At 40.8% G+C, this 288,358-nt stretch overlaps 2 pseudogenes; both read left to right on the forward strand.

Moving 5' to 3' along the window:
• Positions 1–29,465: 29,465 nt before the first annotated feature.
• On the forward strand, positions 29,466–30,550 carry LOC147437779 (protein LAZ1 homolog 1-like; annotated as a pseudogene).
• A 59,067-nt stretch (positions 30,551–89,617) lies between these two features.
• Positions 89,618–93,327, forward strand: LOC147437780 (uncharacterized; annotated as a pseudogene).
• The last annotated feature ends 195,031 nt before the right edge of the window (positions 93,328–288,358 follow it).

A 288,358-nucleotide genomic window follows, 5' to 3' on the forward strand; every position in this document is an offset into this window, starting at 1 on the left:
ATATAGCCTTATAGGTTGGACAAGTGGTGGACCTTAACACCCAGATCTTCTTAATATAATGACATAGAGTGGAAAAGTGGTGAATCTTGAGACCAAACCACTCATGCTACTAGGGATAATAGGTTGGACAAGTGGTGGACCTTGAATTTAAACCCCACATATACAAAATATCATGGGTTTAAGGTATTTCAATGGAGCCTAGCATCTCAAAGACATGGTGCATCTTGCTTCTCTTCATGTTTCAATGGAGCCTATTTTGGACAAATGGTGGAGCATCCTTCTCTCCATGTTTCAATGGACCCTAGATTGGACAAGTGGTGGACCTTTGCTTCTCTCTATGTTTCAATATAGTTAGCCTATATTAGACAATTAGTAGACCTCGAATCTCTCCATGTTGTCTAGAGCTGAGCTTGGACAAGTGGTGGACCTTACTTCTCCCTTCCCTTAGTTTACTAGCTTAAATGATCACTATGTATACTTGCTTAGATCTAGCTTGAACAAGTGGTGGAACTTGTATTCACACAAACTTAATCCATTACAAAAAAGTATATGTTAAAATAACATTTGGTTTTTTTTGTTTCAGGAAAGATGGCTCCAAAAAAACAGGTTGCAAGGGTTGCTGTCTCAGTTGACTATACTTGCAATGATCTTAGGAAATGGTATTTGGACATACATGGTATAGAGGGTGCACAATTTCATAAGGTGCATCTATTTATTGCCAAAAAGGAGAATGACAGCTTGTTTGAAGATGTTGGACAAGTTGTGGAAGCATCTGTCTCTGTAGTTGATAGTCATCCAGAGGTGGAATGCATTGACATTCTAGTTCCAATGAATCTAGAATTTCAACTATCTCCAGGAGCATATGCATTGGAGCGCATGTCTAGAAACAAAGAAGAGACAATGTTTTCTCGAGGATGGAAGTTTGCAGAATCAAATCCAAATATCACAGCAGATCAACTTCAAAGCTCCATCATTGCCACACTACAACGAAAAAAGGTGAAAGCTTCACGACCACCATCCACAAAGAAGCAAGCAAAAGTGCAGAAAGTAGAAGCTAAGCGAACTAGCTCCATTTTGGATGTAGACAAGGCATCTTTGGCATCCTCATCAACAGAGGGTTCAATGTCAAAGATGAGAATTGTGGATCCAGATGTTTTAGAAGCTGAGGCCATGAAAGGACAAGAAAAAGATACAGGTGGAATGAATAAGTACATAAATTATTTTCCTTTCCAATATAGGGAATTTGATATCCCTATTCAAAATTGTTGGCTTGCTCCTGATCACTATAATGCACGTATTATGGATAAAAAACACGCTGAAAGTGTGTTATTTGGATTTTCACGGAGTACGACCAAGCCTGCAGCATGTGCATATTTGATGCCTGTTCGAAATGCAAAATCAAAGAAGGGGACTCCTTTGGCAGTAGAAGAGGTAGAGGAGCAAAAAATTAAAGATTATCATTATTGGATTCTTGATGGGCAGCATTCAATCTATGCTGCAAAAGTTTTGCTTCACAATGAACAAAACAACAAAGAGATCTTTGAAAGACTGATTAGCGTGTATAAATTTAGAAAGGCTCGCATTGTTGTGAATGCTCCTCCATTTGTTGCAACTGCTATATCTGCCATTGCAAATGAGGAGGCTCAGGCATTGTATGTCAAGCAACCTTACAGCCAAATATTGAGACATTTACGGAGTCAATGGATCTTCTCAGGACGACCACCAAAGGCAGCAAGTGGAATTGCAGAGGGACATGCATCTCGTGCCGGATGGGATGTAAGTTATTTTCTTTGTCTTTTTGATAGTGTTTAATTAACAAATCTTGCTCAATAGTTTAATTATTTCTCTATTTCTTTTTAGGCTTTTCTTCGATTGGCAAGAATGAGTGCAGCAGCAAGTTGGATTGCTAAACAGGCACACATGGTCACGTACTCTGATTTAGTTTATGATTGCTGGATAGAAATCATTGAAAATCTAGAAGAGGAGAATAAGAAACCCCCAACAACTGTATTTAGATATCTTTGTGGCCTTGAGGAATCAGAGGTAAAGACTATTCAAGAAGAGATTAGAGATGAGAAGATTTTACTGTCAAAGAGTGCAAAGGATGGTGATGCAACTGACATGTATGATCGAATCAAGCAGTTGAAGCAAGACAAATTGATTCAAGATGCACTTCTTGAAGGCTTCAACAATTTGAATGAGTCTTCACCATGTAAAGACTGGGAGGAGGTGGTCAAAATGTATAACATCAATGATGTTGTTTATAAAACAATTTTAATGCTATGCGAGGAATGGATCAGATCTAGTTTGACGCGTGGAACAAAGAAAATGGCTTTTCCAGATGGAGCAATAAAATACATGCAATGGGCAATTCACCTTCAAAAGGAGAAAACTGAGCCTAGAGATTTGCCATGGTCAATCTATGTGGTGAGCCTACAAATGGAAGGCAATCTCTACTTGATGCGCCACTTCAATAATAAAGTGCCTATTGGCTTATGTGTTTTAGATATGACAAAAAACGTTGGAGGCAATTTGAAGTGGAGTGAGGAGACATTTAACAATGCTTTGGATGGGATCTTGGCTATTGCTGGAGGGTCAACAGATCCTGGATTTGTCTTTCTTGCATTTGTGGATTTCACTAACTTCACAAAATTGCAATGTGCCTTTCACGCCATGGGAGATAATCTGAGCTACCATTGTTGTGGTGCATTGCATCACTTTCCATCAGCTCCTTGCAAAGGAGCAATTCAATTCCTAACAGTTATTGCCTTCTTGGGACAAGGCAATGCATTTGAAGACCTGAGAAGAAGATCAGAGGAACATCCCATGCCAATTGATTGTTCTCTTCTTCAAGTAGCAGATAACGATATGTCAGATTTGCAATATTTGGAGGCCAAAAAAAGAGCTTTGGTCAAGCACTACATTCGTACATATTGTTTTGAAGACCGCAAGCTTGTTGATGTTTTTGGTGATGGCTCCTTGGTTGCACAAGAAGGAATACAACAGAAAAAAGAAGTTATCTGCTTAATTGATAGTGTGGAGGAGGCAAAAAGCATGGAGACCATGCTGCTAGACTTTGTTAAGTCTCATGAAGATATAGAAAAATGGGCTGGACTTCAACAATCCACTTCGCAATCAGGCGACATTGTGCCTGTTACAGAGGAGTGCTCTCCACAAAGAGAAGAAGAACAACAACAACACCATCCTCTGTCAATGGAGGACTTTTTGGAAATGGAGACACGTATGTTTTGAGTTTCTTGTGCATGTTAGTGTTTCTTGTTACTGATTTGATACTCTTAATGTTAGATTTTGCTTTATATAGTATTGATTGAGCTTGTATTTTTTATCTCAAGCATTCAAGGTTTGAATGTAAATAGTAAATTACTTGAGTTTTTGAATGGTGGATCTGTAGACTAAAACTAAAACATTTAATACTCACAAAGACTTAATTACTTAAGAGCTTGAACTCAATAAGTTTTGGACCTTTTATCAATACCCCCTTGATATGATACATTAGATCGTAGCATGGTTAAATGGTGATGCTTCATAAATTGAACCTAGCTTAGACAGGTGCTGGAGCCTAAATTTAAACTAACCTTGCTAGAAGGGAGCTTATGTTTGGACTTTGAGAGAATAGCATAAGTAATCAATTAGAGCATAGATTAGACATGTGGTGGTGGCCGGCCTTAGAGACCAAAATCTTAATGAGCTTGGAAAGGTATTTAAGTACTGCAATTTACTTAGTTTTAGTACTCATTAAATGCATAGCTTGACAAAAGGTGGACCTTACATGGATCCTAATTTCAAGAGGTGTGGTAGACCTTCAAAACAAGCTCATATAGCTTGGACATGTGGTAGACCTTGCATGAAGACTAGTTTAGACAAGTGTGGTACACCTTGTAACCAACACCCATTTGTTATATTAGCTTGGACAAGTGGTGGACCTTGCTTTTATGTTTCAATGGAGCATATTTTGGACAGGTGGTAGACCTTGTTTCTCTCCATGCTTCAATGGAGAGAAACTTTAGCTTGGACAAGTGGTGGACCTTGTTTTTATGTTTTAAAGGAGCATATTTCGGACAAGTGGTAGACATAGTTTCTCTCCATGGTTCAATGGAACCCACCTTAGACAAGTGAAGTACCTTGAAACCAAACCCCCATAATACAACCTACTAAATAGGTTGGAAAATTGGTGGGATATGAAACCATCCATGATAGAGCATAGTATAGGTGAAAACGTAGTGGTCCTTATATCAATTACCCATGCATAGCTTGGACAAGTGGTGGACCTTGATTCTCTCTATGTTTCAATGGATCCTATCTTGGACTAGAGATATATCTTACTTAGTTCCATGCTTCAATGGATTGTAGCTTGGATAAGGAGTGGAACTTCAAACAAAACTCCACAGCATAGCATATATTAACAATTCATGGGTTTTATAGAGATTGTCCTGCCTATTTTGGAGAGTTGGTACACCTTTATTCTCCATTCTTCAATGGATCTGAGGTTGGACAAGCGGAGCTGGAGAAGTGGTCAACCTTAAAATGAAACCTCCCATGCTACAACCCATCATAGATCGTATATGTAGTGGACCTTGAAACTCTTTTATGTCCCTAGCTTAGAGAAGCATTGCACTCTTGATTATCTCCATACATGAAGGCAAGGTTGGACAAGTGGTGGACCTTCAAACCAGAATCTCTATGCAATAATAGGCAAGTGGTGGAGCTTGTTTTCTCCTTGTTCCAATGGAGCCTAGCTTAGACAAACAATGGAGCTTGCTTCTCTCCATGTTTCAATGGATCCTAGCTTAGAAAAGTGGTGGAGCTTTGCTTCTCTCCATGTTCCAATGGACCATAGCTTAGACAAGTGGTAGACCTTGAAAAACACCCCTCGTATACAACATATTATGGGGTTTTCATGTTTCAATGGCTCCTAGCTTGGACAAATGGTAGAGCTTGCTTCTCTTTATGTTTCAATGGATCCAATCTTAGCCAAGGGGTGGACCTTGAAACAAGAATCCCCCCCCCCCATGTACAACGTATTATGGGTTTTGAAAGCACTGGGAGAAAATAATAGCTTTGATAAGTGGTGGACCTTGCTTCTCTCCATGCTTCAATGGAGCCGAGGTTGGACACATGTTGGAGAGAAGATGGTTGCCCATGAAATAAGACCATGCATGCTATAATCAATCATATGTTGTACACATGGTGGACCTTGCAATTGTTTTATATGCCTAACTTGGACAAGTGGAGGACCCTTGATTACCTCCAGATATCAACAACAAGCCAAGTTTGGACAAGTGTAGTACCACCAAACCAGAATCTATATGCTACAATAGAGTATAGGTAGGACACGCGATGAACCTTGATATCAAACCATCCATGCTACTAGAGATGATAGGTTTCACATGTGGTGGAACCTTGTATCAATGTTCTATGTGTAGTTTTTGACTAGTGATAGACCTTGAAACTAATCCCTCTAGGCTACAAGAAAAAAGAGATGGATGAGGAGGCTAGACTACTTTTGTTGCATCAATGCATCCCATGTTACCACATATACTATAGGGTTCTTGGATAAGTGTTGGATCTTGTGTCAATGCTCCATGTCTAGCTTGGACAAGTGGTGGACCTTGGTTCTCTCTATGCTTCAAATGGGCAATAGATTGGAGACACAGTGGCCTTTTTTTTCCAATGATTTTATTTTTTGGAAACCTTGGAGGCACCATGTAAGAGGCACTCTAAGTCTTCCATACAATGGACCTATTGGACTATAAAATAATGATATCTTTCTTTGATATTGTCATTATTTTATGCATAATATTTTCTTCTTTTTGCAGACACAAAGGAGTTAAGTGATATAAAAACTAGATGTATTTCACACTATGATTGGCATGAAGATCCTTTTGGGACACCAACTTTTCCTATTCCCAAAGATGTAATTTTCCATATTAACGGTGTGGATTTTGAAGTGCGACTTTCATGTATTGAAGGAGCTGGTTATGGGCTATTTGTGCATACTACCCTGGAAAGTGGTTTGACTATTCTAAACTATGGAGGGCATAAGTATAGATTTCAAGACTGGAAAAAGATATGCAAAATATTTCCAAGAGCTTATAAATATTCTCTTCTAGAGGATCCAAACATAGAAGAAGAGGAAGATCAATCATACATTATTGGTTGTGTAGAAGAAGGAAACGTGTCGGGCTATATAAATAGTTCTCACAGTACAAATGTCTGTCCCAACGTACGCTATACATTTGATCCAAATTTGCCACCTTGGCATAAATGCACCTCTTCACACATCAAGTCAGAAGAATATGGCCATGTATGCATTGAGACTATTTGTCAAGTTGAAGCAGGAGAAGAGTTGTTTGCTGACTATAACTTTACTTGACATTGTAAAGTATTGTACATGGATGGAAATCTCAAGTACATGCATCATTTTCATTTTTCATGGATGAAATCTCAAGTGAATATAACATTTGATTATTGTTTAGTTTATGCTCAACGAGAATCTAGAGTGCTCTTATGCTTTGTGTGTTGTCTAACATATTTGACTACCTTGGCCATAGAATCTTGATTCTACTCTAGATTTGTGATAAATCTTACCAAAATTTAATCAATGTCTAGGTTGGACAAGTGGTGGGGCTTCAAACATTACTGTCTTAAACAAGTGGAGTTATCTTACTTGAATAAGTGGTGGCCTTTGAATCCAAATCTAAGCCAAATCTCTAATTATTTTCTTGTAGTCTAGGTTGGACATTTGGTGGACCTTGTATCCATGTTTCCTCAACAAGGGTGGCTTTTAGTTTTCACTTTAAGTACTCATCTTTAATAAAGTGTAGGATGGAAAATGTTGAGTTAGTAGATTGTATTTTAGACAAGTGGTGTTTGGTGTACGAATGCTGAAAATGGTTGCAAGGATTCTAACAACGACTTTACCTTAAATAAATTTCTTACTAGGAGTTCTACATATAAATATGGTGAATAAAATTCTAGTGGTTTTGAGATACCATTTGTGTGTGTGTTTTCTTAGATTCACAAACTGGGATGGATAATGCTCCTATGGTTCAGTCAACAACTATAGAATCCATAGATTCTATGGTTTCTAAAGTGCCCAAGATGGATGATATTTCTATACTAGAGTCTAGTGTTGTGCAACTTGAGCAAGCTTCCAATAATGAGAACCAAGAAATCGATGCTTCAAAAATGCAACATACATCAAAAGAGACTGAAAAGTCCACTCACGAGCTATTGCCAATTGGTACTACGTCATGTAGCGTAGATGTTGAGAAATCCATGCTTACAATTATATTGGATTTAAATGGTCTATTGTTGAAACGTTCCCCTCAACCATCCTCACACCACAACTCAGTGCAAATGGATTCAAAAAGATATATTATACTCAGGCCAGGTTGCATCCAATTCTTGAAGACTATTTTACAAAGGTTTAATGTTGCAATTTGGTCGACAGCTACTAGGAATAATGTGTATCAAATCCTTGCAGCACTAAACAACTTAGCTGAGGATACATTGCCTTTCTTTGCAATTTGGTCGCAAGATGTTTGCTACACCGCTCAAACTCAAAAATTGTTTAGACCCGACAATCCAAACGTTGAGGCAATGTTCAAGCCTCTAGCCAAAATTGCCATGGGGTTTGAATGTGATCCACAAAGAACAGTGCTTATTGATGACTCTCCTTACAAGGGATGTATTTCACCAGCAAACAATTGCATTTTTCCACCACAATTTGATGCTGAGAAGATGGTTGACAATATGCTCTTGGAGGAGCTACTGCCATACTTGATTCAGCTTGATGAGAGAAGGGATGTGCGTGATTTAATTGCTTCTAATCGTTATGGACAACCTATAGTGACAAATGATAGTGAATACAAACAAATCATGGAGTATTGGAAGCAGAAAAATGATGTTTGGTCAGCTAAGGTGTTCTTTACAAGAAGAATACCACCTGCAAAAGGTGACAGAGATGAAACTATCATTGAAGATGCAAGTGACACAAGCCACCGCAATGAAATGAGAAGAGCCCAAATACAAGAGATCTTGGCAAAGGAGCGTACACCCATTGAAAGCATGAAGGCGTCACAATTGACCACTTTAGCTAGGCAATTGGGTTGTAACACAAAAGGAGTTTTGAAGGCAACCACAGCAAAGGCTTATATAAATAAGGTGAAAGCTGAGAACAATCTTCTAAGGCTGGATAGAAAGCAACCCTAAGGTACTAGTGACATGTCATATATTCTTGATACACATGCTTGAACACTCATGTGCATGGTATCTAACAAATCTTTCTTTTTATTCCTTCTTGCAGGATCTTACAAAGGATACTACTAGATGGAGCTCAATCAATAGAGATTTTGATATTTTTGCTCAAAATAATGAAGCAGTCACCTACATTTTTTGTTTATCAATTTCTTGAGAGACTTTATTTTAGTTTGTAATCATCAAATGAAATGAAAAGTATCCTTCTTATTAAGATTGTTGATCTTTTTCTTGTTCAAACCTTTCAATTGTGATTTATAGTTTTGTTAGCATGAGATTGTGCTTTTTTAGTTTGAAAAAAACTGTCAAAGATCCAAGTCTTTTTGGCTTTACTTAAGTTATTAATTGTGAAAGATCCAAGTTTTTTTTCTTTACTTAAGTTATTGATTGCCTATGTAATAGTCCTTAAAACAATATCGGATGGCTTTCTTGCTCCCATGTCTCACATTGGTCTTTAGGTAAGACAAGTGGTGACCTTGAAAGTATGGTCTCATATCTCGATCAAGTGAAGAGACATGAAGCTTAAATATCACTACTATGTATCTAGTGTTAAACTCCATCGAGACAAAGACTAGATAGCCAAATTGCAGTCGAGTTTAAGTGAAAAATCCATTTGAGCTAAGGTAAAACTTATAGTGCCTCATTTTTCTAGGATTCTACCCCATCAAGGAAGTTATAATCTAGCACAAACCAATTAAGACTCTTTTGGAGCCTAGATAGGACAATTCGTGGAACTTATGAAACTTATTATTGAGTTAGAGTCTAGTTTAGATAAGCAAAAGATCTTCAAACCAGCACTTGGTCTTACTATTCAATATTCAAAGTCCCTTGAGGCTAACAAATTACATACCCACTTGTAACCTAACTAATGAGTAATTATATAGATCTAAGCAAGTATATATAATGAGTCTTCAAACTAATAATCCAAGGGAAGAGAGTAGCAAGGTCCACTACTTGTCCAAGCTCAGCTCTAGACAACATAGAAAGATGCTAGTTCTACTAATTGTCTAATTATAGGCATGGAGAAATGATAGAAGGTTGACCACTTGTCCAACCTATCATCTCTAGTAAGATGGGAGGTTTGGCCTTAAGATTCACCATGTAACCAACCTATACATCATTGTATTATGAAGAGTAAAAAAGCAAAGCTCCACCACTTGTCCAAGCTAGTTCTAAAATCCACATGGAGATAAGCAAGCTCCACCATTTGTCGAATCTCTCTTCCATTAAAACATGAAAAAACTCATCTATGTTGTACAGGGGGACTTTTTTCCAAGGTCCACCACTTGTCCAAGCTAGGATCCCTAGTAGCACGAGTGGTTTGGTCTCAAGATACACCACTTGTACACTCTATGTCATTATATTAAGAAGAACTATGTATTAAGGTCCACCACTTGTCCAACCTATAAGGTTATATCTTAAATGGTATCCTTTCTCACCACTTGAAATGCCCATGATATGTTTTACACGGGGGTTTCATTCCAAGGTCCACCACTTGTCCAAGCTAACTCTATTCAAACATAGAGAGAAGCAAAGGTCCACCACTTGTCCAAGCTAACTCTATTCAAACATAGAGAGAAGCAAAGGTTCACCACTTGTCAAAGCTAGGCTCCGTTGAAGTATGGAGAGAAGTAACCTCCATCATTTTTCCAAGATAGGTGCCATTCAAACATGGAAAGAATCAAGATCTACCATGTCTCCGAGATTCTAGGCTCCATTGAAACACCCTAAAACCATGATATTTTGTACATGGGGTGTTTACATTCAAGGTCTACCACTTCTCTAACGTATTATACCTAGTAGCATGAGTGATTTGGTCTTAAGATTCACCACTTATCCACTCTATGTCATTATATTAAGAATAACTGGGTGTTAAGGTCCACCACTTGTCCAACCTATAAGGGTATATCTTAAATGGTATCCTTCACCACTTGTCAAGGTCCATCACCACTTTTCCAACCTATAAGGTTATATCTTGAATGATATTTTTCCTCATCACTTGTAATGTCCATGCTATGTTTTACAAAGGGGTTTTTTTCCAAGACCCACCACTTGTCCAAGCTAACCCATAAACCAAGAGAAGCAAATCCACCACTTGTCCAAGATAGGCTCCATTGAAACATGGAGAGAAGGATGATCCACCATTTCTCCAAGATAGGTTCCATTGAAACATTGAGAGAAGCAATCTCCACCATGTCTCCAAGCTAGGCTCCATTGAAATACCCTAAACCCATAATTTTGTACATGAGGGGTTTACATTCAAGGTCCACCACTTGTCCAACCTATTATCCCTAGTAGCAAGAGTGGTTTGGTCTCAAGATTCACCACTTGTACACTCTATGTCATTATATTAAGAAGAAATATGTGTTAAAGTCCACCACTTGTCCAGCCTATAAGGTTATATTTTAAATAGTATCCTTTCTCACCACTTGAAATGCCCATGATATGTTTTACATGGGGGTTTCATTCCAAGGTCCACCACTTGTCCAAGCTAACTCTATTAAAACATATAGAGAAAGAAAGGTCCACCACTTGTCCAAGCTAGGCTCATTGAAACATGGAGAGAAGGAACCTCCACTGTTTCTCCTAGATAGGCTCCATTGAAACATGGAGAGAAATAAGCTCCACCATGTCTCCAAGTTGCTAGGCTCCATTGAAATACCCAATACCCATAATTTTTTGTACATGGGGGGTTTACATTCAAGGTTCACCACTTGTCCAACCTATTATCCCTAGTAGGTTTGGTCTCATGATTCACCACTTGTCCACTCTATGTCATTATATTAAGAGGAATTAGGTGTTAAGGTCCACCACTTGTCCAACCTATAATGTTATAGCTTGAATGGTATTTTTTCTCACCACTTGTAATGCCCATGACATGATTTACATGGGGGTTTTGTTCCAAGGTACACCACTTACCAAGATAAATCTATTGAAACATAGAGAGAAACAAAGGTCCACCACTTTTCCAAGCTAGGCTGCATTGAAACATGGACCTTAATACCAAATTATTTCTAGTAGCATGAGTGATATTTTGTACATGGGACGTTTACATTCAAGGTCCACCACTTGTCCAACCTATTTCCCTAGTAGGTTTGGTCCCAATTTCACCACTTATCCACTCTATGTCATTATATTAAGAATAATTGGGTGTTAAGGTCCACCACTTGTCCAACCTATAAGGTTATATATTGAATGGTTTTTTTTCTCACCACTTGTAATGCCCATGATATGTTTTACATGGGGTTTTTGTTCCAAGGTCCACCACTTTTCCAAGATAACTCTATTCAAACATAGAGAGAAACAAAGGTCCACCACTTGTCCAAGCTAGGCTCCATTGAAACATGGAGAGAATGATGCTGCACCATTTATCCAAGATAGGCTGCATTGAAACATGGAGAGAAGCAAGCTTTACCATGTTTCCAAGCTAGGCTCCATTGAAACACTCTAGGGGGTTTTATTTCAAGGCCCACCACTTGTTTAACTATTATCCCTAGTAGCATGAGTGGTTTGGTTTCAAGATTCACCACTTGTACACTCTATGTCATTATATTGTGTTAAGGTCCACCACTTGTCCAACCTATAAGGTTATATCTTAAATGGTATCCTTTCTCGCCACTTGAAATGCCCATGATATGTTTTACATGGGAGTTTCATTCCAAGATCCACCACTTGTCCAAGCTAACCATATTCAAACATAGAGAGAAACAAAGGTCCACGACTTGTCCAAGCTAGGCTCCATTGAAACATGGAGAGAAGGAACCTCCACCATTTCTCCTAGATAGGCTCCATTAAAACATGGAGAGAAGTAAGTTCCACCATGTCTCCAAGATGCTAGGCTCCATTGAAATACGCAAAAACCATGATATTTTGTACATGGGTGATTTACATTCAAGGTCAACCATTTCTCCAACCTATTATCCCTAGTAGGTTTGGTCTCACAATTCACCACTTTTCCACTATATGTCATTTAAAAAGAGGAATTGGGTGCTAAGGTCCACCACTTGTCCAGCTATAAGGTTATACCTTGAATGGTTTTATTCTCACCACTTGTAATGCCATGACCATGCTTTACATGGGGGTTTTGTTCCAAGGTTCACCACTTGTCCAAGAAAATCTATTGAAACCTAGAGAGAAACAAAGGTCCACCACTTTTCAAGCTAGGCTCCATTGAAACATGGACCTATCCTACCAAACATAGTTCCCTCCGTAGTCCATGAGTAATATTTTGTAATGGGGGGTTTACATTCAAGGTCCACCACTTGTCCAACTATTATCCTAGTAGCATGAGTGGCTTGGTCGCAGGATTCACCACTTGTCCACTCTATTCATTATATTAAGAAAAATTGGGTTGTTAAGGTCCACCACTTTTCCAACCTATAAGGTTATATATTGAATGGTATTTTTTCTCACCACTTGTATTGTCCATGATATGTTTTACATGGGGATTTTGTTCCAAGGTCCACCACTTGTCCAAGCTAAATCTGTTCAAACTTAGAGAGAAACAAACGTGCACCACTTGTCCAAGGTAGGCTCCATTGAAACATGGAGAGAATGATGCTCCACCATTTATCCAAGATAGACTCCATTGAAACATGGAGAGAAGTAAGCTCCACCATGTTTCCAAGATGCTAGAGTCCATTGAAATACCCAAAACCCTTGATACTTTGTACATGGGGGGTTTACATTCAAGGTCCACCACTTGTCCAACCTATTATCCCTAGTAGCATGAGTGGCTTGGTCTCAGGATTCACCACTTGTCCACTCTATATCATTATATTAAGAAAAATTGGGTTTCCATATCTAAATGGATCTTTGCTTGGATAAGTGGTAGACCTTGAGACCTAAATACCCATTCTACACTAGAGCATTGGTTAAGCCTTATACACTTCAAGCATACCTTTAACAAAAAGTAGTAGTTATTAGTTGACTTAAGTCTAGTTGAACTCCATGGTATTGAGACTAAGAGAGAGTGTAGCATAAAAAAGAGTCAGGATTTTAATTTGACTTTCTTTCTATTAATGAGTAGATCATAGATGGATTTTGGTATCTAATAAAACCTTAGGGTAGACAATGTAAAACTCATGTCTATTGTTGTGTTTGCATTAAGTGTTCTTGTTCTTTAATTTCAGAACCATTACAGAAAAATGGATTGGCTATATGCTGGCATAAATTGAAGAAAACTATTGAATTACCCATCCAACCTCCTCCAAGACCTTGTCCAAGGAATGAATCACCTCCTTATCACCTACCACTTGCTTTCAAGGACATCAAAAGAGTACTTATCTTGGATCTAGAGGGGTTACTTCTCAAGACAGTTGAAATGAAACATGGAGATTCTATGCCATCTTGGGCTCAACACATGCGACTTGTGGAGGACAAAGATGAAGTTTATCATGTGGTGCGACCAGACGCACAAAGTTTTTTGGATTTTTGTGCTGAATACTTTGAGCTATGGATATGGAGTTGCTATAACTTAACAAGGGTGCAACGCATCACACAAAAGTGTTTTCCTGAGCAGTATACCAAGTTCAAGGTGTTTATGAGTAACAAAAATTGCCAAAATCCAAATATCATGTTAGGATTTACAAGGGTTTATCACAAAAATCTTAGTGATATTTGGAAGATATTTGAGGATTTGGATGCAAACAATACCTTAATTTTTGATGGCACTCCATATAGGGTGATGTGGAACATGCCAGGGACATATCTTATATTTCCAAAGATGTGGAGGCAAACTTCCGAGCAACTTCAAAACTTCTTGCAGAGAACCATAATTCCATGGTTGGTAGGATGGTTGTATGCAAGAGATAAGAGAGTCTATACATACAACACAATTGTAAATCAGTATAGTGATTCTGAGACAAATTATGTCCTTGGTGTGTACTTGTCAACACGAAAGCATTGAATAAATATGGCTACAAGATGCTTTTTTTATTCTAGTGTGTATCTTTCAACATTTGTATAATTTGATATAGTCTTTTTTTTTTTTAAAAAGGTGTGTCAATTTTATGAACACTTGAATGGAGTGCACCCTACTCTAAGGGGACTTCAATGTACTATTGGAGTGCATCCTATTGTAAGGGGACTCTGATGTATTGCTAGAGTGCACCCAAATTTTTGGGGACTCATTTTTTATTTGATTGGGGCCTATGTTGGGTCATATAGTAAAAGAAATTCATTTTTTGTCAATTCATATCGAGGTTGCATTTATTTGGAACTATGAAAGAATTGATGTTTGATGTCAAAATAAAACTTGTAAGTGTGGATCAGAGAATTCATGGACTTTAAATATGTGAGAGGGATCTTTTTCTTGGGCACAAATGTTTGCTTCAAGAATTTTGTCATTACATACTTTATGTGAAAGAGTTTTAGAACCTAAAAGACTTTGAAAACAAAACTATGGAATCTAAGTGCATGTATTCTTGAATGGCTTGAAAGTTGATGTATACATGCATGTCGCCTTGATGAAGATTTAGATCTGACAAGATGGAAAGATATAATTCTTGGACGTTACCTTTGTCAATTTGGTAATAACATATTTAACTTTCTTTTAATATGGGTGGAAAATATATTATTATGTGCATTTGGAACCTAATTGCTTGACCTTCAAACCAAGATTCCTATATTATTTTTTCATATACTTTTTTGTACTGAATTAAGATTGTGGATGCAAGGTCCACCACTTGTTCAAGCTAGATCTAAGAAAGTATATATACTGAGTCTTCAAACTAGTAAACCAAGGGAAGAGAGAAGCAGGGTCCATCACTTGTCCAAGCTCATCTCTAGACAACATAGAGAGATGTTATGTCTACTAATTGTCCAATATAGTCATGGAGAAATGATAGAAGGTTGATCCACTTGTCCAACCTATCATCTCTAGTAAAATGGGAGGTTTGGCCTTAAGATTCACCATGTAACCAACATATACTTCATTGTATTATGAAGAGTAGAAAAGAAAAGCTCCACCACTTGTCTAAGGTAGTTCCAAAATCAACATGGAGAGAAGAAAGCTTCACCATTTGTCCAAGATAGGTTCCATTAAAACATGGAAAACCTCATATATGTTGTGCATGGAAGCTTTTTTCCAAGGTCCACCACTTGTCCAAGCTAGGATCCATTAAAACATGGATAGAAACAAGGCTCCACAACTTGTCCAACCTTTATAGCTGCGAAGTGTACCGGTTGTCTAAACTAGGCATGGGAAAATAATAGAAGGTCCACCACTTATCCAATATATTATCTCTAATAGCATGGGAGGTTTGGTCTCAAGATTTAGGAATTGGCTGACCTGTATTTTCATTGTATTATGATGAATTTGGTTTTAAAGTCAACTACTTATCCAAGCTATAAGTTTATATCTTGAATGGTATTCCTTCCCATCACTTAGAAAACCAATGATATGTTGTACATGGGAGGGTTTGTTACAAGGTCCACCACTTGTCCAAGCTAGTTTCATTGAAACATGGATGAAGACACGCTCCACCATTTGTTAAAGCTAGACTCCATTGAAATCTAGAAAATCCATTCTATGTTGTACATGGGGTTTTTGTTTTAAGGTCCAACACTTGTCCAAGCTAAGATCCATTGAAACATGGAGTAGAGAAACACTCCACCACTTGTCCAAGCTAGGCAACATTGATAGTAGTTGGTTTATTTTGAAGATCCACCACTTGTCTAAGCTAACTCTATTGAAACATAGAGAGAAGCAAAGGTCCACCAACTGTTCAAGCTAGGCTCCATTGAAACATGGACAGAAGCAAGCTCCACCATTTCTCCAAGATAGACTCCATTGAAACATGGAGAGAATCAAAGGTCCACCATTTCTCCAAGCCAAGATCTAGTTGTCCAACCTATAAGGTTATATCTTAAATGGTAATCTTTCTAATCACTTGGAATACCCATGATATGTTTTACATGGGGGTTTTGTTCCAAGATCACCACTTGTCCAAGCTAACTCTATTGAAACATAGAGAGAAGCAAAGGTCCACCACTTGTCCAAGCTAGTCTCCATTGAAACAAGGAGAGAAGCAAGCTCCATCATTTCTCCAAGATAGGCTAGCATGGATAAGTGCACCTTGAAACCAACCTTCCTATGAGGCAATAGATCATATGCTACATATTTTATGTATGTCCCATGCCTCAAATTAAGAAGTTATAGATTAGAAGTGGACCTTGCTTAAATGTCACATGCAATAAATTAAGGAAAAATAGCCAAGTGGATTGTATTCCTCAATGGATCCTTGCTTTCACAAGTTGTGAACCTTGAGTCACTTTTACATTAACTTGGACAAGTGGTGGACCTAGAAACCAAGCTCTCCATGTTGAGATAAGTTGTAGGTAGGACAGTAGAACATAGACAACGATAATGGATGCAATATACTCCTCTCCTAATAATCCAATTGATTGAAACCATGATATTTTAGTTGTTTTCATTGTGTATTGTATGTGCATAAAGTGGAATGAGACCTTAAGAAAACTCAAATTTTTGACAAAATCTCTATATTTTATACATGATATATTGAAAGTTGTCCAACCTGGGAATTGGGATTTTCCCACTTTACCTAATATGGTCTTAACACTTGAAATCACGTTTGATGGTGACCAAAATATACAAGAAAAACCATCAAAAAACCAAAATTTCCAGCCACAAAAGGCCACTCTCAAACCATTGCAAAAGCTTCACCAAACTCCACTCTGTTGGACTCTTTGGAGTAGCGCTAACCCTAATGGCACCGATACAGGGTCACATAGTCTTGCAGAAAGCCGCACCTTCTTCCCTCAATTCCTTGCAGACACACATCCATGGAAACCTCAAAACTCCCATAGACTCTCCCAAGTGCAAAATTGAAGAGATAAATCTCTCATTCACTCCACACACTCGAAAACAGGACGCGAACGCAACGGGACTGCACTAGACCACCTGTAGGAACCCTGCTTCCTCTCACACACAGAGGGGTGAAAGTGTTGATATTGCTCTTCCAAAGTCCTCCCTCAAATTGGACCATCATGGCACCGTGAGTGATGTGGCAATTTTAAGCCATTTCACACCTTTTCTGACCATTTTTTGACCTTTTTTGGCCCAGTTTTGGCCAGTTTTGACCCCTGGCGGGCATTATTCGCAAGAAAAACCCCAAATGGACTCCAAAATTCACCAAATTTTGTAATCTTGATCCTCGATACCCAAAGCACATTTCCACATACCCACATTCCATTTTTGACCACTTTTAGGACGATGCACGTATCACCGCAGATCAGGCGCCACAAATAGACAGTTATCGCATGTGTCAAACTTCTCGAGCGGGATGAGAGTACCCACACTTGTCACTTGCATTATTTACATTTGAGAAAGCTCAAAAACATTATTTAGAGCAAAAATAGGCCACCTGGAACCATATCCAAGGCCGCGATACCCTATCCAGGCAGGTACGTATGCTCGACTGCCGACACGCAAGCACGCATATTTACAATGTGCACACGTTGCACCTTTTTTCGAACTTGAAACCACTTTGAAAAGCTCCCAAATGCATGTATTTACATATTTTTATACGTATGACCATGCATATAAACGCTACTTTGTACACGCCAAAAGCGGTCTATCAGCGTGATCATTGAATTAAAGTGTAAGCACTTCTAGAACAATAGTTTCAAGGTCAATTACAATGGAATACAGTCATTCTATAACTCTGTGCAACAATTCATTTCCTTGGCCATGGTGTCTTTGTTTTCAATAACTTCTCTCATGCTGATATGTCTACTATGAATTCCACCACCATCAGTTGTGTGATTTCTTCCATTGTGATGATTATCACGTGCTATTCTAGGAACTTTGAGGGGGAAGTGAGCAACACCCAAATATTACTCTATGTCAAGAAAAGTAAATAAATACTCTACAGCATTGCCATGTGCAATCCTCAACACTGTTTGACATGAGGTAATAAATGAAGTGCAAGCAACAGGATCAATGGTGCTAAAGTGAAGCACGTTTCCCGAGCGAAACTCGGACGTCAACCAATCTATTTGTGTTTACTTTTTTGGTTTATGTCTACTTTTACCCTATCCGAGTTCACTTTATGAGGGAGTTGAATGGATTTGGGGTCAACAAACCCCACACACGGGAGCGTGGTTAGACCATTGGGCTGCCATGTGTGAGGTCCTAGGTTCAAATTGTCAGAATGAGTGAGGCGGGCCAACTCATTGACCTTTTTCCAGTTGTTGCTCTTCATCAAGACCTACGTGCAACATTGTGCGTTGTCAATCCCACCACTCCTGGGTCATTACGACCCTGTGTTAGATAGTGTTGTGGATGTGCAAGGGGTGTGAGAAAGTATGATGTAATCCACAACTGTGGACAATCACAATCTCCAAATATGACTTCTTTTAGAGAAACAAAATACAAGAGAAGAGAAAAAACAAGTAACTTTTGATGTCCTACAAATTATCCCAGGAGAGCTCATGGACACACACATACACACACACATAGATCTATGCATTTCCAATTAGTTTGTAGTGCAGCTAGGCATGCACTGAGCCTCTAAGTGTGAGAGTTCACAACTTAGTTATTGACAAAAACCACTTATTCACATCATAGAAAAAAATATAAAAAAAATCATTTGAGCCATGGAAGCTCCACTCACTCACATGGCCAATAACAACTCAAAATTCTTGGGTGTGTGATGATTCCATATAGCCTCATCCCCAATTACACAAACACAGTGCATGTTTGCCTTGTAGAAGACCCTATCTTCTTCCTTCAATTATTAATTGAGACAATTTTATGAAAGATATGGTCCTTCATAGTTAGATAATCCTACACACCTTTTTGAAGAGAGAAAACCACAATTGGAACCCTCACACACTTGAATACTAGGTAGGAGCTACATGGGACTACACTAGCACACCATAGGAGAACCCTTTTATCCCTTCTCAAAGAGGCATAAAGTGATGATATTCAGCTTAAAACAAGCTAGCCCTTTGTTTAGATTCATCACATCACGAGTGATGTGGCATTTATAGCCATATTTTTTCCAAAACGGGTATCCTTTTGGCCATTTTATACCCTTTTTTTGCATTTTTTCCCAAAAATGACCCATTTTGTCCATATAAAGCCCAAACGAGTTGGGTTAACCCCTAAGATTGTGGAAAAATTCCTTTAACCTCTTTTTTCATGTTGAACCTCATTTTTTGTAGGAGCTACAAAAATCTATTGATAATGATCCACCATGGAATTTGCTAATTGTAGCTTAGTGGTAGTCCATCTTGTCATGACCTCTAATCACATCATTGTTGATAGCTTTGAATGCCACCTGCTATTTTTGAATAGTTTTTGGCTGCATTGAACTTTCTAGGTTTTTCAAAGGTGCCACCATGATGCACTTAACATATGTACAGTCCTAAACCAAAGTAGGCATGTTTTATTACGAGAAGACACACAACAGTGCCATGTCCACAGAGTCACCTCCTCAGTAAGGTATGTACACAACTGCAATGGTGGCAACCACTTTCACACATATGACATTATATACATTTTAGCATTTTCTCACACATATCAAAACGCATAAAACGTGAGGTGGAAATTTTAATTTCACATTCTAAGTGTGACAAGACATGACATCAACCCCTCCAAACTTTCATAATAGTTTTTGGTAAGCATCAAAACTCATTGTTATAAAGTATATCTTCACTTTCATCCTCACTTTGCATAGATTTAGATACATCGTCTTCATGAATTTTTTGTGCATCAAATGGATCAGCATCCCCTCTTCTTTTGAACAATTTATTCCTTTTTATTGCAACAAAAAATTTCATTTATATCACATCTATCTCACGTAGAGTATAAGTTGCATTCCCATGCACATGCTTAACAACATAAGGACCAAACCATAGCTTCCTCATTTTAGAGTGTTGGCTATCAAGACTATTGTCATATATCAACACACAATCGCCTTCCTCAATATCTTTTGGCATGATCCTATTCCTCTTATCAAACTTGTCTTTATTCTTCAATCTTGCATCTTTCAATCATGATACATCAAGCTCAATATCTTCATGTACTCTTTATTCCTCTTATCAAACTTGTCTTTATTCTTCAATCTTGCATCTTTCAATCATGATGCATCAAGCTCAATATCTTCATGTACTCTTTCTAATTATTGTATGCACAAACCAAGAAGGTCTTCCATGCTCATTCCATCTACCCAAGGAAATACGTTCCATGTAGGAATCACATCCTCAACTGGAAATACAAGTTTCTAACGATATATTAACTCAACAAGCATAAATCATAGAAATATGCAAAGAGGAGGTAGAAATGGCGGTTGTGGCAGGGGAAGAGGAAGAGCAAGAGGAGCCCAAGCATATGCAGTAATAGGAGAACCTACCCTGATGAATGAGGAAGATGAAAGAGAGACATTGTTGCCTCAATTAACAATCCTAGAGCTCTCAACAGTATGCGATCATTCAAACTATTGCAAACCGACAAGGTGAAAAGTTTGAATTACTCATAGATTATAGTAGTATCCATTCTTTTCTTTCTCTAGAATGTTTAAGAAAAGTCAAGTTGAATCAGCATCCTGTCAAAAAAATTGTTTGTAGAAGTAGCAAATGGAAAAGAAGTCCTTTCTCAATATTCAGCTAGGAAAATAGAATTTGAGTTAGGAGGGATTCACACCTCATCCTATTGAGATCCTATTTTCATACCCTACCTGTATGAATTTATGATGGTATCTTGGGAATGGACTAGTTAATAAAAAATCAAGCTCACATCCATTGTGCATAGGGTAGCTTATCCTTTAAAAATGAATTAGGGGAGGAAGTATTAGTACAAGGATGTAATGGGAAACCAAAAGTTCATTTAGTTAAGGCCAGTAGACTTATAAAGGCTTTACAAAAAGGGCGACAAATCTATATGGTTAAATTAAACAAGGTTGAAGATTCAGAGGCCAACCAACTTCCAGGGTGGCTTAAGGAATTTTTAGATGTATTTCCACAAGATCTTTTGAATTTACCTTCCCCAAGGGCTATAGATCATGATATAGAAACCTTTTCGGGTAGTGAACCTATTTCGAAAAGGCTCTACAAAATGTCCCTACCTGAAGCCATAGAACACAAGGAACAACTTTGACAACTTATTGAGCAAGGGTTCATCCGACCAAGTATTTCTCCATGGGGAGCACGTGTTTTGTTCCAAAGAAAGAAGGATGGATCCTTACGCCTCTGCATAGATTACCGAGGTCTCAGTCACGTATCTGTGAAGAATAAATACCCTATCCCTTGCATTGATAAATTATTGGACAGACTACACGGAGCTAAAATATTTACAAAAATTGATCTCATATCAGGATACCATCAAATCGGATCAAGGAAGTAGACATTTATAAAACCGCATTCAACTCTTGATACAGGCACTATGAGTTCATAATCATGCCTTTTGGCCTTACCAATGCTCCGACAACTTTTAATCGGCTCATGCAAGATATATTTTGAGAATACCTAGATGATTTTGTATTGGTATTCTTTGATGATATACTGGTCTATTCTAAAGTTGTAAAAGAGTATGAGGCACATATATGCAAAGTATTGAGTCTCCTTTGACAACATTGATTATGCCCAAGATGAGCAAATGTGTTTTCTACACCCCCAAATTCAGCTATATTGGAGCTACCATATCTTCTGAAGGGATTTTAGTGGATCCTACAAAGGTCAAGGAAATAATAGAATGGCCATAACCCAAAACTATCAGCTAAATTCAAGGCTTCCTAGGTATTACAAGATGGTATGAAATATTCTTCAAGGATTATGTACTCATTATTGCACCCTTGACTCAATTACTCAAGAAATCATCCAATCTTACATGGGAGAAACAGAAAGAATTCGTGTTCAAACCAATCTTCGGTAGACATGTAGTAGTGTTAGTGTGTATACGCGCTTCACCAGGGGCACTTTTCTCCCACTGGGTTTTTCCCCGTGGACATTTGGTGTGAAAGGACACCTTATCTCTTAGGGTCTCATATAAGCTTGGTAGCTCTGAGTTTGTACATACTCTATTATTCTAATACAGAGAGATAGACTACAGAGATCTCGTACGCAAGCTCTGTGTCTTCTCCTTCTCCATCTTCTTCCTACTCTGAGTTGCTATCTTCCTTCTGTTTCCTGTTTCATCATCTTCAACAATTGGTATCAGAGCAAGGTGATTTCCAGAGCCTCTACTTGCGTTTTCGCGTCCGTACACGCAATCGCAGTTTTCAGGCAGTTTTCGGAAAATTTGCTCGTGAGAGCATCCTCGACGTTCCAGGAGTATTCTAACCAAGCGACCTAGGGTTTTACCCCCCTTTTGAAGCCGTTCGAGCCCTCAGAATTTTGTTCTGAGCAGCGTAGCAGAAGTTACTTTTCGGAGGCGTTCAGATCAAGAGGGTGTGCTTTTTGACAGATTTTCTTCAGGTAAACAGTTCTTTTGGGAAGCAGCTTGTCTTAGCTTTGTGTTGAGATTTTGTGTAGAGTTTTTCTTGCATTGGAGAGGAGATTTGTGAATCTATTGGAGGTTCTTTTGCTCTCTTGTGTGCATCCACAATATGGCTCAATCTACGGAGAAAGAGATTTTTGGTGCGTTTACATCCGAAGACAAATTGGATAGTACCAACTATTCTCTTTGGTCTTTTATGGCAAAAAATGTTTTGGTTGGTAAAGTATTGTGGGATTAAGTATCTGGAGATGAAGTTCGTCCAGGTAGCATTGCACCTGCCACTCCTGGTCGTGGTGCAGCTATTGGTGCAGGACCCCACAAGTCACTCCATAGCAAAATAAATGGGATGCTAAAGATGCACAAGCTATGGCTGTGATTGCCTTAACCATAAAGAGGACAATCACACCACATATCAGATCTTGTAGAACTTCTAAGGATGCTTGGGACACTCTGCAAGCTATGTTTGGAGGAAGAAACGCTGCCAGAATAGAGTTTTTGAAGAAACAACTTGACAAAATACAGATGGACGAAGGTGACGATATCGTCGAGCATCTTACAAAAATCATGGATCTTAAAGAGCAATTTCTTAGCATTGATGAAGTGATTCCAGAGAAGGACTTGGTTTCCAAAACACTCAATTCACTACCACCATCTTATTTGACTTTTCAGACTTCTTTGACTTTGTCTTTGCGAGCTAATCTTGAGCCTCTTCGTTTTGAAGAGTTAGTGGCTTTGCTATTGTAGGAGGATCAATCACGTAAGAACAAGTCTTTACAGGTGGATGGTATAGATCATGCTCTTGTTGTATAGAACAAAAACAAGGGTAAAGAGAGTGCTCATCACTCCAAGTCTGGTGCAGGACAATCTTCAGAGAAGTCTAAAGGTGATTCCGACAAGTCCAAGAAGAAAGGTAAATGTCACTACTGCAAGAAACCTGGTCACTACATTAGTGAGTGTAAAAAGCGAATTGCTAAAGAAAAGAAGAAAGAGTCAAGTTTGGTTGTTTCAGCTTCTGGTGATTCTTCTACAGCTAAAGAAGAGTCTGCAAACTTTGTGCAGGATTCTTATGCTTTCTTAGTATATTCAAATTTTTCTGCTTACAGTGTTGACGAGACACAAATGATTTGGTACTTTGATAGTGGTGCATCCAGGCATATTACTTCAAGGAAGGATTTGTTTTGTTCATTGGATGCAGCTCCAACAGGAAAGAAGGTGACATGTGCAAATAATGCTTCTTATCCAATCAAAGGCGTTGGTAAGATTTTGATTACCATTTCAGATGGTTCATATTTATGCTTGCTAGATGTCTTATATGTTCCAGGGATCAAGAAGAATTTGTTGTCTGTATCCTCTCTTGCAAAAAATGGTCTTCGGGTCATTTTTGAGGATGATAGATGTGTTGTACGAGATCGAGAGAATGGTTATTCTCTTATCACTACAGGTACATTGGAAAATGGACTATTTGTGCTAGATCGTTATGAAAAGCAGATTCAGGCATGTATTGCAGAAACAAAGACTTAGGCCATGCAGGATGCTGAGTTGTGGCATACTAGATTTGGGCATGTTGGTTATGGCAGTTTGATGACTTTACAACGTCATAATATGGTGCATGATTTGTCTTTATTGGAGATGCCACCAAGACATGTATGTGAAGGTTGCATTCTTGGAAAGATGCACAGATTTGAATTTTCGCAGAATGGTTCAGTTAGAGGGACACGAAAGTTGCAGCTTGTACACAGTGATGTATGTGGTCCTATGAGGACGCCATCTATAGGAAACAACCTTTATTTTGTGACCTTTATTGATGAATTTTCTAGGTTTTGTTGGGTGTATCCACTCAAAGCAAAGTCAGATGTGTTTGCAATTTTTCAACATTATGTCGCCATGGTTGAAAATGAAACAAGTTGCAAAGTACAGACTCTTCGTACCGATCGAGGAGGTGAATACATGTCAGATGCATTTAAGGATTTTTTGGGAAAGAAAGACATTAAACACCAATGCACTATGCCATACACACCACAACAGAATGGTGTTGTAGAAAGGAAGAACAGGTCTTTAATGGAGACGGCTAGATGTATGCTCAAGGCTAAGAGTTTGCGATATAAGCTATGGATGGAGGCAGTTGCTTGTGCAACACATGTTTTGAACAGGTGTCCTACTCGTGCCTTGAAGACCATTACTCCATATGAAGCTTGGTATGACAGAAAACCTTCAGTCAGTTATCTTCGTGTTTTTGGTTGTCTTGCTTATGCTCACATCCCTCAGCAGTTACGTGGGAAGCTTGATGACAAGGCAATCAAATGTATATTTGTGGGGTACAGTAGTGGAAGTAAAGGTTATAGACTTTACAATCCTGCTACAAATAAGATTTTTGAAAGTCGTGATGTAATTTTTGCAGAAACTACTGCTCAACGTATGGTTTCTTTTGATGTACTTCATATGCAGACACATGATGTATTTGAAGATTTGCTTCCTTCTTTTGTGGAGAATCAAGAATCACAACAGGTTGATAATCTTGATCAATATTTTGATCAGCATGTGACACCTCATGATGTAGAGGAAATTGTGCGTGAAGAGGAAGAAGCTCTCAGGGAAGAAAGAACCTTGCCTAAATGGGTTCAGAAAACTTTGCAGGATAGCAATTTGGATGCACCGTTGCCACGAAAAACACGTGATGGTACTGCTTTTGGCAAAGAGCAAGTAGATTTGGCTTGCTTTAGCACTCTTTGTGATGCAGATGAGCCTGATTCATTTGAACAAGCTTTAGAGTGTGTTCAGTGGAAAGATGCTATGTAGCAAGAAATTGATTCTATTCATAAGAATCATACATGGGATCTAGTGGACTTGCCTACAGGTAAAAAGCCTATTGGTACAAAGTGGGTTTTTAAGGTAAAAAGGAAACAAGATGGTAATGTTGAGAGGTACAAAGCAAGGCTTGTGGAAAAAGGCTATGCGCAACAGAAAGGCATAAATTATGATGAAACCTTTGCTCCTACTTCTCGTGCATCCACAGTTAGATCACTAGTTGCAATTGCTGCTCATCATGGTTGGAAAGTGCATCAGTTGGATATCAAAACTGTTTTCTTGAATGGTGATTTGCAGGAAGAAGTTTATGTAAGTCAACCAAGTGGTTTTGTTGTAAAAGGTCAAGAGCAAAAGGTATGTAGATTGCGTAAAGCTTTGTATGGTCTCAAACAGGCTCCAAGAGCATGGTATGAGAAGATACATACTTATTTGATTGGCCAGGGATTTCAGAATAGTCCAACAGAAAGTACTTTGTATGTCAAAAAGAGAGGTATAGTTCTCATTATGCTAACACTTTATGTGGATGATATGCTTCTTACAGGCAATACTGCAGATGAAATTGAAGCGTTTAAAGATGCTTTGAGAAAACCTTTGAGATGTTTGATCTTGGTTTGCTACATTATTACTTGGGTATTCAGTTTTTGCAATCAGAGGATGGCATATACATGTTGCAGGCAAAATATTTGCATAAAATTTTGGACAAGTTTGGTATGCAAAATTGTAAACCAATCTCTACACCCGTAGAAACTGGATCAAAGTTGAGCATGCACGATGCTGGAGAACCTTTTGATGTACATACTTATGCAGCAGCGGTTGGTTGCTTGATATATTTGGTAGGCAACACTCGACATTCAATTTGGGGTTTCTCAAGCAAGCAGATTTATGCACAGCCCAGGTATGCATCATTGGCAGGCTGTGAAGCGCATACTTCGTTACCTTTCAGGTACCCCTAATCTTTCCATGTTCTTTTCAAGGGGGGATATGTATGGAAAGCATAGTTCTATGCAGCTTCTTGGTTACAACGATTCAGATTGGGCTGGTCATTTTGACACACGACATTCCACAAGTGGGAATTGTTTTTTCTTGGGAAATGCATGTATATCTTGGCTAAGCAAGAAGCAACCCACAATGGCTACATCAACTTGTGAAGCTAAGTATAGGGCAGCTTTCATGGCAATAGTTGATTGTGTATGGATACACAGGTTATTGGCGGATCTTTGTGAGTGTCAACAGGCACCCACTACCATTTTCACTGCTGACAGTCAGAGTGCTATGGCAGTTGCAAGGAATCAAGTATTTCATGCAAGAACAAAGCACATAGAGGTTCACTACCACTATGTCAGGGAAAGGCTACATGCAGGGGAGATCACACTAACTTACTGTCCTACACAGGATAACATTGCAGATCTATTTACGAAGGCGTTATCACGAGAAAATTTTGAAGCTTTTCGAAAAGCTTTGGGATTACTCTCATACACATGATGATCTACTACCTTGTACGGATTCACACTATCAATACAGAGGGGATTTGTAGACATGTAGTAGTGTTAGTGTGTATAGGCACTTCACCAAGGGAACTTTTCTCCCACTGGGTTTCTCCCCCTGGACATTTGGTGTGAAAGGACACCTTATCTCTTAGGGTCTCATATAAGCTTCGTAGCTCTGAGTTTGTACATACTCTATTATTCTAATACAGAGAGATAGACTACAAAGATCTCGTACACAAGCTCTGTGTCTTCTCCTTCTCCATCTTCTTCCTACTCTGAGTTGCTATCTTCCTTCTGTTTCCCGTTTCATCATCTTCAACATCTTCTTGCTTCTACAAGGTACTCAAGTAGCAAACAATAAAAAACCATTCGCCTTCATACATCTCCTCTTGAAATGGCTCAAGTGAGGTTGCCAACAAGCACATTTGATCACTCTTAGCATGAGAAATAGTGTAAAAATTTGTATGTACATCATCTCCCTCAATACCATGTTCTCTTCATCCTCATACCTTGCTCTTGATAGGATATCTTCCACTGGATTGTCCTTCCTTGCATTATTCTTAAACTCTAGGTTTAGAGAATTAATGTAGGCAATCTATCACAACAAGCACTGTCAGAAGTTAAACAATTTGTAATCATGCCAAGGAGAGGTAAACAATTAGTTTCCGCAATTACTAACACCCCTATCAAGTACCCCTTTTCACACATCAATGCTATAACAATTCCCCATAAATCCTTCTCTACCTGTGCATAATTGTGTTTGCAAGAACTAAAAATATTAGCCCCAAATCTCACCACGTATATGTTTCCTTCTTCATCATCTTGTCCTATTGCATGTCCAATCCTTGTAAGACTTATATCTACTATTACAATCATAGGTCTCTCATAGTTCATCTTTTGAGTGGGATGATCTTTGCAATGCCAAGCCTCTACCAACCTCCTACATCTCTTAGCTGATGGATCCTTTTGTGTGAATCTATATTATTGTTGTTGAAGAATTTTTGTCCCTAGATCCAATTTATCAACCTCAACCAAGTCTACCTTGACTTGTCATACCTCTTTCTCTAGATGCTCCTCTTAGCCTTTTCCTAGTTCCTTGATTTTCATTCCAGCATTTTCCTTACTAGATTCCATAATTGGGTTTTCCTTCTCTAGAGTTTCTAAAGTTTTAGGCAAAAGCCAGTGAATGGTTATGACATTTAAGAATTCTAGCCTTTCTAGCATTCTCTTATCCAAATCCTCAGTGATTTGAGCTACCAATGCCCTTTTCTCTTCCCACTCGTCCACTTCTTTAGTCTTTCCCTTGGCCTTCCAAATAGCTCTTTGTTTCTTCCACTTTTGAGTCTCTTCACTTTGCTTTATCAAACTAGATGGCTCATGTTCTGGCACTCCTAGTGATCACATGCACTAGAACTAGCTTTGCCACCTTGCTGTAATGGAAATTGATAATTATTTATTTATTGCAGAGCTGAAAGGTGGCAAAAGCATAAGTAAGCTATGGTATATACAAAGGGATAGCAATATTATGGACATTGAATTATTAAAGTGCTCTTTATGAGCTATGATGACTTTATGTCCGGGCGGACCCACTTTGAGCATTCAAGAAATTTATAAGTAAATATGTGCAAGAAGAAAATGCTCACTCTTGCACGGGAGAAGATTGCAGTGAGTGTCATCGTTCATCTTCTCTTATCTCACCTGTCCTCTCTTGTGGTGTTGATGTGGCACTCCACTCTAGGAGGTGCATCTGGACATGCTCGTCCTACTCTCTCTAATCGTGCATTGTTCTCGATTATGCATATGTACGGTTCATCAGGTATGAAAATCTATTGGTTTGTCATTATTAGCATGGTATTTGTGTATAATGGTTGCCTATTCTACTACAATTGGTGCTGCTAGAGATGCTATCATAGCTGCATGTCCTCTCTTTGCTAGTGTATGCTTTGTGTGTACCCTCAAATTGCCTTCCACCTCTCTCTCTCTCTCTCTCTCTCTCTCTCTCTCTCTCTCTCTCTCTCTTCCAAATAGGGGCGTTGACTAGTGGTGGCCATTCATGATATCCATCACACTTCAAAGTCTACATAGTAAAAAAAGGCATGCAAAAGTCCATGCCGTCACGTCGTTTAAAAAACGAGGCTTATCACCATTTGTTGGTTCTGTGTGTTGCTGGTCGGATAGCCACTTACGACTACCACTACCATTGTAGTGCACACTAGAGCTGTCTCTTTGAAAACCCATTCTCTCTCTATTGTATACACACCCGTGAGAAGTCAACTAATTACCTACACACACTCTCTCTCCTCAGATATGCCAAACACACATCATCCGTGATCACATTCAAACGAGGTGCAAAAGCAAGTTGTCTCTCACTTATAGATGCAACAAAAATGCAGTCAATTTTGTTCAAACTGATGCTTTGGAAGTCTAGCTTTATGTCTGTGTTTAAGCGAACAATCTTGTGAAGTTGGAGTATTTTTGGGTTACCACTTACTAACTTTGAGTGCACATCGGCTCATGTGTGTTTCATGCCGGTCAAGTTGCAGGTAAAATTGTTAGTAAAGCACTTGCATATGATAGCACTCATAAACCCCTTAAAGGATGTGGATATATCATTGAATGGGGTCCACACGATTGCTATTGTCATAGTAGGGATCTTCATACTCTTTGCAATTACTTTGTTGATATTTGAACCTTAAGTAATCTGTTGGTTCAACAATCCAAGGGAGCAAAAAAATGGATTACAGGAGTAATTTTAATTGTTTTGTTGTATGCAATTGAATCATATGTATCTTTTTGCAGCTCCCATGCTGCTCTTGTATTCAAGATCATATGTGATTGCTATGAGGCTTTTGCATCGTATTTATTAGGATACTATCTCAAAGCCTGCTTGGGTGGAGAGGAAAAGACTATGGAATCAATAGAGAGGCAAGCAATTTCAGGTCCTCGCACTTCACTCCTTGTTCAGACTATAGCAGAGCTGCTATTAAACATATATTTCCTCTAAGTTATATTATATAGCTTTGGGATATTGGAAATTAATTCTATTAAGCATTTAAATTTTGCATTGCTCAATGTATTTTTTTAAGACCCTGGTGCTATGGTTGCATTGGTTTTGTAATGTTAGGGCCCTTATGGTGAAGAAGAATTTAAGCTGAATAGGGGGTATCTTTATGTTATTGTGGTTATTAATTTCAATCAATCTTGGACTCTTTATTTCTTTTGATGCAATTCTAAATGTCACAAAATAAGACCTTGCACCAATTTTCCCATTGGCAAAGTTTCTTTGTTTCAAGTCCGTAGTTTTTCTCAATGACATGTGGTGGCAGGGTCTCTTGATTGCCTTTTTTTTTCCATGCAATTAGATAAGTTTGAAAACAAAGAATCGCTAGAGGCCAAAATAAAAGATTTTGTGATCTGTATATATATGGCTACGATAATTGAAGGGTACTTACTTCTATGTCATAATTTGATACCAACACCTTTACAATACCTACTTTTAGCTTATCCTAATAGGTAGTCTTCACATATCTTTCTATTTCATCATGATTTCAATTAGTCTTTATAGAGTAGCTTCATGCTTTAATTATCACTCTTACAACTCTTTACCAAGTATAAGTATGTATCTGCAAAGTCATATTTAGGGATAGATTTTCTTGACAATTCTCAAAAATAGGTACTTAGATTAGCTTTTCATTTGGAATTATTCATTGAGCTTAGTACCCTTTGACACAAAATTAATATCCACTGGTAACCCTAGCTTTGCAAACCTTTCTGCAAGTTTATATAGCACCTCCATTATTTGCTTTTTTGCACTCACATTTTCCTTATTTTATTCTCTTTTACTGACTAACAACCTTAACCACACATCAATTTTATCAACAACAGATTTTAAAGTGTTTATGTATTTAGTGTATGGTTAAATTGTTGTTGAATTTAACAAGAGGTAATCTTTAGTGCTTTGTTTTCTAGAAACAATATTGCAAATAAAGATAAGTACAATGCTATCATTTCAAAGAACCTCCAGGTATATAGTTTTTGATTCATTTTAATAATATACATCTAACAATACCATTTGTATTATTTTTTATGAGTCAGCGTTCTTTATGTATCCTTAGGTCCAGATGCCATATACACCATCCTCCTTCTTTTCCTCAAGATCTCCACTTTATGCACTACCTTCTTATACACCATTCCCCCACTTTAATATACTCGCTTGATAAATTTTCATTCTATCTATTTTTTAGTAAGTCACTCTCTTTGCAGATATACCTAACATGCTACACTTGTGTAATTTTGCAATAATATAGAATACTACTGGACAAGATATGGATCTTTTACTTATTTGTATTATTATATGAGTTGTGAAATCAATCAATCCTAATATCATGACTTGTACTTGTACTACATGAAATTTCTATTGAGATGCTTTCTCATTTAGCTATACAGCTACTCGTATAAGCTCAGGTGTTTTGGGATAATGGACAAAAGTTTCTAAGAACTTTTCTATGTAAACATACTCTAATTTTTTGTCAAACAGGTACTAGATATTTTGTTTTTTTATGCCTTGTCTAGTCCATTGATCACGTGCACACAGATTCACTGATTTAGGAAGTGTAAAAATGCTCATCTAATTGTAGATTTGTTGATTTAGGCAACATGAGTTATACATACATATTCGCCGATTTAGGCAGCACGAGTGTAGATTTGCTAATTTAGGCAGCACACCATCAAACAAAAGAATCACTACTTTAAACAACTTCTGTTCAAATTTGTTGATTAAGGCCGTACAAGTGCATATTCACCAATTTAAGCACCACGATTGATTGGTGTCAATTCATCAATTTAGGCAACATCAATCACAAAATCATGCTATGGTGGTTGGCTACCACTGACCTTGGTATAATTTTTTAACCCGAGTATGTCATGAAAGTGATTTGGATTTGGAATTGGAATTGGTTATGTATTTGGTTATGATGATTGGCTATCAACATTTTGTATGAAATTGGACTTGAAATTTATAAGAATTGATTTACTGAACAATGAGTGTGACAAATGATATCTTGATACTCTATTCAAGATATGGCATATACTGCATATTCTTGTGGTATGGGACACTAGAATATGTAGTATATGGATGACGACATGCATAAGCAAATGTGTTTGTTTATGAATGTTTACTTTGATACATGATATTTCTGACACATAGTTTTAACCATTGGTTTGTAGATTCTTTACTTAGCAACTGAGGATAGTTGCTTTCCTAATAGAGAGATATGTAATGGAAATTGATATTATTTATTTATTGCAGCTGACAAAGGGTTAGCAAGATTATGGAAATCTAAGTATTAAAGTCCTCTTTATGAGCTATGGTCGCTTTATGTCTGGGCGTTCAGTCTGTAATTACATTGAGCATTCAAGAAATCTATAAGTAAATACATGCTAGAGGAAAATGCTCACCCTTGCATGGGGGAAGATGTGTCAGCGTTCATCTTCTCTTCTCTTGACTCTCCTGTCTCACCGTGCCGGTGTAGCACTCTGCTCTAGGAGGTGCATCTACATGGGGGGAGATGTGTCGGTGTTCATCTTCTCTTCTATTGACTCTCCTCTCTCACCATGCCGGTGTAGCACTCCGCTCTAGGAGGTGCATCTACACGTGCTCCTCCTACTCTCTCTCTCTCTCTCTCTCTCTCTCTCTCTCTCTCTCTCTCTCACACACACACACACACACACACACACACACACACACACACACACACACACACACACACACACACACACACACACACACACACACACACACACACACACACACACACACACACACACTCACTCTCTGGCTCTCTCTAATTGTGCATTGTTCTTGATTATGCATATGCATGGTTCATCAATATGTAGATCTATTGTTTTGTTATTTGCAGCATGGTATTTGTGTATTTCATTGTCCCTCTACACTCCCAATCGTAGTACTTATCCTTAGCCACTTCATCTTTCAGATTGTCTAGACATTGAGCTAAAAAGTGTCCATATTTTCCATAGGTGTAGCAATTAAAGTTATGTCTGGTAAAATCGACTCTACCCCTCCCTCTATCAGAAATTTTTGATAGTTCCCTCTTCTAGCGATGTTTTTGGTACCGTCTCCATTGTCTATCTCTAGTCACCTTTTTTCTTTTTTGGTTTCAAAATCTTTAAAGCAATCATGGAAAAATCTTTTCCTTCCTTAAAATGTGCGTTTTGATTTTGTAGTTGCTACACAAGTGCCCAAATTCTGAGTGTATTGGCAACACTCATCAAACCTATGCTCTTTCAATTTGCATTTCGTGCACTAGGTCTCTACCTTTCCTTCTGAGGGTCTGGTCTTTGATATTTTAGATATTTATTTAGATAGAACCTAGATATTTTTGGTGATCCATGCTCCCTCCTTCCTACTCTTGGATTGTTCCTCAAGCTCACTATCCATAAAACTGGAGCTGGTATTGGACCCGTCAAATTGATGATTTGCTATCATTGGAACTCTCCCTTCCCTTATGACCCTTCTCTTTCTTAGCCTATTGCTCTAATGCTAGAGCCCTCTACACCAGATCATTAAACCTCCGAGTTGGTGCTGATATCTCTTTCTCTCTTAGTTTCTTACTTTTGAACCCACTCAAAAACCATGCATGCATCGTTTTTCTAATTGTGGTTCATTCAATTGCTTGATCAATTCCTTAATCTTCTCCATGTAAATATTGATAGAAAGCTGATTCTATCGAGAGTTTTCAAAGGATTTCTTTATCCTTATAGTTTTCACTATACTCTAGCAACAATGCCTTCTTCAACTTACTACATTCTGGATAGTGATAAGACCACTTCTTTGCTGCATCTTTCAAGGGTTGTGGGAATTTCTCTCCCCATTCATCTCCATTGGTATCCTTCAGATCAATGTATTTTTCAGAGGCATGTATATAAATATCTAGATCATCCTTTCTGCTGCCTTTGAAGGTAAAAAATGCAATCGTTAGATCACTAGATTGTTCACCCTACTTAGATCCTTAATGATCTATTTCTTTTTCTCTATGTATGGACTTCTCCTTGTGATTTTATTTCCTTTCTTGATGTCTATGCTTGGTACAATGATGCGTGTCTACCTGCCATTTGTCATTTTAGTTATCATCCTTTTTTGTAACCATGTTTGGTTCATCCCTTTGACTGACTTTTATGTGTGACCCTACTCTTCTACAATGCCTATTGGCATCACTAATAAATCTATGTGGACCTTTTCTTTTTCCTTCTTATCTGAATTCTGAGACCCATGCTAATGAGAACGGCTCTTAGATCTCTCTGAATGGCGTCCTCTTGAATGTACAAAATGCTGAGAAGCTTGATGCTCCTAATTCCCTCGTCTCCCTAGATTGGCATCAATTTTGTCATTCTGAGAGCACAATTCTTCATTAGAGCCTTGCTTTGATTCGTTGTCTAATGTGCTCATGTGGTCTTGGTCTTCAACAAACAATGTAGTCGCTCTCTATCCTCGTGTCAAACGATGTGGTGGCATTGCGAACGATCGATTGATTTTGAATTCTAAAGTAGATGACTAGTTCTTGTTAAGAGCTTTAGCTCACCATTGTGATCACCAAAATGGAATGAGTCTAGATAGCCATGCCAGGTTTATAACTTCACAGTCAGATGTCAGATATCAGATGAGATGGAATGAATAGAATCAGACTTCAAATGACCAAATGGAAAATTCAACCAGACAATTGAACTAAGCTGAAAGAATAGAGTTAGATGATGAGAACCGAGACAACTAGAAATTGGATATTTGGATTATTGAGTTCAAAATTACAATTGATGTTGCATTGAGTGTTGAATTACAAGATAGTACAAGAGTTCCAATGATTCATGTGATAAAATTAGGCTTAGTGAAAGACCTATGAGTAGGATCCCAAGATAGTTATACCAAAATGAAAGTAGGGGGTCCTATTTATCGGTGCACATACTAGGTTTTGATTGACTGTATAGCTGTACAATTATCGACTAGTAACTAATGATAAAACCACTATGCAAAAGCCACTTCTAGGGACATGATCCCACTATCTATAAGTAACTCTAACTTTTCTTGAAGTTTAAGACCTACTATCTGAAGGAAAAATTTTAGTCTTTCCATTACCCAAAGTACCTTGCTCTATTCCTAACAATTGAGTATATTTTCATTCAAACTCCCTCAACAGTTCAATGAAAGAAATCCCTTCTTTTGGCTTTGAAACCCGTTCTAAGAAAGTAAGCTTTGTAACCCTTTGAGAGTCTTTCATGAAGTGTTCTTCCTTCAAGGATAATTTGAATTTCTCCCAATTTCTTCCATGCTCCTCTCTCATTTCCCTTTACATGGTCTCTAAATTTGGGGACCACAACAAGTTCAAAACTTCCAATCATCTCTACCTATGGTACTCATTATAACTCCACTTCCTTCACATAACTACGAAAATACTTTGCGAATCCTTTTTACTTAAAATTGATCCATTTTATTCACAATATATTAAGGGTCTTAGTTGTGTAGACACCTCCCTTTTACTTCAAATTGATCCATTTTACGGACAAAAAAACAAAAACTTTAATTCAGCCATGGAAGCTCCACTCATTCACAAGGCCAAGAACAACTAAAAAATATTTTGTATTGATGATTTCATTTAGCCTCAACCCCCATTACATATATGTAGTGCTTGTTTGCCCTATAGAAAACCCTATCTTCCTCCTTCAATTCTTTGTTGAGATGATTTCATGGAAGCTTGGGCTCTTCCATAGAAAAAACCACACACCTTTTTGAAAAGAGAAACCCCTAATTAAAACCCTCAGACACTCAATACAAGGTAGGATTTCACAAGAGTTCACTAGCACACTGTAGGAGAGCCCTCTGTATTCCTTCTCAAAAAGGCTTAAAGTGCTGATATTTGTTAGGGTTCGTGCTAACCGATCGAGCACCCATCACACTGACCGTACTAACATTATACATTCTTTTGATCATATAGAATGATAAGGAGAGATGAGGGGTTAATCCTCACCCTGAGCCCCACTAACACTCTGTGTGCACTCATCTCCTCTCTTACCCACACTCACACTTTGTACACACTACATGTGCACTCACAAGTGGTATCAAAATTACGGTTTCTCGATCCTCTCTCGACATGTGCATGGACTTTGAGGTGAGATAAAGCCTAGACCTTAGTGTGCAAAGAGTTATCTCCTTTGAGCTTGATTGTGCAAAATTCTTCAGATTGGTAGTACAGTAATGCAAGGCTTTTGGTAGCACTGGATTCTGTGAGGAGTTGTGCAAGGAATTACAAAGTTTTTTTTTATCAATGATATCTACAAACATAAGTAGCACTAGACACTAAAATCGAGTGCTAGTAGCTAATTGTAGCGTTGGTGACTTGCAGAGTAGCAACATTGATCCCTTTTTTAATGCTATGAAGAGAAGCTGAAGGAAAAATAAGCATAGTGCAATAAAAAGAAAAGTAAACGCAAGTCTTGGATTCCCTGTAGTGCTATAGTATAGTAAGAGGTAGAGAGATCAAGATACATAGAGAGAGATGAAAGAGTGTGTGCACACACACACACACATTTTTGGCAATAGAACAAAGAGATGAAAGAGAGAGAGAGAGAGAGAGAGAGAGAGAGAGAGAGAGAGAGAGAGAGAGAGAGAGAGAGAGAGAGAGAGAGAGAGAGAGAGAGAGAGAGAGAGAGAGAGAGAGAGAGAGAGAGAGAGAGAGAGAGAGAGAGAGAGTGAGCTCTTGGGTGTGTGCAAATGGCAAGTGTGTGTGTGTGTGTGTGTGCATACACAAAAACACAGACAATTTTGAAAACACAGTCAAGGATAGATAGAGAGCTTTCTTGCCTCCCTCATGGGCCACGGTGACACAAACACACTTCGAGCTCGGACCGCTTTGACATAAAGAGTGAGAGGGAGACCACATCGACTTTCTTGGTGTTCAACATCGATGAGCCATTTCCATCTGGAGGTGGAGATAGGCATCAAAATCCAACAGTTTTTCTTAGTATCAGCCCAACGACATCAATATCGCCACCGGATTCAGCATCGACATACACATTGTTTTTTCATGGTATCATTAGAGAGAGTGGTCTTGACAACTACTACTTGGCTTCTTAGTGATTTGTTTTGCACAAATTTTGATGTATGCCTATTGTGTTTTGGTTTTGTGATGCTTAGTCATTGACGGCTCATAGGTTATCAATTTTAACAATTTGCCAGACTCACATGTCTACACAGCTATAGGTTTACAAGTTTTCTTGGTAGGCATTCCCATGGCGGATCTATTGCTCTTACACATGTTCGGTGCTGGATTATTAGTTGCATGGCATCTGTGGTTTGATTTTTCCTATCCTAGTTGGCTACATTGACAGGTTTCTTCAGTGACAGATTCTAGGTTCAGTGGGAGATTTCTTAACAAATGACTAGTTCTCTTTGGGAGTTCTATGCGTATAGACATGAGTGATTAACACTTTGTGTGTGCTTGTGATCTATTGAGAGTAGTATTTACTCCCTACATGAAGCTTACTTCAGTTCTTGCATCTCAGAGGCGCCTATTTGACTGTGTGTCATGTGGTCTTGCAATGACAATTTTACATTTTGATGTATGTTGTATTGTAGAAACTGTCATTGTACATCACTTGTGGAGCCAATTTTGACTTGTTTTGGCAGTTCTAGTCATTTCTCAGAGTCTATGATAACAAGAGAGAGGTAATGTCATAAAATCTAATATCGAACCAACCCAAATGATTTTCTCATATTAAACTGATCATTTGATGTGGGAGAATAAACGGGAACAAGGGTTAGAATATAGACATTGACGGTCGTTTTTCAAAACTGCGACTGCGAGAACCATACCCTAAGAAGGGGAGAGCATATTACCAAAGAGAGAGAGAAAAAAAAAGGGAAAGTTCTTTACCATTCACCACCCTTTAGGCTTAACCACTAGCGGGGTGCAACCAATTTGGCCACACCTCTCCATTATCGCCAGAAGACGGACTCTCTCTCTCTCTCCTACTGCTCGGCTCCGCCAATTCTCTCTCTCTCTCACTTACTCTGCCACTGCATCACTTGGCCCAATCAGCGCATAGGACGGGATACCACTGTCACACCCTCTCGCGGGCCACCATAGATATTTTATATTCTCTCTCTCTTTCAAATATTCTCTCTCTCTCTCTCTCTGTGCTCATCCACATCCTAGCCCCAGCAGGCCGCCACATTATACCCATCTCCCCTCTTGACCACACCCCCTTCCGCCTCACTCTCCATACCCCCCCCCCCTGTTTTCTTCCCAGCCCTCGCGGACCCCCCCCCCCCCCACCCCCCCCATATCTTCCCCTCCCACTAGCTCTCTCTCTCTCTCTCTCTCTCTCTCTCTCTCTCTCTCTCTCTCTCTCTCTCTCTCTCCTCTCTCTCTCTCTCTCTCCTCTCTCTCTCTCTCTCTCTCTCTCTCTCTCTCTCTCTCTCGGGAGAGCGGTCCCGCAAGCAATAGGAGGGAATCTACCTAATATCTCTCTATCTCTCTCTCAACTCACTTCCCTACACACCTCCCTCTTCCCCTCTCTCCCTTCTCGGCACCCACTTTCTCTCCCCCATCCACTCCTTCTCCCTCGTTGACAACTCACTCTCTCTAGCTCTTATCGTGGCCGCATAGCCGCAAGTGGCCCGGCCATCCTCTCTCTCTCTCTCTCTCTCTCTCTCTCTCTCTCTCTCCCTCGTGGCCTACAAGAAGTCGAAATACTCTCTCTCTTTGGCCTGTGCAGGCACCGCATCAGAGCATACTTCTCTCTCCCTCTCTCTCTTATCTACACACACACTCACACTCAGCCCTACCATTTCCCTGGCCCGCTATTCCCTCTCCCTCTCTCCCCACCCCATTGACTCTCTCCCCTTCTCTCGTCCTTGAGCCACCATGCAAAATAGGGGGATATTATTCCCTCTCTCTCTCTCTCTCTCACCACACACCCCTTACCGCACTCCATTGCCAAAACCCCCCCTTCCCACGTTCTCTGTCGGCCCATGCAGGCCCGAGTATTCAACTCTCTGTCTTTGGCGCTGTTCATCACAACCCATGCAGGCCCGAGCCCATCTCTCTCTCTCTCTCTCTCTATCTCTCACACTGTCTCTCTCGCTCTCCGCCACTCACGGCTGCAGCCTGTGAAGGCACGCAGATAAGAATTCCCTCTCTCTCTCTTATCCACACACTCTCCCTCCCTCACCACCTCATCCACTCAACCCCCCCCCCCCCCCCCCCCCCTCTCTCTCTCTCTCTCTCTCGCACATAGCCAGCGAGGCGGTCCATTTCTCTCTCTCTCTCTCTCTCTCTCTCTCTCTCTCTCTCTCTCTCTCTCTCTCCCCCCCCCCTCTCTCTCTCTCTCTCTCTCTCTCTCGTTCTCAGCCTGTCACAAGGCGCGCAAAACAGGAACTCTCTCTCTCTCTAACACACACACACACACTCACTCTCTCTCTCTCTCACACACACACACACACACACACACAGACACACACACACACACACACACTCACTCACTCACTCACACACACACACACCCCTCAAAACCGAGCCATCTCACTCTCGTTCTCAACTCTCTCCCTTGCTCTGAGCAGTCGGCTGGCCTGCGAAGAAAAAAAAGATTTTTAATATATATATATATATATAAACTATAGATAGTTTACTACACCCTCATTCCCTCACACACACTTCCGTTCACACACACTCACCCACACAGCACACTCTCCCGCCTACACACACACGCTCACATATACAAACACAAACATTCACCTACACACATATACACCCCCCCCCCCCCCCCCCCCCCGTCTCGCGCTCTCTCACCATCTCTCTTTCGGCTCGATAATTAAAATCCCACGCACGCCATACACAAACACATGTACCCATACATATATGCACTCACAAGCACATACACATACATACATAAATACCAGGTATGCGCACTGACTCATATATACACACGCATGCATATACGCACACACCAATAAAATACACAAAGAAGAAAAAGAAACAAAACGCCATCGACATCGACGAGAGAAAGGGAGGCAGCAAAATCTCGCGACATCGACACCAAAACAAGCAAAGGCGCCGAAGGCATGCCCCGGCCGACCCCGAAGTGACAAACGCGCTACACCAACGCACCAGGGAAGCTGCTATTCACCGGCATCATGTCCACGATGCCCTCTTCAGTAAACTGTAGGTTATTATCATCATTTTTTTCCCAGTTTTAACCAAATCTTGTAAAAAATCCCAAACTTGTAAATTCTCATCTCTCTAGGTGATGGTCACAAAGGCCCACCTAGAGGTTTTCCTTATAATATTTCCCAAGACAAAGCAAGGGTCAACCACCCAGGGTCCACCGCCTTGCTTTGTCTCCCTTGATTAAATTACCCTAATGAAACCAGATTATCCTAATTGAAAGCAGACAACACCTATAAAAAGGCACTGAGAGGTCACTATCGGGGGGGGGGGGGCAAGTTCTTGAGAGGTCAGCACTTGGTAGTATTTTGGTGCGAGGAATTGGCCACATTTGCATCACAAGAGAGGGGACTTAGTGTAGTGGTTCGGTTTGGGAATTTTATGATGTAAAGGAGGCTATGTCCACATCTCGACTCCAACGGTCAACCCACACACACTCGTGTTAGCAAGGTTTCATGTCAATGAGTCATCTCTAGAGAACACACCAACTAGGTTCACTTTCTCTCCCTCTATCTCTCTATCACCATGATGTGCCATCTTGCCGGAAATAAGGTTGTTGTAAATATGGCAAGAGAATAATTCTCCCTCACACCCCCGAGGGATTTCATCACCTGTCTATTCTCTCTACTGTGTGTGTGTGTGTGTGTGTGTGTGTGTGTGTGTAGAATTCATGATATTTCAAACGTGATCGGCTCTCGGTGTTTTAGAGGCCATTGGGGTCCGTGTCTCGCTTTGCTCCCATCATTTGGTGACCCCATTGAGGAGGGCTTCTCGGAAACCTTCAGTTTACAATGCTGAAAGCAACGCACCTCATCAATCATGGACGAATAGTTGAAGGAGCTCTCTAATTGGAGGACGGAAGAGGAGGAGACTAAGGAGGCACTAGCTGCCTTCATTGAAGTACTACTGCTAGGCTGTAGTGTCGCTAGTATTCAAGAGGTAAGCTCCGCATCTTGTATTGCTCGTTCTAACCACAAATTGAGAGCATTAGGTGGGAGGCCTATGAAGTGCTATCATTGCTGTCAACCAAAACACACTGTCAATGAGTGCCAGCAACGAAGGTAGCGAAGGGGCTAAAATCGTCTACATCGACATTCACCGCGAGGAAGTCATCCACATCAAAGGAGGAAAGAAAACGGTAAGGCCTCTCTTTCGTAAGGAAACTGCAATCAAAGGTATAACCTCTACTCCAAAATGGACTAAAGGGGCTGCTCGAGCCAAAGGTAAGGAAAGTTTAAAACACTCTGGAAACACATGACCCCAAAGGAAGAAGCGTCTGGCCAAGCGAGCGCTTCAAGTTTGGAAAGAAGGGTCGTACTCAGTTTGCCAAAGAGAAAGTCATCCGAGGCTAAGTGGCGGAAGGTCGCCTACCGATTCGTATGACGCATGCGAGTACTGCCAATCCACTTCGACAATCCTGAAGCAGAAGTGGTGAGAAGGTTCCCATGCCCTAAGAAAGAGTGGTTCGGCTACTGCTCTCACTGTTTTGGAAGACGGGTAGAGGGTATTCCTCCTCTCCCTGTACAACTCATCCTAAAGAAGCTCTCCACCACCGGTGAGACCCAGTGGGTTGGAGATGAATTACAGCTAAATGGAGTGGAATTCATGCAACACGCTGACTACGGTAATTATCTGCAGTTGTTGCTAGCCAAAAGGCTCAGAGTAGTCAGACGCGTCGCCATCACCCCGTACATCCTGAGCGACGAAGGAAAGGTAGAGCCCATGAAAGGCGACGACCTCCTGTGGATGTGCCGACTTATCAACACCGGCACGGTAAGAGTATAAGTAAGTGCTCCACCCTTTGTGCATGATGGAAGACGGGCTGAAGCATTCCCGTTTAGATTTTTGCAACATATGCATGTGAATATCTATGTAGATAGGAAAATCTTCTACCAACAGAAGGTCGTGTATCTGTTCGGTGTGGTGGTGCTAGGAGGAATCCTTAATTCCCCAAACCCTATCATTCTCCCCATATTGGATTACCACCACTTCTTCAATGTTTCCATCTTTATCTTGTTTTAATCTATCCATCCAACCCTGTAAAAAGCCGCTATGAGCCGCTACTATCATTAATATATTAAAAAAAAAAAAGTTTGTAATTTCCTGAGTTACTACCATGGCAAGTGTTTCTTTCCCTACGTTCAGTGGAAAGAAGGGAGAAGATCTCACCACCGAATTTCTGGATGATTACCACATCGCTTGTGTGGTTTCCAACAAGGATGATGATGCCTCACGGCTTCGAATTTTTTCTCTACTAATGAAAGTAGAGGCCAAGTCCCCAAGCTACCAAAAATGCATGGGATGTGTTACGTGATGCCTTTGTGAAGAGGTTTGGTGAAGACACAACCTCGGAGAAGCTATGGCAGCTACTACTGACGAAATTAAAGCAGGGAGGTCTGCTAGAGTATGCCACCTACGAGTCCAAGTTTGTGGATTTGTGGGAGAGATGGGTTGCCTCACTGGAGGAAGGCGAAGGAGCGCCTAATTTCTTGAAGAAGGACCGTTTCATTGCTGGTCTGTGGTTGGTCGGTGCTTAAAGAGAAGGTGAAGGGAAGGTTTCCTGCAACATATGAGTTGGTAGTAGAAGTAGCCCGCCTTAAAGACAAGAAGATGCGCATGCAAGCAAGAGTCAACGAGTTAGAGGAATCAAGCTCAGTCCGACTAACCCCAGTGACTACAACAGCCGTTCATAGAGCCCAACCACAAGAGGCATCAGAAGAGCAGCAAGACCTGTTGAGTTGCATCACTACCCAACTAGAGAGTTTATCCGTGCATCTGGTGCAGTAAGGGCATGCACCTGTCAAAAATCCAGAACAAAGAAGAGGACAATGAAGGCAAAACCAAGAGTACAAGGAGACATAATTTCAATAGAGGAGGGAGATAGAATTAGATCTCTCCACCAAGGGCAAGGCCACCACCACCCAGGCAACCAGGGCCGATTCCACCAGTCTAGATCCTTCAACCACCCGTACAACAACAACCACCACCGTAAACTCTTATTCCACCACTACCCCCACCACCTGCTGTAAACAAAGCGGTGAGTGTTATTAGCTTGGAAGCTAAAGGGAAGGCAAAGGTAGAAGACTCCAGTTCGAGAGAAGCATAATGAGAAAGCAAAAGTAGAAGAAGTGGATGCTATGGGAGTGAAGCGTGCCAGGCACGAAGAAGACTCTCAAAAGGAAGAGAAAATGAAGGGGAAAGCAGAGTCTAGCAAGCAAGCAGCTAGCCGCGACGAAAAGGCCATCGTGGATTTCTCACTAGGTGAGTATGCTAAACCCTATGACTTAGTTCAGGACATGTTGATGCAGGGCCCAAAGATAACTTGGCCCCAATTACTCCACCTTGCACCAAGGATGAGGAGGCAATGGACAAAGATGTGGAGTACCAGGAAATCAAGACCAAGGATAGCTAAGGGTATCTCTGGGAGGGATCTCGACGACATCCTACCAACCATGGATGCCCACATTAAGGGGCAATGAATCTCAAACATCTACATAGATGGTGGCGTGCAAATATGCATCATGATTGAAAAAATGATGCACCATCTAGGCCTAGAGGTGAGTAGGCCGGCACCCTGCCGAGCCAAAATGGCAAACAACGTAAGAGTGAAATGCGTAGGCATTGTGAATGCGGTCAAAGTAAAATCATTCAATAACGAAGTGGAGGTAGACATCTTTGTCATGCCTCACAAAGGGGAGGGCTACCCTATCATTCTTGTGAGACCCTGGCTCATGGGCTATGGAAGCTAAGCAAGACTGGAGCACCGAAATGATTCAGATCAAGGACACTAAAGGGAAGTCCATATTCTATGACATGAGGACTGGGAAGCAACACAACATGATCTTGGAGGCTTCAGAAGATGAGTCCACCAGTGAATATTTGTCTACCTCAGGAGAAGGTACAACAATAACTGATGAGAGTGATAGTAGCATCGAAGTGACGGGGATCATCCTTAAGGATCCAAAAAGATTGACACAATCTGAAGCACCCCTGACAAACTGAGAGGAACCATCAGGTACGCAATCCTTAGAGGATGCAAGTAGGTTACATCGGATTCTCTCAAATGAGTTAACCGATGAAGAAAAGAACAAGTATGTCTCCATGCTAGGTAGCTTCACTACATTTTTCAGTGATGGTTATGATAAGATCACAGGAATTACAGTAGTACAACACCACATAAAACTCAAGGAAGGAAGTAAACCCATAGTGCAGAAGCTCAAAAGACTTGGGGTAATCCAACAATAGACACTACTCAAAGAAGTGAGGAATTTGCTACAGGCAGGTTTCATCTACCCCGTCGAAGACTCAGAATGGGTCTCTCCAGTAGTAGTCACACCAAAGAAGAATGGCAAGTGGAGAGTCTGTGTGGACTATAAACCTCTCAAGGGATCACTTTCCCCTCCCATTCCAAGATGAAATTCTCAATGAAGTGGCGGGTCATGAGCGCTACATAGTGTGTGATGGCTACTCGGGATACTTCCAAATTAGCATTGCGGAAGAGGACTAGAAGAAGACAACCTTCATCACACCTTGGGGATGCTTTGCTTACAAAGTGATGCCTTTTGGCCTCACCAACGCTCTGGCAACATTTCAGTGCTATGCGACCTTTGTCTTCCAACCCTACTTTGGAACGTCAATATGGGTCTTCATAGATGATTTTTGCATGTATAGTTCAGGCGCACCCCATTTGAGCAAAGTCTATGATGGCCTGACTAGGCTGCAAACCTTGGGTGGCCAGCTCAATGTGGATAAGTGTCACATTGGTGAAAGCAAGGTACTCTCCTTGACCATGTGATTTCGGCAAAAGGGATTGAGGCTGACCCTAGCAAGATTCAAGCTTTGGTATCTTTGTCATCACCCACCACGCTAAGTAGTTGGTTTCTTTCCTTCAGAAGGTAAGATACTTAAGCAGGTTCATTCACTTGCTATCTCAAGTGGTCCTCCCTCTACAACAAGTCATCCAGAGGGATTTCTTATCATGTAGTGAAGAAAATGAGCAAAAATTTACCAAGGTGAAGCAAATCCTAGCTACGCTTCTCACCATTTCATCCCCCAAGTGGGACGAGCCATTCTATGTGAACCCCAGTGTAGCAGGTGATACACTCGGAGCCGTACTAATGCAAAAGGGCCCCCAAACTTCTTTCATGCGTCCTATTTACTTCTCTAGTCGTGTCATGACCCCATCAAAAAAGGGATTCACCGCAGTAGAACACATGGTTCTTGCACTAATGTTTGCTACCACAAAGTTTTGCTCATATCTTCTGCCTAGACCCTTTGTAATTCTTACAATGGAGGAGGTCTTTCCGTATGTAATGAGAGACATGGATGTCTCATCTAGGATCTCTAAATGACTAGTTAGGTTACAAGAGTTTGACTACACCATGCAAGTAGAAAACTCCACGAGGGCTAGTTTAGCGGGAATTCTTACTCATCGCTACTATGAGAAGAAGCTGAAGGTCAACACGGAAGCAAAAGAAGAGACACCAATGGTAGAAAGTCCTAAGCTAGAAAGAGCTCACTCTCTTTTCTTTGACGGAGCATACAAAAGAACAGTGGACCAGTCTACAGAGCTGGCATAGTCATTTTCAATGAGCAACAGAAAAGGGTATTCTCCATTCGGCAGCTACTACACTCCCACTCCAACAACGAAGCAGAGTATGCAGCTTTAATTCTTGGGGTTAGAACAATGTATTTCACAAGGAATTCAACGCCTAAATGTGTTTGGCGATGCTTTGCTTTTGTTAAGGTAGATAAACGACACCTGGGTTTGTAAAAATCAGGTTTTACTTGGTCAACTACGCCAAGTTAAGGATCTTTTAAGGAAGTTTGAAGCAGTGCAACCCTTTCATGTCCCAGGATAGAGAATCAAGAGGCAGATGCTCTAGCCAAGGAAAGAATACAAGACGTTCTTGTAGGAGGAATCAAACTGAAACTACCCCTCTTTCAAGGTAGTGATGCTATGCCTGATATCATTAGCTTTCTAGATACATGAGAATGTCCGGAAAAGTACACTAAGGCCAGAAACAGTGGCTGGTAAGGAAGGCTACCAGATACCGCCTTGTAAACAACCACTTGTATTGTAAGGGCAAGGATCAGATTCTCAGGCAAGTGCCAACCTCCAGTGAGATCACAGAGGTAATTTCAAGTTGCCATGATGGCATCTACGACGGTCATTTTGCTTTAGATATCACTAGTAGGAAGATTCTACAAGCAGGATACTCTTGGCCTAGTCTGAACAGGGATGTACATCATTGGTGTAAAACATGCAAGGCTTGTCAAGTGGCCAGTAATCGCACACTAACCTATGAGCCATAAACTCCTATCATCTCATATGGTCCGTTTGAGAAGTGAGGAATAGATGCAATTGGTCCTCTACCAAGGGCCCAATCAGGTAAACTATACATTCTAGTTGGTGTAGGCTACATGACCGATGGGCAGAAGCAATAGCCACCACCCGCATCACAGCCCAAGAGGTAGGAAAGTTCATATTTGAGCACATCTGTTGCCGTTTTGGCACTCCTCTTGAGATAATATCAGATAGGGGACCAGGTTTCAAAGGCGATCTAGTAGGAGAACTGATGAAAAAGTTAGGCATCACATGCCAACATTCCACACCATACTATCCACAATGTAATGGCCTAGTATAAAAGGTAAAGGGTATGATCTGCAAAATCATCACAAAGTAGGTGAACAACCACACAGGAGACTGGGATAAACATCTCATGGCTGCTCTATGGGCCTATTGAACGAGTTTCGAACATCATTAGGTTTCACCCCTTTCCATCTAGTTTATGGAAAGAAGGCAATTCTACCCATTGAGGTAGATATCCAGCTTACGAGTCATGGCTAGCCAATTACAGCGCCCAATTGTAAATCTTCGCAACCACATCCTGAATCTAGAAAGGATCCAACTAGATAGGGAAGAAGCAATCAATCACTATGCAGCGCAGGCAGAGCGACGCCGACTCACCTTCAATCAAGGGCTTAAGGAAAAGGGCCTGGAGAAAGGCATGCTAGAATTGAGATACGACAATAGATTTGACACCAGGAAGGACAAGAAATTTCAACCCCGATGGGAAGGACCATTCATTGTCAAAAGGCTCTATGAAAATGGCGGCAGCTATAAGCTGATGGAAGCAGATGGAAGAATTCACAAGACTAGAGTCAATGGATGGAGACTGAAAAGGTATTTCCTTAGGTTTAATCCAGAGTTCATGCTAGAAATTCCAGAAGAGGGAGAACCCTCGAAATCCACGACTAAAGATTCAGAGGTAGGGCTAGAAGCATGAATGCCTCTAGCCAGATGGGAGGGCTAATGACGGCCAGTTTTCGAAACTGCAACCGCGAGAACCATACCTAAGAAGGGGAGAGCATATTACCAAGGGAAAAAAAAGGGAAAGTTATTTACCATTCACCACCCTTTAGGCTTAACCACTAGCGGGGTGCCACCAATTTGGCCACACCTCTCCATTATCTCCAAAAGACGGACTCTCTCTCTCTCCTACTACTCGGATCCGCCAATTCTCTCTCTCTCTCTCTCTCTCTCTCTCTCTCTCTCTCTCGGGAGAGCGGTCCCGCAAGCAATAGGAGGGAATCCACCTAGTCTCTCTCTCTCTCTCTCTCTCTCTCTCTCTCTCTCTCTCTCTCTCTCGCTCCACTCACTTCCCTACACACCTCCCACTTCCCCTCTCTCCCTTCTCGGTACCCACTCTCTCTCCCTCATCCACTCCTTCTCTCTTGTTGACAACTCGCTATCTCTAGCTCTTCTCGCAGCCGCATGGCCATAGGTGGCCCGGCCATCCTCTCTCTGTATCTCCCTCGTGGCCTACAAGAAGCCGAAACACTCTCTCTCTTCTGCCTATGCAGGTGCCACATCAGAGCATACTTCTCTCTCTCTCTCTCTCATCTACACACACACACACACACACACACACATACACACACACACACACACACACACACACACACACACACACACACACACACACACACACACACACACACACACACACACACACACACACACACACACACACACACACACACACTCACACTCAGCCCTACCATTTCCCTAGCCGCTATACCCTCTCCCTCTCTCCCCACCCCATTGACTCTCTCCCCTCCTCTCGTCCTTGAGCCACCATGCAAAACAAGGGGATAATATTCCCTCTCTCTCTTACCACACACCCCCTTACCCCACTCCATTGCCAAAACCCCCCCTTCCCACGTTCTCTATTGGCCCATGTAGGCCCGAGTATTCAAGTTTCTATCTCTGGCGCTGTTCATCACAGCCCATGCAGGCCCGATCCCATCTCGCTCTCTATCTCTCACACTCTCTCTCTCTCGCTCTCCGCACACACAACCGCCCCCTCACAGTCTCCCTCCCTCACCACCTCATCCACTCAACCCCCCCTCTCTCTCTCTCTCTCTCTCTCTCTCTCTCTCTCTCTCTCTCTCTCTCTCTCTCTCTCGCACACAGCCTGCGAGGCGGCCCATTTCTCTCTCTCTCTCTTGTTCTCCACTCTCTCCCTCGCTCTGAGCAGTCGGCTGGCCTGCAAAGAAATATATATATATATATATATATAAACTATAGATAGTTTACTACACCCTCATTCCCACACACACACTTCCGTTCACACACACTCACCCACATGGAACACTCTCTCGCCTACACACACACGCTCACATATACAAACACAAACATTCACCTACACACACATACACACACACACCCCCCGTCTCACGCTCTCTCACCATCTCTCTTTCGGCTCGGTAGTTAAAATCCCGTGCACACCATACAGAAACACATGTACCCATACATATATGCACTCACAAGCATATACACATACATACATAAATACCTGGTATGCACACTCACTCATACATATACATGCACGCATATATGCACACACCTATAAAATACACAAAGAAGAAAAAGAAACAAAACGCCATCGACATCGACGAGAGAAAGGGAGGCAGCAAAATCTCGCGACATCGACACCAAAACAAGCAAAGGCGCCGAAGGCATGCCCCGGCCGACCTTGAAGTGACGAACGCGCCAGCGAAGCTGCTATTCACCGGCATCACGTCCACGATGCCCTCTTCAATAAAATGTAGGTTATTATCATAATTTTTTCCCAGTTTCAACCAAAAATTGTAAAAAATCCCAAAATTGTAAATTGTCATCTCTCTATGTGATGGTCACAAAGGACCACCTAGAGGTTTCCCTTATAGTATTTGCCAAGGCAAAGCAAGGGTCATTTTTAAGTTGAAAAATTATCCATTTGAAGATGCTAGATGGATGCAAGGAATACAGCTTAAGGATAGTATGAACCTTGGCAATGCTTACAATGTTGCACAAGAGTAAGCAAATGTAAATGCTTTCTAAATGAACAATATTTTTGTCTTATAAGACTAATCCTCTTTTGTGTACAAATTTAAATAGTATGCATGGTTAAATCATGTTTGTGTTGATGATGTCACTCAAACACCAAGTAGAATTTGTCACTCTACTTTGGGAGTATGATATGGACTAAAGAGAAAACATGCTTGTGGCAGCTACGCCTCCCAAGCACCAAATGGACTAGTCATTCATTCTGGAATGATGTCGTAGGGTGAAAATGGATCCTCTACCCGCTAAGAAACATAGACTAATGACTAAGAATTTATCTCTTCTACCTCATAGTCGAGGACGGCTATGATTTCAAGAGAGAGGTAATGTCATTAAATCTAATATATAACCAACCCAAATGATTTTCTCATATTAAACTCATCATTTAATGTCGGAGAATAAATGGGAACAAGGGGTTAGAATATAGACATTTTCTTATTGATCTGTCTCAACACAGGGCCAAGGTTAAAAGGGGTCCAAATGAGAGATGGTATGTTAAAGAGAAATGCTACCTAATGGAGATTAAAGACCAAAGGTTTAGCTTCATTAAAGAACTCCAAAAGTTAGTGTTCAAAAGTCCTTTGACCTTAGGCAAGCTAGGATTGACTTGAGGTGGGAATCTTACCCAAGCACGAGGTGCTTGTTGGCTTGCTAAGTGTTAGTGGGAACCTTACCCGAAAGCTTGAGGTGTTTCTCACATGCTTAAATGACTAAAGTTCTTGAAGTATTTAATTCAAAGATAACTCTCAAGAGACATCAATGTTTCCATGCTTGAATGACTAAGTCCTTGAAGTATTCAATTCAACAAAATGACTTAATAAGCATACAAGACACATGTGCAAATGATCCTCCACACATGACGTGTTTGAATGCTATTGAATAGGTTTTAAAGGGGTCCAATGAGAATTTAGATACATAAAAATAAATAATTAAGTTCTTTCTCTCAAAGAGGAAAAGAGTACACATGTCCAAATGAAATAATAAAATAATACAAGAGAGAGAGAGAGAGAGAGGTGTGGACCAAGCATGAGAGGGGGGGTATACTCTTCCCCACACACACACACACACACACACACACACACACACACATTATCTCATTGTGTGGAGTGAAAAATGCAAGAGCTCCATCTCCTTCTCCAAGCTTGTTGAGAAATGGAGAGCCTACACCAACACTCTTGGCTATGGAATGAAAATCCAACCAAGAGCCATGCTTCAATGCTTAAGCTTGTCATCTTCTTCATCTTCATTACTATGCTATTATGTTATGCTCAGCAAGAAGAGTGATGATAAGTGAGGAAATATTTCTTTCTCCTATGGAAGATTCTTCTTCCTCTTCCCTACCCTCATTCCCCGCTAGCTCTCTCCACCTTCGAAGGTGTTTGAGGCCTTGGGACTAAGGCTTCAGATAGTTAATGCTTTTTGCAAAGTTTATGTTAAGCTCGTGATGCATGAAGCTTTCCATATTTGTAGCATCACCAAGGTCACAAGGAACACAAATATTGTATTGTAACAAGTCTCTCTTGATGGGAGAATCTATAATACAAATGCCTTTTGGAGGGGGGACCAGCTCCAAGTAAATCCGGTTCTCGAATATTGTCACGTTCTCTAAACTATCTCTCTTGCAAAAGTATTGTTCAAGCCAAGTTAACTAAGTACCATGTTGTTTTTGCTACCCTCAATCAAGTTCATCCGTTATGCTCACAAAGTAATCTCACAAAAGTGCTCCACCTAATTTCCTAATTCCGCTACTCTCAAAGTTCATAGGCCATTTCCATTGCATTGGTATCATAGCATTTGGTTTCTCTTTTCTTGCTTAAGAAGAGAGTTCCTTAAGTATCCTATTAATGTTTGATTTTGTTAATTATATTAGGGTAAGTGGGACTGGGATCTATTATCAGTTTTGTTGAGCCCACTATGGGGGATATTGTGCACACCTCTAGAGCTTTGGTCTTAATAATGGAGTCTTTTTAGACTTTCCTACGACTTTACCATTATTGAGCCATATGAAGTCCGAAAGGAGCTATCCAACGACAACTTCGCTATGTTAGACTCACTCCACTACTGTCTATAATTAACCAACCCGAGCCATGGGTGTAGATACTTAAGTGCCTATTTTCAAAGTCTAAGAGGAATCGCAACTAATGTTTTGATTTGCCAAAGCATACATTAAGTAAACACATAAGTTTAATTAACATGGCTGACAATAAGCAAGAGGGTAGAATGAACATTGATAACTTTGATTTTGCACATGAAGGTGCTAATGATGATGCCCCCATGTTTGTTAATCATCTTGCTACTAGGTTGCAACAATCTATGGGTAACCCGCTTTGCAAGCCGAAGTTACTCAACAACTTTGTGCTTATGGGATCTCCTTTCCTCTCCAAGAGGAGAGAGAGCTTAGGAGGCCTCTTGATGAGACCCCCAAAAGAAGACTCTCTCCCATTCGAGAGGAGGAATCCAAAGATCAAGAAAGTAAGATGTGGCTCCATGAAGAAGGCACACTAAACTATCGCGAACTCCTCCCAAGAGGAAATGGTTAACCCATAGTCCTTCTCCTCATCACTCCAAAAGGGAAGAGGGGAAACCAAGGAAGAAAAGAGCAAGAAAAACATCACCCTCTTCTCCTTCTTCTTCACCTTCCTCCTTTACCGCCGATGAAAGCTATGGCTATTCTCCTAGAGAATACAAGAGGGGAGGACATCGCAAATGCTACCCTGCATGGCAAAGGTCACAAAAGATAAAGAAGTTCAAAGAGGGAGGAAAGAGTATCTCTTTTCTCATCTATGATGGCACCTTTGGTGCTACCAACAAAGTATTGGCCTTCATCCATCAATTTGACGCGGCCTTTGGAGACGAGGGCTTCACGGAGTCCTCCAAGCTACACCATGTAGCTATGCACTTCCAAAAATTGGCTCGTTAATGGTGGGCTAGCCTTCGTGGCAACGGCAAAGCCCCAAAGACATGAAAAACTTTACGAGTTTCCATTATGAAGCAATTCCTTGCAAGCAATGCAAAGGACAAAGTGCTCATCAAATGGCAGGGTTTGAGGCTTCTCTCTCATGAGTCTATCCACAAATATGTGGACAAGTTTTGGGATTTACATTTCAAGCCTACTACCTTTCAAAAGATAGACTTTGCTGAGAAAAAGCAACAATTCTATGTGGGATTACCTGAAGAGATGGCCGAGTATGTCAACTCTCAAGGGCCTGGTTCTATAAGAAAAGTAATCCACCATATTATGGTTGGTTCACGCATCAATTTCCAACAAGGGGTTAGACGGAATGTTCTGCCCATGGAAAATAAAGACAAAAGTGACGCAAAGGGAAAAATTAATGCCCAAAATTCTTCCCAAGCCCATTCCAACAACAACAACAACAATCGGTCCAAGGAGAAAGGAGTTTACAAAGGTAAAAATAAACTCTCTCCTAAAGAGCTTTAAACTTTTTGCAAGGATCACAAATGTTTTAAGTGTGGGGAGCAAGGACATGGTTATTGTTCTTTCCCCAAAAGAAATGCTCGCAATGAGACTCCTAGAGCTTCTACTATCGAAGCTCCAAAAGAGGACGCTCATTGCAAAGGATCACCTCTCTCCTATGCTTGGGGAAAGGTTAGGGAGCATGATTCCTTCATCTTGTTTGACCCTGGTTCTACTCACAACTTCATATCAATGGAGTTGGCCACCAAGTTGGGAATTCAAGCCTTTGAGATGGGAGAGGCTGTAAATGACGATGCCGCTTTGAAGGGACATAAAGCCTCAGTCACTCCCTTGATTGGGAAGTTGAGGCTTCATGTCCAAATCTATGTTGACAAAGAATACTTCTTTATCTCTCCTCTCCAACATGAGGATGCTATCCTAGGGGTACCATGGTTCAGCCGCATGGCTGCCAACATGAAGTTCCCTAAAAGAAGAATCTACTTCACTTACAGGGGAAAGAATATGTATATAGATGCTAATGAGTCTGGTCGTATTATACCACTTGTAAATCCTCTTACCCTTGATAAATCAATGAAGAGTTCAGTTTCTGCGTACATCATTTTTGTCAAAGAGTCCCTAAAAGGTCCTAGTGTTTCATCAAAGGTGAATGGTATGAATCAAGAAGAGTTAGACTTGTCTAACTTTCTAAAAGGATTCCAAGATGTGTTCATCGATGATATCCCTATGGAGTTACCTCCAAAACGAGGGGATGATGACCATCAAATTGAACTCCTATCAAGAAGCTCACCGCCTAACAAACCTTCTTCTCAAGTTTCCCAAGCTCAACAAGAGGAGATCATGAGGCAAGTACAAGAATTGGTAGACAAAGGGATGGTGAGGCCTAGCTCCTCTCCCTTTTGTTCTCGAGTCCTTTTAGTGCAAAAGAAAGATGGTACATACCGTATGTGTGTGGACTATCGTGCATTAAACCATATCATTATCAAAAATAGATTTATCGTACCTCAGGTAGAAGATCTTTTTGATAAGCTACAAGGCTCTACCTACTTTAGTAGGATTGACCTTAAAAGTGGCTACCGTCAAATAAGGATAGTGAATGAAGATATCCTAAAGACCACGTTTCGTACATGTTTGGCCTTTATGAATATCTAATTGTACCCAACATTTTTCAATAAAAGTATTTCATTTACTTTGCAAATATTTAAGGTTTTCATTTTATTAAGTCAAAGAGCATTTTAATGGAACGATCGGATCAAAAATCAAACTTTAGAACTATTAAGTGTGACCCTTATTCAATTGATAACAATAAGGTTGATGGGAAACTTAAGCCTCAAGATTGTATCTAAAGATAAGAGTTGACTCTTTTAAGAGTAATTTTAGGAAAGGGAGAGCAATTTTAGGAAAGGAGGAGTAATTTTAGAGGAGAAGGAGTAGGAGGAGTACTTTTAGGAAAGAAAGAGAGGAGGAGCTTAGTTTAGAGCTCTTTTCTTGGAAGTCAAGTTTCATATAAGACGTTTGAAATTGCGCATCAAAATCCATGTCTGCAAAAAAAAAAAAATCAGTCCCCGCGAGCGTGCGCGAGCTTATCTCTCCTTACTTCCCTCTACTCTTAGCTGGCCTTGAGAGCCTATAAAAAGACCCCTCTCCCTTCACTTTGAGACACACACTCTCAGAAGCGGAAGATCTCTTGTCTTACATCAAAATTACCTTCTCTCCCTCAAGCTCTTACCCTCAAGCCATCTCCATCTCCAACTTCTTTCTCTACCATTACCGTGTTGCCCTCAAATTCTTGAGTTCTCTTTCTCACTTTCTCCTTTCTCTTTCGCAATACGATGGCCCCAAAGCGAGTGACTCAAAGCTTGAAGGATGCTCATGACGCTCCACCTCCAAGAAAGGTGCAAAGGAAGGCAATCAAATACTCCAAACGTTGCCCAAGCAGAGGTATTGGTTGCGGAAGAAATCGAAGCCGTACAACCTCAACCACGAGAGGTAGTTGAACGTGTTGCTAATCCGGTAAGATGAATTTATAATTCTGCATCGTTATACATGATGACCGTTAAGTCAAGCCTAAGAATTCCCTTAAATTGTCAAAAAATTGTGATTATATCACAAGAAACAAGCATATGATTTCATAGAGTAGAGAAGGAATTGTTTGATTTATGATTACTATTTGATAAACTATCTCTGTTTGATATTAGAAGTTAGTGTTTGAGAAATCACATAAGGAAAACAATTGTTGAAAGAATATCTTCTTTCCAGATGGAACTCGTGGTTAGCGAGGTGATTTTGCGGTTAGCGGAGATTAAGTTGAGGTTATCAGCTCTTTTTTTGTCTCTTGTGGTTAGCAAGATACCTTGCGGTTAGCAGGATGCCTCGCGGTTAGCGAGATGCTCCCTTGCAGTTAGCGACTAGGAAAGTATGTGCATTTTGTGGTTAGCGAATAAGTAAATCCTTTGCAAAGGCTCTGTTGGTTAGACAAAGAAAGTCCGCGGGTAGCGGCAACTCTTAAGAATAATTGGAAGATTCATTTTTGTTGAATTATAGGACTGTCTTCATTAGACCATGTTTGAGAAAGAAATGTTTTGGTGATGTTTGAAGGGCTGGATGAAAGAACTTGTGCTTGGAATTTAGAAAAGAACATTGTTTGTATATGTAAAACAGTGTGGTAGTAATTAGAAAATAAGCTAAAAAGTGTGAGTGTGGGGTGGAAAGTGGGGGCTGGCTCAGGTTGCCAGTCAAGGATGGGTGGTCTCGATTAGTCAAGAAACTCTTCACTCCCTCTTATTAAGAGAAGTGAAAATTAGAGACTCATTGTGCCAAGAGTCGAGATGGCCCAAATCTATGTTACACAAGATTACTATTTAGTTTAGACTAAGTCTCATATCATATTTATGGTTTATGGATGGCGTCTGTGTCTCTTAAAAGTGGGGAAAAAGGCGTTGTTTATGGACTCTAAATATGTCGATGGGATTTCATCTTTATGTTAGGAAACAACTTCATTGGAATCCTAGATTATCGAACTGACTTGTGGCGTATGACCGTTATAACCACGTACATGATGGATAGAGGACTTCCTCTCTTATGTTGCTCATATCTCTACTTTGTGGAAACAGAGTAGGGTATCGTCAATGGAAAAGGAGAATAAAGGAAGTCCATCTATCAAGTCGCCCCAATCATCTCGGGGTTGGGACCTCACAATTGGTATGAAAGCGTTAGGTTGAAATGCTTCAGTAGTTATATCGAGATTCATTGTGTGTATGGTTGTTTATATCCATTATCAAAATCATGGAGACATTACAATATTTCTGTTGATGTATACCATAGTTATGGTTGAAACCTCTATTATATTCTCATAGAGAGATATTTTGTAGACCCCTATATGGCTTTTTGATGAGTTTATAAATAGTAATGTTTTGCTTCAAAAAAGATTGTTGACTGGTTAAGTCATTTAATTGAGTTGTTTTTCTTCAAAGAAATTGTATGAATGGTTAAGTTGTGTGGTTGACAAGAGTCATGACTGGTTAAGTCATGTGACTAAGTTCTGATGGGCTAGGAAAGTCATGACTGGTTAAGTCATGTGACTGAGTTTTGATGGACTGAATAAGTCAGAATTGGTTGTCATATGGTTAAGTTTTAGTAGACTGGGTAAGTCAAAAATTGGTAGTTATTTGGTTGAACTTTTAGCGGACTAGATAAGTCTAAGTCTAGAAAATACCCTAATGCTTTGGGTTGTTACGAATATTAATGTTAATATATGCATACACTCCGAAGAATCCTCAAATCACTCCTGTATGGACAACCCTCAGAACAATGCTATCTATACGAAGATTCAAGAGAAGAATTTATTATTGAAACAAATGCAACCACCTTCTTTCAAAGTAGAGGGTGCTGATATTGAGAAGGATGCAGAAGTATGGATTGAAGCTATGGATGACTCCTTCTCGACTACAAAGATTGCACTTGCAAATCAAGCGATGCTAGGGATGTTTTGTCTCTCTGGTGAAGCAAAATTATGGTGGAAACAACACTGTCGTGACATGGGAGTATTGGAGAACTCCCAGAGTTGGAGAGAAATTAAACAGGCTGTGAAGGAAAGATACTTACCTGCTGCACATGAAGCATTGAAGATGAATGAGTTCTTTAGCTTGAAGGAATACAGTTTAACCTTGGTAGAGTACTACTCAAAGTTTTTAAGGATTAGGCATTATGCTCCACCAATGACCATAGAGCAGCAGGTAGCCCGCTTTTGTCAAGGTTTAAGAGAACTAATCAGCTCGCGATTAGAAGCCATGAAACCTACTACTGTGCAAGATGCTTTACTAGAGCTAAGCCCTTAATGAAGGAGCAAGGGATTAGAAGGAGAGTTGAACAAAATCAAAGTTTTAACGGTGCTAGACGACCAATAAGGCTTCCCAATAATAATGGACAACCACAAAGATCTTATGCTGCTAATGATCAAAATCCTTATTGCTTGGAAGTTTGATGCTTTGAATGTGGAGAGTTGGGACATTATCAAAACAGATGTCCATGTCTGACTAATAGAGCAGCAACACCAACTGAAGTAGATCAAAGACACCATCCTTTTGGACATAACAATGGATGAGGTGGTGGACGAGGAAGAGCAGCGAGAGCCTTTGGAAGAGGTCAAGGTAGGAATGCCCATTTACATGCAGTCTTAGGAGAGCCTACCCTTGGTGAAGAAGAAGAGAGAGCAAGAATTTATGCATCTATTAACAACCCTAGAGCCCAAAGAAAATTTGTTTTTATTCAAACACCAACAATCCATCAAGGTAAACCTTTAAACCTCCTCATCGATTGTGGCAGTACTCAATTCTTTTCTATCCCCAAAATGCTTGCGAAAGTTGAACCTAAATAAAAAACAAGCTAAACCCATGATAGTAGAATTGGCTAATGGGAAAACAATGGTATCGTGATATTCTGTGGGAACCCTTGACTTTGAACTAGGAGGACATGCTACTTCAGCTTTCTTTAGAACCTTACCAGTTGGAGTGTATGATGGAATTCTTGGGATGGATTGGTTATCTAAGAATCACGCTAGCATCCACTGTGGCCTAGGTAGTATGAGCTTTAGAGATAGTCAAGCAAAGCAAGTCGAAGTACAGGGAAAGAATGGGATTCCAAAGATTCAATTAGTTAAAGCCAACCGTCTACTCAAAAGTATGAAGGCCGGACAACAAATATTTGTGGTCAAGCTGAACAAGATGGATTCAAAATCAAGAGTTACAAAACCCTCTTGGCTTCATGAATATTCAGATGTCTTCCTTGAAGATCTCACCTCTCTTCCTCCCAATCGCGAGGATGATCATGAGACAGAGATTCTTCCAGGAAGTGAGCCAGTGTCAAAGAGACCTTATAAAATGACACTACCAGAGGCCATTGAACTGAAGGAGCAACTTCGTCAACTTATAGAACAAGGATTTATTAGATCGAGTAAATCAAGTTGGGGAGCACTAGTATTTTTTCAAAAGAAGAAAGATGGGACTTTACCACTCTACATTGATTACAGAGGACTAAACTAGGTAGCTGTTAAAAACAACTATCCTATCCCACAATCGATGAATTGCTGGACACACTACATGGTTCCAAGGTCTTCTCAAAGATAGATATAAGATCTGGTTATTATCAAATCAGAATAAAGGAATCACATATTCCAAAGACAGCTTTCAACACCCGATATGAACATTTTGAGTTTATAGTAATGCCATTTGGTCTGACTAATGCTCCAGCTACATTCAATAGATTGATGCAAGATATTTTCAGGCCTTACCTAGATGACTTTGTTCTTGTCTTATTTGATGATATTCTAATCTACTCAAAGGATGAAGAAGAACATGAAGACCACCTGAGAAAGGTGTTGGATATTCTTCAAGAACACAAGCTATATGCAAAGATGAGAAAGTGTTCATTTTTCACTCCAAGGATTGAGTATTTGGGATTTATTGTTTCGCATGAAGGAATCTCAGTGGACCCTACTAAAGTTCAAGACATTGTTGAATAGCCTCATCCATCAAATGTAAGTGAGCTTAGAGCATTCTTAGGATTCACAGGATTGCATAGATTGTATTTTCAAAAGATCCAGCCATTAGCACTACTTCCAAGATCCTTACCAGAAGCATAAGCATATCTATAAACTTAATTGAGCTCGAAAGATCACTAACACCTCAAGCTAGTAAGTGAAAAATCAATTTAACCCAATATATGTAAATCAAATCTAAGTGTCAAGCTGCAATCCATGGGGGTAACCCAATGGAAGATATATGTCTACTGTGTGTGTGATTAAATTATTCCAAACCTAGCCTACTAGAGCCATGCTGATAGGTAGATGTTTGAGTCTCATTTTGCATTCAGCATGTAAAATTTTAAGAGAATATCACAGCTAAAACCATGTTTATGATCATCCCAAGAACCAGACAATGTTTATTTTCAACATAAAGTAAAAATCCACAAGGAATACCTACAATCCAAAGTATTTTCATCGCAAAATTCTAGTAAGTGAAAAGGCCAAAACACCGACAGCTAGAAGTCCAACAAGTCAACAAATGAGCGTAGGTGCTAGCATTTTGCTTGTGTTTCGGATCATTATTTCAAATTTTTACCACCCGTATCCCAGCAATATGTACCTAGCATGTAAAAATGTATCCCATAAAAAAGTCTGATGTTCATTATGGATGGTAGGGAATCAACCCCAAATTCCAATCTTCCATAACTGGATGTTGGTCTTCTAGATCCTTCAAGTGATAATCTATGCCTATCCTCCATTAGCTAATATCCAATGGGAATTTAACTACGGCAACAATAATCCTGCTAAATGTCTGATGAGATGTATATGGACTGCTGGATCCATTAGCATATTACATCATATGTAATTTTAGGAAATTTCAATAAATTATCTATGCTATGAACTATGTATAGGTAGGTAACCAAATAAATGCAATGAGATAGCGGTCAAAGTTCCTCAAATGTTGACCCAGATTTTTCCACAATACATACCTGTATGCTTAATAATGAAGATAGAGCGATCATTAGAGACTCGAAATTTGTAAATGTACTAAGTGGGTAATCTACCTCAGTAGATTAGCACGTACTCTACCTCTGTATTGCAGCCAGCAATTAGACACCAAGATTTTTAGATGATACAACCATAACAATAACTACTAATTTGCTTCATACAGCATCAGCAAAGTGTTGAGAAAAAGTATGCAAAACCCCAAATATTGAGTACCACGCACCTACCTGTAGAACGATTCGGTAATCTTTCTATGGGAAATGTATTTCTTGATCCATGGACGAAGTTATCATCTCCGCAAACTCTATATGTTGTGAATGTCGTATTGCATTGTACGATCTGATTCATGGTACATCCCGGGAGATAATAGATCTTTATTAGAGAGTGTACGCATTAATTATGCATGTGTTTATGATAGGGAGCACCCATATACATTGTCTGTGTGTGTGTAGTACTACCAATGTGTTAAAGAAGAAGGTCAATATGTGTCTGCATGTGCATGAGTATGTGTGTGTGTGTGTGTGTGTGTGTGTGTGTGTGTGTGTGTGTGTGTGTGTGTGTGTGTGTGTGTGTTTGTGTAAGATAGAGTGAGATCTACCTACACATGAATTCAAAGGGAGGGATGAGGGGCAATACATACACTGAGACGTGTGTTGAGGCACGTTCATGCCACCTTCAAGGAAGTGTCCCGCAGATATTTGCAGATGACACCATAGAGAAGTTCATGCGAGTGAGAGAAAGAGAGATAAGAGAAAAAACACAGGCGTTTTTTTATGTTGGAGGTTAGAAGAAGATTTTTCTTTTTTTGCAGAACTCTAACTGGCCTTACGGGATCATAACTCACCTTCACATGGTTAGGTATGAAGCATGTTATTGGGACATCATTTATAGCATGTGTAGGTAGGGTGGGTAGGTCAATTATACAGCTTCAAAATATCTGGTTAGATCCAATTAAAAGCTACATCACATTTTGTACATCAGCCAGCTACTACGAGTATGTCTTTACACATGTGTCGATTTTTAGGTAGAAATGATCAAGCCATTGAGGACACGACTAAATTCTTAAAGAAAGCATTATAATTGAAGTATTGATTTACTCGCCAACAGCAAGTTTGATAAGCCATAACAAAGGAGTCCAAAATTAGGTTGGAGAATCCCTTTGTACATGAAGTTGGCCACCTTCATCGGTCCCATTAGACACGTTATAAACTGAGCAGGGGTCAGTCAACTTAGAACAAGATTACAAAATATGTTATTGATTAGTATAAAGCCTTGTATATACAAGATAGGCATAAATTTCTAAATAGGAACCCGCATAGATTTTTTGAATGAAACAAACTCCAATAACCATCCAGTCACAAACTCCAATACCCGTCTAGTCGAACAATGTGGCAAGGGTAGGGTCTATGTATGCCAGTTGGGATGCATGCCTGTGTGTGAGGGCGTTAATGTAACTTCGAGTCAGCCAGTGGGGACTCACCTAACCCTATTAATGAAAGAGAATCTCCTTCAGATAATTGCTAGTGGTCAAACCAAGACCTTGCCATAGAACATTATGATACTCTCTATGTGTGTAAAGGATACTGTGAGCCAGAGCAAGATAGGTAAACTCCAAGTCCAAGGTTGCATAGAATAGTGCAGCAAGTCAGTAAGTATGAGAGAATGGAACATTATCTTCTACCCATGTAGATAAGTGTGTGTGTGTGTGTGTGTGTGTAGTTGTTTAAATCTTAACTAATAAGACATAATTGAATTTTTTACATTCAAAAGACGGCTGGCCAATGAATAATGAGCTGATATGTACAAAAATAACTCAGTATTAGAATTATTTAGGTACAATGATTGTAGGAAAGATATCCTCTTTCAGTAAGACTAGAAGTAAAAGAACTTCCCCGTTCCTCAGTGAGTATTTCATTACAGAAATGTTGCTTGCCAAAGAAAAGAAAGCCATCCAAGATAAGAAAGAGTCCTTACCTGCATCCATCCAAACAAGAGAACAATTTTGTTAGCCTTGGATGTGTTTTACAGGTATCAATGGACTATATCAGTTGTTATCCATGTCCATCTTATAGGTTTTAATTACTTTAGACAAGCTAGTTTTTTCATTTTAGAACCGGTATGTTAGCAGTCTTTCTTATTACTTTACAGTCTATCTTCTAGATGGTGAAGTCCATCAAAAGTAAAATTATTTCAAGAGCCATAGCACAGTAGCTATGCTTAAGACATAAAAGCAACCATATACTTACCTTCAAAATCAGTAAACCCAAGGTATCAAAGGTATTTCTTTATACAAAGAGATGTGAAATCCGACTACTTTTTGCCAACCAAAGTTATCAAATGATGATGATGACTACATCATTTTTTATAACCAATAAGACACCAGTGTAACCTGTCAACAGAGTAGCAAGACTCCCTCTTTTTTTGGAGTTGAACCTCATTTTTAAGAGCAATAGATTGGAAGCTATACCCAAGACGAAACAAAACCCGATCATATACTTACCTTTATATCCATAAGTCATTAGCGGCATTTAATAACATTAGTATCCGTCTCTACATAGCCCCCCTTTTTTTGGCTGAAAAAATAATTAACTGCTGTATACTTACCTTCAAAAAATGCCAAGTTATCACAAACTGTAGTGTCTGGCCAAAAAAACCAGTTACAAAACGAATCAATATGCTGGTTTTTTTCATGTCCTGCAGCAGCTAGAGTCAGAGCCAAGTGACCAGTAGGTCATCACCAAAATGTTTCTTCCATTTACATAATCGGGACAAAGAACCAGTTTTGCGTCAAGCAATGTATATATCCCGATGTAGCAGATGTTAAGAACGGCCATTAAGCCAAACCAACCATCATACTCCCAACCACATACACCTATACACACATACATACTGCTCCACACACACCTAATAATTTATGCAGAGGTGAAGTCCTTCAGCAGCTGTTTAAAGAGCCATTTCATCATACTGTGGCAAGCCCCAGCTTCTATGCAAGTTTTTACTTTCAATCAAAAACACCGACCATCGTTTTTTATGCACAAGTGAACCCAAGGCCATCAATAATACCTAGGCCTAGCAGATTTTTTCCATGTACAGTGTTTTGAATACAAGCAGATAAGAGCTTGGTTATGAAAAACCCATTCATAAAACTATATGCAGTAACGAGCTTAACTACCCAAAGTTCCTTTTCAAATAAAGCAGCAGAACAACCACTACCCACCAAAATATGCCATGGTTATTACATCCAGTCACTTCCATTGATATGCTCAAGAGATGCCAACCCATCTTAATATGTAGAGCCCGACAGTCCCCGACAGTAAACCACAGAGGTGACCTAACCAGTCCACGGTCAGGAGGAGCTGCAGAAAACTCCGTTTGCAAACAGTTTACAAGACTACCATAGCCATAGTTTTTATTGCACAGTATGTGTGCTTTCCACAAGCATAAGGTAAGACCACTTTCCCTAGATTAGAACCTTTTTTTAATCATGCATAAATAGTGCAATAAACGAGCAAACTCAGCAGGGGTAAGATTAAACACCGCAGGCACCTGCGTGGAGAGCTCCATTCTCCTTGGTAGTAAAGCAGACAAGAGGTGTTTCACAAAATAACTCAACACACCCACAATGGCTAAGTGAGGGGCAGAGATGTGCCCTCACCTGTTTTTATAGCAGGAGGAGGCAGTTCTTGTTCGTATGTTGTGCCACGGTATCAAGAGAGCTAGGCCGCACTCCACCATGAGTGTGTGATAGCATAGAGCTGCACGCATATGGCCTTCAATGGGGATCAATAGTCGAGGGGAACAAGGCCGCCTTCACTATGGCATGAGAGCAGACGACATTGATCACGCTCAACAGAGAATCATAATACATTCGAGGGCTTGGCCCCCCGCTAGTAGTGGTCCATCTTTTTTTTTAAATCAATTTCTTCAGTTTGACCTAGTATGGTCCAGGAAAAAATAGCAACAAGAGGGGGGGGGGGGGGTGTTTTCGTTTTGGAAGTTTTTTCTTTTTAAACAAATATAACTTATGAATAGTATACCAGTGTGTGTGTGTGTGTGTGTGTGTGTGTGTGCCCAGCCTAACCCAAGCACCACACACAATGGGTCGGTGAGAGATGAGACTCTCTTTTTGAAACAATAGTCCAGGCCAGTTATGCCGAATGAGGGCTTGTATGATGGTGTTCCGGATCTTATTATGGTTAAATCCGTTTTGGCAGTATTTTTTAATTAGTATAGATATCTCTTCCCAAGCCAAAGAGGAGGTAGATGAAGAGTAGAAAATTAAGTAAAGAAAGCCAATACAGGAGCAAATAGAGGCTTTGTATGGCCTATTGCTATTTCTTTTAATGAATTCTATATGAGGAAGCTTAAGAAGATCCTTTCTCCAGATAAATCTAAGGTCATATCCACCTGTAGATGGGGAATGAAGGGATATTGAAAGGTTAAGAAAATGGGTTGATTTGTAAAAGTTCTCAACAAAAGTCGAATTATCTAGGAGGGAAGTAGGCTCAACTTTTAGGCAGTGGGGGTAGATTAGATCAATGTCTTTAGAGAACATTCTATTGTTAACACTCAGTAGGTCATCCATGTATCTAAAAGTATGATTGAATAATGGAAGTATTTTATGTCTAGTTTCCATGTTCTTAAGACACCATTTGTATTCGAAAAAAGCTAGGTAAATGTTACACATAAGTGGTGAGCAAGAGAAGCCCATAGGGATGCCAAGGCATTGGTTAAAGCAACAGCCGCCTGCAATAACATTGCAGTTATTTAGCAACAACCAGAAGATATAGGAGTAGAGCTTTGTTTCATTGAAGTGTAGAGGGTGTATGGAGTGAGACGCTTGAATCCATCTAGGTTTCTTGGATAGGGAGATAAAATGATACTTTCTCTTTTTAGCATTGGAAAAGGCTAAATTAATAACCTTAGCTAAAACAGTCTTAAGGCCGAGATCTCCACTAAGTGGAATGTTTTCATAGCATTGTGTAATGTCAGCTACTGTAAAGATATGGAAGATATGTTGAGGAAGGTTAAGTGTGACTCCTGTAGCATTTTTTGTTAACCAAAAGGGATTGTATTGGATATTAAGTAAGTCTTTCCAGATTCTTTGCTTTTCTGCACAAATGAGTTCAAATTTTGTGATAATAATATCAAGGGAAAGAGTAATATCTTTGGTGATATCTGTGAAGATACAGTTAGAGGCATCAGATATCCATCTGAATTTGTGTTTGTGGTATTTATATGTAGGAAATAGTACAGGAAGCTTGGTGTTATTAAGAGAATAACCAAGTTGTCCTAGATGTTTAGAGATCTTGTTAGAGATCTCTTGCGGCGTATTGTTAGTATGACAGAATTCTTTACCTGATACGATTTTGAACGGCTTTCCAAGTAAGGTATTTGCACATAATAGTAGGATAGTTGGCACTTTTGTCAAGCCCGACCACAAGCCATTTATCTGAGATTAGTTGAAAGTCAAGAGCTAGTTGAGGAGTAAGCCAAGAGCTATCAGAAGAAAGACACTTCCTAGGAAGCAGAGAAATTTAATGAAGGAAGCCTTCTTTCACTAATTTCTTTAAGTCCGGTAGGACTGTCATCTCCAGTCAGAGAGCACTGACAAGGTCAATGAGGCAGCTAAGTAAAGCTGATAGGCAAGGTAAGGGGTTTTTGGATAGTTGGGTATGTGACTGAGCCCTTTGGCCTGTAATTTACATATTGTAACATTATCGATAATGCTAAGGTCCTGAGTACAGACATGGTTACCAAATCCTTCAAAATTCTTGCAGAATGAGGTAGATTGAATGCATGTACAGTAAGGGATTGTTTCTTGTCTAAGAAAGTCATTATTTAAAACTAATCCTTTTATAGGAGGATGGTATTTCCATCCTATGAGAATATTGTCAAGCAGTTTATGATTACCCTAAAATAAGTCAAAGCACTCACAAAAAATATTTTTTTGTAAGATCCAATCGAGAAGGATATTGTGAAACAGACAGTGTATGTAGATAGCACCACAATTCGAATCATCTTTGCTGAGAATTCTTCTTCCACGTGGGTTTGTAGAGACCTGCAATATATTCATGGGTTAGATTTCAGGGAAGTTTTTGATTTTTCAGGGAATCTGCTTCTCCCTCTTGTAAAACTACGAGATTTTCCTCAATTAGACGAGGAGCTAGGTGTAAAAAAAGAGGTGAAGGAGTTGGGAGTAGCCAAAAGTTATCTCTTTTTAGAGCAGGAGAATCATCATCTTCAATACAAGGTTTAAGTAGATTAGTGATGAACTTGACCCCTTTAAAGTTAGCATAAGTGGTGAGGTATAGACCGGGCTCATCTTCTTTAAGCTCTTTCAGAATATCATGCATAAGACCACGGAAGATATTAAGGCAATTTGTGCAATCACAATCTGGTTAGCCTATCCACCAAGCCATGATCAGATGAGGGATAGATGAAAAAGTTGACTGGTTTCTTTGGGAATAACATATCCAAATGGTTGAGGATAAAACATATTGCATGATCAAACCACATGATGCTTGATTCACAGGTAGCTTTGGGGTCAAGAAACCTGCACATTAAATTTTATGACATTACCTCTCTCTTGAAATCATAGCTGTCCTCAATTATATGAGGTAGAGAAGGTAAATCCCAATCATTAGTACATGGTTTCCTAGGGGGTAAAGGATCCCTTTCTACCCTACTGCATCATTCAAAAATGGGTGACTAGTCCATTTGGTGCTTGAGAGACTCAGTTGTCGCAAGCATGTCTACTCTTTAGTCCATATCATACTTCCAAAGTAGAGTGACAAGTTGTACTTGGTCTTTGGGAGACGTCGTCATCACAAACATGATTCTAAGCATGCATACTTCTTAAATTTTGTGCACAATAAAAGAAAGAGAGAGTGATAAGACAAAAACATTGTTTATTGAAAATGCATTTGCATTGGCTTACTCTATGTTACCATATACATGTGGTAGTGATGTGTGTGAACACACTAGGACCGATGGGGCATTTTTTCCCTCTTTAGGAGGTTTTTCCCCCGAGCATTGTACATACTCCCATCACTCTAGGGCTATCTATCTTTCCATTGCACACTAAGTAACACACTCTCTATTGTGTGCTATTTGTGAGAATTTTTCTATGAAGAGTCTATAGTATGCACACATACCAATAAAGCTTCATAACTCATGTAAATTCCTTGGACTTGGCCATGGTTTTTTGGCCATGGTTTTATTACCTCTAACTTTGATGGATCCATACGGATACCATCTTGAGAAATAATGTGACCTAAGTATTGAATCTCTTGAAGGAAAAATTCACTCTTATTTTAATTAATGAAAAACTTATTCTCCCTCAAAGCTTGAAAGATTACCCGGAGATGTTGCTTATTCTCCTCGAGCGAATTGGAGTAGATGATGATATCATCAAAGAATACTCCAATGAACTTGTGGTAGGGCCTAAAAATTTTCTCCATTAGGTGGTTGAATGTGGCGGGAGCATTTAATTTGTCAAGCCAACAGGCATGACAATATATTCATAAACACCAAACATTGTACAAAATGCGGTCTTTACTATATCTTCATTGACTATCCTTATTTTATGTAGCCACTTTTAAGGTCAATCCTAGTGAATTAGGTAGAGCCTTGTAGCTTATCAACCTACTTCTACCCATGGTACGTGTAATGGATATGGCCTATGAACTTTGAGAATAGCGGAATTAAGAGAACTAGAGTGAGCATTTTTGTGAGATTACTTTAAGAACTTGGAGGGTGACCTTAATTGATGGTAGCAACATAAACATAGTACTTAATTAACTTGGCATGAACAATACTTTTTGTTGACTGCTCGGTCAACAACACAAAATAACTCAAGTTTCGTACCAAAGTCTTATCTTTTGCGAGTTATGAAATGCTGCGGATTATGGATATAAACATCAATTGTAATGAGTAGTTATTCTAGTTTCAGAAGCCGAGGTGCAATGGCACTTCTAGATTGTAAATACAAAGCCATTTGACCCTTTCAACCCCATTTTTGGTCAAACCTAAGGTAGCCTTAGTATATAAGGTACCTAGGTCATTTTGTAAAAAAACTTTTTCATAATCAAAACTTTAGTGCTGCCGTCTACTGTGTGTGAGAGAGAAAGAGAGTGAGTGTGAGCTTCATCCTCTTGCTACGCCCGGCTCGCTCAACACATTGGAGATCCGACTGCACCATTGATGTAGGCTTGAGGAGAGCTACGCGACAATGCCAAGCATTCCACGCGAGACGAAGCGCACACGCCGACGCATCTACGAGCTATTTGTAGCCGTAAGTGTATCAAACGATGTCTGTTTTCTGTCTGCTAGTAGTCTATGTGACATAAGCTACACATAGGTACTCATAAATTTCAGTTTCGAGCACTTTCAAAATTCGGCTCTGTCATCCTACGCGTTTTCCGTAGAGGGGTTTTGAGTGTAGAAGCTTAGGGACAGGTGTATCCTAGTGAGGGGATGGTGTTCCTTAAGTTTTGTACGAATCTGGCATGATTAGGCGAGTTACATTTAGTATGCATGTATGTGGCTAGGTGATGTAGTTGAGAGCAGTGAGGTTCTTGATTGTGGTTTAGTTGGCCTTCTTGAGTGTTGTATGTGTAGGATGGTCTCATCCTGACAAGCTAAAGAGATTTCCTCCGTGTGCCTATCGTGTCATCTGTGTCCTCGATTGACATTATGTTGATCTAGGTAGTGTTTGCATGCACTTCATGGGTGTGTGAGTCGCTTCCCGTCCAACATTGGCGCCGCTGCCGGGGACACAAGGACCTAAGTAGGTTTCCTACTAACACTCGTGCGATGGTTTCTTGATTTAGTTTCGGCTAAAGAAAGCGTTTTTCTTAAGTGGATCCGGAAGAGGATATTCCGCGATCAAGTGGATAGCCAGGAAGCGTGTGTCTTGCCGAGGGTCTGCGACTAGATAGGTTTAGTTAGGATCTGTGGATTAGAGTAGTTGTTGGTGGTCAAGTGGTTTGTGAGGTGATAAAAGCGTTTACTAGTCCGTGTGTGGCAGTGAAGCGTTTTTCTACTCATAGATGCAAAACCCCATATGGTTTGTAGGAGTAGCTTTAGGTAAGTGATCCGATTGTGATCTAGAGCTATTCAACACTGAATTATTTGCTGAAGTGCTTGATTGCATTTGAAATCACGGAAAAGTGTGCTTTTGAAGGTAAAAATGCATTAAACAAGCTTTTGTGGATATTTTTGTATGACTGACTGATGTTGTGCATATAAAAGAGCATTTGCAAGGGTTCTGTGAAGAAAACCTGCAATTCTGTAAACATAGACATCCTACGCGTAGGATGTCTCAAGGGGATTCTAGAGACCAAATTTGAAAATTCTGACTGCACCAGTGTGTTCAGAAGGGGGGGTTTACCCTAAGTATACATTGAAACTAGAGTTTTGACCAACTCTTGACACCCAAAAGACCAAAGACGGAGTGTCAAAAACGCGAAAACAAAATACTTAAGATTCTGAGCACAATTTTGCATAAAAACTGCTAGGAATGCTTGAAAAGTAGTGCTCAAGACTTGGGGAGGCCTATGGATGAATTCTGCCAAAAATTTTATCAGTAGACATCCTACGCGTAGGATGTCTACAGGGTGATCTGGGAACTTTTTTGAAAATATGAGGTTACCAGTGTGTTTAGAAGGTAGGTTTTACCCTATTTTCACCTGGAAAGTGGAAATTTGACCAAATTTTGACAGATCAAAGCCAAAAGACGAGAATTTCTAGACATCCTACCCAAATTATGCCCAAGGCATAATTTTTTAGACCAAACCATAGGGTGACTTCAAAGGCATGTTCTAAATGTTGTATTGAGTGCATGTGATAAATTTCATCTCATTCGGGTCAGTGAAAGGGAAGATTGAGCGGACTTTAGCACTTTTGACTGAAAAAAGGCAAGAACAGCTAAAATTTAGGACTTTTGACATCCAAACCAAAATCTAAGCATACCACTGGGTTGCTGACATTAAGGGGAAGCTTTGGGTCAAGTCTGGGGTCAAACAGGCCAAAAAGACATCCTACGCGTAGGATGTCATATGTGTGATTTTGCACTCCAAACTTAATTTTGAGCATACCACAGTGATCAGCACCTTAAGGAGAGTGTGGTGCAAATTTGGGTTCATTATGAGCAAAAAAACATCCTTTGCGTAGGATGTCTACTGCATAAATCTGAAACCAAAATTTTACTGTGACCATACCATGCTGGCAAGCCTCCTAGTCAAATTTGGTCCAATTTGGAGTTGATTTGACTTAGGAATTCATCAGAACAGACATCAGGCTTTTGAAACAGATTCTTGAGCATTTGACCAACCTATAGGTGTCATAATCAAAAAGTAAAAATAACTGTGAGTTTAACACATCAAAGGGAAACTACAGTGCAAGTTTGAGCTGAAACAGAGCAGTTAGACATCCTACGCGTAGGATGTCTCTAGCTTGATTTAGGACTCCAAATCAACCTATGAGCACACCACTGTGATCAGCACATCAAGGAGAAGCTGGGGTGAAAATTTCAAGTCATTCTAAGGAAAAAGACATCCTACGCGTAGGATGTCTAAAGGCCAGTTTTAGGTCCAAATTAAAAACTGAGCATACCATTGTGTTGTTGGACTCAAGGGGAGTCTCTAGACCAAATTTTGTTCAATTCTGAGCATATAGACATCCTACACGTAGGATGTCTCTAGACTAGTTTTAGGGTCCAACTGTACTTTTGACCATACAGAAGTGTTCACAGTGTCACAAAGATCCCCAATCTTTTTTCAAATTTGAATTTGGACTCATTTTGACCAGTCTAAACTGCATTTCACTGTTTTGGCCATAACTTTCACAAACGGTATCGGATCGGAAAAGTTTTTATATCAAAATGTAGCCTGAGAGCGACTCTACAGATCTTAGAGCTTGAAAAAAACATCGTTTGAGGCCTCAAAATTCATCCGGAAGTCAAGGGTGTCTAAAAGAGACAATTTGCGAGAATTGTGATGAAACGGTTGCGGTTTTGGACATAGTTTTGACTTTTCCCTAACCAAAGAACTTGAACACAGTGGACTAAGTCTACTCGAACCAAGCAAAAGCTCTTAAGCCCAGACATCATGTCTACCCTAGATTCAAACGCAGCTTACACAAGCTTGGAGATCCTGACGATAGAGGAATATCCTCCCACAATGGATCTTCCAAACTTGCAATTGATAAAGACCCATCTTGTTGAGAGAGTTTGGATGATTGGTCATGAGAGTGAAGGACTATATAGATACATTGACGACAATGAGGTCAATCTTTATAGGTGCTCAGATCCATACCTAGAAGAGATAATGGATTACAAGCTCTTATATGTCTACACATACGGAGTTGACTGTCAATGGAAATCTATAGTTGTCGACAAGTATGGACGAGAATAAAGAGTTATAGAAAGCACAAATCCACAGACTGTACTAGAAAGAGGTGGATATTTGGTCAATGAAGGACCACAAATTCCTCCACCAAACACGAGAATTCCTATAGGAATTCCAAGAAGAGAGCCACCAGGATTCCCTTCAAGAGCGATAACGAGAGAAGGATTTGGAGAGTCTGTGGTTAGACTTGTAGACAATCGACGAGTTAGACCATCCCAAGTCCAGAAATGGGTAAACAGAAAATACTCCGGAGATAAAGATCCGAGAGATCATGTAGCGGCTTTTAGAAGAGTGATTAGAGCAGAGGAAGTTTCAGATTTTGCGACATAGTTTGCAGGATTTGGATTGACTCTAGAAGATGATGCAGCTGCATGGTTCGACTCGGTGGAAAAATGGGATTTTGAGACCATAGATGAGCTGTTTGAGGAGTTTATTAAAGAATTCTCGCCAAAAGGAATTGCTCACAACACGGTCTCACAAATCCATAGATTCAAACAAAAAGAGAATGAATCAGTACGCAAAGCATCATTACGAATCAAGAGATATGTTAAGCTCTGTCTGAGAGCGGAATTACCTACACAAGCACGACGGATGCTGATCTTTATCCAGGGAATGAGACATGCGGGCCTTCAGAAGGATCTGCATATGCTAAGGAGGATGACGCTAAACGAGTTGATCAAAGAAGCTCTTTATCTAGTGGATAACTGTGAGGCATACAAAGAAAAGGACTTAGAGAGTCAAGGAGATGACACATCCTCTCAGCATAGTGTTTCATAGATAAGTGAGTCCATTGCCAAGCCAGTGGCACCTATTGATCAAGAAAATCTTATCGATGACTTGGTCAAGAGGTTGATTCCTCTTGTAAGGTCTGATTCGGGAGAGCCGAAGTGGTGTGAAATTGAGAGAAAATGGACGAACCATACGGGGGAAGAGTGCTATTATAGCATGGAAAATGATAGGGAAAGGTATGTACAACCTGTTCTAGAAGCACCTACTCCACCTAGATACATTACGGGGAATGCGCCAAGACTAGTAGGAGTTTTAAGGCCACAACTTGTCTCAGGACAACAACCTCCGCTGCCAGGTGCTAGAATGCCGGTAGACATGAGATACATGCCAATGATGGAAGTATCAAATAAACCAACGCCAATACCAGCTACAATGTGGTATAGCAACCAAAGTAAGTACTACCCTTCGGAGCAACAAAATGTGAGAGAAACACATGGAGTGGTGAGGCCTGTACAACCTCCACCTCCTGGGTTTCAGTCGAAAGAAATAAGGTATGAAATGGACGAAAGGACATTGCGATTCATTGCAAATAGCGGCTTATCTAGGTCAAAGCTTGCTTATAGCCAAGAGGAAATGCTAAAAGAATCTCCTCAACCAGAGACAGATTGTCACAAAAGTCGTGACAACCACTTGGTCAAACAATGTCCTTATACGGAGATCACTGAAGTAAATGCCTATTGTCTTGAGTGTGGCATCACTCACTTGATCCCCGATTGCCCGAAAAAACCAAACCAAATCAGGAAAATCATGACAAATGTATTGAGGCGGTCCGGGGCGGGCAACAAGAAGAGTGGCCTCTAAGCACCCTTGTAGGCTCCCGTGCTGCTCAATTGGGTTGGGGTTGGAAAAAAACAACAAACACACACACAAACCCGCAACCTAACCCTACACAAATTTGGGGCACCACCTAGTTTTGGATGGGAACTAGGACGCGTAGAGAGAGAGAGAGAGAGAGAGAGAGAGAGAGAGAGAGAGAGAGAGAGAGAGAGAGAGAGAGAGAGAGAGAGAGAGAGAGAGATAGTGCTCGGGCTGCTTTGAAATGTATCGGCAATGATCAAGCAAACACAATTATATATATAAGAAAGAGAGAGAAGAGGGAGGGGGTGCTTGTTGCATTAATACCTTCTTACAAATCTGTCATGACCGATCAAAGTGAGATTAGTATTTGTTCAACATAGATTGAGTAAATTTCACCACGACACATCACAAGAAAAGCCACCCCAATCACTGTCTTAAGGCCAGGGGAGTCCTCTCCACCCTGTCGCCCTCTTACAATATGTGGGATTTATGTCTAAATTGATGACTGTTAAGTATGGACCCTGACTTACCCTTGTATTTTTCTGTGGTAAAAGCGCACATTTGTAAGGCCCCCGTTATGAGGAGAAGCCATCGTGCGAGAAGGAAAATCACTCACCGGAAACCAAAATTTTCACAGACAAGATCAGGGGAAACTTTAAAGGCCTCGGGGACGGAGGCCCCCGAGGCTTTTTTTCGCCGGAATATTCTTTTTCGTCGGAATATTATGGCCGGACAGCGGCCGGAAAGTGGTCGGAAAACAACCGATCGGTTGGCCGGTGGCCGGTAGTCAATGGCCGATGGTCGGAAGTCAATGGCCGGTGGCCGGTGGCCGAATTCAATGGCCGGTGGACGAATTCAAAAGCGGACTTGCCTTCTCAAGGGCGGCCACACATGGGCGGATTGGAGGGTCTGATTTGGACTTATTCACACAAGGGCGGCTACACATGGCTGTCTCTCATAAGAGAGGGCAACCCTTTTGGCCTATAAAAGGAGGCCATTTATACACACATTTCATAGTGTGAAGTTGATGCAACAAGGTGAGTGTGAGGTGGTGAGAGTGAAGCAAGGCGGGAGCTCCATTAAGGGTATAATCCCTTTGTAAACTACTTCTTGTTTTGAAGTACTAAAGACATTGAGTAGCTGCTTTCCCGTGGACGTAGCCCACATTGGGTGAACCACGTATATCGTGTGTACTCTCTCTCTCTCTCTACTCTATAATCTCGTGTATATAAATCTGTCTCTCTCCATTAAGTAATCTACTCAATTATCTATTTAGCTACGTCTTATTTCCTAACAACTGGTATCAGAGCAAGGTTTGCTCGTAGCTAAATTATCTCAAGGAAAGGATTCCTTGAATTGAGTGGGAGTTATGGCGAAGGAAGGGAAGCTCAAGATTGAGAAGTTCAACGGAAAAAACTACCAACATTGGAAGATGCAGATTGAAGACTATCTCTACCAGAAGGACCTCTATTTGCCACTAGGCGGTCTTGCGAAGAAGCCCGCAACAATGGCAGATGAAGCATGGATTGTCCTTGATCGAAAGGCACTGGGAACAATCCGGTTAAGCTTGGCATCAACGGTGGCCTTCAATGTTTTGGAGATGAAGACCACGGAGGACTTGATGAAGTCACTTGACGACTTCTACGAGAAACCATCGGCATCCAATAAGGTATTTCTTATGAAGCGCTTGTTCAATCTAAAGATGGCAGAGAATGGTTCAGTTGCAGAACACCTAAATGACTTTAACACAAACATAAGTCAACTTCGATCAGTGAAAATCAATTTCGATGACGAAGTGCGAGCTCTCCTTATACTATCATCTCTACCGGATAGTTGGGACAGCCTTGTGATGGCTGTAAGTAATTCTATCTCTGGCACAAATACTCTTAAGTTTGATGATGTTGTGGTTGTTCTCCTAAGAGAGGAAATGCGAAGGAGAAGCACAGGAGAATCATCAAGTGCTGCACTATCAGTGGAAACAAGAGGAAGGCTTAAGGAGAGGTTCAAAAACCAAAAGGGTCGTGATCGCTCAAGGCGAAGCAAGTCACGCACAAAGTCAGTTCTTGAATGTTTGAACTGCGGCAAGAAGGGCCACGTCAAGAAGGATTGTTGGTCCAAGAAGAAGAAGGAGACAGAGTCTCAAGACAACAAGCCAACATTGGAGGCCAATGTGGCAGGTAAAGTAGAGCAAGATGCTCTAATTCTCTCATTAGACAATGTGTCTAATTCCTGGATAGTAGATTCCGGGGCTTCATTCCATGCGACACCACACAAGCAACATTTCCAAGACTACACCAAAGGTAATTTTGGGTATGTATACTTGGGAGATGATGAAGCTTGTGAGATTGTCGTCAAAGTTACAGTTTCTGTCAAAACTGCTAACGGAAATGAATGGAAGCTTAAAGATGTTAGGCATGTTCCTTCTCTTCGCAAAAATTTGATCTCTACAGAACAATTGGACGATGAAGGTCACAACATTGCATTCGGAAACAAACAGTGGAAGATCTCAAAGGGATCTTTGGTGGTTTCCAAGGGTGAAAAAGTCGGTACACTTTACTTGTGTACTGTTAGCACGCAACCTTCACCTTGTGCAGCAACTACAGAAGTTGACAGTGCGGTGTGGCACTACCGACTTGGGCATATGAGTGCCAAAGGAATGCAAATCCTTCAAACAAAGAAGCTTCTACCAGGTTTGAAAGAAGTGGACTTAGAGTTCTGTGAAGATTGTGTTTATGGTAAACAAAAAAGGGTAAAATTTCAAAAATCACGAAATGAAAGAAAAAATAAAAAACTTGAGTTGGTTCATTCTGATGTTTGGGGTCCTGCAAGTACACCATCACTTGGTGGCTCATTGTACTATGTAACATTCATAGACGATGCGACTAGAAAAACATGGGTTTATGTCATGAAGAATAAATCCGATGTATTTTCCATATTTCAAAGGTGGAAAGTCTTTGTGGAGAATGAAACAGGTACCAAGGTTAAATGCCTCAGATCCGACAATGGAGGCGAATATTGCAGCCAAGCTTTTGAAAGCTTTTGTGCTAGCAATGGAATTCGGAGGCAAAGGACAACCCCAAGGACACCTCAACAAAATGGGATTTCGGAAAGGATGAACAGGACGATCATGGAACGAGCACGAAGCATGCGGCTACATGCAGGCCTACCGCTTGAGCTTTGGGCGGAAGCTGTAAGTACGTCTGTGTACTTAATCAATCGGTCACCCTCAACGGCATTGGATGGGGGAGTTCCAGAAGAGGCATGGACAGGTAAACCGGTGAATTATGCATTTCTCAAAGTGTTTGGGTGTGAGGCTTTCATGCACATAGATAGAAGCCTAAGATCAAAGTTAGATGCAAAGTCCAAAAAGTGTTTCTTCATTGGCTATGGAGAAGGAGACTTTGGGTATCGCCTATGGAATCCTGAAGATGGTAAAATCTTAAGGAGTAGGGATGTAATTTTTAACGAACAAAATATGTACAAAGATTACTTGGAAAGAAAACAAACAAAAGAAACAGGTGATGAGTACATGGAGCTTGAGGACGGTGAAGACTCAAGGACTGCAAACGGTGACAATGTGCAACAACGTCAACCAAATGAGGAGCCTCAACCTATTCCCCGAAGATCTACAAGAGCAAGTAGACCTCCAGAAAGGTTTGTTCCTTCCTTCAACCATCTCTTGATCTCAGATTCTGGAGAGCCGGAATCATACAAAGAAGCTATGCAACATGAATCCAAAGAAGAATGGACGAAGAGCATGCAAGTGGAGATGGACTCACTACATCGCAACCAAACATGGGAGTTGGTTGAGTTGCCTAAAGGTAAGCGGGCACTTCAAAACAAATGGGTGTACAAGCTGAAGGAAGAAGAAGGTGGGAAGAAAAGGTACAAGTCTAGGCTTGTGGTAAAAGGTTTTTCTCAAAAGAAAGGTATTGACTTCAATGAAATATTTTCTCCTATTGTAAAAATGAACTCAATTACGCTTGTCTTAAGCCTTGTGGCTGCTCATGATTTAAATCTCGAGCAAATGGATATAAATATGGCGTTCCCTCACGGTGACTTAGAGGAGGAAATCTACATGCTTCAACCAAAGGGGTATGAAGTAAAAGGTAAGGAGAAAATGGTTTGCAGATTAAAGAAGATCTTGTATGGTTTAAAGCAAGCATCAAGACAATGGTACTTGAAGTTTGATCGATGGATGTTGGATCATGGATTCACAAGATGCAACTCGGATCACTGCGTCTACATGGAGAATTTGGGAGATGGGAAATTCATCATCCTAATGTTATATGTTGATGACATGTTGATTGCAAGTGCTAACATGCAGGACATCAAAGACCTAAAAGAGGAGCTGTCCAAATCTTTTTCAATGAAAGATTTAGGTGTTGCAAAGAGGATACTTGGTATGAAAATATCAAGGGACAGGACGAAGAAGACAATAAATCTATCTCAAGAAGATTACATCAAGAAGGTACTAGAAAGGTTTGCAATGCAAAATGCAAAACCAGTTTCTACACCTTTGGCTGGTCATTTTAAACTAACGAAGGATATGTGTCCAAAGACACAAGAGGAGATAGCCTATATGTCTAAAGTTCCATATGCTGCAGCGGTAGGTTCTCTAATGTATGCTATGGTCTGGACAAGGCCAGACATTGCACATGCAGTGGGAGTTGTGAGTAGGTTCATGGACAACCCAGGTAAAGAGCATTGGCAAGCTGTGAAGTGGATACTTAGGTATCTAAAAGGGACAACAACAAATGCTTTGTATTTTGGAGGAACTGATATTTTTCTAGAAGGGTATGCTGATGCAGATATGGCAGGTGACAAAGATACTTGAAGGAGCACTACTGGCTATGTGTTCACGGTTGGAGGCACAGCAGTAAGCTGGGCTTCAAAGCTGCAGAAAGTGGTTTCACTTTCTACCACGGAAGCAGAGTATGTAGCAATGACGGAGGCAAGCAAAGAAATTCTGTGGCTTCACAGATTCTTAGAAGAGCTTGGATTCAAACAAGACAATTGTGTCTTGTACAGTGATAGCCAAAGCGCTATCCATCTTGCGAAGAACTCAGCCTTTCATTCAAGGACAAAGCACATTGAGGTGAGATATCACTTCATACGCACTCTTTTGGAAGAGGGACAACTAAAGCTAGGAAAGGTGCATACAAGTGAAAATCCTGCAGACATGTTTACAAAGGTGGTCAACAAGGAGAAGTTGAGCTTTTGCTCATCTTCAATCGGCATTCAAGGATAAGAAGCCAGAATGGAAAGCAGTCACAGGTTTGGTTTGGAGATCAGTCTCCAAGTGGGAGATTGTTAAGTATGGAGCCTGATTTACCCTTGTAATTTTCTGTGGTAAAAGCGCACATTTGTAAGGCCCCCATTATGAGGAGAAGCCATCGTGCGTGAAGGAAAATCACTCACCGGAAACCAAAATTTTCACAGACAAGAATCAGGGGCAACTTTAAAGGCCTCGGGGACGGAGGCCCCCGAGACTTTTTTTCGCCGGAATATTATGGCCGTACGGCGGCCGGAAAGTGGTCCGAAAACAACCGGTCGGTTGGCCGGTGGCCGGTAGTCAATGGCCGATGGTCGGAAGTCAATGGCCGGTGGCCGGTGGCCGAATTCAAAAGCGGACTTGTCTTCTCAAGGGCGGCCACACATGGGCGGATTGGAGGGTCCGATTTGGACTTATTCACACAAGGGCGGCTACACATGGCTGTCTCTCATAAGAGTGGGCAACCCTTTTGGCCTATAAAAGGAGGCCATTTATACACACATTTCATAGTGTGAAGTTGATGCAACAAGGTGAGTGTGAGGTGGTGAGAGTGAAGCAAGGCGGGAGCTCCATTAAGGGTATAATCCCTTTGTAAACTACTTCTTGTTTTGAAGTACTAAAGCCATTGAGTGGCTGCTTTCCCGTGGACGTAGCCCACATTGGGTGAACCACGTATATCGTGTGTACTCTCTCTCTCTCTCTCTCTACTCTATAATCTCGTGTATATAAATATATCTCTCTCCATTAAGTAATCTACTCAATTATCTATTTATCTACGTCTTATTTCCTAACAATGACAACACCCAAACACAAGCTATCAAGAACTAAAAATATCACCAAGACACTTACACATCATTGTTGTCCATTACTTCACGTGGTAAGAGAGACAAATTATCCAAGCTTAGTCCAAATCCACCCTCCTTGATTCAGCAAATGTTGGGCTTACACTAGTAGGAGGAATGATAGATTTTCCACTCTCAATTGAATGATCGCTCTCTCTCTTACAATGGCATAGAGTTCCCGTGCTAATCACCCCTATTACAACACATGCACAAGCATACGACAATGATCTTCCACTCAAGAGCTCCTTCTAGAGAGGTTGAGCTTGGCTTCTCAAGCTATAGCATAGTGCTCTTGCTTATTGCTCTCCCCTTTGTGCTAGCTACACCCTCCTTTTATAGCAATTTTGAAGGCTAGGGTTACTCCTCTAACCATGGTTGGGTTAGATTTTCAGCACTTATCTAATTTCTTTTGCTTGGAATTATCAAGAAGTTGGTGTGGATAGATGAAGAAGAGAGAGAGGAGAGAAGTGGAGGTGATAGGACTTTTCATAGTAGGTTAGTGTTAGTAAATTAGTAGAGTTAGTATTTTTATTGATTTACAAATGGAATTGGATATTTACAATGGGAGTATCCAAGTAGGATACAAATAAGTAAGAAAAAACTCTTAATAGGTAAGAAAACATGGATTTCTTACAATGTTGATGCTCCAAGTGTCTTGAGTAGGGTCAATTTTGACGCTTGTTGACGGTCCACTAGCTTTGACGGTACGTATTTTTCACTCCTGACCTTCCTTTGGGAGCCAAGGTAATTGAATATGAGTAATCAATCACCATGATGCTATCTTTCAAGAGAAGAGGCTGAATTTTATGGTTTTTTGATAGATATGGGTAATATGGATGAGGAAAAATGAGACTAGGTGGTCAATTTTGGAATGGAAGTGTGTAGGAAACATGAGTTCGCCATGGTTTCTCTTATTCTTCAAGGTTTAGAAGAAGGTGAGTAGGGTGCAGAGAGGAGTGGTGAGAGAGGTGGGGATGATGAGTGGAGAGGTGTGTGTGAAAGAGGAAAATGATAAAGTGGAAGAGGGAGTGTGGCTGCATAGCATGGGCAAACTGGGGTCCACAAATAAAATCCTAGCTCACAGCTCGTAGCTCAAAAAAATATGAAAAAATTTGAGGTGAAAGTTCAACCCACGAGCTACAACTTTTGTTTGCATCACCTTTTCAAATTCGTGGAGCATGTGATCTTTAAAAATTCAGCAAAACCGACTGTTTTTTCCACTGCACAAGGTACTTGTGAGGTCCTTCTTTGGATGATTCTTTTTAATACCTCCAAGAGTGAGCTCCCCATGGTGCATGCATGCATTCCACATACCCTTGACCTTATTTGGTAGGTCTATAATTGAAGATATTGTTGAGATCATGATATAAGTGAATAGTACAACTAAGAAAATCAAATATTGAGGGGTCTAAAAAAATATGTACATGTCAAATATAAATAATATAGGTGGAAAAAATATAAAGGGGTCAAAATAAATCTCTCTCATTATAAGTCTACCATAAAAAGATGAATATTTTTGGTGTTCTAATTTATGAGAGTAAAAGAGAATAGATGTAGGAAGGAAAAATCACAATAGTGAAAATATATACACATAAATAAAACTAGTTTTTTTGGATTTTTGTTGGGATGGAGTTACACCAAAACTAAGAGAAGCTTGCATGAAATTATTTTTATATGGAATAAAGAGTATGCAAGATGGTAAGAAAAAATATGGTAATGGTGAGTCAATGTACATAGCATAAATAACACACCATAGGTAGAAATATTTAAATAAATACCAAAATAATTATGAAAAATCCTTTTATTTAGGCCCTATATACAATGAAATATTTACACACAAATGGGCCATAATATACTCTTATTTTTTTTTTTATATATTTTTTTGGCTCAACTAGCCCAGTGACTAGCTAGCTGAGGGTTTTTAAGAAGATATGGGAAAAGTCCCCTAACTCACACACACCTATATACAGTGAAATGGTAGGGATAGCCATAGTGTTTGGATGATTTTGGTAGGGTGGGTTAACTCACTATGGCAATTACGGAGAGCCAAAAAACGGCTATCAGTATCAGGGATTGTTCAGCTAGCTAGTAGCTCAGAAAATGAAAATGTCGTACCAGTTCAAGTGGTTACAAGAGCACAAGCTCAAAAGAAAGCTGATGAGAATCCAAATACAAAGAACACAAAAAGTGGCACGCATCCAAAGAGAGATGATGGACCAAAGACAGACGTACCTAGTCAGAAAACCAAGAGCAAACGAAATAGTTGGAAAGCTAGAAAGACTAGGATGAAAGCACGCAGGGAACGAGAGCAAAAATCCCTAGCTGAGAAGCTTACCGAAGCTGAGGAGAAGATAAAACAACATGAGAAAAAGGAGGCACCTTCTCTTACACAGATGGTTAAACCTCTAGAAGAACCATCCACGGATGAGAAACCAAGAAGTGCTAGTTCAGGAGGATCTGTGTTAGTAGAGAAAGTTAATGAGACATTAGATGCCCTCTTGAAAGCCTATGATGCGAGGCTCAAAAACAACCAAACCCAAGAACACAGGTGGATGAAATATCCCTATGCTGAACTAGAAAAGCAAAGGTTTGAAATGTGGCAGAAAATGATTCAAACAGCCCAAGCTTTACTAGAACCACCAATTGCAAAACCTGAGGATGTGATCCGTGTCATTCCTACACAAGTAATCCCACCAAACCAGGAACTAAAAGAGCCAGATTCTAGTCATGAGCACAGACCAAACCTCAAAGACCTAGCATTAGAACCAAGGATAGTACTGAATACCACGGATAACTCTTCCAAGGGATTTCACCAAGCTATACCTGAGGATTGTAAAGAGATAGATGGTCTTGATGAATTGTGGAAACAAGTCACAGAGACCAATGAAGCCGATGACCTAAGAAGATGAGTAGACAAGACTGGTGATGAACGAGGAGTGTTTCTACCACCAATAGAGGAATTTGAGACTGGATCTCAAATGAATCTAGACGTGCAATCGTGTTGGGGTGACAAAGGATCTTTACAATCTATGGATAGTCAACCCCATTCGCTAAGAACACTACCGTCCTACATGGGAGAGTACGAAACCAAGTCAGATGTGGTTGCAGACCCATCACAGAGACTGTCTCCCAATAAGGCCATCAATTCAAAGGGGCTAGTAGATATTCTATCTACCCCAGTCACCTGTACAATAATGTTAGCCGAGTTGCTCAGAATAAGACCAAACATGTGGGCTAATGTGGGTAAATGTCTAGAGAAATTTGGTGCAAAAACCCCAATGACTCAAATCGAGGAAGGCATCAAAGAGCTTGAAATGCCTCAACTAAATACTAGGCTAGTGCCATTAAACAAGGTAGGTGAGTATTACGAGGGAGAAGATGGAAACACCACCCTTCCTGTGGAATTCAATGGTGTAAAAATCATGGCAATCCTTGACAGTGGAGCTGGTGTGGCCATTGCAACCAAAGAGGTTTGGAAAAAATGGGGACAACCTGCCTTGATATCCACACGAATGACCCTGCAGCTTGTAGACGGACACAAGGAAAAGCCCCTAGGACTTCTAGAAAAAGTACTTGTTACTTCTTGTGGCATTGAATATGAACACACTTTTTCTGTTGTTGACTTTGGCAAGAAGAACAACTATGACATCATTCTGGGAAGACCATTCATGCGACAATTGAAAATGGTCCAAGATTGGGGTTATGACCATACATACCTAAGACATATGGAAACCATAACAAAGATAAACTTGAGGTAACATAGCTATAGGGATGTGACGAGAACACCGGTTGAGGAGTTTGATTCCGCCACAGTAGCAGGATCAGAACTTCCAGCTTGGTTAGGAAAGAGTAAAGACCTGTGGATGTGTGGAGCTTCACAATGTGGTAGCTTGAAACGTGAGGAATGTATCCTAGAGTGGGTTATAGAGGATATGGACTATATCCCAGAACCATTTTCTAAAGAAGAGTTAGAGCCTTTTGGATGGGAACACATCTTGGCTACTCTGGACGTGTGCGGCGTGGAGGATGCTCCCACAACAAATTTTTGTGATGAAAATGGCTATGATGTCGTTCCTTATTTTGCAGTGAGTGTAATCCAGGAAAACGAAGAGAACCAGACATCAACAAGCTCTCGAAATAAGGATCAAACAAAGAAATGTGGAGAATCAAAAGATGAAGAAGACGACGAGTTCTATGACTCTGTAGAACACTTTGAGCTTCAAGAAGATCAACGGCCCAGGAATCAATGTCATCGCTACACGAATAAAGTGCATCAAAAGTGGATTCCAAAGTCCTCCGTGAAGACACAGCCACCACAAGAATCCTCATACATGGCTCCTAATAAGGATGCTAAGACTCAGCTAGGAGGAATACGACCAGAGCAAAGAGCTAACAATGCTCTAATCAATGGACTAGAAAAGTCCTCCAAGAAACTACCACCCACGAGCAAACAGACAGTAACTTTCCACTATCAGCCAAAAAGTCAAGGGAAAGTACAAGAAGTCAACCTTGCTGAGGATAGTAGCGATAGTGATGAATCTTACGACATCCCCTATCATCAACTCAGGCCATCACTATCACCAACCCCTTCAGCAACAACCATGATAGGTCAAAAGAACAGGACAACAAGTCAAAGCCAAAAAGCTCGACAAATATGGATACCAAAAAGCCAGATTGGCCAAAAACATATATGGATCAAGAAGACAAAGATCTCTAATGACAAATCACAAGATCCAACACCAAAACAAAAACAAGGAAAGCGTGCACGAACAAGTAAGAATATCAAAAAGTCGCAAGCTTTCAAAACTTAGGTTTGGGCTCCAAAGAAGTTGATTCAAGCACCAAAAAGTCAGGAATTCATTTGGATTCCAAAACAACCACAGTATCAACTTTCAAAGCCTGCATCCCGTCACCAACCAAGCGTACAAGGGCTGAAGCAAAGACCACTGTCAACTCACACAACAAAAAAGGTGGATCCCAAAGAAGTCTCTTCAAACACAAACGAAGCACGGGAAAGTATGGGTTCCCAAACGAGCGTCAGCAACAAAACAGCCAATAATCGCAAAGAAATGGGTCCCAAAGAAGAACAACAAAACTGTTGTCAGTGCATCACCGCTTGAATTCTTACAATTCTTCCTACGATTATAGCACAGTTAGAAGAGAGCAAGTCGCTTCAATCAAGCAACGATACAGGAGCTTCAAAGACCATTACATTGCTTAGAATAGGAAGCCTCGCCAACAAATGCCAATAAGCAAATTGCTTATACCCACATCTTGCACAACATAAATCTTTTCCATGCATTGACTGTGTATGCATAATAGGGCTACATTACAAGGCTTGCATAGGCACAACTTTTAATTGCCCAAGCACAACACATACCCTTTGCGATACCCTGTCGTAAAGGATGACTCCAAATAGGAAGGGGGGAGGCATTCTGAATGCGGACCTAACATTATGACTATTAGAGGGCAATTTTTTGTGAGATGCATTGAATTTTTGCGTTTTATTGTGATAAATTTTTGACGAAATTTAGAGTATATGTCCTCATAGTAGAGTTACAGAGGAGTATGGGGACAAAATCCATATATGAGCCCCTAGAGACATGTGTATAGTGTACATAGCATTTAGATTTCTATTTGAATGATTTTTCTTTTGTTGAGTTGTTTTAAGATTTTATTTGTTTATTATTAAGAAAAAAAATTAAAAAATCCATAATCCACATGAAGAAAAGACTAACGAGAGGCCTGAGCACTACAAAGAGAATAAGGTACAGGGAAACGATGAAACTTCACGAAGTATGTCTCAGTAGCCACTACAACAGCCGAAGAACTTGTCACAAATCAGTGTCAACATGCAATTGACAAGTCATACAAGTCAGAGTCGAGTAGCTAAGCCACAAAATGAGTGAGGTGTTAGTCCCAAAGCTTCAAGTAATATTCTCTGTGGTCTAAGCGTCTTAGCTATTCTAGGTACTGCTCAAGCTGGAAGAGTTGAGCATATTTACGTTGTGTCGCTCATGTTGGTATAGGTGAGCAAAAGAGTCGAAGTCTAAGTACTTAAGTCTGGTGAAGGGAAGGAGAAGGTCCAAAAGACACTCACGTACTGAGCACAGTGAGATACAAGTGGAGAAACTTCTACATCGAAAACCCTTCTTGGAAAGGTGGAAGCTATTGAGACATCTTTTGATGTCACATGTGCTACATTTATTCCTTGAAACACCCATCATTTCCTTCATTCACATGGCATGATTTTGTTGACAAATTTCTCATATGCATATAGAGTGTCCCATAATTGGCACTTGCATCAGGCACTCTTTCCATGTTTCACCCAAGCACTCACCTTTCATGAACATGTACTTCACGTTCAACTTCTCAACTCCAATAAGAGCGTATACCAAAGGCATTTTTTTCCCACCGAGTTTTTTCCCTTTGGTCATCCAGGTTTTAGACCCTAATCTAAAGACACCTATCACCATCCTCTTGTACATACTCCTTCTACATCAACAATAAGGAAATTCTACTCAAATGAATTGGAGCACCAATTTCAGATCATAGCATACTTCTCCTCAATGGCGAGTCGAAGAATGGCCTACAATGACAAAGCTGCAGACGACACTAGCAACATGATTGCACAGGAACAAAGAAGTCCCCAATGAAGAAGCGCAGACATAAGAGTAATCAGAGGATCTCTAAAAGTAATTATAGGATATTTGTAAGGGTTTAGCCATACAATTTCTACAAAATCCTTACAAAGTTGTCATTGGGTCACAAGAACAGAAAGCCAATCACTCAGTTCTACAGATTGTAGAAGTTGTTTCTGAGAATCACAAATACTCCAAATTCACAGATTTGCTCGAGCAAGTAATGGATGGAGCTTTCTCTATCCATGATGATAAGAGTCAAGTTCAACGACATTGGGTTCTTTTTGAATTTAGATCTGGCAGTAGACCTATAATGACAGAAACAAATGTTGCAGCTCGGAGCGTGGATGTGAAAGACATAAAGTTCGTCATCAATTATAATTTTCCTGAATCATGTGAATACTATGTACATCGGATTGGACGAACAAGACAAGCTAATGCAAAGGCTATAGTCTTTGATTTCTTTCCAACAACAAAACGACTGTAAAGACCACATCGCCATCGACAATCAGGTCATGTCGGGGACGACATGAACGCGGAAGGGGGCAATGTTGACCGCTGGGTCAACAACACAAAATAACTCAAGTTTCGTACCAAAGTCTTATCTTTTGCGAGTGATGAAACGCTCCGGATTATGGCTATAAACATCAATTGTAATGAGTAGTTATTCTAGTTTCAGAAGCCGGGGTGCAATGGCACTTCCAGATTGTAAATACAAAGCCATTTGACCCTTTCAAACCCATTTTTGGTTAAACCTAAGGTAGCCTTAGTATATAAGGTACTTAGGTCATTTTGTAAAAAAGACTTTTTCATAATCAAAACTTTAGCGCTGCCGTCTACTGTGTGTGAGAGAGAAAGAGAGTGAGTGTGAGCTTCATCCTCTTGCTACGCCCGGCTCGCTCAACACATTGGAGATCCGACTGCACCATTGCTATAGGCTCGAGGAGAGCTACGCAACAACGCCAAGCATTCCACGCGAGACGAAGCGCACACGCCGACACATCTACGAGCTATTTGTGGTCGTAAGTGTATCAAACGATGTCTGTTTTCTGCGTGCTAGTAGTCTATAGAATCGTGGCGACATAAGCTATGCATAGGTACTCATAAATTTCAGTTTCGGGCACTTTCAAAATTCAGCTCTGTCATCCTATGCGTTTTCTGTAGATGGGTTTAGAGTGAGGGTTTTGAGTGTAGAAGCTTAGGGACAGGTGTATCATAGTGAGGGGATGGTGTTCCTTAAGTTTCGTATGAATCTGGCATGATTAGGCGAGTTACCTTTAGTATGTGTGTATGTGGCTAGGTGGTGTAGTTGAGAGCAGTGAGGTTCTTGATTGTGGTTTAGTTGGCCTTCTTGAGTGTTGTATGTGTAGGATGGTCTCAGTCTGACAAGCTAAAGAGATTTCCTCTGTGTGCCTATCGTGTCATCTGTATCCTCGATTGACATTATGTTGATCTAGGTAGTGTTTTCATGCACTTCATGGGTGTGTGAGTCGCTTCCCGTCCAACACTTTTGCAAGAGAGAGAGTATTAGAGAACATGACAACATTTGAGGACCGGATTTACTTGCCGGTCCCCCCTCCAAAAGGCGTTTGTATTATAGATTCTCCCATCAAGAGTGACTTGTTACAATACATTTTTTGTGTTCCTTGTGACCTTGGTGATGCTATGAAGATGGAACGTGTAATGGAAATGGCCTATGAATTTTGAGAGTAGCGGATTAGAAAATTAGGTGAAGCACTTTTGTGAGATTACTTTGTGAGCATAGCGGATGAACTTGATTGAGGGTAGCAACATAAACATGGTAATTGGTTAACTTGGCATGAACAATACTTTTGCAAGAGAGAGAGTTTAGAGAACATGACAATAGCTGAGGACCAGATTCATACAGAGCTGGTCCCCCCTCTAATAGGCATTTGTATTATAATTTCTCCCATCAAGAGAGACTTGTACAATACAACCTTTGTGTTCCTTGTGACCTAGGTGATGCAATGAAGATGGAAAGCTTCATGCATCACAAGCATAATATAAATTTTGTAGAAAGCATTAACTATCCCAAGCCTCAGTCCTCCCAAGGCCCCAAACACCTTCGAAGGTGGAGAGAGCTAGCGGGGAATGAGGATAGGGAAGAGGAAGAAGAAACATTCCATAGGAGAAAGAAATAGTCCTCACTTATCATCACTCTTCTTGCTAGCATACATAATAGCATAGTAATGAATATGGAGAAGATGGCAAGCTTAAGCATTGAAGTATGGCTCTTGGTTAGATTTGCATTCCATAGCCAAGAGTGTTGATGTAGGCTCTCACTTCTTACAAGCTTGGAGAAGGAGGTGGAGTTCCTCAACTTTCACCAGCATCCACAAAATGAGTGTGTGTGTGGTATATATCCCCCCAGCACCCCCCTTGCTTGCTTGGGGTGAGTTGCAGCTTTTACACATGTTTCAAGCTCATTGGACCCCTCTCTCCCCTGGCCAATCACATGCAGACAAGCACCTCAAGCTTAGGTCGAGTTCCCACCTCAAGCTTAAGGTCAAAGTACTTTTAACACTAACAATTGGAGGTCTTTAATAAATTTAACCCTAAGGTCTTTTAAGCTCCATTACTTAACCTTGCTCTTTGACATACCATCTCTCATTTGGACCCCTTTACCATTGACCCCGTGTTGAGATAGATCTGTAAGCACATGTCTATATTCTAACATTTGTTCCCGTTTATTATCCCACATTAAATGATCAGTTTAATATGAGAAAATCATTTGGGTTGTTTAGATATTAGATTTAATGACATTACCTCGCTCTTGGAATCATAGTCGTCCTCGACTATGAGGTAAAAGAAATAAAACCATAGTCATTAGTCAATTTGTCTTAGTGGGTAGAGGATCGCTTTTCACCCTACGATATCATTCCAAGATGGATGACTAATCCATTTGGTGCTTGGGAGACATAGCTACCGCAAGCATGTCTGCTCTTTAGTCCATTTCATCCTCCCAAGTAGAGTGACAAATTCTACATGGTGTTTGAGAGAAGTCGACATCCCAAACATGATTCTTAGTATGCATACTACTTAAATTTGTGCACAATAAAGAGAGAATTAGTCTTACAAGACTTAAACATCGATCATTTAAAAGAAACACGTACATTTGCTTACTCTTATGTACCATTGTAAGCGTTGACAAGGTTCATACTATCCTTAAGTTGGATTCCTTAAGATGCTAGATGGATTCCTTGCATCCATCTAGCATCTTCAAAAGGATAATTTTTGAACTTAATAAGATACCATCGGATAATCTTATCATGTCGTAGTAGGGTGAAAGCATAGAATGGTGTCTAAATACTTGGTGTCCATGGACACCAAGTATGATGCTATGGATGGCACCATAGCTAGGCTTTAAGTCAATAATTTTTAAAAGAATATAGGTAAGATAACTAACTTCACGACTCCACTGCTCGGATTGAAAGACATGGAGCGGTTAGCACGCATGGACCTCTCCCTCTCTCTCCCTTTCTCTCTCTCTCTCTCTCTCTCTCTCTCTCTCTCTCCATCTCTCTCTCTCTCCTACTCTCCTGTTGAGAATATCGATGATGGAGACTCCCTTCCTCTCGATTCAGTTCCAGCTCATACCTCCTCACAAGCAGCAATGGAGCTTCTTGAACTGAACAATGCAGCACAAATGGATTTCAGTTCACTCTTACAATCAGGAAGTTTTGTACGACTTCATTCATTTCAAACTACTGCAGACTATTCCAGGATGGTGGTGGACAACGGATTTTATGATGAGGCACATGGAATAGACACCATTCATACGCACGTGAACTCCAAGAGAAAGGCTTGTCTAAATGAGGATGAAATTATTGCAATCAAGAAGTTTGAAGCACAGGCTAAACGTGAGTACAGAAAGCGATGTCGTGCAAGAAAGAAAGTACAGCCAAGCCTCAACATTGGAGCGGAAGATTTTCATAGGGAGGACGTCGATGTACACAAAAAGGAAGACAAGAAGCAACATACTATTCAGAATATTGTTCCCACATTGTGAGACAGATGCATAGTTACGGGAAAGAAGATAAGAATGCAATTCTTCAAGGTGTTTTCAATGATGATAGAATCTTGCCATTCTGTGAAGATTTGTATCTTCCTACAAATGGCCTTATTTTTGCACTCAAGGTCTCCTTATAGGAATTAAAGATTCCAAAATCAAATGACAAGATGTTTTTAAAACGAAGCACATTCAGTATGCTGGTGAATGGATTACTGCATGATAATGGGAGCCAAGGTAGAGGTGTTACTCTACATAAAGTGGCAAAGCTATTAAATGTTCATCCAAGGAATTTATATTTAGCTTTGGGTAGACTTGATAGCGATCCTATGTCAAGTACGTTGAGGTTCGACTTATGCAAAAGGAAGTCTGGAAATGCTAGGTCCTTATCAAAGGAATTGAAGCAGACAATTATTACATTTTGGATAGAGCACAGTAGGGTGTCTCCAAACAAGAAAGATATTTGTCAGAAACGATTGGGAAGAAAACATTATTAAGAGCATCCCATACACTTACTTGATGAATCTCAGGTAAACATGCCTCATTCTTACAATGAATAACTCTCAAGTGAAACATCTCACTCTTATGAATAGCTACCCATGGGTGTTATGGAGTTGTGTACATGCTACTATATGTGATATGTAGCCAAGTAATGTGTCAAGATAGTCCATTGTCTCTACCTAGGCTATTATGTGTGCTATATTGTACAAGTGTGTGTAATAATAGCCCAATGTCCCTGTCTATGCTATAAAAGGACTCTATTGTAGTAAGATAGCAACATGTGTGCTATACAGTAAACGTGTGTGTATCACATAGCACAATGTTCCTATCTATGATATGATGTGTGGTATGTGAAAGAGCTATATTACATATTGAGAGCACTATGTGTGACATATAGCATAAGTGTGTGTAATAAGAGGCCAATCTCCCTATCTATGCTATTATGTCATAGTATTTCTTGTAGTATGAGTGCTATATAGCATAACTATGTGTAATAATAGCCCGATGGTCCTATCTATGCTATTATGTGTGCCATGTAGTAAGACTCTATCAGAGTATGACAACATCATGTCTTCTATATAGCAGACATGTGTGAATAATAGGACAACATACATATCTATGGTATTATGTGTGCTATCAGATTTTATAATATTATGAGAGCATTATGTGTGCTACATAGAAGATGTTAGTGTAATAGTAGCACGGTATCCATGTCTATGCTATTATGTGTGCTATGCAGAGTGTGATATGTAATAATAGCACAATATCCCTGTCTATGCTCTTTTGTGTGTTATGTAGAAGAACTGTGTTATAATATGAGAGCACTATGTGTGCTATATAGCAGACGTGTGTGATGTGTGTGTAATAACAGCTAAAAATCCCTATCTATGCTATTATGTGTTATATAACAAAATTGAGCATGTAATGAAAGCTGAGTTATCTATCTATGCTATTATCTGTGCTATGTAGCATAGCTATATGTATTTATGCCAATGCATCTGTAGCTATGCTATTATGTGTGATATATAGCAAAATGTAATTCTAATGAATTTTTTTTTCAATCAGAAAGAGTATTTCTTGAAGTTTAAAGATAGCCACCCACATGTGACAATTGAGCAAAGGTCCTTTGAGAAGCTGAAGCCTTGGTTCGTGCAAAGTTGAAAGATCAAAATACTTGCTGTTGTGTTTATCATATCAAACTGATGTATCTCAAAGATGTGTTTAATGTTATGCACTCATCTGCTTTTGGTTTTCATGGGAGTTCATGTACATGTAAATGCAATGTTTGCAAATTAGATGGGGTGAATGCAGAATGTCTTGCTGTTGAGCACTCGTTTTCAAGGATCACGAAGTTGTGGGAATCATGCGTATGTACAAAGGCTGAGGGGGATATGTTCCATAAACACACCTGCTTGATGAGCCAATGCAAAAACTGTGGTGTGGAAAAGCTCAGCCTTTGTCCACGAGAACTTGCAGAGATGACAAAGACAGTTCCACTGCAAGTCTTCAAGGACATTAAAGTTCAAACTAAGCATGGTCTAAGTAAGAGAAAGATGTTATCACTCAAACAGGTGGCTTTAAGTGAGTTGACAGGGAGGATAAAAGACGACATCAGAATCTTCATCGAGCACAATTTCACTTATAGATGGCAAGCACATCAATACAGAGAGTGTTTGAAGGTGTTTCCTTCAGATACCATTATATCTATAGTAGACTTTGCTGATAATTACTCGTTCAAAGAGAAAAATGAAGTACAATCCATGCATTGGCATACAGATCAATGCACCATCCCTGTTCACATAACGTACTTGCGTGACAACGAACATGACAGTATTATCAATCATATGCATTTCTACATCTCCGATGATAGGCAACATGATACGCTATTTGTCCAGCATTGTTTTCTTCTTTGTGATCAGTGGCTTAAAGACCAGGGGCTGAATTTCAAGAAGCATTGGGTGTGGTCAGATGGTGCAGCCTCGCAATTCAAGGCTGCAAGGCCATTTTACTTTGTTGCTAGATATTACCAACTAACAGGTACAGAGATGACATGGAATTTTTTTGGCTCTGGCCATGGAAAGGGGGAGCATGATGGTGCTGGCGCTATGATAAAGAGAGCCCTTACACATGAAAAACTCAAGAGTCACATGGAGTTGTTCTTAGGCAAGCTGCAGACGTGGTTGCATTTTTTACGAGAACAATGTCCAATGTTGCATGTAGCTCTTATGCACAATCCACTAAAGCAGGTCCTACTATAAACAGGAAATCTTGGCTAGTAAAAGAGATAGAAGATAGAAGGGTTGTGAGAGAGTACCAAGATCTCGATCACTCCATTGCATTTCAGTCTTTTGTCGTCATGATCCTACTCAATTTAGGACCAGGCAGCTTTCTTGTTTTTGTGATGCTTGCATCAAGGGCCATTGGAGGACTTGTTCCAGCAAATCATATGCACGTAAGTGGACACATAAGGAATTGAAACCGCTCTCTGAGGTAGCAGAAGATACTGAGGTGCCAGAAGATGAAGTTGCAATGTTTGAGGGATCCCAGGATATGCTGAGTGAGTATCTCATTGAAGGTGATAACTTTGCAGTCAATGCAGACGCTGGCAATGTAGAAGGTGTAGAGTTCTTTCTTTTGAGATGTACAAAGAGAAAATGGATGACAGATTTCATCTTAAGAGATAAGTGGAAAAACAAATGTGATAAAACACTTATGTTGTCACAGGGTGTTATTATCAACAGCAAGAGGGGGACCCAAATCACTACACTCTACTTGATGATAGGGGAGTTACTAACCTGTACTCTCACCTTGTTCGGGCAATCAAGTTTTACATGCCTTTGGTAGATGCTACCTCAAAGACATATTATTTATCTCCGGAACTACATGAAACCATTTACAATGACATGCTCTATGAAGCAGCATGATACCTATTTAACAGGCTTATATTATGTTCTATATAGCCTTCACCATTCAGTACCTCCTTACACATGTCCATTGTGCTATGTATCACATAGCACACAACCACACAGAGCACATAGCATAGAATCACACACATTTCAGATAATGAGGTTACTATTGTGAACATGTTGCACCTTGAAAAAAGTTAGCCAAGATATTTGTCGAAAACCATTGGGAAGAAAACATTATCAAGAGCATCCCATTCACTTTCTTGATGAATCTCAAGGAAACATGTCTCATTCTTACAATCATCTCACTCTTATGAATAGCTACCCATTGGGTGTTATGGAGTTGTGTACATGCTACTATATGTGATATGTAGCCAAGTAATGTGTCAAGATAGTCCATTGTCTCTACCTAGGCTATTATGTGTGCTATATTGTACAAGTGTGTGTAATAATAGCCCAATGTCCCTGTCTATGCTATAAAAGGACTCTATTGTAGTGTTCTTTGATGATATCATCATCTACTCCAATTCCTTGGAGGAACACAAGTAACATCTCCAAGTGATTTTCCAAGCATTAAGGGAGAATAAGCTTTTTCTCAATCAAAAGAAAAGAAATTTTTTCCTTCAAGAGATTCAATACTTAGGTCATATTATCTCTCAAGATGGTATCTGTATGGATCCATCAAAGTTGGAGGTAATAAAAGCATGGCCTAATCCAAGGAATCTACATAAGCTAAGAAGCTTTATTGGTATGTGTGCATACTATAGACGCTTCATAGCAAAATTCTCTCAAATAAGACGACTATTACATGACTTAACAAAGAGAAACATTAAGTATTCATGGACTACTAAGGAACAAGTGCTTTTGAAAAGATCAAAGAGAAGCTTACCTCCCAACCAGTCCTTATGCTTCCGGATCTCTCAAAGCCATTTGAGGTCCAATGTGATGCTTGTGGTGATTGCCTTGGAGTAGTCTTGGTTCAATAAGGGCATGCCATAGCATATGAGAGCCGAAGGCTCAACATGGATGAGCGGGTCTTAGGCATTTATGTGAAAGGGCTGTTAGCTGTTCTACATGTCCTAGACACATGGAAGCACTATCTATTGGGGACTCCATTCATTTTACGAACAAACCATCAAAGTCTCAAGTACTTCATGATGCAAATAAAGCTTTCGAACAAACAAATGAGGTGGGCAAATTGTCTTTTGCAATTTAATTTCCACATTGCTCACATTGTTGGTAAGCACAATCAAGTGGCCGATGCACTTTCATGATGACCAAAAGTTAATGATGTGTCAATAGCAACTCACAATGATCTATCTCCTATGATAGATGAGTTGCTACTGACCTTGACTTTAAAGACATAATGGTAGCCCTTGCTTTGGGGAAGAAAGAGGAACCATTCACCTTGCAGTATGGTTATCTTCTCCATGGAAATAGGCTATGTGTTACTCACTCCCTTTGTGAGAAATTCATGTATGAATCCCATGCTCCTCCCTATGCGGGACATAGAGGCATTCAACCTACCCTTCGAGGAGTAGAGACATACTTTTATTGTCCTACCATGAAAGTGGACATACAAGAGTATGTTTCAAAATGTGTGGTATGCAAAAAGACCAAGTATGATAGAGGGAAGCAACCTAGATTACTCCAGCCTTTGCCAATCCCTAATTCAACACGGGAAAGTATATCCATGGATTTTATCTTTGGATTACCCAAGTCTATCCATGGAAATACGGGAATATGGACAATAGTCGACAGGTTTAGCAAGCAAGCACACTTTATTCATGTCAAGAAGACTTTTATGGCACACCAAATGGAAACTCTCTTCATATCCTAGATTTTCAAACACCATGGATTGCCAACATCCATCGTGTCAGATAGAGATCCTAGAATGACCAGTAATTTCTAGAAAGGTCTGTTCAAAAATCGGTACAAGATTGAATTTCTCTTCGGCCTATCACCCACAAACAGATGGCCAAAGTGAGATAGCCAATCTTACAATTCTTGATCTACTAAAGACCTATGTTACAGAAGCAGATCAATGCTCACAATGGAAAAAGTACTTACCTCTTGTAGCGTATGCGTATAATAAGACTATCCATACTTCTACAGGAAAAGCACCTTTGGAAATCATAGAGGGAAGACCTAAAAGTCCCTTGCTACTTAAGTACATGGGAAGATCTTCGCTGCTGATGAGTATAGCCATGACTTGCAAGCATGTTTTCAAAAGATTAAGGAGGCTATATCCATCTCCCAACTAAGGCAAAAAGTTGCTACTCACAAGCATAGAAGGGCCTTAACGTTCAAAGAAAATGATTGGGTCTTACTTAAGTTTCCTAAGGCTCAATTGAGGCAAACGATGGGCAAAAATCCTACGGGCCATCAAAAGTATTATGATAAACTAGAAAAAAGATACTATGGTCCTTTTTCAAATTCTGAAGCCAATCAATGAGGTGGCTTATCAACTCAAGTTGCCTAACCATTGGCTCATACACAATGCTTTTCATATGAGCCTACTTAAGCCCTACAAAGGAGAGCCTCAAAATGAACCAACTATTGAAGACCCTTCCAAAATCGAAGACCAAGAAGAGGTGCTCCAACTTGAAGCTATCCTTTGGCATGAAGACAAGATACTGGGTGAAAGCATTAATAGGTGGAAAGCTATATATGTGATATAATTAAATAGCATAGCATGACATTGGGGGTGTGGTCACTGGTGCCATATTTCAGACGTCCAAATTTATATTCTAAAAAATGTTATACTGAAAAATTCAGCCTTCACACCCACTTTGTTTCATGAGTAGTTGGCAGTTTCAAACACCGTGGCCCCCCTCCCCCCCCCCCCCCCTCTCTCTCTCTCTCACACACGCGTGCTCAAGGTCTACTGTGCTTAGAGCTTCTACTGTGCAAGCTTGGCTCCTTCAAGGACGATTGTAGTAACCTCCCTCTTCTCTTCGAGGTATGTCTCTCCCATTGAACATGTACACTCTCTACTGCTTGAGCATGCGTGCCCCACCTGGGATCATTTAGCTACATTAAGCTGGATTTGGAGCTACATGAGTGCCACACCTTGCTCATTTGCAACAAGAGGCGAGCAAAACCTAATGCTGTTGCTGCTGGCTGCATGAGAGGACATAGACTCCCAAGGTAATTTGCTAGTCCACAAGCTGCATGCAATCTTGGGGAAAATCCCATAGCACATCACCTTGAATGCCGTGCTTACAAGAGCAGGCCCATGAAGTTCTTGTTTCTTTTTAGCAGGGATGATAAGCGAGGGCACACCACGTCTCAAGAGTTCATTGGATGATGTGCAGGAATATCACTTGAGACTGCATCATGGCACCTTCCTCAAAGCATCTGATTCAAGCAAGCAGCAGTCTAGTTAGGAACATCGAACCACCTCTGAATACCAAGTTTTTTCTTCTTGCCGAGGAATTTCATATGGAGCGTGGATTGCCATTGGAGGGAGTTGATCCGTGTAGCTTGACAGGAAACAATGAAATCTTTGAGGAGGACTGGAAAGATGTCTTTATATGCGCAAAGCCTGTTCCGGGTAGCCTAAGAAAGTGAAGGCATACCATGCTCGGTTGGAGTTCTTACAAAAGCTTGTGTGGAGACACTGGGATGTCTACCAGGAGGGCCCCTTCATGACATCTGTGAGGAGGACTGGAAAGCTACCTTTATATGCACAAAGCCTGTTCCGGGTAGCCAGAAGAAAGTGAAGGCATACCATGCTCGGTCGGAGTTCTTACAAAAGGTTTTGTGGAGACACTGGGATGTCTACTGGGAGGGTCCCTTCATGTATGAAGTAGGGACTCAATTTGCAAAGGCCTTTCCATTGGAAAACTGCAGTGAATCTGGTAAACATCAAATTTCTTGGGCTATCTTTGCAGAGAGGGCCATGAGAGCCTCAGAAGAAAGACACAACTTGCAAAACAAGATCAAGAGGTGGGAAGAGCAGATGAGTGGTAGAGGGAGAGGTTCCAAAACCACTGCTGCCTCTACCAGATCATCATTGAAAACAGAAGGTACGTATGTACCATTGTCAAGCGTGCCTACAGGAGGATGCCTGGTACAATTGGCAGAGGAGGATAGCAGGGCACTTGCAGAAATGAAGAATATTGCAGAGGGCAGATTGCAAGACTATAAGTCAAGACTTGAGGGTGCAAAGAAGCAGGTAGAGGATCAAGTCAGAGAATTGCATAGGGCTGAGGGTGCTCAAAGTGCAAACACTTTGGCCATAAAGTTGCAAACGGAGATTGATTGCGTGCAAGACCCTGTAGCTTGACAATGCCTGATTGATTTGATTGGACAGTTCTCGAGTACTACTAGAGAGAACATTGCTGAATTAGAAGCCAATGTGGCTAAAGAAAAGGTGCATACCCTCCTACATGTGCTTCACTTTGTTTTGGAGTATGTGGTTCACTTCCATGCGGTTATGTGGTTAGACTGTTATGGATTGTATGGTTATGTAATGTATGAGCATATTTTATTTCTACTATGTGCTATATAACACAAAATATGTGCTATATGGTCACAACATAGCCATCATCTTCATGGAGTGGGTGGTTATATGCTATGTGCTATGTGCTATATGGTCACAACATAGCCATCATCTTCATGGAGTGGGTGGTTATATGCTATGTGCTATGTGCTATATGGTCACAACATAGCCATCATCTTCATGGAGTGGGTGGTTATATGCTATGTGTGGTTATGTGCTATGTGATTTATAGTTCAATCTAGGTGCATCATGCTCACAATAGTACCCTCATCTATTTGGAATGTGTGTGATTCTATGCTATGTGCTCTGTGTGGTTATGTGCTATGTGATACATAGCACAATGGACATGTGTAATATGTGCTATATAGCATACCTGTATGCTATATGCTCACAGTATAGCCCTGAAGTTAAATATTGATATGCGCTACATAGCACAATCTTTTTATGTGCTATGTGCTAAATAGCACATTTATTGTGTTATATGTTTACAATATAGCCCTGGAGTGTGTGGAATAGTGAATTGTGCTATATAGCACAATCTCTATTTTTGCTATGTGCTACATAGCACATCTCTAATTGTGATATGTGCTACATAGCACAATATTTGTGCTATATGCTATGTGCTATGTCTCATATAGCCCACTGCATATCATATACCCAACAAGCTTGTGCTATATAGCATATAGAGAAAATGTTTGGGCTATATCTAGTATTTTAAAAAGTCTCTCTACTATGATCTACAGTGCATACTCTATGTAGCACTTATAGCAAATTATACTTGGATTGTGCTATGTGCTATATAGCATAGTGCATATCATATACCACATCAAGCTTGTGTTTATAGCATATAGAGTAAGTGCTTGTTTTATATGTGGTATTGCAAATAAGGGATATGATTCACGCTGCATATTCTTTTCAGTAATCTACTTTTGTTGGGTTATTGAGACTTAAATTAGATGTGTTGTCTTCTTTGTTTCACAAGCACTACTTGCAGAAGTAGAGACCAACATAGCACAGGAATCAGAGCACTTTAAATTTTGTGTTACCATGGAGAGGACTTCACATAATGTGGGAGCGAGTTTGATGAAGCCTTTTCCTCCTGTAGATTTTAAGCAGAGCATTAGCAAGGTGGCACTTAATGGGTTCTACCATTGTGTAGGATGTGGATTCCCGTTTGATGCCATAAGCTTGGATGTAGTCTCCCTGCCTTGCACCCATGTGTACCATATGCTATGCTTCATGCATGTATGTAGGGACTATGGCTATTGTGTTGCACTAGATTGCAACATGTCTGTTCCCCCTAGAGCTAAGCATATGATTGGTCTGAAGGTGAAGAGTGAGATGAAAGAATCAAGTGCAGGTAGTCACTGTGTCAATTATTTACTACCACTATTGCAGGCCCACTTTCCATTGGTATTTTAAACTCTTGCATTTAATGAAATCATTTGCAGGTACAGACATCGCAGCAAAGACCTGTATACAAGAATCATTGAGGACAAAAACAGAGAGTCTCTACGCAGGCCACTGGTAGGTACCAAAATCAGTATTTATGTGTGTATTTTGGGATACTCCAAGTGAGACTTTGTAAATAGCTTGCTTTGTAGAACAATCATTGCATGCTTGCTCCAACAAGACGATGCATTCCACAAGGAAGAATGGCCTGATTACCCCAGGGATGCAGCCAGGCCTTGAAGCAGAGTCTACCGGAGGGATGCAGCCAGCCCTTGAAGCGGAGTCTGCCGTAGGGGATGCAGTACGTGGAGTAGTTGAAGACATCTTGATGGAAAAGTCTTCTGCAGCCAAATCACCTAGGCAACAACTAACTCCAAGAATGTTGTTGCGTTCTTTGTTGAGTGCCAAAGCATCACCAAAGTGTGGACACTAGAGATGAAGAATTAGATGAGGCAGTTGCAGATGCAGTGAAATCAACACCCCATCCAGCAGGGAAGAAGCCAACACCAAAGCACAAGAAATCGACTCCCAAGAACTTAGGTGGAAGTCCCACAATGGATATACCTCTTGATTCATTTAAGAAGAGAAAGAAACCAAATGCAAAGCAATGAGTGTGTTTTTGTTGTAACTTCATGCAATTAGAAGATGTCTTTAGAAGGCATGTGCAATCCATTGCACCCCTATTGTATCCATGCTCATTGATGAATCAAGTGTTGGAATTTGTTAGTGACATGTCTCTTAATTCTTTGCATCGAGTAGTTGCAAACTATTTGATTTATTTTCTGTACATGTTTAGTAATATGTTTCTACTTTCTCTTGTCGTAGATAATCAAGAAGCTGAAAAAAGAGGAACTTGCATGAGACGCACTCGCTCTTCAGGGTTTCTAGATGAGGGGTCTATAGGTTCAATGGCTCAGTCTTATCCTGTGAAGAATCCAAGAAGGGGTGCTACAGCTTCCAGGGGGGTTACAGGCCAAAAAAAAGTGTCTTTTGATACAATTGAGGGGTTTGTAGGTTCACTGGCTTAGTCTTATCCTGTGAAGAATCCAAGAGGGGATGCTACAGCGTTACACAAAAAAAAAAAGAGTCTTTTGATACAGTTGATCCCCGCACACCTACTAGTACTGCTGAATTTGTTCCAAATGTGCCTAATGTAGTTGATGTGCAGGTTGTGCATGATGATGTGCATACAGATGTTGACCGTGCTAAACTTGAAAAGGGTACATTACCCACCCCCACCACAGTTGAATCTGACACATATGCCATTGATGATGCTATGGTAGTTGATGCCTGCATGGAAGCCATTGCTGATGCTACGCTAGTTGATGCCTGCACAAATGACATTGTGGATGCTATGGAAGTTGATGTTCTCACAGATTGTGTTGTTGATGGCAATGTTCATGATGGTGGAACAGAAAGTATTGTTGATGCTGTCATAGATGCCCTTCTTGATGCACTTGTGGCTATGGGTACAGATGCCACTGTTGAATCTGGCACAGATGCCATTGATGATGCTACCACAGTTGATGCCTGCACATATGCCATTGTTGATGCTACGGTAGTTGATGCCTGCACAAATGACATTGTGGATGCTATGGAAGTTGATGCTAGCACAGATGCTGCTGCTGATGGCAATGTTAATGATGGTGGAACAGAAAGTATTGTTCATGCTATCATAGATGCCCTTATTGATGTAGTTGTGCCTATGGGTACAGATGCCACTGTTGAATCTGGCATAGATGCCATTGATGATGCTACCACAGTGTTGATGCCTGCACAGATGCCATTGCTGATGCTACGGTAGTTGATGCCTGCACAAATGACATTGTGGATGCTATGGAAGTTGATGCTAGCACACATGCTGCTGCTAATGGCAATGCTAATGATGGTGGAACAGAAAGTTTGTTCATGCTATCATAGATGCCCTTCTTGATGCAGTTGTGCCTATGGGTACATATGCCACTGTTGAGGATACCAGAGGCATGGGTGAGGAGGTCCTCATTGAGAGAGAAGTTGGAACACTTGAGGCAGTGGGTGCAAGTGATGTCACAGCCCAAGCCGAGGTGGTCTGTCCAAGTGATGCAGCTGATGACATTGTTGATGCAGAGGAGGCAAAGGGTACAGATGCCGCTGTTGAAGATATGGGAGGCTTGGGTGAGGAGGATCTCACTAAAAGAGTACCTGGAATAGGATTAGCAGTGGGTAACGGTGATGTCGCGGCTTTTGCCGACACAACTGAGGCATACGACAGAGCAGTTCAATCAAGAGAGGCAATGGGAGAAGTTCTCGTGGCTGCTACGGACATGAAAGAGGAAAATACACATAATACAACTGAGGCATGTATAGAGCAAAACAATAAGGAAGGGAAAGGCACAGAGGTGCCCTCTGACAGAGCAACTCAACCGGGAGAGGCAATGGGAGAACATTTCATGGCTGCTGTGGACACGAAAGAGGCAGTTGGGAATACTAAAGGTAAAAGTCCAGAGGTCCCTATGGGTCGAGCGGCTGCTACAGATACAAATGAGGCAGGTACAAAGAATGCTGATAAAGAGGCCAAAAATGGACATGAATATGAGAGGCAAGAGAGGCTGTGTCTTGTGGTAATGCCAATACAGATTGTTGCACTGTCTCCTGCGTCTTTTGAGGACAAGAAGAGAAGAGACAATTTATGCATCATACTGGATGTGAATGGGCTTCTCATAAGGAGGTATAAGGTCTCCTTCTACAAAGGAATAGCGAGAAGCAGTACTCCTGATTGGGCAAGATCAAGGTATCAGGTAGTCACTAGGCCAAATGCTATAGGAAAGATGCAATTTGAATATGTGGTCAGGCCCAATGCTTCAATCTTTTTGCATGCACTGCTGCAAAGAGCACAAGTTGCACTATGGAGCTGCATGACCCAGGACAATCTAGCACTTGCTTTGAGTGCATTCTTTCCTAGGCTGAACAAACAACATTTCCTCGATATTATTGGTCAACAGGGGTGTAGAGAGGCGAGCTTCAATCTAAATGAAGTTCCTAGGATCCCTCCATGTAGAGATAACGCAAAGCCCATATTTTTCAAGTGTTTGAAAGACTTTTGGAAGAACCATCCTAAGTTCAACTCTGATAATACACTGGTGGTGGATGACACACTCTACAAGTGTCTGCACAACCCTCCCAGGACTTGGGTCTGTCCTGCTTCATTTGAACCAGCATATATTTGTCAGTCCTCAATTTACCTGGTTAGCACAGTGTTCCCTTGGTTAGTCAAGTGGACAATCTCACCCAGTCCTAATGCTTATGCAAAGATGAACCAGTTTGAAAATCCTTCGGATATAGTGTCTGCTCGTGTCATCAGCCACTATAGAAGTCAACGAGAAGTATGTAGGGAAGGTTGATTGTGGTTATGGAATCATGTATACATCATTTTGCGCACTGAATGTACTTGCGATTACTATACAAAAAACTGACTTGTTCAAAGTTCTCTAAACTTAATGATTGAATGATGTAATTTTCTTATGGTGATATGATGTAATTTTATTTTGCTGATATGATGTTGTCATACTCTGATAGAGTTCTGCTACATGGAACACATAATAGCATAGGCAGAACCATCGAGCTATTATTACACATAGTTATGCTATATAGCACTCATACTGCAAGAAATACTATGACATAATAGCATAGATAGGGAGATTGGCCTCTTATTACACACACTTATGCTATATGTCACACATAGTGCTCTCAATATGTAATATAGCTCTTTCACATACCACACATCATATCATAGATAGGAACATTGTGCTATGTGATACACACACGTTTACTGTATAGCACACATGTTGCTATCATGTTGCCCAACTTAGACATCCGCCTATCAAAATGGTCCTACAGACATCTACTTCTATCTTTGTATGCATGAACTCACTTTTGATGAAGGTACGTGTATAGTGGGGTGAATTCACAATTGTAAAGTACTTTTTGATGCTATCTTTTCTTGGTGGATAAATGCATAATTTTTGAAACAAACTTTTACTCTGAAATTAGTTCAATGAATGTAAAAAGATCCTTAATCCTCAAGTGGGGGTCTTGGATGAGATGGCAGTAGACTAGACTTTTGAAAATTGATCCAATTTACAAAGGAGATGCTGTCCAATTTTTTTGGAATTTAATGATATAAACATTATCATAAATAAATTGCTCAATATTTTAATTTAATATTTGAAATATGTTATGATATTAGTTTTTGTTTTAATTTTTGACACTAATAACAAGGGGAGGGAGTCGTTGACACCTGTCTTCCCAAGAATGCCAGTCCTGACGTGCTTGTGTTTCTTGGATGGTGACTGGTAAGACATTCTTTCCTTGGTATTACAACAAAAAGTGCAGCAGTAAAACAGAAGATCGTCCAATGTACCAACTGGATCCTTCTCCATGTAAATGTAGTGGAAGCTCATCCCAAAAGATGGGCACATAGAGATACAACACTAAGATATTATATTGTAGTGATCAAAGATCAAATTTTTGATCTAAATGATTGTATTATCCATTAGATACAGAATGTTGTATTGGTGTATATGAAATGATAATGGAGGTTTATGACATCTTGTTTTGAAATATTGTTATTTAATATATTATTTAATACAATTGTCTAAGTATGGTTCAATTATGAGGGGACATACTTAAACACACACACACACACACACACACACACACACACACACACACACACTTATCTAGCTAACAATTCTTTTGGCTAACCCTTGGCTGACTGCTTCCCTCTTTGGTGCTTTAGGCCGATGTCAGTCTTGGACATGGGTTTATGCCTACATCTTTTAGAATGGCCTCTGTTATACACATAACCTTCAAGGTTTAGAGAATGGGTCTGGTTTTGGACAAAGAGCCTCACCTTTCGGGAATGATACCTGCACACACATTTAGTCAGAAGCTAATCTTAGATGTCATCTACGAGAGATAATATATAGCCACTCATAATTACTCAACTACACACCTGCTTCAACACACCCATAATTACTCAACTACACATGTGCTTCAACACACCCATTTTTGTTTGATAAAAGGCAACTCAGTTAAATATGATCAGACAATCACCGTGATCGAGGATACGGTATATCACAAGAAGCTGTTACTTCTTTGCAAATCCGCATTCTACCTAGTAAATAGTGTTGAAGATCTCCAGTCCAATAAATTAAATGGTTTTTTATTACATCCCTAAATTATGGTTCCGTACTTGGTTTGTAGCTTACTTGAAAGGAATTTGGCTATTCAGCTGTCTTACCTTTGTGGAAATCTACAGCTTACTATAGCTTGGATTATTTAATGCCTACCATACTCGTGGGCTCGGTTTTCCTATGATTGGTTGACCTACTATGTGCACGTAATTTCCAACTTAAATATAGAATAATGGGTTTAACGCTATCCATTTGGTCAATTTTATGGTACATCTAGACATGTATTATATACCTGAGTAACAGAAATCATCCTCACGGGTACTTCTGCTATTTATATCTCGCCATCAAATCTCTATGCACTTTACCTGCCTTGCATAGTAGGTTTACACACACACACACACACACACACACACACACACACACACACACACACACTATTGTAATTACATACGAGCTGCTTCATCTCATTTGCGGAATGGATCATGCAAGTCTCGCCATTTCTCATGCTTCCTCCTTCGTATACTCAGCCCTTGCAGGTTTTGACTTGCTTCACTACCCTCTGCATCTTCCTTCACATATTCGTGACTCTCACAGGATGTTGCATCCATCCTCACACCCACACACAAATGCACACACACACACACACACACACACACACACAGTCTCACACTCAGACGTTATTAGTGACACACACACACACACACAGACACACACACTCTGATTCTAGCATACAATACATGCCTTGAGTGTTATACATGCTCATCATACGTAATCTTTGTTTTATTTTCTCTGGCACCCATCCGTGCATACGTGCACACAGACATGTACAACTCGGAAGCTAACGGCAACTCCTTGGACAACTCATGGCGACACAAAGAATACATGAAGATACAATCGATGGCCATACAACATAGTCTTGACTGCATCAAGCTAAATGGGGTGAGAAGATCCTCGAAACACTTTACCTACTATCCAGTTGACTGTTTTATCAGCAGCAATGGGACAGGTAGGTGCCCTTTCACCTACTCAGGCAAAACTTTGATTATTTTGAGCTTTTCAATTTGGACTTATGAACAAAGTTGTCTAATAATAGGGGAACGATGAATATGATAAGTGTTTACATTCAGACTATAACACACTAAGATGAACTGACAAGAAAAATTGTATTCTACTCTGTACAAAAAGTATTATTTTTCTGGTTCTGATGAATTCCTTTGCTTAAATAGGCTTTCTAATTGTCTTTTTAATCTGTAATCAGCCATATGAGGATATTCTGAACTGTGACCTTGTGTAATAGAGATAGATGGAATTTAATAAGCATTGTCGACACGATTGATTAAGTGCATGAAACATGTTTTGGTGTATGCATCACATAGGCATTACATCATATGTCTTTTCAATTCCAAAACATGAATTTGAGTCTTAATATATGAAAAAAATGATATTATTGATAATCATCAGCTAAAAAGCTGGTTGGGAACTGTTTGGGAGTTTACACTCAAATTGTCCTTTCAAGGTTGAAGATAAACATAGGTTTTTGAATTCATTTTTTGTCATGTTAGTACTTGGAAAATGAAAATACTTTTGAGAGTCTGCAAGGCCCGTGTGCAGGAAGATTTGATTTTTACATTTGACCCTAGCTAAAGACATTTGATGCTTGATGTTGAGCCTTAAACCTCATGTGAGGGTCTCGGTAGAGATGGCAAGGAGTGGAATTTTCAAAAATCATCCGTTATACAAAGAAGATTTTGCCCAAATTTTCACTTTTTAGAGCGCTTTAATGCGACAAGCGAGAGCGATACAACATGCATGCTACTTTCTTTAGTTGTTAAAAATATTTGCTGATTTAGAGTCGAAAATCTAATGATATGTAGATACATGGAGTTTACAATCCCTTTTGATAGATACTTTACATTAGATAATGCAGATGAATGTCTAATACAATGGATATGTCAACTCCAATCAAGGTAAGTATACATTGGTGAGCTCATAACCATAAGCAATTTTTTGATACGTTCCTCTCTTAGAAACTAAGTGGAGGTCTCGGTTGAGATGACATTGGATTGCCTTTTTTGGACTAAAATTTGCTGGTTTTTTTGTGGGATGAGACAACATTGAACTATGTAGCTTTGATGACCTAGGGCTACACAATATCTGGCAGCTTGGATGTTGACTTTTGGTGAACACCAACAATTCTAGGTTTTATACATTGAATGTTTTTTCTCTTACATGGTTTGGGACTACATTTATCTTAGTATTATTTACTCTATAGTGAGTAAACATATGATTGAGTAATTGGTGATGACAGTACTTAGTTGATGGAATGCTAGTTTTTTTTATGACTCTTAACTACATCTCCATGGGAACGACACCAATTGTTGATGATAAAGGAAACATAAAATGCATTTTTTTGAAATTAGGGTTAGTAATTCACTTTGAAAACACCCCAATGCTTCAAAAAAAGTGCCTTAATCCTCATGTGAGGGTCTTGGATGAGATGGAATTTTGATTTGATTTTTTGAAAATTGATTCAAATTACAAAGGAGACACTGTTCGATTTTTCTTTGGAATTAAATACCCTTGACAGTATTGTAAATATATTGCTCATTCTTTAAACTTAATAATTGATCCATGTTATGTTGATAGTTTTTGTTGTAATTTTTGACACAAATAACAAGGGGAGGGAGGCGTTGACACCTGTCTTCCCAAGTAATGCCAATTCTGACAGGCTTGTGTTTCTTAGATGGTGACAAGTAAGAGATTTTTTCCTTGGGATTACAACAAAAACTGTAGAAGTAATAAAAGATCGTCCAATGTACCAGTTGGATCCTTCTCCATGTAGATGTAGTGGACGCTCATCCCAAAGGATGGGCACATAGAGATACAACACTAAGATATCATATTGTAGTGATCAAAGATCAAATTTTGAATCTAAATGATTGTATTATCCATTAGATACAGAATGTTGTATTGGTGTATATTAAATGATAATTAAGGTTTATGACATCTTGTTTAAAACATTGTTATTTAATATATTACTAAATACAATTGTCTAAGTATGGCTCAATTATGAGGGGATTTTCATACTTAAACACACACACACACACACACACACACATGGGTGAAAGCATGTTAACCTGTCGCGTTTTTTGTGCTAGTTAGCAGTTTCAAGTTAGCACATCTCTCGAAAAGTTGGGCGTTCAGTAAATTTTTTACAAATAATATCAAAAATTTTCGGAGGTTGTACATTTGGATTCCTTGTTTCAAGTGCTTTCTATTGATATATCATATGTCATAGATCTTGGAGATGTAGCTCAAGTTATTGTACTAGTTAGCATATGCCAAAATTGTGCTAGTTAGCATTGTCCGGGACATGAAAAAGCATGACAGGTTAACATGCTTTCACCCACATGCATTAGAATATAACTACATCAACTCTTGCCTAAAATATCCTCACCTTTGACTTCAGCTACAACAACTCAGTTCCCCTTTTGGTACTTTGATAACATCCTTTGGGTCAACAATGAAACCCCATAGTATTTTACCATCACTCATCCAATTTACCCATCCTGCCTCTTCATAGATGACAGTGCTACCACTTTTTAAGGTACAATTGGTGTAAGCACATCATTCTTGAGTATGAAGCTCGTAGTTCACAATAACCATCTATAAAGAACTAATATAAATAAGGAATTGATGGTGCCAGTAAAGGTTCTCAAGTTTATTCATAGAAGTAGAAACATACCTTCACAATGGGCTCACAAAGTCATCCTCTCCCAAATCAAACCCATCATTTTCAGCAATCATTTAGCATAGCAAGCATGCAAAGAAATCAAGGACGTTGTATAGGACTTCTACAACAACAATTTTGAATGAATCAGACTCTAGTGGATCATTTATAAGCACTTGGATTCTTCAAAGGAACACAAATCTTGTAAGGAGCTCAAAAAATTCAACTCATGTCCCAAAAGGTGGACACTAGGTCCCTAATGGGAGCCTAGTGCCCCAATTAGTGGACTCTCCAAGTCAAAATTTTATCCTGACCTAGTGCAGGTTTGGAACGAAGGTTACACACACCAATTTTTGCTTCATTTGAGAATATTGTAGGAACCTCCCCTTATTTTTAAGTTACCTTTCATTAAGGATTTTTGGCAAATGTAAAAGGGTACAATATAATGTGGGCAACTATCATGCAATCATAGAAGGGAGGTAAAATCAAGGTACCACATTACATGACTCCAATATCCCACTATTTGGACTAAAATCCTGCATGGCAGGAGCTATAAAAGAAACTTCTTGCACACCCTCCCCCTCCCCACCTCTTCCACCACACCCACTCCCTCACCACCCCACTTTGAGTACTAAATTCCATAAAGAACCTTCTCATTGGGTCGTATTGTGCTAACCAAGTTCACATGGACCTGCCCACTCAGGTTATGTAATATAGGAGAGCTTTTTTGTTAATTTTTGTACAAAATATAGTGGACATGAGGTTCTTCAAAAAGTAGGTGTAGCTATAAAAGGATATGACATGGCTTTACAAGTTGGCACCCCTTTAGGAAGGGTTTTTACTATTGAGGATATGTGCTCTCATCTTACTATGCACTGTGCATGAGTGTAGGACTCTATGCTACTCCACCCTTTTTAATATACTTCAACTCTTATTCTTATCCTTTCTAACATGAGTGACATGATTTAGACAAGCCCAACTCTTCTAGCTTGAGTGTAAGACTAATAACTACGGCTCTTAGAACATAGTTTATTAAGACTTGAAACTTTGGGACTAACACGTTTCTCATTTCATGGCTCAACAGCCGCCCGTAGCTATGGCAAAGAGTGTTTTTTGCCCCCTAGCAACTTGAATTTCTACATTCTTGTTGTTGGAAGTCAAAGCGAGACAGGCGCCCTTCAAATTGACCCTTTCTCCCATGAGCCCAAAATTTTGATATATCTTCAATATTTTTTTCGAAAAGCCTTGTAATGAATTGATAGTCTTTGATTATACATGGGAAAGCTCTAAGAAGCTAAGTTATAAAGTTTGTAATGGATTTCAAATCTTGTTAAGTTGGCCAATGGACAAAAGAGCCCTAGGTATAAAGTCTGTTTGGAAAGTGGAAAAAGGACACATTATCATTATCAAATTTTGAGTTTGAAGCATACGACTGAGAGTAGCTACTCTCTTACAACTTGTAATCATCATAACTTGAGCTCTAGTAATCACATTTTGATTCCAAAAATTGCATTGTGTTCCTTGTCCTTTGCTCTTTCATGGACAACATAGGTTGAGAGATAAGCTTGTTAACTACCTTGATTCTAGGTTTCAACAAGACATGGGCAATCCATCCCTCCAAAGTGAAGTGCAATGGTAGCTTCATGCTCATGGGATTCTCCAAGCTCCCCACCATGATGAGAGAGTACCTAGGAAGACTTCTTGCGAGACTTCCAAAAGAGGCATCTCTCCGATTCAGGAAGAAGAAGAGGATCCATATGAAGGGCTCAAAAATTTGCTTCTTGATGACGCATCTCTTTCTCAAAGGAGAACTCAAGAGCCTCCACCAAAGGAATGAGAAAGAAGTGAGTCTCCTGCCACCTCGGTGGAGATGGCTCCTCGAAGACGGCGGGATAAACGCTCTCCATCACCTCCCAATGGAGAAGACCATCGCACACTTCTCCACACCATAATTCAAAGAGGGATGACAAAAATCAAGAGAAGAAAAAGGCAAGAAATAGGACACCCTCTTCTCCATCTTCTTCATCCTCTTCCTCTTATGACAGTGATGTTGAAGCAAAGAAGATCAAGGCAAGAAAAAGGCAAGAAAGAGGTCACCCTCTTCTCCATCTTCCTCAAATTCTTCATCTTCTGAAGAAAGTGAAGGTGAAACTTTTTAACCATAAAAAAGAAGAGGCCATAGGAAATCCTATGCCGCATGGAAGAGGTTTTCCAAGCTCAAGAAGTTCAAAGAGGGAGGAAAGAGCATCTCTTTCCTTACCTATGATGGAACCTTTGGTGCTACAGACAAAGTCTTGGCCTTTATCCAGCAATTCGATGTGGCATTTGGAGATCATGGCTTCATGGAGTCCTCTAAGCTATGCCATGTAGCTATGAACTTTCAAAAATCCGTCATGAAATGGGGATCTAGCCTATGGTCCAACAATGAAGCTCCATGAATATGGAAAGCTTTGACAGCTTCCATTATGAAGCAGTTTTTGGCCACTGATGCCAAGGAAAAAGTACTCACCGAATGGCAAAGCTTGAAGCTCTCTTCCTACGAATCCATTCACAAATTTGTAGACAAGTTTTGGGACCTACATCTCAAAGCCAATGTCTCCAAAAAGACATGTTCGTGGAGCTTCACTGTTGGCCCGTAGGCTAGACCACCATTGCTTGGCGGACTTTCGAAAGTGCATAGCTACATGGCGTAGCTTAGAGGGCTCCGTGAAGCCCTCATCTCCAAACACCACATCGAATTGCTGGATAGAGGCTAAGACTTTGTCCATAGCACCAAAGGTGCCATCGTAGGTAAGGAAAGAGATGCTCTTCCCTCCCTTTTTGAACTTCTTGAGCTTGGACGACCTCTTCCATGCAGCATAGGATTTACTATGTCCTCTTCCTTTTGATGGTTCAAAAGTTGCACCATCACTTTCTTTAGAAGATGAAGAATTTGAGGAAGATGGAGAAGAGGGTGACCTCTTTCTTGCCTTTTTCTTTCCTTGATCTTCTTTGTCTTCACCATCACTTTTATAAGATGAAGAGGATGAAGAAGATGGAGAAGAGGGTGTCCTCTTTCTTGCCTTTTTCTTCTCTTGATTTTTGTCATCCCTCTGTGAATTATGGTGTGTAGAAGTGTGTGATGGTCTTCTCCATTTTGGAGGTGATGGAGAGCGTTTAGCCCGCCATCTTCAAGGAGCCATCTCCGTCGAGGTGGCAGGAGACTCACTTCTTTATCATTCCTTTGGTGGAGGCTCTTGAGTTATCCTTTGAGAAGGAAATGTGTCATCAAGAAGAAAATTTTTGAGCCCTTCGTATGGATCCTCTTCTTCTTCCCGAATTGGAGAGAGGCCTCTTTTGAAAGTCTTGCAAGGAGGCTTCCTAGGTACTCTCTTGTCATGGTGGGGAGCTTGGAGAATCCCATGAGCATGAAGCTACCGTTGCACTTCACTTTGGAGGGATGGATTGCCCATGGCTTGTTGAAGCCTAGAAACAAGGTCGTTAACAAGCATAGGGGCATCATTAGTAGCCTTCTCATTAGCAAAATCAAATTTATCAACATCAATTTCACTCCCTTTACTATTGTCAACCATTCTAACAACTTTTAGCTATAAACGTTTTAGGTGTACTTTGGTACTTCAAGCCCTAGTTGCTACTCCTCTTTACCCCTTTAGAAAAAGCACTCAAGCTACTGTACCTGTGGCTCAAATACCATTAATTGCAAGGAATTGAAGAGAGGGTTGTTAAACACCAAAATAGCACCACTCTTGTCAAGCTTCTAATAGCTCAATAGTGGTCAAGCCCCATAGGAATCCACTATTAAAACCATAGCTCTCGACGGTGAGGCCCCGTTATCTGCACGAAGGCAAGCGCACTGCAAGGCTGAATAATCCCTATTCTACTTACTCAAATGCAATTAATAATACCAACCATTTATAGCTAGCTTGAGGACCTCCCTTCTTGAGCAAGAAAAGAGAAACCTTGTGCTCTATACCAATGTAACATTTGATGGTCTAGTAACTCGTGTGTAGCAGAAAATAGCATGAATATAGTGAACATTTCATTAGAATAGATTCCTAATGAGAATAACAAAAGTGCTTGGGTGGATAGAGCAACAAAAAGTATAACACCTAGTTAGATAGGATGAACAATACTTCAAAAGAGAGATAAATAAAGCTATTGACAACAATTGAGGACCGGATTTGCATGGAGCCGGGGTCCCCCCTCCAAAAGGCTTTGTATTATGGTTTCTCCCATAAGAGAGACATTTTACACTACAATTTTTTGTGTTCCTTCAATACTAGCTAGCGCAATGAAGATGGAAACTTCAAGCACTAATCAAAACACTTATTAAACACAAAATCAATTCCCTCACGGTCTCAGACCCAAGAATTCACACACCTTCGAAGATGGTGAGAGCTAGCGGGGTATGAGAGTAGATTGAGAGGAAGAAGGAGTAGTCTTACGAGAAAGATGTACATCTCCTCACATAGTCACTCATATCAGCATATCTTAGCTTAGTAATTAGCATGGTAGAGGGAGATGAGCTTGCATTGAATCTTGGCACTTGGTTGGATTTGCATCACAAAGCCAAGAGTTGTTGGTGTAGGCCTCCCTTCTCACAAGCTTGGAGTAGGTGATAAGCTTTCCATTAAAGATTGAGAAGGAGAGAGAGAGAGTCTTCTTACTCCACACATGGACTAGTGTGAGCGTGTATGCAATAATGCCTTTGGAAAATCAGCCCTCTCTCTCTCTTGGTCGACCTCTCTTGCTATTTTCCCATTTTGACACCCCATTGGTCCATGCCAGGCTTAGCCATTTAAAATTAAGTAGCATAAGTGATATCCTTCTGAAATGTGTCCCCCTTTCCCCTTTTGTGAGAGATTTAGGTAATTAACTAATGCAACTAAACTCTCATTGGATCCCTTTGTCTCCTGGATCAGGCAAGCCATTGGGCTACTGAATGCTCATTGGACCCCTTGGGAGACTATCCAATAGTCTTCTAGAGAGCTTAAGTCTTATTGGTTCTTTTATTAAGTGTTTTTAAATTAATTAAACTAGATTTACTCTAGCCTAATTCTCATTGGTCCACCTCCATGGCCATCCAATAGGATTTTAGTACACCTTGTGGGCATCTGGGCTAGGGAGCTGACATGTGCCCCTCATTCCCTTTGTGTAAAGGAAGCTTGTGTGTGTGAGTTTCTCTCTCATTCCCTACTTCCAGGGTCGCCCCCTCCTATGTAGGAGCCATGAAGACTTTTTGGTACACACACAAACCATCCAATTTTCCTAATGTTTGAACTTTGGACACAACCTTAGAATTTTGGAACCTTAGCATTTTGGAAGTCTTAATGGGCTAAACCTTAGGGTCCAGGGATACATGAGTCACTATTTCCAACAGACTGGTTTGAAGAACTCGGAACAGGACCAACTGCTAGGAGATCGAGAGTTGAACCAAACAGACGCATCAGACCAGCTAATTTTCAGAAATGGGTCAAAAAATACAATGGATCAAGGGATCCATACGACCACTTAGCAAGCTTTAAGGAAGTGCTAAGAGCAAAATGTATATTCGATTTCCATACTCAATTCGAGGGGTTTGGAATGACATTAGAAGGAAAAGCATTTACATGGTTTCAAAATATTCCACCAAGGTCAATCATGGACTTGAACACATTAGCTCAAGAATTTGTAGTTTCTTGTTCCAAAATAGGGATCAAACGTAATATAGTAGCTCAAATCTACAACTTTAAACAGAAACATGGTGAGTCTATTAAGGATTGTGCAACTCAAATGAAGCAATACATTGCCAGATGCCCAGAGCTAGAGATACTTGCAGAAGAATGACTGGTATTATTGTTTCTAGAGGGACTGCTAAACAAAGAAATTCATGATATACTTTATATCAAGAAGCATACAACCCTAGAAGCGTGTGTGTCAGATGCTATTGACTTAGGAGACAATTGTAAAATTTTCAACGAAGAAGATGTCCCTAAGGATAACCAAAGTGAGAAAACAACATCCACGAAACCAACACAAGTGGGAACTGTTGCTACACCACCACTTTCAGCCATAGAAGACATGCTTAAAAGGATGAACAACATGCAAAAAGAACCTATGAGGGGACCAGGACAAGGGATACCTCAACAAGGATAACCAATTAGGACACAAAAATGGTGTGCAATTGAGGGTAAATGGACCAACCATGAGACACATTAGTGTTACTTCAGACCAAAGTATGATGGGACTGTTCAGTACGTGCCCATGAGGCCACAAGGACAACCCATGTACAGATATCAGCCTAATATGGCCCAAGCTCAAAGACTACCAACGGGTATGGAAAGACCTCAACCTGTGTTAGGTCAACAACCTCCTTATCCAGGACATAATGCAGTGCCTATAAAGTACATGCACTCCGAAGAAGTCATAGATGAACAAGCATTAGTGCCTGTTACACCCTATGTAGAGCCTAGTCCATCTACAGTGATGGTAGAAGGAGAATGGTATAATTCACATCCACCACCCATGGAAGAAATTGTGACTTACGCTCCACCAGAGCTCGCACCATGTATTATGTAGCTAATCAAGGTTTCAGACCTCCCATGGTAAGACCCATGATTAAGCCAAGAATAGGAAACTGTCATAACTGTGGTGCTGGTGATCATTGGAAAAATGAATGTCGAGAGCCTGACAAAAACCTCAAACTAGTTGAAGCCTATTGCATACAATGTTGCAAAAAGGGAGGACACTTTTCGGAAGATTGTCCTAAAAATACTTTAAACAAGGGTAAAACAGTAATAAACGTAGTCCAAGTGATACCTAGTAGCTCATCAGAGAGTGAACCAATTCTTCCAATCAAGGTAATCACTAGAGCCCAGGCAAAGAAAAAGAAACACAACTCCTCTAATGATTCAGAAAATACAAAAGTTTCCTCTCAAAGAATCAAAAGGAGCAAAAGCAAAAGATATGAGATGAGAAAACAAAAACAACGGATTGAAATCGAGGAGAAAGGAAAAAAGCTATTCCAGGAAAAGGTAAAAGAAACTGGAAGTGAAGGACTTAAAGTAGGCCAAAACATGGAAAAAAAATGGATAAACTATCCTTCTCCAGACATGGAAGCAGCTAAGCTGGAAGCTTATCAAAATTTGGTAAGAATCACGCAAGAAATGTTGGAAAAACAAAAACCCAAGCATGAAAGTAGCGCAAAACCTGAGGAGCTTGTGGTAAAAGAAACAAAAGAAAAATCCGATGTGGTGGCAGAACCCCACCTTGAAACAAAATAATAAGAGCTTATAGTGCCTGATAGCGAAGATGCCTTAGATGGAATTTCACTCGTAGAGGAAGACTGGCAAGGACACTTATGGGAAAAATTTAGAGAGATCAATGATGGGAGCCTAACGCTAAAGTCAGCTCCTATAGAGGATTTCTGGCTGGATAACCTACCTTCTGATGTAAACATGGATGTACAATCCTTGTACGGAGATTGAGGATCTGAATCTTCAAGAATGTCGAAACCATTGACCTTGAAAACATTACCTTCTTACTTGGGAGATAACGAGGATGAATCCATTGTGTGTAAGACCACTCAAGTAAAAAGAGCAAAACAGACCCTAGAAGTAGAAAACATTCATTCAATCATGTGTACACCCATCCAATGCACTCTTACCTTGACCATACTTATGGAATGATTTACAGAAAACCATAGAAAAGGTGCGGATAATGGGGTTAATCTCAAAAAAATTGGGACAATTGAAAAATGAAATGGACAACAAAGAGATTCGATCTGTTCCCATGAACAAAGTCGGAGAATACTACGAAAGGGAAGAAGGAAACACCACTCTCCCAGTGAAATATAATGATGTTGAAACCATGGCAATACTGGATAGTGGAGCAAGCATAGCCATAGCCACTAAAGCAGTATGGGAATTCTGGGGACAGCCAGCCATTAGACAAAGTCGAATGAAATTGTAGTTGGTTGGTGGACACATTGAGAGACCGTTAGGGCTACTTGAAAAAGTGATAGTCATTACCTATGGAATTGAATACCAAAACACTTTTGCCATAGTAGACTTTGGAAGAAAACTCAATTATGAAATCATATTGGGAAGACCTTTCATGCGATAGGTACAACTTATCCAAGATTAGGGAAACAATTATCTGTACTTGAAGCAAGTGGGATCTATAACAAGGGTAAATCTAAAAGATCACACTTATAGAGATGTCTTGAAAACACCCATACAAGAATTTGATTCAGTCTCTTCGGCTGAAACTAAACTCCCATCCTGGTTAAACAAAGACACTCCTATTTGGATGTGTGGAGCTTCAGAAAATGGGAGTTTAAAACGAGAAGAATGTATCCTAGAAAGGGACTGCACAGACAAAGCCTATGTACATGAACGCTCTCTAGATCATTTGTTTGAGCCATTCGAGTGGACTCAAATTTTAGCGAAAATGGATGTATGTGTGAATATGTCTATGCCTACTCTGTTTTGCAATGAGGATGGCTACGACATAATTCCCATCCAAATGATTTCAATCCTCAACATTGAAGACAAAGATGAGGAACCCAAAGGCCTAATAAAAGCTCAACAAGTCTTTTCGGACCTCTACTATGATGCAACTGATGAGTTAGATGAATAGTCAGCTACCTTTGAAGACTCGGGGTCAGAAAAAGAACATATGAGAACTAAGCTACTCTTAAAAGGAGGGGAGGAAAAGTTTTTTGACTTCCAAAACTAAAAATTGAGAAGACAAAAATAGTATAGATGAAAAAGAGACACTAAAAACGCAAAAACATGACCCATGCCATCAGTATCCAGTAAAACAAAATTCCTGATACAGATAGATGCAAATGATTATATAAAGGACAAAATCACTGACAGATATCCTTCAAACAAAAATTCAAAAATGTCTCAAACATCAAGAAAACCAAGGAACGATACTCAAACAAACCCACATGATAAGAAACCACTCATGACACGAATCAAGCGGAAAAAGAAATATCGAGAGTTGAAAAAGGCTCTAAAGGAGATATACACGACCGAAATGGAAACCTCAAAAGCGGATGCTAAGGATGCAATAAGTGTTCCATCCCATTACAAAAAGTATACTCTCCAAGATCGACAAATCATAGTCAAACAACCTGTTAGGGAACTATGAAAACAGGGCGAGTCCTACGAAGGCCCTGAAAATGCTAAAAAGGTAGACCTAGCTCAACCAGGGGAAGAGCCTAGACCTGCTTACATTGCAAATGACCTAACAGAAGAATAAGAAGAGCTTTTGCTAAGCTTGCTGAAAGAATACCGAGATATCTTCGCTTGGTCTTACAAGGATCTCAAGGGTGTTGATCCAAAAATTTGTCAACATACCATACCAATGAAAGATGATGCAAAACCAAGTAGACAAAGGCCATACACGTATAATGAAACATTCATCAGGAAGATAAAAGAAGAAATTGAAAAACTAAAGGAAGCCAAATTCATTTACGAAATTGAACACACAGATTGGGTGTCTCCAATAGTGGTAGTACCTAAGAATAATGGAAAATTATGAGTGTGTGTTAATCTCAAAAAGCTGAATACAGCTACCATGAGAGACAAATTTCCTCTTCCAATCACTGAGCATGTTTTAGAACAAGTTGCAGGAAAAGAATCTTACAGCTTCTTAGACGGCTTTTCGGGATAAAATCAACTTTTGGTTAACCCAAAGATCATCATTAAACTGCTTTTGCAACAGAATGGGGTATATTTGCCTATTGGGTTATGCCGTTTGGGTTAACTAATGCTCCAACCACATTTCAAAGCTTGACGAGCCATGTTTTCAAAGAATATCTTAGGAAATTCTTAGAAGTATATATGGATGATCTATGCGTACATTCATCAATCCGAACTGATCATTTTGAACACCTCAAAAAGGTATTTGAAAAATGTAGACTTTATAGGATTTGCTTAAATCCTGAAAAGTGCACATTCGTTGGTAGACAAGGAAAAATCATTGGACATATAGTGTCTAAAAATGACATAGCTATTGATATCGGGAAGATTCATGTCATTATAGATTTGCCTAAACCAACAACAGTCAAGGGGGTACAAGCCTTCATGGGGCATTGTGGATATTACTGACGGTTCATCTACATGTTCTCTATCATTGCAAAACCCATGTATAGCTTGATTACACACTTTGAATGGACCAAGGCATGCGAAGAATCCTTTATGAAGCTTAAGAAAGCTCTCACCTCAACTCCAATATTGAAAGCACCATATTGAAATAAGATATTCCACGTACATGTAGATGCTTCCAATTTTGCTATTAGCTGTATACTAGCTCAACCAGACGGGAAAATTAGCTTTCCTATTTCTTATGCTAGCTGACAGTTAAATATGACTGAAAAGAACTACACCACCACTGGAAGGGAAGGATTAGGAATGATCTATGCCGTTAAAAGTATAGACATTACCTATTAGCCAACAAGTTTGTGTTCTTTGTAGACCACCAAGCCTTGTTGTATTTGGTCAACAAGCCATGCAGCACAGGAAGAATAATGAGATGGTTCATCATTCTTCTGGAATTTGATTTCACTGTGGTTGTAAAAAAGGGCACTACACATCAACGAGCAGATTATTTGTCAAGGATTGTTTCAGGAGAATCACCTCAAGGGGTAGACAATGACCTACCAGATGCCTATTTGTTCTCCATGGAAATGATACCTTGATGGTCAGAAAACATTGTGTCATTGATGACAATAGCTCAAGTGGATTCACAAATACCACTTCCTATTACAATCAGTTTAATTGAGCAATCGGCTATGTATTAATTACTAGCTGGTAGGCTATACAAAAGAAATCAAGGAATATTGCTTTTATGCATTAATCCTGAAGAAAAAGAATAGTACCTAAGTCAAGCACATGTTACCATAGTGGGACTTCACTTTGCGGAAGACCAAACTATGCAACGAATTTTGAGACTTGGAGTATTTTGGCTGACTATGAGGAGAGATGTTCAATCTTTTGTAAAGGATTGCCCTCAATGTCAAAAACAAACTCCCATACCTCATGTAACATTGTTTCAAATGTCACATGTTCCTAAGTGGAGTAACTATCTAGTTACTTACTTATCAACTGAACATTTCTTGAGGATATGAGTAAACGCCGTCAAAGAGCAATTGAAACTGAATCAAGAGACTATACTCTTATTGAAAACCAATTAAATCAAAGATTTAAACATCAACATTTACGTCTTTGTGCAAATAAAAACGAGTATATTCCGATTATAGAACAAGGACATGCTGGATTAGCTGGAGGTCACTTTTCTAGTGAGACCATCGCAAGAACAATCTTGATGGCATGTATATGGTGGCCAACACTTTTTTCAGATGCCAAAGAATATATTTGAAGGTGTGATGCTTGTCAACGAGCAAAAATGTCAACACGTGTAGATAGCATGCCCTTAAGTTCGATGATGGGGGTTAGAGCTTTCACGAAATGGGGTATAGATTTTGTTGGGCCAATACAGCCACTGGCTTATAGAACCCAAGCTCAATATATCATTGTAGCTACGGACTATTTGACCAAGTGGGCCGAGGTTAAAGAAACTCAAAAGAATGATGCCAAAACCACTTCCGCATTCTTATATGAGTATGTATTCACGAGATATGGAATACCAATAGAAATTGTCAATGATCGGGGAACTCATTTCCTCAATGAGGTAATCAAGTATTTGCTTAATGATTTTATGGTCATCCATAACAAACCAGCTCCCTATCACCCTGCAAGCAAATGGACAAGCTGAGCATACGAACAAAATTCTTAGCTCGGTGCTGACTAAAGTGGTTAGTTTAGGAAGAACAAACTCTTGAGTGGACTAGACATGAATTGTCAGAAAGACTTGAAGATTTGGAAAATCTAGACGAGAAAAGGCTAACTGTTGTAGCTCATATCTGTGCACAAAAGAGGAAACAAAAACAGTTTTTTGATTCCCACTTAATCACCAAAATTTTCAAGAAAGGGGACTTAGTTCTAGTATATTCCCTTAAGCAACACATTCCCATGTTTAAAAAAAAGGGAAATGGACCATTTATCATCGAAGATGTATCTCCAAGTGGAGCAGTAAAATTGTCAACCTTAGATGGTGAACCAATGGCTAATTGGATTAGTGGATGTCGTTTAAAGAAATACAATTTTCCACTAACCAATGAATTGCTAGAGAGAATTCATGCAGCCAAACAAAGGAAAATGAAGCGACATCAGGTTATTGATGAAGCCCAAGAGGAAGCTAGACTTTGGGTACTCAAGAGTAAAGCTGCTCTCAAGAATCAACAGATACTGATTCCCATCAACACTTTGGAAATAGATGATCGACACTGGAATTACCTAAAGATGCAGTTTCAACAGATGATGACTGGTTAGATGGAATGGATCTCCGCATCAAAGTACAACTCAACAATCATAGCACCAATGCTTTGGTAGACACAGGAGCTAGAGTGAATGCAGTGAGTTAGTCCACATACAAGAAAGCAACAAGTCAAGCATTGACCGCAGGAATAACGACAATCAAAGGATGCAGCAAGAACCCAACTCCAACATTGGGAGTAGTCAACTTGAACGTGGTAGTACATGGATGCTCATGTCCGCATATGCTTGTCAGATGAACACATGAATGAGACGATGATTCTTGGCATTCCTTGGATGCGTACATACAAAGCAGTACCAAATTGGGATACAAATGAGTTAAAGCTATCACTTAAAGGAGGGAAACTCATTGTTCCTATTGCACCAAGCAAAGAGGAATGGAAAAGATGAAATCAGAGGACCAATCCACAAAGTAAATCTTCTCCATCCCCTCGAAAAACAAATGCTACAAGTAGCATGCAAGGAGTCGGCAAATTTGGGTACCAAAGGCACAACTTGTGGATAAACCAAATCAGATATGGGTGCCTAAAATTTCACCAAAGAAACAGAAGAAGATTCCAAGGATTAGAGCACGGAATCAAGCATCTATGAACAAGGAACCTAACATGAAAAAAGTTTGGAAGAACAAGGAGCACTTATCTTCCCCACACAACGAAAAACCAATCAAACAGTGGCGAGTTAAGTCTCAACAGACTCTCAAAAATCATGCACCAAGCAAACCAAACTACCAATGGTGAGAAAAAGCTCGACAACCGTCTAAAGTGCTCCCAACAGCTCAAGCAATCAGCGTGCTTAAACACCCTGATGGTACTATCAAACAGAGAGCACAAAGGCTACAAGATTTTCTCTTTGGAAGACATCAACAGCAAACCTCGACATCGAAAACCCTTGACTTAATTACTCAAGACCCAGCTCTTGCACAGCATATCGACTTGAATTGCATTGATCTTCATATCATGGTAGAGCCAATCATGGCTATGCATAGACACAATTTTTTGACCCATGCACGCAGTCGTCTCGGAGAACGCCATATAGGAGGAGTGAAAGAGTACTAAGTACTAAGTAATTAAGGGCAATGTTTGAAGAAGGGAGAAAAAAGTTTAATGTTAACGTGTGATTTTTTGCAAAATTACCTAATAATTCCCTTATAACTCATTAACAAGGGCAAATTCACTAATAATATCTTCCCGATGAGTGTAGATAGTGTATATACTATCAAAACATCATTAAAAATAGTCCTTTTTTGGGTATTTTTCATCATTTTTGTTGAAAAGGAGGCTTGAAAATGGAGAAATCCAACAAAAAACAATTAAGCTGTGTTTTTCAAGGGATTTTCTTAATTATTGGATTTTCACTTTGCTTTTTTAGAGCATTTTTCTATATTCTTTGATTTTGATTAAAAAAGGGTCAAAAATTAATAATAATTAGCAGGGAAGCTCAGATAGAAACATGGAAGACACGATGGTGATAAAAGAGACAAGGTGGACAAGCACAACAATTTTCAATGAAATCAGAAGATGGAAGCCAGAATTTCGACCTGACTCCACAGATGGCCTACTAATGAGGTTCATATACAATGTATATGATTGGTTTGGAGAAATCCATCAAGTTAAGCCCTCAAAAAGCGAAAAACGGCTCGAAGGTTACAAAGCGTTGTCAGGAGTTTTTTTGAGCAAGGGATTGTGCATATGTACATATACATGCATGGTGCATCAAATAAAGAATTGCCCATTTTTCAGAGCCAGGTGGTTACGTGGGGCCCACATGTGTACAGGTAGGACAGGATGTACATAGTGCATCGATTTTCACTATTATCAGTACTAGTGTGTTTTTCCTACAATAAAAAGGAGTTGGTAGCGCATAAAACTTCTCGAGAAAGCTATCCGCGGGCTGACGACGTGAGGTCAACAGGTGCATCAGATGGCATCTAGTGCGTCAAGAGGGCAAACGAGGTCAATATTTGCACGCGGATGAGGACGGACACAACGTGGGTGTTTTCTCGTGAGAATTATGCAGTAAGGTCATCATTAGGATGAATTTTTGGGGCCACTTCACGTGGTGGCGGGACGCATTATTGGAAAAAGCTGAGTGACAGGTGTGCGTATGGATGCAAAAAGGTGACAACTATGCACTACGAGGTCAATTTTTGGCCTGTTCGGGGTCCGTTTGAGATCATCTAAAAGGACAAGGGTGTCCAACTAATAAAGCTAAGTGTGGGAATTGAAAAAACAGAGAGAAGACCAGAAAAAACGTGGAGAAGAGAGGAAGAACAGCCGCAGGTGTGTTTTTGGGGTTTTTGGAGCCTGTTTTGGCCGTAAACTGCTCATCCGAGGTCGGATTTGAGCACTTTGACATTGTAGACTGGGGTTTTGGACCGTTCCGGACGTGATGGCGCTGTCCATTTTTCCAAATTCCTCACTCTTTTTCTGCTATTTTTCTGTGTAAGTTTCTCCTATGAGCGAAGTTTCTACTCCAGCTTGTGATTATATCTGGCTTATTTTACCCATACTGTGTGAGCTATTTGCCCCATTGGTGTTGGCCCAAGCTCAATTGTATCTAAAAATCAGAAATTCTCCCCTTTGGAGCTGAGTTTTTTGGGTGTGTGTGTGTGTGTATCTCTCTGTGTGGAGTGGGTAAATGGATCGTCTCTCTCCTCTCACTCCATAGGTGTGTGTCCTGTCTCGGCCAGGTGTGTTGTGTAAGCCGAGTGGTGTCCCATAGTGTGTGTGTGTGTGTATCTTTCCAAGAGTGTGTGTCGGGTCATTATAGAGACGCTGTGTGTGTTTTCATCCCGCTCACATTCTTTTGGCGCCCCCACGGAGGATCTTCTTCGAGTACCTTCTGCTTCGAGGTTCGAGCTTCGAGATTCAGGGCTACAGGTTGCGGGTTACAGGTTACAGGAACAGGTACAGGTATAGGTGATTCACACAGGTACAGGTAGCTGGAGTACAGTGATATACTAGCAGTGATGTCACTTGCAGTTGTTGTGGGTATGCATCACTTGGCGCCTATTTGAGCGCATTGTCTGCTGGATTGTACGTTACTTGTGGAAACTGCCATTGTACGCATTTGTGGAGCCATACTTGGTTGTATTTGGCAGTCCCAGCCATTTCTGAGACTTGGTCTGGAAGATAGTCATTTCTGAGACTTGACTATACGCGATTTGCATTAGCCTTCATGTGAGGGTCGATAGCGTGAGGTTTTTATTGAGCTGGGGGATTCTCAAATGTAGAGATCCTTTCGGTGATACAAGTAGCAGGAGCACCCTTGTTGTGACCTCGCCATAGGCTGTGTACTAGTGAGTCCTACTTGATGCTCGGGTTCTATTGTTGACAGTTTATGCATACATATACAGTCTGTATTTTGGGTTCCTACTGCTCTATTTCTGGGGAAACTCTGCCAAAATTTTTCCAAGTTATGATGGCTGGTTTTTTGGTCTTTTGAGCCATTTATGCTGTTATGCTGCTGAAATTTTGGCAAAATCAGAGGTTAAGTCAGGTGTGCCTTCTTGGGAGCTTCATGGTTGGCTTTAATGGATGATCAAAATGGCCCTCAATTCACTCCATTTCATTTAACTCAAAGAATCCAGATAAATGTTCATGTGTCTAAGAAGATTTTTTTCCAGCAGCGCATAGTCTTTATGTTCGGGCCAAGAAGATTACGAGAGATCTTGGAATGTCCTTTGCCTGTTGTAATTCCGATGATCAACTATGAAAACTCATTTGATGTGCATGTGTTTGTCCTTATCTAAAGTTGAGCTCCATTGAAGTTTCTGGGGATTGGGTAGTCAAAAGTTTTGGGTTCTTGCACGTGTGTTCAAAGGGGTTCTCAAAGCATTGTAACTTGGGTAGCCATGGCTTTCTCTTATCCGGAGTTTCATGGAAGAAGTGATGAAGATGTGGAAGAATTTTTGGAAAAGATGGAGGTTGCCTGCATTAGCAACCAGATTCATGACCCTGCGCAGATGTTACGCCTTCTCCAAATTTGTTTGAAAAGTGATGCACGAGTTTGGTCTAAAGCATTTGAAGAGGAGTTGCGTGTGGCTGATCCTCCTGTAAGGTTGAGTTGGGACAATCTACGACATGGGTTGGAAGTGGAGTTTGTAAAGATAGAAGATCCTGACAAAGTGTGGCAAGAAGTACAGGCTTTGGTGCAAAAGGAAGGTGAGCCAGTAGATGCGTACATACATAAGTTTTCATTGGCATGGGAGCGAATGTGCAAGGCCTTAGCACCACAGGTACCCCCACCTGACATGATGAAGAAGGACAGGTTCTTGGCTGGTCTTTGGGAGAATATACGTTGGAGAGTGGAGCTAAAGAAGCCTAGGACATATGAAGATGCACTAGAGGTAGCAAGGAACAAAGAGTGGAAGTTGAGGAAAATGAGCCAGTTAGGTATGGAGTCTTTGCCAATGAGGTCTGAATTTCAGCCTATAGAATCTTTACAAGGTCGCATGTCAGGGGTTCATCACGAACCAGTGGTTCCTGTTACTACTCAGGTTATGCCAGCAGTGGTCACTACAGCAGTACAAGATGATGGGCTAAGGCAAGACATGAGGCAAATGGTAGATTTGATGAAGAATCTTAGCCTAAACATGCTAGGTCAAGTGGGAAATAATCGAGGTCGAGGGAGGTATGCAAATCAGCCAGGAGGTGAAGAAAGACCTAGGAATGGTGTTGGACAAAGCAATGGTAGGTTTTGGAGGCAGACGCCCACCTATTACAATTGTGGAGAGTTGGGTCACATCAGCCCGCAATGTGATAAGCCACCAAGGATGGGGGGAGACATGTATCCATTGCCGAGACAGGTGTTAACTAGGTCAAATGATTATGGCATCAAAATTAAGGGAGACGAAGGAACCAGTGGACTGACCCAGGAGGAAAAGGGAAAGACAAAAGTGCTAAGTGTAGTCACCTTGGAGAAGGAATCAAAGCTAGAGGATACATTAGTGATGCCTATTGGAAAGAGGACCACAGAGGATAAGGAAGGAAGAAGTGCCCCAGGTACTAGTAAGAAGAAAGAAAAGAGCCATGAAGGCGAGGATGTCAAGGCCAAGATGAAAAGGAGAGCTCGTCGAAAGTTTCATGTTTCAGATTTTCCACTAGGGGATGGGCAATTAAGCTATGACTTGAAGGAGGATCTGACGAGCAGGAAGGCAGATGTTACTTTTGGGCAGCTTATAGAGATGGTGCCTAAGCTAAAGCGACAGTGGAAGAGGATGGTTAACCCAATGGAGAAAGAGCCAGAGAGAGGTTCAGTAAAGGTGTTGGCAATGGATGAGCTACCAGACATTTGTCCAATAGTAGATGTGTGGCATAAAAGGAAAAATTTGGGACAAGGTTATGTGGATGGCGGAGCCCAAATATGCGTCATAACACACTCATGTGTTGAGAAGATGGGTCTCACAGTGGCTGGGGTGTCAAGTTTTTGGATCAAATTGGCAAACCATCAAAAAGTAAAATGCTTGGGTGTTGTAAAGAGCTTAGAAGTGGAGGCATATGATGCAAAGGCAGTGGTTGATTTTCATGTGATGCCAGCAGGGTTGGGAGCATATCCTATTATACTGGGCAGACCATGGTTACGTGCAGTGGGAGCTGTTCAAGATTGGCGACATGGTACGATTAGCCTCTATGGAAAGACAGGTACCAAGAAGCTTTATAATATGGACACAAGGAAACGATTAGAGGAGCTTTATGAAGATGAGGATGAGTCTAGTGATGAAGACTCTTCCACGGTGACAGATGAGGATAGTGATAGCACTACCAGCAGTGATGAGGATGCTGATGTTGCATTTCTTTTGATGGACAAAGAAATCCAGGAGTTTGGTTTAGTTGCATTTGCGAATGAGGTTGAAGATGAAAGTGAAGGGCCTTATGAAGTGATTGAAGGGCTGATGCAAACCAAGGTTGAGTTGTCAAAGAAGCAGGAATTGATGACACAAATGATCAGTGGAGACCTCTCAACTATGGAGAAGGATATATATTTGCACATGCTGGCTAGTTTTCCTGATTTGTTCATTACTTCATATGAAGAGATCAGAGGGTTCAAGGGCGAAGAGATGCATATAGAGCTGAAAGAAGGTGCTAAGCCAGTGCGGCAAAGGCTAAGAAGGATGGGTCAAGAGCAAATGGAAGCCTTGCGAGAAGAGGTGGACAAGTTATTGAAGGCAAGGTTCATAGTTCCAGTGGAGACCACAGAATGGGTGAGTCCAATTGTAGTCAGTCCAAAGAAGGATGGGAAGTGGAGAATTTGTGTAGATTTTAAACCCTTAAACGCAGCCACTAAGAAGAACCCATATCCTCTTCCATTCATTGATGAGATCTTGGATTCAGTGGCAGGTTATGAGAGGTACAGTGTGTGTGATGGTTTTTCAGGCTATTTTCAATTGAAGATTGCTCTTAAAGACCTCACAAAGACAACTTTTATTACGCCATGGGGCTGCTATTGCTACACAGTATTGCCATTTGGGTTGTCAAATGGACCTTCCTTCTATCAAGAGAGAGCAAATTGGGTGTTGGAACCATTCATTGGTAGTTGTGTTAAAGCTTTTATGGATGACTTCTGTGTCTATAGCAGTAGGGCTGATCACCATGAGAAGCTGTAGATGGTATTGGCTTGATATGATGAATGTGGAGGACAACTAAATCCAAAGAAATGTCATCTAACACAGCCAAGGGTGAAGTTATTGGGCCATATGGTGTCAGAAAATGGCATTGAGGCTGATCCAGATAAGGTGAAGTCTATTATTCTTCTTCCATCACCTATGAGTACGAAGCAATTGGCAACCTTTATACACAAAGTGAAGTACATGGCACGGTTTATTCCATTGTCTTCGCAGCTTCTTTATCCATTACAGCAAGTTGCAAAGCATGATCCATTGCAATGGGATGACAAGTGTGAAGAAGTGTTTCAAGAGGTGAAAGAGGTGTTAGGGGGGTTGTCAGCCATGCAGGCTCCTGATTGGGAGAAAGTTTTTTATGTAAATCCATCAGTAGGGGATGATGCCATTGGAGCCATGCTATTGCAAAAGGGGAAGGGCAGCCATTATATGAGGCCAGTGTATTGTGCAAGCCGAGTGAAGTTAGTAGCGGAGAGAAAGTTATCGGAAGAAGAGCTAGTGATGGCCAGTGTAATATTTGCTTGTCGACGATTTCGTCATTACTTGCTACCACGGCCTTTTGTTTTCTTGACGAGTTATGCCTTTTTGCCACAGTTAATTAATGGTATTAACATGTCAAATGTGGTGAAGAAATGGGTAATTGAGCTACAAGAGTTTGAGTTCTCTTTTCTAGTGGAAGATAGTACAAGGGCTACCCTAGCTGATTTGTTGACCTACAAGGAGAATCCCCTTATTGTTAAGGAAGAGGTGGTGAGAAAGGTAGTTGAAGAAGTGCCACAGATCAGCAATGCACATGTGTTGTTCTTTGATGGTTCATACAGAAAGAGCCATGATGCAGCTTCAGGGGGTATAGCACTTTATGATCCAGAGGGGAAGCTAGTATGAAAGAGAGGGTTCAAATTGGATGCGCATAGTAACAATGAGGCTGAATATGCTACATTGGAAGCCGGATTCCACATTTGTTTGAAGCATGGGGTTCGAAGGTTGAGCATAAAAGATGATGCCTTGTTAGTGGTGAAGCAAGTGCTGGGTGTGTGGAAGAGCAAGAACACCTCATTGAAGGAAATGTGCTTTAGAATTAAAGGCCTGTTAAAAAAGTTTGAAGCATGGAGCATCAGACACATTGAACGTGCTCTAAATGGAGAGGCACATGAAGCAGCTCAAGGCATGATTGGGGAGCTATTCGTGTTGAGGACCAATTTACCTCTTTATCATGGCCGGGAAAGTTTGGCTCAAGAAGAGGAGTTTTTGCTAACAGGAATCATTCCAAAGGAGATTCAGAAGTCTAAGAAGTATGCCTTTGTGCGTAGAGCATACATGTACAAATTGATTGGTGATGTCTTATACATGAAAGGGGCTGATCTCGTGTTGAGACGTGTACCTTGGCGGGAGGAGCTTTACAGAGTGTTGGAAGAGAATCATGAAGGCGCATGTGGTGGCCATTTTGCTCTAAAGATCACCTTGCATAAGATTTTGCAAGAGGGGTATGTATGGCCTAGTTTGCACAAGGATGTTCACCATTGGTGTAGGTCTTGCAATAGGTGTCAAGCATTTGGAAAGAGAGTGTTGAAGCCAGAGCTACGAAAAACCATTATGGCGTTTGATGTGTTTGAAAAGTGGGGGATTGATGCAATAGGCCCGTTACCTATCACAAGGACGGGCAAAAGCTATATTTTGACGGCAGTGGACTATCTTTCTAGATGGGCAGAGGCTATAGCAGTAAAACAGATCACTGCAAAGGATGTGGCAAAATTTGTGTATGATGAAATATGTTGCAAGTTTGGGGTGCCATTAGAGCTACTTTCAGATAAGGGGCTAGGATTTAGAGCTAAACTGCTAGACTTCTTATGCACAAAGATGAAGATTAAGCATCAGCATACCACTCCTTATTACCCACAGTGTAATGGCTTAAATGAAAGATTCAATGGTGAGTTGGTACAAATTATTTCTAAAGTGACAGAGCACCAAGGAAAGAATTGGGATTTGGAATTGCCTAGTGCATTATGGGCTTACCGTACTTCGGTGAAGACAGGTACAGGGTTTACTCCATTTCATTTGGTGTATGGAAAGGAAGCACTATTGCCTATGGAGGTAGAGTCTCCTGCGGTCAAGATGTTAGAGAAGTTGCTTGGGCCGCCTAGTGATGCATTCAAAGAGAGGCTCTTGCAGTTACAAGAGGTCCAGTTGGATAGGATGAGCGCATTGGAGCATTATGGGCAGATCCAGGATAAGGCTTTGGCAAAGATAAATGAAAAGGTCAAAAGTAAGGGTATCAAGAAACATGACTTGGTTTTGCGCTACAACAGTAAGCTGGACAACACCTTCCAAAAGAAGTTTCAAATTAAGTGGGAAGGCCCTTTCAAGGTAGTGGAGTGTTTTCCAAATGGCACAAATCAGCTGGCTAACCTGGATGGGTTTCTACATAAGTCAAGGGTAAATGGATTGCATCTTAAATTGTATCATGCCAGGTTGATGATGGTCGAGCAAGATGAGCTGTATGTGGATCAAGGAGTGTTGGTGAGGGATGAGGAGACCTGTGATGCGGCGAGTCTCATATCTCTCTTTGCTGCTGCTGATCATGAATGATCTAGCAGGCTAGGGGATGGGCAAATTATGTCAGGAGTTTTTTTGAGCAAGGGATTGCGCATATGTACATATACATGCATGGTGCATCAAATAAAGAATTGCCCATTTTTCAGAGCTAGGTGGTTACGTGGGGCCCACATGTGTACAGGTAGGATAGGATGTACATAGTGCATCGATTTTCACTATTATCAGTACTAGTGTGTTTTTCCTACAATAAGGAGGAGTTGGTAGCACGTAAAAATTCTCGAGGAAGCTATCCGCGGGCCGACGATGTGAGGTCAGCAGGTGCGTCAGATGGCATCTAGTGGCGTCAGGAGGGCGAACGAGGTCAATATTTGCACGCGGATGAGGACGGACAGAACGTGGGTGTTTTCTCATGAGAATTATGCAGAAAGGTCATCATTAGGACCACTTTTTGGGGCCACTTCACGTGGTGGCGGGACGCATTATTGGAAAGAGCTGAGTGACAGGTGTGCGTATGGATGCAAAAAGGTGACAACTATGCACTACGAGGTCAGTTTTTGGCCTGTTCGGGGTCCGTTTGAGGTCATCTAAAAGGCCAAGGGTGACCAACTAATAAAGCTAAGTGTGGGAATTGAAAAAACAGAGAGAAGACCAGAAAAAACGTGGAGAAGAGAGGAGGAACAGCCGCAGGTGTGTTTTTGGGGTTTTTGGAGCCTGTTTTGGCCGTAAACTGCTCATCCGCGTTCGGATTTGAGCACTTTGACATTGTAGACTGGGGTTTCGGGCCGTTCCGGACGCAATGACGCTGTCCATTTTGCCAAATTTCTCACTCTTTTTCTGCTGTTTTTCTGTGTAAGTTTCTCCCATGAGCGAAGTTTCATCCGAGGTCGGATTTGAGCACTTTGACATTGTAGACTGGGGTTTTGGACCGTTCCGGACGTGATGGTGCTGTCCATTTTTCGAAATTCCTCACTCTTTTTCTGCTATTTTTCTGTGTAAGTTTCTCCTATGAGCGAAGTTTCTGTGTGAGCTATTTGCCCCATTGGTGTTGGCCCAAGCTCAATTGTATCTAAAAATCAGAAATTCTCCCCTTTGGAGCTGAGTTTTTTGGGTGTGTGTGTGTGTGTATCTCTCTGTGTGGAGTGGGTGAACGGATCGTCTCTCTCCTCTCACTCCATAGGTGTGTGTCCTGTCTCGGCCAGGTGTGTTGTGTAAGCCGAGTGGTGTCCCATAGTGTGTGTGTGTGTGTGTATCTTTCCAAGAGTGTGTGTCGGGTCATTATAGAGGCGCTGTGTGTGTTTTCATCCCGCTCACAACGTCAAATTCGACGTACGAGGCCAAACTGACTCCAAATGAGCCAAAATTGGACAGGTAGCTTCATGATGATGTTACGGACAAGTCCAAAGCCTCAAAGTTGATCGACCAACCTGACAGACAGAGTAATCACAAAAAACGGTGAATTTAGAGTCGACAGAGCACAAAGTGATTCCGACATGACCAAACTTGACCAAATTCAATTTAGGACTTGTATTAGGTGTAGGAAACATGTCTAGGTCAAAATTTATGTGAAATGCAAAGTTTTTGTCACTGTTGTAAATAATCGCGATTATCTACTTTTGCAACATTTTTGCTTGGAAATTGTCAATTCACCTCACATATCATGTGTACACATCTATTACAAGCCAAAAATCAAGTATGAGGCAAAATGACCACCCCTTACTTGCAAAATTGTCAAAAAACGCAAAGAAGTCTATAAAAGCCAAAATTTGGGTTATGAACAACTTTTCTTGATCCAAATCACCTCATAATTCATACCCAAGGTCTATACCATGCTTAGAACCAGTCTATGCCAAAAAATGTCAATTTTGGAAGAAAAGTTAATAATCACGATTATTTACTTTTTGGTCAAAATGGGGCAATTTGAATATTTTGTCATCATACATCCAAAGAGCATGTTGAGATAAGCCCACTAGCCAATTTTGAGTCAATTTGGATTTCAAAATCTCAAATTTTCTTTATATCTACCGTTTCAGAGACCTAAAGTCAAAATCTGGTACCATTTTCACCCTGTACATCCAAATCAGCCTATATTTCCCTCAGAGCATGCAATTGGCACATACTTCAAGCCTGTAAGCCAAGTTTGCAAAAAAGCTAAAAATTTTCCGAGCTATAAATTATCGCGATTATTTGCTTTGGTTGCAAATTTTTGTTTTGACCATACAGTTTTGTTCCTTGCATGATTTTATGCATCTTTGATTGTTCAAAAATTGAATTGAAGCAATTTGGACCAGATTATCAACATTTCAGTCTAAAAGGACTCTCCGGAGAAAATCTGACAAATCTGCTAACTTTGCACTATATTCATTGAACAAGAGCAATGCAAGCCGCGGAGAAGGCCAAGAAGACGTTAAACCAAAAGGAGAAACTGCAAGAACTGCCCCCGTATCAACTGGACCCCGAGTCAGTAAAGGCAGCAAAGGCATCTTACCTTTCTAAAGAGCAGTTAGAAGAACACCACACCTCAGTCTTCACTGGCAGGTTTAAGAGTGAAGAAGGGCATCCGATGGAGTTGCAGCTCTTGCCTAAAGAGGTTTATGATGTCGCAGCAAAGCCAAAAACCAAAGAGGCTAACCGCAGGTTGGGACTCTGACACTTCTATGAACAAGAGCCCTGCGCAGTAGACTTTGAGAAAGCTTACGAGCTTCTATCCACCATCAAGGAAGACGGAACTTCCCAAATCTCAGACAACCAAGGAAATAAGGTAGAGGTTGTAATAACAAAGGAAATAGTGGCAGAGGCACTAAGATTGCTCACTGAAGGGATGACCATGTGGGCAAGAGATAGGAAAACAACGGGCACGTTTACAAAGGAAACAACTGTGGCTACATTTGCTGATCTGATCCACAAGCAGGTGGAAGAACTAGCTTGTCTGTATCATCAATATTTCCATTTCCTAGAGAAAAGGCCAACAAGGTACACGACACCAAATCACACCGTGGCCACCACTTTTACACAAGTTCTGAAGTCAACCACCCTTCAACCTGTGGACCACGTGCAATATGTGTTGACAACATTGAAGGCCACCAAGAAGGAGGGAAAGATAACATACTCGGGTGCGTCGGAAGTATTGACCAGAAAAGCCTATCATGCCAAAGCCTATCATGCCATCGGCATGGCCAACAACCTATCGCCTGCCCCGGATCATAATAGATGGATCTTGGCAGCTCCACCCTCTCCAAGATCTACCAAATCTGGTAAGCGATCATTTAAATCAAGTGATGAATCCGATGACAGTTCATCAGAGCAGCATAGCAGTGAAAGCTTTGACAACGAAGAAAAAAGAGCTAGGAGGGAAGAGATGAAGAGAAAAGCAGTGGCTGCCCACCAAGAGGAGCCAGTTCAAAAGAAAGCGAGATTTGAAAGAGAAAAACAAGCGTATCAGCACACTAGGCAAGCGCAGGGAAAAGACCCAGAAAAGTGGGTACCCACCGGCTTGAAGGAACTTCAAACGAAACATCATTCAAGGAAAGAGGCCAAAGATCCCAAGGATTATTTAGAAAGAATGTACCAAGAGACAGAGGCCTTGAAGCTGAAAGAGGCGGAAGAAGCAGCCAAGAAAGCTGAGGAAGCAGCAACTCAAGAGCAAGGCCATGCATCTCCCCGACCCACCTCACGGCCGCTGGAACAACAGGACCAGACCATGCCCACTCCACCATCATCAGCGGCAGGCCAAGAGACCACTGAAGAGGCCGAGACTGACAAGGAAAAAGAGTTTGATTTCACCCACCAAACGGAAGCTACACAAAAAAACTGACCACGCCGAGCAACATGAAGAAAAGGAAGCTGAACCAGCACTAGAGCAGACAACCGAGGATACTCACAAGGAGGCGGATGAAACTGATAAAGAGCAAGATACAGAAAAAGAGCAAACCACTACACATGAGGAAGAAACCAAGACGGAGAAGGCAGAAAGGCCTGCAACCAAAGAAATTGTAAGGGTTGAGACCACACAGGTTGTTTCCACTCAACCAAAAACTACCGAGGTTTCAAAACCTCAGGATGGCAAAGGAAAAGCAACCATCTCTATAGAAACACCAGCAATAACAACACAGCAAGACGCGACACAAGAGGCTACCGGCACATCTCAACTTGCAAGACAAGAGGAGTGGCAGTCCAATGATGAAGTCATTCTACAAGTGAACGAGTATGCAAGGCAGATGCAAATCATGACGGAGAAACTCCGCTCAACAGCCTTTAACCGCAGTACTAAAGCCAAAGAATTAGAAATGGTCATTGATGCTCTTCAAGGCGAGCTCGACGACCGAATGGCTACTATCACTGATCTCCAAAGGCAAGTACAAGAGCTAAAGATTGAGGCTGAACGACATCAGATACCCAGGGATAGCCAATAGAAGTAAATGGAGGAGTTGGGTAACCTCCTGACTAAGTTATCCGATGCCTGCAAAGTGAAAGATGAGCAGCTGACAGAAGTGACAAATGAACTTCTTACCACCTCTCTATCCGCTCAAAAGATTCAAGTACAATTAAATGTAGCAAACACATCTCTGTAGTATTCTGAACAAAGAATTAATGATCAAGCCACTTTCTTGCTGCAATTAAGAGAATCCAGCTGTGGCCTCGATCAAGGGAACAAATGAAGTGTATAAAGCACTTGAAAAGAAAAACAGAGATTTAGAGCCGAAGTTGAAGCTAGAGCAGTCACAACGCAGAGACCTTGCACTCATGCGGGTCCAAAGAGAGGAGAATCTCCATAAGAAAATTGTAGAATTGAAAAGAATGAGACAACTCCTCAAAGAGGGAAGGCCAAATATACAGGAAGAGGCAGGCACTTCAGAGCCGCCACAAGTGGAAATCCCCTCGGTCTCATTTGCTGACTTTGAGATGCAGTCTACAGCAGAGCCGAGTGGGGGAGAAGATTTTCAAATCCAAATCACAGAGGAAGACACAGTTCCGATGGTCCAACTGTCAAAGGCTTAAGAAGATGCACTGAAGGAGAAGATCGCCTTGGAGGTAGATGAGAAGTGGAAGGCAGCTATGGATTGGGAGTTGAGAGTTTTACACTCTGTCAATGTCATACAGCTCACTCCCAATCAAATCAATGCTCAATGGCACCAACAATCCCTGCCATACCCTCTCATCAAGGTAGAACTCTTACAGGTAAAGGAAATATTATACAAGGATATGCAAGAAGATGACGCAGATCAAGACCACCGGAAGTGGAGGCTAAGCTGGCTGAACAAGAATCCACGATATTTGATTCTGTTCACAAAAGCACCTACGGCCATGCAGAAAGATCCCACATTTTGTCCAGTACCACGAGTAAGGACGTGGCAAGCACACAAAGCACTGTAGAAGAAGAGGCCAACATGGCTAAATTTTCCCACGCTCCCAACTCTAGAGGGAGGCCAAGCAACAGAAGAATGCATGGTGAAAACCCTAACGGGCGCCATGACATTCTTCAAAAGTCTGCCAGATCTCTCCTGCGCAATGCTATACAAAATCTGCAAGATGCTACTCACTTGCATACATGTCTTCAATGATCATGAGTAGACAGAAGCCCCCTGGCTCTCATTTTTGGAATGGAACAAAGGTCTTTGCTATGATTTAAGTGGGCAGCCCTCAGAGGAAGTTCTTTATGGTTGTTATGCCCGATGCATGTTTCTGCCCTCGCACAATATGCTAGCTTTTGAGGAGGCATTTTACACTGGCTTCTTCACCTGGCCAACGAAGATATTTGCGCCGGTGATTAGCAACCTCACATCAAGATTTATAGGCGACTCGGCAGTGGAACTAAAAAACAAAGTCACCATGCAGTTTTTGCAAGCGCCATACAAATAATGCAAAATCAGATATGGAAAAGCACTGGAAGCACTGAAGGACCGCCTCGCCCGCCGTCAACCTGAAGATTACTTCAGCCCATAAAGCTGTGCAGTCAAGGGACGACACATGCGAGGTGGGTGGGAATGTTAACAACAAGCTAACATGGACACCATTTTTCGGAGTTCTCCTTGTAAAACAATTATTATTTTGATAAATCGGGAATATTATAGCTCCTGTTTTCTTGATAAACCTTGTAATTAATGAGCCGGGGCTACAAGCTTCCAGATTGTATTAGCCATTCAATTCCTAGCTTTGGTAGAACTGCAAATTATTATTTTGACCACCCAAAAACCTCAGCTAAGGTATAAAAGACAATTTTAGTAAGTTGTTTATAAGTTTTTGGATAAGAAATACACAACGTGAGCTAATGGCACTCACTTCTCTCCTTCTCTTGGTTTCTACTCCCTCCCTGGTTGTCACATTGCAAATGCGTTTGTTGCATTGCAACCGCAGGTAAGAGCTCTACGCATTGGCGTAATCCATTCACAATATTTTGTAGCTTTTGGCATCGCCGACCGTAGCCTAATTTCATCATAACTAGGAATTTACACTTTTAAATCGAAAACTAAGCATAGGCGGGGTATTGGGGCATCATTGCTAAGCATTTAGATGCATTCTGGGTCGAAAACGACTAGGTCAAAAATCCACTGCTGTTAATAATTACAATTTTGGAACTTGACCTAAAGTGGGGTTTGAGGCCATAGGCATGTGTTCGTAGGTCTTATAAACTTTTCCTAGAAGTTTCATTACGTTTGGATGTCATTTGATGCTGTAACGGATGTGATTTGCTTGTCGATGAGCGATTGGCTTTTGGTGATTTCAGTCACTTGAGTGTAGCTTGCGATAGATGCGAGTTGTTAGTTGTTTTTCAAGAGATTGATAACCTCTTGTAGCCCCTATGCACTAGTCGAGTCAGCTTCATCCCATGGTTTGACAAATTAATCGTGGTTCTTGCTAATACTGCAATAAGATAGGATGGTGAGGTTAGACATGCGTCCCACACCTATCTCTAGTCTCATCATGTTGATGGTTTGGGGTAGAGGTCCAAAACTTTTCCAACCTACTATCCATTGTGTTATTGAGTTTTTAGCCCAAGGTGGTTTGAAGATTCACCACTTGTCCAAGTTTGATCTATTAAAAGAAGCTATCTCTTTTGTTTGCAGATCAATGTGTGCATGGAGTGTAGCTACTATGTTTACTACCATGGAGGGTTTGGAACAGAGGTCCATCACTTGTCCAACCTACTAACAATCATGTTATGGAGTTTTTAGCCCAAGGTGGTTTGAAGGTCCACCATCTGTCGAAGCTAGCTCTATTGAATAATCCTATCTCTACTCTAATAGCGTGGATGGTTCTGGGTAGAGGACAATCACTTGTCCAATGCAATATTTCTTGTTTTATAAAGGTTTTAGCCCAAGGTGGTTTGAAGCTCCAACCTAGATGTATTGAAGGAAGCTATCTCTATTTTTCGAAGGTCATGTGTAGCTAGATCTATTGAAAGCGTCTATCTCTATTGTTTGAAGGTCAATGTGTGAATGGAGTGTCTACTATGTTTACTATCACAGATGGTTTGGGGTAGAGGTCCACCACTTGTCCAACCCACTAACCATTGTGTTATGCAGGTTTTAGCCCAAGGTTGTTTGAAGGTCCACCACTTGTACAAGCTAGCTCTTTTTAAAGAATCTATCTCTATTGTTTGAAGATCAATGTGTGCATGGAGTGTAGCTACTATGTTTATTACCATGGATGGTTTGGGGCATAGGTCCATCACTTGTCCAACCTACTAACCATTGTGTTATGGAGGTTTTAGCCCAAGGTGGTTCTAAGGTCCACCACCTATCCAAGCTATCTCTATTGAATAGTCCTATCTCTACTCTGATAGCGTGGATAGTTTGGGGTAGAGGTCTAACACTGGTCCAACCCACTATCCATTGTGTTATCGAGGTTTTAGACCAAGGTGGTTTGAAGGTCCACCACCTGTCAAAGCTAGATCTATTGAAACAATCTATCTCTATTGTTTGAAGGTCAATTTGTGAATGGAGTGTAGCTACTATGTTTAATACCATGGATGGTTTGGGGTAGAGGTTCACCCTTTGTCCAACCTACTTACCATTGTGTTAGGGAGGTTTTAGCCCAAGGTTGTTTGAAGGCCTTCATCTGGCCAAGCGAGCTCTATTGAAAGAAGATATCTCTATGTTTTGAAGGTCAATGTGTGAATGAAGTGTAGCTACTATGTTTATTACCATGTATGGTTTGGAGTAGAGGTCCACCCCTTGTCCAACCTACTATCCATTGTGTTATGGAGGTTTTAGCCCTAGGTGGTTTGGAAGGAAATCTGTGAATGGAGTGTAACTACTATGTTTACTACCATGGATGGTTTGAGATAGAGGTCCACAACTTGTGCAACCTACTAACCCTTTTCTAATGGAGGTTTTAGCCCAAGGTGGTTTGAAGGTCCACCACATGTTCAAGCTAGCTCTATTAAATAGTCCTATCTCTAGTCTAATCATGTTGATGGTTTGGGTTAGAGGTCTAGCACTTCTCCAACCTACTATTCATTGTGTTATTGAGGTTTTAGCCCAAGGTGGTTTGAAGGTTCACCACCTGTCCAAGTTTCATCTATTGAAAGAAGCTATCTCTTTTGTTTGAAGATCAATATGTGCATGGAGTGTAGCTACTATGTCTACTACCATGGAGGGTTTGGGACCGAGGTCCATCACTTGTCCAACTTACTAACCATTCTGTTATGGAGGTTTTAGCCTAAGGTGGTTTGAAGGTCCGCCACCTGTCGAAGCTACCTCTATTGAATAATCCTATCTCTACTCTAATAGCGTGGATGGTTCTAGGTAGAGGTCAATCACTTGTCCAATTTACTATTTCTTGTTTTATAAAGGTTTTAGCCCAAGGTGGTTTGAAGGTCGACCACCTTTCCAAGCTAGATGTATTGAAAGAATTTTTATCTATTGTTTGAAGGTCATGTCCAAGCTAGATCTATTGAAAGCATCTATCCCTATTGTTTGAAGGTCAATGTGTAAATGGAGTGTCTACTATGTTTACTACCAGGGATGTTTTGGGACAGAGGTCCACCACTTGTCCAACCTACTAACCATTGTGCTATGCAGGTTTTAGCCCAAGGTTGTTTGAAGGTCCACCACATGTACAAGCTAGCTCTTTTTAAAGAAGCTATCTCTATTGTTTGAAGATCAATGTGTGCTTGGAGTGTAGCTACTATGTTTACTACCATGGATGGTTTGGGGCATAGGTCCATCACTTGTCCAACCTACTAACCATTGTGTTATGGAGGTTTTAGCCCAAGGTGGTTCTAAGGTCCACCACCTATCCAAGCTATCTCTATTGAATAGTCCTATCTCTACTCTGATAGCGTGGATAGTTTGGGGTAGAGGTCCAACACTGGTCCAACCCACTATCCATTGTGCTATCAAGGTTTTAGACCAAGGTGGTTTGAAGGTCCACCACCTATCAAAGCTAGATCTACTGAAAGAATCTGTCTCTATTTTATGAAGGTCAATTTGTGAATGGAGTGTAGCTACTATGTTTAATACCATGGACAGTTTGGGGTAGAGGTTCACCACTTGTCCAACCTACTTACCATTGTGTTATGGAGGTTTTAGCCCAAGGTTGTTTGAAGGTCCACCATCTGGCCAAGCTAGCTATATCGAAAGAAGCTATCTCTATTGTTTGAAGATCAATGTGTGAATGAAGTGTAGCTACTATGTTTATTACCATGTATGGTTTGGAGTAGAGGTCCACCCCTTATCCAACCTACTATCCATTATGGTATGGAGGTTTTAGCCCTAGGTGGTTTGAAAGTCAATCTGCAAATGGAGTGTAACTACTATGTTTACTACCATGGATGGTTTGGGACAGAGGTTCACAACTTGTCCAACCTACTAACCATTTTTCAATGGAGGTTTTAGCCCAAGGTGGTTTGAGGGTCCACCACCTGTCCAAGCTAGCTCTATTGAATAGTCCTATCTCTAGTCTAATCATGTTGATGGTTTGGGTTAGAGGTCCATTACTTTTCCAACCTACTATTCATTGTGTTATTGAGGTTTTTTCAACCACTTTGTTCTTGCATTAATATTTCACCTTTGGAATTGTCCATTAAAACTAGATAGTAAAACTGGTCTAGTATCCACCACTTGGTCCACCAACCAACTCCTTCTTGCATTTGTAGTTCACCGTTGGCATTGGCCATTAAAACTAGTCCACTAGTTGTCCAGGCTATACTCTTAGTAGGCCTCATCCACTTTCCACCACTTGGTGCTCCCGCCAGCCATTCTGCGTTTGCATTAATATTTCACCTTAGTCATTGGCCATTAAATCTAGTTCCAACACTTGTCCAAGCTATGCTTGAACATAGTAACCCTAGTCCACTATACACCACCAACCACTTTGTTCTTCCATTAGTAGTTCAACTTCAACAAGGGCTACTTGGAGATTGAAAATTGAAATTGGTCATTAAAAGTAGGTCCACCACTTGTCCAACCTTGCTTACATTTTTAGAATCAATGACTACTTGGACACTAGGAAGCAAGGTCTTGCACTAGTTCACCTTGGACAATGAGCTTTAAAACTAGGTCCACCACTTGTCCAAGTTATGTCACTAAAATAGGAAGGGGTTCTTGAGCCAATATCCACCACTTCTCAAACCTTTCTTCCATTGAAAGAATTAAGGCCTACTTGGACATTGAGATGCACTTTCTATAGTAGTTTAGTGATTACATTAGAACTAGGTCTAACATACTATGCGTTATCTTATGGAGGCTTTAGCCCTAGGTGGTTTTAAGGTCCACAACCTCTCTAGGCTAGCTCTATTGAAAGAAGCTATCTCTATTGTTTCAAGGTTAATGTGTCAATGGAGTGTATCTACTATGTTTACTACCATGGATGGTTTGGGGCAAAGGTTCACCACTTGTCCAACCTACTATCCATTGTGTCATGGAGGCTTTAGCACAAGGTGGTTTCAAGTTCCAACACCTGTCCAAGCTAGCTCTACTGAAAGAAGCTATCTCTATTGTTTCAAGGTCAATGTGTGAATGGAGTGTACCTACTATGTTTACTACCATGGATGGTTTGAAGAAGAGGTCCACCACTTGTCCAAACTACTATCCATTGTGTCATGGACACTTTAGCCCAAGATGGTTTGAAGGTCCACCACATGTCCAATCTAGTTGTATTGAAACAAGCTATCTCTATTGTTTCAAGGTCAATGTGTAAATGGAGTGTAGCTACTATGTCTATTAACATGGAAGGTTTCAAGCAGAGCTCCACCACTTCTCCAACCTACTATCCATTGTGTTATGGAGTATTTAACCCAAGGTGGTCCACCACATGTGCAAGCTAGATATATTGAAAGAATCTATCTCTATTATTTCAATGTCAGTGAAAGAATGGAGTGGAGCTCCTATGTTTACTACCATGGATGGTTTGGAGCAGAGGTCCACCACTTTTACAACCTACTAAACATTGTTATGGAGGTTTGGAGCAGAGGTACACCACTTGTCCAACCTAGCTCTATTGAAAGAAGCTATCTCTATTGCTTCAAGGTCAATGTGTGAAAGTAGTGTAGCTACTATGTTTACTACCATGGATGGTTTGGGGAAATGACTACTTGGACACTAGGAAGCAGGGTCGTGCACTAGTTCATCTTGGACATTGAGATTTAAAACTAGGTCCACCACTTGTCCAAGCTATGCCACTTAAATAGGGAGGGGGTTATTGAGCCAATATGCATCACTTCTCAAACGTTGCTTCCATTGAAATAATTAAGGATTACTTGGACATTGAAATGAAAGCTCTATAGTCGTTTAGTGATGACATTAGAACTAGGTCCACCACTTGTCCAAGCTATGTTGTAATATAGTAAGTGGGTCACCATTTATCCATTTTCATTGGGGCTCCTAAAATTGAAAGTCATTGGACTATTAACATTCATAACCCTCATGTCTTTTATAATGGAAATTATAAAATTTTACTCAAAGAGAAGAACCTATGAGTATGAACTTGACAACGTATTTTTTTCACTTGCCGGATGGACTTCGAATCTGGGGAGAAAGTACATTTGATCCTTGATAAATGAAATTGTTGGTATTGGTTGCGTGTGTAGAACAGATCCAGATTCCACATGTGGTGGTACAAAGATAGGGCAAGGAAATGTATCTATACTAGTGGAGGAATTTTTTAAGGATGTGGTACTCCCTTTTCCTACAATGGATACTACATCTCTCCAAAGCTCATTATGCAGTGCCGTTCGATGGCCCAAGCTTCTTTTGTAGTCTTCCATGATAAATGACAACCCAATTAACAAAAATGAAAGCTACAATGGTGATGAACAAGGGGATCAACCTGATCCTCTACTTACAAATGCAATACCTATAACAAGCCCAGATTTTGAAACATTGATACGAGAATCTTGGAGAAATCAAAGGGTACTTTTAAAGGATGAGACTATGATGAAGATTGTACATGAAGGGACCGTCTTATATGTATTTCCAAATGATTATATGAATTTCCATGTACTTGGTGATGATTTTGTGGGTGTGGGTATTGAAAGGGAGAATGAAATTATTGAGAACATTCCTAATGTGCCTAGCATCACTTTGGTGAAGTGGCCCATCAACCAGACAACCATGTTGGATGGGATGCCATTACAACGCTTTGTTCCTATTAATGGGATGCATGCTATATGTGCAGAATCTGATGTATGAAAATGGTGTGCACCATTATGTGCTTGGTAACACATGCAACATTGAGACGAGGACTTCAACATACTAATTTAGCAAGAGCATTGCGAAATGAGTTTGTGGATAACAACTCTGAGAAGATGCCACACAAAAGTAAAACACTACTAGATGGCTCAAGAGACACTCAATTAGTGATTCCATCAATGTGCAAACAGGTTGACATTTTAAGCAAAATCAACACGACACTTGACCAAATGGGTTATGAGAAGAAGTTATCTCATTCTTCTTTTGGTAGAATGTGGAACAAAGAGTATCCACATGTCACTTTAACAAAGACAAGTGAGTTCTCTAAGTGCAATGGAAAGACTAGAAGCTAAACATTCTCTTGATGAGAGATCTCTTCTCTTGAGAGAGAGAGAAGTTCACATACAAAAGAGTTGCAGGAACCTATATAATGCATGGTGCACATATTCAAAAACTAAACCACAAAAGTATGTATGCATAATTCATGATAAGATTGATCAAAAGAAGACTGCAATTCATAGATTATGTGTTGTTCCTAAGGGTGTGGACTCCGGATACAATTTTCAAGTGGCATTGATAGGTATGATCACTCATGAGAAGGTCATCAAGGTCACTTTGTCTTGAATGGTTTGTGGCCAGCTGAACCAAACCTTACAATTTGCTCAATTGCTAATTGTTTACATAATCTAGAGAGGATAGATAAGCATCCTCTTGGTGATCTAGCAACCAACGGACTACCAAGGAGCTCTATCTCACTACTAAATGCTTTGAACTCAAGGGATGCTTTGGACTACCACAACTTGAGTGACGAAAACGAGCCCATTGTGCAGACATCAAAAACTACAGAAGAGGAATTAGGGTCATCATTTTGCAAGTTACCGGAGAACTTGTTACTACAATTAGATAATTGTGTAGGGGAGAACAAAAATCGATACTTATTTTCCTATTTGTCCATGCTTGTTGCAAGGGGCGTTTTCAAAACCATTCAACTAGGATATTTGATGGTTGGGCATACACATGAGGACATAGATGCAATGTTCAGTAAGTTTTTGGAGAAGTTGAGAGTTACACAAACTTATACTTTGCCTCATTTGATGGATACACTAAGGAATAGCTCATCTTCATCTCCAACTCCATTTATGCTCACAAAGTTCCCTCATTTCAAGAAATATTGTGATGGCTATTTTTTCTGATGGACAAGACATACTCGTTGGCCATTCCAAACCTCTTCAATTTAGGTTTTTTATGCAAGATGAGACACCCATGATACAATATAGGGCACATGTAGGTGTATCAAATTGGAGTGGAAGTATTCGCCTTTGGAAAACTGACATAAACGAAATCCAATGTTACCACATGGAGATCCACCTTTGGTATCAATGGCAGAGTATGTCAAGGCCCATGAAGAAGTGATTTCAAGGTTGAAGAATTATATTAAGTTTTGGCAAAATTTAGGAAATGGTTCAAGTGTTCCATGATATTATAGGCCCGTGATAGATTACTGGACTAAGGTAATTGACAAGCTTGGAAGAGAAATCATATCAGAGGGAGTCTTGTACGAGCAATTTTGGCCAAAAACGCAAGAATCTCGTCATGAACAATGCAACACAATGAGATTACAACAAGGAGCCAAAATATTCCTAGGTCTTGAAGAGCTAAATGATCATTTATGTGGTCCTCAACGAGATAAGATAGACCAAGGGAAGAGTTTGACCCTCTATCTGATGTGCACCAAGGTGACTTCGTTATGCTACTTCCGAGTGACATGGATATCTATCCAATTTGGCTTGCAATGGATTTATCAAACATTGACAACAAGCCTACATCACCAAACTACAGAAAAGTTTTGATTCAATATTGGGTACCTTGTGCAAGAAAGAGTCGGATGACAGATACTCAAGCTTACACTAGTTGTTGGAAGGGTTTTTGGGCTGTCAACTATAAGGACCCGCAAGTGTGGGAATCTGTAGATGCGATTATTTGGTCTTGGAGACCCAAAAAAGAAGGTCCATTTTCAAAGATTAAGATTCCAGAAAGGCATGCTCTAAAAGCTAAAACTGGCCTTGCTGGTGCACATCATCAACCACACTTGGATCAAAGTTTGGACATGGCATCCAATTTGGAGTAGATTATATGGAGCTTCTATTGTTACTATAATGGTTGTAAAAAAGATCTTTGATTGTAGTGACCTTTCTTTCTTTTATTTCATTACTAGTATTCATTCAAATTCATGCTTTGTGCATCCTCAAATTTTGGTGTTTATCAACACCACACTTCTTTAAGATTTCACTCTACCCCATCAGCAAGTATATCAACATTTTTCCCACTTTACATGGAAAATTCCCAAATTACATGAATTTAGTCAATTTGGAGATTCCCATAATGAGGGATTTTTACTATAATACCTAATATGGTCTTTAAATTGTAGTGGTTTCGAGTGACCAAGAAGTATATACTGCCCATCACAAATGTAGCCATCACAATACTTCTTGAAATCTGGGACCTTTGTGAACGAGAATGGAGTTGGAGATGAAGATGAGCTGGTGTATCTATCAAATGTGGAAAAGTATAGGTTTGTGTTACACGTAACTTATTTGAAAATCTGCTAAACATGGCATCTATGTCCTCATGTGTATGTCCAACCATTAAAAATCCTAGCTGGATGGTTTTGAAAACCCCCCTTGCAACAAGAAATGACAAATAAACCAATAAATATAGATTCTTATTTTCCCCAAGCACAATTGTCTATTTATAGCAACAAGTTCTTTGGCAACTTGTGAAATGTTGACCACAAATCCTGTTCTATAATTTCAAACCAACAATGGGCTCTTTTTCATCACTCATGTTGTGGTAGTCTAAAGCATCCCTTCTGCTCAAAGCATGTAGCAGTGAAACATTGCTCCTTGGAAGCCCATTTGTTGCTAGATTCACAAGAGGATGCTTATCCATCCTTTCTAAATTTTGTAAACATTTAGTAATTGATCCCATTGTACGATTTGGATCAGCTGGCCACAAACCATTCAAACAAAGTTTCCATAATGACCTTCTCCATGTACATGAGTGATCATGCCAATGAGCACCACCTGAAAATTATAACCTAAATCCACACCTTTGGAAACAATGCATAGTTTAGGAATTGATGTCTTCTTTTGATCCATCTTATCATGAATTATACATACATAATTATCTAGTTGAGTTTTTGAAAATGTGCACCATGCATAATATAGGCTCCTACAACTCTTTTGTTGTGCCATGTGAACTTCTCTCTCCCTCAAGAGTAGAGCTCTTTCTTCAAGGTTAGGTTTGGCTTCCAACCTTGCTTTGATTGAGCTACAAATATTGCACTTAGAGAACTCACTTGTATTTGTTAAGGTGACATGTGGGTAATCTTTATTCCAAATTCTACCAAAAGAAGATTGGGAAAGCTTCTTCTAATAGCCCATCTGCTCAAGTGTTGTGTTGATTTCACTCAAAATACTTACTTGTTTGTATGTGGATGGAATTACCAGTTTAGTCTCCCTTGATCCATCCAGCATTGCTCTGCTTCTATGTGGCATCTTCTCATCCACAAATTCATTGAACAATGCTCTTGCTAAACTAGTATGTTGAAGTCCTCTTCTCAATGTACATGTGTTTTCATGCACATATTTCCGCACACCATTCTCACAGTTTTCTTTGTAGCGGTAGAATGATGTCTTTGGTATTCCATGTAGCTCATACCATGCCCTACAACAAACATTAGTCTCATTAATCTTAAATTGGTACCATATCTTCTCATATTTTTGGTAGCATATTGAGTGAACATCATAAACATGATTTGTGCGTGTTTTTTGATATTTACCCCAAAATTCTTCTCATAATCTCATCACCATACCAGGGTCTGCATGCAACAACAATTTTGTCCACAACAATCAATACATGAAACCCTTTGAATTGATTAGGCTGATAGATAATATCTAGAAGCTGGTGGTGCTCTCTCCTTTTGCATCCTATTGATGAAAGTGTAACGTCTCTTCCTTGAGTTCTATACTACATTACCCTCATGATTTTTCTTAGCATTGTCTTTATTTGATACATCTTTACATACAGTATGCATGCCTTCAACGGAAACAAAGCATTGCAATGGTCTTCCATCCAACATTGTTGTTTGTTTGATAGGCCATTTCACTAAAGTAATGCTACCCACTTCAACCATATTCTCATTGCTTGCATTTGCTCTTTCAATGGACACACCCACACAGTCAAGACCAAGTTCTTGGAAGTTGACATAATCATGTGGAAATACATATAAAATGGTTCCCTTATTGACAATGTGCATCATGGTCTCATCCTTTAAAAGAATCCTCTGGCTTCTCCGAGATTCTTGAATTGATGTTTCAAAATCTAGGCTTGTGATTGGTACTACATTTGTAACTTGCATATCCACATGATCCTCTTCTTCATCAGCATTATAGCGTTGCATTAGTCCTAGTAAGTTTTCACTCACTATGGTAGATCACAATAGAGCCTTTGGCCATCAAATGGCAGTCCAAAGTGTCAACATTTTCTAAACCAGCACGTTCTAAAGATCCACTTGAATTTTATGAAGAATCTATGGAAGTCCTACTATGAGAATATATTGTCTTTCACAAAGAAAATAAAGGAACCAAAGTTACTTTGAAAGATTAACCAAAAGTACTAATAAACCCCTATCTAGAAGCCATTAAGTTGAGGAAAACTAAAATTTAGGGAGGATGTATGTCAATAGCCTTTGACACTCATGAATCAAAGAAATTTATGCAAGATTATATATGTTGTCTTACTGATTGAAAGATTACATAATTGGACATTAGTTCTTGTGTTTATGAAACCATGATTTATTAGACATACCTCTATCATCAACAACATATTAGTGAATTTGGGAATTCCCCAATTCTCACTTTCAAAACAACCTTAAGACTTGATCACATGGCCAAATATTAGCTAAAGTTTTGAGAGCATGAATAAGAAGGGTTTCAAGTACTACCTTTTGGAAACCTTTGGCCTTAAAAGACAGTTTGACATTACTCTGCATGGCCAAATCTTCAAGAAATTGTTGATTCCAAAATTTTCTCTTAAGTCTCAAAATCTCTAATATGGTGTTTATCCCAAAGTGGGGATGTATGAATGGCCATTGACATACTTGAAAAGCATGAAGGGCTATATGCTCTTACCTTTTTGGGAAGAGGGATACATATGGATACAAGTGTATGTAATGGATGGAATCTACCCTAGGCACACACAGGTTACAACATGCATAATGGCTTGCATTGAGTGTTGTTTTGAAAATGCTTGAGAATTATATATTCTACTCGAAAAGAGCTTTCATTGGTTTTTATTTATTTTTTATTATTTTATTTCATGCTTGTTTTAAATTTTGCACCGTCTCTAGAATATTCTAGAATATACTAGAAGATTCTAAAATGCTCCAAAACCTTCCAATCAAGAGCTAGGAGAATTCTAAAAGGAGAATTCCACTTGTTATATGTGTAAGGACTTGTCAAAGACAAGATAAAATTCAAAAGGCAAGACATGCACTTGTGCCAAGACATTCGAGACATGTAAGGACACTTGTCAAAGGCAAGATGTGCACTTGTACCAAGAAATTTCACACATGTATAGACACTTTTCAAAGACAATGTATTTTTTTAGACAAGTGGCAAGACACTTGTGCTAGTACTAACATTTAACCTCCATTTCTAGAGGCAAGTTCATCTATAAAAGCATCCCCTTTTCTCTCATTTGGACATCACCTCATTACTAAAATTACTCTCTAATTCAGCCCTAGAAGACTTCACACCACCATCACCATTTCCCTCTCTCTCTCTCTCTCTCTCTCTCTCTCTCTCTCTCTCTCTCTCTCTCTCTCTCTCTCTCTCTCTCTCTCTCTCTTTCTCTCTCTCTCTCTCTCTCTCAAGCTCTACATACCTCTCTCTCATTCAAGCTTATTGAGGAAGAAAGACAAGAAGGAGGTTCCACCAAAGTGATTGCATGAAGGAGAACACATGAGGAAGCTAATACTGACGTTTTTTTCATTGAAGGACATCACTCTTCCGCATTTAACCTGCAAGAGAAGAAAACCGGTTGTGTCACCCATTGGTAGGCCTATGGGGTGGCACATAGATGGGTGCATTTCTCCAACTCTTGTATGTCATTGTAAGGGAGACACATACAAATAAGGAAAAACCAACAAGTATATTTTCTCACTTGTTTGATGGTGATTCCGTGCTCAATTTTCAGCCTATACACTTGTAATTTTATAGAGGAATAAATCATTTCTTGTGAAGGGCCTCAATCATTTTGGGTTGGTGGTGTGTCACTCTCAATATTATCTAACTATTTAATTTGTCTCTCTCAATCTTTCAAGTTATCCATATCTCCATATATCTATATGCTATATATATATACACACACACACACACACACACACACATGTACACACACACACACACACACACATATGTCCTCTCTCTGAATCTCTAGCTAAAGATTGATATTTAGTGTATGTGCAAAATGCAAATTGGCTGTAATAAGCCTATTGTGTATAAAAGGCAAGTTTTAGAGAGAGAGAGAGAGAGAGAGAGAGAGAGAGAGAGTCTTAGTTTCATGCCCAATGATATCTTAGTATCTCTCTAAAGTAGATTAGAGACTGAGGGCTATTTTGTGGTTGTGCCTAACTGCACCTAAGGTAGACATACCTTCTCAACAATTGTCTCCACTAATGTGTCTACATGGAAGGCTAACATGATGCAAAGCCCCTGTCCCTAGATTTTCTTGGGGTCAGAGTCGTTTGTGTTCTATGATGTCCTAAGTCCTCTTTTTATATGTGAATTTTTTATCACTAAAGGGATATTTCATGTTTATCAGGATTATAACTCAATTATCTGGGTCGTGGAATTTTATGTGGGAGGTAGGGCACTTGTAGGGATTCCCTCCCCCTCTTGTATTTTTCTCATTCATTGATTAAGAGAGCTTTGCTAGAATTTGTGGAATCTTATTATCTCTCCTCTCTCTAGCATTTATCTCTCACATGTGGTCTCCCTCTCTATTGTGTTTTTACACACAATCTCTCTTTATTTGATAGCATTAGGCATTTTCTTTGTCTCCCCCGCCCCATTTCAATTGCTTCACTTGCAAATTGTACCTTAAGTGCGCATACAATGGAGTTCAACACGTGAAGGTTGTCTAACATGACATCTTTTGTGGTAGATCCAGTATTTGGTGGTTGCTTGATCCAGAAGATTTGCTCGTGGTAGTCGACTTAATCATCACTTGATTAACCCTTTTTTTCTTTTCGATGGCATCAGAGCCAAGGCATGCGCTTGAGTTGGGTCATCACTCCGTGCAAATATTTAGTGCTGACTTGCGCAATGAAAAGAGATGGATTGCTATTTTTTTCTATTTTCCACCCTCGTGGAATTGATTTTAAGTTGAAGTGGGTTGATTTGAAGCTTTCTCTTCATTTAGCCTCTCCTAGCTTTGTCACTTCCCCAAGTTTGCATTGATAATGTCAAGGGATGAAGCAATTATCCATCATGCGGTGCCACTATGGTTCCATTTTCATTTTCCATCACAAATTGGAGATTCATCTTCATAGTAAGTGTACCATCAGTTAATTCAAAATGGCAGAAGTGGCATGTATATCCTTAAGGTTATTTATGCCTCAAAGCTAGGTTTTCATCTCATGTCTATGCACAGTGTGTAAGGCATTAGGTGATTTTCATAGAAGATGGGGTGTCCATTTAGAGATGGGACTTAAGCAAGAAGGTTATATGAGGCCTAGTGGAGCAATGTCTCTATAAGATCCATGCTCTTTCTTTAGTGATTGGTACTCTCATCCATGATTTATGGCACTATCGATTTGGTCATTTGGGCATTGATGCTATGTCATGCTTTTCTTGAGTAGTTGATTGAAGGCTCATTACATGTTGGGAGTAAGCATGGGAAATGCATTACTTGCATTCATAGAATGCAACATAAAGAGGCTAATCAAAAACACTCTACACGTCAAGCTAGTGCAATTTTGGAGATGGTTCACACCGACCTTTGTGGACTTATGTAGACTCCATCTCTAGGCATTGAGCCCTTTACTCCATGTTTCTAGTGGATAAATTGAGCCAATTTACTTGGGTATATTTTCTATAAGACAAGTTAGATACATTTGATCTTTTTAAGAATAGGCAAACACACATGGAAGGAAAGTAGTAAAATTTTGAAGACAATTCAATTGGACAAAGGTGGGGATTTTACCTCCAACATTTTTCAGTTTTGGGTGGACCATGACATCAAATGAGAGCTTGTGAGGACCAAATTGACGATAGTCTTCAAAAAATAAATTGTGAAGTGAAAAAACAAGAGTGTGATGGAGATGGTGAGGAAAATGCTCAATATCAAAGATCTACCAAACGCTATGTGGGCAAAGGTGGTAGCGAGAATAGTTACATCATCAACATGTCTCCTATGTCTTCATTTCTAGGCAAGACTTTGTTTGAGACTTTCTTTGGTAGAAAGGTTGATGTCTCTTATGTTTGGATATTTGAGAGTGATACATGATTCCATTTACTGAAGAAGCAGAGGGGAAAGTTTAATCCCAAGTCTAACAAGATGTATTTTGTCAGCCACAATAGTTTTTTTGAGGGATATCGACTTTATGATATCAATTGTTTGACCCCAAGTCCAACAGAATGTCTTTTGTTGTCCAAATTTTTTTTTTGAGGGATATTGACTTTATGATCCTAAAAAAAATCATAGTTTAGGGGTTTCAAAAAATGGTCGTGAACGCATGTTATATATCACTACTACATAGAGTGGTCTCCATGAGCCTTCAAGATGGATAAAGAGTTTGAGGTGGGAGTTCACTAGTTTCTTGTTTCACTAGTTTCTTGGATTAAAGATATGGTAGATAGAGATGGGCAACACACAAAATCATGAAGAAGAGAAACGGGGGAGATTGACAATAGGCAACAATTGGCAATTGATTTCTCATCAGCAAGATGTGTGCAATGTTTCCTTGATTCTCTCTTTGATCTTAAGCAACTAATGTCCAAAATGGAAAAAGGGGGGCCCCTTATAGGCGGTGAAACTTTCCTTTTTCTTTTAGCACCTCTCTTCTCCTCGAAACACGCACCTAATTCCTGCATGCATGCACATGAATTACTACTTTTAGACGTGTGCTTTATGTAATTTTGCACACGCCTAGGGTCTCCTATTTATGGAGGGTGGATTACGGTGACTTGAGGCCCAAGTTAGCACCCAGTTGCCTCCAATAAAAAATGGGAGGGACCTGTGGGTACCCCCGTTTGAATACTCCCTACGGTCAGCCACCATCAAAAATTGTAACAAGCGTCATAGCATCCACAATGAGCAGTGCAAACAATGGAAGATGACCGTCACCACAACAACACCAAACAAGAATAGCCACATGGAGTGCCGCATGCACACCCACGGGTGCCCACACCATGGCCAACACAAAGTAGCTCCATCCCTCTCTCTTCTATGGCTTTTTGAGATCCACCATGCACCATATATAGTTTGAAGACCTGCCTCGCACCCATGCATATGGTTTTTTATACTTTCCATGTGCCAGCCTACGGAGACCCACACCTTGGTGTTCCCAAAACCCCCTCCAATTATATGTAAAATCCCTTATTTTTTGGCCATCTACTATCCACTGCTCAGTGACCCAATTTCTCTTTTGTAGAAAAACACTTGAAGCTTGAGTTCTCAAATCTGACTTACATCAGTAGCTTCAGATTTTGAGCTCAGGAAGAGCCTGAATGACGTGCTCAAAACTAGTACAAAATAATTTTCTCATATCTCCTCTGCAACTGGTTTTAACTTCAATTGGGTGTACCTTGGTGCGCACAACTTTAATTGCCGTGCTATCACTTCCATTGGGCTTCCATGTTGTACACTACCTTTGCAAGCCTAGAGAGCTTAATAAATCTCGTAATGGAACACCTATTGAGGTGACCAAATTGGATCAGACCTAGCTCCTTACAAAAATTTAACTGCCCATAACTTGGCCGTTTGAACTCAGATTTCAACATGGACTTTATGTTCAGCACTTTAGGTTCATGCACTCAAATCTCCTCCAACCAACCATTTGCAATGGTCCAGCCTGGTGGGGATTTTCAAACCACTATTATCTTCAAGCTACCAGAGCTAACACAGCATAGCTCCGATTGATGAGCCATCTGGACCATCTTGGAGAACACTTTGCGGACCACCTCTAGGGTTTCCATTTTTGCAATTTGAACAATTTGATTATCCACCTTTGGTAGGTACATTGACAAGTACAGTGGCTCAAAAAACCATATAAAGAATACACATCTGCTACCCATTGCCTGCCCTTGACTTCATATCTACTTTATCACTTTAGAATATACATGTAAGTACAGATAGCATCACCTTGCACACTTTATAGCATCGGCCAGCTTAAGCTACACCATCATTGTCAAACCCCTTTGTTGAACGTTTATGTTAAACCAAATACATATATATTGAACTATGGAGATTACAAAACTAGAAAACACTGTGTGCTAAACCAAAACCTCTACTGTATGTACAAAGTTTTATTCCTGATGTGATCCTTGTCTATCCATCTTCAAAGCTTCAAGACTGGTAATTCTATCTTGAAAACATCCTGATGAGCTCTATCATTTCGCAACATACCTTTCAATGCACCCAACTCAATATGCACAGTGTCATGTCATGGTACGTACATAGTGTGATATAAAAACATACATATCACTTTTGACACTTCTTGATGCATGGAAAGAAAAGTAATAATGTACATATTGTGATATATGCTAAAGCAGCTACTACTGTTGCTACCATGTACATACCTATCTGGGAAGTCATGGCCCTGGATATTGCATTGTTTCATGTTTTTCCACTTGATAACATGACTAATTTTCTTTGATAATACACATACTCCATGCGTTTTATAGTGGCACACTCATTTTGCCTACAAAGGTTAATGTGGATAAAAACTACCAAAAATAGCAGCTCACGAACATCGTCATAAAATTGCATTAAAAGTCACCCAAAATGGAAAAGTGATGAAAAAATATGCATATCTATGCTTTTTATGAGTATATGAGAGATCCCACAAATTTAGGGATTTTCCAACTATGTCTGGGATTTTTCACATGAAAAATGGCCTTTTTTGGGTCAAAAATGACCCTGGAATTTGACACATTACTTGAAAAGGTTAAGCGAGGGAGGGATTCTTTTAAGTGGGATAACATGCAATTTTTTCTATTGTGAAATTCCTTTCATGGTTGCTCAATCATATGTGTAGTGCAATCTCGCCTCTTCGTAATCTTGGTTCTCAGCTTTGTAAGGAAATGATTTAGGGTTTCCTTTCATCAAAATGGTGTGTGGGCTTCAATATAGAAGCTCTTAAATCTTTACAAAATCATAAAATGGTCGTTGTGAAGGAGGAAGCTCATGAATTCCTTTCAAGTGTTTGAAGTTACGACTATGTAATTGGGGGCGAGTCTACATGATTCCATAAAGAGGTTTCGATTTTGATTGGGAGTTGTGCTTGTATGAGAGTTGAGGATTCATGGATAAAACTTTAGTGTTTTAAATTTCTCTTTTCTAGTAAAATTGAATGTGAATTGGTGATCCTGTCACACGAATGCTCTTAGATTTTCAGTCATTTCTAGAAAGAGAGTTGGTGATCTCCCATAAACGCTTTTTCTTAAAGTCTTTGTGACTCTCATCAAGAACTCTCAGAGCCAAAGGTTTTGCACCTTCCAAGCTAGACCACACACTTTCTGACAGGCAACATCGCCTCTTTTTCGTAAACCAACTCATAAGGGGTAAAATTGGTAGCAACCTTCTAAGAATTCTTGTAGGCCCATAAACACTCTTGTCAAGATTACCCTTTCAGTCTTCTACCTACTTGTATATATATTTGGGGAGCATCTTAATTATATGTCCATTAGCACTCTAAATCAAATTGTTGCACTGTGGATGATAAGGAGAAGAAAACCTGTGTTAAATACCCAATTTCTCCACTAGTGCATGCATCAACTTACTCCGAAATCCTTGACCACAATCAGAAATGGGCACCCAAGGTACTCCAAAATAACAATAGATAAAATCAAACACAAATTGATCTATGGTGTGAGCATTTATCTCCCTTATTGCTTTATCTTCGACCCACCTGGTAAGATAGTCGATAGCAACCACTATGTACTTCTTACTGCTTCCCAGTTTGGATAGCGGACCAAAAGTATCCAAACTCCAATTATCCAATACATTTTGAGATATGATAGCCCCCTATGACTCAGCTACTAATCAACTTTCACCCATTGTATAACACTTATGGCATATCTTGCATCAATACTGCACATCTTGTACAATAGATGGCCACCAAAAGCTAGCTCTATGCACACCAAAAAGTACCTGATCTTTGCCTTGATGTCCGCTCTCCTCGTCATAACATTGCTCTAGAACCATACTGATTTCCTCCTTGTAGAGTACTCTTTGTAAGACTCCATCTTGACCATATGTTTTGAAATCTTCACCAACCAAAGTGAGCTTGTAGTCCTTCAAGGAATCATCTCCTTCTATAGCTTGCACAAGCCCTCTGAACATTGACATGTTCTCAAAAAAGCTTCAACCTTTTTTAGATATTCTCTACCTGCATATGTGGTGAGTACCACATACAAACCTACTACATGAGACTACACATGGCTACTAGCCAACTTATCAGCTTCTTGATTTTGTTCCCTTATAACATGCTTATATTGTACCACTTCAAAAAACTTCAACATCTTCTTTATGGAAAAAAACAATTGAGAGAATCTCCTTTTACTTGCTATTGCCCCAAGAGATGTTTTATGACCAAGAGTGCATCACCCTTAACCCACGAGCCTAGAAATCCCAAACTCCAAACACTACTCTAACCCCAGATGGAGAGTCAAGTACTCCGCTTCATTATTTGTGTGAACACCTTCTAAGTCATAAGACTTGGAGAAAATCACCTTACTTTTTTAATCCTTATAATCACACCTCCTTCCAACTTCTTCACTACTCTCCTATAAGCTCCATTAAACCACATAGTGAAGGCTTCTTCCAAATCTGGTTCCTCCCCGACTTCCTCTTTCACCACTTCTGGGTACACCAACAAATCTTCCCCTCTGCTCACTAGAATGTTCGCCAAATGTGACTTTCTTATATGATCAATTTTTAACTCGAACTCGAACTCTTGCAACTCAAGCACCCACTTTCTAAAACTCCTCCTTGGCGTTAGATGAAACACTACCATAGGAAAAAAATTGCTAGATGTGAGCACATAAAACTTCCAGATAATCAAATGTACTTTAAACTTGCAACATACAAACACCACAGTCATCGCCCACTATTCTACCTATGTGTATGACCTTTCCTCCGGATTATTACATGGCTATCAAAATAAATTAGCTTGTAACATTTACCCACCTTCTGCATCAACACCGCACCAATGGAAACCGTACCTACCATCATGACAACATATAATTCATCCTCCTTGTTAGGTGAAAAAACCATCAGCAAATAGCAAAGAATCTCCTTCACTTTGTCAAAGGCCACCTGTGCATCTTCGGTCCATTAGAAACATCGCTAGGGGGGGTTCACTACAATAAAACGATGCCTATCACATTGGTTAAATAGTATGATTATTTCATTTTATATTCTCTCACATTTTCACATATAGAAGGGTGTTGAAAAAATGGTCTTGAGAAAAATTACAGTTTGAATAGAAGAAGGGTCCCTTTTGTTGGTGTAAAACTCACAGCTAAGAGGTTTTATAAATAGTCCTTGCATGCATGCGATATATAGGTTCTGCATATAGTGACCCCCCTTGAGTTGAAAACCATGGACCTACTGACTTAACCTCTGAAGAGGGTAAACATATTGTGAAAGCATCCAAAAGAACCTAGACAAATACTTTAGCTTGTGCACAACTGAAGTTAAGCCTGCTACATTGGTTGATAGTTTCATCAAAACCAAAGCCCTGAATTTTTCTAGATTGGCATATATTCCATTCTGTGAGACTACAAGACCGAACAAATGCACCCCTAGTTGAGCCAATTTGCACTTCTTGGGATTAAGTGTCCATCTCTTCATCCAGCCTTTGAAAGCACAACTTCAACTTCAACAAATTAATTAGCCTTAGAAGTGTAACAGCAAATGTTATCCATAAAAACTATGATGAACTTGCCAACGTATGGAGCGAGCACCCAGTGTCGATGGGGAATATGTGTTCGAAATGTGAGCCAGGAAGTTGTCGGTCCTCTAGCTGTGGGAGGTGTGAAAGAGAGAGAATAGCAGACATTGAAAGATTTGGTTATCACCGTGATCATCCATTAATTGAATAATTCTTTGTGTACAACTTAATCCTTAGCCAAGGCGGGCTGTTAACAACACCGTCACTTGGATCATCTGCTAACTAGGAGTTTAAGCTCCTATTTTAGAGGATTAACCGGGCCGTTAATATGACACCGAGGCTTAACAGGATATTGATCAATCTTTAGCTGATGACGTTGATGGAAATTTCCTCGTGTCATTTTATTAGCTTCAACTACCCTTGGATTCTGCAACCTAAAAATCTGCTTCAACTACCCTTGGATTCTGCAAGCTTTAAATCTGCTAATTGCATCAATCATCATGCTATTTTCCTTACACTGACTTAATTGTTGTTCTCAAGTTTTAACTTTCTCATGCTCTTCAATTGCTATCCAAAGCTTTAATTGCTTGGCCGCTACACTTGTTGGGCCTGCCTTGTGCTTTCCTCTTGCTTCTTTAGATTGAGAGAAAGACCATCTTTGCCATGTCTTGAGAGAGAGAGAGAGAGAGAGAGAGAGACTCCTTTCCTTGGTTCTCCGACTCCTTGTTAAGGTCGTCCAAGCACTCCCTTGCTTAGCTTTGAGAATGAGAGTGATCACCTTCTTGCTTAGTTCCCAGAGTGAGAGAGAAAGATCACCTCTTCTTTTCTTCCTCTCCAACTCCTTACTCCCTTCTTCCTTCGACTCCTTACTTGGTTTTGTTCGGGAGAGAGAGAGAGAGAGAGAGAGAGAGAGAGAGAGAGAGAGAGAGAGAGAGAGAGAGAGAGAGAGAGAGAGAGAGAGAGAGAGAGAGAGAGAGAGAGAGAGAGAGAGAGAGAGAGAGAGAGAGAGAGAGAGCGGTTTTGTTTCTCCAACATGAGAGCCCTACTTGCTTTTCTTTGGTTCTCAAGCACGAGAGAGAGAGAGAGAGAGAGAAAGAGAGAGAGAGAGAGAGAGAGAGAGAGAGAGAGAGAGAGAGAGAGAGAGAGAGAGAGAGAGAGAGAGAGAGAGAGAGAGAGAGAGAGAGAGAGAGAGAGAGGAAGAGCCTTGCTCCGGATCCTCCCTTTGCTTGCTTTATTAGCCGAGGATGAGAGAGAAGAAGACAGAGCTTTGCTTTGATTCTCCCTTTTTCTAACCCTCTTGCCTCCCTCCTGAAAGCTTTTCTTGCCCTTATTTTTGCCTCTCTTCCCTCTTTTTTTGCCTCGGCCCATTAGTCACATGGCGTCGTGACTGATGTGGTGCGTGACCTTTTACTGATGACATGGCAGCATGCGACGGATGCAGGTGCCAAATCCGGCCGAGTATGGAGCCAAGTCTGAAGGCCTCAGGCTATTGAGCATTTTTGTCTTCTTGGTCGGGATCATTCGAACTACCTTCAGTGCAGTGCGAGTCCATCCTTCTCCTTCCACACTACCACTGCTAGTTGCCGGTCCTTACTCGCCATGCTACTTTTTTTTCTTCCTCCCCTCCACACTCAATGTGTGTCCTCTTTGAAATGGGCGGCCAAAGGTCTTATTAATTTTGGGTGGCCATTAGTGGGCGACTGGTTCCCCTCAAGGACACCCCATTCAGCATACATAAAGGAACCTCATTTGGTACACATGTTGACCAAAGCATTTCCAAGCACAACAACTTTCTCCAGTAGCCATCACTTGACAGTATCATTGTGAGCTTCGTTGCCCACTGCAATTCTTTTGGTAGTGTCACTTGCCTTCAAGATGCAAGCAAAGGTGATCAAATCAATGAATGGCCTTCCTTTTGCATTCAGCTAAAATTAAAACTATCCAAAAAAACCTTGCCACAGCTGTAATGAGCATATCCTGTGATCAATAGTGCTCCAAGAGACGACAATTTGAATTGAAACCTCATCAACTTACGTACGCGAATTACATTTGACATACATAACTTCCAAAGCATATGTCTCGATTAGCCGTCTGGCATGCAACTCAACTCAAGCATTGCCAAGTGCGGCATATTTTCCAAAAATTCTCTGGTTGAAGCCCAAAATTCCTAGATGGCACACTGATCGAGCCAACCAGACTAGTACGAAACTAGCCCTTGATGAAATTTATCTGGCCATATCTTAGTAATCAGAGCTCGGATTGATGATCTAAAAAGATCGACACACTCCATAAAGTGAGCACTTTAGGCCCATGCATTCACTTCATTTCTGTCCTCTTAGCTATTGTTGCCCAATCTGCTACAGATGTTTAGCAACTTAAACTTCAACCTGTCATGACTTTTGCACTATAGCTCCAATCAACGAGCCGTAAAGATCGGACGGTAGAGCACTTCAAGCACTACAGTTCTAGATCATAATCTCCCTTTTTTTTTCACTTCATGAATACACATTTTTAGCATCATTAAGGCATCTGTTGGTCCTTTAAATCCGCATCTAACATACATTAACCGTAAAAATAGCTTGTTGCCAAGCCCTGAACACTGATCATTAATTAAGTAAGCTTCAAATAAGCTTGACGTGCATTTTTGTGGTATCTTTATTAGCATAAGAGCTAAGATACACGACATCCACCCCCTCTGAACTTGCACAGCCTCTGGTCTATGCCAGCTACACTTCAATCTACATCTAATATAGGTACCTTAAGCTCTTTGCCATCATTAGACTCACGTAATTGGTAAACATATGAAAAATAATATAAGTCTTACACGCTATCATGAATGAACTAGATTAATCATTAGGTAGTTGTCCATCAAATATCTCTCAACCATATATGCCGTATCTCCAAAGCATCCAATTATGGACGCCTGTTTAGTGGACCTCGCAAGACTCAAGTGCTCTAGTTAATGATGCACATGGATTGACCATTAAGATTGCTTTAGGGAACCCTATCAATCTCAAGTATGCCTTACTCTGTCTACAGATGGAATGACCATCAAGTCCTTTACTTCAAGTTTTGGTAGCAAAACTAGCTCAAAAGATGTGAAGATACTTCATTAATTGTCCAACAAAGTCAACTGGAATCTATCCATGTAATCTTATTGAACGCATAACCAAAAACTCTTTTGACTCAGCATAATCTAGAAACCAAAACCTTGTACGATGCAACCTGCTACAATAGACATCTGGTATCCTCTGAATCTGCAACTTGCACTTTGGTAGCCCCTAGGATCAAATGGGATAATAAGGAATTTCCTGCACACTGGAGCATCATAATATCCACATGAGCATACATTTCCTGTATCAATTGACATTAAGAATTTCTCGTGAAAATATGTTACCCCTGGTTCAAATAGCACACAATTACTATGCATACTGAACAATATCCATCCATATTGAATATTCTTATGAATATCCTTAGAATCTCTTGCATCAAATACTAATGAAATCATAGAGCATTGATGGGCTCCATAATATACAAGAGCTTCACCTGAAGCATCGTGCAACACCCACATCTAATAAACTTTTCACAACCTAAGCTCGTTACCAGCAAGCATTAAAGAATTTTGACTCCCTTTCACTGGCAGCCAAGACATCACTGACATAAGCATCAATAGGAATAGCATCCAAATCCAGCCACATTTGGCACATTGTCTAAGGAGATGAAAAACCCTGTGCAATTTTTGCAGTATCAATGATAGTTTAGCATCACCACCCCTACCATCTTCATAGCCATCACGAAAAACCTTGAGTGTCTCTGGAGTTGTATCATTAGAGGAATTTTTACCTGTTGGGGTTTCACCTTGATCATGAAAAATAGCTTCAACTTGTAAATATTCATCCATAGAATCCTCAGTAGAATAACCCTTGGAAGTCTCAACATTCATCACCACTGTAGGAGTTATCTCTTCATGCAGCCCACATACAAGCATAGATGAATTATCTCTGTCAATAATTTGTTCACAACAATCAGCATGATCTAGGCAGTCTTCATACTCATCCATGTAATCCTCTACTTCCTCATTTGCATCCATAATACTTAGCAATCCATCATAGCATTGTAAAGGCTCATTTGGCACCCCCTCTGAAGAGGTACATGTATCAGAAAGCTCTTCTATACTGTCATGATATTCTCCTTCAGATCATTAGGTAAGAAATCATCGATTATGGCATCTTCTTTCATGATAAAAACATCTACAAACATATTGTTAGTAGCAATCATAGGTTCATTGACATTCTCGGGATCATCCTATGCTGGATCCAAAATCTTGGTCACTTCATTAGGTATCATGTATATAATACCTTTATTTGTGCACTCATCTATAGTAAACATGTTGTCCTGCTCGACTATATTCTTGATAGTTTAGAAATATCCTGTAGAGGCTCATCTATTTGATGAACTTCTTCATAATAATGCATGTCAAGGTTAGCGTCTTGTGAACCACTTGCTGTACATTCTATGTCTTCATTGGAACCATTATTGGAGGTAGCATCCATGCAAGCAATCTTTGGAAAAAAATCATACAAGTTTGTTCCACATTATACTCATTGTTTACCTTTTCTTTGTTGCTCAAAATATGCTCCTCTAAAACTGAATCTGCTACTTCCAATTCCACATTTTCTTTGGCTTTGCTTCTTGTAGAAATCTGCTCCCAAAACTGATCGTAATTAAGGATCTACATCTGATCCCCTTCACCTTTATTGAAGACAAACTGGCTTCTTTCAGTAATCTCTTTTATTTCCAAATCTATAATCCTTGAGCTTTCACGAATAAATTCTCCTGCAAAATAGTCCCATCGTGTGCGATATGCTTCTTGAACCTACTTTTTAAAATCTAAGTTTACAACCTCTTCAAAAGCTGCAATTATCGATTTTCTGGAACATTTTGGCTCTTCATCTCGGCTTCATAAAATGCAATAAAACCTTCTGGATAATATCCCTAAAAATTATGATACTGCTCCCATATAGCATCAAGTGCTAGCTCTACAACATCATCAATCTGCTTTTTTATCTGCATGGCATTCGCTTCCTGCTGCTGCAGACATCCCTAAACTAACTCCATCAGTTTTGGTAAATCTACAACTGCTAGATTTTTATCAAGTCCATTAGAATTGAGATCGTTAATAAACTCCTTCAACTGTTCTATCATCTCCATATTAACCTCCTACCCCGGCTCGTTTCACATCGGGTTCACCAAAGATGCCAGGGGATGTGTGTTCGGAACGTGAGCCGAGTGGGCACCGAGCCTCTGACTGTGGGAGGTGTGAAAAGAGAGAGAATAGCAGATAGTGAAAGATCTCAACATCATCGTGATCAACAATTAATTGAATAATGCTTTGAGTACAATTTAATCCTTAGCCAAGGCGGGCTGTTAACAACATCGTCACTTGAATCATCTACTAACTAGGAGTTTAAGCTCCTATTTTAAAGGATTAACCGGGTCATTAACGACATCGTGGCTTAATAGGATGATTAATCAATCTTTAATTGATGACGTTGATGGAAATTGCCTCATGCCCTTTTATCTGCATCAACTACTCTTCGATTCTGCAAGGTTAAAATTTGCTTCAACTACCTTTAGATTTTGCAAACTTTAAACCTGCTTCAACTGCTCTTGGATTCTGCAAGCTTTAAATTTTCTAATTGCATCAATCATCATGCTATTTACTTTACACTACCTTAATTTCCGTTCTGAAGTTTTAACTTTCTCATGCGCTTTAATTGCTATCCGAAGCTTTAACCCTTGCTTGCCCACTACACTTGTTGGGTATGCCTTGTGCTTTCCTCTTGCTTCTTTAGGTTGAGAGAAAGACCAAGTCCGTCTTTGCCATGGCTTGAGAGAGAGAGAGACAGACTCCTTTCCTTGGTTCTCCGACTCCATGCTAAGGCCGTCCAAGCACTCTCTTGCTTAGCTTTGAGAATGAGAGTGATCAACTTCTTCCTTAGTTCCCAGAGCGAGAGAGAAAGACCGCCTCTTCTTTTCTTCCTCTCCGACTCCTTACTCCCCTCTTCCTCCGACTCCTTGCTTGGTTTTTTCCGAGAGAGAGAGAGAGAGAGAGAGAGAGAGAGAGAGAGAGAGAGAGAGAGAGAGAGAGAGAGAGAGAGAGAGAGAGAGAGAGAGAGAGAGAGAGAGAGAGAGAGGCTTTTTTTCTCCAACACAAGAGCCCTACTTGCTTTGCTTTGGTTCTTAAGCAGGAGAGAGAGAGAGAGAGAGGAAGAGCCTTGCTTTGGATCCTTCCTTTGCTTGCTTTACTAGCCGAGCTGAGCTTGAGGTGGGAACATGGCCCAAGCCTAAGGTGCTTTTCATGCTTCATGACTAAGGTGCTTGAGGTGCTTGATGATTGAGGTGCTTGAGATGCTTGAGACTTAACAAAAAAGCATGTTGGACTGCAAAAGAGAAAAATGATTTTGAAAAGTTCAAAGAGAAGCTTATCTCTCAAATCATGCTTACACCATGGGATCTCTTTAATCTGTTTGAGGTCCAATGTAATGCTTGGGTGATTGCCGTCAACAAGGGCATTCCATAGCATACAAGAGTCAATCCAATGAGCGAATGTTAGGCAATTTCTTGCCCTTATTTTTGCCTCTCTTCCCCCCTTTCTTTTTGCATCGGCCCATCAGTCACACGGCGCCGTGACTGATGTCGCGCATGACCTTTTAGTGATGATGTGGCATGCAACTGATGCAAGTGCACTAAATCCGACGAGCATGGAGCCAAATCTGAATGCCTCAATCTGCTGAGCATTTTTGTCTTTTTGGCCGTGATCAATCGAGCTACCCACAGTGTAGCGAAAGTCCATCCTTCTCCTTCCACATTGACGCTGCTTGCTACCCGCCCTTACTTGCCTTGCTACCTTTTTTTTCCCTCCCCTCCACACTCACTGTGTGTCCTCTTTAAAATGGGCGGCCAAAGTTCTTATTTATTTTGGGCGGCTAGTTCCCCTCAAGGACACCCCATTCGGCATACATAAAGGCACCTCATTTGGTACACATGTCGACCAAAGCATTGCCAAGCACAACATCGACTGACAATATCACTGTGACTTTGTTGCCCACTGCAATTCTTTTGATAGTGTCACTTTGTTTTAGGGCATAACTACTCCCCTGTTCATGCTTGCAAGCACAACACAGACAACATACTTATCATCCGATGACACGACTAACCCGTAGGTGCACGTAGGCAATCTCGTTAGCTTGTCAGGCTAAGACCAATCTACACATACGCACTTTCATGATGCATCAATCACTAACCCTGGTAGAATGCAACCCACTCTATCCCTAAACGCTCACAACACCGTTTACACTTCCAATGAACTCGGAATTGCATCAAACTTACTAGGCACCATTCTCTCCATAGGATATACTTACCTATAAGTCTAATCTCACCAGATTTGAACCCGAGTTATCTCCATTACAGTCGCAATAGACTCACAGGTCATAATCCAAAAGTGGGCGAAACCTAAGTCTATAAATATCTATGTGTAGCTAATCTCTTTCGCTTTCCATAGAGCACTTGATTGTTGAAAGCAGACACTATTTGTGTTACTTACAAGCAAAACAAGCTCGATGAAGGATCGATCGCGAACAGCTCGAAAATATGAATGCGTGGCATGGACGTGTATATCTCGGAGAGACTACCGCGATGATGTGGTCACGTCGTGAATCCGCTGAGGGAGAAACGCGTAGCGAAGAGGATAAGACATACTCACTCTCTCTCTCTCTCTCAGACTCGTACGACACAGGATTAATAATGAAAAAATGTTATCCTCCAAATGGTTCTAAGGTGACCTTTATACTTGAGTCACCTTAGCTCAAAAATGTACATGGGTTCTCTTCCTCATAATTACAAATTGGGAACAAATATGGGTCCTGACTGACTGATTAATCTCTCTCTCTCAGACTCGTACGACATAGGATTAATAATCAAAAAATGTTATCCTCCAAATGGTTCTAAGGTGACCTTTATACTTGAGTCACATTAGCTCAAAAATGTACATGGGTTCTCTTCCTCATAATTACAAAGTGGGAACAAATATGGGTCCTGACTGACTAATTAATCTTTACATAACCCAGACAATTGCATCAAAATGATAAGACGTCTTTGACATAAAAATGGGAATTTGATATGCTTTACAAGATGGGCTCATTACAACAGTTGGACAAATGGGGCTCCAACACTCCCCCCCTCCTAATTCATGTCTACCACGACATGATCGTCTTTGTCTTCAGTGTCGTTGTCGTCCTTCTTGGTTGATTTGATGTAGAAACACATCATATCGCATAGACTCGCTTTCCATTAATGGGCCAAAAATTTTGGACTTGTACATGAAGAAGCCTGTGTAAAATGCTTCTTCAAAGGTTTGGAGATGGTAGCTTGGCAAAAACATTAGCCGTCTGAAATAGGCATACAATACTTGCTCTATAGGTGGCCCACTTAGATCGTATGACAGCTCTGAGATGCTTCTTTCGGTATTCATATACTCTGAAGTCCAACTTTTTGAGAAGACTGTGAGACGGGCCAAAAAGGTTCGAGCTATTTTACATAGCATCTTGCAGGATAGGTCGGGAGAGCCTCCGAATTCTACAATGGCGCCCTGAAGGGTTTTCACCATTTAAGAACCGGATATTTTGTCTCCCTCTGCAGGCCCTGGCAATACTGGATATTTAGCCATGTCAGATTTCTGCTTTGTAGTGCTTTATGTTGGCTGTAGGTGTATGTTCGGGGAGTTGGGCAAAAAGTTATGTCATTCCTCAGCTTAGGTGGTGCGTTGACTAAGTGGATCAGGTTATTAGGGTGATCCAAAAGTCATTGACGCCTCCACTTTGGCTGGCTGTCTACTATCTTGTTTTGCTGTTCTCGATCCTTTAATTCTCCTTCAAACACTGGCACTTGTTCTTCTTTTGCGTGCTGTCGTTGATGTGTCAGAGTTTCGTATTTCAGCAGAGCATAGGGTAACATAGGGGCATTCCATTCCTCCCGTAGCTCTGCTGCTGTTTTGCCTGATCTGGAGAGCCCTTGTAGCATCTCCTTTTCTAGTTGCATTGCCTTGTACCATATCATCTCTGATTGTTTTTTCATTTGCTCGGCGAGCCTCTGCTCTTCCAATCTCGTGACTGAATCTTCGTCTATTTCTTGGTCTTTGGAGCCAGTTTGATCGATCTGTGTATCTGGTGCCTCCTGATCATCTGATTCTTCCTCGTAGTCATCTTGACCCCCATATACTTCGGTGAGTCCAACCAAATCCGTGGCTGCTTGCTCCAGGTGCACTCGTACCTGTCCTTGGTGTTGCCTTGCAGTTTGTAGACTTGCGATTTGCGCAGCCATTGTTCTACTATTGATTTGGAGAGCTTGAAATTCCATTTCATTTTGAGCTGCAGACTCCTGTAACTCTTTTACCCTGATGTGCAAATTTTCATTTTCTTCCTTGAGTGATTTGGAAACAATGCTTTCTATTTCACTGTCAGGAGCTGGTCGTTGTTGCTGTTCACTTTGTAAGTCCGAAATTTGCCTTTGTAGTTGATCCTCTGCTCTAAGCGCACTTTCGACTATCATTAAGCATTGTTTTCTTTCCAACTCCAGCTCCCTCTTTAGTGCAGCCACTTCTTCTTGCGGGTGGACTACCGGTGTTGTTGGTAGCGACGTTTTTTTGTTTCTTAGCTCGTTCTATTTCCCTTGCTTGTATATTTGTTACTGCTCTCAAATCTTTGACTTCAATTTGTAAGTCATCGATGACGACCTGCAAACTTTTGACTGTCTCCAACGCATCTTGCTTTTCTTTTTCCAACTTATGGACGTTGATTGTATCTTCACAAATGGCATTGAAATCTTCAGACTCCTGTAAATTGTCTTTGAGCAGATTTACCGTGCTTTTGAGCCCCAAGATCTCAACATCTCTCATGTTGATCATTTTTAGAGTGTCATCTCTTTGCTCCTGCAGTCTCATAACTTCTTGATGGGTTTTTTCTAACTTCGTTTTGTTGGACATGTTCTGATAAGCTAACCATTGACTGTGCAGTCTTGTTCGGTTTAGTAGTGTCTCCATTGACTGCAAATCTTCATCTATAGTAGCTTCCAGCTCAATTTCTTGAGAGGAGGAAGCTTTATCTTTTGTTTGATCCACCTCCTTTTGCTTGCCTTTATCAATTTGTGATATGGTTCCAGTGTTTGGGTGACCATCTGTTCTTTCTTCTTCTTCTTCTTCACTGGGTAGTGTATGAACTCTCTCATCACGATGTGAGCTTTCTGAATGCGAAGGTGAGTCAGCAGCAGGTGGGGTTGATTTCCTCTCACTTGTCTCTGGCCTTGGAGATGGCGGTCGTGTTTCCTAATCTCGTGAAGTTGGCCTCAACTAATCTCTCAAATCTTGGAGATCCTCCTCTTCTAGTAGCAATTCTGGTTCATCCCTAGCATTTCTTTCTTGAATGTACCTCTCGAACTAGTCCAACTCAAAAGCTGGGTTGTTTTTATTCTTAGTTCTCAGTGTGCAAGTGCTACTAGAAGGTTTCCAAGTGGCCCCTACATCGCCTTGTAGAGATCTCTCGAGAACAAATCCTTCTAGCATTCTTTCCATTTTTGCTACCTTCTGCAACCTGGTGTTGTTTTCCATTTCCGCTTTCCGCTTCTTTAGTCGGACATCTTCCTCTTCAGTTCTTATTTCTTCTTCCATCTTTTCTTGTGTACTTCTTGTTACTCTTTCCAGCCTGCTTCCTCCAATGGTGTTAATAGAGGCCGGTACTTTCATTTGTGATCTGTCTTCGATATTCTCTCTTAATACCAGCCAGTCGTTCTGATGAGGAGCAGGTGGCAACGATCTGCCGCGCCTATGGCCTGGTATATTACTCTGGTTAGGACTTCTCCTCCTGCAATGTAATTTGGTATGTCCTACCGTAGCTTTGTCACTTCTTCAAACAGATATGATGCGTGATCTATATAGAACTCATGTGTCATTCCCATAGCCCATGTCAGTGTGGCTGAGATGCTCCCGTGTGGTGTAGTGTATCTTGGCAGTCTTTTGCTGTAGCTCAACAAACACTGACTGTAGATCTGTGTCAGTTATCTTACTTCCGGGTTTGCTATGAGTTCGAAAGAAGGTAGTTTGGACTTTTGCAAGTAGACTGTGAGGTTTTTCCTTCTTTCTCTCATGTTGGCTCCTTGATCAGACAATTTCAATGCCTCCTTGATGATCTGGATCTCCATCACTTCATTATCCATGCCTGCCACTTTGCAAGTTCCATCTTCTTGGATAGTCTCAATTAGGTGTTGTACCCTCTTGAAATCTATCCTACTGGTGGTAGTGATACAAAGCTCCACAAGCCAACTTTTTTTGAGCCATGACCTTTGCGGTGATCTTTTCAAGTAATTTTCTGCCTCCTTGGGGATCATCACTGTATCCACTAAATTTATTTTGTCATCCACATATGAACCTTGATAGATCTGAAAGGCTGCTGCCTGTTGCACGACTGCAGGTATCCAGATGGCCGCTGGCTTTAGTGAATTGGGTAGAAGTGCATAGGGTATTGCACCTTCCGTTGCCAGGTTCTTGCCTTTTCTTTTTCCCGGAAAAGCATCCATGGATCCTGTATTCACAATTAACAGTTAATGTACAAACATAGTACTTCTCTTCTAAATTGATTACCACTTAATCATGCATCTAGATGAGCCGTTTTAATCCCAAGATGAGTTAAGGTAAAATGTTAGTAGATAGACAAGCTCTTCCATTGTGCGACTCTGACGGCTTCAAATTAATGTTGTTGGTGAAGGAGAACAAGTCCAAATGCCTTGAAATTTTGTGTGGTGTATATTCACAGGGTATGTAAGGTCACTCTATAATCCCAAACTGAAAATCAGTTCATTTGCAACTTTTGCCCAGTCTATCGTGATAGACTGGCCATCTTTTGACAAGGGTTCTATTTTGCAGTTGTGCCTCCACCAATTGGTTTCTCATACCTTGCACATGATCTGATCCCAATTCCACCTCAAATCAATGTCAAGTGACCCCTTTTTGAATCAACTCCCATTTTTCCCGATTCCTTCCAAGAGATGTTGGTCTATCTCCTTCATTTTGTGTTGTTTTGGGCTCAAACTTAGTGGGTAGTCTTCTTGCATCATGCTGAAGCCAACTATTAATTCAAATTCTTGGTTAGATGGCCTAGTATCACTCTGCTTAGTCTATCGCGGTAGACTGTAGCTTAGTGTCATTTTGTCATCTTCTGGATCTGTGATCCTCTGTCTGCCTTCTCCTAGTTGATGTAAGGTTGCCTGACCTCTCACATGTGAATTTTAACTATCTGCCCTTGAGATGTCCTGTTCTGACTCTCAGTTGTCGTCATGTCTTTCTCGGCTTGCCATATGAGTCCATCCTGTCACCAAATTTGGTGTACTGCCTTCATGTGCTTCCCCAAGTCTATCTTGTGAAAATTTTGAAAAGTCTTTCCCCCAAATATTGTAGTAGCAAGTCTATCGCGATAGACTAGGTTATTTGGCAGAAAGAGATCCCTTTTGCACTTTGATTTGATAATGGTGGTCAATATTCCTTGTTAGCACCCCTCATGAAGCCAAAATCAAAATTTTACTTGTCTAATTGTAATAGCAAGTCTATCGCGATAGACTGAGTACTTAGTCATTTTTACAAGTTTTTTTTTTTTTATGTTAGTTGACCACAATGGTGTTAATAGGCTCTCCTAGACACACACATCAAGTTTTAATCAATTTAGAAGAGTGTACTCCCTGTTTGCAGCACTTAGCTGGTCCTCGAGTCGAAGTAGACCACTTAGGTGATGGTCACCATTCTTTTTGGTCATTGTATGACTCCGGCTGTCTTTTATTTCCTTTTGACCTTCCATCAAAGCAGTCAGTTGTTGTTTTGGTGTTTACATCACCAAGAACGACCATTTGGACATCTTTCTGGCGTGTTGCTGGCATTTACCCTAGTGGAAGAGCTTTTTCTTGAGTGGACACATTCCATCTCGTAGTTGACCTCTTTTGGATGTACCTTGTTAAATTTGGTGTCATTTTGTCACTTGGTCGGCCCATTAGAGTATAGTGACGCTTTGTGAAGTTTTCGTCAGATAGGGACTTTAGGCTCCGTTTTGACGAACTTTTTCATGGTCTAACCCTTCAATCGGTTTGTCGAGGTTATTGGCTTGCTGTCTATGAGTTTTGGCTCATTTCCGATCACCTTGGTTCAGTTGCCCTTTTGCAGGTCCTGTGAAATTAGGGTTTTCTGGGCGGCTTCCTTCGCGCTTTCCGAGGTCATAGGCTTGATCCCTAAGCTATAGGCATTGTGCCTTTCAATTTTGGTTCCATCTCCCTAACAACCGGTCTACCGTATGTGTGCACAAGTTGTGATTGTCATGCTGGCGAGGTTTTGCGACTAACTCAAGTAAACAACACTTAGAGTCAATGTTGACGAGCGTACCTCTCATATTTGATGTCGATCTGGTGACTGTGCGTGATGGATGAGATTCTGGAAGTCTCAACTGCTGTAGGGAGCTCTCTCTCTCTCACACACAATGGAAAATGACTCAAATGAGAGATTTCTAGCCTAGCCTCTCTATATGTAATCGAGACTCCGACACAAAATTTTCCCATCTTTTACCTGTGGCCATAACTTTTTGCGAGATGCAGTTTAGGCTCACAAATTTCCTGATTTGGACCTCGGTTGCTCCAGTTCTACAATTTTTGTAGATTTCTCCTGTTGGAGGTCCCTTCATGACGATGGTCATTTTTCCCTGTCACCTTTGCAGTCCCTATTTTTTCTGTGTCTTCTTTACCTTGCTCCGATCAGGCGTCTCTTCTTTTGTGTTTCCATATGGATTATGGATTTTTTTAATATAATTTTTGCTAGAAAATGGCTAAAATAAAGCAAATAAATCCCAAAATAACCCGAAAATAGCAATTCTAACCTATAAAAATACCAATGAAAAGAAAAACACTTTGTAGCTCACTTTTCTCTCGTCTATGTACATTCTCGCTCATAATCGTCAACCTTGGCCTATTTTTTGCTGTTTTTAGACATTTTTTGGCCAAATTTGACTCTCTTTTTAGTCTATACACATCCCTAGGGACTCATGTATGATGATTTGGTCCCCAATTCTGATTAATTACGAGGGCATATTCTTTTTCCCAAAATCACACAATAAAACGCAAAAAAGCTTGAAAAATTGCTCACAAACATTGCCCTCTAATATATGACATGAGTCCGCATTTGGAATGCCTCCCCCCCTCCTAGTTGGAGTCCTCCCGGACGATAGGGTATCGTCAAGGGTATGTGTTGTGCATGGGTGTGAACTCGTGCTAATGCAAGCCTTGTAATATAGCCCTATATGAATGTGCAGTCAATGCATGTAGAAAGAATTTATGCGGTGTAAGAGGAAGGTATAAGCGATTCTCTTATTGGCATTTGTCGTTGAGGTTTCCTGTGGTAGCTTGAGTTAACTGGTAGATTTTCTTTGCAAGGAGAAGTTGTAAATATGCCGCTCTTTGTTTGATTGTTTTCCACTGGTTTTGAATAGGCGTATGTGGATCCTTTGAAGTCGATATTGTCGTATATTTTGTTGCATTTTCTGGTGGAACATTCTTTCTTTCCCCTTTGATGACTTGGGTCTTATAGATCCTTGTAGTTTTTGTTGTTGATTCTGCTTGTTTCATCGTGCTGTTTGCATGACGTGGCTTGATTGACAGTTGTAGATAACTGCTCGATGGTCATCTTTGGCCTCCCTACTTGTGTTGTTGGCCCGTTCTGAATTGGTAATTTTGGCCGCCATACCAATATAGTCCGTTGCGTATTCGACCGATTGACTATGGTTCTTTGAAGTTTTGCTAGCTTTTGGTGTTTTGTTTGTTCTTCTGCCCCCTTTTTTATAGGAATTAGGCTGTCTTGCCTTATCCAAACTTTGTATTTCCTCTTTTGATGTAATTGTGCCTCGGTCAGATCTGTATGCTGTACCCAAACTTGCCTAGTTCCCTGCATGGTTGTTGATTTTTTATAAGACTTTGTTGGACTTGTAAACTCTGTTTGTTGTTGGTCATATCCTTGCGGTTGTATTGACTCGTGTTTCCTCCTTGACATGTATTGGTTATATGATAAGAAGGGTTCTGAAAAGTTTTCATTTCGGAACAGTACTTCATTAGTATCCAAATCAATGAATACCCTGTTAGCTTTCGTCCATGACATTGCTAAGATACACGGCGTTGCTAATCTACTTAGTGGCAGTAAATGGAATTTTGTAGTGTACAGGTGTGCCTGCACTGTGATTGGTAATATAATAGACCACAACGTGGTCACCTCCTCACCCGATGCTACTTTCAACCGGTGTGTCTCTGGGATCGTCCTCATTGGTCCAAGTTTCTGAAAGAGCTCAAAGCTGATGACGCTCATTTTTGCTCCAGTGTCAAGCAATGCATAGATTTCAAATTTTTTTGTGCCTCCATAAGCTTTTATGTAAGGACTACACCACGTATCTTCCAAGTCATCAATGATGCTATCGTCTTGAGCCCTAAAGTCTATCATGGTATTTTCTAATTCGTCATTTTGTATATCCGTTTCTATTGTTCGGAATGTCGGAAGAGGATATTCGTCAGTCATCATTGGGGTGACCATGTTTATTGTCCTCAGAAACTGCTTTCGTTTAACAATGCATTGCTTGGCTTCTTGTTGTGCCTGGTCCTAAATTCTTTGTTGTTCTTGTCTATAGGCCTTTCCAGAATGCAATTGAAACAACATTTCCGGTGTTAAAGGTAGATGATATTTTTTTAAACGACATCCACTAATCCAGCTCGGCATTTCTTTTCCATCTAGAGTCGACAGTTTTATTGCTCCGCTAGACGATATTTCCTGGACTAAATAAGGCCCCATTCCCCGTTTTTTTAGCTTTCTGGCATGCTGTTTAAGTGTGTATACTAAGAAATAGTCGCCCGTTTTAAAGTCCTTGTTCTTGACATGTTTATCAAAAAACTCTTTCTGTTGTCTTTTTTTTGCATATATGGTTGCTACAGCATTGAGTCGTAACTCATCTAATTTTTCAAGGTCCTCTAACCGTTCTGACAGTTCATGCCCCATCGAGTCCAATTGTGTGGCTACCCTTAGTGTGGGAATCAAAAAATGAATAGGAAATATTGCATTTAACCCACATACCATATTAAATGGTGTAGCATTGAGTGTTGTTTTATATGCAACTCGATAAGCCCACAATGCTGAATAGAGCATTTGATCCCAATCTATTCTTGTTTCACTAAACAGTTTCGTAAGAACTGTGCACAATATTTTGTTTGTCGCTTCCGCTTCGCCATTGGCTTGTGGATGATAGGGTGCAGATTTGCGATGAATTACCATAAACTCATTTAAGAGATGTTGGATAACTTCATTTACAAAGTGTGTCCCTCTATCACTCACCAGCTCGATTGGAAGGCCATAACGTGTAAACACATATTCATATAAGAATTGTGCCGTGGTTCTAGCGTCTGCTTTCGTTGTGGCTTTTGCTTCCACCCATTTGGTCATGTAATCCGTGGCCACTATGATATATTGTGCTTTTGAACGATACGCTGGTGGAGTGATAGGACCAATAAAGTCCAATCCCCATTTAGTGAATGCTCGAGCACTCATCATTGGTCTTAAAGGCATTTCGTCTCTTTTAACTGGTACCTTAGTGCGTTGACATTCATCACACCTTTTTGCGAATTCTGTTGCATCTTGAATCATGGTCGGCCACCATATACCTGCAACTATAATGATTTTTACGATTCTCTCTGCTGAAAAATGACCTCCTGTTATGCCTGCATGAGCTTGTTCCAATAATGGAAAGTAGTCATTTTCATGAGGAACTAACATCATCTGGTCATCAGTTCCTCTTTTATACAATCGGTCACTAATGAGGGTATACCTATTCCCTTCGATTTGTAAAGCCTTTTGTCTAGCTTTAGACCAGTCTCTTGGCAGCTCCTTATTAGTCAAATATTCCACAATAGCATGACTCCATGCGGGTGTTACTGTCACTTGGTATAATGTGGCATAATCCACAGTAGTATTAGATGTGCAAAAGTTGCATTTCTTGATGTAATTAGCTACATCGCCTGCCATTCCTGGCCAATACACTCCAAGTCTTCTTAATTGTTCATACATCATTTGATTTCCTCTATGGAATCCCCATGTTTGTGTATGGGCCTCCTCTAGATACGCTTCGTACTCCTCTAGGCCTATACACAACCTTAGAATCCCATCGTTTCCATGATGGTATATTCTTCCCGCAAGCATTGTGTAGTTTCGTGCTTGTCTAACGTCTTCCACCATGTTTTTGTCGTCAAGATTCATTCCATATGTCAGCAACGGAATAATTTGCTCTGACCATTTCGGTACCATCTCTATATTAAACAGGTATGCGTCTGGGAGATCATCATCTACCACAGTAGCTTTTTCGCCATGTAGTAATCGAGAAAGGTGGTCTGCTCTTTGATGATTTTTTCCTTTCTTAACTACTACCGTAAAATCAAACTCCAAAAACACAATGAACCATCTTACAATTCGTCTCGCATTACAAGGTTTGTTTACTAAGTACAAGAGTGCCTGATGATCCACAAAGAATGTGAATTTGTTCGCGAGTAAGTAATGCCGAAATTTCTTTACCGCATATATCATACCCAATCCTTCTCTCTCAGTGGTAGTATAATTCTTTTTTGCACTGTTGAGTTGTCTACTAGCATAACTAACTGGAAAGTCCATATTACCCTCCCCTGGTTGTGCTAATATACAGCCTATTGCAAATGCCGAAGCATCTACATGTACATGAAAGATCTTTGACCAATATGGTGCTTTTAGAATTGGTGCAGATACCAGTGCATCTTTTAGTTTCTGGAATGACTCCTCACATTCATTGGTCCAAATGAAGAGCGTGATTAGACTATACAAGGGTTTTTCTATTACAGCGTACATGTAGATAAAATGTCGGTAGTATCCACAATGTCCCATAAATGATTGTACCTCTCGTACAGTGTTTGGTCTTGGCAATTCTATGATCACCTTTACCTTGTCTTCATCAGTGGTAATTCCATTAGCTGATACTTTGTGGCCTAAGATTTTACCTTGTCGTACCATGAATACATACTTTTCTGGGTTGAGGCAAATCCTATACGTTCTGCATTTTTCGAATACCTTTCTAAGATGATCTATATGGTCTTGTCTCAATAGAGAATAGACACACAAGTCATCCATGTAAATATTCAAGAATATTCGCAAGTATTCTTTAAAAGCATGTGTCATTAATCTCTAAAATGTGGCTAGAGCATTGGTCAAGCCAAATGGCATTGCCCTAAACGCATATATGCCCCATTCTGTTGCAAACGCTGTTTTGTATTGATCTTCTAGTTTGACCCCCAATTGGTTATAACCAGAGAATCCGTCCATAAAGCTATAGGCTTGCTTGCTTGCTACTCGTTCCAGGACCTGTTCAGTGATAGGAAGAGGGTAGTTGTCCCTTATTGTTGCTGCGTTTACCTTGAGATTCACACACACTCGTAATTTCCCATTTTTCTTGGGTACCACCACTATTGGGGAGACCCAGTCCATGTGCTCTATCTCATAAATAAATTCAGCCTCCATAAGTTTGTCTATCTCTTCTTTTATCCTTTTGGTGAATGTCTCATTATACGTGTATGGACGTTGTTTGCTTGGCTTTGCATCAGACTTCAGAGGGATTGAATGTTCACAAATGTTAGGATCCACCCCCTTCAAATCTTTGTACGACCATGAAAATACATCTCGAAATTCCTTAAGTGTTTTGATCAGTAAGTCCTCTTCTTCCCGACCTAGATCTGTGGCAATGTAAGCATGTCGAGGACTTTCTCTTGGCTCTGCTAAGTCTATTTTCTTGGCGTTCTCTGGCCCATCGTAGGACTCGTTTGATTTAGGCTCCCTCATTGGTTGCTGAACCACCAATCTTCTTTCCTGAATGGTGTACTTACAATAGTGAGGAGGTACATCTATCTTTTTACTCCCATCACTAGAGTTCGTTCCATCGCTACTTTCCATTTCAGTTGTCCATACATTTTTTATTTTTTGTTTCAACTCATTGTATCTCGTTTTCCGTTTAATTGTCGTCATAATTGGACCACCAGAGACATTCAGTTTTTCTGTTGCAACTCTTTTTTTTGCTTTGCTGGTTTTCTTAGGTTTCAACAGTCTGGACTTAAATCCTGAGTCTTCAACAACCTTAAGAAATCTTCCCAACACTTTATCCTTAGCACAATCAACAGCATTCATGTTCATAAGGAAATGTCTCCTACCCCTAAACTCCGGCATGGGTCTCAACCTGATTGGTAGACTGTTATGGTGTCGTTTACTCTTGTATCTTTTTTGGCGTCTCTCACTTTGGTTTGGGAAATTGTAGAAGACGTCATTGTCTTGATCTTGATTGTCGTCTCCCTCCGTATTTTCCGACTTCTCGTCATCCGCATTATCCTTGTTTTCACTTTGATCAGAAGAATTATAAAATTCTTCTCCCTCCTGCTTGATTTCTTTAGTGGGGATGTCCACATAGCCCACTATCTTAATCTCAAGTTTTGTTTTTGTTTTATTGATCCTCATATTCTCAGTATCTCCATCGTTCTCGTCCTCCTCCACAATTTTGCTTAACATGTAGTATGGTATGATATCGTAGCCATTCTCATCACAAAATTTGGTGGGAGTGACTTCATTGACGCATACATCCAATGTAGCCAAAATTTGAGACCATTCTAGGGGTTCGAGCTTCTCTTCAGGAAAAGGTTCTCGTATATATGTATCGTCTTCCAAGACCCTCTCTAGTGTCCTTTCATTGTGGTCAAATTCACCACATTGAGATGCCCCGCACATCCATATCTCCTTTTTCTTACAGAGCCACGCTGGGACTTCTGATCCACTAATGGTGGCTGAGTCAAATTCTTCCATAGGGGTTCTCGTGACATCATGGTAGCTATGATTTTTCATGTTTACTCATGTAGTAGTTTCAGCATGTCTTAGATACAAATAATCATACCCCCAGTCCTGCACCATTTTGAGTTGCCTCATGAATGGCCTACCAAGGATAATTTCATAGTTGTTCTTCTTGCTGAAATCTACTATGACAAAGGTATGTTCGTACTCAATGCCACAGGAAGATACCACAATTGCCTCAAGCAATCCTATAGGCCTTTCTATGTGCCCATCGGCCAGTTGCAATTTCATTCTAGTTGTTCGTATTACTGGTTTTCCCCATTTTTCCCATAGCATTTTGGTCGCAATGGCAATGCCAGCTCCGCTATCAAGTATTGCCTTAGTCTCTATGCCATTATACTCAACTGGTAGGGTTGTGTTGCCATCTTCACCCTCACAATACTCTCCTACCTTGTTGAGTGGCATTGGTCTAGTGTTGACTTTCTTCGGTTCTGTGTCATTAAGCTCGGTTTCGAAGAACTTAAGAGGCGTCCTTATACCAATTTTTCAAGACATTTGCCCACTTCTGTCCACATGCTTGGCCTAATTTTTAACAATTCTGCCAATGTGATTGTACACTTGACTGGAGTGGTCAACAAGTTTATCAGGATTTTAGTGTCCAATTGATTTGACCCGCCTATTCTTTGAGAAGGTACTCTTCGAATTTCTGACCTTGCCTCATAGTCCCCCATATATGATGGCAAAGTTCTGAGTGATGCTGGTCTTCTATCTTTGGATGCAACTGAACCATTATCCCCTTGAAATGATTTAACGTCTAAATCCCATGGAGGCTTATTCAAGTTCAACTCCGAGAAAGGCGCCGACTCGACTGTTTTTGTCTCATATTTTTCTTGAGCTTTTCTTGTGACCGTTTCCCATAGCTCTTTAGGCCAATTTTCTTCCATAATAGGGGTATATGGTGGAAAATCTTTCAGTGATTCATCAGTGCTATTAGGCACGTCTCTTGCATCCTCTACATCCGACAAGGATTTAACGTTTTCTATCTTGTCAGGTATCCTTTGTTCGGTTTTGTGAGGTGTTTCATTGTTTGGTGGTTTGATTACTCTATCTCCCACTTCCATAGGTGGAGGCTCCAGTAAAGCTTGTGCAGTTTCAATCAGCTGTTTGCACATCTCTAGTCTCTGTTTTTCTATCTCTGGATATGGATATGTCATCCACCTTTGCTCTAGAGTCTGTCTGTTCTTCAATCTTGCTTCATATGCTTGCAAGATTGCATCTAAGGGTTCATTGATCTTATCTACCAATACCGACCCTCCTGAGCTTGCACTTCTTGGTCCCTCTGTTGATTTTAGAGAGTCGGACCCTCTTTGCTGTTTAAGTCGCTCTCGAGCTATCATTAGCTCAGCTTCTACATCGTTTTGTTTTCTCTCACGTCTAGCTTTCATTTTCTCTCTTCGTTCTTTCCAAGGATTATCACGACTGACGCTAGACTTGTCAGTCTTGATTTCTTCTTGATTTTCATCGTTACTCTTGGGCTGATTGTCATTTTTCCTTGCTTGGGCTCTCGTCAAGACCTTAACAGGAATCGGAGTTTTGTTTTCTGACCCTCCACTGGAAGGCAGCGCTCCCAGCATATTCAAGGTAGTTTTTGCACCTTTTCTCGGGTTTTTAGGGCAATCAGGGATCAAGTGAGTAATTCCACACTCGGTGCAATATGCGTTGACCCTAACGATTTCGTCATGAGGGCAGTCCCTTAGCCAATGGTCTCCACCACACTTGTAGCATGGTCCTTTAGGCTATTGAGGTGCTCCTGGAGCTCCTCTTTGTTGGTGTGCAATTATTTGCCTGCTCATACCTCCGTTGGCTAAGAAAAACAGTGTTCTTTCATCCAAGCTATATCTTCCTTCCCCCGCTGCCTGTGCAGCAGTTGGTGGTCTTGTATTTCCTATCATGCTCCATGGTTCTGGTGTAGAGGGTTCTTCCGGTGGATAATAGACAGAGTTCGCCACATATCCATTGGGCTCGTCGTAGTATGCATGCATAGGTACCAAAGCCTTCTCATCCAACTCAATTACTGTGGGTGTGTATCTTATGCCGACTGGTCGTAATCCTGGTAGGGGTGGTTGTTGTCCCAACACTGGTTGTGGTATTTCTACACCTACAGGTCCTGGTAGGTTGCCTGTCTGATATCTAGGCATCGGAGGGACTTGAGGGGATGTCGCCTGAGCTTGCGGAGCATATGGTCGTTCTCTCACATATCCCTTGTTATAATAACACTCCTTCGTCCCATGGTTTGTCCATTTTTGTTCAATCGCACACCATTTTGGTTGTTTAGCTTGTGGATTGGAATACAAGTTAATCTTTTTAAGCACTTCCTCTACAAGCTGCTCTTGGCTTACTGCTACTTCTCCTTTTGGTGTTGTCTTAGCAGACTTGATTTCGCTTTGTTGCGAGGAAGAATCATCATCAAGATCCTTGAACTCACCCTCTTTGTAGACCGCACAATCGTCCACAAGGTATAGAGCCTCCTTGGTTAAATCATTCAACGTCGTGCTCCTTTTCATATGTAAGTCCTTCTGGAGATCTGCATTCCTTAGTCCTTGGATACATATAAGCATAAGTTTGGACTGAGTTGGCAGTTCTTCCACAGGGAAGAACTTAACATATCTTTTTAATTGGAGGGATGCCTTTCACATAGACTCTCCATCTTTCTGTTTGAATTTATGGATTTGTGAGACTGTATTATGAGCTATTCCCCTTTGTGAGAATTCTTCGATAAACTCGTCAAACACTTCCTCCATAGACTCAAAGTCTCTTCGCTCCACTGAGTCAAACCATGTAGCAACATCATCCTCTAAGGTTAAACCAAATCCTGCAAATTGTGTAGGAAAGTCTAACACCTCTTCAGCTCTAATTACACGCACAAAGGCTGCTACATGATCTCTCGGATCCCTGCTTCCCGTATATTTCTTGTTTACCCATTTTTGCACTTGAGAAGGTCTAATTCTACGATGGTCTATAAATCTCATCATGGGATCTCCCCGTCCTAGTCGATATACCTCCTCTGGTCTTCTATAGTGGCCAGGTTCCTCTACCAATGGTGCTCCTAAGCCATAATTTTTAACAGTTCTCGCGAGAGATGGTTCATCTCTCCGAACTCGTTCTAGGGGTGGTCTTCTAGGCTCAGTTGACCCCTGAGTCTTTGGCTTACTCTCTCCTTGATATTGTGCATAGAGTGGTGGTTCTTGTAAATCCCTTAGCCCTCGTGCGGTTTGATAACCCTCTCGGGTTCGGTCTTGTTCTAATGTAGCACTCTGTCGAAGCCATGCCTGCGATGATGACTGAGTATCTGGTTGGTCTTGGTAGTTGGACGTCGGTTGTCGTGTAGAATGTGAGGTAGCATCATACTCTTCTGAAAAGGGATTTTTTGACTTGCTAGGGGTGTAGTTGGCTCTTGGTACTTCGTCGGGGCCATAGGTTGATGCTCCCGGAACTGCTGCCATTTCAACCTCCTCTGGGAGAATACGTTTGTATTCTCCCCCGTACCTGTCAACAAAAACAATATCCTTCCCCATAGCAGTTTCATAAGAGAATAAGTAAAGAACCTTGTCTTTGCTTAATTCATTTGGGTAGGGTTACTTGCATCGAAAGTAAGATATTGTTCCCTCGCTTTCATGCTTATAAATCTCCGCATTCTCATTATAGGTTGGGACCCTGGTTGTTTTCTTATCATACATAAAGAGCGCTCCAGTTCGATCAATGTTAGGAGGCGGTTCTTGGGTTTCTGAAACCATTTTCCCTTTTTCCATGTTATCTCCATATCTGTTGTAATCCTCAGGGTTACTAACTATCAGATAGTGGTTCCCCTTTTCATCTCGGAATCTGTCTCCATCATCATAGACTCGAATTATCTCTAGTCTCTGAGCCGGTCTCTCTTCAATACAAATACACTTGCATCCTCAATAGTCAGAATAAACTAAGCATTATGCAAAATTTGGACTCACAAAGGGGCCCTTTAAGGAGTTTGACTTTACCTTTCTCTACCAAAACGGGCGCATGTATAAATTTTTGCAAACAAACTCCAAAGTTGGCGGAGGTTTGACAGTTAGAATGTCCTCTTTAAACTTTATCTATTGATATATAGCACGCCATGAAATTCCTCATATTTTAGAAGATTATTTTTTTGATTCACTTAGATTCCGACAGAGTTGTCACATCATAGGTGAATCAAAAAAAGAATCTTCTAAAATATGAGGAATCTCACGGCGTGCTATATATCAGTAGATAGAGCTTGAAGAGGACAGTCTAACTGTCAAATCTCCGCTGACTTTGGAGTTTGTTTGCAAAAATTTATCCATGTGCCCGTTTTGATAGAGAGAGGTAAAGTCAAACTCCTTAAAGGGCCCCTTTGTAAGTCCAAATTTTGCCTAATGGCTCCCCTCGAGTTGGTTCCTTCCAAGAAGATTATAGTGAACTTGGTTTCGTTTAAAGGATGTAGGGAGGTGCTCCCCCCTGGCATTGGTCCTTCACCGTTGAACCCTCCTAGTTGTTGACTCCCTATCATGAAGGACTTTTCCGACGAAGTGTCAGTATCACTACCCTCTTCAATGATCGGTGCTAATGGGTCTAGTCTCGTCTGAGTTACACTCTCTTCGGTGGACGTGGTGCTTACTTGACTTTTAACACTTTTAGCTCCCGATTTAACAAAGGCTCCTGACCTTAAATACATAATAATGAAAGTTGGGTTGAAAACTTAAATCTTATCTGGACTCCTTCTTGTGCGGCTTTGTGATGATCTCCTTCTGGGATCTACACAATTATGGTTAGTCTGTTCACAAGGGTTTTCCTTAAATCACCAAAAAATCTTTCAAGTATGTACAACAACCACTTAGTCAGCCTTCTGGTGGTCCAATTTCAAATATGAAATGATGGCTGGGATCTATATAGAGAGTATGTTCTAGCAGTATAGTCACAAATTGCAAAATATGTCCGAATCACTACTTTCTTAGTCTATCGCGATAGACTGACAATTTGCTCAGCATAAGTCAATTCAAAATTGTGACTTCACCCTTGAGTTCCAGTTACCCTCTATAGCCTATCCCTCAAGTTTTATGAAGTTTGGACACTTGGGTTGGGTTTTGGTCCCATTTTAGTATTTTAGTCAGAGCTTGATTCTCTATCTGAACCTCAGATTGACCTTCAGTGATCTAAATGCCTTGAATTTTGGTGTGTATGCTATATAGGCTCTGATAAAACTCTCCCTCTAGAAAACTTGAAAGAAAAGGTCCCCAACAACAGTTTCCCTGGTCTATCGTGACAGACTTGGAGTTTTCTCCATTGTTAGCATTTTTCTCAAGTTTTCTCCACAGCTAGTTCAGCCTCCCCTTGTGTAGTGCATTGACAAATTTTGGCACTGTTTGGACATTTGGTCAAAGCCTTCTTGCCCTTGTCTCTGAATTCAAACTCTAAAACACTAGTTTTGAAGTTTTGTGATCAAGATGGTGTTCAGTTTCACTCTTTTTTTTTTCCTTTTTTTTTTTTTGAGTACCCTTGTGTTGATGTGTTAAACCTGTGGTATAAAGGTTTTTTTTTTCTGTTGTTAGTCAATCACCAACATCATCAGTCTATCGCGATAGACTAGGCAGAGAGCAATGGGGATTTTATTTTTGTCTGTTTTTAGATAGTTGTGTTCCATGTGCCCATATAAGTCTATCCCCCAAGTTTTATGAAGTTTGGACTTATTTTGACCTTAGACTCAAGCACTTCACAAATTTCACTTTTCTCTGGCAATTCACAACTCAATTGCACTTGAAGTGATGCAAATTTGATGACACTTCATCTTAAACTTGTGAACATCAGTCGTACCTCATGACACACTCAGTTTACCCTAGGCTAATGGTTATATCTCTTCTTGGCCTTGTTAGGGTCACTTAGTGTTTTCTTATGAGAATCATCTGTTTCTTTTTGTTGGTTTTGGTAGCAATTTTTATGTTTTCTCGAGTGTTGGATCATAAATTTCAATGTCTACTCTGTTCACCCCCTTCAAGGGTATATGGTGTGGGTTTTGCTTTCAAGGCAAGCAAACAGCCTTATTGTTTCTTCTTTTTGTTTGTTTTTTTGTTTTTACGGCGTTTTTCTACTCTATTTCTACACAAGTATAACAAGCACTCAAAACCAAAAACCATTACTCCACATTATCCTACTTAACTAAATCTAACTAGTCATAGACCCTCGGCAAGACACAGGCTTCTTGGCTATCCACTAGACCTCGGGATACTCTATCTTGGATCTTGTTCTAAAAGTTTAAGCTCTCTCTAGTCGAAACTAAAGTAAGCTAACCATCACACGAGTAACGTAGATCTCCCTACTTAAGGTCTTGTGTCCTCGGCACCGGCGCCAATGTTTTAGGGCATAACTACTCCCCTGTTCATGCTCGCAAGCACAACACAAACAACATACTTATCATCCGATGACACGACTAACCCGTAGGTGCACGTAGGCAATCTCGTTAGCTTGTCAGGCTGAGGCCAATCTACACATACGCACTTTCATGATGCATCAATCACTAACCCTGGTAGAATGCAACCCACTCTATCCCTAAATGCTCACAACACCATTTACACTTCCAATGAACTCGGAATCGCATCAAACTTACTAGGCACCATCCTCTCCATAGGATATACTTACCTATAAGTCTAATCTCACCAGATTTGAACCCGAGTTATCTCCATTACAGTCGCGATAGACTCACAGTTCATAATCCAAAAGTGGGCAAAACCTAAGTCTATGAATGTCTATGTGTAGCTAATCTCTTTCTCTTTCCATAGAGCACTTGATTGTTGAAAACAGACACTGTTTGTGTTACTTACAAGCAAAACAAGCTCGATGAAGGATCGATCGCGAATAGCTCGAAAATATGAATGCTAGCGTGGGCGTGTAGCTCTCACAAAGACTACCGCGATGATGTGGTCACGTCGTGAATCCGGTGAGGGAGAAACGCGTAGCGAAGAGGATAAGACATACTCACTCTCTCTCTCTCTCAGACTCGTACGACACAGGATTAATAATCAAAAAATGTTATCCTCCAAATGGTTCTAAGGTGACCTTTATACTTGAGTCACCTAAGCTCAAAAATGTACATGGGTTCTCTTCCTCATAATTACAAAGTGGAAACAAATATGGGTCCTGACAGACTGATTAATCTTTACATAACCCAGATAAGTGGATCAAAATGATAAAACGTCTTTGACATAAAAATGGGAATTTGATATGCTTTACAAGATGGGCTCATTACAACAGTTGGACAAATGGGGCTCCAACACACTTGACTTCAGGATGCAAGCATCGGTGATCACCTCAACAGATGGCCTTCCTTTCGCCCCGGGGAGGTCACCTAATAAAAATGTAAGCTATCACGTAAGTTCAACAGATAGGTATTTAAAGTTCTTGAAACTTACAGAAATATCTATACAAAAGGGCATTATTTTTTCAAATTTGAAAAAAACTTACAGATTTTCAAAGAAAAGGGTACATTATATTCTTAACAAAACTCACAGATAAGGGGTTTTACAAACATGTCTTGAACGCACGTGATATGGTAGTTTTACACATAGTGAACCCCCCGAGCCTTTCTCATTAAGCTAAAATTAAACTTATCCACAAAAAACTTGCCACAACCGTAATGAGAATATCCTCTAATCAACAGTGCTCCAAGATACGACAATTTTGAATTGAAAGCTCATCAGCTTACGTACGCGCATTACATTTGACATACATAACTTCAAAAGCACATGTCTCAATTAGCCGTCTGGCATGCAACTCAACTCAAGCATTGCCAAGTGCAGCATATTTTCCCAAAATTCTCTGGTTGAAGCCCAAAATTCCAAGATGGCACACCGACTGAGCCGACGAGACTAGTACAAAACTAGCCCCCGGAGAAATTTAATCTGGCCATACCTTAGTAACAAGAGCTCCGATTGACCAGCTGAAAAGATTGACACGCTCCACAAAGTGATAATTTCAAGCACATGTATTCACTTCATATATGTCTCCTCAGTTGTAGCTTCCCAATCTGGTACAGATCTGCATCAACTTAAACTTCAACCTACCATAACTTTTTCACCGTAGCTCCAATCGATGAGTCGTAAAGATAGGACGGTAGAGCACTTCAAGCACTACAGTTCTAGATCATAATCTCCCATTCTTTTGACACTATGCATACTCCTTTTTAGCATCAGTAAGGCATCTGTTGGCCCTTTAAATCCACATATGACATATATCAACCGTAAAAATAGCTTGTTACCAAGCCCTGAACACTGACCATTAATCAAGTAAGCTTCAAATAAGCTTGACATTCATTTTTCTAGTATCTTTCTTAGCATGGGAGCGGAGCTGCACGACATCCACCCCCTTTGAAGCTCCATAGCCTCTGGTCTGTGCCAATTTCACTTCAATTTACATTTGCTATAGGTACCTTAAGCTCTTTTCCATCATCAGACACACGTAACTTCCGAGATGGCACATCGATCGAGCTGACGAGATTGGTACAAAACTAGCCCCCGGAGAAATTTAATATGGCCTTACCTTATTAACAAGATCTCCGATTGACGATCTAAAAAGACTGGCACACTCCACAAAATGAGAATTTCAGCACATGCATTCACTTCATATATGTCCCCTCAGTTGCAGCTGCCCAATTTGGTACAGATCTACATCAACTTAAACTTCAACCTACCATAACTTTTTCATCGTAGCTCCAATCGACGAGTCGTAAAGATAGAACGATAGAGCCTTCAAGCACTACAGTTCTAGATCACAATCTCCCATTTTTTGTCACTTCAAGCATACTCATTTTTAGCATCATTAAGGCATCTGTTGGCCCTTTAAATCCACATCTGACATACATCAACCGTAAAAATAGCTTGTTACCAAGCCCTGAACACTGACCATTAATCAAGTAAGCTTCAAATAAGATTGACGTGCATTTTTTTGGTATCTTTCTTAGCATGGGAGCGGAGCTGCACGACATCCACCCCCTTTGAACCTCCATAGCCTCCGGTGTGTGCCAATTGCACTTCAATTTGCATCTGCTATAGGTACCTTGAGCTCTTTGCCATCATCAGACACACGTAACTGGTAAACATATGAAAAATAATATAAGGGTTATACCCTATCATCAATGTTCTTGCTTAATCATTAGGTAGCTGCCCATCAAAAATCTTTGGACCATATATGTCTTATCTCCAAAGCATCTAATTATGGAAACCTCTTTAGTGAATCCCAAAGACTCAAGTGCTCCAGTTGATGATGCACACAACTTGACCATCAAGATCGGTTTAGGGAATCCTGTCAAGCTCAAGTATTCCTTACTCTATCTGCACATGGAATGGCCATCAAGTCCTTTACTTCAAGTTCTGGTAGCAGAACCAACTCAAAAGATGTGAAGATACTTTATTAATTGTCCAACAAAGTCAATTGGAAGCTATCCATGTAATCTTATTGAACGCATAACCAAAAACTCTTCTGACTTAGCATAATCTAGAAACCAAAACTTTGTACCATGCAACCTGCTACAACAGACATTTGGTATCCTCTAAATATGCAACTTTCACTTTAGTAGCCCCCACGATCAAATGGGATAATAAGGAATTGCCCGCACACTGGAACATCGTAATATCCACATAAGCATACATTTCTTGTATCAACTGACATCGAATTTTTGGTGCAAATATGTTAGCCCTGGTTCAAATACCATGCAATTACTATGCATATTGAACAATATCCATCCATATTGAATCTACTTATGAATATTCTTAGAATCTCTTGGATCAAACACCAATAAAATCACATAGCATTGATGGGCTCTGCGATATACAAGAGCTTCACATGAAGCATAGTGTAGCACCCACATCTCATAAACTTTTGGAAACTTAAGCTCGTTACCAGTAAGCATTAAAGAATTTTGACTCCCTTTTACTAGCAGTCAGGACATCACTGACATAAGCATCAATAGGAATAGCATCCAAATCCAGCCACATTTGGCACATTGTCCAAAGAAATGAAAAACCATCTGCACTTTTTGCATTATCAATGATGATTTAGCATCATTACCCCCTCTAGCTTCATAGCCATCACAAAAAACCTTGGGAGCCATTGGACCTGTATCATCAGAGGAATTTTACCAGTTGGGGTTTCACCTTGATCATAAAAAATAGCTTCAACTTGTAAACCTTCATCCATAGAATCCTCGGGAAAATCATCCTTGGAAGTCTCAACATTCATCACAATTGTATGAGTTATCTCTTCATGCAGCCCATACACAAGCATAGATGAAAAATCTCTGTCAATAATCTATTGACAAACAATCAGCATGATCTAGGCAATCTTCATACTCATCCATGTCATCACTACTTCCTCATCTGCATCCATGATACTTAGCAATCCATCATAGCATTGTAAAGGCTCATCTAGCACCCCCTCTGAAGAGGTACATGTATAAGAAAGCTCTTCTATATTGTCATGATCATCTCCTTCAGATCTAGACAAGAAACCATCGATTATGTAATCTTCTTTTGTGATAACGACATTTGCAAACATATTCTTAGTAGCAATCATAGGTTCATTGACATTCTCAGGCTCATCCTATGCTGAATCAACAATCTTGGTCGCTTAATCAGCTACCGTGTATATAATACCTTTATTTGTGCAATCATTTGCAGCAAACATTTTGTCCTGCTCTGCTATAGTGCTGATAGTTTTAGAAATATCCTGTAGAGGCTCATTTGTTTGATGAAATCCTTAAGAATAATCCATGTCAAGGTTAGCCTCTTGTGAACCACTTGCTATACAGTCTATGTCTTCACTGGAACCATTATTGGAGGTAGCGTCCATGTGAGCAATCTTTGAAAACAAATCATACAAGTCTATTCTAGCATTAAATTCATCCTTTACCTTTTCTTTGTTGCTCAAAATATGTTAACACTAGAATGGTAACCTAACAGGACATAAAACTGTCCTTTCAGGGTTTTGGGAAAAAATTCCAAAACCATAGTAGATCCACTCATTTTGAAAAATCCTTTCATGAGCTTATAGTTCAATAACTACTACATATGGAAAAAATGAGAAACTTGTAATTTTCTCATCCCTTGGTCACTACAAGCCTCCAAAGTTGATGGACCAATGCATTTTGCCCAAAACAACAATTTCTTACGGTTGATTGCATATAAATAAGAGTGGAGATTTTTGTAGGACATGAGATAAAATGCCCCGTTAACTTCAATGGGTTGGTGACCAAAACATATGGTTGCTTTTACCTCACTAATTGTTTTTTGGGCAAAAAAAATAGGTACAAAAAAGTTGCATTTTTGCCATTCTGCGGACCTATCATCAAAGTTTCTATAGTCACGCTCAATACAGATACTATATACATGTTTTCTTAGTTCCCTTTGGGCCTCTGGATTCAAAAGGAGCCATGGAGCATGTCAAAAGGATAATGGATCTCTTACAATTGGAACCTTGGGGGCAATGATAAAGTGCTAAATAAAGCAAACATGAAAAAACTGGGTTTAGCATTATGATCTCTAGAAACCCATAGAAACTACTCAATATCTAGCCAAGTTTGTAGTCTATGATTAGCTATGGTTACTACCTACAAAATACACACAATTGGCCTAAGAAACTAGCAATATTGAGAAAGTTATACTTGCTACTCTAAAATGTATCATATTCTTCAGCAATCAAAAAACTCAACCATCATCATATACTATGCTATATAGCATATTGGGTCCCCCAAAACTCAAGGAAGATTAGCTTTATGTTATACATTACACTTACACAATCAAAATTGAATTTGGATATCAAGAAAGCCACCAAAAAAATCATAAAAGTGCTAATTTTGGCCAAAAAACAGGATTATGTAATTCTTGTAAATTGTTCATAACTTTCAATTTTAACACTTAGCTCTCCCTACAAGCATCAAAGCATGTTGATAACTATGAAGGCCTAACCTCTAGCCATCTAAACCTCACAAACATGAAGTTTAGAGTGGTATAGTTGCCAAAAATTGAAAAAAACAAAAAAAACAGGACCCATTTTTTCACACAGTTTAGGTTCAAAAATGTTGTGCAAGAGTAAGGTTAATGGTGAGATCGATACTCAGAAAAAAATGCTAAGTTTTTTTCAGCTCATAAGGTAACTTTGTGGATATATAGCACCTAGAAATTCATTTTCATACTCTTCAAATAATTCAAGCAAAATGGTCACTTAACAGGACACAAAAGTGTCCAAGGACATAAAAGTGTCCTGTTACCATTCTAGTGTTAATCTAAAACTCAATCTACTACTTCCAATTCCGCATTTTCTTTGGCGGTTCTTCTAGCAGAAATGTGCTCCCAAAATTGATTGTAATTAAGGATCTACATTTGATCCCCTTCACCTTTACTGAAGACAACCCCGCTTCCTTCACTAATCTCCTTTATTTCCAGATCTATAATCCTTGAGCCTTTACGAATAAATCTGTAAAATAGTCCCACCGTGTGGGATATGCTTCTGCTAGTTCCTGAACCTGCTTTTCAAAATTTAAGTTTACAACCTCTTCAAAAGCTGAAATCGTCTGATTTTTTTGGAACATTTCGGCTCTTCATCTCAACTTCATTAAATGCAATAAAACCTTCTGGATCATATCCTTGAAAATTATGATACTGCTCCCATACAACATCAAGTGCTAGCTCTAGAGCATCATCAACCTACTTTTTAATCTGCATGGATTTCGCTTCTTGCAGGTATCCTTAACTAACTCCAATATTTTTTGGCAAATCTACAACTGCTAGATTTTTATCAAATCCATTAGAATTGAAATTGTCAATAAAGTGCTTCAATTGTTCTCGCATCTCCATCTTAACCTCCCACATGGCTCGTTTCACATCCACTTCACCAAAGATGTCACGGGATATGTGTTCGAAACGTGAGCCGGGAAGGCGTCGAGCCTCTGGCTGTGGGGCAGGTGTGAAAGAGAGAGAATAGCATACATTGAAAGATCTGGTAATCATCATGGTCATCAATTAACTGAATAATGCTTTGATTACAACTTAATCCTTATCCAAGGTGGGCTGTTAATAGCACCATCACTTGGACCATGCAATTCTTTTGATAGTGTCACTTGCCTTCAAGATGCAAGCATAGGTGATCACCTCAACGAATGGCCTTCCTTCCGCATTCAGCTAAAATTAAAATTATCCACAAAAACCTTGCCACAGCCGTAAGGAGCATATCCTGTACTCAAAAGTGCTCCAAGAGACAACAATTTTGAACTGAAATTTCATCAGCTTACGTACGCGCATTACATTTGACATACATAACTTCCAAAGCATATGTCTCGATTACCCGTCTGGCGTGCAACTCAACTCAAGAGTTGCCAACTACGGCATATTTTCCCAAAAATCTCTAGTTGAAGCCCAAAATTCCTAGATGGCACACTGATCGAGCCGACCAGACTGGTACAAAACTAGTCCCAAGTGAAATTTAATATGGCCATATAGTAACAAGAGCTCCGATTGATGATTTGAAAAGACCAACACGCTCCACAAAGTGAGAAATTCAAGCCCATGCATTCACTTCATTTTTGTCCCCTCAACTACAGTTGTGCAATCTGGTGCGGATATGCATCAACTTAAACTTCAACCTGCCATAACTTTTGCACCATAGCTCTAATTGACGAGCCGTAAATACAAGATGGTAGGGCACTTCAATCACTACTGTTCTAGATCATAATCTCCTATTTTTTCTCACTTCTAATATACTCCTTTTTAGCATCAATAAGGCATGTGTTGGCCCTTCAAATCTGCATCTGACATACATTAATCGTAAAAATAGCTTGTTACCAAGCCCTGAACACTGATCATTAATCAAGTAAGCTTGACGTGCATTTTCCTGGTATCTTTCTTAGCATGGGAGCGGAGCTGCACGACACGAATCCATCCAATCTTGAAACATCACATAATAATTCACCTAATCAAAAGTCATCCTACGGTAGGCAAAGCACACCTATGGCGAAATGAAGGTGGTATTTAGTTGGTCCTTCAAAGCAATGCCAATCTGGAAATAACTTAAAAAGCCATCCATAATGGATTACCTCTTGTGGCCTACTACGTGATTCAAGATATCATTCTAGAATGGCAAGGGGTAGTGATTCCGGTTTGTAGTAACATTTAATGGCTACACATACTCTCCATTTTCTAAAAATCCATCTACCATGGAATACCTCTTGTGCCCTACAACTTGATTCAAGATATCATCCTAGAATGGCAAGGGTAGTTGCATTTAACGGATTGTAATTTACACATACTCTCCATTTCCCATTCTTTTTTGGTGTAATGCCAATAGGTGAAAACCACTCAGACTCTTTCACTGGGTAAATAATACCTACCTCAAGTAGCTTGTTGATCTCTTGCCACAAGGCCTCCTTTTGAATCTCTCCCAATCTTTGCAGCTTGTGTGTACTTGGCTTGTATCCCTCTTTGAGTAGAATTCGATGCTACACACATTTAACTCACCAAAAATCTTTGTATTTTTGGAAAAAAGATTGGGTTATGATGCATACAACTCCACATAGCCTTCCCTTTCTTGCTTGGTTAGATCTTCACCCAGCATTCCCTCTATTTATACCACATCTAAATCACCAACTGGAGCTTACATACCTTTATTGGAACTGGGGAATCCCACTATAACTCCAAAAAACTCTATGTCCAACTTAAGCAGATCTTCGTTGCTCTCCTCCTCTCTAGTGCTCGTAAAGCCTTCATCATAGATTGATTCCGCCATGTACTCATACGATGCTCGAATGCCCTTTATCTCCTTCCACTACATGATGAAAGTGGCTCTCTCTGGTCTTCTAGTGCTCGTAAAGCCTTCATCATAGATTGATTCCGCCATGTACTCATACGGTGCTCGAATGCCCTTTATCTCCTTCCACTACATGATGAAAGTGGCTCTCTCTGGTCTTCTAGTGCTCGTAAAGCCTTCATCATAGATTGATTCCGCCATGTACTCATACGGTGCTCGAATGCCCTTTATCTCCTTCCACTACATGATGAAAGTGGCTCTCTCTGGTCTTCAAATCAAGCACCACTTTCCCACCATCCTCTCAATTTGAAAACGTGAAAACTCCCAGCCTGCTTATCTCCAATGGCAATAAACTATGACCTCCCCAAAATGAAAAGGTAAGAATTCTCACATGCTTTCATCACCAAGAAATAAATGAGGCATTCAATTCCCATACCCTTTAGCTTCACATCTTGAGCTACTCCTGAAACATCTTGCTTTAGCATGGTTGGCTATCCTCATTCACACATTGGATCTGACCGCCACTTTGATACATATGTCCTTCATAGTCACCTCTGTTAGCACACCACACCATTGATATTTTCAAGACTCTCAAAATCTAGTTTCTCTCAAACTTTGGAATGCAGATACTTTATGAATTTCTCTAATCTAAAGTACTTGCCATTGGCCAACTCTACCTAACACTCTTCAAAATGGTTAAGAAAAACACAGAATTCTTCATTTACATCTTGCCTTAAAGCCTTTAACCTTGCCAAATTAAAAGGGGATACCTCCTTACATAAATATAACAGAAAGAGAGATTACAGGGCCGGCCATATCAACCTTGATTCTCCCTCCAAAGCATCAAACCATACTTTGGATTTCCCTCGGAGAAAAGCTTCCAATTGAAATAGCAGATGGGTTGATAGACTCTAGAAAATTTAAGAAATAGAGTAAATTACAAGGGTATATTCCAGGAGTTTTGTTGATGAGAGGCCTAATGAGTACAACATGCAAAAGGCCACATGTGATAAGCAGATTTTAACTATGCTTCACTTATCACTTAAATAGTCAACTCCATTTTAGGAGTAGGTGTGTGTATGTGTGTGTGTGTGTGTGTGTGTGTGTGTGTGTGTGTGTGTGTGTGTGTGTGTGTGTGTGTGTGTGTGTGTGTGTGTGTGTGTGTGTGTGTGTGTGTGTGTGTGTGTGTGTGGTGTTGTTCTAGTGTCACATTTGCATTAGCAGATGTTTTTTGTATCTTTCTATCTTCATTTGACAATATGTAAAACTCAAAATCGGCCAACCACTCTGTCGGATCTTCCTCGCGGTGAAGATCGGCCGATAGCTTCATGCTACCATCACTTCTTTGTGGAAAAATCCAACTTTCTTGATCAAACCAATAAGCAATCAGATGCTCCCCCTGTGGGATCACCAGAAGATGGAGAGTTGGGATGGAAACACACCTAGAAACACTCATATTTTGTCTCTCTATAGCCCAAGATATTCACAACACCCCAATCCTCTCAACAACACTTCTAGAACAACATAGATCTCACAACACACACCTTATCCTGGACACAACTTGAGAAATCAATGCATGCATAATATCCAAAATACTTCAACTGAACACACCATCATAGCAGACACACGTCCCTTCCTCTTTGCACCACCAAACACGGCCCAAAAATCTCTGCACTAGTATTTTTTGTAATTCCATGCCAATGAAAGTGCTTCCTAGTTCCCATGGTGGCCTTTTGGGCTGGCATGTGCTTGTAAGTTCCCAAGGGATCACTTACATTTGAGTTGTGTTGTTGTGAGAATTCTTTGGATACAATTTGTGGTGTTGAATTTGGGTCTTGAGTGTATTGGGAGACATTGCTATAGTGCCCCTGGTTCTTTTTTCCCCATCAATGTTTTGGTGTTAGCCATTGAGGTTGTTTCAAATGACCTTCAATTTACAAGGTTTTGATGTATGTGATGGCAGAGTTTTCAAAATTTCATGGTCATGTAAAAAGAGATACTAATGAGTTCATTGAGAAATTTGAGTTTTCTTATTTTATTTGCTAGTAAGGAAGATCCAATGATTATGGTGAAGATTTTGTTCTTTTTCTTGAAAGATGATGCAAGGACATGGTACAATGAGTATGAAGTTCAAATGAAATCATCTCAATCTTCACAAGTGATGATATATCATGAGGTCAATAAAGCTTTCCTTGAGAGGTTTAAGAGGATAGAGAACCAAGAGGATGTATGAAACTGCATCGAAGGACTTGTAGAGGGTTATGATCAGAGTGTAGATGGATTTGTAAGGGAGTCTTATGAGCTGTGGAATAGATGGTGTAAGGATTTAGACAATCATATTTCTCCTCTTACACTTAAATTGGCCACATTTATGCAAAGTTTGAGGGATGATTTCAAGCTAAAGGTTGAGCTTAAAAGAAAAAATACATTTGAGGAGTCACTAAAGATTGTAAAGCATAAGGATTAGAATCTAGAGAGGATGAGGCGGCTTGGATTGCAAGAAGATATGAAGGCAAATATGTCTTATGTTCTAGATCTAAATATGGACAGGATGTGCAATGAAGACTTCCATTTTGCTCATTCTCTTGATCATGTGAATGGAGAATGTCATATGTATCAGTCAAGTATCTCCATCAAGAGAGGTGCCCAAGAACAGGAGGGATGGTAGTAGGTTCATGGTAGTCACTAGGGACTGCCATGCCAATTTGGCACCCCTAGTGATGAGCATGCACTAGGCCAACAACAGTGGGTTTCCATAGGTAATTATTTTGACCCTCTATAATAGGATGAGCTACTAGATACGCCTTTCACCTCGGTTTTGCCACTGATATCCCCTCCTCCTATAGTCCCCACTCCTCTCTTTCCACGCCACTTTCTTCAACCACCCCCTTTACCTCTCCCATCCTTCCCACTAGTCCCTTAGGTCAATTGCCTATTCCATCTCATAACTTGCTACTAGCCAAGGGGACAAGTTATTCTTTGGCAATTCGGGATGTCTCTTGGGAATGCATTTACCATGATCCACTTGGAATGAAAGGAGCAACTTGTTGGAATTAGGGTTGCAGAGAAACACACATAGCTTAGAGAAGACAAAGGAAGCTGAAGGCACACAATAGAGAGTATGTTACTTAGTGTGCAATGGAAAGATAGATAGCCCTAGAGTGATGGGCATATATACAATGCACGGGGGAAAAAACCTCCTAAAGAGGGAAAAAATGCCCCTGCGGTCCTAGTGTGTTCACACACATCACTACCACATGTATATGGTAACAAATCCCCCCTAGAGTGATGCGGTGAACGAGAGCTTGCACATGAGTAAAGGGAAGTGCCATGCCCTGAGGACAAGATCAGTCCACAAAGGGGAGTAAGCCCAAAGCTTTGCGGAAAGCTTCAAGCTTCTCACGAGACAATGCCTTTGTGAAAAGATCTGCAAGGTTGTCTTGTGTTGGCACATAAGCCAAGCTGATCTCTCCTGCTTAGAGCCTCTCCCTGACATAGTGGTAATGCCCCTCAATGTGCTTTGTGCGAGCATGAAAAACTGGGTTCCTCGCAACTGCCAATGCGCTCTGACTGTCAGTGTAGATACTGTTGGCAGTGTCCTGTCCAACACCCAAATCAGCCATAAGGAGTCTGAGCCATACACACTCAACCGTAGCTGTGAAGACTGCCCTGTACTCAGCCTCACAACTCAAAGTGGCCACAGTAGGTTGCTTCTTGCTCAACCATGATATACATGAACTTCCAAGCATGAAACAAAAACCTGATGTGGACACTCGCGTGTCAAAACAACCAGTCCAATCTGAGTCCAAAAAAGCATGTAAGTTTGGCGAAAATGATCCCCTCTTGGGATAAAACAAGCCAAGATGTAAAGTGCCACTAAGGTAGCGAAAAATCCTCTTGATAGCCTGCCAATGCTTAGAACTTGGGCTATGCATAAATCTTCTGACCTGTGAGACTGCAAACTGAATATCTGGCCTCATGTTGCATACATGAGGCAGCCAACAGCAGTTTGGTAAAGAGTGAGATCAGCAGGATCGCCAGCATCATGTAGACTCAACTTCAAAACCTATTTCCATGGGAGTGGCAATAGGTTTGCAATCCTCGAGTCCAAAATTACATAGCAATGTCTCTATGTAACTTTTCTGACACAAGGCAATACCACCATCACACTGCTTAAACTGTATACCCAAGTAATGATGCAACAGCCCCAAATCTTTCATCTTGAAAGTAGCATTCAAATCAGCCTTAAATTCAGCAATGTGTCTCTCATTTGGTCCAGTGATCAGCAAATCATCAACATAATGAACCACAATGAGAAGTACATCACCCTCACGCTTTACATACAATGTGCTTTCTGTTGGACTGTTATTACGAAAGCCTTGTTTGACCAAATGAGTGTCAGCTTTCTCATACCAAGCACGAGGAGATTGCTTCAACCCATACAAAGCCTTGTTACATTTTCACACTTTGTCCTCTTGTCCTTTTATGACAAAACCGCGAGGCTGCGTTACATAAACTTCCTCAAATATGTCACCATTCAAGAAAGCAGTAACAATGTCTGATTGATGTACATCCCAACCAAAATGAGCTGCCAATGCACATAGAAAACGCACAATAGTCATACGACAAGTGGGAGCAAAAGTCTCTTCATAATCTATGACTTTTTGTTGTGCATAACCCTTTGCAACAAGTCGAGCCGTATGGCAATCGATCTCACCATCCGGCTTGCGTTTCAGCTGGTAAACAAGAGATGCCCTCACTTGTTTACGCATCAGGACAATGTATTTTTCCTAATACTAGTCATTAGACATGCATTGGAGCATTTTCCTCTAGTTTAATGCGATACATCAAAAAAATCAGAGTTTATTATGCGAAAAAGGTTATTTTTATGCCTAGCTTCTAGCAGGTCAAGTATTTTCCAAGAAGCCTTACCATGCAAAGCTCTTCGTCTTCAATGAAATAACTCAACTTCAATGAAATGAATCCATGCATTGATGAGAGCTTTGCGTACAGAATTCAACGAGAATTTTTCTACTCAATGTTTCAGTTGGAAAAAACATGTGTTCGTGGTTTATGCAAAAAAAAAAACTTCAATACGATGTATAAAATATCTTGGTAGAACTAGACATCATTCAAATCTTCCCATTCCAATGGCAGCCTAATGAATAGAAGGGATAGCCTGAGCATTTTTTGTTGCAAGTTCACTAATAAAGTACTACAAGCCCTACCACCAGTTCTTGTCATTTCCTTAGCAATTTCAGAGAGAATACTACCTCATTAAATACTTAGAGATAGGCAAAAAAAAACTTGTCAAATTAAACTTATTTATACCTCAGAGGACCCGGCAGAACAACCAGTTGCCATCTCTGTATTAAATCTTGATAACTCAGACCACAGTATGGCTTATAGAAAGGTGATATTATCAATACATAACAAAGGGTTATCATATGCTATGCTGCAAGGAAACTAAGTGAGCATATGTATGCTCACCTTTTTATAGTGCTAGGTCAACTATCCTTTGTTCCTACGAGGCGGCAACACTGTACATCCCTTCTACATGGAGACCACACGTGGCCCTTCACCTTCTTCTCAGGCTCAACAAGGTCGTACATAGTCACTACAGGTAGTATTCCCTTATTATGTACAGCTGCCCAACCAGGCGTACGCTTTCCATTCAGTAGCTGATGGCAATTAGTTTTTCCCTTCCATGCAGCCACAGCACTAGACCTTCCTCTTTTCCGAGGTCTCACCCACCCACTTGGCACTCGGGTCTGTGTGACAAGGTGTTACGACCTAGCGTTTTTTACGCAGATTTTTTTGGAATGTTTTTTTCTCAAATTTACCTACCCCGTGGGGCATTCAATTTCCATTTTCAAGTCCGTATACTCTATGTGTCCTTTATTAGGTACCTAAGTAATCAGAGCTATGCTACCCATTAGGTCCAAGCCAGGTTTTTGATCAGAAAGTAATATATACATGAGAAAGGTTTATAGCAAAATACTCATCCATGTCCTCTTATGTGTAGGTTTAGCTTTCATCCAGTGTATAGTCATATAACTGCTAGAGGTAGTCTAGTGTTTTCAAACAACTATACAGAGAGAGATAGAGAGAGAGAGAATTGGCTCTCGACTCGGATCCGTTTTTGGCGAGTGATTTCTACCATTGGTTTTCTCCTCAGTCTTTGGCGTTCTTCTTGGCGTCGACGACTCGGTGATTTGCGATGGCTACGTCATTGGCAATCACTTTCTGTTAAGTATGGAGCCTGATTTACCCTTGTAATTTTCTGTGGTAAAAGCACACATTTGTAAGGCCCCCATTATGAGGAGAAGCCATCGTGCGTGAAGGAAAATCACTCGCCGGAAACCAAAATTTTCACTGCCAAAAATCAGGGGCAACTTTACGGGCCTCGGGGGCGGAAGCCCCCGAGACTTTTTTTTTCCTCGCCGAAATATTTCTTTTCGCCGGAATATTATGGCCGCGGACAGCGGTCGGAAAACAACCGTCGGTTGGCCGGTGGCCGGTAGTCAATGGCCGGTGGTTGGTGGTCGGAAGTCAATGGCCGGTGGGCCGGTGGCCGAATTCAAAAGCGGACTTGTCTTCTCAAAGGCGGCCACACATGGGCGGATTGGAGGGTTTGACTTGGACTTATCTACACAAGGGCGGCTACACATGGCTGCCTCTCATGAGAGAGGGCAGCCCTTTTGGCCTATAAAAGGAGGCCATTTCTACACACATTTCATAGTGTGAAGTTGATGCAACAAGGTGAGTGTGAGGTGGTGAGAGTGAAGCAAGGCGGGAGTTCCATTAAGGGTATAATCCCTTTGTAAACTACTTCTTGTTTTGAAGTACTAAAGCCATTGAGTGGCTGCTTTCTCGTGGATGTAGCCCACATTGGGTGAACCACGTATATCGTGTGTACTCTCTCTCTCTCTCTCTACTCTATAATCTCGTGTATGTAGATCTATCTCTCTCCATTAAGTAATCTACTCAATTATCTATTTAGCTACGTCTTATTTCCTAACACTTTCATCCAGCGGCATAGGGCGACATCGACCTTCTTTTCTTGGATTCAACATAGCGAGAGGGAGACAAAGCAGAAGGGCTCTCCCAGCGTAACTTCTCTAGCGACTTCCTTCCCATGCGTTCATTCCAAAGCGTTTTGGCTCCAATGGTTCCCCTAGCATCTCCGGCATCCCGGTTTCGATTCGCCCAGTTTGGCTTCGATAATTCTCCAGTTTCCAATTTCAGTGACACGCACGAACACATAGTGGCTCCGATGGACCATCCCGAAGCAGTTTTCCTGTGAGCGCGGCTCTTGGACAACGATTTTGACCACAGGCAACTGGTTGTGCTTTGTGTTTGGTTTTCAATCCACGTGTTTTCTGACCGATGAGGTAGTATACCGAATTCTTGACAGTTTTTGCTTACAATTTGCACTTTCTTGCAGTGCAGACTATGTATGATTGTGTGGGACTTTCCAGAGAGCAGTTTCTAGCACGGTTTTGTGCAGTTTCATGCTCACATGTTTACAACATTTTTGGATAGATACAGGTCCATAGAGCCACTCATTCAGGAGTGAGCTAGTTTGCCAGGGTTTTATCAGTGCATGTATGCCATTTGTGGAGCTGTTTACAGAGACACTGAGTGTTTGTTTTTTGGTGCAGCTTTTTGTTGATATTTTTTTAGATTTTGCTCAAAATACAGTGGAAACTCTGTTCGTTTGTCCCTAGATTCTTGCCATGTTTGGCACATATTTGCAGTCTATTGTCTAATGGTTTAGTGGTGGAGTTTGACTCCACGTTTGAGAGCGATCAAGTGTTCACTCTCACTTTGATAGGTTTTGTCAGTTTGGACACAATTTAGTGTTCTCGTACCCACTCTCACAGGACTGAGGATTGCGTATGCTTGTGTGCAGGTTTCACAAGTTTTTTGTAGATTTATGCAAGTAGTTTCTCTTCTGGGATGCGTTTTGAGCTAGTTTACTCTCTACTTGCGTATACGGTTATGCGTTCTATGCTCAGTTAAGCAGTTTTGTCCCAGATTGTGTGCTTGCAAAGTTTGCAGATTGTCGAGTTGGTTTTATGTATATGTGAGCATTGGGTTTGATGCAATTTGATCAATGTTTCATGATTGTATAGAGGTCGATTTATTCCCAATTTGACGATGATTGAGTGTTCACTTGCACTTTGATGCTTGGACACAAGTTTAGTGTTCTTGTACCCACTCTCACATGAGTGCATTTATGGTATGCTTGTAGTGGTTATAGGTTTCCTTTAATTTTTCCTCATGTTCTCACATCGATGTATATTCCATGGATAAGACTACAACATACAAGTTTTAGCTTTTCACTATTGAGCTACTAGTTGGTTTATGCTTGATTAGCACAATGGTTGACGAAGGTATCAATCTTCCCGACATATGCTATGTTGGTATTGTGGTCACATACGGCACATTAGGCACTGTTGTTTTAGACGCATGAGACAGCAGTGGAGACAAATGCGTGATGCACAAATAATTATGACACAGGTTAGAGAGACGGCTACATATGTCAGTGATGATGTCACACTTACCTCTAGCCTCCACCCACGATGCATGCCTGAAAGATATGGCACTTGCTTTCGATGGTTGCTAGATGAGTCTACAGCATTTGATGTCACACCATGTCGTGACTAGTTCAACACGTTTGCTAGTGGGAGTTATGGTCGTGTTCATCGGCTGATGGTTCAGTGTATGACATAGAGGGTGAAGAGATATATGTCTATTACTACCCAATGGTGCGTCTTATAAGCTTACACATGTGCATTATGTTCTTGGGATCATGCAAATCTTGATATCAGTGAGATGCTTGAGAGACAGTGGATGTCAGGTACTGCTTCGAGGGCACTCTTTCCAGATGCAATTGGGTAGCCTAATCATTGCACGAGGTGCTAGGTCATACATTGTATACCCACTGCAAGTTTCTCAGATGCGAGATGTATAGTCTCCATTACTACCATGACATGTGAGGAGGAAGAGACCAAATGCGTCTCCTTCACGATGAGTGAGCTCCAATATGCTCAAGACACAGAGCATTTAGTTGTGCTAGACATGCCAGTGGACTTTGCAGCGTCAGAGGTGGAGCGGGATTGCTCCAATGAGACACGACATGCATCATTTGAGTGTGTGCAAACAGAGGTACATCGGTCTGCTCCCTAGAGGCACATTTTGAGATGACAAATATGGAGTTTTTTCATATGCTCATGATAGAGGTTGATGAGGTGATATCATGACACACGCATTGAGTCCCTATGGATGAGGGGGAGGTGGTCCTCTAGGAGTCAGTGTCGACACATTCATTTGTGATAGCTAATCTTGATTATGTAGAGTATACACATAGCACTGAAGTGGCTAGGATAGCCATGATTGCACATGTTTCGTCAGTGTTCGGTCGTCTCATGTATGACCTGTTAGTGTCGAGGCCCGACCTAGCAGCTATAGTGGGAGCATTTACAGCAAGGATTGTCTGTCGTACGGTGACTCACACTAGCATGATGCATACTGGAGTTTTGCAGACCATACAAAGTATTATGTAGGATTTACATGCATGCTTTAGCATGGGCACCCACGCTTTTCTACCACTAGAGCCGACATGCTGATAGCCGTTTTTCGGCTCTCCATAATTGCCATAGTAAGTTACTCCACCCTACCAAATTCACCCAAACGCTATGGCTATCCCTACCATTTCACTGTAAATAGGCGTGTGTGAGTTAGGGGGCTTTTCCCATATCTTCTTAAAATCCTCAGCTAGCTAGTCACTGGGCTAGTTGAGTCAAAAAAATAAAATATATTATGGCCCATTTGTGTGTAAATATTGCATTATATATATGGCCTAAATATAGGGATTTTTATAATTATTCTGGTATTTTATTTAAATATTTATACTTAGGTGTGTGTTTTATTAAACCTGTGTATGCCTTCTTTCATCCTCTTACACCATAAGTATATTTTTCCAATGTGTACATACTCTAACCTCATATTTTTCTTTTATACGAATCACCCCCACATTTTCACGCTCACCCTCGTGAAAACAAAAAAATTGATTTCTACTCATTGGTCACGTTTATTATATTATTTACTTGCATACCTTTTCCTCTTTCACCCAAAATAATACAAAGAAGGACCCTATCATATGATTCCAATATCTTTCCATATCCATAATTCCTCCATATTTTTATTATTATTTTTACTCATTATTCTAACACCATGTGCTCATTGAGCTAAAGTCCATGAATAGTCCATACACTAGTCCCACCATGTATATATTTCTTTATTCACCAATAATCCTCCTCCATGCATGGGTCAAGGGCAACTTGGATGCTTTGTATTATTATATGACAAAGGAGGGGCTCACTCTTGGATGCATTGTACAAATTCAACAAAGGAGGGGGCCACTAAAAGACTTTGCAGACATAAAAATAGGCTTTTTCGTGAGAATTTTGGCACCCATCTCCACTCCGAATTTGGAGCGGTGGTCACAAGAGAAAATGTAGCCCGCGCTCTAAATAATCACCTCAAATTTTTTCATGATTTCTGGAGCAACCACAAGTGAGCTATGATTTTTTGAGTGGACCTCAGTTTGCCCACGTTTCTCACAAGTAGCCCATAGTCTTCTCTCACCTCTTTCCACACTTCTACACACACACACACACATTCCTCTCAATCCCTCACTCAAACCTGCACCTTCAATGGTTTCTCTCACCTTCCTCACCATTAACCTCCCCACTTACTCCCATAGCTCTCATATGAGCTCTCCATGTACAAACACCATCTCTATGTCTCTCTCTATTATCTCCAAAGTACAATTCCATCTCACTCCTTATATATATACATACATTCAGCATGTGTACCATGACTAACCTCTGCAAATCAAGATATCTCATCAACGGAATTACCATTTTCATCACGATAATCAACCTTGGTGGCGGTGGCGTAAAGAAGGGAAGACGAAGAAGAAGATCGATAGTCATTTTGAGAACCTACACAAGTAAGTCCAAAACTTCTTCAAGCTTCACCATCACAAGGATTTGCTCACTTCATTCAACCATCTTACTTCAACCATCCACCCCATTCTACCCATTGTAAATATATCATTAACTTTCTAGTGATTACTAACGACTAACATACTAACACAAAATAGCATTGACCTAACCATAAAAGACACCTCACCTCAAGACATGTACAAAGTAACTCTCTCTCTCTCTCTCTCTCTCTCTCTCTCTCTCTCTCTCTCTCTCCTTCCTTTTCCTTAAAACTCTACTTTCACCTTATTCACCATCAATAATGCTCTCTTTTGAGCCCACATCCATGACTCAAGCAGACAAACAAGGCCCGCAATGTTTTGATATTAAAAAAAAATCATAATCCTGATTTGTTAGCTTGTAAATTAGGATTTCTAATAATCTTAATGAGGGGTCTCCAACCTATAAATAGGCCCCTCTCCTTCTTGTAAAACAACCTCCAACATCTCACATAGCACCCCAGCACTTTATGCGTGAGGAGAGACTTAGGTGTAGCAACCACTTGTGAGCTTCACTCTTGGTGTGAGAGAAGCCTTCAAGCTACACATTGCAAGTGAGAGAGCGTGAGTTCCACAAATCTCAAAACCACTATTGTATATGCTCCTTCATCATCAATAAATTGAGGTTTGGTGCATCAAAGGCGTGATTCGACGTTCAAATCTTCGTCCTTCCATTTGTGCAATACGGTTTGGTGAATTCAAGGTGACTTGTGTATTTTGAGTTTTTATTGGTTGATCTTGATTTTAAAAAGTGTTTTAGTGTGTTTTTCATTGCCAACTTTTGTCCATTGTAAGAGGGTATTGTGGTGAGAGGTCTCCCACACCCTAAGACAGTGTGTGTTTGTTTTGGCAATGTTTAGCAATCACTAAGCATTGAGTGAGTTTTGTACAAGTTCTATGATAGCATCATAACGAACCATCTCCATTTGCAAGTCACAAATAAGGTATTATGCAAGATCCTTTCCTCTCTCTCTTCCCTTTGCTCTAGCTCTGTCTGGTCCATTTTGTGTGTGTCTTGGTGTGAGGTTGCTTGTGTGTGTTGTGTGGTGCATCTTCTTGGTTGTACCAAAATCTCTCTTGCGTCCTAGTTCGCATACCATAACTAGGTGGTGCCCCTATCTTGTTTGGGTTTGGCTGTGGGTTTGTTGTCTTGTTGTGCTTGTAGTTGCCCCAGCCCCAATTGAGCAGCACGGGAGCCTTGAGGGGTGTTTAGAGGTCGCCTCTCTTGTTGCCCGCCCCAGACAGCCTCAATTTTGGTGCCCCCATGGAGGACGAGCGGTTGTGTTAGCATACACAAGGTAAGTCTTCTGCTCATGCAATTCAATTTCATCAGTTTCATTGGGTGCAAAGGATTAGGATAAATGTTCGCATTGATAGAAAATTCTTTTTTCAACAACGTATTGTATTCCTCTTCGGTGCCGAAGCATTAAGAGATATTCTACAATCTCCAAATCCTATTATACTCCCACTTGTAGACTATAATGTCTCTTTTGATGTACATGTGTTTATCTTGTTTTAGCTAGGGTAATAAATCAAGAGGACTTGTATCGTACATTCATTCCTTTGGCTAGACAAGACGTGCATGTAATAGTTGGCACAAAGTTACAATTTCAACATGTTTTCCGTCGTATGTTTGAACCTAAGCAAGTAGCGGTTATCAATGCCTCAATCAATCTGTTCATTTTTCCATTGATTCGCTGTGATCTAAGCTTTGACGATTATATTTTCATTCTACTTTGAAATTTGATTTTGCAACACAAAAAATAAAAAAGAAAAAGAAATTTTTGAGTAAAACCAGCAACATGGATACAACTAGGCAAATGAGTGGTTACCCCTTGTTCTTTGGAGAGCCTGGGGAGGATGCAGAATTATTTTTAGCAAATTTCAAAATGTCTTGCCGTATCAAGAGGATAGTAACTGATCAAGAATGTGTAGAAATGTTTGAGGTAGACCTTAGGAAAGATGCTAGCACTTGGTTTGACTCTTTGCCTGAGGAAGTTAAGGGGAATTACACGGAAGTGTTGAATCGTTTCAAGAAATACTTCTTTGATCCCCAAAACACTCAAAATCTATGGCAAGACTTACATGACTACTACTTGTACAAGCAAGAGTTTCTACGTCTTTGGGCTGTATGGGTGAGAAATGTTGCTAACCCTGGTGATGGTGCAGAGTTCCTAAAGAAGGAGAGGTTCATAGCCGGACTCTTTCCTGACCTTAAGGTAAAAGTTGAGGCCGGTGCACCTGCTACCTTTGATGCAGCTGAAACTAGGGCTGCTGAGAAATATAGGAAACTCAAGTGCTTAAGGGGAGAGGTTCCAATAGAAGGTCTGAGACCCAAAGGTAAGTCACAAGCATCAATATCTAGGGAGCTTCTTGAGGTAACGGCGGAAGTGATTGAGAAGTTAAATGAATCTTTAAGCAGCCTGTCAATTCACCTTGCACAAGCTGTAGGTCCAAAGGGACAAGCAAAGAAGTCTGAAGAGCGAGATCCACGACCTAGGAGAGTCTTACAATGTTCGAATTGCGGACAGTCTGGACATGGGATGTATAATTGTCCTTGGCCCCGTGGGGAGCCAGGGAGACCTAACTTGAATTACCCAGTGATGAATGCAGGTAAAGGAACTAGTGAGCAACCACGGCTTCTACAAAGGCCAAATGGAGCAAGACCACCTCCACAAGGAGTAGAAGGAGTTCCACCTTTGCCAGATCCAAATGTGCATGTGGTAGAGGTGACAAACTCAAATGAGGTTGACATGGAAGAAAATGGCATTAAGCGTGGCCGAGGGAAAGGTAAGGAGAAAGAAGGGGTTACATCACAAAGTGACCATGGACGAGAAAAGAAGGCAAAGGAGACCAAGGAAACCAAGAGGACGCGGCGTCGTATTAAACTCCAAGACTTTCCTCTTGGACATGGTATGGCTCCATACAACTTGTTGGAAGACATGAGAGGTAAGGGTCCTGATATCTCATGGCCTCCGTTTCTTGCATTATGCCCACAAGTTAGGAGGGATTTGACGAAGGCAGTTAGCACTAGGAGAAAGATAAAAGAGAGTGTTCCTGTTGTAAAAATTGCACATGCTGAAATGAATAAGGATATTACACATGTGCTAGATTGTTACATCAAAGGAAGATTGGTTAGGAAAGGCCTAGTGGATGGGGGTGCACAAATTTGCATCATGACAGAGGGACTCATGCAAAGACTAGGCATGTACATCCATGAGACACCTGAAATCAAAGTGAAGATGGCAAACAATAGCAAAGCTAGCTGCATAGGCATTTGTAAAAATGTCTTTGTGGAGGCCTTTGGCATTAAGAAGGCGGTGGATTTTTATGTTATGTCTACCAAAGGAAATGGTTACCCATTTATGCTAGGGAGACCATGGCTAATGAAAATGCGAGCTTTGCAGGATTGGGAGAGTGGAAAGCTAATTTTCAGGAATGACAATCATAAGAAGGTTGTCTTTGATATGAAGGAGAAACGCCAAGAGGAGCTCCATGAAGAATCATCTCAAAGTGAGACGGAAGAAGATTGGACCGATAACACTTCAGAAGAAGAAAGTAGCGGCAGCATTACTGAAGAGGAGTCTTCCATTGAAGTCATGGGGGTAAGGTTTAAGCCAAGCAACCAAGAGACCTCTTGCCCAGGTTTGGAAGAGGTAGGTTCCCAAGAGAACCAAAATGTGCAAGATGAAGGAATGTTAGAAGGTATGTTGTCTACAACACTTACAAAGGACGAAAGAGAGGAGTTCAAATGTGTGCTAAGGAAATTTCCCAGGCTTTTTGCTAAAGACTACACCGATGTGCGTGGAGTAGATGTTGTTCAACACAAAATTCAGTTGAAGCCAAGGGCCACACGTAAGGCTCAAAAGCTACGAAGGCTAGGAGTCATCAAGGAGCAAGCTTTACTCAAGGAGGTAAAAAAGCTTCTAGCAGCAGGTTTCATTTATCCAGTGGAGAATTCAGAGTGGGTCTCTCCCGTTTTTCGGCTCTCCATAATTGCCATAGTAAGTTACTCTACCCTACCAAATTCACCCAAACGCTATGGCTATCTCTACCATTTCACTGTAAATAGGCGTGTGTGAGTTAGGGGGCTTTTCCCATATCTTCTTAAAATCCTTAGCTAGCTAGTCACTAGGCTAGTAAAATAAAATATATTATGGCCCATTTGTGTTTAAATATTGCATTATATATATGGCCTAAATATAGGGATTTTTATAATTATTCTGGTATTTTATTTAAATATTTATACTTAGGTGTGTGTTTTATTAAACCTGTGTATGCCTTCTTTCATCCTCTTACACCATAAGTATATTTTGCCAATGTGTACATACACTAATCTCATATTTTTCTTTTATATGAATCACCCCCACATTTTCACGCTCACCCTCGTGAAAACAAAAAAATTGATTTCTACTCATTGGTCACGATTATTATATTATTTACTTGCATACATTTTTCTCTTTCACCCAAAAAAATACAAAGAGCGACCCTATCATATGATTCCAATATCTTTCCATATCCATAATTCCTCCATATTTTTATTATTATTTTTACTCATTATTCTAACACCATGTGCTCATTGAGCTAAAGTCCATGAATAGTCCATACACTAGTCCCACCATGTATATATTTCTTTATTCACCAATAATCCTCCTCCATGCATGGGTCAAGGGCAACTTGGATGCTTTGTATTATGATATGACAAAGGGGCTCACTCTTGGATGCATTGTACAAATTCAACAAAGGAGGGGGCCACTAAAAGACTTTGCAGACATAAAAATAGGCTTTTTGGTGAGAATTTTGGCACCCATCTCCACTCCGAAATTGGAGCAGTGGTCAAAAGAGAAAATGTAGCCCACGCTCTGAATAATCACCTCAAACTTTTTCATGATTTCTGGAGCAACCACAAGTGAGCTATGATTTTTTGAGTGGACCCCAGTCTGCCCACTTTTCTCACAAGTAGCCCATAGTCTTCTCTCACCTCTTTCCACACTTCTACACACACACACACACACACACACATTCCTCTCAATCCCTCACTCAAACATGCACCTTCAATGGTTTCTCTCACCTTCTTCACCATTAACCTCCCCACTTACTCCCATAGCTCTCATATGAGCTCTCCATGTACATACACCATCTCTATGCCTCTCTCTATTATCTCCAAAGTACAATTCCATCTTACTCCTTATATATATACATACATTCAGCATGTGTACCATGTCTAACCTCTGCAAATCAAGATATCTCATCAACGGAATTACCATTTTCATCACGATAATCAACCTTGGTGGCGGTGGCGTAAAGAAGGGAAGACGAAGAAGAAGATCGATAATCATTTTGAGAACCTACACAAGTAAGTCCAAAACTTCTTCAAGCTTCACCATCACAAGGATTTGCTCACTTCATTCAACCATCTTACTTCAACCATCCACCCCATTCTACCCATTGTAAATATATCATTAACTTTCTAGTGATTACTAACGACTAACATACTAACACAAAATAGCATTGACCTAACCATAAAAGACACCTCACCTCAAGACATGTACAAAGTAACTCTCTCTCTCTCTCTCTCTCTCTCTCTCTCTCTCTCTCTCTCTCCTTTTTCTTAAAACTCTACTTTCACCTTATTCACCATCAATAATGCTCTCTTTTGAGCCCACATCCATGACTCAAGCAGACAAACAAGGCCCGCAATGTTTTGATATTCAAAAAAATCATAATCCTGATTTGTTAGCTTGTAAATTAGGATTTCTAATAATCTTAATGAGGGGTCTCCAACCTATAAATAGGCCCCTCTCCTTCTTGTAAAACAACCTCCAACGTCTCACATAGCACCCCAACACTCTATGCGTGAGGAGAGACTTAGGTGTAGCAACCACTTGTGAGCTTCACTCTTGGTGTGAGAGAAGTTTTCAAGCTACACATTGCACGTGAGAGAGCGTGAGTTCCACAAATCTCAAAACCACTATTGTATATGCTCCTTCATCATCAATAAATTGAGGTTTGGTACATCAAAGGCGTGATTCGACGTTCAAATCTTCGTCCTTCCATTTATGCAATACGGTTTGGTGAATTCAAAGTGACTTGTGTATTTTGAGTTTTTATTGGTTGATCTTGATTTTAAAAAGTGTTTTAGTGTGTTTTTCATTGCCAACTTTTGTCCATTATAAGAGGGTATTGTGGTGAGAGGTCTCCCACACCCTAAGACAGTGTGTGTATGTGTGTTTTGGCAATGTTTAGCAATCACTAAGCATTGAGTGAGTTTTGTACAAGTTCTACGATAGCATCATAACGAGCCATCTCCATTTGCAAGTCACAAATAAGGTATTACACAAGATCCTTTCCTCTCTCTCTTCCCTTTGCTCTAGCTCTCTCTAGTCCATTTTGTGTGTGTCTTGGTGTGAGGTTGCTTGTGTGTGTTGTGTGGTGCATCTTCTTGGTTGTACCGAAATCTCTCTTGCATCCTAGTTCACATACCATAACTAGGTGGTGCCCCTATCTTGTTTGGGTTTGGCTGTGGGTTTGCTGTTTTGTTGTGCTTGTAGTTGCCCCAGCCCCAATTGAGCAGCACGGGAGCCTTGAGGGGTGTTTAGAGGTCGCCTCTCTTGTTGCCTGCCCCGGACCGCCTCAACGCCTGCATGTAGATCGACTAAGCGAGCCAGTGAGGGTAGGTTGAGAGAGTCTCTCGCCTATTTTCTTGTACATACTAGTAAAATAGCTAGTAGGACCCACTTCTCGACACATTTACCTTTAACTGGAAGATTGTTGGGGTATAGGCGTCTATGCGTGGCCAGGGGACCCAGGTTATGGGCGCCCGTCCTCTAACCTTAATCTTGTGTAAATGTACAATGAATAAGAGGTAGCTCAAAGTTGAGTATTGCTCCACCCACACAGTGTACTCTCTCCTTCTCCCCTTCTCGCACGCACACCGTACAGCACACACGCACTCTTCAATCCCTAGTGCAATTATAAATTTATTCACTATTGAAGAAGCACAATCTGAATATCAGCCTTCACAACAACAGACAGTGTAAGTTTTCCTTAAAGTAGCCTTGTATACTTTCAGCACTTATTAAATAATATAAACTTTAATTATACGTTCATGTCTTGCAAACATGTGACATCTTATGATGAGTCTGTGCAGTCATTGTTTTGCTATATGTATGTCCATTGTTTATTCTGCTCTGTTGAATTTTCTACATGTATCTTGACATTCTCTTTGATCTCAACTGTCATAAAATCTAATATCTAGCTTACCAAAATGATTTTCTCATATTCAATTGATCATTTAATATGGAAGAATAAACGGGAACAAGAGTTAGAATAGAGACATGTGCTTCTAGACCTATCTCAGTAGGGGACCAAAACGAGAGACGGTTGCATCTCAATACGTGTCCAAAAGGAGATGGTCTACCAAAGAGCAATGTGTAATAAGTGCTTCTAAACTTATCTCACCAGGGGACCAAAAGGAGGTAGTCTATCAAAGAGCAACGTGCATCTAATGGAGCTTAAAGACCTTAGGGTTAGCTTAATTAAAGACCTCCAATAATTAGTGTTAAAAGTCCTTTGACCTTAGGCATTAGGCAAGCTAGGACTGAGCTTGAGGTGGGAACCCGTTCTAAGCTTGAGGTGCTTGACATGCTTGATAACTAAGGTTCTTGAGAAGCTTCCCATGCATGGGGGGGTAAGGTGCTTGAATCAAAAAGAGACCCTACAAATTTAATGAGGAAGGTGCTTGAGAAGCTTCCCATGCATGGGAGGTGACGTGCTTGAGTAAAAAAGAGACCCTACAAACTTAATGAGGAAGGTGCTTGAGAAGTTTTCTATGCATCCCAAAGTTAGGGGAATCTTTGACTTAACCTTCCACTCACCCAAAGGGCTCATGGGACACATGTCAGACTCTCCCTAATCTTAACCACATGGTGTGCTTGAATGCTATTGGTTGGGCTAAAGAGGGGTCCAATGAGCTTGAAACATGTATAAACGCTAAAACTCGCCTCAAGCAAGCAAGGGGGGTGTTGGAGGGATATACACCACACACACACTCATTTTGTGGATGCATTTTCACTTGGTGAAAGTTGAGGAACTCCACCTCCTTCTCCAAGCTTGTGAGAAGTGAGAGCCTACACCAACACTCTTCGCTATGGAATGCAAAACAAGTGAGAGCAGCAAGCTAACGCGGACACCATTTTTCGGAGTTCTCCTTGTAAAACAATTATTATTTTGATAAATCGGGAATATTGTAACTCCTATTTTCTTGGTTAACTTTGTAATTAATGAGCCGGGGCTACAAGCTTCCAGATTGTATCAGCCAGTCAATTCCCAACTTTTGTAGACCTCCAGATTATTAGTTTTGACCACCCAAAAACCTTTGTTAAGGTATAAAAGCCAATTTTTGTAAGTTTTGGATAAGAAATACACAGCGTGAGCTAACGATGCTCACTCCTCTTCTTCTCGCACTCCCTACTCCCTCCCCAGTTGTCACATTACGGTTGCGTTTGTTGCATTGCAACTGCAGGTAAGAGCTCTACGCATTGACGTAAGCCATTCATAGTATTTTGTAGCTTTAGGCATAGACGACCCACGGCCTAATTTCATCATAACTAGGAATTTACACTTTTAATCAAAAACTAAACATAGGCAGGGTATTGGGGCATCATTGCTAAGCATTTAGATGCAGTCTGGGTCGAAAATGACTAGGTCAAAAATCCACTACTGTTAATAATCGCAATTTTGGAACTTGACCTAAAGTGGGATTTGAGTCCATAGGCATGTGCGCTTAGGTCTTATAAATTTGTCCTAGAAGTTTTGTTACGTTTGGATGTCATTTGATGCTATAACGGATGTGATTTGCTTGCCGATGAGCGATTGGCTTTTGATGATTTCAGCCACTTGAGTGTAGCTTGAGTTAGATGCGAGTAGTTAGTTGTTTTTCGAGAGATTGATAAACTCTTGTATCCTCTATGCACTAGTCGAGTCAGCTTCGTCCCATGGTTTGACAAATTAATCGTGGTTCTCACTAATACTGCAATAGGATAGGATGGTGAGGTTAGACATGCGTCCCACATTTAGCGCCACTACCAAGGATCGAAGAGACCTAAACTAGGAAAAACACAAGCGTCTTGTGTAGTTGTCCTTTAACTTCCTCTAGGTTCGCCTGGAGTTCAAAACTTTCTTTTAAAAACCGCATAGCTTAAGATTGTCGTCTTTTGCTGTGTAGAGGTAGCTTGGAAGTAATCGTACTTGCTGAGTACCTCTATGACTGTAATATTGTAGATTTAAATTAGGATTTGGAGAATGATTGGTAGACAAGACAAGTCTTAAGATCAAGACTCTGAAAAACATAAAAAACACAAGAAAACGAGTGTTTGTGGACACTTTCCACAACCCCATTGCATGAGAATCTAGGAGTAGGGTAAGTAGGAGCCGAGGTGGATTTCAAAACGTTGCTCTCTGTGAAAAGAATCAAGTGTGAGTGTTCTATTAAGTTGCAGAATTTCATGTCTATGGCTAGAAATAGCTTGAAAAGACTCGAATCCACTCAATCTGACTGGAGAGTAAGCCTAAGAGTTGTCTGAACCAGTGGGTAAGCTCAAAGACACTTCGTAAAAATTTCAAGAAGTTGACCAAAACTCAGATTATTTACTTTTCTTGATATTTTAGGCCAAATTAAGTTTTGACTTAATTCACATGCTTAAAATAGCTCATATAAAGACTGTCTTTGAGAAAATTGCAAAAAAATGTTCATTTCAAGCCTCAAGTTAATAATCACGATTATTAACTTTCTACTCTAAATTGACCAAGGTTTATACCATTGACTCATTGCATGTGTACAAATAACTTTTGTAAAGGCCCAAGAGATTTGGATCACTAAACTGGCAAAAAACTGGGTAAAAGCTAAAGTTTGTACTGACTTTGTGAATATTGCTTGTAAATTGGGAAAAAAATTATCCAAACTTGTTGAAAATACCAAAAATTTGCAAAAAAATGTCAAATGTAAATAATCGCGATTATTTAGATCTGCCCTGTTTTTGAACTTTTTTTACCAAGTTGGTATACCACTAGTTTTACCATGTTGTCATAAGCCCACAAACCAAATTTGGTAAGATTTGAATCATTGAATTGAAAATTGTGACTAAAATTGCAAAGTTAGTCTACGGAGAGATAAATGATAACCATTTGACCAAAAATTATCCAAAGTTGATGAAACTTGGCTAGTGACCTTAACTTGAGGTGCTTAACAGATCTGAGTCAAAGTTGGGGCAAAAGTTTGCAAAAATTTAGCTAGAGTAAATAATTGCAATTATCTACATCTGCTTCAAAACTTGATGATTTTAAAAATTTGAGTATACCACAAGGTCAAACACATCAAGTAGACCTCACAAATCAATTTTGGTGAAATTTGAACCACAAAAGTGAGATTTAAGCCAGATTCTCAAAATAAGAGTCTGCGGGCACGGAATAGTTGATAAACTTGATCAAATATAGTCCAAACTTATTGAAACTTGTCCAAGGGCTTTCACAAGTTATATACTTGCCAAACCAATCCAAAAAGTGCCAAAACTTGACAAAAGTAAATAAACACGATTATTTACTTATGCTATCCAGAGACTTTAATTTTGGACTTATACAGTGCTAGACCAGCATAATATAAATCCAGAGGACAATTTTGGGTTCAATCGAATCAAAATTGGTACAGATACACTCAGTTTACAGGTTGCAGATTAGACCTTTGATTTTGCTAAGTTGAATCTGAAAGTCAAATTTTGACTTTCGTAGCACGATTTGAAGTGATACACAGAGACCAATCACGAGAGTTCTCAAGAACTCTGCGGTCTTTATAGAAGAATAGCTAACTTGATCAAATTTGTACAGGAATCAGGTTGCAGACGAGAAATCAATCGCTTGAGAGAAAGTTGCAATCGAATCAAGTGGAAATTGACGCCAAGTCAATCCAAAGGTGAGTACTCTATCCAGGGCTTCATAAGTCTATATGAACCTTAGATTTGGTCGTGTACAAGGAAATCAGGGCATACTCAGAGAAACCTCCAGTAGAGTATCTACCGAAGAAAGCGTGAATCAACGCAATTCCTTGCACACAATTCATGAAGAAGTCTCGGACACTTTTCCAGATTCAACATCCAAAATGTCTTCTTACTCGATTCACTCGGAAATCAGAACGAAAATGCACTATAAGCATATACTCTCTTTTTACAAGACTAACCGTCACAGAGCCTAGGCTTACTTGGACTCTAACAAGGAGTATGCTATTCGCATTGATGACCATGGTATTGAGTTCGAAGAAGAGGTTAGGGCAAACAAACAAGGAAAAATGTACATAGATCGAAACAGAACTCAATATGTACAAGTCAAAAATCTTGATGTGGTAGACAAATGGGGGTTAGAAGTAAACACTATAATCCCAGATATGTCAGCAAAATAAGGACCACCAACTTTAGAATTCGAAGGATACGATCAAGTATATTTGAAGCCTTTGAAACGGCTTAGTACGGATAATCCTAGGATTGGAGTCTATTGTTGGGAAGATAGAAACATAAAAGATCTTTTGTGGACTTCGCATGCCAGACCGGGACAATTAACGTCCATGAAGATCATCTATATCTTCAAGATCAAAGATAAGGGATCTGCAATTCCTGTGGAATTGAATATCAACACACATTTGCCATTGTAGACTTTGGGAGAAAACTCAACTATGAAATCATATTGGGAATACCTTTCATGCGATAGGTACAGCTTATCCAAGACTGGGGAAACAACTATCTATACTTAAAGCAGGTGGGATCTATAACAAGAGTCAATCTAAAAGATCACACTTATAGAGATGTCTTGAAAACACCCATCCAACAGTTTGATTCAGTCTCTTCGGCTGAAACTAAACTCCCATCCTGGTTAAAAAAAGACACTCTTATTCGGATGTGTGGAGCTTCAGAAAATGGAAGCTTAAGACGAGAGGAATGTATCCTAGAAAGGGACTGTATAGACAAAGCCTACATACCTAAAGCCTTTCCAGAGCATTTATTTGAACCATTCGAGTGGAATTAAATTCTAGCGACAATGGATGTATGTGTAAATACGTCTATGCATACTCAATTTTGCAATGAGGATGGCTACGACATAAATCCCATCCAAATGATGTCAGTCCTCAACATTGAAAACAAAGATGAGGAAACCAAGAACTTGATGAAAGCTCAACAAGTCTTTCCTAACCTCTATTACGATGCAATTGATGAGTTAGATGAACACTCAACTACCTCAAAAGATTCGGGGTTAGAAAAAGATTATACAAGAGCTCAGTTACTCTTAAAAGGAGGGGAGGAAAAGTTTTTTGACTTTCCAAACCAGAAATCAAGGAGACAAAAATGGTATAGACGAAAGAGAGACACCAATATCGTGAAAACACGACCTATGTCATCAGTCTCCAGTAAAACAAAATTCTTGATGCAGATAGATGCATCAAGGACAAAATAACTGGCAAATATTCTTTGAACAAAAATTCAGAAATGTCTCAGACATCGAGAAAAACAAGGAAGGGAACTCAAAAAAAATCACAGAATAAGAAACCACTCATGACAAGAGTCGAGCGGAAAAAGAAATATCAAGAGTTGAAAAAAGCTCTAAAGGAGATATACACAACCGAAATGGAAACCACGGAAGAGGATGGAAAGGATGTAGTGCATGTTCCATCCCATTACAAAAAGTATACTCTCCAAGATCGGAAATTCATAATTGAACAACCTGTTAGGGAACTACGGAAACAAGGCGAATCTTACGAAGGGCCTGAAAACGCTAAAAGGGTAGACTTGACTGAATCGGGAGAAGAGCCTAGACCTGCTTACATTGCGAATGACCTAACAGAAGAAGAAGAAAAGATTTTGCTGAGCTTGTTAAAGGAATACCGGGATCTCTTCGCTTGGTCTTACAAGGATCTCAAGGATGGTAATCCAGAAATCTGCCAACATACTATACCCATGAGAGATGATGCGAAACCAAGTAGACAGAGACCATACACTTATAACGAAACATTTGCTAGGAAGATCAAAGAAGAGATTGAAAAACTAAAGGAAGATGAATTCATTTACGAAATTGAACACACAGATTGGGTGTCTCCAATTATGGTAGTACCTAAGAAGAATGGGAAATTTTTAGTGTGTGTAAATCTCAAAAAGGTGAATGCAGCTACCATTAAAGACAACTTTCCTCTTCCAATAACTGAGCATGTTTTAGAACGAGTGGCAGGAAAAGAAGCTTACAGCTTCTTAGATGGCTTTTCGGGATACAATCAACTTCTGGTTGACCCAAAAGATCAGCATAAAACTTCTTTTGCAACAGAATGGGATATATTTTCCTATCGGGTTATGCCGTTTGGGTTAACTAATGCTCCAGCCACGTTTCAGATATTGATGAGCCATGCTTTCAAAGAGTATCTTCGGAAATTCTTAGAAGTATACATGGATGATCTATGCGTACATTCGTTAATCCGGGCTGATCATTTTGAACACCTCAAAAAGGTATTCGAGAAATGTAGACTTTATAGGATTTGCTTAAATCCTAAAAAGTGCACATTCATGGGAAGACAAGGGAAAATTCTTGGACATATCGTGTCTAAAAATGGCATAGCTACTAATATTGAGAAGATTCATGTCATTGTTGATTTTCCTAGACCAACAACAATCAAGGGGGTACAAGCCTTCATGGGATATTGTGGATATTACCGACGGTTCATCTACATGTACGCTATAATTGCAAAATCCATGTATAGCTTGATTACACACTTTGAATGGACCGAGGCATGTGAAGAATCCTTCATGAAGCTTAAGAAAGCTCTCACCTCAGCTCCCATATTGAAAGCACCAGATTGGGATAAGGTATTCCATGTACATGTAGATGCTTCAAACTTTGCTATTGGTTGTATACTAGCCCAACCATGAGATGGAAAAATTGACTTTCCTATTTCTTATGCTAGCCGACAATTGTACATGGCAGAAAAGAATTACACCACCATTGAAAGAGAAGGACTAGGAATGATCTATGCCGTTAAAAAGTATAGATATTACCTATTAGCCAACAATTTTGTGTTCTTTGTGGACCACCAAGCTTTGTTATATTTGGTCAAGAAGCCATGTAGCACAGGGAGAATCGTGAGATGGTTCATCATTCTTCTCGAATTTGATTTCACTGTGGTTGTAAAAAAAGGCACTACACATCAACAAGCAGATCATTTGTCAAGGATTATTTCAAAGGAATCACCTAAAGGGGTAGACGATGATCTACCAGATGCCTATTTGTTCTATGTGGAAATGATACGTAGATGGTTAGAAAACATTGTGTCATTGATGACAATAGCTCAAGTAGATTCACAAATACCACTTCCTATCACAATTGATTCAATTGAGCAATCGGCTACGAATCAATTACTAGCTGGAAGGCTATATAAAAGAAATCGAGATGGGATATTGTTTTTATACATTAACCCTGAAGAAAAAGAACAATACCTAAGTCAAGCACATGTTACCATAGTAGGAATTCACTTTGCGGAAGACCAAACTATGCAACGAATCTTAAGACTTGGAGTATTTTGGCCGACTATGAGGATAGATGTTAGATCTTTTGTAAAAGATTGCCCTCAATGTCAAAAACAACCACCCATTCCTCATGTAACATTGTTTCAAATGTCGCATGTTCCTAAGTGGAGTAATCATCTGGTTACTTACTTATCAAGCCGAACATTTCATGAGGATATGAGTAAACGCCGTCAAGAGCAATTGAAACTGAAGCAAGAGACTATACTCTTATTGGGAACCAATTGTATTGGAGAGGTAAAGATCAACTTTTGCGTCTTTGTGCAAATAAAACCGAGTACATTCCGAATATAGAACAAGCACATGCTGGATTAGCTAGAGGTCACTTTTCTAGTGAGACCACCGCAAGAGCAATCTTGATGGAAGGCATATGGTGGCCAACACTTTTTGCAGATGCCAAAGAATATGTTCGAAGGTGTGATGCTTGTCAACGAGAAAAAATGCCAACACGAGTAGACAGCATGCCCTTAAGACCGATGATGGGGGCTAGAGCCTTTGCAAAATGGGGTATAGATTTTATTGGATCGATACAGCCACCTACTTATAGAACCCAAGATCAATATATCATTGTAGCTACGGACTATTTGACCAAGTGGACCGAGGCTAAAGAACCTCAAAGGAATGATGCCAGAACCCGGGGCAGTCACTTATCAAATGACCCCTATATCACGTGTGTTCAAGAGGTAATTAATAATACCCCAATATACATACTATACTTACACTGTGAGCCTATTTAAAAAACCCCGACCCCTTATGTATGTATACATTTTTATACATTTTAGTCTTTTAATAATCCTCTCTGGTTAACTCACGTGATATTATACACATTCGAAAAAGTGACCGCCCCGGGTGGCAGAACCACTACTTCATTCTTATATGAGTATGTATTCACAAGATATGGACTGCCAATAGCGATTATCAGTGATCGGGGAACTCGTTTCCTCAATGAGGTAATAGAGTATTTGCTTAATGAGTTTATGGTCATCCATAACAAATCAACTCCCTATCACCCACAAGCAAATGGACAAGCTGAGCATACGAATAAAATTCTTAGCTCGGTACTGATCAAAGTGGTTAGTTTAGGAAGGACAGACTGGGAAATGAATCTCCATGCTGCTCTATGGGCTTATCGAGTTTCATTCAAAACAACTCTAAATGCTACACCCTTTAACCTTGTTTATGGTCTTGATGCCATATTGCCAATAGAATTTCTATTGCCGACATTAAGGGTAGCACAGAGTCTTGAGTGGACTGGACATGAATTGTCAGAAAGACTTGAAGATTTGGAAAAGCTAGACGAGCAAAGGCTAACTACTGTAGCTCATATCTATGCACAAGAGCAGAAACAAAAACAGTTTTTCGATTCCCACTTAATCACAAAAATCTTCAAGAAAGGGGACTTAGTACTAGTCTATTCCCTTAAGCAGCACATTCCAAAGTTTAAGAAAAAGGAAAACGGACCATTTATAATTGAAGATGTATTTCCAAGTGGAGCAGTAAAATTGTCCACCCTAGATGGTGAACCAATGGCTAATTGGATTAGTGGATGTCATGTAAAGAAATACAATTTTCCACTAACCAATGAATTGCTAGAGAGAATGCATGCAACCAAACAAAGGAAGATCAAGCGAGAGTAGGTTATTGATGAAGCCCAAGATAAAGCTAGACTTCGGGTACTCAAGCGTAAAGCTGATCTCAAGAATCAGCAGATACCGATTTCCATCAACACTTTGGAAATAGATGATCGACAATGGGAGGTGGTAACAGTAATGCAGCCACTTCTTATGGTTCTGCTACGAGTGGCAAAAATTCTGTTCCTAATGCTTCTGCTGGCAGCACTTTGTTTGGCAATTCTGGTGATAAGGGCAAAAAGAAGATGCGTTGCCATTATTGTAAAGCCAATGATCACTTGATCAAGTCGTGTCCTAAGTTGAAGGCCAAAGAGGCTAAGAAGAAAGAGGGTGGTTCCACTGCAAATGCTGGATCCACTACAAATGCAGCCATTGTTGAGTCTTCTGTGACAGGAGATTGTGATGCTGATGTTGATGCAGAATGGGCTTTTAGCGCAGAGTGCACTTACAATCCTGCTGTCCATGATGCATGCTTGCCAGTTGCTGCAGATTCACATGTGTGGTATTTCGACAGTGGTGCTACAAAGCATATTACCTCACATCGTGAATTGTTTACCTCTCTCGAGTCTGTCCCTCATGGGAATTCAGTCACTTGTGCCAACAACGCCTCTTATCCAGTTCAGGGAGTTGGAAAGATTGTGCTCACTGCTGCTAATGGCAGTTCCTTCACACTTGTTGATGCACTTTATGTACCTGGGATCAAGAAGAATCTCTTGTCTGTATCCGCACTTGCTAGACTTGGACTCGTAGTCAAATTTGTGGATGACAGATGTACAGTTCATGATCTCAGTTTTGGTGATGAAATTGTTGCATCTGGGCTTTTGTGCCGTGGGCTGTATAAGCTCACTTTGTATGACAAGTGTGGACAAAATTTTGCAAATGCTGTTGCAGATTCAAGGGCTATTTCAGATGCAAAACTTTGGCATGCACGTTTTGGTCATCTGAATTTTTCCAGTTTGCTGCATTTGCAGAAATCTGATATGGTTGCTTCTTTGCCGCCTCTTGAAGCACAGTTAGGGCCACATGCAGGTTGCAGCTTGTGCATAGTGATTTTTGTGAGCCCATGCAAACTCCGTCCTTGGGCAATTACCTGTACTTCGTGACTTTCATTGATGATTACTCCAGGCATGCATGGGTATTTCCGCTTAAAGCGAAGTCCGAAGTTTTTATGTGCTTCAAACAATTTTTGGCTATGGCTGAAAATGTCTCAAAATGTACTATGGGCACCCTCCGTTCCGATCGAGGGGGGGAGTATATGTCTCATGAATTTAATGCATTTCTGGCTAGTCGTGGGATAAAACACCAATGTACAGTGCCTTTTACACCTCAGCAAAATGGTGTTGCTGAGAGGAAAAACAGGTCACTAACGGAAATGGCACGATGTATGGTCAAAAGTCAAGCTTTGCCACATTCTTTTTAGCTTGAGGCCATCATGTGTGCCACTTATGTACTTAACAGGAGTCCTACGAAAGCTTTGCAGTCTATTACTCCATATGAAGCATGGCATGATAAAAAACCTTCTATTGAGCACATGCGTGTTTTTGGCTATTTGGCATATGCTTTGGTGCCACAAGTGCAGCGCAGAAAATTGGATGTTAAGGCTGTCAAATGTATTTTTGTTGGTTATAGTGCTGAAAGCAAAGGTTACAGGTTGCATCATCCGCAAACAAAACATATTCTGGTTTCACAGGATGTAGTGTTTGTGGAAGATTCTGTTCAGCCCTTGCTGTCATGTACTAGAGACAGTAATGTAAGCTCACAGGACATTTATGACACTTTGTTGCCTCTTTTCAGTGGTGGAAATACGAATGTAAGTTCCAATGAGGCAAATGTACAGTCTATGGGGGTTTCTGAAAATGTTTTAGAATAGCCTATTACTGATGCAGATGTACATGATGTACTTGATGAGGAAAGGGCTGAAAATGAGCAGGCTAGAGGTATGCCAAAATGGCTGGTGCACACATTGCGTGACAGTAAATTGGATGCACCTTTATCTAGTCGTACTCGTTCAGGCTCTCGCCATGCATCTTATGCATCAGATTGTTATGCTTTGGATGTGTCTAGTTTACATGATGTTGAGGAGCCTCTGTCTTTTGATGAAGCACAGAATTCAGAAAATTGGATTGCTGCCATGAAATCAGAATATGATGCACTTATAGAGAATGACACATGGACTTTATGTGATTTGCCTCCTGGCAAAAAGGCCATTGGTACGAAGTGGGTTTACAAGTTGAAACGCAAGCCGGATGGTGAGATCGATCGCCATAAGGCTCGACTTGTTGCAAAGGGTTATGCACAACAAAAAGGCATAGATTATGAAGAGACTTTTGCTCCCACTTGTCGTATGACTACTGTGCGTTTTCTATGTGCATTGGCAGCTCATTTTGGTTGGGATGTACATCAATCAGACATTGTTACTGCTTTCTTGAATGGTGACATATTTGAGGAAGTTTATGTAACGCAGCCTCGCGGTTTTGTCATAAAAGGACAAGAGGACAAAGTGTGCAAATGTAAGAAGGCTTTGTATGGGTTGAAGCAATCTTCTCGTGCTTGGTATGAGAAAGCTGACACTCATTTGGTTAAACGAGGCTTTCGTAACAGTCCAACAGAAAGCACATTGTATGTAAAGCGTGAGGATGATGTATTTCTCATTGTGGTTCTTTATGTTGATGATTTGCTGATCACTGGACCAAATGAGAGACATATTGCTGAATTTAAGGCTGATTTGAATGCTACTTTCAAGATGAAAGATTTGGGGCTGTTGCATCATTACTTGGGTATACAGTTTAAGCAGTGTGATGGTGGTATTGCCTTGTGTCAGAAAAGTTACATAGAGACATTGCTATGTAAGTTTGGACTTGAGGATTGCAAACCTATTGCCACTCCCATGGAAACAGGTTTGAAGTTGAGTCTACATGATGCTGACGATCCTGCTGATGTCACTCTTTACCAAACTGCTGTTGGCTGCCTCATTTATGTATGCAACACGAGGCCAGATATTCAGTTTGCAGTCTCGCAGGTCAATAGATTTATGCATAGCCCAGGGTCTAAGCATTGGCAGGCTGTCAAGAGGATTTTCCGCTACCTTAGTGGCACTTTACATCTTGGCTTGTTTTATCCCAAGGGGGGATCATTGCCGCCAGACTTACATGCTTTTTCGGACTCAGATTGGGCTGGTTGTTTTGACACGCGAGTGTCCACAAGTGGTTTTTGTTTCATGCTTGGCAGCTCATGTATAACATGGTTGAGCAAGAAGCAACCTACTGTGGCCACTTCGAGTTGTGAGGTTGAGTACAGGGCAGTCTTCACAGCTACGGTTGAGTGTGTATGGCTCAGACGCCTTATGGCTGACTTGGGCGTTGGACAGGACACTGCCAACACTATCTACACTAACAGTCAGAGCGCATTGGCAGTTGCGAGGAACCCAGTTTTTCATGCTCGCACAAAGCACATTGAGGTGCATTACCACTATGTCAGGGAGAGGCTCTCAGCAGGAGAGATCAGCTTGGCTTATGTGCCAACACAGGACAACCTTGCAGATCTTTTCACAAAGGCATTGTCTCGTGAGAAGCTTGAAGCTTTCCGCAAAGCTTTGGGTTTACTCCCCTTTGTGGACTGATCCTGTCCTCAGGGCATGGCACTTCCCTTTACTCATGTGCCAGCTCTCGTTCACCGCATCACTCCAGGGGGGATTTGTTACCATATACATGTGGTAGTGATGTGTGTGAACACACTAGGACCGCCGGGGCATTTTTTCCCTCTTTAGGAGGTTTTTTCCCCCGTGCATTGTATATACGCCCATCACTCTAGGGCTATCGATCTTTCCATTGCACACTAAGTAACACACTCTCTATTGTGTGCCTTGAGCTTCCTTCGTCTTCTCCAAGCTGTGTGTGTTTCTCTGCAACCCTAATTCCAACAATATCTTCCCGATGAGTGTAAATAGTGTATATACTATCAAAAAATCATTAAAAATAGTCCTTTTTTGGGTATTTTTCATCATTTTTGTCGATAGGGAGACCTAAAAATGGAGAGATCCAACAAAAAACAATAAAGCTGTGTTTTTCAAGGGATTTTCTTAATTATTGGATTTTATTTTACTTTTTTAGAGCATTTTGCTATTTTCTTTGATTTTTTCAAATAAATGATCAAAATTAATAATAAATAGCAAGAATGCTCAGATGGAAAAATGGAAGATACGGTGGTGATTAAAAGGACAAGGCGGACAAGCACAAAAAATTTCAATGAAATGAGAAGACGAAAGCGAGAAGCCTAAATTAAGCGGCCATGTCTACTTTTGCAAAATTCTTGCAGAATGAGCTACAGGAATCTGATCAGAGAAATTTTTGAGTCTAACATAGATTTCACGACCTAGTAGGACTAACGGGGGAATCTAGGAAAATTTGGTTCGGGAAGTCCAGGTATAGATATCCATGGTAGGCTAAAACCACCTCATTTTCACTTGGAGCCTTTGCAGAGAGAGATTTCGGCCTCTTTCGCGCGACATTTTCGGAGCCCACAGTTGACCATTTTCAGCACCGTCTCACATGAGACATGAGGGGTAAGTTCTTGACTCGATAATGATCCATTTTGTACGGCCAGTAGCTAGTCTAAAGCCTTGGAAAAAACCCTAGAAACTGAGCAGTGCATAAAGACCTACGACCTAAAACTAACCATAGCGGCCTGCCAGCTTGACCAAATCGGATGGGATTTGAACCATAGCATGCCCTAATATAATAGAACCTTTCTATACCATCAGATGACCATTGGGCTGGGGTCAAGGGGGTCCCCAGTAGAAAGGTTAGGTTTTTGGCAAATGCCAGAATTCTGACCTGACTCCACAAATGGATTGCTAATGAGGTTCATATACAATGTATATGAGTGGTTTGGTGAAATTCATCAAGCAAATCCCTCGAAAAGCAAAAAACGGCTCGAAGGTTACAAAGCATCAAATTCGACATACGAGGCCCCAAACTGGCTCCAAATGAGCTAGAATTGGACAGGTAGCTTCACGGTCCTATGTTGCGGACAAGTCCAAAGCCTCAAAGTTGATCGACCAATCCAACAGACAGAGTAATCACAAAAAGCAGTGATTTCAGAGTCAACAGAGCACAAAGTGATGCCGGCATGACCACACTTGACCAATTTCAATTTAGGACTTGTATTTGGTGTATGAAACATGTCTAGGTCAAAATTTGTGGGTTTTGCAAAGTTTTTGTCATTGAAGTTAATAATCGTGATTATTTACTTTTGCATCAGTTTTGCTTGGAAATTGTCAAATCACCTCACCTATCATGTGTACACACCTATTACATGCCAAAAATCAAGTATAAGCCAAAATGACCACCCATTACTTGTAAAATTGCCAAAAAATGCAAATAAGTTTTTGCAAGCCAAAATCTGGGTTAAGAACAACTTTTCTTGATCCAAATCACCTCATATCTCATACCCAAGGTCTTGGCCATACCTAGAACCAATTTGTACCAAAAAATGTCAATTTTGGAAGAAAAGTTAATAATCGCGATTATTTACTTTTTGATCAAAATTGGGAAATTTTGATATTTGGCCATCATACATCCAAAGTACATGTTGTGATAAGCCCACTAGCCAACTTTGAATCAATTTGGAGTTCAAAATCTCAAATTTCCTTTATATCTATTGTTTCAAAGACCTAAAGCCAAAATCTGGTACCATTTTCAACCTATGCATCCAAACAAGCCCATATTTCACTCAGAGCATGTATTGGGTATATACTTCAAGCCTATAAAGCCAAGTTTGCAAAAAGTTAAAAATTTTCCTCAGTTGTAAATAATCGCGATTATTTACTTTGGTTGCAAATTTTTTTTTTGACCACAATGTTTTGTTCCTTGGATGATTTTATGCATCTTTGCTTGTTCAAAAATTGATTTAAAGAAATTTGGACCAGATTATCAGCACTTCAGTTTAAAAGGCCATTCCAGAGAAAATTCAACAAAGCTGCTAGCTATGCACTCTATTCACTGAACAGGAGCAATGCAAGCAGCGGAGAAGGACAAGAAGAAGCTAAAACAAAAAGAGAAACTACAAGAACTGCCTGCGTATCAACTGGACCCCGAGTCAGTCAAAGCGGTAAAAGCATCCTATCTTTCTAAAGAACAACTGGAAGAGCACCACACTACGGTCTTCAATGGCAGATTCAAGAGTGAAGAAGGGCATCAGGTGGAGTTGCAACTCCTGCCTAAAGAGGTTTATGATGTAGCTACCAAGCCAGAAACCAAAGAGGCTAACCGCAGGTTAGGGCTCATACATTTCTATGAACAAGAGCCTTGCGGAGTGGACTTTCAAAAAGCTTACGAGCTTCTATCCACAATCAAAGAAGACGGAACCGCCCAGATATCAGACACCCAAGGGAACAAGGTCAAGGTATTAATCACAAAAGAAATAGTGGTAGAGGCACTCAGACTGCCCACTGAAGGAATGACTATGCGGGCAAGAGACAGGAAAAACGGAGGCACATTCACCAACGAAACAGCCGCGGCCACATTCCCCGATCTTATTAACAAACAGGTGGAAGAGCCAACCCATTTGTACCATCAACACTTCCATTTTCTGGCAAAAAGGGCACCAAAGTACACGACACCAAATCACACCATGGCCACCACCTTCACTCAGGTTCTTAAGTCAACAACAAGACAGCCTGTGGACCACGCGCAGTATGTCTTGACAACCTTGAAGGGCACCAAGAAGGAGGGCAAAATCACATACTTGGGCACGCCAGAAGTGTTGACAAGAATAGCCTATCATGCCATCCGCATGGCCGACAACCTATCGCCTGCCTCTAATCAGAATACATGGATCTTGGCCACACAACCCTCTCCAAGAGCTACAAGATCAGGTAAAAGATCTTTTAAATCAGGTGATGAATCAGATGACAGCTCGTCGGAAAGGCACAACAGTGAGAGCTCTGACAACGAAGAAAAGAGAGCTCGGAGGGAAGAGATGAAGAGAAAAGCTATGGCTACCCACCAAGAGGAGCCAGCTCAAAAACAAGCGCGTTTTGAAAGAGACAAACAAGCTTACCAGCGCAGTAGGCAAGCCCAAGAAAAGGACCTAGAAAAGTGGGTACCCGCAGGACTGAAAGGACCTCGAACGAAGCATCATACAATAAAAGAGGCAGATAATCCAACAGATTATTTAGAAAGAATGTACCAAGAGGCCGAAGCCCTAAAGCTAAAAGAAACAGAAGAAGCGGCAAAGAAAGCTGAGGAAACGGCTACACCAGAGCAAAGCCAGGGATCTCCCTGACCCACCTCACCACCGTCGAAACAACAAGACCATCCCATGCCTAGCCCACCACCATCACTACCAGGTAGAGGTACCTATCAAGAAGCAGAGACCAAAAATGAGAAAGATTTTGAGTCCAGTCAACGAACAGAATCTACACAAAAAGCTGACCACACCGACGGACATGAGGAAAAAGAAGCCGAGCCAGAACCAGAGCAGGCAGTAGAAGAAACTCAAAAGCCGGTGGAAGAAACTGATAAGGAAGTAGATACATGAAAATAGCATACCACTACACATGAGACAGAGCCTGAGCTAGGGAAGGCAGAAAGGCCAGCACCTGAAGAGATAGTAAGAGTTGAGACCACACCATCTATTTCTACTCAGCTAGAAACTGCCAAGGCATCAAAGCCTCAGGATGGACAACAAGACGAACAACCATCTACCTCCACAGAACCATCGGCAGTTACGACGCAGCAAGAAGCAACACATGAGGCTGAAGGCACATCCCAACTGGCAAGATAGGAGGAGTGGAAGTCCAATGATGAAGTTATAATACAGGTCAATGAATATGCACGCCAGATGCAATAAATGATCGAGAGATTCCGTTCTGCAGCTTTAAACCGCAGCACAAAGGCCAAGGAATTAGAAATGGTGATCAACGCTCTTCAAGGAGAGATTAAAGTCAGGATGATTATCATCACTGATCTCCAAAGACAAGTGCAACAACTAAAGGTAGATGCGGAACAGCATCAGATAGCCAGGGATAAACAACAAAAATAAATGGAGGAGTTAGGTGACCTCCTCACCAAATTATCTGATGCTTGCAAGGTAAAAGACGAGCAGCTAATAAAAATCACGAATGAACTTCTTACGACCTCTCTGTCAGCTCAGAAGATTCAAGTGCAGTTAGATGTTGCCAATGCTTCCCTGCAATATTCTGAACAGAGAATCAATAATCATGCCATTTTCTTACGACAAATCAGAGAAAACCCATCTGTGGCCTCGATCAAGGGAACTGATAAAGTGTACAAGGCACTTGAAAAGAAAAACAAGGATTTAGAACTGGAACTAAAGCTTGAACAATCACAGTGCAAAGGCGAGGCATTGATGCCGGTTCAAAGAGAGGAGGAGCTCCTAAAGGAGATAGCAAAACTCAAGCACATGAATCAACTCCTCAGAGATGGAAATCCAGACACGCAGGAAGAGGCAGGCACTTCAGAGTCTCCACAAATAGATATACCCTCGATCTCATTGCTGATTTTGAGGCGCAGTCTGCAGCAGAGCCGAGTGGTGATGAAGATTTTCACGTTCACATCACAGACGAAGATACAGTGCCAATGGTCATCTTGTCAAAAGCTGAAGAAGACGCATTGAAGGAGAAGATCACCTTAGAGGTGGATGAGCAGTGGAAGGCCGCTATGGATTAAGAGTTGAGAGTTTTACACTCTGTCAATGTCACTCAACTCACTCCCAATCAAATCAACGCTCAATTGCACCAACTATTCCTGTCATACCCTCTCATCAAAGTAGAACTTTTATAGGTTAAAGAAAGGGTGTACAAAGATATGCAAGAAGATGGCGCAGGTAAAGACCACCCAAAGTGGAGGTTAAGCTGGCTGAACAAGAATCCGAGATACCTGATTCTCTTCACAAGAGCACCTGCAGCGTTACAAAAAGATCCAACATTCTGTCATGTACCCAGAGTAAGGACATGGCAAGCACATGAAGCACTGCAGAAGAAGAGGCCAACTTGGCTCAACTTCCCAAGGCTTCCAGCTCTAGAGAGAGGCCAAGCGACAGAGGAAAAACCCTGACGGGCGCCATGTCATTCTTCAAGAGTCTGCCAAATCTCCCCTACACAATGTTATATAAGATCTGCAGGATGCTACTCACATGCATACAAGTTTTCAATGAGACTGAGCAAACAGGAGCCCCATGGCTCTCATTCTTGGAAGGAAACAAAGGCTTATGTCACGATCTGAGTGGGAAACCTTCAGAAGAAATCCTTTACGAATTCTATGCCAGATACATGTTAAGTTTTGGGATTTACATCTCAAGGATACTATCTTTCAAAAGATAGACTTTGCTAAGCAAAAGACACAATTCTGTGTGGGATTACCCAAAGAGATGGCCGAGTATGTCAACTCTCAACGGCCTGGTTCTTGTTGGAATTAGGGTTGCAAAGAAACACACACAGCTTGGAGAAGACGAAGGAAGCTCAAGGCACACAATAGAAAGTGTGTTACTTAGCGTGCAATGGAAAGATGGATAGCCCTAGAGTGATGGGCGTATATACAATGCACGGGGGAAAAAACCTCCTAAAGAGGGAAAAAATGCCCCGGTGGTCCTAGTGTGTTCACACACATCACTACCACATGTATATGGTAACAAATCCCCCCTGTAGTGATGCGGTGAACGAGAGCTGGCACATGAGTAAAGGGAAGTGCCATGCCCTGAGGACAGGATCACTCCACAAAGGGGAGTAAGCCCAAAGCTTTGCAGAAAGCTTCAAGCTTCTCACGAGACAATGCCTTTGTGAAAAGATCTGCAAGGTTGTCCTGTGTTGGCACATAAGCCAAGCTGATCTCTCCTGCTGAGAGCCTCTCCCTGACATAGTGGTCATGCACCTCAATGTGCTTTGTGCGAGCATGAAAAATTGGGTTCCTCGCAACTGCCAATGCGCTCTGACTGTCAGTGTAGATAGTGTTGGCAGTGTTCTGTCCAACACCCAAGTCAGCCATAAGGCGTCTACGCCATACACACTCAACCGTAGCTGTGAAGACTGCCCTGTACTCAGCCTCACAACTCGAAGTGGCCACAGTATGTTGCTTCTTGCTCAACCATGATATACATGAACTGCCAAGCATGAAACAAAAACCACTTGTGGACACTCGCGTGTCAAAACAACCAGCCCAATCTGAGTCCGAAAAAGCATGTAAGTCTGGCGGCAATGATCCCCCCTTGGGATAAAACAAGCCAAGATGTAAAGTGCCACTAAGGTAGCGGAAAAACCTCTTGACAGCCTGCCAATGCTTAGACCCTGGGCTATGCATAAATCTGTTGACCTGCGAGACTGCAAACTGAATATCTGGCCTCGTGTTGCATACATAAATGAGGCAGCCAACAGCAGTTTGGTAAAGAGTGACATCAGCAGGATCGCCAGCATCATGTAGACTCAACTTCAAACCTGTTTCCATGGGAGTGGCAATAGGTTTGCAATCCTCAAGTCCAAACTTACATAGCAATGTCTCTATGTAACTTTTCTGACACAAGGCAATACCACCATCACACTGCTTAAACTGTATACCCAAGTAATGATGCAACAGCCCCAAATCTTTCATCTTGAAAGTAGCATTCAAATCAGCCTTAAATTCAGCAATATGTCTCTCATTTGGTCCAGTGATCAGCAAATCATCAACATAAAGAACCACAATGAGAAATACATCATCCTCACGCTTTACATACAATGTGCTTTCTGTTGGACTGTTACGAAAGCCTCGTTTAACCAAATGAGTGTCAGCTTTCTCATACCAAGCACGAGGAGATTGCTTCAACCCATACAAAGCCTTCTTACATTTGCACACTTTGTCCTCTTGTCCTTTTATGACAAAACCGCGAGGCTGCGTTACATAAACTTCCTCAAATATGTCACCATTCAAGAAAGCAGTAACAATGTCTGATTGATGTACATCCCAACCAAAATGAGCTGCCAATGCACATAGAAAATGCACAGTAGTCATACGACAAGTGGGAGCAAAAGTCTCTTCATAATCTATGCCTTTTTGTTGTGCATAACCCTTTGCAACAAGTCGAGCCTTATGGCGATCGATCTCACCATCCGGCTTGCGTTTCAACTTGTAAACCCACTTCGTACCAATGGCCTTTTTGCCAGGAGGCAAATCACATAAAGTCCATGTGTCATTCTCTATAAGTGCATCATATTCTGATTTCATGGCAGCAATCCAATTTTCTGAATTCTGTGCTTCATCAAAAGACAGAGGCTCCTCAACATCATGTAAACTAGACACAGCCAAAGCATAACAATCTGATGCATAAGATGCATGGCGAGAGCCTGAACGAGTACGACTAGATAAAGGTGCATCCAATTTACTGTCACGCAATGTGTGCACCAACCATTTTGGCATACCTCTAGCCTGCTCATTTTCAGCCCTTTCCTCATCAAGTACGTCATGTACATCTACATCAGTAATAGGCTGTTTTAAAACATTTTCAGAAACCCCCATAGGCTGTACATTTGCCTCATTGGAACTTACATTCGTATTTCCACCACTGAAAAGAGGCAACAAAGTGTCATAAATGTCCTGTGAGCTTACATTACTGTCTCTAGTACATGACAACAAGGGCTGAACAGAGTCTTCCACAAACACTACATCCCGTGAAACCAGAATACGTTTTGTTTGCGGATGATACAACCTGTAACCTTTGCTTTCAGCACTATAACCAACAAAAATACATTTGACAGCCTTATCATCCAATTTTCTGCGCTGCACTTGTGGCACCAAGCATATGCCAAACAGCCAAAAACACGCATGTGCTCAATAGAAGGTTTTCTATCATGCCATGCTTCATATGGAGTAATAGAATGCAAAGCTTTCGTAGGACACCTGTTAAGTACATAAGTGGCACACATAATGGACTCAAGCCAAAAAGAATGCGGCAAAGCTTGACTTTTGACCATACATCGTGCCATTTCCGTTAGTGACCTGTTTTTCCTCTCAGCAACACCATTTTGCTGAGGTGTATAAGGCACTGTACATTGGTGTTTTATCCCATGACTAGCCAGAAATGCATTAAATTCATGAGACATATACTCCCCCCCTCGATCGGAGCGGAGGGTGCCCATAGTACATTTTGAGACATTTTCAGCCATAGCCAAAAATTGTTTGAAGCACATAAAAACTTCGGACTTCGCTTTAAGCGGAAATACCCATGCATGCCTGGAGTAATCATCAATGAAAGTCACGAAGTACAGGTAATTGCCCAAGGACGGAGTTTGCATGGGCCCACAAACATCACTATGCACAAGCTGCAACCTGCATGTGGCCCTAACTAAACCATCCTTTGGAAACTTAGAACGCTGCATTTTACCCAGAATACAGCCTTCACAAACATGTTTGACAGGTGCTTCAAGAGGCGGCAAAGAAGCAACCATATCAGATTTCTGCAAACGCAGCAAACTGGCAAAATTCAGATGACCAAAACGTGCATGCCAAAGTTTTGCATCTAAAATAGCCCTTGAATCTGCAACAGCATTTGCAAAATTTTGTCCACACTTGTCATACAAAGTGAGCTTATACAGCCCACGGAACAAAGGCCCAGATACAACAATTTCATCACGAAAACTGAGATCATGAACAGTACATCTGTCATCCACAAATTTGACTACGAGTCCAAGTCTAGCAAGTGCGGATACAGACAAGAGATTCTTCTTGATCCCAGGTACATAAAGTGCATCAACAAGTGTGAAGGAACTGCCATTAGCAGCAGTGAGCACAATCTTTCCAACTCCCTGAACTGGATAAGAGGCGTTGTTGGCACAAGTGACTAAATTCCCATGAGGGATAGACTCGAGAGAGGTAAACAATTCACGATGTGAGGTAATGTGCTTTGTAGCACCACTGTCGAAATACCACACATGTGAATCTGCAGCAACTGACAAGCATGCATCATGGACAGCAAGATTGTAAGTGCACTCTGCGCTAAAAGCCCATTCTGCATCAACATCAGCATCACAATCTCCTTTCACAGAAGACTCAACAATGGCTGCATTTGTAGTGGAACCAGCATTTGCAGTGGAACCACCCTCTTTCTTCTTAGCCTATTTGGCCTTCAACTTAGGACACGACTTGATCAAGTGATCATTGGCTTTACAATAATGGCAACGCATCTTCTTTTTGCCCTTATCACCAGAATTGCCAGACGAAGTGCTGCCAGCAGAAGCATTAGTAACAGAATTTTTGCCACTCGCAGCAGAACCATAAGAAGTGGCTACATTACTGTTACCACCCTTTCTTTGAGAAGCAATAAAAGCCTGTTCAACTGCACGCTGCCTAGTCCTGTTTTTTCTAGAAAGTGACTCTTGCAACAGCAATGTGCATAATGCATCAAACTTGACAACTTCAGGATTTCCTTGGGTCATCATCTCCAAGTACTAGCAAAAGTCTGGTAGGAATCTGGTAAGGCATCAAGAATAGTCTGCACAAGGGAACTGTCCAAAATGACTTCACCTGCAGAAATGAGTTGCTCATTGATATCCTTGACACTAGCAAGGAAAGTGTCCATATCATCTTCCTCATGAATAATCTTCGACTCTAGCTCTTTACGCAGCAAAGCAATTTTAGCCTCATTGCGGCTTGCATAAAGACCTGCTAGAATATCCCAAGCCTGTTTTGCAAATTTTGCTGAACGGATGTGAGGAATAATGGTGCGCTTCATAGACAACGCAATCAATGCATGAGCCTGCGCATCCTTAACATCCCAACGAGCTTGTTTTGCCGTAGGCAAAACAACTCTAACAGCTGCAATCCTTGCAGCAAGACCTGCAACATCCTCAATATCGCCTACATCTTCAGAACCAGGACGTACATCAATGCCCTGCACAATGTTCCAGACACCTTTTGACACAAGAACATGTTGCATCATATAAGCCCACATAGGGTAGTTTTCCCCATCCAACCTGTCCTCAGCAGCAAACATCTTGAACACATCTATGTTGTTGTTGTCAGCCATGGTAAATGCTGCACCTGATGTGAAAACTGCCCGAAAATAGGAGAAATGGAGCGGGAACAACTTGTGCTATATAGCACAAACCGTAGAAGACTATAAGGCACCTGTTATGCAGAAAACGGCACTGACAGAAAATCTGCACAAAATGACGAAATAGCCTTTGCAGTACTGCCCGTAGTGGAAACGGAGGCCGAAATGAGCCCAAATCAAAATTCTGCGAACGCTCGCCAAAGCTCACTGAAATCGGAGAAAGTGAGCAGGCGTGTGCTGGAGTAGCTGGCGACTAAGCCCGGGAGGACGTGACCTGCTCTGATACCAATTGTTGGAATTAGGGTTGCAGAGAAACACACACAGCTTGGAGAAGACGAAGGAAGCTCAAGGCACACAATAGAGAGTGTGTTACTTAGTGTGCAATGGAAAGATGGATAGCCCTAGAGTGATGGGCGTATATACAATGCACGGGGGAAAAAACCTCCTAAAGAGGGAAAAAATGCCCCGGCGGTCCTAGTGTGTTCACACACATCACTACCACATGTATATGGTAACAGTTCTATCACTGAAGTAATCCATCACACCATGTTGCTTCGCGCATCAAACAAGGGGCTAGACGGAATGTCGAGCCCATGGAAAATAAAGACAAAAGTGATGCCAAGAGGAAAACCAATGCCCAAAATTCTTACCAAGGCTATTCTAACAACAACAACAACAATCCGTCCAAGGAGAAAGGAGTTTACAAAGGTAAAAATAAACTCTCTCCTGAAGAGCTAGAAGCTTTTCGTAAGAACCACAAATGTTTTAAGTGTGGGGAGCAAGGCCATGGTTATCGTCCTTGCCCCAAACGAATTTCCCGCAATGAGACTCCTAGAGCCTCTATGTTTGAAGCTTCAAAAGAGGATACTCATTGCCAAGGATTTCTCCTTTGCTATGCTTGGAGAAAGATGCAAGAGCATGATGCCTTTATTTTGTTTGACCCTAGTTCAACTCACAACTTCATATCCACAGAGTTGACCACTAAGCTAGCATACAAGTCCACGAGATGGGAGATGCATTGAAAGCCAATGGAGCTATCAAGGGACAAGACGTCTCAGTTACTTCCTTAATTGGAAAATTAAGGCTTCATGTCCAAATCTATGTGGACAAAAAGGATTTCTTCATCTCCCCTCTCAAACATGAGAATGTTATCGCTGGGGCACCATGGTTTAACCACATGGCTTCCAACATGAAGTTTCTTGAAAGAAGAATCTACTTCACCTACAAGGAAAAGAGCATGTACATAGATGCTAATGAGTTGGGGAACACCATATCCTTGCAATGAAGGGAATCAACAGGAATTAGAGTTGTCTAATTTCCTAAATAGATCCCAAGATGTTTTCATTGATGAAATCCCTAGTGAGCTACCTCTAAAATGAGGGATGATGACCATTCAATTGAGCTCCTACCAGGAATCTCACTGCCTAACAAGCCTCCTTATCGCGTTTCACAATCTCAACAAGAGGATATCATAAGGCAAGTGCATGAATTGGTGGAAAAAGGGATGGTGAGTGAAGGAGTACGAGCGGAAGTGTGACGCGAGAGAGAGTGCGAGAAGAAAAGCACGACGATATGGTGAACTTGCTCTACTGTAATGTGTAGAGCATAGTGAGTTCTTATTAGGTTTTTACAAAAGAATATGGGTACATACCTAGCGGCCCGCCCACTTACCTGCGCGACCACATTGGGATTTATACCCCAACAACCTCCCACTTAAAGTCCAATGTGGTACTTTAAGTGTGAGAGAAGCTACTATACAAGCTAATATACAAGAGATTTAGAGAAGTGATGTACTACCCTACACCTAACTGCTTGTGAAAATGCGCAAAGCTCTCTGAGGGAAGCCCTTTTGTAAGTAGATCAGCAGGATTTTCTGTGGTGTGAACTTTGACAAGATGAATTTGCTTATCCTCGAGCATTTCCCTGATGAAATGATACTTCACATCCACATGCTTTGTCTTTGAGTGATAAACTGGATTGCGAGCCAGTTGTATAGCACTCTGGCTATCACAATATAACATGGGCATCTCTTCTTTGATTCCAAAATCTGTTACTAGTCGATTAAGCCAAATTGATTCTTTGCATGCCTCTGATGCTGCAACATATTCAGCCTCTGTAGTAGACTGAGTAACACAATCTTGTAATCTAGAACGCCATGATACTGCTCCACCAGCCAATGTACAGACATACCCTGAAGTAGACCTTCGGTTGTCTAAGTCACCTGCATAATCTAAGTCTGTAAAACCCTTTACACTTAGCTCCTGACTCCCATAGAATATACGCATACTCTTTGTAGCTTTCAGGTATCTCAATATTCCTTTCACTGCCTCCCAATGTTTCTTGCCTGGGTTTGACATGTATCGACATACTACTCCCACTGCAATGCAATGTCTGGGCAAGTAGCAATCATTACATACATCAAACTACCCACTGCAGAAGCATATGGAATCTTATCCATTTCAGCCTATTCTTCCTCAGACACATGAAAATCTTGTTTGCTAAGTTTCACATATGGTGGCAATGGAACACTCAATGCCTTTCCCTTCTCCATATTGAAACTTCGCAAAACCTTGTCAATATACTCTATTTGAGATAACCAAATCAACTTCTTTGATCTGTCTCTCTCAATGCGCATACCAAGTATATGACTTGCCTCACCCATGTCTTTCATGTCAAACGATTTTGCCATCTTTAACTTCAAAGCTGAAATTTCTTCCAAGTGCTTGCCAGCAATCAACATGTCATCCACATACAAAATAAGGATCATCCAACTACCATCCTTAGCCTTCTTTGTATACAGACAGTGATCGAGCTCACTACGTTTGTAGCCTTGAGAAAGCATAAACTTGTGGAATTTATGGTACCATGCCCTCAGTCATTGTTTTAAGCCATAAAGACTCTTTAACAACTGGCATACCAAATCTTCCTTGCCTTTCTCAACAAACCCTTGTGGCTGCTGCTGCATGTAAATTTCCACATCTAAATCACCATGCAAGAACGTTGTCTTGACATCCATTTGGTGCAACACCAAATCTAATATGGCAACCAATGCAAGAAAGCATCTCAATGTAGTCATCTTGACCACTGGAGAGAAGACTTCATCAAAGTCAATGCCTTGTTCTTGCTTAAAGCCCTTGGCAACAAGCCTTGCTTTGTACTTTGGCTGACTATCATGAGCGGTGATCTTATACCTGTAAACCCATTTACAAGGTAGATCCTTTTTGCCCTGTGGTAATCTAACTATCTTCCATGTCTGGTTTTTAAGCAGAGCTGTCATCTCTAACTGCATGGCCAATTTCCAATTCCCGGAGTCCTTCATTGGCACTGCTTCCTTGTAACATGAAGGCTCATTGCAATCAGTCAACATGACATAGTTCATAGCTGGAACAAACCTATCAGGAGATCGCGTGATACGTCCAGATCTATGCACAATAGGTGGCTCAGGCTCAGCCACAACCTGTGGTTCCACTCTATCATGTCCTTGCTCCTCTTGAGCCCTGACATTTTGTCTTGCACGTGCAGGTGCATCTTCTAGGAAGACAACTCTTCTAATCTCCTCAACCCTCTCTGGTTTAGAATGATATTTGGCTTCATTAAAGTGAACATCATTGTTGCGGATAACCTTTCTGCATTCGCGATCCCAAAGTCTGTACCCCATCTCACCAGAATTACCATAGCCTAGAAAGATGCACTTTCTACTCTTTGGCTCAAGTTTGTTCCTAAATTCCTTTGGAACATGAGTATATGCCTCATAGCCAAAGACTCTGAGATGCTTGTATGAGGGCATTTTGCATGACCATACCATCTCTGCCACTAAATCCTTCTGCAAAACCTTGCTAGGAGATCTATTTATAAGATGAACAGCTGTTGATACAGCATCAACCCAAAACCCATTTGGCAGTTGTGCATTAGACAACATACTTCTGACCTTCTCTTGTATGGTCCTATTCATCCTCTCAGCAACACCATTTTGAGGAGAATTGTAAGGAGCAGTAAGTTCACGTTTTATACCTTTTGACTCACAAAAGTCCTGAAATGCCTTTGAAACATACTCTCCACCATTGTCAGTGCGTAAGCATTTAAGCTTGTTGCCACTCTGATTCTCCACAAGTCTCACAAACGTTTTGAAAACACTAAACTCTTCATCCTTGTGCTTGAGAAAGTAAACCCATACTTTCCTCGAGTAATCATCTATAAATTTCATAAAGTAAGAAGCTCCCCCTAGAGATAGGTTAGGCATAGGTCCACACAAATCACTATGAACAAGTGCCAATTGTGTATCTCTTCTACAGCTTCTATGCTTATGTGGCTATTGTGTTTGCTTACCATACAGACAATGTTCACAGAATTCAAAATCATTAAATGACAAGCCAGGCAAATAACCAGAACGAGACAAGATTTCCATTCCTTTCTTGGACATATGTCCTAACCGGCTATGCCACAAAGAAACGTTCAGCTGCTCGGTTACATTGATTATATTTTTAGAGACATTTGATACATAAATCATGTAAATTCCTCCAGACTTTACTCCATGTGCTACTATCATAGAACCCTTGGATATCCTCCACATGTTCTGTACAAAAGTGGTGATGTAGCCAGCATCATCAAGTAAACCTGTGCTGATCAAGCTCTTTGTAATTGCGGGAACATGTCTCACATTCTTCAGCGTGAAAGAAGATCCATTTTGAAACTTCAATTGAACATCTCCAACACCTAAGATCTCACATGTCTGCCCATTGCCTAGCCGAACATGATCTTTAGTGGTCACATAAGAGGTAAACCACTCCTTGTTTGGAGACACATGAAGTGATGCCCCTGAGTCTATAATCCAGTCACTCAGTGCATTTCCATCAGATGCTGTAAGAGGAGCTGAGTCCATTGTATTTTTCAAGAAGTAGATGTCTCCTGACACTAGACTGTCATCCTCTGCAACAGTGTTTGTCACATTTATTTCTTGAATCTTCACTGAGGACTTGTTCTTCTCACCATGGTCTCAGCTTTCTCTTTTCCTTTTTCTGCTTTCCATTCTCTGCAGTCTCTTTTCATGTGACCCTTCTTGCCACAATGGTAGCATTCTATGTCACTCTTGCCTTTAGCACCGCGGGACTTGCTACGAGACTGATTCCTCTTTCCACCTTTGTAATTTTCTTTGGTCCTTCCCCTGATAACTAAGGTTGTTCCTTTGCCTTTGTCCATTGTCTTTCTATTGGTTTCCTCAGTAAGAAGACTTCCTTCTACACCTGCTATGTTCAAACCATCTGTAGGTGCAGAATTACTCAAAGCTGTGCGAAAAGTGTCCCAACTTTCCGGCAATGTGATCAACAAGAACATAGCTCTAACAGGTTCATCAAACTTGACACCTTCAGCTGACAACTGACTGTAGATGGTGTTGAATTCATTAAGATGATTGGACATAGGTGTCCCTTCTTTCATCTTCAAGCCAACAAGATTCTTAAGCCAGTATACCTGTGAAGTTGCACTCTGCTTCTCATAAAGATCACTCAGCTTTGTCCATGCTTCATAAGCCGACATGTCGTCTGCTACATTGAAGTAAATGCTTCCTGCCAAAGTCAGCATAATGGTAGAAAGTGCCAATTCATCCATTTCGCTCCATTCATCTTCGTCCATATCTTGTGGTTTTATCCCCTTGAGCTTTATAGGTTTTATATGCTTCTTTTGTACCAACACGTGCCAAATCTGCTTCTTACACAATGGGAAATTGGTTCCATCCAGCTTCTTGATATTGTAAAGAGCAGTGTCCTATGATCCAGCCATAGCTACACTTCATAGTAGTTTACTTTCCTGGGAAAAATTCGGCAGAGTTTCCCCTGTAAACTGACCTCTTAACCAATATCAACCTATCAAATGAACCAAGAAAGCTTCAGATTCTACAGAAATTTCGGCAGAGTCTCCTTTGTAAAATGGCTCTGGTGTACTCAAAAACAGACCAAAAAACAGCTCAAAAAACACTATCTCTCTGACACTGTAAGCTGCGGGTAAACCGGTCCTGCACCTGTACTGTCTCTCACTGTCCTGTCACTGTCCTGTAAGCATAGACTGTGACAATGCCTCAATGGCAGTAAAGCAAAGATGCAATCCCAATTGTCTAAATCACAGTCAATACATCATAACTGCCTATCTAAGGGTGCTCGAGGGATCGCTCCAGGACCTGTATCACCGAAAGGATCTCAACATTTGAGAATCCCCCAGCTCAATAAAACCTCACTCAACCCTCAACAAAGGCTGCAGTAAATCTGACAGTACATAGACTTCCCACAAAGTCATACATCCACAAATTTCCCACGGTATGTTGTAACCGCTACGGCGGTTGTTTGCTGCGTGACTCACAGCAAGCAAACCCTCAACAGACATACATCATCTCTGACAATACATCCCATGTGTAAGTACCTGCAATGTCAGGATGAAATCTGGAATATCAAGCAGCAAACACAAGCTACCTGATGAACTAGTGGATGTCGCCTACAGTCTGTGTGTAGGTGTGCCCGTGTCGTATGTGACACGCCTCCAAGAACTGTGAGCTGTCTTTTGTTGTGTAGACAGCCACAAATCAACACTCTGGAAGTGTAGATATCCTCAGCATCTGCAGTCGTAGGCCGAAACCCCAAATTTGCAGAGTCAGATCTGCACCCGCCGAGACCACGTAGTCGAAAATGGCCTGCACAGAACTTTGTTGAACCCGAACGGTGGCCGAGATGACCTTAGAATGAAATTCTGAGAACACCAAGCCCTTCGAGCTGCCCCACAAGATTTGGGTCCGTGTCTTCGCCTATTGAATCTCACTCCAATCTGAGCAGGTGACTCTGGCTACCTGCAAATGCTGCCCCGAGCCTCGATCTGAGCTCTGATACCAGTTGAAGGAGTACGAGCGGAAGTGTGACGCGAGAGAGAGTGCAAGAAGAAGAGCACGATGATATGGTGAACTCGCTCTACTGTAATGTGTAGAGCATAGTGAGTTCTTATTAGGTTTTTACAATAGAATATGTGTACATACCTGGCGGCCCGCCCACTTACCTGGGCGACCACATTGGGCTTTATACCCCAATAGTGAGGTCTAGCTCCTCTCCCTTTTGTTCACCATTGCTTTTAGTACAAAAGAAAGACGACACATATCACATGTGTGTCGACTATAGAGCACCAAATAAGATTACTATCAAAAATAGATTTTCCGTGCCGCGGGTAGAAGATCTATTTGATAATTTACATGTTTTGGCCTGACAAATGCTCCAAACTCATTCAAACTCATGATGGACAAAAATCTCAGGCCATTCAAATTCTCTTGAGGAGTACAAGCGACACCTCCAGGTAATCTTTCAAGTTGTGAGAGAGAATAAGCTTTTCATTAATTAAGAGACTCAATATTTAGGTCACATTATCTCTAAAGATGGCAACCATATGGATCCAACAAAGTTAGAGATAATAAAAGAATGGCCTAATCCAAGGAATCTATAGGAGGTACAAAGCTTCATAGGTATGTGTGCATACTATAGATGCTTCATTAAAAAAAAAATCTCGCTAATAGCAGGCCCATTACATGACTTAACAAAAAGAATGTTAAGTATTCATGGACTGCAAAAGTGCAAGAAGCTTTTAAAGAAGCTTAAGGAGAATCTTATCTCTCAACGTGTGCTTACACTACTAGATCTTTTAAAGCCTTGGAGCTATTTTGCTAAAAGAAGGGCATGCCATAGCATATGAGAGTCAAAGACTCAACTTCAATAAGTGAGTATTGGGCAAATACGAAAAAGAGCTACTAGCTATTCTATATGCCCTAAACACGTGGAAACAATATCTCTTGGGGACTCCATTCATCCTACGAATGGATCACAAAGCCTCAAGAACTTCATGATGCAAAACCGATCTCTCTGACAAACAAATGAGGTGGGAAAATTTTCTTTTGCAATTTAAATGTCATATTGCTCACATTGTTGGCAAGCACAATCAAGTGGTTGATGCACTTTCACAATGACCAAGGGTAAATGTGGTGTGTATAGCAACTTACAATGATCTATCTTTTATGATAGATGAGTATGCTATTGATCGACAACTTAAGTATGTAATTACAGCCTTTACGTTAGGGAAGAAAAAAGAACCATTCACCTTGAAGGATGGTTATCTTCCAAACAGCAATAGGCTATGTGTTACTCACCCATACAATACGAAAGTCATGTATGAATCCCATACTTCTCCTTATGCGGGGCAAAGAGGGAATCCATAATCTACTCTTCAAGGAGTAGAAATGTATTTATGTTGGTCTACCATGAAAAGTAAACATACAAGAGTATGTTTCAAAATGCATGGTATACCAAAAGTTGAAATTTGATCGAGGGAAGCAACTTGGATTGTTTCAATCGACAGGCTTAACAAGAAAACACACTCTATGCCTATCAAAAAGACTATTAACACTAGAATGGTAATAGGACACTTTTATGTCCTTGGACACTTTTGTGTCCTGTTAAGTGACCATTTTGCTTGAATTATTTGAAGAGTATGAATATGAATTTCTAGGTGCTATATATCCACAAAGTTGCCTTATGAGCTCAAAAAAACTTAGCATTTTTTTTTAGTATCAATCTCACCATTAACCTTACTCTTGTACAACATTTTTGAACCTAAACTGTGTGAAAAAACGGGTCCTGTTTTTGGCTTTTTTTCAATTTTTGGCAACTATACCACTCTAAACTTCATGTTTGTGAGGTTTAGATGGCCAGAGGTTAGGCCTTCATAGTTCTCAACATGTTTTGATGCTTGTAGGGAGAGCTAAGTGTTAAAATTGAAAATTATGACCAATTTCCAAAAATTGCATAATCCTGTTTTTTGGCCAAAATTAGCACTTTTATGATTTTTTTGCTGGCTCTCTTGATATACAAATTCAATTTTGATTGTGTAAGTGTAATGTATAACATAAAGCTAATCTTCCTTGAGTTTTGGGGGACCTAATATGCTATATAGCATAGTATATGATGATGGTTGAGTTTTTTGATTGCTGAAGAATACGATACATTTTAGAGTAGCAAGTATAACTTTCTCACTATTGCTAGTTTCTTATGCCAATTGTATGTATTTTGTAGGTAGTAACCATATTTAATCATAGAATACAAACTTGGCTAGATATTGAGTCGTTTCTATGGGTTTCTAGAGGTCATAATGCTAAACCCAGTTTTTTCATGTTTGCTGTATTTAGCATTTTATCATTGCCCACAAGGTTCCAATTGTAAGAGATCCATTATCCTTTTGACATGCTCCATGGCTCCTTTTGAATCCAAATGCCCAAAGGGAACTAAGAAAACATGTATATAGTATCTGTATTGAGCGTGACTATAGAAACTTTGATGATAGGTCTGCAGAATGGCAAAAATGCAACTTTTTTGTACCTAATTTTTTTGCCCAAAAAAAAATTAGTGAGGTAAAAGCAACCATATGTTTTGGTCACCAACCCATTGAAGTTAACGTGGCATTTTATCTCATATCCTACAAAAATCCCCACTCTTATTTATATGCAATCAACCGTAAGAAATTGCTGTTTTGGGAAAAATGCACTCGTCCATCAACTTTGGAGGCTTGTAGTGACCACGGGATGAGAAAAATTACAAGTTTCTCATTTTTTCCATATGTAGTAGTTATTGAACTATAAGCTCATGAAAGGATTTTTCAAAATGAGTGGATCTACTATGGTGTTGGAATTTTTTCCCAAAACCCTGAAAGGACACTTTTATGTCATGTTAGATTACCATTCTAGTGTTAAGGCACATCACATGGCAACCCTCTTTAGATCTCAAATTTTCAAGTATCATGGCTTTCCAACATCCATAGTGTCGGACAAAAATCCTTGAATGACCAGTAATTTTTAGAAGGGATCTTTGAGAATCTAGGAAATAGATTAAAATTCTCTTTCGGTCTATCATCCACAAATGGATGACCAAAGTGAAATAACTAATCTAATGATTCTTGATCTACTAAAAGCCTATGTCATGGAAGTGGATCAATGTTCACAATGAGAGAAGTACCTACCTCTTATGGAGTATGCGTACAATGACATTGTACATACTTCTATGGGGAAAGCACCTTTTGAGGCTACAGAGGGAAGATCCAAAAGTCCCTTACTACTTAAAGTACATGGGAAGATCTTCACTGCTGACGAATATAGCTGAGAATCACAAGAGTCTTTTCCAAAGATTAAAGAGGTTATATCCATCTCAAAGCAAAGGCAAAAAGGGCTACTGCTAATAAGCATGGAAGAGCCTTAGCCTTTAAGAAACATGATTGGGTCTTGCTAAAGTTTCTCAAGGCTCATCCAAGGCACACTACGTGCAAGAATCCTATGGGCCACCAAGAGTATTATGCTAAACTAGCAAAAAGATACTATGTTTCTTTTTAAATTCTTAAGCCAATCAATGAGATGGCTGATCAATTAAATTTGTCCCAACCATTGGCTCATGCACCATGTTTTCCATGAGAGCCTACATAAGCGTTACAAAGGAGCGCCATCAAAAGCAGAGACGATTGCAGACCCTCCAAAAATCGAAGATCAAGTACTTCAATCTGAGTCCATCCTATGACATGAAGACAAGGTATTAAGAAACGGTAAGATTATCTGATGATATCTTATTAAGTTTAAAATTTTTCTTTTAAAGATGCTAGATGGATACAAAGAACCTAGCTTAAGGATAACACGAACCTTGTCAATGCTTACAATGATGCCTTAAAGTAAGCATATGAAAATGCATTTTAAATGAACAATGTTTTTGTCTTATAAGACTAGGTCTCTTTTTATTGTGCACAAATTTAAGAAATATGCATGCTTAGGATCATGTTTGTGGTGACGATGTCTCCCAAACATCAAGTAGAACTTGTCACTCTACCTTGGAAGTATGATATGGACTAAAGAGCAGACATGCTTGCGGCAGCTACGTCTCCCAAGCACCAAATGGATTAGTCATCCATCTTGGAATGATGTCGAAGGGTAAAAAGGGATCCTCTAAGCGCTAAGCAGCATGGACTAATGACTATGCTTTATCTTTTCTACATCATAGTCGAGGACGACTATGATTTCAAGAGAGAGGTAATGTCATAAAATCCAATATCTAGCTTATCCAAATGATTTTCTCATATTAAACTGATCATTTAATGTGGAAGAATAAACGAGAACAAGAGTTAGAATAGAGACATGTGCTTCTAGACCTATCTCAACAGGGGACCAAAAGGAGAGACAATTGCATCTCAATACGGGTCCAAAAGGAGATGGTCTACCAAAGAGCAATGTGTAATAAGTGCTTCTAAAATTATCTCAGCAGAGGACCAAAAGGAGAGATGGTTGCATCTCAATATGGGTCCAAAAGGAGGTAGTCTATCAAAGAGCAACATGCATCTAATGGAGCTTAAAATACCTTAGAGTTAGCTTCATTAAAGACCTCCAATGGTTAGTGTTAAAAGTCCTTTGACCTTAGGCAATCTAGGGCTGAGCTTGAGGTGGGAACCCAACCTAAGCTTGAGGTGCTTGTCGTGCTTGATGACTGAGGTGCTTGATAAGCTTCCCATGCATGGGACATAAGGTGCTTGAATTAAAAAGAGACCCTACAAACTTAATGAGGAAGGTTCTTGAGAAGCTTCCCATGCATGGGGGGGTAAGGTGCTTGAGTCAAAAAGAGACTCTACAAACTTAATGAGGAAGGTGCTTGAGAAGCCTCCTATGCATGAAAGTCCCAAAGTTAGGGGAATCTTTGACTTAACTTTCCACTCACCCAAAGGGCTCATGCGACACATGTTAGACTCTCCCTAAGCTTAACCACATGGTGTGCTTGAATATTATTGGTTGGGATAAAGAGGGGTCCAATGAGCTTGAAACATGTGTAAACACTACAACTCACTCCAAGCAAGCAAGGGGGGTGCTGGGGGATATACACCACACACACACTCATTTTGTGGATGCATTCTCACTTGGTGAAAGTTGAGGAACTCCACCTCCTTCTCCAAGCTTGTGACAAGTGAGAGCCTACACCAACACTCTTGGCTATGGAATGCAAATCCAACCAAGAGCCATGCTTCAATGCTTAAGCTTGCCATCTTTTCCATCTTCATTACTATGCTATTATGTATGCTGGCAAGAAGAGTGATGATAATTGAGGAACTATTTTGTTTTCCTATGGAATGTTTATTCTTCCTCTTCCCTATCCTCATTCCCCGCTAGCTCTCTCCACCTTCGAAGGTGCTTGAGGCCTTGGGACTAAGGCTTGGGATAGTTAATGCTTTCTACAAAGTTTATGTTATGTTTGTGATGCATGAAGCTTTCCATATTCATTGCATCACCTAGGTCACAAGGAACACAAAGATTGTATTGTACCAAGTCTCTCTTGATGGGAGAAACTATAATACAAATGCCTATTGGAGGGGGGGACCGGCTTCGTATGAATCCGGTCCTCGACTATTGTCATGTTCTCTAAACTCTCTCTCTTGCAAAAGTATTGTTCATGCCAAGTAACTATGTTTATGTTGCTACCATCAATTAAGTTCACCCGCTATGCTCACAAAAGGGCTTCATCTAATTTCCTAATTCCGCTACTCTCAAAGTTCATAGGCCATTTCCATTACATCAACTATTGTACATTCAGATACGCCAATGTTGAACTCACCTTCGTCTTTTTCTTGATAATCGTACACCCATATAGGCATTTCTTCCTTGTAGCCAACACTTTCAAAATGATGCAGTATCTTTCATTGCAAAACATGTAAACTAATTTTTTAGCCCCGTTTGCTAATAATCTATTGTGAATTGTGTTACATACTTAGGAATTTCTTCCTTGTAGCCAACACTATCAAAATGATGCAATCTATAGCGAATTGTGCTATGAACATACGTATACATACTCCAATTTCTCTCAAAGCTCAAATTCACTGACATTGCACCAAAAGACAAAGAGTCGAGTAATGCTCATCACCGTTCATCATCCACCACTTCCATGAGGGTTGCTCTTTTGCCATTGATTGAACAAAATCATTTGCAAAAGTTCCTTCTTTTAGTCTGAATGCACTCAACTCTTTGATGCCATTAATATGATCTTGAGCATAGGAGTAGAACGTAAATCCTTGACCACCTCAACATTTGACATCAATTTTAGATTCCAGTACTCTAGATCAAGCATGTGAACCACGCTATGGAGTGTTATGAGTACTCTTCCAACTTGTACTTGAAAAAAACTTTTGTCGGACTATCCACAAAATCATCCATACTTCCCCTAGGTAAGAGTTTAACTTTGGCTACTTTGGTATGCATTCATATTCGACTTCTCTACTTGGTGTCTCTTGCCACCCTTCTTCTCGAGCTCTTCTCTCAAACGCTTTTTTTTGTAGGTGCAAGTGCTTTAGGATGTGCACATTTGCGACAATTCTATTTGAAGCCACCCAAAACATGGTCCATAATACGTGGAGCCCCACTTGATTTTGTAACCATGTATAATTTATATTGCCACTTCATATATCAACTGTACACTCTTTGCCAAGGGCTTTTTTTTGTCTTTCCTGACTATGTACTACTTATGCGGACATTTTCTTCCATTGATTGCAAATATAGCTGAAGGCATAAGAACTGCATATTCAATTGCAAAAGAAATTTCTTACCTTTCAATATATACTAAAAATAAAAAATTCATTAAGAAATTTACACATTGTGCGATTTGCAAACAATAAGACACATTTGTAAAATCAAATTGTCTTTATTTAGTAATGGTAAATTTGATTGTTTGCTCAATTATTTTCACATGCAACAAAGAATAGTCAACTCTGACATGGTAGCACTAATAATTATTTGCAAAACATAAACAAAAATATCAAAAATTATGATTTTAATCGCACGCACCAACAATCTTTCAAAGTACACAATGCACTCTTTATATGACATTATGCATTAAAAAAAACTTTAAATCTTCAATGCAATTATACATTTGAGGACTACTTTTACCCAATCAAAGATTGTAACACCCTCATACATTCGATTAAATATATAAGAACTACTTTCACCCAATTAAGGATTGTAGCTCTCATATCGTAGTGACGAACAACATAGATCAAATAAAACCTTATGATGGTGTGAAATGCAAGCCTTCAAGGATCTTTATATACCCAATACATTAATACATGACATCTAACTTCTGATTGACAATTCATTTCTAGTATATACTCATCTTCTAAAACTAGCCTCATCCCCGTTACGGACCAGTGGCTTCGTTACAATTAGAATGACCCTAAAGAGACCCAATTTTCCCAACCTCGTACCTTTTGACAAGGTTTTTAATCATTTACAATGTGGGTACCATATTAAGAATCACGTCCAGTCCAGTATTTGGATCTGTGACTTAGGTCGATTCACAAGGAGAATTACTTATACTTGGCATAAAGATACACTCCAGAGGATTTTCTTAGCCAAAAAATTTGAGAACTATAGCTATTTGTTTCATACAAAATAGCCACTCGGGGTATATATAAAAATCCCAACGGGCTTATTGGTTGGCGTAATTCTTATAGGTTAACAGAAAGGTCAAGTCATTATTTAACATTACTACGTGTTTTGAAAAGTGATCACTCAATGTAATTAACATATTTGCATGGTTTTGATCACGTTAATGAAATCCTTGGCCTTAACGACATTGACAATAAAAGGCAGTGTAAGATTAGTGTTAAGGAGGGTAAGTGTTATTTGGGTTCATTGGATGATTGGCATAATGGAGATAATCACAAACTAATCAAGGAGTAGACTCACTGTGTGCAAAAGGTGATAGCAATAGATTAGACTAAAAAATGAATGAGATACATGGTGCTTTTAAAGCCAAAGTCTAAACTTCTAAAGCATAGAAATCACAGACCTTCTTTAATGCAGTCTTCATGGGTCATGGATGTATGCATGCATGTATGCATCAAAAGGTGTCATAGTGAAGCAATGGTTCCCATGAGGAGGTTTATCCTAATATGCTCCCCCTTAAACCTAACCATGGTACTCTCTAGTGATTCATCTAGGGTTTGTGATGGTTCACTAATACATCATAGGAGGTTCAACATGATACATCTCTCTATGGTTCACAAGGTGGTCATTTAATCATGCTTGGGTTCAATTATAGAACACATCATAATCATACAAGGGTTAAAATTTGAGTCATTGTCATCTTTTACTGCATGCTTCATCGATTCTTATTCATCTTTGTTACATGTGTCATTTGATCTTCCTTCACCTTAGGATTCGTGTCATGAAAATCATATGGGGCGACATACTAGCAAGTCGCAGTGTCTAAAATTCTCTTACAATTATGATTTTGTATCCATGCCTTGATCTAGTGAAAATGTGAATGCAAAAGTATGGCGACGATTTTTATTTGTTTGTTTTTTATAATTCTGTTGAGCATGTGCCAACTTGTCCTTGATCTGAATAAGAATATCTTGCATCTCATTTACGAATTGATCTGCCAAAGCAACCTTATGTCGTATTACAAAATTCGTAGAAATCAATGGAGTATGTTTGAAGGCTCCTTAGAAGGAAGTCATGCCAATTGTTGAGTGAAAGGAGTTATTGTAAGCAAACTCCACTAATCGCAAATATTCTTCCCAAGAATTAAGTCGAGTATGTATATAATGTTGTAACATTTCCTCCAATATTTGATTCACTCGTTCAGTTTGCCAATCAGGTTGTGGATGATAAGCTGAATTGAATAAAAGATTCGTTCCCAATGATTTGAGTAAGGAGGTCCAAAAATGTCCAGTAAACTTTGGATCTCGATCTGAAAAGATTGATTTTGGTAATCCATGGATTCAGCAATAATTCTGCAAGGTAAGAAATGTGTCATTTTGGAAAATCAAACCACTACCACCAATATCTGATTATTGACCTTTGAAGATTTGGGCAACATTGTAATGAAGTCCATGTTGATGCTTTCCCGTCATTCATTTGGAATCGGTAAAGGCTGTAACAATCCTTGTGGTAATTGTCGCAACGCCTTCATAGTTTGGCAAGAGTGACAAGCTTTGACAAAGTTCACCACGTCTTGCTTCATTTGAGCAAATAGCTCTCAATAGCTTGTACGTTTTGTTGATGTCGGGATGAGCAGCATAAGGTACTTCATGATGTTCTTGAATAATCATCTTTCGCAAATGCTAATTATGTGGTATGCAAATTCTGTCCTCATAATACAACAGATCATCTTCTATTGTATATGTTGCAACCAAGTTCATTTCTAGCTATGTAGGAGTGTTTGTTCGAAGCACTCGAAAAAATTCAGCAAAATCTCGATCAGTCAAGTATCCATCCTTAAAACAATCAGGAATATCAAATGTAACTGTAGATATCGCCATATTCATAGCTTGAGACATTCTACTAAGTGCCTCTGCTACCAAATTTTGAAGTCCTAGCACATATTCAATGACCATGTGGAAATTTGCCAAAAAATCCACCCAACGTCCTTGTCGAGGATTCATAACTGGTTGTGTAAAAATATACTACAATGATTGATGATCCGTCTTGACAACAGAGTCAGCTCCCAAAAGGTAATGTTTCCACGTACAATATGCATGGACAATGGCTATAAACTCTTATCATAGACCGGATAACGGATCTGTATAGCAGTAAACTTCTTGCTATCGAATGCAATAACCCTATCATTTTTCATTAATACGCCACCAAAAGCACGATCTGAAGCATCTGTCATCACAAGGATGGTTTTGTAGGATCCGCAATGACCATGACTGGAGTAGTTATCAAGGCATGTTTGAGATCATTAAAATACTTCTCTGCTTCTGAAGACCATGTAAGCTTGTCAAACTTCGTCAACTCTGAGAGAGGAGCACCAATATCCTAAAATTTGTAAACCATGGTATGGTAGAAATTTGCTAATCCCAAGAATGAGCAAACATCAGATATTGTTGTTGGAAGAGGCCACTCCATAATGACTTTGATTTTCTGAGGGTCAACTGCTATTCCATCAGCTGATATAACATGACCAAGATACTCAATCCGATCCTTGAAAAATTCTCTCTTTTTCTTGTTGACATAAAGCACATTAGTCTGCAATACCAAAAACACCAAACGAAGATGTTCTTTGTGTTCTGCAATATCCTTGCTAAAAACTAGAATGTCATCCAAGTAGATGATGGCAAATTTATCCAGATATGGACCAAAAAATTCATTCATTAAGGTCATAAACGATACAGGAGCAATGGTTAATCCGAAAGGTATTACCAGAAATTCATAATGTCCATATTTTGTTATGAATGCCGTTTTATACTCATCACCTGCTTTGATTTTGATTTGATGATAACCAGACTTCAACTCGATCTTTGAAAGTACTTTAGCACCCAAAAGTTGGTCAAACAGTACATCAATCCGTGGAAGAGAAAATTTGTTTTTAATCCTTAATTTGTTTAATGCGCGGTAGTCGATACACAAGCGTATCGAACCGTATTTTTTCTTTACCAACAAGACTGGAGCACCGAAAGGCCTTTTACTTGGACAAATGTGACCTTTATCTAGCAATTCTTCCAGTTGTCTCTGAATTTCTTGAGATTCAAAATATGAGACTCGATACGGAGCTCGTGTAGGCGGAGCACTACCACGATCAATCGAATGATCTACTGGTCGACAAGGAGGTAAGATGCTCGGCAAATCATCAGGAAGTATGGTTTATAGAAAGGTTGCTCAAGGTAAGCTGTTGTCTTTGATGCTGGTGTGGATTGAACAGTATCAGTTGCGACATCTTCGATGCTACGTATCATTAAAAGTGTTGTGAAGTTATCGGGTTTTTGTACCGTCCGTTTAACTTGCATTGCAAAAACGACAGTCACCGATTGTACACAGAATAAGCCATTCAAAAGAGTAAGCTAACCATCCTTGCAAAGGGTTATAGTATGTCCTCGAAAACTGATCAGAGGATCATACTCGTATAACTAGCATTGGCCAAGAATCATATCATGAGTGGATAATGGCATTAATTCGAAAGTAAGGCTGTCCTGATAATCTTGGATGTCAAAAGGCAACTGCTGAACAATTGTGTTGCATGTTAAAAATGAACCATCTACTAGCTCAACATCGTATGGTTGAGTACTTTGGACAATAGGCAATTGTAGCACAATGTTGGTGCTCACAAAATTATTGGAACATCCGCTACCGACCAAATTGTTAATTGGTTTACCATGAATGAAGCCAAGGAGACTTAAGACTTGATTAAACAAGCTGCTCGGTATGGGCATAGTATTCTTGGCATTTTTCATTAAAAATGTAACCACCTCGGAAACGTGTATTGTGTTAACAATGTGTTTGCCTCTATCGTGTTGTGAAGTAGAATTTGCAGATTGGTCGAAATTAAAAGGTAACATTGCAGGTGTCTCTACATTAGCATTTCATCGCAAATTAGATGGTTGAGGCTTCTTATTACATTGAAACCATTGATGAGGTCCACCACAAAGTGTTCATAATCCATCTTTGGACGGTTGCGAATTGGACTATTATTGAGGATGCTTGATTTCCATACGAATGTCTGTCCTGATAAGAATTTTGCTGAAAATATTGTCGGCCTCGGTGGTGTCGATTGAAATTAGACCGATCATTTTGAAAATTTGTTCTACTATTATGCGCTCTCGCACTCCAAACACTAGATCGGCATAAGGAACTAGCAGTTGATTGGGACTATGAGATAGCACACATAAAGGGTTCCTATAGAAAAGCAAACCATCACGAATGACATAATTGCACTGACCTTGTGCATTTAGTGCTTGTAGCTAGTGTTTTTCAAATTCAGAATCCATATAATTGTCTTTGAGATCATCAAAACCAACACCTTGAATAGAGAAAAAAGAATGAGACTCTAAAGAGAGAACTTGATCTTTCCTACTCAATGCACCACAGGGTTAGCTTTGCCAGGGACACACTCAATCATACCGCCAGATTGTTCAATAAATTGAGACCATTGTACTTGTCTATCACTCCAATGTGCACCACGCATAGATTGAAGCCATTTAAGTGCTTGGTGATATGTGTGAACGACAAACTCAGGTCCATAAATAAAATGCTTCCAATGCTTTAATGCATGAATGATAGAGAGAAGTTCCTTATCATAGACAGAATAATTTTTCTAAGCACTATTTAGTTTACGAGAGAGAAATACCATTGGATGGTTGTTTTGCTGTAACAATGTGCCAATGGCAATGTTACTAGCGTCAGTCCAAACTGCAAAAGGCTCTCCCAAGAGGCAAGGACAAAGCATGGTGTCTCAGTGACAACTACTTTGAGTGCTTCAAAAACACTCTTAGTAGCATCGGTCTCATGACAATGCACTGACGGCGAGTCTTGACACCTTTTTACAAATCAGACATAATGCGGTAATGTGTGCAAAGTGCTTGATTTGAGAACTGTATGCTTGACACAAACCCAAAAATGAGCGAACATCATAAGCTATCTCAAGCATAAGCCACTCTCTTATTTCGCTTACCTTCGCGGGATCAAGTCGAACGCCCTCAGGAGAGATGTTGTAGCCCAAATAGCACACAATAGTCAGAAAAAACTCTGACTTCTCTGCTACAATATAAAGACGGTTAGCATGTTGCTCCCAAGAAGAGGAGAAAATGAGAATGTCATCTAGAAAAATAAACACGCACTTACCAACCAAATCAATGTGGAGATACGCATCATTATACGACTAAATGTATCCGGTGCACCCGTGAGACCAAACGGCATAACAATGAACTCGTAGTGTCCGCGTTCAGTCCTTAAAGTGGTCTTGTAGATGTCTTGTTTTAAGTGCTCAAACTTTTCAAACAACTCACGATACTTGTCAGGAATACCCAAGTTCCGTGATGTGGGGTTGACATAAATGACCGATGCTTGGGCTCCGCGACATAGCTCTCTTTGAGCCTTGAGATGAGAAAAGAGAGAGAGAGAGAGAGAGAGAGAGAGAGAGAGAGAGAGAGAGAGAGAGAGAGAGAGAGAGAGAGAGAGAGAGGGAATGCCGCTCTCACCTTAGATGAGGGCTGATTGCAATACATTATTGTAGATGACAAGCGTAAACTTCTCCCAATCGATAAGGGGTTTAAACATGTGAAACCACTTAATGTCAAAATGATATCACATCCAGCAAGTTTAGAGACTACAAAACGATGAGTAAATTGAGTTTGTTGAATGACCAATTTGACATTTTTAACTTCTTGATAGATCGAAACGTCCATGTCTTCAGAAAACCCTTGCACCGAGAGGAAGGGGAGAGGAGAAGCTTGAAGACGTGCACATTTCACCAGAGATTCACTTATGACATCATGAGAACTTCTAAGATTAAACAACACAACAACTCTGTTAGACTTACACCACTCTGCTACTTCATAGGTCTGGGGCATACTTGTACGGCTAGTATGTCTCCGAGCTGGCCACCCATAGTCTAGGTTGTACCTGGTTCGGCTGCCGAGTTTGGGCCGACCACCCACTTTTGTCCGGGCGGCCACATATATTTCCATATATCATTTTTCTGTTGGGTCGTAGGGATTTTCATCAGGCCTTGCCCTACCTCCCCTTGGGCACCTATTTATAGGGCCAGGGGGTACCCACTTCCACATCTCATCACACAGAGATCACACATCTGATTGTATTGGGTCTTCTACTCATGGTAGTCATAGGGGTCTGATCTCCCCCTCTTCACCATCTCTTGCGTTTGTGTCTACTCTCTCTCTCTCTCTCTCTCTCTCTCTCTCTCACGCTTCTGCACACGCACACTCTCACATGGTATCAGAGCTCAAGCATCACATGGTATCCGCAGCTTTAGGCTCTGCCTATTCTGAGGCGCTACATCGCATCAGGTTCTTCTCCCAAGGGCTGGATCAGCCAACATTTTTGCAACTGGAGCCAAATCTGCCAGCGTTTTTAGATTAGGTTGCTAGTGCTTCACTTCTTGGACCATTTCATCGTGGGAAACTTCCTCTGGTCCATCTGGTTTTTGCAAGAAACATCTATCTACTGATTTGCCTGCTAGCGCTACCATTTCTAGACATCTTTGTCACGGAAAACCCCTCCAATCTATTTGCGTTTTTTACCTTCATCTACGCTTTTGGGTTTTCAACCCATTTTTGGCGGTTTTATTGGTCACTTTGTGTCCTTGACACCTTCCACAAGTTGCTAGACACCTAGGGTACCCATCAAGCCTTTGTTTTTCAGCAAACAGAAGGTTTTTGGTGCCAACGAGTGCAGCAAAAGTGGACTGCAAATTGACCTGCGTTTTTGCAGCAGGAGGGAAGCACTCAACTTCTAGACCCCGGATCTCGTCACCACCCACCCAACTTTGCATCTAGTGCATTGGTGGCGAGTATCCTCTCCGTTTTCATCAGATTTCAGCCATTACCCCTTGTTGTTTTCTCTGTTTTCAGCCCATCTGAGGTAGTGACAGTGATACACCACCCTTCCCATACTCCTCTGCACCGCTCCGGACCATGCCGCGAGCGTACGAGCACGCTTGAAAATCGTTGGACAGCAGCGTTTTCATCACCTTGCAGTTGCAATTTTGGGTGGACAGCAACCACATAGCTTGTGTTTTTCTCAGACCATGAAGATACCTCTTGCCAGGACACCATCCGATGGTGGTTCGTGCGGTCTCTCAGTGACTGTTGCATTACACGGTATCTTCGACATCGGCTTGATCATCTACGGGCGTACGATCCTTGGGAGATCCATTCATTCCGGCCATCATTCGGCGGTTGCACACTCCAGAGGGGGTGGTGAATTGTGGTTTGTTATGGACACACCTATGCACTCATCAGAGAAGTTCACACGAGATATGGCCATGTTCATGGCATATGGGATTCCAACATTCCTAGAGAAGACAGTGAAGGAGTATGAGCGGAAGTGTCACACGAGAGAGAGTGCGAGAAGAAGAGCACGCCGATATGGTGAACTCGCTCTACTGTAATGTGTAGAGCATAGTGAGTTCTTATTAGGTTTTTACAAAAGAATATGTGTACATACCTGGCGGCCCGCCCACTTACCTGGGCGACCACATTGGGCTTTATACCCCAACAACCTCCCACTTAAAGTCCAATGTGGTACTTTAAGTGTGAGAGAAGCTACTATACAAGCTAATATACAAGAGATGTAGAGAAGTGATGTACTACCCTACACCTAACTGCTTGCAAAAATGCGCAAACCTCTCTGAGGGAAGTCCTTTTGTAAGTAGATCAACACGATTTTCCGTGGTGTGAACTTTGACAAGCTGAATTTGCTTATCCTCGAGAATTTCCCTGATGAAATGATACTTCACATCCACATGCTTTGTCTTTGAGTGATAAACTGGATTGCGAGCCAGTTGTATAGCACTCTGACTATCACAATATAACAGGGGTATCTCTTCTTTGATTCCCAAATCTGTTACTAGTCGATTAAGCCAAATTGATTCTTTGCATCCCTCTGATGCTGCAACATATTCAGCCTCTGTAGTAGACTGAGTAACACAATCTTGTAATCTATAACGCCATGATACTGCTCCACCAGCCAATGTAAAGACATACCCTCCCAATGTTTCTTGCCTGGGTTTGAGATGTATCGACTTACTACTCCCACTGGAAATGCAATGTCTGGGTGAGTAGCAATCATTGCATACATCAAACTACCCACTGCAGAAGCATATGGAATCTTATCCATTTCAGCCTGTTCTTCCTCAGACACAAGACAATCTTGTTTGCTAAGTTTCACATATGGTGGCAATGGAACACTCAATGCCTTTCCCTTCTCCATATTGAAAGGTTGCAAAACCTTGTCAATATACTCTGTTTGAGATAACCAAATCAACTTCTTTGATCTGTCTCTCAATGTGCATACCAAGTATATGACTTGCCTCACCCATGTCTTTCATGTCAAACGATTTTGCCATCTTTGACTTCAAAGCTGAAATTTCTTCCAACTGCTTGCCAGCAATCAACATGTCATCCACATACAAAATAAGGATCAACCAACTACCATCCTTAGCCTTCTTTGTATATAGACAATGATCGAACTCACTACGTTTGTAGCCTTGAGAAAGCATAAACTTGTGGAATTTATGGTACCATGCCCTCGGTGATTGTTTTAAGCCATAAAGACTCTTTAACAACTAGGATACCAAATCTTCCTTGCCTTTCTCAACAAACCCTTCTGGCTGCTGCATGTAAATTTCCACATCTAAATCACCATGCAAGAACGTTGTCTTGACATCCATTTGGTGCAACACCAAATCTAATATGGCAACCAATGCAAGAAAGCATCTCATTGTAGTCATCTTGACTACCGGAGAGAAGACTTCATCAAAGTCAATTCCTTGTTCTTGCTTAAAGACCTTGGCCACAAGCCTTGCTTTGTACTTTGGCTGACTATCATGAGTGGTGATCTTATACCTGTAAACCCATTTACAAGGTAGAGCCTTTTTTCCCTATGGTAATTTAACTAGCTTCCATGTCTGGTTTTTATGCAGAGCTGTCATCTCTGACTGCATGACCAATTGACAATTCTCGGAGTCCTTCATTTTCACTCCTTCCTTGTAACATGAAGGCTCATTGCAATCAGTCAACCTGACATAGTTCATAGATGGAACAAACCTATAAGGAGGTCATGTGATATGTCCAGATCTACGTACAATAGATGGCTTAGGCTCAGCCACAACCTGTGGTTCCACTCTATCCTGTCCTTGCTCCTCTTGAGCCCTGACATTTTGTCTTGCACGTGCAGGTCCATCTTCTTGGAAGACAACTCTTCTAATCTCCTCAACCCTCTCTGTTTTAGAATGATATTTGGCTTCATTAAAGTGAACATCATTGCTGCGGATAACCTTTCTAGATTCGGGATCCCAAAGTCTGTATCCCATCGCACCAGAATTACCATAGCCTAGAAAGATGCACTTTCTACTCTTTGGCTCAAGTTTGTTCCTAAATTCCTTTGGAACATGAGTATATGCCTCACAACCAACGACTCTGAGATGCTTGTATGAGGGCATTTTGCCTGACCATACCATCTCTGCCACTGAATCCTTCTGCAAAACCTTGCTAGGAGATCTAGTTATAAGATGAACAGCTGTTGATACAGCTTCAACCCAAAACCCATTTGGCAGTTGTGCATTAGACAACATACTTCTAACCTTCTCTTGTATGGTCCTATTCATCCTCTCAGCAACACCATTTTCAGGAGAATTGTAAGGAGCAGTAAGTTCACGTTTTATACCTTTTGACTCACAAAAGTCCTGAAAGGCCTTTGAAACATACTCTCCACCATTGTCAGTGCGTAAGCATTTAAGCTTCTTGCCACTCTGATTCTCCACAAGTGTCACAACTGTTTTGAAAACACTAAACGCCTCATCCTTGTGCTTGATAAAGTAAACCCATACTTTCCTCGAGTAATCATCTTTAAATGTCATAAAGTAAGAAGCTCCCCCTAGAGATAGGTTAGGCATAGGTCCAACCAAATCACTATGAACAAGTGCCAACTGTGTATCTCTTCTACTGCTTCTATGCTTATGTGGCTGCTATGTTTTCTTACCATACAGACAATGTTTACAGAATTCAAAATCATTAAATGACAAGCCAGGCAAATAACCAGAACGAGAAAAGATTTCCATTCCCTTCTTAGACATATGTCCTAACCGGCTATGCCACAAAGAAACGTTCGGCTGCTCGGTTACATTGATTACATTTTTAGAGACATTTGATACATAAATCATGTAAAGTCCTCCAGACTTTACTCCATGTGCTACTATCATAGAACCCTTGGATATCTTCCACATGTTCTGTCCAAAAGTGGTGACGTATCCAGCATCATCAAGTAAACCTGTGCTGATCAAGCTCTTTGTAATTGCGGGAACATGTCTCACATTCTTCACCGTGAAAGAAGATCCATTCTGAAACTTCAATTGAACATCTCCAACACCTAAGATCTCACATGTCTGCCCATTGCCTAGCCAAACATAATCTTTAGTGGTCACATAAGAGGTAAACCACTCCTTGTTTGGAGACACATGAAGTGATGCCCCTAAGTCTATAATCCAGTCACTCAGTGCATTTCCATCAGATGCTGTAAGAAGAGCTGAGTCCATTGTATTCTTCAAGAAGTAGATGTCTCCTGACAGTAGAATTTCATCCTCTGCAACAGTGTTTGTCACATTTATTTCTTGAGTCTTCACTGAGGACTTGTTCTTCTCACCATGCTCTTCAGCTTTCTCTTTGCCTTTTTCTACTTTCCATTCTCTGCAGTCTCTTTTCATGTGACCCTTCTTGCCACAATGGTAGCATTCTATGTCACTCTTGCCTTTAGCACTGCGGGACTTGCTACGAGACTGATTCCTCTTTCCACCTTTGTACTTTTCTTTGGTCCTTCCCCTGACAACTAAGGTTGTTCCTTTGCCTTTGTCCATTGTCTTTCTATTGGTTTCTTCAGTAAGCAGACTTCCTTCTACACCTGCTATGTTCAAACCATCTGGAGGTGCAGAATTACTCAAAGTTGTGCGAAAAGTGTCCCAACTTTCTGGAAATGTCATCAACAGGAACATAGCTCTAACAGGTTCATCAAGCTTGACACCTTGAGCTGACAACTAACTGTAGATGGTGTTGAATTCATTTAGATGATTGGACATAGGTGTCCCTTCTTTCATCTTCAAGTCAACAATCTTCTTAAACAAGTATACCTGTGAAGCTGCACTCTGCTTCTCATAAAGATCACTCATCTTTGTCCATGCTTCATAAGCCGACATCTCGTCTACTACATTGAAGTAAACGCTTTCTGCCAAAGTCAGCATCATGGTAGAAAGTGCCAATTCATCCATTTCGCTCCATTCATCTTCGTCCATATCTTGTGGTTTTATCCCCTTGAGCTTTATAGGTTTTATATGCTTCTTTTGTACCAACACGTGCAAAATCGGCTTCTTCCACAATGCGAAATTGGTTCCATCCAGTTTGTTGATATTGTAAAGAGCAGTGTCTTGTGATCCAGCCATAGCTACGCTTCACAGTAGTTTACTTTCCTGGGAAAAATTTGGCAGAGTTTCCCCTGTAAACTGAACTCTAAACCAATATCAACCTGTCAAATGAAGCAAGAAAGCTTTAGATTCTACAGAAATTTCGGCAGAGTCTCCTTTCTAAATTGGCTCCGGGGTACTCAAAAACAGACCAAAAAACAGCTCAAAAAACACTGTCTCTCTGACACTGTAAACTACGGGTAAGCCTGTCCTGCACGTGTATTGTCTCTCATTGTCCTGTCACTGTCCTGTAAGCATAGACTGCGACAATGCCTCAATGGCAGTAAAGCAAAGATGCAATACCAACTGTCTAACTCATAGTCAATACATCATAACTGCCTATCTAAGGGTGCTCGAGGGATCGCTCCAAGACCTGTATCACCGAAAGGATCTCAACATTCGAGAATCCCCCAGCTCAATAAAACCTCACTCGACCCTCAACAAAGGCTGCAATAAATTTGACAGTACATAGACTTCCCACAAAGTCATACATCCACAAATTCCCCACTGTATGCTGTAACCACTACGGCGGTTGTTTGCTGCGTGACTCACAGCCAGTAAACTCTCAACAGACATACATCATCTCTGACAATACATCCCATGTGGAAGTACCTGCAATGTCAGGATGAAATCTGGAATATCCAGCAGCAAACACAAGCTACCTGATGAACTAGTGGATGTCGCCTACAGTCTGTGTGTAGGTGCGCCCGTGTTGTATGTGACACGCCTCCAAGAACTGTGAGCCGTCCTTTGTTGTGTAGACAACCACAAATCAGCACTCTAGAAGTGTAGATATCCTCAGCACCTGCAGTCGTAGGCCGAAACCTCAAATTTGCAGAGTCGGATCTGCACCCGCCGAGACCACGTAGTCGAAAATGGCCTGCGCAGAACTTTGTCGAAGCCGAACGGTGGCCGAGATGACCTCACAATGAAGTTCTGAGAACACCAAGTCCTTCGGGCTGTCCCTCAGGAATTGGGGCCGTGTCTTCGCCTGTCGAATCTCACTGTAATCTAAGCAGGTGACTGTGGCTACCTGCAAATGCTGCTCCGAGCCTCGATCTGAGCTCTGATACCAGTTGAAGGAGTACGAGCGGAAGTGTGACGCGAGAGAGAGTGCGAGAAGAAGAGCACGTCGATATGGTGAACTCGCTCTACTGTAATGTGTAGAGCATAGTGAGTTCTTATTAGGTTTTTACAAAAGAATATGTGTACATACCTAGCGGCCCGCCCACTTACCTGGGCGACCACATTGGGGTTTATACCCCAATAGACACCACCATCTTTCGTGGACAGACACTTACCACTTGACCTCGACACGTCAGATCTCATGCTTACATAGGAGCATCTACATGGACTTCAGGAGAGGATCTTGGATCTCTTTTTGGACAAGTTCATTGCTTGGATCTACAGACTGGAGTGGGACTTCAGTGATTTGGACTCTCTTGGAGAGTTTACCCATGAGATATGGGAGATCATGCATCCCGCGACTACATCTGGAGTCACCCGGAGCTTCGCTTGGATGGTAATGCAGTTGCTCTTGTACACTCCTGATCATTTGGATTGCTACCTTCAGAGTTGCGAACACTCATGCTCGGTAACCTTACAGTAGACTCATCCCCCGACCTGGGCAGTAGGCCACTCCCAACTCATTTACATTGATAGCCACACTGAGTTGCGGTTTGGTGGCATTGTTGGCGCGGATTCTCTCTTGGTTGACACCAGAGGATTGGAGGCAAGCGATACAGGCAACATGGCGTAGACATCTCAGTCTGGCCTTTCCTCTTCTTAGAGGATCTTCAGAGCGCAGACTTCTCAGTCTGTCTTCCCTTCTTCTTACAGGATGATTACGGTGCAGACAGCTTGGTCTGACCACACCTCTTCTCAGAGGTCCTTCACAGTGTAGACTGTTGAGTTTTGATTTCCTCTCATCTTGGATTACCCTACCTACTGACAGGACACCATCCGGTGGTGGTCCGTGCGGTCTCTCGGTGACTGCTGTCTGCAGCTTATTGTAGCTTCTACAGTGCAGACTGTTTAGTTTGGCTTTCCTTGATTTGAAGGACGTTTACAGCGCAGATTGCTACATCTGGCCTTCCTGGAGTTTTACACATCTTAGCCACTTGGCCACACTGGGTTGCAAGTTCATGCATTGACAGGCTTTCGGTCATTCTCATGACGGTTCCTAGGCTTCTCCATTTTCTCCACACACTTTGACAACAAACACCACAGATCCTATTGGGCACGACACTTGCAGGTCTATTAGCACTCCTTTCACGACAAGGAGTTGTTTTCACACTCAGTTTGAGACCTTCACACAATATCTTCACCTTGTATCGGCGGAGTACAGCAATTTGCTACATTGCTCGTGACATGGAGATTTCTTGGCGGTCAGGACACCCCAGACTGCTGCTACACTTGCAGAGTTCGCTGGAGGATTGTCCTTCAGTGGACATTGCAGCAAACATCTTCATCATTTGCCTCACATCTTCGGTTTCATGCGGTTTGCTCAGCACCAGGTGCTGAGAGGGGGTGTTAGACTTACACCAATCTACTACTTCAAAATTCTAGGGCATACTTGTATGGCTAGTATGTCTTCGGGTTGGACACCCATAGTCTAGGTTGTACATGGTCCGGCTGCCCGATTTTGGGGCCGACCACCCACTTTTGTCCGGGTGCCCACATATATTTCCATATATCATTTTTCTATTGGTTCGTGGGGATTTTCATCAGGCCTTGCCCTACCTCCCCTTGGGCACCTATTTATAGGGTCAAGGGGGTACCCACTTCCACATCTCATCACACATCTGATTGTATTGGGTCTTCTAATCATGGTAGTAATGGGGGGCTGATCGTCCCCTCTTCACCATCTCTTGCGTTTGTGTCTACTGTCTCTCTCTCTCTCCTCTCTCACACTTCCGCACACGCGCACTCTCACAAACTCTTTGATCATTCACATGTTCAAAACATTTTATGAGTTCATCTTTTTCGAAAGTCCCCTCTTGCTTAGCTTCTTGCTCTACTACACTCATAGCATTTCTTGAGGGGTAGAGTCGGAAGTTGATACAATAGAGTTTTCCTTTTTAGATTCTTTCTTAAGACATTCCTTTTTCATGTGACCTACGACTCAACAATGGAAGCACCTACGTTTCTTTTCATACAATGCTTGTTCTTCTCTACTTAATTTACCACCTATAACTCCTTGAGCAATCTTTTCATCAGGTGTGAGGTGAGGTTTATCACATTTTCCTTTACTCTTATCCTTAGTTTATCGTTCTTTGATTGAGATTGAGATGAAGAATTAGATTGAGAAGAAGAACTAGAAGAGTTCTTTTTATTGTTACCATTCCCATTAGAATTATTGTCCTTAAATGAGTCATGAGAGGAAGAGTTGCCATTATCTGAGGTCGTCTTGAGCTTACCCTTGTTATGCTTCATCTCTTGGAGTTGAGCCAAGAGTATAGCTTCTTGCAATGTCTTCAGATCACCGGCTTCGACATCAAACTTGATCGAGTGGTCCAATCCAAAGAGAAAAGCCTCCAATGTCACAAATTGATGACGTGTCAAGCCATTGAAGAACACAGCCGACTTTCACATCCCGGTCGAGGGGCCTAAACCCTAAGTGAAGAAGCAGAAGCAGCAGAACAAGTTTCACCAACTTACAAAGTCTTGTCGAGTTGCCTATTTTTAAAGAAGAAGTTCCACCAAGTTTTGGGACCCCGTCCGATGGGGCCCAAGTGACATAAAGACATTAAAATAAATTTGGATGTCCACACACAAAAGACAGGGTGGAAAAATGATGACATGGCATCTGCTATACAGACATCCCGCAAAACGTGCTAACTAATGACGTGGTAGGCCAATACGAAATTCCAGATTTCGCCCTAACTTGTTGATGTGGCAGTTTGTACGAAATTCTGCGTTTCACGTTAACTGCGCTAACATGGCAACCTGTACGGATTTTTGTGATTTATGCTTGCTGATTTTCAGCACTAGCTTTTGAGTTTCAAGATTTTCATGTAAACTGCTTTTCAAGGCCAAGGGCCTTCAAATAAGTGCAGAGGGCTCAGTCTCTCGCACTCTTCTGGGTGAAGGTGCAGAGCGCGAGTACCAACATTTTATTGAGTTCAAGTAATATAAAGAAATATTGAATGGGACACCAAAGTTTAGGGCCAATACTCTTTGGGGTGGAATTCCGCCACTCCATGTCACGTGTGCTCTCTCTCTTTCAGTTCAGTTGTTATTGAAGTGCTAAAAGTCTGTTCAGTCTTTTCTTTTCTATTGGCACCTGGTGCCCATCTTATGATAGTGGTATCAGAGCATCAGGCGTGTGCTTTTCTGAAAGCATGCCGGTCCTACAAAAGAGCAGACAGAGCAAACCGACAGCTTCCAAAGTCTATTGAATCTTATTTGACGTATCTTCTAATGTATCTTTGGCCCCCAAATCTGGACTTATTAGCGACTACCACCCTTACTTCATCGCGCATCGGTACGCTCCCGTCTTCACCGCTCATGTCTTACAGGGCATAAGCCAAAAAGATCACTTGCAAGAGAAAAATCCATGATTTGTTTCGAGCGTTCACATTCATTGACTTCCTCTTCAAGTTGCATCAAACGTGTTGTTTGCATCTTAAGTGTCTTCTTGAGATTCTCATTGTCAACCACAAGAACCCTTAGCATGCCATTCTCCATTGCCATCAGAGTCAGTTTGGGGATTTTTCAAGTGACTTTATCCCATTTTTCCCTATTTTTGACATTTTTCACTTATTTATTAAGTGACTTTTGTTGGGTACTCAGTAGGGCAAATTGGGTAAGTTAATATATAAGAAAACCCAAGTTAGCACAATAGGGCAGATGAGCAAGGAGCATAGTAGGCTACCAAGCAACAGGTGTTCCCTCCCTCTCTCAGCAAGACCCTCCCCAAGCCATCTTGGTGAGGCCATCCCCCTTCAGCCATCAGCGTTTTCATCATCGCCATCAGGATCCCTCCCCTTGGCGCTTTCCCAGCTTCAGCCCATCGCCATCCAAATACACTTGCCTGGCGTTTTTCCCCCTTCAAGCATCCCCAAAGCCCAACGTTTTTGGGATCACAAACCCTCAGCAAATTCAGTGTTTTACTCTTCAGTTTCAGCCCTTGAAAAACGCAACCTTGACAGTATCTTCAACAGGGAATTCAACCCATTAAAACGCTGCCCTAACTTGCAGTTCATCAGCGTTTTCAGCATACGAACACAGCAGCAAAACGTAGCAAAAGCCTAGCTTGATCAGCGTTTTTATTCAGCCTAATTTCCTTGCCAAAAACCAGGGATTTTCAGCCATGTTAAGCACCCCCAAGATCACCCAGAAACTCAGCAATTCCCCCCTTGTGGACAATACATAGAAGAGGACCCAATCAGCCCTAAAGTCATCATCGTCGTCATCAACATAGTCCCCGTTTGCATCAGCCCATGCATCATCATTGTACACCTTTGTGCAATCAAAGTTACACCACTCTCGCCGACGAGAGTGGGGCCTTCGGAGGAGGTTTTTACAACCTCTCGGGTGTCGACGTATCTCTTTTCTCTCCTTCTCTCAGTCTCATTCACTTGCACGCACAATATCCACTCACTTTGTTCGTGATCATAGCACTCTCCATAAGACGGAAGGCTCTCTCCTTCCCTAAGAACTAAAAGGAACCTTGAGCAAAATAAAGATCACTAATCTTGAGAAAATACAACATTCATTCTGCTGCACCTAACAAGGAGCTCTCCATCGACCCAAATCAAGCAAGCTGGCATACAATTCTTACTCATTAAAAGCAACTTATAAGTCTTGAGCCTACCGCATCGAAAGAATGGAAGTAACATGCGATAGAAACATGTGACGCGCTTGGCAAGCTTCTCTCGTGGGAGAAGAAGGGGCCTAAATTTTTTTTCCATAATGAAAGTGTAGGGCTAGTGCTAGGTCTCGGAAAGTGGAAGTCCACTCCCCTGACGGTAATTTAACTCTCCGTATAGCTTGAGGCTACCTCAAGTGATGCAAATGCTGAAAAAATTGTTTAGAAGCACATCCTTTATCTACAAAAGCCTGTTGACGAGCACGAGTCTGCCATTTGGCCAATTTCCTCTCATCATTGTGCATTAATATTGCGCGAGCAGAAAACAACTCAGTCATTTGAGCGTCAGTAAGAGAAGAATGATTAGCCAAGTGCATTAATCGGCTACAAGCATCCATTGCCTGGTTAACCTGTTCCCTTAATTGTGACAAATAATCACTACCATAATCCTGTATAACTAATTGAACACGCATAACAAAACAGAACCAGGCTATGTCCATGTCAACATACATCTGGGAGAGCAAAGGCGGGATGATATTCACAATCATAGTGCAAAAAGGCTCATACTTGAGATAAGCATTATTGACATGCAAAAGTCTCTTCTTGGGTAGGCGATCATTGACATCAAAAGAGCCAAAACGAAGTTTCAAACATACAGGAAAATGATCCGAGATACACATAGCATAATCAATCCTCATCTCGCATACAAATTCATCATACTGTTGCATGTGAAAAAGATATCAGCGATCTTGCCGAGCGCGATACATAGATTGAGCATTGTGCTGAAAAGTGAAGCTTGGATCAGTCGCATGCAAAAAGGGCCACCAATCAAGCCCATTACAGGTCGACATAAATTGGTCCCATGATTGCCGTTTCATATGAAGCATGTGAGAATGGCCAATAGTATTATCCGCAAGGTTTGGTGCATTATTAAAATCCCCGCAGAGAAAGGCATTGGAATGCCAACAATAAGAAGAGATAGCACTCCACAACCGTGCCCTATCTGCAGAAGTTGCGTATGCATATAAACCTTTAAATTCGAAACTTCCCCATTAACAATACATTGAATGAGCATCCATCTCCCAGCCGGGTCATTAAAAACCAAGGTCGAGAAGAGTTCATGTCGAACAAGCATAAGCACTCCGAAATGGCCAGCTGATCCTACATAAGCTATCCAGTAGCCCGCAAAGTAAGAAGTCTGTCCTACAAATTGATGATGGTTATGCTCTTGAAGAACCACAATGTTTTCTTTACATGTATGTACATAGTGCCAGGAAAGCCGCCACTTGTCGTGATTGCATAACCCACACACATTATAGGAGATGCAATTCAAAGAACTATGCATTCGATATGGTATATACAGTGGACAAGGAAACAAGAGAAGAAAGGGGGGAGAAAACTCAAGTACTAGTGCCCATCGACACATCCTCCCCAGCTGCAGGTGCCTCAGAAGGTGGGTCAAGACCTGGACCTGGATAATTGAAAGTAAATGCACCTTGCGATGAAGAAGCTTCTCCGATAACAACTTCCTTGTAAGAACGAACCACCTTGTCCCAAGCTTCATCCAAATAAGTGTTGCCATTACAAGGGAGTTTTTTCTAAGCAACATTCTTCAAAGGAGGCACATAATTATGAGAAGATGCCGAAGCACGAACTGTAGCAACTTTGGTAGGTTTCTTGGGCACTGTCCAAGTTTGAGAGGTCGAAACCTGTTTTTTTCCTTTGTCTTTAATATTTGTAGAAGCAGAAAGTGTAGACAATTGTAATTGTTGCCCCTTGCCTTTAATCGCCCCAGCTGTGGGAGAGGAGGTTGAAACTCCTTTAGTTTGAACCCCAGTAGAAGATTTCGGAGGCGAGCGAGGTTGAGGAGCAGGGACATCTGAAGGAGGTGGTTGCAGATTTGGTTCCGGACATTCGGACTGCATATGACCAAATTTGCCACAGCGGAAGTAAGAATTTGCAAAATTGCCCCATTTAAGCTTAAATGGGTGCTTTCCAACCACTGCATTCCCAGAATCAATCAAAATACCTGCTGGTGTGGGGATATCCGTGTCCCACAGAATACGAAAACGGTTTGTGTTTGCATCCAGCTTAGGAGGGCAAATGACTTTGCCCAGCTGAGCAGCCAACAAAGGAAGAAAATGACGCCAAGTGCTGTTAAGTATGGAGTCTGATTTACCCTTGTAATTTTCTATGGTAAAAGTGCACATTTGTAAGGCCCCCATTATGAGGAGAAGCCATCGTGCGTGAAGGAAAATCACTCACCGAAAACCAAAATTTTCACGGACAAGAATCAAGGGTAACTTTTTTCGCCGGAATATTCTTTTTCGTCTGAATATTATGGCCGGACGGCGGCCGGAAAGTGGTCGGAAAACAACCAGTCGGTTGGCCGGTGGCCGGTAGTCAATGGCCGATGGCCGGTGGTCGGAAGTCAATGGCCAGTGGCCGGTAGTCGGAAGTCAATTGCCGGTGGCCGGTGACCGAATTCAATGGCCGGTGGCCGAATTCAAAAGCGGACTTGTCTTCTCAAGGGCGGCCACACATGGGCGGATTGGAGGGTCCGATTTGGACTTATTCGCACCAGGGCGGCTACACATGGCTGTCTCTCATAAGAGAGGGCAGCCCTTTTGGCCTATAAAAGGAGGCCATTTCTACACACATTTTATAGTGTGAAGTTGATGCAACAAGGTGAGTGTGAGGTGGTGAGAGTGAAGCAAGGCGGGAGCTCCATTAAGGATATAATCCCTTTGTAAACTACTTCTTGTTTTGAAGTACTAAAGCCATTGAGTGGCTGCTTTCCCGTGGACGTAGCCCACATTGGGTGAACCACGTATATCGTGTGTACTCTCTCTCTCTCTCTCTCTACTCTATAATCTCGTGTATATAAATTTGTCTCTCTCCATTAAGTAATCTACTCAATTATCTATTTAGCTACGTCTTATTTCCTAACAAGTGCGAGGAAAGTCGACCACCTCAACCCAGACAGGACACTTGTGACGAATGAGACTCTAATAGTTCTTAGTAAGAGCCCAGGGAAGCACATGAGTCATCTGCACATTGAAGAAAAGAGGAGACATTTCAAGAAGAGCATCCCGAGCATCCATGTCAGCTAGCAAGACTCCGTAGAACCCTCGCGGAGCCAAAGTAAACCCCTCGGACTGCTTGCCATTTGAGTAGGAAATCAATCCATTGGCCTACATCCTGAGCCGTAGTCATTCTACCCGGGAAAAAAAGAATCACCGCACTAAGTGCATATTGAGCAGCATGATCCATAAGCTCCTGTGTAGGGATGCGCACTTCCATGAAAGGAGCGGATCCTTTGCAGGCTTGACTTGCATCCTCGAAATCCTCATGCAAACATTCTTTGATAAGGCTCAAAGCATCCATCTCCGAAGTTTCCATGGCTTTTTCGATGCTTATATATACATTGATCAATCGAATCCATGTGAAGCTCTCTCTCTCACACACACACACACACACTCTTTTTTCTTTTTTTGGGAGGTTTTGATATATGACTGCTATAGACACAGGCAAACACACACACCGGCTATCTGTACAGAAACACACACCCCTCTCTCTCACACAAGATGACGGAAGGACCGCATGCAAGCGAAATCAAACTTCAACCCCCGACGCGTTGTGAAGGGCCTGCACAGGGTAGGTGTTGTGTAGAACAAAATCGCGCGACCGACGAGGCCGAAGGATTCACCACACACCCAAATCCCCCATGAGCATACACATACACGCACTCGACATAGACACACACACACGTAGGCTGGCTGTGATGTTGTTGGCCTCTCACACACGCGCGCGCACACACACACACACACACGACATAGACACACACACACATAGGATGGTTGTACAAAAACCCTGCTGCTAGAAAACTTTCGGCCCCTCACACACACCACACACACAACGAATTTAACCAGCAGGTTCGGACCCGAGTGCCCTGCTGTACTCTGCCTGTAGTGTCGCTTCACCTGAGGCAGGTCGCGCAACAGAAGACAGGCAAGGAACAAATCCCACAGGGCAAGCGGCGCACAGTGGCAGCAACAACACTCGTACAGGGGTAAAAACAGTAGGCGCGCAGGCTCACACAGGACAGGCTCGCGTCAAATTTCTCTGTCAGGCACTCTCGCGTCAAATTTACCACACCACCCTCTCTCTCTCTCACACACACACACACGCGCGCTCGCACACACACACACACTTACTTTTTTTTTTATAACTCTGCTTTGATTAACGGCAGTAAGAAGCAGCACGGATCCCACGAGAAAAAAACACAGCCCTACAATGGAAAGAAAGGAGGCTAAACTAACGCACCCACCCAATAGGGACGTTGCACACTCAAGCAATACAAAGATATCGTTTGGATGACACTAAACAACTAGGGATCGTTTTGTGTGAAATCTTGTTGATAATTGTGTTGATCTCCTAACATGTGAGTGTGAATGATGTTGCGTTCAAGGAGTTCTAAAAGGGTGGCAATTTGATTATAGTATAGCCATGCAAGCTGAAACCAGACCGACATTTTGCATACCAACATCTAGAGTCTCTCCGCATGGCTAGCTGTAATTAAAGGCCATTCTAGCTTAACGATGACCTAGTGAAACCGGCCTGTAGACTCGCTAAAGGGGGATAGACTTTAGCTTTCACCCGATCTTTGCACTGATAACTTCACTTAAACTAAACAACACAAAGGAACTTCACGAATAAACCTGTGTCTGGAAATTACACCTCAAACAAAACACACCTGTGTATTTCTTTATTCAATTTAAACTTTGGAGAGACACTTGTAAAATTCTTACAAGTTCTTCCACCTTTAATGGGCTGAAAATGGCCTACTCTAGCCCAATTTTGGCAGCATAACCAGATTAGGAGGCTTCACAAAAAAAATCCCCATGCAAAAGGTGACTTTTTTGGCGCATTAGAGCACTCTCCCAAACTAGGCGAGAAATTAGAGCATGCTGAATCCTCTGTTTTCAGCCCTGAAAATGCACCAAAACACCTGTATGTCGATCCCTTAGCTTCCTTGAAGCTCCTGGGACTTTAGGGATCCAAAAGGGTAAAAATCCTAAACCTGCAAAAATACACAGCAGGCTGTATATTCCTATTTTGGGCTCCATTTCGTGTGCCGGTTGCATCCGTAGCGAGCCCTCAAGCTCTCGCATCTGTAGGGCTACTTGCCCTTCGATTCGGATGAGATTTCTCGTGTGAAATCTCTTCGAAACAACCTGTACCTGCGAGGGATTAGCCGCTAGCTAATCCAGTACTTGTGCAAGAGGACCTTGCCTTGGCAATCGAGCATGAATCCGCACAATTGTACATCCAGATGAATAGCCCTTAACCTAGGCATCATGATTCTGTATTCAAAAGGGGAGAGGTGTGCACGAGCGCAAAATCCTCGTGCTACATATAGGGGAGAAGGCAAGCTTTGCATTAAAGCTGTGATCACCTACACCCACTACTCACACACAGAGTAGGCTCATAATAAGTAAAATCAGCCTCCTCTCTCAAATTTGGGCACCCTCAGCTGAGATATCTTGCCTGGAGCCACCAGTTTGCCTCTTTTGAGGTGATTTCTTTGTACCCACCAACTTATAAAGTGTCGCATGGGACCTAAATGACTATGAATTGAGCCTAGCCATCCTTTTACTGCTCAAATTCTAGTGACGATTGGCCCCATCATCTAGTGGCAACTTGGCCTTTACTGCTGCGGGTGAAACTCTCGGCCGTTTCACACTGGCCATACAATGTCCGAGCATTTGTGACTTCAAAAAGAGGGTCCCAAAAATCAAATAAAAATCAACGGAAAGAAACCAACAACTAAGGTTAGTGGTTGCCACAGCCTTGTGACATATCCCCCTCTTGAAATCGTAAATATCCTCCATTGCATGCCAAATATACATGCCATAGATGATTTAGTGTGGTTAGCACCCTTTTATCATCACATGTAATGGAATGGCCTATGAACTTTGAGAATAGCGGAATTAAGAGAATTAGAGCAATCATTTTTATGAGACTACTTTGAGAACATAGAGGGTGAACTTAATTGATGGTAGCAACATGAACATAGTACTTAATTAACTTGGCATAAACAATACGTTTGCAAGAGAGAGAGTATTAGAGAACATGACAATAGTTGAGGATCAGATTTACTTGGAGCTGGTCCCCCCTCCAAAAGGAGTTTGTATTATAGATTCTCTCATCAAGAGAGACTTTGTTACAATACAATCTTTGTGTTCCTTGTGACCTTGGTGATGCTAAGAAGATGGAAAGCTTTATGCATCACGAGCTTAACATAAACTTTGCAAAAAGCATTAACTATCCCAAGCCTTAGTCCCAAGGCCTCAAACACCTTCGAAGGTGGGAGAGAGCTAGCGAGGAATGAGGGTAGGGAAGAGGAAGAAGAAACATTCCATAGGAGAAAGAAATAGTTCCTCACTTATCATCATGCTTAGCATATCATAATAGCATAGTAATGAAGATGAAGAAGATGACAAGCTTAAGCATTGAAGCATGGCTCTTGGTTGGATTTGCATTCCATAGCCAAGAGTGTTGGTGTAGGCTCTCCACTTATCCACAAGCTTGGAGAAGGAGATGGAGCTCTTGCACTTTGCACTCCACACGATGAGCGAATGTGTGTGTGTGTGTGTGTGTGGGAGAGTATACCTCCCTCTCATGCTTGGTCCACACCTCTCTCTCTCTCTCTCTCTCTCTCTCTCTCTCTCTCTCTCTCTCTCTCTCTCTCTCTCGTATTATTTTATTATTTCATTTGGACATGTGTCCTCTTTTTCCTCTTTGAGAAAAAGAATTTTATTATTTCTTTTTATGTATCTAAACTCTCATTGGACCCCTTTAAAACCTATCCAATAGCATTCAAGCACATCATGAGGGCCACATGTGGAGGATCGTTTGAACATGTGTGTTTTATGCTTATTAAGTCATTTGGTTTAATTGAATACTTCAAGGATTTAGTCAATTACGCAACCATGTGTCTTTTATGCTCCATAAGCCATTTGTTTTGAATTGAATACTTCAAGCCTTAGTCAATCAAGCATGGAAACTTTCATGCCTCTTGAGAATCATTAGGAAATTTTGGAGGTCATTTGGAGGGCCATATGAATAGAGAGAAAAATAGAGCGCGTCCAATGAGCATGAAGGCTACGTTACGTAGAAAAGTACCTGGAAAGACTCAAAAAATAGGAAAATAGCATAAAACTTTCACGAAACTAGGATTGTAGCATAGTAATTTCCTTACTTTTACCGAGCTTTTAGGTGCTTGCGTGTGGTCCCACTTCTGATATTCTCTCATGGTCATTAACGTACTGGAGGGTGACCATTAAGCCCGCACAAGATATTGGAATTTTAAAACACTTTCCCTCCATTAGAATGCTTTCAAAGTGAATCTCCCTCCACTAAAGCTTTTCTCTGAGAGTTATGGCATCCACGTCTTCTCGCCCAAGAGCCTCAAGGTGTTTACTGTCTCTCACACCAACAAACAACAACGGCACTTTGCCTAGAAGGCCAAGTAGTAGCATATCCTCAATTACAATACCAGCTTCAATAAGTGCAGACAACCAATGGGTTGGACAAAGGATAAACAAAGGTTCATGGGTCCTCATGCAACCAAGAAGACCCAAGAGGTCTAGTGGTATCAACGTTTACCGCTCAGCATGGAAGGCCACGGTGTTGGATTTCAAAGTTGAGATCGGCAAAAGATCTGTAAAGGAAGTTCTTGTTCAGCATGTGTTTACCCATCCAGAGGTGATAGCAAACGGTGGAAATGTATCAAATATACATCAACCACGTTGCAATTGTAAGTACTCTTGACATGTGAACTTACTGATAGTCTCATTATAACTTTTCTTATATATTTTGCAATGTTTCTCCCGCTTGTTATGAGTAATGTCTCTACTCTTCACAACTCAATTACATTAGATTTGTCATTTGTACTTATTGATACTCTTAGTTTAACTCTTTTTATATATATTGCAGATGTTTATCCCTCTTCTTATGAGCAATGGGAGCCTGTGGAGTGCATAATAGGCCTCTTCCATGTTGTACATGCCCATATTGGTTCTCTACAGTACTCAGAGAGGAGCAGCAAAAGATTGGCTAATGAGGGAATCTTTTTTTATGACCACTTTTACCAACTCAGCTCAGGCAATAAGAATGGCATGTTGATGAAACTGCCTCTACCGACCGATTGGAACACTGTGGACTGGCCAGTTCCCGAGGAAACAATGGTGGAGGCAATGCGAAGTAAGCTCTACAAGGATATACAAAGGTCTCTACGTAGCTCTATTCCTACCAAACTGGTTCGAATTGCAAACTTTTGTCCTGTTGCACTCTTCATAGAGCTGTTTCATAGCTACAACATCAGAGTTACAAAAACTATGTTCATGTGCAAGTCATTTCAGCAGTCATCCTGTGACAAACTTCTTGACAAAGGATGGTATGCAAAGGAAGAGATTGGTTTACGGTGCGAGGTCGCGCTTGATACTCTAGTTGTCAAGTACATGATTGCAAGCCAATCACTATTACTCTCATTTTGGTATATGCGATCACAAATGCTAAACGGTAAGTACATTCCTATGGACCAAGTTTCTTCAGGTTTGGAAGATAATCCTACTGTGGATGTGGAAGTGATTGATAAAGAGAATGGCCTACTATTGGTGGTTACAATAAGGGAGCTATGCAATCTTCAGCATTTGCGAAATGACATCATTGAAGAGTCAATGGACAAGGAACTATCAGATTTTTCCTTTTTCTTAGCTAGCCGTAAGGTGATGCGGCGAAGAGAAAAAGATATTTTGTGCAAAGAGTTGGATGGTCGGGTTGAAGTAGTGTCAATGTAACAGATATTCTTGTAAACCCAAGTGTATACAAATGACTTTCAAGACATGAAGTTTATTGATCTCATTTTTCAATTGTGCCCTGTGAAAAAGTGTGCTTGAAATACATTTCTTTACCACGTCAAATCTCTCTCTGTCTCTCTCTCTCTCTCTCTCTCTCTCTCTCTCTCTCTCTCTCTCTCTCTCTCTCTCTCTCTCTGTCTATATATATATATGTTAGACAAGACAAAGACAGATAGAAGAATCATCTTAATTCATTAGAAAGTACAAACTCGTCCGTGAACAATGGACTGAGATACAATTTCTGTAAGTATGGAATCAGAATGTCTTCAAGGTAAAAATCGAAGAAATGCCCGTCGAAAGAAGGTGGTGAGACAGTTGTTCCCGGCGGATTTAGTTCTCCTTTTTCGGGAGTATCATCAATTAGTAGTGTATTAGTTGCATCAAAGGGTACACCGATTTGGCTAAACGGTTTGTACAAAAGAGGTAATCCTGGTTTTTTAGGGTGGTAGTGGCCTCAACGGTAACGCATTTTCTTTGATCATACAAAAAGGCAAAATCTGACGTGTGAGCTTGGCATACACTGCAAACTATTGCAACTAGTGGCGATAAGTTTTGCCTTTGCATTGAAGACCATATGCCAACTCTGAAGCGCGGAAGAAGAAACTCAATAAACTCCTTGGTTCCTGGACGAACCACGACTCGACAAGTTCCCATCCGAAACGTTTGCAAATCCTCAAAGGGTCCTCTGTCACCGAGAGGCACCCGCATCAGCAGCAATCCATTGACGTCTAAGATAATCAACCTCTGTAAAAGTTGACAAGTACATATAAGTAGTTAGAAGCTGAACATATTTTGCCATACTTGAATAGACATTACCGGAACAACCGTATCTACAGGTAGCAAGGGTCCATACTGGGTCTCTGTAGTGTTCATGTCATTGTTGCTCTCCTCCGCTTTATCTTCATAGTCATCATTCAAATCTTCATCAGGGGTCTCCCCCATGGCCCTTTCTGCCTGATTCAAGGTTGATCGGCTTGCCTCATACATCCTTCCCTGATCTATATCATTTTGCTCATCCCTAGGCCTGCTTTCCTCATCCATATCCTTTTGCTCATCTATAGGCCTGCTTTCCTCATCTTCGGTTTCAGCCATAGGCTCTTTTGGCTGTTCCACTGGCTGACTTGGCTCTTTCATTGTCTCCTCCGGTTGAACCTTAGCAGCTTCCATATGCTCATTTGTCCTTTCCTCATCCTCGACTCTTTGATCTTCTGCTGATATGACACCCTCGGCCCAATGCGATTCCACTGTATCGGATGTAGGGGTTTGTCGTGGTGGCACGTCATGTTTTGTAAGATCAATAGTGCGCTCATCCAAGCCGCTATCTTCAAGCTCTCTAGGGCTAGACATAGTAAGCAGGTGTTGTATTAAACTTACCCGGTATCTTTGCAAATAATCATATGTGTAGTTTTTTAAAGCACTCTGCAAAATTGAAAGACCACATGATGAGAATTCTTTTATAGACTAAACCAAAACTAACTGAATGCATTGCAAAATGGGTACCTTAGTCATGAAAGGTTTTAATGCAAAGTAGCTTTGCAGGACATATTCTGCATGGAGAAGACATCTCCAGCCGCAAGAATTCCCATCGGTTTGATTTGGGACAGGTACTTCTTTGATTGGGGCCTTGTATAGTTCATACCTTCCACATAGCTTGCCATAGGCAAGCAACAACCTCTTTATACAACTGCACAAGGCAATGTCAAGATGTTAGCATGAGGCTTCAAATTTACATGGATATCTATAATAAACACTTTCTGACACAAAACACTTACAGCCTAATTTCAGGGTGGGTTCCTTTTATTGAATTGAACACCCACACTGCTGGTTGGTCAACATCAAGGCATATGAGACTCCAGTGATGGTTGTTCTCATATGTGTTTAGCTCAATTGGCTGTAAAGCCTCTTGACCATAGACCAAGTGAAATGGTGTGAACTCCGTGGCTTCCCTATATGTGGTTCGATACGCCCACAAGGCACCATCCAAGAAGTCATCCCACAACTTTGTCTTGTTTTTCACCATCTTTCTAATGATGCCTGCAATGACACCATTAGCTTTTTCTACCAAACCATTTGATTGGGGATAGTAGGGTGTACTGTGACGATGTAGAATGTGAAGTTCTTCACAGACTTCTGTGAGCAATCCCTTTCTAAACCCTGGACCATTATCAGAAACAATCTCCAAAGGTGTGCCAAATCTACAACAAATGTGAGTGTAGACGAATTTGCTCACTGTCTTCTCATTTACCTTTGCCACACTTTGTGCTTCCACCAACCTTGTCATATAGTCTACAGCCACTAGAATGTAGAGTTTACCATTTTTTGTCCTAGGCAGAGGACCCATAGCATCAATGCCCCACTTTTCAAAGGGTCCATTTGCAAGCACGATTTGCCTTGGACCATAAACCAATCTTCTATTCCCATTTACCTGACAATTGTGACAACTTTTACACCAATGTTGGATATCCACATGCAGACTTGGCCAAACATACCCCGCAAGCAAAATCTTCTTCACAGTTAATTCTTGGGCAAAATGACCACCACATGCTTCTTCATGCAAACCTTTTAGAATGGCTGGAATTTCCTCAATAGTTGGTACTCTTCTGCATACTTGATCCCTCCCTCTTTGATAGAGGGAGCTTTCTAGGAAGAGATATGCGCTTGCCTTCTTCATGAGTCTCCTCTTCTGAGCCTTCGTGAAGTCTTGTGGAAACTCGCCCTCCAAAATGTAGCTAATAATGGGAGTCAATGACTCCAATCCCTGGTATCTCGGTTGCTTGACAGTTGCTGCCACCATGATGACCTGCACTTCTTTCTCAACACGTGTAACTACTTGCTGTGCAAGTAAATCGGCATCTTCATTCTGTTTCCTAGGAATATGATATAGTTGCACTTCTTCAAATTGATTAAACAATTTACGAATGGCATGAACTTTTGTCCGTAAGCTTTCATTCTTGCATGCCCAAATGCCTAAAATCTGTTTAACAATGAGAAGTGCATCTCCCTTTACCATGAGGCGTTGTATCCCTTGGCCAATGCGCATCTTCAAACCATGAATTAGTGTGTCGTATTCTGCTTCATTGTTGCTAGCTGAACTTGGTAGATTGAACTTCTCTTTCATGACCACCTCTCCACTTGGGTTGAGCAACACTAGCCCTCCCCCTGCTTTTCCTGTGGCTCGACGAAAAGCTCCATCAAAGAACAAGGTAAAAGCATTAGGAATACTTTTTGGTGGTGGTAATGGTACGGTCTTTACTTCAGGCACCTTAATCTCCTTTTCATGCACCCTATAAGTGAGAATCCCTGCCAATTGTGCACGCACACTATCTTCTACCTTGAAAGAGTATTGAAACTCTTGCAACTCCATAATCCACTTTGAGATCCTAGTACTAAGATTCATTTGAGATGACACCCAAGGGAACAAATTCTTTGCAGTGAGAATTACAAAAGGTTTTGGTAGCAGGTAGGATCTAAACTTTCTCACCGCAAACATGAGAGAAAGCATCATGAGTTCTGCTTCTGTGTAGTCTCTCTCCAAAGCATTCATGACCCTACTAGCAAAGTAGATGGGTCGCATCCTTGTACTGTGGGGATCTTGTTGTAGCAACACAGCACCAATTGTTTCCCTTCCAACACTAGAGCTAACAAAGAATGTGTACTCCCAACAAGGAGGCATGAGTGTTGGTAGCTCTGACAAAATGACTTTAATGTTACAAAAATACTCTTCAAGCTCATCAGACCATGCAAATTCTACTTGTTGTGTCAACTTTTGCAAAGGATGAAGCAACTCCGAAGCTAAGTGAATAAAGCGTGACATATACTTCACTTTTTGAATGAATGATATGACCTCTTTGAGATTCTTGGGTGAGGGGAGCTCAATAAGAGCCTTTGCCTTTGAAGGATCCACCTCAATGCCTTTATAGGAAACCTTGTGACCAAGCAAGATCACTTCATCCTCAGCTATGTGACACTTGTCGGGGTTGAGTTGACCTCCCATGTCATAGAGCTTCTTTAAACCTTCTTCTACCCTTTGTAGATTCAATGACTTTGAGCTATAAATGCAAAAATCATCAATAAAAACCCTAATGGACTTTCCAAAGAATGATTGAAACACCATGTTCATGAAGCGTTGGAAAGTTGCAGGAGCATTTGTCAGGCCAAATGGCATGACTCTAAAAGCATAACAACCCCAAGGAGTGATAAAGGTTGTTTTCAATTGATCCTCCAATGCGATACCTATTTGAAAGTAACACGAGTAGCCATCACACACAGTGTACTTCTCATGACCAGCTACTTCATTTAGTATCTCATCCTGAAATGGGAGGGGAAAGTGATCTCTTTTTGTTGCCTCATTAAGTGGACGATAATCCACACACACCCTCCACTTGCCGTTTTTCTTAGGAGTGACAACAACGGGAGAGACCCACTCTGAATTCTCCACTGGATAAATGAAACCTGCTGCTAGAAGCTTTCTTACCTCCTTGAGTAGAGCCTGCTCCTTAATGACTCCTAGCCTTCGTAGCTTTTGAGCCTTAGGTGTGGCCTTTGGCTTCAACTCAATCTTGTGTTGAACAACATCTACTCCACGCACATCGGTGTAGTCTTTAGCAAAAAGCCTCGGAAATTTCCTTAGCACACATTTGAACTCCTCTCTTTCATCCTTTGTAAGTGTTGTAGACAACATACCTTCTAACATTCCTTCATCTTCCACCTTTTGGTTCTCTTGAGGACCTACCTCCTCCAAGCCTTGACAAGAGGTCTCTTGGTTGCTTGGCTTAAACCTTACCCCCATGACTTCGATGGAAAACTCCTCTTCAGTAATGCTGCCGCTACTTTCTTCTTCTGAAGTGCTATCAGTCCAACCTTCTTCCGTATCACTTTGAGATGATTCTTCATGGAGCTCCTCTTGGCGTTGCTCCTTCATGTCAAAGACAACCTTCTTATGATTGTCATTCCTGCAAATTAATTTCCCACTCTCCCAATCCTGCAAAGCTTGCATTTTCATTAGCCATGGTCTTCCTAGGATAAATGGGTAACCATTTCCCTTGGTAGACATGACATAGAAATCCACTGCCTTCTTAATGCCAAAGGCCTCCACAAAAACATTTTTACAAATGCCCACGCACCTAGCCTTGCTATTGTTTGCCATTTTCACTTTGATTTCAGGTGTCTCATGGATGTGCATGCCTAGTCTTTGCATGAGCCCTTCTGTCATGATGCAAATTTGTGCACCCCCATCCACTAGACCTTTCCTAACCAATCTTCCTTTTATGTAACAATCTAGCACAGGTATAATATCCTCGTTCATTTCAGCATGTGCAATTTTTACAACAGGAAAACTATCTTTTACCTTTCTCCTAGTGCTAACTGCCTTTGTTAAATCCCTCCAAACTTGTGGGCATAATGCAAGAAACTGAGGCCATGAGATATCAGGACCCTTACCTCGCATGTCTTCCAACAGGTTGTATGGATCCATACCATGTCCAAGAGGGAAGTCTTGGAGATTGATACGACGTCGAGTCCTCTTAGCTTCCTTGGTCTCCTTTGCCTTCTTGCCTTGTCCATGGTCACTCTGTGATGGGACACCCTCTTTCTCTTTACCTTTTCCTCGGCCACGCTTAATGCCATTTGCTTCCATGTCAACCTCATTTGAGTTTGTCACCTCTACCACATGCACATTTGGATCTGGCAAAGGTGGAACTCCTTCTACCCCTTGTGGAGGTGGTCTTGGTCCATTTGGTCTTTGTAGAAGCCTTGGTTGTTGACAAGTTCCTTCACCTGCATTCATCACTGGGTAATTCAAGTTAGGTCTCCCTGGCTCCCCACGGGGCCAAGGACAATTATACATCCCATGTCCAGACTCTCCGCAATTCCAACATTGCAAGACTCTCCTAGGTCGTGGATCTCGCTCTTCAGACTTCTTTGCTTGTCCCTTTGGACCTACAGCTTGTGCAAGGTGAATTGACAGGCTGCTTAAAGATTCGTTTAACTTCTCAATTACTTCCGCCGTTACCTCAGGAAGCTCCCTCGATGTTGATGCTTGTGACTTACCTTTGGGTCTAAGACCTTCTATTGGAACCTCTCCCCTTAAGCACTTGAGTTTCCTATATTTCTCAACAGCCCTAGTTTCAGCTGCATCAAAGGTAGCAGGTGCACCCGCCTCAACTTTTACCTTAAGGTTAGGAAAGACTCCGGCTATGAACCTCTCCTTCTTTAGAAATTCTGCACCATCACCAGGGTTAGCAACATTTCGTATCCATAGAGCCCAAAGACGTAGAAACTCTTGCTTGTACAAGTAGTAGTCATCTAAGTCTTTTTGCTTATGAGAAACAATGTCTTGCCATAATTTTTGAGTGTTTTGGGGATCAAAGAAGTATTTCTTGAAATGATTCAAAACTTCTGTGTAATTCCCCTTAACTTCCTCAGGCAAAGAGTCAAACCAAGTGCTAGCATCTTTCCTAAGGACCACCTCAAACATTTCTACACGTTCTTGATCAGTTATTATCCTCTTGATACGGCAAGACATCTTGAAATTCGCTAAAAATAATTCTGCATCCTCTCCAGGCTCTCCAAAGAAAAGAGGATAGCCAGACATTTGGCGTTGGCTTTCCATTGAATTGATTTCAAAGTGACACCCGTTTTTGTTTTTCTTTCTTAAAAATATTTACACAATAATGTTTTCTAGCTTGCAATCTATTCTACAACAAAATAAAGATATTCACATCAAACGACCTATGATAATCAATAAGAGGTAGGATGACAGGGTTTGGTGATGCGAGAATTTCTCCTACTCTTTGGGCACCAAACATGAACACCATACGTTGTTGAAAATGGATTTTCCTACTAATTGCAATGTTTATTCTAATGTGTGAAGTGAAATGGAAGGGGAAAACCTCTATTCCTGGGCCATTATCCATGGTCTATGCATGACCTAATGCTTAAAACAAAACAAAAATATAAACGTCCAAACTAAGGTTGTACCTAATGAGAGGCAAAATAAAAGGATTTACTGAAGCGTTTATCTCGGCCAACCTAAGAGGACCTAAAATTCTACGAATGACACGTTGAAATTGCAACTTAGTACTAACAATTATGTGTACCTTTTGCCTTGCAATGGGAATGAAAGGATCATACAAATTTTCGTGATTCATGCAAACTACTTGACTATGCTAAAGGTTGATTCTACACAAAAATACACAAGCCGTCCTCAGTGGGGGCACCAATTTGAAGCGGTCTAGGGCGGGCAACAAGAAGAGTGGCCTCCAAGCACTCTTCTAGGCTCCCATGCTGCTCAATTGGGTTGGGGTTGGTAAAAACAACAAACACACACACAAACCCGCAACCTAACCCTACACAAATTTGGGGCACCACCTAGTTTTGGATGCGAACTAGGACGCGTAGAGAGAGAGAGAGAGAGCGAGAGAGAGAGAGAGAGAGAGAGAGAGAGAGATAGTGCTCGGGCTGCTTTGAAACGTATCGGCAATGATCAAGCAAACACAACTATATATTTAAGAAAGAGAGAGAAAGGGGGAGGGGGTGCTTGTTGCATTAAATACCTTCTTACAAATCTGTCATGACAAATCAAAGTGAGATTAGTATTTGTTCAACAAAGCTTGCGTAAATTTCACCACAACACATCACAAGAAAAGCCACCCCAATCACTGTCTTAAGGCCAGGGGAGTCCTCTCCACCCTGTCGCCCTCTTACAGTATGTGGGATTTATGGCTAGATTGATGACAACACCAGAGACAAGCTATCAAGAACTTAACAAAAAACACCAAGACACTTACGCATCATTGTTGTCCATTACTTCACGTTGGAAGGGAGACAAAGTATCCAAGCTTAGTCCAAATCCACCCTCCTTGATTCAGCAAATGTTGGGCTTACACTAGTAGGAGAAATGATAGATTTCCTACTCTCAATTGAATGATCACTCTCTCTCTTACAATGGCATAGAGTTCCCTTGCTAATCCCCTATTTCAACACATGCACATGCATAAGACAATGAGCTTCCACTCAAGAGCTCCTTCTAGAGAGGTTGAGCTTCGCTTCTCAAGCTATAGCAAAGTGCTCTTGCTTATGGCTCCCCCCTTTTGTGCTAGCTACACCCTCCTTTTATAGCAATTTTGAAGGCTAGGGTTACTCCTCTAACCATGGTTGGGTTAGATTTTTAGCAATTTATCTAATTTCTTTTCCTTGGAATTATCAAGAAGTTGGTGGGGAAAGAGAGAGGAGAGAAATGGAGGTGATAGGACTTTTCATAGTGGGTTAGTGTTAGTAGAGTTAGTATTAATTTACAAATGGAATTGGATATTTACAATGGGAGTATCCATGTAGGATACAAATAAGGAAGAAAAACTCTTAAGAGGTAAGAAAAGGTGGATTTCTTACAAGGTTGATGCTCCAAGTGTCTTGAGTAGGGCCAATTTTGACGCTTGTTGACGGTCCACTAGCTTTGACGGTACATTTTTTCTCCACTCTTGACCTTCCTTGAGAGACAAGGTAATTGAAGCTGAGTAATCAACCACCATGATGCTATCTTTTAAGAGAAGAGGCTGAATTTTGTGGTTTTTTTATAGATATGGGTAAATTGGAGGAGGAAAAATGAGACTAGGTGGTCAATTTTGGAATGGAATTGTGTGTGGGAGGTATGAGTTCACCATGGTTTCTCTTATTCTTCAAGGTTGAGGAGAAGGTGAGTAGGGTGCAGAGAGGAGTGGTGAGAGAGGTGGGGATGATGAGTGGAGAAGTGTGTGTGAAAGAGGAAAATGATAAAGTGGAAGAGAGAGTGTGGCTGCATAGCATGGGAAAACTGGGGTCCACTAATAAAATCATAGCTCACAGCTCGTAGCTCAAAAAAATATGAAAAAATTTGAGGCAAAAGTTCAGCCCACGAGCTACAACTTTTGTTTGTATCACCTTTTCAAATTTAGAGAGCAAGTGAACTTTAAAAATTCAGCAAAACCGACCGTGTTTTTCCACTGCACAAGGTCCTTGTGGGGTCCTTCTTTGGATGATTCTTTTGAATACCTCCAAGAGTGAGCCCTCCATAGTGCATGTATGCATGCCACCTACCCTTGACCTTATTTGGTAGGTCTATAATTGAAGATATTGTTGAGATTATGATATAAGTGAATAGTACAACTAAGAAAATCAAATATTGAGGGGTCTAAAAAATATGTACATGTCAAATATAAATAATATAAGTGGAAAAAATATAAAGGGGTCAAAAGAAATCTCTCTCATTATGAGGCTACCATAAAAAGATAAATATTTTTGGTGTTCTAATTTTTTAGGAAAAAAAACAAACAAAATAGATGTAGGAAGGAAAAAATCACAATAGTGAAAAAATATACACATAAATAAAACTAGTTTTTTTGGATTTTTGTTGGGGTGGAGTTACACCAAATATAAGAGAAGCTTACATGAAAATATTTCTATATGGAATAAAGAGTATGAAAAATGGTAAGAAAAATTGTGGTAATGGTGAGGCAATGTACAGAGCATAAATAACACACACCTAGGTAGAAATATTTAAATAAATACCAAAATAATTATGAAAAAATCTTTTATTTAGGCCCTATATACAAAGAAATATTTACATACGCATGGGCCATAATATACTTATATTCTTTATTTATTTTTATTTTTTTGGCTCAACTAGCCCAATGACTAGCTAATTGAGGGTTTTTTAAGAAGATATGGGAAAAGTTGGGAAAAGTCCCGTGACTCACGGACGCCTATGTACAGTGAAATGGTAGGGATAGCCACAGTGTTTGGGTGATTTTGGTAGGGTGAGGTAACTCACTGTGGCAATTACAAAGAGCCAAAAAATGGCTATCAATACCATCATTCCCAACCGGCGTTCTTGGAAGATCAAAGATAAAATCCATATCAATACTTTCTCATGTCTTATCTAGAATAGGCAGTGGTTGTAACAACCCTGTTGCGTTTTTCCTGTCAAACTTAACCTTTTGGCAAATCATGCATGCTCGCACAAAGGCATCCACATCCCTCTGTCAGTATAATTTGAAACCTCGTCAATATATAAATTGATAAATATAGGAGAGAGTGGACATCCGTGCTTTAGTCCAACGATCGTAAAGCTCTCTGATTGCACTTTACGTGTCATTGTCTCATGATTTGCGAAGATACTCCATGTAATCTCAATTGCAGTATCCAAATCATACAATCTATGCATTGGTATCGTATCAAAAGCTTTGTAGGAATCCACAAAGCAACAATCTATAGGACGCCCGCCCATGTGCTCGGATCCCCTCAATGATAGCTCAAAGTGTAAGTAGACGGTCAAGCACAGAGAATCCTTTCCTAAATCCAACCTATTCGTGTGCTCATACACCCTCTCTGTGTGCCCAACAACTCATGCTCAATCAGAGAAGTGTAAAGCTTGGCGCATGTGTGATGGTATGATAGTTACTAGGGAGCATAGGATCCCCTGTCTTCAGTATTGGCACAATAGCATTAATGCTGTGGCTCTGAGGAAAGCCTTCGCATATGGCTCTGTTAAACATGTGTGCCAACATAGGTGCCAATGTATCGCGGGCGTGACAAATGCTGGTAACTAGACCATGGTGATCCACCTATGTGTAGTCTATCAATATGGCATCACGTATCATACTGATGGTGAAGGAGGTGGAAGTTTGGATTGAGACATTGGTTTTAATGGTAGGGGAGGCTGACTGGCACTATATATAGAGACTTGTTGCATATTATCTCCATGTGTCCGCAGAATTAATGGGTGTGGGGGGTCACTGCTCTTGAAATGATCTCCATGCCTCTCTAGAATCCCGACTCAAGAATAGCTTGTACAAAACCTCAAGCTGAGCTAAACATGCTCTCTTCTTTCATCTCACAAGGCATTGGAAAATAATCTGTGCCTGTCGGTGTGTGGGGCCCCTTGTTGCCACCTCTCTCTACAATCTCTTGGCACTTATCATCGTACCAGTAATTTTTTAGTCATAGTGCGACTATTATACGACAAGAGTGGTGAAAGGCTGTCATTTAACAGCAGAGTGTCGTTGTTTGCAGAATATCAGAAAGGGATTAGGTGGAGATCTGAAAAGAGAAGGCTAGAAGGAGAGAGGAAAATACAAGGAGGTTCAGAGAAAGAGGAGGCGAGACTGAGATAAGAGAAAGAGAAGGCTAGTGAGGCAAAGATAAGGAGGTGCAGAGCTGATTGTTGTAGACAAGGGCTGTTGGAGTTATACAGGTGTATAGATGTAGAGCTTCTCTTGTGGATATATCCTCCATTCATTACACAGGGAAGGAGGGGGGACTGAAGAGTTTATGTAAAGGGGTATTGGTGGTCCACTGAAGTTGAAGTGTGCACTAGCCCTCTGTTAAGTGACACCCTGAAAGGTATAAAAGCTGCAAGAAAGTGTGTTAATCCTGATATAGAAGTCGTCCTCACATAAAAGATTATTATATTGCGCAACTCTTCAAAAACAATGGTTAAGTGACGCCTATGCTCATATTCCTTCTTCAAATAGACTATCATGTCATCAAAGAATGTGACAATAAACTTTTGATGTGGGCGGAAAATCCGACCCATCATCCTATTGAATGTAGCAGGAGCATTTATAAGACCAAATGGCATCACTAGAAACTCATATAGACCAAACGTCTTTCTAAACACATCTTTTGGCTTGATACAAATTTGATGGTATCCACTCTTATGATTTGTGCTCCCCATCCTACGCACTCCCCCCCTCCCTCCCACTCGCGTTGTCCTTCCCCCCCCCCCCCCCCCCCCCCCCTCGGTGCACGCACAACCTCTTCGTTCCCGCACGCTGCCTCTCCCCTTTTCACTCCCGCCCGCTACCCACCCCTCCATATCTGGCGCTAAACCACATGTGGGTTTGTGTTTTGTCCTCTTTGTCCTCTGAGTCAATTAGCCTCTTCCTCTGTGGACAATCTGCACCAAAATGACTAGGCTGCTCTCAAATAAAGCATTTATTCTCATCTGTTAAAGCCTTCTTCTCTTCGAACGATCTGCGCACAACAGGCTTCTTCTTTTGTTTCTTAGCTTGTCCTCCAAAAGTCTCGGTTGAGTCCTTAGCTTTCTCTGCCTTTTCTGACCTCTAGGACACTTCAAGGGTCTCTTTTGTAAAGGACTTCTTTGCTAAATTTTTCTTTGGCTGGCCCCCCTTTCACATTGCCCTGGAATTTATTGTCCTCTCCCTTCAACAAGGCATGACCAATGTTGGCAACTTCCATAAGCTGAGTAAGGATGGCCACTCTGTTCTTTGTACAGTAGTTTTTGAGCCCTTTAGACAGCCCACAACAATACTTCTCAATCTGCTATGTCAACGGCACGAACCTGTAGGAAGTTATTGAAAGCAACACTTTACAAAACTTCCAATTGTACTCCTCTAAGCTTTTGCAAGTTGCCGCATCAAGTTGTTCCAAACATCGCTTCAAATTCATTTGAGAGCCATGCAAATGCAAACATTTGCTTTAAGTAAACCCATGTGATGGGTGACTGTCCTTGAATCAACAAAGTCGTCCACCATGAACTTTCTTTCAAGAAAGTGACAGCTTTCCTGACCTTGGAGGCCTTTGTACATTCCCCCCTACATAAGCAGTATCAACCAGTTGGAGAAAGGTAAGAGCCTTCGTATTGCCCTCAAATCCACTCAAAGTATCAAACTTCACAACTGCACCACCTTCTTTGTATAGTTTTGGCTTTTACAGCACTCACAAATTATCATAGGGAAGTGTTTGCTACAAGGGTACAATGGTAGGGATTATATGTGCCCCTTGGCCGTTAACATTTTGGTTCCTTGGTGCCATATTTGCCTGCTCGTCAAAAAAACTATCCATACCAAAAGCGGCATGTGGCACCTCAGATTACATTGAAACCCTAGCTATAAGCCTATATTACCATACAAGGAGTTTGGCATCATGCCTTGCATACCCCAGAAGACTATTCCTAGCATGTACTACTGGTTTCTAGGAGCATAAACAGCCATGCTTTGAAACACAGATCCACCCCCGAATAACCCAGGATGTACTGTGGGTGCTGGAAAAAGGCATAGCTTGAAAATTGATTCCCTATCCATTTAATCCAACATTTGGACTCTTAAAGGTGGCTGGCTGAATTGGTATAGCTTGTGGATTTGGCGTTCTAGCCACCAGTTCGTGGACAGAAAGAGCCACCACCAGACAGGACTCTTAACACTTTGATGACTCATCGACCTCTTTTCTCACCCAATTCCTCACCACTTCACTCTACCCAGTTGCACAGCCACCAATTCAACATTGACCTCTACCATCACCCCTACCATTATGTCAGCTCCTTAATGTCTTTGATTCCCAAGCTGATCTTCCCTCCTTTTTTCCCTTCTCGGCTTCTACCTTTTGCTTCTATCTTCAGGACAAAGAGAGACCTTGCAAATATGCAAGTAATATTGATATGGGTAAAAAACATTGTAGACAAACTTGCGCTCAAAATATGAGCTCAAAAACACTATATTACCATCAAAAGGCTAAAATTTTATTAGTTAGATTCCTACGACGTTAAAATACTCTTCTTCTGGGCGGGGGGGGGTGCTAATAAAAAGAGGAAATTGGACATATAACCTTTCTATCACCCAAGTGTGGTAGATTGGTTATGCCATTTCCCTCTTGAATAACAGGTCCTGAGTTCAACTCTCCTCGTCAGATAGATCTTTAAGGTCTCTTGGGATAGTTTCCTACGACATTAAAATACTCTTCTTCTTCTTCTTCTAAAAGCAAGGCAGGTTTCAAACTTGAACTTATATATATAGTCAAATTCTTGATTTATCACAAGCATATAATATATATATATATATATATATATATATATATATATATATATTAAACACCAAAATCAATATATATAACAATTAAACAAAAAATTATGATTTATTTGACAATATTTGCATACATGTGTGTGTGTGTGTGTGTATATATATATACATATATGTACATTTTCATGACCCTTGCCCTGGGCCAAAATAAGAGGGCCCTAAAAAATGTTGAATGCCGGAGTAGTTCAAATTTAAGGCTTGTTGTCGACGATGCACACCATCAACGACGGTGACAGCCGTATTGTCGTCATCGTCGATGTGCCACCGTCCTAATTGTTGTTTTCATGCCATTGGGATTGACACGTGTGTCAAGCCCACATTTTTTAGAGAGACTTTGGGCTCATTTTTATCTCTTTTTGCAGGTGTTCCGCAGGCACCGCACCAGGGAAAGCCTATGGACTTGTCCACCTCTAAATATCATGGGAAAAAGGTACATACAATGACATATATCTCTCACCTAGAAGGAGAAAAGCTAAGTCTAAAGCAAAAGGCTAATAGCTGCCCACCTCAAAGCTATCTATAGTCAAACATAGCTGAGACAATAATAATTCTTGATCTAAATAAGCCATATTTGTGAGAAGGAGACCTCACTACACCTACATAGGTGCCACCACCCAACAGAGTCCCAATTTTCTACGCAACTCACAATAGTGCATTAGTCTGAGTGCTAAAAGCTATCCCACTTTTGTACGTTGTCAATATAGTGCCTTGCAATAACTACAATCTGTTCAGAATGTCATTCCTGAAGTATAACTTTTTTTAAAAACATTCTTTTGAATTGTCCAAATCCCAACATCATACTCACCATGTCGCGTTGAATAAGTGGAATAGCTTGATTATCAAAGATGACCAACTATACACTTCAATGTGTAGAAATGGTTACAAACCAAGAAAAGAAATAAACTTCAAGTAGACATAAGATCATTCAATTAGAGTGCAATTTTACCATTCCCTGAGAACGGTCCCCACCAACCAGAGCTACTCCGATGAACATGTTTTGCCAAAGCCCGTCCACCACTAGTTAATTAGTACCTACAACCTTCAAAAAAAGTTTTGGATTGCAACACTTAATTATCAATGCATAAGAATCATATACTCAC

Source organism: Adiantum capillus-veneris, chromosome 17 (assembly GCF_014529385.1).
Source record: "Adiantum capillus-veneris isolate H3 chromosome 17, ASM1452938v2, whole genome shotgun sequence".
NCBI classification, from domain to species: domain Eukaryota; kingdom Viridiplantae; phylum Streptophyta; class Polypodiopsida; order Polypodiales; family Pteridaceae; genus Adiantum; species Adiantum capillus-veneris.